This window comes from Lissotriton helveticus, chromosome 2_1 (assembly GCF_964261635.1).
Source record: "Lissotriton helveticus chromosome 2_1, aLisHel1.1, whole genome shotgun sequence".
Taxonomy (NCBI): domain Eukaryota; kingdom Metazoa; phylum Chordata; class Amphibia; order Caudata; family Salamandridae; genus Lissotriton; species Lissotriton helveticus.
Window position 1 is genome coordinate 2,002,591,846 of NC_136059.1, and position 288,358 is coordinate 2,002,880,203.

Here is a 288,358-nt window from a genome sequence, read left to right on the forward strand (position 1 = left end):
CTTACTGGGACTTCTCTTGGCCAAAAATTGCCCCCACGGTACAGCTGCCCACCAGTGGGCAGGTCAGCTGTGAACACCAGAGCTGAAACTAACAGTGCTGTCCTTCCAGGACCCACTCACTGGCAGCTGCTCGGGGACTCCGTGTAGTCACCTCTGGTCTTCCTGCTGGAGAGGTGGTCCTCCTCTGGATGGCTCCAGCAGCCCGGGAGGCTTCTCCTGGGTTCCCGTGGGCACTGGGAGCCCTTGAGGCTCCAGTCGGGCCCCTCCTCTCGGGGCTCGTCTTGGCTGCTCTCCGGTTCTGCAGCATGTGGGGCTCTCTCCGGACAGGGGGGTAGAGCCCCACCCATGATCAGGCTCCACTTGCTTGACTTCCTCTGCAGGATTTCCTCTTTCCCGGCCGGCCACGCCCCCAACCAGGCACGGCCGCCTGGCTTCTGGGTCGGGCCGCGGCGGTGATCTCCCTTAGATCTCAGTGGTGGCAATGCGGTGTAAGCTCCCGTTTCAAATAAAGACAATTGTGGGGTGGGCTCCCGCCACTCTAAATAAGCATACAAGCGGGGTGGGCACCCGCCACAGGAGCACAGACGCAGGGTGGGCTCCCGCCACAAAAGCGGCAATGCGGGTGGGCACCCGCTCTTCGAAAATGCATGAGAGTGGGGTGGGCTCACGCTCTGATCAGCAAAACACGGGGTGGACTCCTGCTAAATAAAGGGCAAAACGCAGGTTGGGCTCATGCTATAGCCTCACAGCAGCAGGGGGTCCCACATTGGGACTTCCCCAGCAGTCCTTGCAGCAGCACGCTGCCAGGCACTAGAGCTCCTCCTGAGCTGGCAACAAAAAGATAGCGCTCACAAGGTGCTATGAGCCACAGCTCCAGCAAGCAAAGTGACAGGGGCACATGGCTGGGCCCAGGCAGGCCATCTCACAGGGCCCCCCAGCAGGGAGGCAGTCCCTTGTGGTGGTTCCTCCTGAAGCCCAGCAGCAGGTACCCTCAGCTCAAGGGAGCACAAAAGCACCACTTTTCTTGGGGTCACAGCCCAATATTTATACATACATTTGTGTTATCTGCCCTGGAACAGGGCTTGGGGGACCAGCTAAACTGGCTTTGGAGCACTTTGTTGACATGGCTCCTCTTCCCCTTTATCAGGTGGGGGCTCGTTATCAAACACAGCACAGGGGGTCAGAACCAACATTCACATACACAGGCACAAACCTATTCAGGGTCAGGGAAACAGAAATACCAACTTCTAAAAGTGGCATTACTAAAATAGGTATAATAAATCTGTGCCCACCATTGCGTAGCATTTATTATCACTATTCCAAATATAGCAAACTTGACCACGCTGCTCCTCTCATATCAGGAATTACCACTGAAACACTTATCAGGGAATCCCCAATGCATTCCTATGGGAGGGCAGCCTCCCTGTAGTGAGAAACCAAAATGGCTACCAGGACATGTCACACACTTAAGGTACATGTCCTACCTTCTACCTACAATGCACCCTTTCCATAGGGCTAGCTAGGGCCTACCTTAGGGGTGACTTACATGCAGAAAAAGTGGGATTACAGACACGGCACACACTTTAGGTGCCACGTCACAGTGGCAGTAACACTGTGCGCACAGGCCCTGCAATGGCAGAGGCCTGGGATAGGTTAGAAAGGCTACTTTGGTGGGTGGCGTAAGCAGTGCTGCAAGCCCACTAGTAGCATTTAATTCACCAGCCCTGGGAATATGAGATACCACTTTACACGGGACTGACAGGTAAAATAAATAGGCCAAATAGGTGTAGACCAATCTTAACATATTTATCACAGAGAGCGCACGCACTTTACAGTGGACAGCAGTGCCAAAGTGCCCAAAGTCCTAAAACCACCAACACCATGGAAGTAAAAAGGCTAGGAGGAAGGCAAAAAGTTCAGGGATGACCCTGCAAAAAGGGCCATGTCCAACACCAACACACTCACTTGTGCTCAAGAATGCTCATATACCCATACCCAAATGTGTTTCTCACGGATCACAGTAAGGGCAGCCTTGTACTCACAGGCTGTTTGGGGGACAAGTGAACACTGCTGCGTTAGAATCCATATTCACCCACATACGCAGCACACGTATTACCTCTGTCCATCAGAATGCTATCGAAGTGGACTTACTACATCAAAGGTACTGCCCCGTAAACATCCTATGTGGTGTCTGTGTATCCTGGCATTATCACTTCGTTGCTCGGAGCCCCAGTTTAAATATGCGGGACCTCCCGTCTTCAAGCCGGCCACTGGGAGTGTGAGCCCATTCTCTTCCTTTGCGCGTATTGGAAGGAACTACAAGTCCAAAGGGACCATGGGAACGGTAGTTTCTGGTATCAACTCGTAAACGACTACTCGACTCCTTTAGCATCTCGGTAACTGTAGTGTTGTGCCTTTAATCAGTACTCAAGGCGTGCATCGCGTCTATGGACTGCCATGTCCCTGCATTCTCACAGGGTTTCTAAAAAGCCTAAAAGCAAACATTAGCATTGGGCGTGTAGATGAGGATTGGTCACGCATAATGACCAAGTATTATCAGTGATGATGTACAATTTGTGCAACATTTTAGTAAATTGTAAAACACAAAAGGAACTGTCCAAATTAGAGAGGATGTTAAAAAAAGTGCCTAAAGTCACAAGATACCCCAAGTAGTTATACTTAACCATTATTAATTGTGTGTCGCGATAAGACCACCACATAGGCTGCAAAGGAAGAGCGAGTATGTGTTCCAGCAGCGCATATCCCTCATTGACCTCAGGGAGGATGAGGTCATGACATTTTACATAATCAGGAGGGAGTCCATCATTCAATTGCTGCATACGATTTGGCCAAGTCTCCACCTACTAACTTCAAGACCCAATAACATTCCTCCGCATGCAAAACATATGACTGTGCTCCACATGCAGGCATCCGGTTCCTTCCAGATCTCAACAGTCAGATTGGCAGGAATCTCACAGGAAGCATTTTCTGCATTTATCCCCTCTGTCTTAGATGCCATCATCAGAATCACACCACAGTACTTCCTCTTCCCCAAAACTCAACAACAACTGGAAACCAAGCAAGGGTTTGAGCCATCGCTAGATTCCCACATGTACTTAGCGCAATTGGTGCCCCGTGCTGCAGCATCCCACCTCTTCAGAAACTAGAAGTACACATAATCAATGTCCAGGCCATCGTGGATCACCAGGGGATGTTTATCAATGTACTGGCCAAATATCCAGGAAGTGAGTGCACATGGATGCCTACATCTGCCACTACATAATAATAAATGAGCAGTTTCAGAATGGGAGATAAGGGAATGGCCTACGTATTGGTCAGGAACACAGAAATATAGATCATGCATGACAAAATAGCAATTTCTGTGTTTGTCTTTGGAGGTTGTGTCATATGCACATAATAGGAACAACTTACTCCAACATGGTGGCAATGATGTTCCATTGTGTTATTCCCTTTTTGATCCTGCAACGTTAGTAGCAAAATAACAACTGAGAGAAACAGTGTGCCATCTAACACTGTGTGAAGTGCTAGAACCACATAATGTGCAGTGGTCAACTAATCAAAACACAAATAATGTTGTACACAAGTAAAGTCAATATGAGTACAAAGGGTACATATTAGATAAGTGTGAGATAAGTGTATGTTCATTGGTGTACCCAGTCTTGGTATTAGATAAAGTTTCACTAAAATAATGGTTTATGAAACAATGTTGATTTTTAAAGTGAATATGTAACTCATGGCAGTAAACTTATATGTTGACTAAAGTATCTGGAACAATACTGGAAGAAGTAGTTGCAAATACCAGTTGTGTCATGCAACGTAAGTGTAGGCCCAATTCATGTGTAAATGTCAAGTCCTGGTACATATGCAATACCAACAGTAGAAAGTACACATATGTCTCAGCTATTCTTACCGTCTAGTCCAAACACACACATAATTATCAACCTACATTGGCATACATTAACAAGGTATTAGATAACCAGTTATGTGCCACAAGTTGGCAACATTATTTGCATCTGAGTCCATCAATGTAACACTCATAAAGTCAATCAGTATGGGGTCAAACATGTTAAATATACTCCACTAACAACCATAGGATTAAATGCAACCAGTGTGAGGTCTCGCAGTATACTCAGGATCCCAATAGCAACACTTTCTTGCTACACCAATGATGCCATAACCAAAGCATCGAAGTACTGAATCACGTGAAGCCTGGTCAAACTCACATACATACATATGAATTGCTAAATTGTTGTGTCCAGGTGTGTCATGGAAAGGAAGGTGTATCTACAACAGTTTGGCCCATATAAAAGACTGCCTACATTGCCATATCTATGTGTCAATCAAAGATCACCATGACGCCTTGTCCTCCAAAAAGCATTATGTGTCGGTTAACTACAATATATACAAATATCCATGTCACATGTTGGAAATTGACTGCATGTACTAAGCCAAGTTAAATTACGTGAAGAAATCAAATGCTGTGCTAATATCATGTAGGGCAGGGAACGTCATCAGAGGTATCAAAAGAACAAATATATCTGTGAATGTGAACCATATTGGCACCATCACAACCTACCTAGGAGTGAACATATGCTAGAGAAACTGATCAAATGTTTGTAACTTTGCACATATAGTGAGCGCAAATAACTTAGAGAGGTCAAAAACATTTCAAAACAGCTATCATAGAAATCTACATGCTTAAACATGAAAGTTAACATGTAGAAGTGTCCTATGTATCAGGATCTGGTCAGCATTTTCACTGGTACGTCAAACTTGAAGATACATTTTTATGATTACCATTTGTGACCAAAGATGCATCCACAGGCCATATGGCCTCCCAGGAGAACTCACTTTCCCGCTGAGCTCCCGTTGAGCCCCAAATTCTTGGATAGCATGAATGCATGACTACGTGTTATTCCACAACTTGATTTAATATAACCTTGTTAGAAAATTGTTAATATGATATCTTTGTGTGATGATTGCTATAATCTCCACTCCCTGACCAACGGCAGGCCATATTAGTAGACCGCACTCTCCCCCTGAGCTCCAACAGTGTGATATCATGAAGACATGACCATGTGTTACCTCACAACTTGAATTAGCTAAAATGACCTCGCCTGAATAACGGTGCATTTGCAAGCCACACCCTCAGGGAGGAGTACACACTGGAATCCTGTTCTCTCCGACCTCTCATCTGTACCGCACATCCTAAGCTCTCTCCATCATGACTGCCCTTGCTCAGTGCAGAATGGATTCCAGACTAGAAAAGTTTGGCACTAATAGCTACACAATTAACTATCCAACCAACCTCTCCAAATATGCGACTATAGGCCACTAAATCTTTGAAACACAGACTACTCAAAGCTAACCCAGAAACACTTATCTCTGACCCCTACTTTTGTCCAAAAAAGGTGCTATTACTAGCGACCTGATCTTTTATACTAAAAGAAGAGCTCAGTGGCGTTCCACTCTCTACTCAGAATCACCTCGGCCAAAAAGTTTCCTCACGGTGTTAGACTCTTGGCTATGACGTCTCCCACATTTAGAGCAAATGCTACTATATCTATCTACAACAATGGGACGATACTAATATAATATATACACTCACAGGACCATAGCTCCACCAAACCTAGCCTCCTCAAACTCACCCACCACGCCTCAACCTAACCACCACTTGCCTGTAATTCTGGAGCGGTTATTATCGCTTGCTCCGACCACCTCTCCGCAACCTTCCCCATTCCCTCTCCCACTAGCTCTATCCTACATAATTCCCTTACTCTAGGGCTGGCTCGCCCACTCTCCACCAGGAACTCAGCTAACCTCCCTTCCCCTAACCTCCCTTCCAGAGCCCACTCACCTTGCTCTCTGGTACATCAGAGAGGGAACTCTCCCTCAGCAGATTTCCCCCTTCCCCTTTTGTCCCCCTGACCTGTACTCACCTATGCCCTCCCCATTGATCAACCCTACTCCTCCCTTCCACATGAACCATACCCAACATTCAGATCCTGCAGCTAAGTTCAAGGAAATAAACCAGGAATTTCTAATTCTCAGAACTGTCATTCAAACGCTCATTAAGTCCACCGAGGAGCTGGCCCTTGATCTCTGTTCCAACAAAACCTAACAGGAGATCCTGAATATGAGCCAGCTGAAACCCCAGTCCAGAATTGGAATACCACTCCCTACCCTAACACCCCATCTAGACCTGCCAGATCCAAAAATCAATTTTCAGATCTAGATATTCTCTCCCTCCTCCGTGCTTACAACTCTCCGTATATGTCCATCTCAGTCCCTTCTAGAACCTCACAAACAGCCCCATTAAATGCCCCTAGCTCAACCTATCCTAAGAATGGCAACACATAAGCCATCAAAAGCATCATACCCAACCCTCATAGAGTGCCCACACTCAACACCAATGCCTTAAACATTAATAACCTCATGCTGATCCCCACTACACAGCCTGCGCTCACTGCCCACAAATCACACCTGAAATGTGTGTTACTTAACTGTAGCTCAATGGTGAAACATGCCACAGACCTTGCAGACCTCATCCTTGCCCAAAAACTTGACCTCCTTATGCTCACCGAAACTTGGCTCACTGACTCCTCAGGCCCCATCCTTGACATTTTAGTTCCTACCAGTTACAACATTATCAGACTCGACCGAGTTAAGAAAACAGGAGGTGGCATAGCCTGTATATACCGCAACTCTTTCTTAGCAAAACAGTCCCCTTCAGCTAATCTCTCATATTGTGAATACATAGACATCACTAGCACACACAGACCCTTATGCAGCCCGCACATCTTCTACCACCCCCGGGAGATAACCTCCCTCTAATTGAACAAACTATGGAAACCATCTCCTCCAACCAGGGCAGACACTGCTCGCAGATCTTCCTTGGTGACTTCAATTTCCATTGGAATGACCTGCATGATCAGGCAGTTAACACTCTCAAAAACTTCCTAACTGACCTTTCCTTGACTCAATTCTGTGACAGTCCAACACACAACTTAGGCTTGACCCTAGATCTAATCATCTCTAACTCAATCTATCTCAAATCTATTCTCCCCTGTGACTGGTCGGACCATCACTATTTCAACTTCCTTATCCTTGAAAGGTGGCCCTCCAAAAGTGCAGAGCCACTATAACTAAAACAGTGAAAAGATTGCACCATAATACAAGCGTACATTAGCTCATATCTCGCTGCAATTTCTCCCTACCGCCGCCTGCAAACATGTATGAAGTTCACGGCCTCACTGAGCACTATAACAACACCATGATGTCGGCCCTGAATGCCACAGCCCCCTTCAACTAAAAAGAATACCCATCAAAGACTCCAAACCATGATTCAATGACAGCCTAAATGCTGACAGACGCAGCCTAAGACTATCTGAATGCACATGGAGATCCACTCCATCCACTGATCTTCTAAAACCTCTAAGCCTCAAAAGAAGTAGATATATCAAACTCAGAACGGTGAAATTTACCCTCTTCAAAGGCCAACTTGACAAAGCTAAATATCGCCGGAAACGGCTATTTGATCTGATTAAAATACAATCCAACAATGCCTCTATCCAATCTTAGCACATCTCTCGCCCTCAGCCAAACTGCAATGCTGTTGCTGACTTCTTCCTCGAAAAGGCGAAGAAGATCAAATAGATCTAAAGTCTGCCTCACTTGAACTCTCACCCTCTTCTGTCTCCTCTTTACCCACGCCCCTTCCCACGCTTAACTGTCTCTGCCCCAAAAACAATGCCTCTTCGAGTCAATTCACACCCCTCAATGACATTGCCATCATCAACATGATCTCAATACTGAAACCCTCAAATCACTTCAATCACCCCATTCTCCCCAACTTCTTTAAAGAAACTATAGGATCACTAGTTCTGCTCTGGTCCAAGATCATCAACGCCTGTCTTCTTCAACGTGAGATCCTGGACTGCCTGAAGGCTGGTTTTTTGCTCCGTATTCTCAAAAAGCCTTCCACTGACCCTGAAGACTTGAATAACTAATGACCAATCTCAAACATCCCTACCCTGGCAAAACTACTGAACACATGTGTACATGAACAGCTGCACAAACACATTGAGCAATTCCAGCTTCTTGACGAATTCCAATCGGGCTTCCGCACTGGCCAAAGCACTGAAACGGCCATCACTCATATAGTGGACGACGCTCTCACTTTGCTTGACTAGAATGAAGCTTGCCTATTAATTCTTCTTGCTCTCGCATCTGCATTCGACACTGTCAAACATGACAATCTACTCAACCTCTTGGAATGCAGGTTGGGGCTCTTAGGCATGGTCCTTAAATGGTTTGCCTCTTTCCTCAACACCAGAACACAAAGAGTCAAATCAGACTCTGTCCAACCCCAGTTCCTGCATGCTGGGTGTCCCCCAAGGGTCCTCCCTCCCCCCCACACTCTTTAACCTTCTCATGGAACCACTGACTGTAATCCTCAAAGCCTCCAAAATCCAATATCACATGTATGCAGATGACACCCAACTCTACATGAAAATATCCTCCCCCGAAGACATCAAGTCACTGAACGGAACCCTGCTCAAAACCCTAAACTGGGTAACCTTCAACAATCTCAAACTAAACGCCCTCAAAATGGAATTCCTCCTCATTTTACCCACTAGGCAAACCCCCACTGTTGTGAAATATCTACATAACCTCACCACTCGCAACTGTACACCACGCATCGCTGACTCCACAAAATCACTGGAAGTTGTGCTAGATAAGAACCTTAACATGCAAGATCACATCAGAGCATCTACAAAAGGAGCGAACTTCCAACTGAGCATCCTAAGAAAACTCAAACCCTACCTTCCCCAAGAAGACTTCAAATCGGTGGTACAAGCCCTGGTCATCAATTGACTAGAATATGGCAGTGCTACTGTATGCGGACTGACGCTACTCAGTTTAGCCCCGATCAGAGCATCTCTAAATGCTGCTACTAGACTCATCACTGGTTCCAAGAAGACCACCCACATCTCGCCGGACCTGAAATCGCTCAACTGGCTTCCTTTGAGGCAAGGATCCAGCTAAAGATTGCTTGTATGACTCATAGAACACTGCACTTCAATACCCCAGTCTACCTGACAAATAAGCTGGAAATCTCTGGTGGCACCCTCAAGGAGCACCGGCATACTGCTGCTTAAGCCAAAGAAATTCAAAAAGCTTTAAACCTACAATCGTACATTCTCTGGCATTGCCCCGAGAATCTGGAACTCCCTACCAGTGGAAATAAGACTGATTCCCTCAGCATTTGCCTTCAAAAGGGAAATTAAAGCTCTACTAATGAACAATGCACTGAACTAGAAGCTTTTCTCCTCTTGCCTTGATCTTGTTTAGCTGTTTTACCTATCACATGTCATTTATTGCGACCAATTGTCGCCTGCCATAATGTAATTTTTGTTCCTGATGTATATTGCCCTACTTTTACTTTTACTTGTCTCCCTCAGCTGTCTTCCTATGTCTTACTCAACTGTATGTAAAGCGCTCTGATACCCACTTGGGTCATGTTCGCGCTATAAAAAACTTTAAATAAATACAAATGTGTAAACCAATTGTCAGCAGTATCTAACACATATTGATCCAAACTCTAAGGAATGTATCCAAGTTTGCCAGTAAACATGTCACAATGGAGAGATGTCTCTGTAACAATGTGCATAATCATTTACTGATGCATGTTTGTCCTTTCACGAAACCAAGAATATGGGGTGCAGCCATGGGTCATGAACCCTTTCACCCATCCGCAGATGGAGGCAGAAAAATAGTATAATACAGCACAAAGCAAGATGAGGAATGTTGTAGAGATGACATTTGGAGTCCTAACATCCAGCTTCAGATGACTAGTTGTCCTCTGCAAAATAATCCTTGTCTGTGGCATATCACACAACATCTATCTAAAAGCAAATCTATCCACTACATAGGGAGGAAATAGAAGAGGATGAAGACAGCAAAGGAGATATCCAGCACACATTGGGCGGGCAGCAGAGATGGGACCATATTGTATCTAATTTCTTTAGCTAAACTATATCATCTGCGGAGAAAATAGACAGAAAATATGCCAAATGATCAACATATAAAATACAATCTAGGAACTCATTCATTATGTTGTCTCTATTTGAAAGTCAATGTAAAAGTCAAGTCAATTGCATCTTCTCAACTAGATGTAGACCTCAAAATTTAAAAAGGAAGTAGTCTGAGCAATTGGTCCACATAGGGCCATAAATAAATAAATCAATGTAGGAAGGGTATGTGATGCAGTGTACTGCATGAAAGGGACAAGGCAGGATTGCCACATTTCCACATATTAAAAGTCCATTCCTGTTTTCATTCACTTAAGCAGTGCAGTGCAGTAAAGCTAGGAGCTTTGCAGCAGCAATGTGTGTTTCATAAGGTACTCAGGGCCATATGTATGAAACTTTGGTTTTGCGATTCTCAAATAGCGATTTTTGGAGAATCCCTATTTGAGAATCACAAAAAGCTATGTATGTAGGATTTGCAAATAATTTTGTGAATCCTACATATTCCTTAATTACAAATTGCGAATTGCAAATTGCGATTCGCAATTAAGGAATACCTTCCTATGAATGGGAAGACATCCTCAATTTGCGATTCTCAATTAGAGACTCGCAAATTGAGAATGCAATTTCAAGGGTGCCAGGGTGTCAAAAGGACACCCTGTTGCATCCCTGAAATGTACATGTGTGCACATGTGGCACACATACATGCCCTAAGGGCATGTATGTGCGCACATGAAACTTTGAAAAATGCAAAAAAGTGCATTTTTCAAAGAAATCGCAAATTACCACCACCTAGTAGTTGCACTTTTTCTGGCCTTTTACATTGCATTTAAGGAATAGCAATTTGCGATTCCTTAAATTCAATCGCAAAATAGGAATCGCAAATTTGCGATTCCTTATTTTGCAAGGCTGTTTTTTCCATTCATACATCCACTTAGCTAAATTGCGACATTCAGCGAATTTCGGCATTTGCAATCGTAATTTTGAATGATACATATGGCCCCCAGTGATTGTTGGAAAAAAAATCTCCCAAAATGTCCGTACTTGCAGCAGTTCCCTACTTGTCGTGTGTCTCGCCAATGGACTAGAATGCATAATGGCAGCACTTTGCAAGAACACATGTTGTCAAAGATACCATCACTGATCATGAGTGATAGTTGTCATGGACAAGGGCCTAGTCTCAGGTGTAAATGTTAAAATGCCATTTGTAAATAAGGCATACATGCCTGTGTGGGGATCTATGCAACACTACACATGTGACACATTTCCTGGGCAGATTGTAATACATACCACATGTAGCCACAGTTGACAGAGTAGTATACCTGGATACTACTCTGGGACATTTCCTGCAAAAAGGGAAGTAAAATAGTTTTTGTTATATAACACAATTTTGGTTTTCGAACTCCAACTAGAAACTTTTCCAAGAAAAACAGTCAATGTTATCCTATGGAGGGAAATAGGGTTATTGGTTTTAAGGTAAGTATCTGGTAGTGGGAGTTGAGGTTCTGTGGGTAGACTCGGGTCCCCCAGGCTCAGGGATGCACTCTTGTTACACCCTCAGCAGCACTAGGGCTGCTGGGTACAGAGTGCTAAGACCCAATGTTATCCAAAGGGATGGATAGGGGGCCTCCGGTTGGTGGCTGTTGATGAGCAGGCCACTTGGTTGTGGGAGCAAAGCTCCTAGATTTTAGCTCAGAGCAAATGGTGAAACAAAGTAGCACCAAAGTTGCACCCTCAGCAGCACTAGGGTGGCTGGGTGCAGGGTGCTATTTCGATGTCAGGGGCCCTGTTGTTTGCAATGGGGAACCTCTGATTTGCAAAGGCACTGCAGGCTTGAGGACAAAGGTCCTCTGGGTGCGATCACCACTTTTAGAGGTAAGTTGGAAAGTTGGGGGTTGGTTAGGCACTATCGGTTGTGCCACCCAAGGCCATGGGGCATTGGGTGCAGGGGTGCCTTTTATGGTCAGATCTTCTTACCAGCTCCTGGTCGCGTTTGGGGTGACCTTTCGGATTTAGGCTGCAGGAATTGTCTTGAGGCATGTCAGGGGTCAAAGAAACGAAAAGGGTGTGTGGAGGGTCAGGGGGACTGTTTTATGACCTGTCTGCTCGCTCCCCAGTCTGGGGTCGCCAGATCTTGGGTTAGGATCACCAGGGGGACCTCCTCATGGTGTTTTCCCACTCGAGCTCGGGCCGTGGACGGCGGGTGCAGAGTTGATGGGATTTGCAGTGTCCGGATGGAGCCAGAGGTTGCAGATGAACAAATCCGGTGTTCACGTGAGAGACAGTCTTTGGGGTTGGAGGCAGGCAGGTCCTCCGGGATTTTCGAGGTTGCTGGCTGCAGGACACACCGGGATTTTGCAGGAGCAGGTTGAAGGTGGAGACAGACCAGTAGGGCTGGGGCAAAGTCAGTGGACGTCTTCCTCTTGTTAGCTTTGGCATGGCTGTTCGACCCTACTTCTTTTCTTGTAGTTGATTCTGGTCTGAGTTTAGGTGATCCTGCCAGGTGGAGCTAAAGACAGCAACGTCATCTAGATTAAGGGTGGGCGTAGTTCGCGAAGTAGCGCTACGCGAAGCTACGTGAAGTGCACTTCGCACTACGCAAACTTCACGTAGCACTACGCGAGCTGCGTAGTAGCATGTTCACACTGTGCAAGATGCATTTTCAATGATTGCACAGTGCGAACAAGCATCCGGCACTGTGCAATCATTGAAAACGGCATCTTGCACAGTGCGAGCTGTAGTTTTCTGCCGCTCGAGTAGATTTTTACTGGAGCGGCAGCTTTCTCAACACGAACTGGCAGTTTCTCATCGCGAGCGGTCGCGAGCATGCACGACCACTCGCAATGAGAAACCTGACTTTCCCACGTTGAGAGTCTCGCCGGGATGTCATTTTGCTTGCTCGCGGTCGCGAACATGATGTTGAGGACCGCGAACAAGCAAAAAATGACCGCTGCATTACGCTACGCTGCGCTACGCGTGTTCGCACTGTGCTACGTGCAGCTCGCGTAGTGCGAAGTTGCGGAAACTTCACAAACTACGCAAGCGTAGCATAGTGCTTCGCCCATGGTTAATCTACATATGCTACACTAAAGGACTTCAATTGTTAGGTTTGAAAAATCCTTATTGTTCTTCTTCTGATCTATGCTAGGTTAGGTTAGCAGTGTGCGGCTAAATTAGGCTTTGTTCATATCCATTTTACTCAGCCCACTGAGTTATCCCTGAATGTTTAAGCTTCAGTCAGCGAGTGTGACTCCATTTTGTATTTCACAATCCGTATTAGGTTGTGTCTGAACTAAGCCTCATTATTCGTATTGCTTGCCTCTCCAGAACACTGTATTCAGTTATTATTTTCTTTTCTGTTCAAAGTTGGACTCTGACTTACTAATGAATAGGCCATTCTGCCCTTGCATGCCTATCCATGTGTGCAACTCCGCTCCCACGTTAGAAGACGCCGAGCCCTAAGGCGCGCAACCTTGAGACACTGATAGCACATACCCATCTATTAGGTGGTAGCCCATCCTCCTGTGCCTCCTTTGTTCATGTTCGGCCTAAGCCGGTAACTTTCCACTGTGGGCTTGGTTGGAGGGCTCTTGGAGGAAATATTATGTGTTGCAGACTGTTGGGGAGCCAGTACCCTCGGCAGACATCTTAGGGTGCAGGTCAGATTGGACTCCTCTACAGAGTATTACTAATAAATAACTGTTTGTATTCTCCACTGTCTTCCCGACTTTTCATTTGTATGGGAGGCTATAAAGTGGTTGTAGATGACCTGGGTGACCCTTTTTGGGCCACTTCCTTCACAATCCAGCAAGGACTTGATTCACCAACCTCTGGAAGGTGGCAGGGGCATTCTTTAAACCAAAGGGCATAACAGTAAACTGATAATGCCCATCAGGTGTGGAGAATGCTGTCTTTCCTTTTATGCCTGGGGCCATGCCAATTTGCCAGTACCCTGCAGTTAAGTCAAAGGTACTTAGAAATGTGGCTGCATCCAATTTATCTATCAGTTCACCTGCTCTTGGGATAGGGTGAGAATCTGTCTTTTTGACAAAGTAGACCCCTCTATAGTACAAACAGAACCTAATTTCTCTCTTTCCATTCTGTGGATGAGGTTTGGGGACTAGAACCTCTGGGCTAGCCCAAGGGCTCTCAGAAGGTTTAATGACCCCTACTCTAGCATCTTCCTGACTTAAGGGCTGATGCTTTCCTTCACTTGATCAGACTGCCAGTAGATTTTGTTATTGACAGGTGCACTGCCACCAGTGTCCACTTAATGGGTACTTATAATAATATCAATGGTGCACCATGCACACTTTCTGTTTTTCTCGGCTTACAATCTCTTTTATGCTACATCCGTTGCACTGAGTCACAGTGCCTATTTTTATGTGTGGCTGCTGGTCTGGTTAGGAGAATACCCAACCCGTAGGATGTGCACACTCTTTATAAAGTAAGATCCCAGTTCCTAAATCATAGTTCAAAATAAACTTCTCGATAGTCTTTTGGTGAAATGCTTCAAAATTAAATTTATTCTTCTTCAAAAGGTCATATTATCAATTCATCCATTGATCATCTCATGATTATCCGTGAAATGTCACCCAAATGCATTTCAGGTCTTATTACGGACCCTTCTTCAGGGGTCTATATGAATTAAAGAATAAGAAGCCCATTAAATTACTGTATTCGACTAAAAACAAAACATCATCAATATGCCTAACAATGGTAGACATTAAGTATCATCAATTCAAATGTAATGTGTTAATGCATTCAAAACAGTGATCTATCTCATATGGCATCAAACAAACAAGTCTCAGTGTTAGATGACACAATTTATCATTACTGTGGCTGTTCGCCGAGAGTTAAATAAAAACAAATCCAAACAAAACGCTTCTACTTCACCCTACTATCGCTATTTTCATGAAAATTGACTAGATGACAAGTGTATTACATTAAAACCTAGAGATATCTATTGCAACTGATACGACATTCAGCTCAAAGAATTTCTCGTGGGTCTAAGTTCTGAAAGTAAACCAAGTGGTGAGAAGGTTAACAATTTCTCGATCTCAAGCGTGCTAGCAAAAAGGTGTTCAGTTTTTTTATCCAAAAAGATTCAGCTTTCAGAAGTTGTTTATGTGGGTCTGTTTCCGTATCAATTTTCACAGCTTCCAGTACAGTAAATCTCAGTTGAGATATGTTATGTCCCGCCTCCAGCCAATGCATGGCTACTGTAGACTTTTCATTCTTAATTTGGATGGCGCTTTTACGTTCCGTGATACGGATTTTGATTTTGCGTTCGTTAAACCAACATATATTTTGCCACAAGGGCATTTAATTGCATAAATTACGTTTTTGGCATCACAAGTACTGTTGTGTTTCAAGTTGATTATTGATCCTTTCGAAGGATGAGTCAACTCCCCTCCTTTTATGACGTTGTTGCAGTGTATGCAATTTCCACAAATTTGCATGCCTTTGAATTTAGTGTGGCTGTCTTTAGTGGCTTTTTTCGATAACAGTTCTTTTAAGTTCCTCGACCGTTGAAAAGCAAAAATGGTTTTCTGTTTTCTAATGCATTCTAGTTCTGGCTCATTCTCTATTAGCTGCCAATGTTTTTTGATGTTTCGAATTTTATTGCCTTCAGTAGAATGCTTCAGAATGCATATGTTAAAACTTTTCTCTTTTTTAATTCTTGGGGTTAAAAGCATCGATCTTTCAATTGTTTTCGCTTTTTCAATTGATACCTTCACTAACAGTTCTGGATACCCCCTTTGTATGAAACGTTTAGTAAAAACGTCAATGGTTTGTTGAGTTTCTTCCTCAGTGTCGATGATGCGCTTTACTCTCAAGAATTGTGAGAACGGTAAATGTCTCTTCAAAGATAGACGATGAAAACTTTGAAAATGCAAACCACTGTTACGATCTGTGGGTTTTTGATACACTTTGGTCTTCAATATGTTGCCTTTGATTTCGATCATCTGAACGTCCAGATATGCTATGCTTTGATTGCTGATGTAATGCAAGAACGTGATGTGTTGATGACATTGATTCAGCTTTTCTATGTTATCCAAAAGAAGATTTTTTGCTCCATTCCAAATTATGAAAATGTCATCTATATAGCGTTTGTATGTTTTTAAGTGTTCTATCCAGGTTGATTCTTGAAGAATATTTTCATGTTCGAACTTGGACATAAACATATTTGCGTAGGTGGGAGCTCCCGCAAAACCCATCGATGTACCGTTGCACTGTGCATAAAAATCCTTATTCCATTCTAAATAACTATGGTATAATGCAAAATGCATTAATTCCAGTAAAAAGATCTTGTTGGCTCCAGTACACTCATTATTCAACAAGGCAGTTAGTTTGTGGGTGATAGGGTGTAGTAAACTTGTACTGCACTCCACACTCTTTCCACATATGTTTCAGGTAAGCAGATATGAAGTTGCAAACTCTGTCGGAGACCAACTCCTTAGGAAACCATACCCTGGTGAAGACACCAATGAGGGCATTGGCTACTGCAGGAGCTGTAGCAGTCCTAAGGGGAATTGCCTCGGGATACATAGTGGCATGATCCACTACCACTAGAATCATTTTGTTTCCTGTTGCTGTGGGAGGGTCAAGTGGACCCACTATGTCCACACCTACCCTTTCAAAGGGAACCCCAACCACTGGTAGTGGCATTAAGGGGGCATTTGGGTGGTTACCTGTCTTGCCACTGGCTTGACTGGTAACCACCCAACCACCCTTCACCTTCTTAGACATCTGGGGCCAGTAAAAGTGGCTAACTAGCCTTTTTCCAGGTTTTGATTTGACCCAGATGCCCAGCTAGAGGGACGTTATGAGCTAAAGTTAGGAGGAATTCTCTGTACTTCTGAGGCACTACCACTCTCCTAGTGGCTCTAGGGTTGGGGTCTCTGGCCTCAGTTTAGTAGTCCCACTTCCCAACTAACTCTGTGGGTACCACTGACATCTCCCTTGACCTGTGCAGCAGCTTGCTGCCTCAGGCTTTCAGGAGTTGGACAGTCCTGCTGTCCAAGCCACAGCTCTTAACTAGAGGGTTCCCCTGGGCCTAGGAGTTCAACCTGGTAACAGTCAAAGAGTGTCTTTCAATGTGAGCAAACCCACGGCACTGAATAAAAGAGGACAGCTAGTGTAGGTTTAGCTCGTTTTTATTGTTAATAATGTGGTCCTAAAGTGACAGGGTCCACTTTATTTTGGGGTCAGAATTTTTAAGCACTAGGGAGACACGTCCTAGAGCCCATCACCAGTATTTCCACGACTGGTTCACTATATACTCACCACACTTGCACATTATTATTATTTTTGTTCATATTTAAATTATTTTCGGTACGGGTGTGCTAATGATGAGAACCTGAGCCCACTAGTGAGAACCTACCAGTGGATTCCCATGGTGTTACTTCCCTGAGGCACCCCATACCATCGCACACATTTTTCACATCATTTATTTTAGTAGATTTTGTGTTGCACTACACGTTGGGGTGCACTTCAAGGGAACATTATTACGAATAGAACAGGGACTCATGGTGGAAGACAGCTTATAATTAACCACCCACATAGCACACAAAGTTGTGGAAGCTATAGACATACATGAAGTCCAAGTGCATCTGTTCTGGTAGCTTGTATATACTATAACAAAGTGAGGTATAGTGTGCACAGAGTCCAGTGGAACCCAAAAGGTAGGCAGAGGGAAAAGTAGATAGAACCTTACTCTCTATTTGAGGTAGTGTGTTCGAGCAGTAAGGCAATATTAGAGGACAGTGTTGGGCATTGTTGTACACACTCAGTCAGCAAATGAATTCACACACTCAAAGACTTCAGACCAATTATTTTGTTATGAAACTATTCTTTTAGTTATTTTATTTCCTAGAACCAACCACACCTGGCACAGGTAAGTGATAAGTACTTAGCAATAAAAATACAATTGTAATACAGTTTGGATTGGTAATGGCATATGCACTTTGTTTTGACTTACAGTATTGTTTCAGAGAAATGCAATGCTTTGCAAATACAGTGCATAGACTTGAATGGGCTTTTCAGTAAAATGCCAGGTAAGTTACTTTTTAGATTACTTTTCTTATTCTGAGTAGTATAACTGGATACTCTTCTGGGACATTTTCTGCAAACAGGTAAGTAAAATCGTGTTTGTTAAATCGCACAATTTTTAAGATTTTCTTTAGGTTTTCAAACTCCACACAGAAAATTTTTCAAGAAAAACTGTCAATGTTTTCCTAAGGAGGGAAATAGTGTTATCGCTTTTAAGGTAAGGATCTGGTAGTAGGAGTTCAGGTTCTGGGGTAGACTCAGGGGTCCCCCAGGGTCAGGGATGCACTGTTGTTACACCGTTAGCGGCACTAGGGCGGCCAGGTGCAGAGTGCTTTGGCCCAATGTTATGCAATGGGGGGATAGGGGCCTCCGGTTGGTGGTTGTTGACGAGCCGGCCACTTGGTTGTGAGAGCAAAGCTCCTAGACTTTAGCTTAGGGCAAATTGGGAAACGAAGTAGCACCAAAGGTGCACTCTCAGAGTTACTAGGGCGGCCGAGTACAGGGTGCTGTTTCAATGTCGGGTGCCCTGTTGTTTGAAATGGGGGTCTTCCGGTTTGTAAAGGCACTGCAGGCTTGGGGACGAAGGTCTTCTGTGTGTGACCACCACTTTGAGAGGTAATTTAGGGGTTGGGAGCCTTTTAGGGTCGGATCTTCTTATCAGCTCCTTGTCGCAGTTGGGGGACCTTTTGGATTTTTTCTGGAGGCATCGGTTGGAGGCTTGAGGCAGGTCAGGGGTCACCGGATCTCGGATTAGGATCACCAGGGGGACCTCCTTGTGATGTTTTCCCACTCAAGCTCAGGCCATGGGTGGTGGGCGCAGAGTTGTGCGGATTTGCGGTGTCTGGCCTGAGCCAGAGGTTGCAGAGGAACAAATCTGGTGTTCACGGGAGACACAGTCTTTGGGGTTGAAGGCAGGCAGGTTCTCTAGGGTGTTCAAGGTTGCTGGCTGCAGGACACACCAGGATTTCGCAGGAGCAGGTTCGAGGTGGAGACAGACCGGTATGGCTGGGGAAAAGTCAGTGGATGTCTTCCTCATTTGCTTCGGCGCGGCTGTTCGGTCCTTCTTCTTTTCATTTAGTTGGTTCTGGTCTGAGGAAGCAAGGTTCAGGGGTGCACCTCATTACTAGATTTAGGGGTGTTACAGGTAGGTAAAATGTTGGGACCAATGTTCCCTTCCCTGGGGTAAGTACACTCCTTATTATGCCACCCTCCAGTGGGAGGGGGGCATAAACCTTTCCTGGTTGGCTGAGTCCCACTAAGATGGCGGGGACTGAGTGTTGTGCTTCACCTCGCCTCCCCCACCTGAGGGATGGATTTGACAGTGGTGGGCATACCTCTCTTCCTAATTTGTTTTTTCTGCCGGTTCACCCACCCACAGTGGGGGTCAGAACCAGTTGCTGAAAGCAGCAAGTGCCAGGGTAAGCTCACAAAGGTGGCAAGCCTTTGAAGCTTCCCCTTTGTAAACCCTGCCCATCCTGAGGGAGGAGGTTTGGCACCTAATCCCAGGATGTGCATTGTTTCAGGCCCTCAAGAGCAGCAGGCTTTTAACCCAGGGGTCCAGAAACATGTCTGGTAGTGATGGCTGAAAGCAGCCACTCAACCTGGATACTAGTGGTAGGTTCGTTTTTTGGGGGCATCTCCAGGAGACCCTCTGTGTGCATTTTTCATCAAACCCCACACTGACAGTGTTGGTTTAATGTGCTGAGAAGTCTGATACAAAACTTCTCAGATTTCAGAGTAGCCAATATGGTGCTATGGAGTTCGTAATGACAAACTCCAAGCACCATAAACTCTTAATGGCAGCACTGCACTTCAGTGTTAAGAATGGACTTAGACACTATAGGGGTACAGGCATCATGCACCTGTACCCTCACCACTGGTATAGTGCACCCAGCTTGTTGCAAGGATCCTGCTCATACACAGAACTGTGCACCGAGACCTAAGACGTCAGTGAATTGTGGTGTACCAGAAACTCACCTCCGTACCTAGAATAACCCCAACCAGCTAGCATCAGTGTCACATTAGCTCTTCGTCCTATAGCAAAGTAACCAATGATTAGACAACCTAGAATATGTGACTTAGGACCATCTCAGGAATGGTGGGAAGTGAGAACACTCTTTTGTTATACTCTCATACCAGTCCACAACAGGAGCAAATAAGAGACGTGGTAAGGTTAAAATATTTATTTTAATGACGTGATCTCATGTGCAGTATCCTAGCCAACATAAGCAGACATATGATTAAGAATAATATGGTCAGCATGGTTACAATTCCATAAAATACAAAAAGAGAAATCATATGACAATGATGGTGAAAACAGGTCCTATAGCGCCTAGTTTTAAAACCCTCCTTATATAGGAACTATGTATTATAAACTATAGAAGGTCTCTTAGGCTTGTGTGGGGGACGCCATTACCTTTCCGCTCAGTACGAGTAAATTACATCTGGATCAGCATAGGCTCTCTGCTTCCCTGGAAACGGAAATCTTCCAAGTGTCTGAAATCATGGCTAGTGTGTGATAATAACGACGCCAGAATCTTACTTGGCTCACAGCTGCCAAAATGTTGTGTCTAGAAAACGTTACCCGAACATGTCCAAAAACAACTAACATGTTTTGATAACCTTGACGACTTTAGCACTCACTGTGCAGACTAGTGGCACGATGTAAGTCTAGAGATGTCGAAAACAAACCTTTTTTCATGTTTAGACCTTCGTGAAGGCTAACTTACAAAAACAGCAATGTAGTGTCGTGTGCAAAAGCAGCAAAAGGGAAAATGGCGTTTAAACTTCTAATAAGCCCTGCTAACATAACATGCATGCAAAGGAGGCCCTAGGCCATACTACAAGCTAGAGGGGAGACTGATCTATGCCAGGGTAGTAGGTTTTAGGCATGGCACACAGGGATGTGTGCTATAGGGGCATTTATAAAGCGCTGAGTTACGCACACCGGCGTGTCCCCGCGCTGACAATGGGAGAGGCGGAAAACAGGGAATTTAGCTACCAGGCAGGCTATTATCTGGAAAAGAGGAAGGTTTTTAATTTAGCTCGAAACCTCGTTTCAGCTGGTTCCAAGCGTAGGTCTACTGGGAGTTTGTTCCAGTGGTTTGTCGCTAAATACCTAAAAGATCTGCCTCCCATACGAGCTTTCTTCACCTTGGGGTTCCTCAGCAGTCCCCCTCCCGCAGATCTAAGCGCTCGGTCAGGTTCCTAGGCTTCAATCTATGTCAACTCTTCACTTTGTTCTGCACCAAAACACGCAGCCTGCAAAGGCAGTGTGTGAGTGTGAAGGTACTGGACCTCTACGGTTGGCACAATAAGTGCTGCAGCCCTTAGAGGTCGTCTCTTGTCACAGTGCCCTGGGTACCAATGGTACCATTTACCATGGGCTGACCTGTGACCAGAGATGCCAATGGGGTCTAGGCTTCAATGCAGGTTTAGGGAAAGAACATAGGCCCTGGGTACCTGAGTGGCAGATGCCCAGGGCACACTCAGTCAAACCACATCAGCAAAAACTGGGGGCAACGATGCAGAAAGAGGGAACTTTCTCACAGGGATACACTCCTAAAATAACCGCTGCTCATCGTATTGGTAGCTTGCCACGAGCAATAAAGCTTATCTCAGTGTGTGAAGCATTTGCACATAACCAAAAGTAAGTCCGTGAAAATCCTACAAAAGGACACCACACCAGTTTAAGAAAATAACCAATTTTTATCTGTGCAAACAGGACCAATATGATAAAAGACAAACATACAGCTATCAAAAAATAGGTACTTTGCAAGTATGACTTAAAAGTGAAGTTCCTTGATGTCTGTAGCTCTGTCTGGTGCTACCCCAGTACTGACAACAACAGAATTCAACAGTTGCAGCCAACCACGTCAGTGCGGACCAACGTAAGTGTCAGCAGACTCGTAAACATTACCTTTGGCTCCATCTGACTTCGTTGGTGCAAGCCGGTCATGGCAACCATCGCGGTTGCAGTGTGAATTGTAGCCATGTGGTGTGCGGTGTCCACAAACCACGATGCAGGCAACAGCTCAGTGACGGTCATCCAGGGGCATCGGTGGGACAAGGGCTGTGGTGCGGAGTGGGGCGTTGCTCGTGACAGTGCAGACAGGTCACGGTGCAAACAACAGTGCCGGTTGATGGGCCCTTTGCAAGTATGACTTAAAAGTACAGTTCCTTAATGTCTGTAGCTACGTCTGGTGCTACCGCAGTGCTGAAAAAAACGGAAATCAACAGTTGCAGCCAACCGCATTGGTGCGTACCGGCGTTAGTGTCAGAAGACTCGTAAACAATACCTTTGGCTCCATCTGACTGCGTCAGTGCAAGCCGGTCATGGCAACCGTCGCGGTGTGTATTGTAGCGGTGTGGTTTGCGGTGCCCTCAAGTTGCGGTGCAGGCAACGGCTCAGTGATGGTCATCCAGGGGGGTCGGTGGGACGAGGGCTGTGGTGCGGAGTGAGGGGGTGCTCGTGGCAGTGCTGACAGGTCACGGTGCAAACGACAGTGCCGGTTGATGGGCACTTTGCAAATATGACTTAAAAATACAGTTCCTTGATGTCTGTAGCTCCGTCTGGCGCTACCGCAGTGTTGAAAACAACAGAATTCAACAGTTCCAGCCAACCGCATAGGTGCGGACTGGCATTAGTGTCAGCAGACTCGTAAACAGTACCTTTGGTTCCAGTTGACTGAGTCGGCGCGAGCCGGTCATGGCAACCTTTGCGGTTGCGGTGTGAAGTGTAGTGGTGTGGTGTGCGATGCCCTCAAGTCGCGGTGCAGACAACATCTCAGTGACGGTCATTCCGGGGTGTCAGTGGTACAAGGGCTGTGTTGTGGAATGAGTCAGTGCTTGTGGCAGTGCTGACAGGTCAGGGTGCAAGCGACAGTGCCGGTTGATGGGCACTTTGCAAGTATGACTTAAAAATGTAGTTCATAGATGTCGGTAGCTCCGTCTGGTGCTATCGCAGTGCTGAAAACAACATAATTCAACGGTTGCAGCCAACCGTATTGGTGTGGACCGGCGTTAGTGTCAGCAGACTCGTATGCAGTACCTTTGGTTCCGGCTGACTGCGTCGGTGTGGGCCGGTCATGGCAACCATCACAGTTGCGGTGTGAAGTGTAGCAGTGTGTTGTGCGGTGTCCTCAAGTCGTGGTGCAGGCAACAGCTCAGTGATTGTTGTCCTGGGGTGTCAGTGAGATGAGGGCTGTGGTGTCGAGTGAGGCGGTGCTTCTGGCAGTGCTGACAGGTCATGGTGCAAGCGACAGTGTCGGATGATGGGAGCGTTGATTGGTCCAGACTATGGTGTTGGATAGGCAGTGCATTGTTCAACTTACGAGCAGTGCCCCCCAACAACGGTGCGGTCACGGGTGTTACAGCAAGCAGGCAGCATTGTCGTTGGTAAAACCAAGGCAGCAGAGTGAAGCGAGGCGATGCTGAGTGCAGTGCCCACAGGTCACAGTGCAAGCAGCGGCCCGGTGGCAGTAGCGGTCATCATCGTTGGTGAGACCAGGGTTGCAGTGCGAAGTGCGGTGGTGCCCTCTGCAGGGCCTTCAAGACACGGAGCCCGCAGCACTGTTGGTGACGGTCTCAGATGCTTTCCTCCTTTGTGGCAACTGTAACCACGGTTCAAGAAGCGGTACCCAGAGGCAGGTGAAGTCTTTGCTCTCCCTGAGACTTCGTGAACAGGAGGCAAGCTCTATTTCAAGCCCCTTGAAATACTCAACAAGTAAAGAAAGTTCAGTCTAGTCCTTTCCCTACCTAAGGCAGAAACAGTAACTGCAGGCCAACCCAGCAAAGTTACATCACAGCAAAAGGGGCAGTACTCCTCCTGGCATTCTTTCAGCTCTTCTTCTTGGCAGGTTCCTTTATCCAAGTGAGGTTTAAAGTTTTGGGGTCTGGGCCCCAATATTTATACTACATTCCTCTTTGTTCTCTTGGGCAAAGGGTGTCTGTGCTTAGTCCAAACCAGTTTGGTCCTCTCTGGCCCAGCTTTCCAGCAGCATGTGGAGACAGCATTGTCCCACGAAGACCAGGACCATTCGGGTGCAAGGAAATCTCCTCCCACTAGTCTAAATATGGCTCATGCCTATTCACCCCATCACTGACTCATGCAGGAAAGCAGGACACACCTCGACCCCCCAGTGGCTGTCTGAAGAGAATGCACATCCCCAGCCCCTGTAGCCCCAAAGCCAGAGAGTCAAACCACAACCCAGCAGAGAAACACAGGATGGCTAAGCAATAAAATAACTACTTTGTAAAAGAGGTATTTTCAAACACAGAACATAAAAATAATCTTTACTAAAAGATGCATTTCTACGTTCTGAGTTCAGGCATAATAAACTCTATTTCTCCATCTTGTCCCAAAGGGAAGATATACTCGTAAAATGTTACAGAGTTTTCCCCATTCTATCTTATCGGACAGATAAACTTTGAACAGTGAAAAACAAATTACACTGTAGTTCACTATCAGTACATGTCACACACACCAGTACATGTCCTCCCTTTCAAATACACTGCACCCTGCCCATAGGGATGCCTCGGATCTACCTTAGAGGTGACTTACATGCACTAAAAGAGAAGGTTAGGCCTGAGCAAGTGGGTGCACTTGCCAAGTCAAAATGGCACTAAACACAGTGTGCAGACACTGCAGTGGCAGTTCTGAGAACCCTTTGAAAGGCTGCTTGTGTGGGTGGCACAATCAGTGCTGCAGGCTCACTAGCAGCATTTGATTTACAGGCCCTGGCACTGGCACTCTCAGTGCACTCTCAGTGCACTTAACAAGGGACTTACCAGTAAATCAACTATGCCAATCATGGAAATACCAATACATAATCCAGTTTACCATAGGAGCACTTGCAGTGAGAAAGTGCGCAGAGACACTAAACCAGCAAAAACAGAGTCAAAACTGGGAGGTCAGAAAGCAAAAAGACAGGGGAAACATGCCAAAAGATACCAGGTCTAACATTCATAAACATGCAGCCGTTTCTCCTTACCACATCAGATTATATCAGTGCATTGAGAAGTTTGTTTTTAAAGTAATAGTTTTCAAACAAGAATTTAGAAATTGAGGTGGGCACAACTTGCACAATACCGAGTTGACTAATCATGCATTATTACCCAGGATTTCCCCGAGATTACACTGAATTATGCAAGAAGATCAATTCTGCAATTAGCACTATTTTTAAGAGCAACATACTCCCTTACGTCCAAAGTGGATGTATTTAATGCTAGGAAATAGTGCTAAATGCAACAGAACACTAATAGCTAGCATGAGCAACCGCTTGAGCTCACTATATGTGCTCTTGCGGTGGAATTTTCCTCGGAATTACTCCCAACATTTAGCTATATTTTCTTGTTGCAAAGTTCACTCTTGCATTCAAATTGTGTGGGATGTTGCATTTTATGCTAAGAAACAGCACTAAATGTGCAGACCACAAATAACAGTGCAAGCAGCACCTCGCTACATGTGTTCTCGCAGTGGGATTTCCCCCCACAAATTAATCTTTTTTACGTGAGGAGGAGTACTTGCAGAAATATTGGTAATTCTGCATCAAAGAGTAATGCGGAATTACTGGAATTACTACAATTACTCTGGCCTAATTGAAATTCTGCCCAGGCCTAATTAGAAACGTTCATTCTTCACCCGACCCTGACAACAATGCCAGTGGTGAACTATGCGCAACGTCAGTTGTTATGTGCACTCTTAGGGGGTCCTGGGATCCTATTATATATGAACAACATTATAGTTTATTAACTCAAAGACAGAAGAAGGTTTTGCACAGCACACATCCTTAAGTCATGTATTTCAAGGTCCTCTTTTATGTGATAATTAAGAAAAAGGAAGGAAAGTGAAAAAGAACAATTGCCCAGGATCACAGACTTTGGTAAAGTGGGGAAGCTGAGATTAATCCCAGGTTTTCTGGTTTCTTATTGTGCAATTCAGCCACTAGATATATATGCTTTGCTTCCCCTGCACCCACCTTACTGCCACCCTCCACTCTGCAAACCTGCCCCCTCTCCACCCCACACTGCCACACTGCTGGCATCTCTGTCACATCACAGATCAAAGTTTGGGCCCCCTGAGAAAATATTTGTGAGTACCCATGCTTATGCGGACAAATAAGTAGGCACCGTCTCTGTATGCAGCTCCTTTTATCCAGTCCCTCCCTTCCCCTGAACTCTGCCCTGAGCCCTGCAGAATTCTTTCAGGAAAAAAGAGCAATATAGAATATAACTAGAGAACGATCAGGACTTTCTTAAGAGAGTAAAGGAAAGAGACCCCCTGGCACCTGCCCATGCCAGATTTTCTTCAAAGCGAGAAAGTCTGACAGTAAAACAGGGAGTGTCTGCTTGCAGGATACTCCTGTATGGCAAGCAGTATAGCTCTGTGTGACAGGTAGTATACCTCTGCATGACAGGCAGTACATCCCTCTATCACAGCTAAAATAAAGACATAGGCCCCTTCCTGGGACTCCTGGGTCGCAGCAATTATCGGCTAGTCCTCTGAGCTTCCTGAAGTCTCGTCGGATCCGTATCTAGGGGTCAGATCGTTACCAGGTGTAAGCACACGTCCAGCCATTCCATCGACGCTAACATTATGGAGGTCGCATTTGGGCAGCAAAAGCACATCTGAAAGGTTAAAGTTCCACTGGGCAGAAGTAATGGATATTATAGGTAGTTTGCTGTGTGCCAGCGATCCGGGGCGGTCGGCAGTGCTGATTTTATTGTTTATATATAGTAAATGCATGCTTGTGGTTGACCATTAGTAACGTCGATTGTTCCTCTGGGCTGCTTCGTGTATGGCGGGGCTAGTCAGAAGTTAAGCGTCATTCTCCTTGTCCCCTTCTTCCCAAACGGACTCTCTGCTCCCCTTCCTCGTCCCTTTTGCTTCCCTCTTCTCTCCGTCAGCCTCTTGCCTTCACCCCTCATCGCTCCCCCTCACACCGTCTTAATTTCTCTCTCTGTCCAACCCTTTTCTTGGTCCGCCTCACCTTCTTGCCACTCTGATTTTCTCCTCCTCGTTTCACTTTTCTTTTATCTCTTCCTTTCGTCCTTGTTGTCGCATTTTATCCCTCTTTTTGTTCCACCCTCTCCCCCTTTCTTGTGTTCTTTCGTTTCCTGGTCTCTTTTCTTCGTTTCCTCACTCTCTCTTTGCCTCTTCCCCTCTCTTTTTCTCTCGCTCTTTCACACGCACACACACACAAGTTGATACATATTATGGCGGGACACGCATGCACTTCCCCAGCCACATTCTGCTCTGTATTTCTGCCCAATTACTGACACGTTGTGCAGAAGTCCATCACGTGTTGGTCGCTTTGTTTTGTCGAATTCCAGACCCCAGGGACCTGGCCCATTTCCAAGCTCGTGACAGTGTTTTGCTCGAGAACAGCACTGTAAATTAACCATGGAGCATGGCTCTAACTCACTTTTTACGTCCTGTGTAAAGATGTCAGTATGGTTTCCTACATGCCTAGAAGCACATTCTCTGAAAAAGAAAGGACATATAGAGCGGGCCGGGCTGCAGAATCCATTGCGCATCCCCACAGACACTCGCAGGCCACGGGGGAACTGCCGATTTAGATGAAAGATCCGTTCATCTTTCTGTTGTATGTATCACGGATACTATTAAGGAGCATATTATCAAGAACGACTTTAAAGATTATCGCCGGTTTAGTGGCAGAAAACTGCTGCTAAAGCGGTGATAATGGCTTGATAATATGCCCTGGAGAATTCCAATAGAAGCCCATGTTCACACCAGAATACAGGCTTCTATTGGAATTCACAAGGGCATATTATCAAGCCCATTATCTCCGCTTCAGCAACAGTTTTCTGCTGCTAAACCGGTGATAATTTTTAACGCTGTTCTTAATAATATGCCCCTGAGTTAGTTAATCAGACTTATGTTAAGCATCTGGAGTTTGCGCGCCTTCCTATGTGTGCTTTGTCACTACATGTCGACAGGGCTGTAAGTGGGCCGGGCCTGCTGGTGCCTGGCACATGCAGTTCAAAAAAGCAGGTGCGAGAAAAAAAAACCTAACTCTGTGCAGTTGGTATGTAAACCAATCATCAATATCTGTGCTTTGTGGCTAATCCCAAAATGTCCAAATTAGTATTCTGGGATACGGAGTGCTGTCTGTCTGTTGCGAGATGCAAACAGATGATGTGCTACATTCCCTGTTTGAAACTAAATAATGGCACCCAATCGCCCTCTGCCCCCCATGTCCCCTACACTCCCCCACAGCATTTTCTGTGGCGGTGGGGGATGGAAGGTATGCATCCATTTACCGGGAATGCAGGCAAAATGCAGCCCCCTCGCCAGCGACTGTCCTGGAAGAGGTTCTAAAATGTGCCTGATGTCTGGTCCCACCTAATGAGAGAGGACTAGGATTGAATGGGCTGAGAGTCTGACCCTATCCCTCCAGGGTCAGAATACAAATATCAACAGGTGCCCCAAATATTCAGAAGAAGCTGATGTGGCGAACAGAAAATGGTGCTGGAGCAGCATGGCATAAACATCCACCATTCAAAGGAAACTTCATACATTTAATGTGGAAAAGTAAATTTTGCCATGTTCTGTGTCCCTACGTGTCATCCATCATATGTTATGTGTGCATGATTAAATATGCATATGTATTCCCCATGTTCGATTAATGACGCAATTACAGTTGTGTCCACCTCTAGTATGCCAGTTTCTAGTCCTCGTGAATACTACGAATATCAGGCCTATGTAAAGCTACGTTGCCACGTTTCTCAGTGTGCACGTTATTCTATTATAAAGTCCCCGTTTCTAGGCCTCAAAAGGGCCTGGACACCAGATTCAGCTCCTGTCTCCTGAAACTTCGCTGAGGAGCGATACAGCCCCCACCTGTATCCTCGACCCTTCACTTACTTCCTGCCTCGCAGTGCCCGGCCCAGCCTGGCTCAGCCTCTGAGTCTGCCAAAAGTATGTTATAGTTCCAGTTATCAGTTCAGTCCTCCTCCTCTGCATTCCTAAGCTACTGAACTGCATCAATAGTTTCCGTCATTGTCTAGCCTTCACGTCTCCACGTTAGAGAAATACTGTATTAATGGTCATTTAATATTCTTCATCACGTACTACATGTAGAATAATGCATGGTCCAGTCTTAGAATCAAGTCAGCCTTTCCCCTCCTAACTTCTAGTTTATATCAACATGTTCTCTAAACATCAGATACTAGATACTGTTTAGGTACATGTCGCCCTGACTCTCCAGACTTCAGTCTCTGCTCCTAGCACAGAGTTCATAGCCCCCAGCTTCTCCTAGTGATACGTCATTGCTAGTTTGCGCGCACCATCAGGTTAGAGGTCCCGGCTCCTTAGGTAGCCCCCTCCATGGTTTCCGCCCCATTCATGACATATTCTGTTACGTTTGCATCACATGTCTATGTATACGCCCCGTTACACCTCTTTTCGCCCTTATCTTTCGCGACTGCTACGCGTCACGCCTTCTGCTCCACCCACTGCTACGCCTACTGCAATGTAATGCTATATGTTTGCGTTATGTATATATGCTCATGTATTGTTATTAAAAGTCAGCGCTCTCATCCCAGATCCAGCCCCAGCAGCTGCTGGGCCCTGTCATCCTATTCCTATGCAGGTTGTCCTGTTCCTGTCCTTATGCTGTATTAAACCTGCAAAACTCCTACTACCTCGAATCTTGACTCTTATTTATTGAGCTATCTGTTATGATATATGTCTAGTCAAAAAGAGAGGTATTATTTATTTATTTACCACATAATGGCGCCCGAACAGGGACTTGCCCTTTCCCCACGCGTCGGTGAAGCCACGCCGACCCCCTGACCCTCTGCAGTCGTGACGGAACTCTTCTGTGCACCGGCAGATATTTCTGCTTCAAGTATCCCTCAGGCCCACGGAGGAGACGGAGGAGGCGGTCCAGCATCCAAACGAGACGGTGGAGGAACGCGGCGAGTCCCGACCAGAGCCCAAGCCAAGAGTCCAAGGTCCGAGGTATCCGGAGGTCCACCCGTAACTGAAGTCCGAAGTTCGTCGTCCGTCGTCGTAGCAGTCCAGTCCAGTCCGAGGCTTTCCGTTCTTGCTGCCCGGTGAGTACCATTACTGGGGTAGTATCTAGACAGGGTCAATCTAAATTGACTCTGGTCCGTGGGTTGGTGGTACACAGACTCACAAACGAAGTGTTCACCTAGGTGGATACGGGTCTTGATGCGTCCCTTTATGGGACCGGTATGTTCCGTACTGTTTCAGCAGTGCATCCAGTAACTCTAGTCTGTTCCGTTCTCGAGAAATTCTTGTGTTTCTGTTCTCAGTATTCCAGGTAATATTCTGTCCGAACTGTTATGTTATGATGTTGTTCAATGTATTTCCAATGTCGTGCTATGCCTGAATTGTTCTCCAAATTGTTATTGTTTCTCGTGTATTGTATTGTGTTCCGATTCAAGTTTACAATGTCTCTCTTTTCGAGATTACGTCAGCTAAAAACTAGAAAGGGTTTGTTAGAAGAAGCAGTTCCTGTTCCGCCGAGGGACAGTCCAGGTCATTTTATGTATCAGAAGCATGGCATAAGCGCCATATTGTATCTAGATTTATGGGTAGAGTATACCAAACAGTTAGAAGAAAAGTATAGATGGCCCGTATCGGGTACATGGGATGCCGAGTGCATCATGCGAGTAGAAGAAGCATTATGGAAAAAGAAAGCCAGACAGTCACAGAAAGATGCCATCGAGTTATGGCGTAAAGAAGCTCATAAAAGAACTGAAAAGGAAATCAGAAAGTCAGAATTAAGTAGAGAATCCTTAGAACGAGCACAAGAAAAAGAACTAATCGAGATAGGTGAACAAGTCAAAGCCGAACAGTCAGACAGACAGAGGCATGCCCTTATTAGAGGTATGTATCCTCTCCTTACCGAGGGCTTGCCAAAAGCGACCCCAGAGGCATCCAGTAATTTCCCGCTACCATTAGTTCCGACCAAGCTACGTCACAAACAGACCGCAGCTGATATTTTTATTTCGTCCTATTTGGACGACACAGTCCCAGAATATGCAAATCCTGTTCGCGCTCCGCCAGTCCCTGTAAATCAGGCACTTCCCGCTCCTCCAGACACCGGAGTACCTGTTACGGTACCCCCGGTCCAGCCCGCCATACAAGTCCAGCCTACATTTCCATTTCCCACTCTGCCAGGACGAAGAGCCTCAGTAGACGACTCCAGTTTAGGGGCCGCTGGGGGAGGTACTCCTCAAACCCCGCCGCCACACAAGCGTTTAACGACAGCCGAATTACATGCACAAGCGTCCCAGCGTACGCCCAGACATCAGACTGTAGCAGAAATAAGAAAAACCCTTGCCGAATGCGGCTATGATCCAGTCCCAGGCGAGGATAATATGGTTTTATATTCATTCCGCGTAAGAAAGGTGGCCGAGTATCTAGTCACCCTACCGAATATGAAAGAAGATCTAGACAGAATATATCGTTTCATCCGTACAGGGGATGATCCAGAAAGCATTAGCGAGGCCATGTCTCAAAGGAAAGCCGAGATTCAGCTCATGATATTAAAGTTTCTGATCAATTGTCTAATAAGAGAACAAGATTACCCGTCTAAAGATCCGGCTGAAATGAGAACCCTGACAAGGTGGAGTGATAATATAGCCGAGGGTAAGCACAAGACCGTCGGTGCTATGGAGAGTATGTACAAGAAAATCCGTAGAGAAATAATAAAGATACACGAACAACGTAAAGCAGCACAAGTAAGCGAGAAAGAAAGTAACTCTGATACTGAAGAGGTAGAGGACGAGAATCCCGCCAGAATAGCGTATGTAGGAAAATCTAGATTTCCAGATCGCCATTTACGCCTAGAACACAAGTCTATTTTTCATTCTCCAGCACCAGAACAAGGTTCACTGGAACAAGTGTTTCAAGTTACCGATCACATTCTAAAATCACGAAGCGGTTACAGTGAGTTAAGTACCATGCATGAACAAGAACTAGCCCGATCAGCAGTCCGATGGATTACTGATTCTATCACTTTTCCAGACGAAATAGTGGCACAAATGTTTCTGAAAATGCCCCCAGCCGAGCAACGACTGGTGGGTATGTATATGATCCAGCACCTCATTACTTTGTATAAGGGTCAGCACTCTGATCCAGGTCCGTTACATGATGTCCTGAACGAGTTACTCCAGTATAGATGGAAAGGTCTAGGTACCGATTTAATTAGTGTCATTCTAGAACAGCGTCACAAATATAGAACGTTTCTGAACCCGCATTTTGTTCATGTCTCACCCCCAGAAGGTAAACCATTTTACATGGAGAGACAGAATCCGTTACGAGAAGTCCACCCAGTCAGAGGAACGGGTGGCGAACTAGAACGAGTGTTTGTTTACACTCCAATTACAAAGATGGAACTCCTCGAGATGAAGAAATTAATTCCCTGTCATGACAAAGATCCAGCAGGGTTCCATAGAGAATTAAAAGACATGCTCCGTATGGGAGAATACACATATCCAGATATAATTAAAATGTTAAAGGTTCTGCTGCCCGCAGGGGTGTATGAAAAGCTCAAGGAAAAAGAATGGGAGGTGGGAGAGAAAAAGATCGATTGGGCAGTTCTAGAAGCTGAAGATAAGGCACGAGTACCAGGTACCGGTCTTGGAGATAAATGTAAAGAATTACCGGAATTATTAATACAAGTTTTACCCAGATTATTGACAACTAGAAAAGAAGACTGGGATGCAATCTCAGCCTGTAAACAAAAGCAAGATGAGGATATTAGTGATTTTTATTCTAGATTTGAAAAATGTTTCAGTATCAACAGTGGCCTCAAGACAAGTAGTGAGTCATACCCTCACCTTTTTGTTACTAAATTAGTCGAGAATTCAAGCCCACAGATTAAAAATCGAGTTTTGAAAGTCGAAAGTACCTGGCAAGCTAATACCCCGTCCCAGATGTTGCAGATGCTTCAATACCACCAGAATAGAATCAGAGAAGAACAAGAACACGAAAGAAAACGTATGAAAGATACGAAAATGAAAGTACTAGTTGCACAATCTGTTCCTCAAGACAGTCAGAAGAGGGGTCCGAATCAAGCCAGTCATCCTGCAGCTCCCGTTAAAGGGAATTGCAATTATTGTAAACAACCAGGTCATTTTATAAATGAGTGTGCAGTTCTGAAACACAACATAGCTACTGGTAAGACTAAAGAAAGACCACGTCCGCCTAGACAAGAACAAGTTTCACAGATTCCTCAGCCACAGAATGCACCACAGACAGTTACAGCACCGCAGCCTATTGCTGCAACACAGCACGTTACATCGCAGATGTACCAGTATGCACAGTCTGAGTATCCAGAGTACCAGCAGTATTCATGAAACAGCCTAGAGAGGGAGGTAGGCTTGCCTCTCATCGAGATACCTGTAGATCAAGAAGGTCCCTATGTTCACAGTCAAGTCCGTATTGCAAAAGTGTGTAAAGAGAAAGGTGTGGACTGGCTAGTAGCTCTGCCAGTCGCTTTATTTTATATGCGCATGGTCGCACATTCCAGATCAGGTCTGTCCCCGTATGAGGTCGTTTTCGGCCGCCCCCCTAACATGTGGGGTACTCCTAGACCCCGAAGTATTACCGATGTTTCAAGTAATATGCTGACAGATTACCTAGCTTCCTTGATGTCTGCCCTCAACTCATGTCGTTCACAGGTTGCCGCCGCATTTCCAGACAATACCGAGGTGGCACCGCATGAAATCGTTCCAGGATCCATGGTGATGGTCAGGAATTTTGACAGATCAAGTCCGCTGGAGCCTCGCTGGAAAGAGCCCCGACAGGTCCTCCTCACCACCCGTACAGCCGTGAAGTTGGAAGGACGCAAAGGCTGGGTGCACCTTTCTCATATTAAACTTTTTAATGGACTGAAACCCGTCTTAAAGAACATTTCCCAGGATTTGAAGGATTGCCAAAGCATTGTTCTCAAGGACTGTCCCGCAAAAGACATTGCTACAACCCCTCCCCTGTTAGAGAAAACTCCGCAACAGGAGTACAAGCTAAAACTCCGGTCTAGTAAAATAAGTCAGTCAGTTTGATTGTCTAAGTCCTCCCCTAGGTGAAACGGTTAGACTGTTTCTGACATGTATAAAATAGACCCCCATAGTGAGAGAGTTAGTCAAAACTCAATTCGATGTATCGTTTTTCTATGTTTCATATTATCTTTCAGCCTTATGATTTCCTGCACCAGTTATGCATTTTTCTTGTATTTTCCAGTTCTTCATGTAAATAAGTCTGCTAATGCTACAGTAGAGCACACGTTTAGTGATCTGCCTCCTCATGAACTCTCTTACCGCCTCGCTATGCGAAATAATTCCTTTGTCCGCATGTTACATTACTCACACCAGACCAGCAATGCCACTAATTGTTGGGTGTGTGGTCGACTCCCCCCTTTCCAGATACCGAAGGGAGTTCTGCCACTTTTTCCTTATCCATTTTCACATAATGGTTCGTGTGGAGCATGGTCCACGTTAACGTCATCCTCAACAGATATGTCTTTTCTTAACAATACATGTTTTCCAGACAAGCAAGGTCTTCCCCACAGAACAGGTTTAGATCTAGAAAATGAAGTGTATAATTTAGGTAATTATTCGTCGAATTTCATGGTCCTGAATGTTCAGTCTGATACTACTCCAGACTTACCTGCTATTTCAGTACTACCAGTCAGAGGCGAATTATGTGTCCGAAATAAGGGTTCTATACACGTAGGACATAGTGATTGTACTACTATTGTCAAGTATAGTGACAGTGGGAAATCTATTTTCAAAGCTTCATGTCATTCTTATTTTATTTGTGGTCAAACCGCATATGTTCGTCTGCCCCTCGATTGGGAGGGAACCTGTTACATTGCCTTCCTACTGCCACCAGTTTTTCTAGCCCCACCTGATTATCATAGAAATACACATCTAGTACACATTAGACATAGAAGGGAGTCCCCAATTGTCGATTATACTGAAACTGCTCTAGAACAGTATACAGATTTCAACAGAGGTTTCTTTTTCTTTATAGGACCTATCCAGAATAGTAAGCTAATCCGTAGGTTAACCAGAACCCTCGAAGCTGTAGTAAATGAGACTGCTTCTGCTCTAGGTAACTTAACTGAAGAGCAATCTGCTATGAGATTTGTCGTTTTACAGAATCGTCTCGTCCTTGACGTCATACTGGCCGATAGGGGCGGGGCCTGTAGAGTCATCGGATCTAGTTGCTGCATTTTCATTCCAAATAACGCGCCGTCTGTTTATTCAGCTATAACCAGACTCCATAAAATTGCCCATCTGTTACACCAAGATCCAGGCACCTGGACATGGTCCGGTTGGTTCTGGAATATAATTTCCGCATGGGGATGGAAAATATTGTCCTTCCTAGGTATTGCAGTAGCGATCATATTCAGCTGCTGTCTCTGTATACAATGTGGCCCTGCGATTTGCGGCATTTGTGCTACCTCTTGTATTCCTAGTCCCAAGCCCCGTTCTAAATCCCGTTCCAGGATAATTCGAGACGAGCAAATGATACTGTATGAAATGATAGATGGTATCATGAATATTGATGTTTCCTGATGGAAACGTAGTGACAAGGAGGGAATGTGGAAAAGTAAATTTTGCCATGTTCTGTGTCCCTACGTGTCATCCATCATATGTTATGTGTGCATGATTAAATATGCATATGTATTCCCCATGTTCGATTAATGACGCAATTACAGTTGTGTCCACCTCTAGTATGCCAGTTTCTAGTCCTCGTGAATACTACGAATATCAGGCCTATGTAAAGCTACGTTGCCACGTTTCTCAGTGTGCACGTTATTCTATTATAAAGTCCCCGTTTCTAGGCCTCAAAAGGGCCTGGACACCAGATTCAGCTCCTGTCTCCTGAAACTTCGCTGAGGAGCGATACAGCCCCCACCTGTATCCTCGACCCTTCACTTACTTCCTGCCTCGCAGTGCCCGGCCCAGCCTGGCTCAGCCTCTGAGTCTGCCAAAAGTATGTTATAGTTCCAGTTATCAGTTCAGTCCTCCTCCTCTGCATTCCTAAGCTACTGAACTGCATCAATAGTTTCCGTCATTGTCTAGCCTTCACGTCTCCACGTTAGAGAAATACTGTATTAATGGTCATTTAATATTCTTCATCACGTACTACATGTAGAATAATGCATGGTCCAGTCTTAGAATCAAGTCAGCCTTTCCCCTCCTAACTTCTAGTTTATATCAACATGTTCTCTAAACATCAGATACTAGATACTGTTTAGGTACATGTCGCCCTGACTCTCCAGACTTCAGTCTCTGCTCCTAGCACAGAGTTCATAGCCCCCAGCTTCTCCTAGTGATACGTCATTGCTAGTTTGCGCGCACCATCAGGTTAGAGGTCCCGGCTCCTTAGGTAGCCCCCTCCATGGTTTCCGCCCCATTCATGACATATTCTGTTACGTTTGCATCACATGTCTATGTATACGCCCCGTTACACCTCTTTTCGCCCTTATCTTTCGCGACTGCTACGCGTCACGCCTTCTGCTCCACCCACTGCTACGCCTACTGCAATGTAATGCTATATGTTTGCGTTATGTATATATGCTCATGTATTGTTATTAAAAGTCAGCGCGCTCATCCCAGATCCAGCCCCAGCAGCTGCTGGGCCCTGTCATCCTATTCCTATGCAGGTTGTCCTGTTCCTGTCCTTATGCTGTATTAAACCTGCAAAACTCCTACTACCTCGAATCTTGACTCTTATTTATTGAGCTATCTGTTATGATATATGTCTAGTCAAAAAGAGAGGTATTATTTATTTATTTACCACAATGGCAATATGGCTGATTGTTTTAGGTGGCTGAATGTATTAAGTGCCCTGTTGCCAACCATTATCAAAGTACAACTTTAGGCACAATATATGGACGCGCCTATCAAATAACATCCCATTCCAGGGGTGGAACTGGGCAGTGTACCTCCTAAGAAAAATGTTGGCCACCTGCACTAGTCTTTTTTAATAAAAATTAAGCTCTGCTCCTGTGCAACACTACATTGCCATGTAGCTAGATTTGCACTATAGAAAAGTAACCCACGTAGGTACATATCAGTGGGATGTGTGTTGAGGCTTCCCGCATGGGTGCCCTAGTCATTACCAAAGGAAACTCCCAAAGCAAAACTTACTCAAGGTGCCTGGTCACTTCATTGTGTGACCACGGGTGGCTGGCCCCCAGGCAATACCGGATGCTTCCTGGTAGACCACTGTATCTGAAAGGCCCAGAGACAGGGCTTTTTAGTGGGATTAAACAACTGGGGAGTCTCTTAAAGGGTCGTGGCAAATGTATTTAAGGGCATGGCTTAAGAACGCATAAAGTAAAAATCTGTGCTTAGCACAGTGTGCCGCCCGACTTGTATTTTGTTGCTTCTGTCATTACATCCAGATATATGATACAACAAGTAACATCATACCTGCAAGAAGTCAGGACTATTGTCTTTGTCAATGGTTGTTAGTTGCATAAGATAAATAAGCAGCAACTATGGCTTGTATATAATATTGAAAAAGTTTCCACTTAAATCCCTGGTGACACCACAACAATGTTGCTGCTCCTGAGTTTCAAAAAGAGAAGGGAAACCCAGAGAGAAAATGACACCCTTTAAATGACTTTCCTTCCTCTTCAAGGCTCACCTGGCGTGACATCATGCCATAACTTCTCCACTAGTGAGAAGTAAGCAGTGTTAGCAGGCGCACATCGATGTGCCTGCTGTCACTGCAGTCCGGAAAAAACGGACCACCTGTGCCAGGGCACAAAACAGAGCCTGATAAAGACCAGTTTCGAGGCCCCCTTTAAAAAACTGCTCTTGCTCGGCCCACTTAAAGCCCTGCCTGTAGACTTGAGGCCGAGTCACTGTTATGTGAGGCACCCCGGAAAGTTGGGTTACAGTGTTCTTCTGCAACTAACAACCATTGACAAAGCCAATAGTCTTGGCTTGTTGTAGGTGTAAAGTTAGTTGTTGTATTCCTTAATGCAATGATAGAAGCAGTAAAATACCAGTCTGCGGCACACTATACTAAGCACAGATTTTAGAGCAACTGTTTTTGAGCCACAAGCTAAATTACATCAGCCACACCCCTTTAAGAGACCCTCCCCCTCAGTTTTTTCATGGGGATATCCAGGGCTTTAAGTGGATCGGGTCCTGCTATGGAAATGTGCCTTTTAATGAGCACACCAGTGCAGGGGTCACACTTTTCTGTCTTCGAGTCCGTAGACCAACAAAATAGAGATTGGCACTGAAGCTGGAATTCAAATAACAAGTTTATTAATCAGTCAAGAGTGGGACCACGTCCATACAACACCCTCAAGTGTTCCAGGAGGTAGTACATTGAATACACAGACCATGGTGTTTATATACAGAGTTTGTTGCAGAGTAAGCATGTAGTTACAAATAGAAGGTACAATCATACACAACATTAACTACCGACAAACATGGGCAGATGGGAGATCACTTAGTCAGCAAAGTGGGACGGGGAACAGAACTGCTTACAGCAGTCACAAATAGTCGACTGTTACATCTTGGACCAGGTGCATTCCAGCAGCTACAGGCCTTTTCTCAGCACGTACATTGCTTTGGCTCAGTACAGAAGGAGTTAACTAAAGTTGATGACACAAGCAGAATAGAAAGGCAAGCAACAGTGAAGACAGAAGAATTACATAGCTAACATAATGGATGCCACAAACAAGATGGCTTCATCTTATGCTAACAGATTTATTTTCGATTTCTACAGGCGACCCTTTTAGCATGTGCTGAAGACATGTTCATATACTTTCGAATGAACACGAAAAATATAATTTATGTCAATTTGCATCCTTTCATTGATTTCTTGATCACTTGCTAATTGGGCATTTAAATTTGTAGCATTTTGTTTAGTCGATATACACGAAGTGCAAGTAGAAACATAAAGGGAACAAAGCATCTGGTCACATTGGATACATAGGCAACAAGTGAAAAGATAAGCAACAAATATACATAGAGCTGGCAGTAATTTCCAGCCCCATACAGTAAGCATGTTCCATAGCCATCCAATAAAAGTCCATGTCCCTGAATCCTGGTGGCGTTCAGTGGGTATTTTGTGCATCTTGGAAATTGCATCAAAAATGAAAGGGACATGGTCAGGGATGTAAATACAACAGCTACTCCTGATGATACGACATGCTCCACCACAGTCAGCCAGGATGACGTTGAGGACCATTCTATTTTGAAGCGTCACAATTCTCGCAATTTGTACTTCTTCTGTGATAATCCAAGGGCAATTGCTGTTTGAATGGTTACAGCCTTACAACACGGGTCAAATGTCTGATTTTTCTGCTGTTTAAGGCCGCACCAACAAAGAAGAATAGTCCCAAGTTAAAGCCAATATACTGCTGCGGTGCAGTATCAGTTTAATCCACCTCATCATTATTTATTGTCCTCTTGAATTGGCTCTTAGAAAAGTCATTGTACAGTTTATAGTCTTTATGGCAGGATGCAGGTGCCAAAAACAAAGGTGGAAGCAAAAAGGACACATAGCAACTACCTGAACACCCAATAGGTAGGTGATAATAACCTTTACTTCCGCAAATGAAATAGGTATTATGTGAGGACAAAAAGCTGCTATTGTTCATTCCAGTGATATTCAACACTAAAGTACAGTCACTTTTACCCACAGGTATACTACCAATACTGCTCACACAGAGATCCGCTCGAGCTCTAGTGACAGCAATAACAGGAGGCCCATTTCCCTTGGTTGTTAGAGTGTTAGGGGAAACATAGCACGCTGAGGAATTTCTTTGACGATACTCCTCCATTTCCCATTCAGTTCCATTAGCTTGTGGATCTCCTTCCTCATCAGGGTAACAGACCTTATTCAACTGAGCATTTAGTCTTCCTACATCAGCATAAGTAATGTTAGCAACTTCAGAAACCCACAACAATGCAAACCAGGCCCTGCAGGAGCCATTATGTAAAAACGGCAAGGAAATAAAAGGCGCTCCTCCATTTTTTCTGATGAGCTGGCATCATTCCACATACCCAGCAGTTGGTAACATTTGTAGCCTTGTGTGTATGGTGCAACATCTGAATATAAGTGTTATTGAGGTAAGACATTCTGTGCTTCTGCTCATGGTAAAGAAGAGTAAAGTAATGGTGTTCAATGGGTACAGGAGTAGTAGCAGTCAGTAGATTTTGGACAGGGGCTACTTCCTCTACAATCCATGTTATTGCAGTAACAATAACAACAGTCAAAGTGAGTCCAGTAACAATCATTGTTATTTTACTACACACTCTTGCAGCAGTTGGTTTCTTTTCCTTAGGCATATTCATTTTGTTGACAAACAACAAAACAGATGGTGCCCTAAGGTCTTGGGCAGACGTTGATTTCTTCACTAAGGGTGAGACGAGCAGTCACTAAAAGGCTACCCCGTTTGTAGTTAGGCTTTTTCAATGATCAAGTGTCTTTCTTCCTGGGTCGTAGCTGATATTGGGATGTACCAGGAATCATGTGATCCGGGAAGACTTCCTCAGATCCTTCGGTTGACACAGCTTGTCCTTTCTCGGTGACCAAGATGTCGCGGTGATCTGCCGATGCAGCTGGGCTCACTAGGTCTTGCAACAACTTTCAGCAGTGTGTCGCATGGCCCCAGTTCTTCAAGTTCATCACTCGAACTGCAGTCCTGGTAGCCAGCAGCACTTGTTCAAGGCCTCGCCATCTCGGTGCTAGGGAGCTGGCTCTCTGGGAGGACTTTATAACCACAAAGTCACCAGGGCACAAGCAGTTTCCCTCACCTCACAACCAGAAGACAAACTGCCAGTCAACTGAGACAAACAATCATTCATCAATACATAGGGTACATCATGTATAGGGCGTGGCTTAAGAATCCCCCAAATATTAATTGGCCTTCCAAAACCCACCTCATACGTTGTTAGGCCAGATTGTGTATGTGGTATCGATCTAATGGATAGAAATGCTAAAGGCAGTGCATCAGGCCATTTCAAAGATGTGGAAGCCTGTATCTTAGCCAATTTCAATTTGAGGTTACAGTTGTAACGTTCCACTAGTCCTACTGATTGTGGGTGAAAAGCAGCATGACATTTCTGCTCAATTCCCAACCCTTTAATGAGATACTCAACAACTTGCCCAATAAAATGGGGCCCGTTGTCACTCCACAAAACTCGACAAATGCCAAATCGGGAAAAGAACTCCTTTAGGAGCACCTTTGCTGTAGTAAGAGTTGTATTATCTTTCGTAGCTTATGCCTCCACCCATTTACTAAAGGCACAAACCACTACCAGAACATACTTCAGATTATTACAGTGTTCAAGCTGGATATAATCATTTTCAGAACCTTAAAAGGTGCTGTAAGTATTGCAAACCCTCCTGTTGGAGTTTGTTTTTCCTTTCCAGGATTATACTGGAGACAGATCAGATAGGACTGGACTATTTTCTTAGCTGTACCGACAATATCTGAATGATCCCAAACTTGCATAATTTGCTTTGCTATTGAGGATGCTCCAACATGTGCTGGCCCATGTGCTATATGAATCATAGGGTGTTAATAGGCTGTCTGTAACTTCCATTGTGTCATTTCATTATTCCTCCAACAGCCCTTATCGGCCAATGCTCCCTCCTTGGACCATTGGTTGCATTGTTGCATGTCCAGCACTTCTTGCCTGGCATCATGCCAACGTTCAGCCTGTGATTTAACTACATACATAGATGCGGTACTTCGCTGCATTGCGGTCTACTGAGCTGTGTAATCTGCAAAGGCATTGCCTGCTCCTATTTTATCTGTCACTTTCTTGTGTGTGCTACATTTAACAATTGCCACTTTCTTAGGATAGGTCAAGGCAGTGAGGAGATTATGTACTAATTCCCCATGCACCATTTGTGTCCCATGTGAAGAGAGAAGCCTCCTTCTTTCCAAAGTTGGCCAAAGCTATGTACCACGCCAAAGGCATATTCACTATCAGTGTAAATGTTAAGCAACTCTCTACTAAGCTCACATGCTCTTGTCAATGCTATCATCTCAGCTGCTAAGCTGACTTCTGTGGGATACGAGCTGTCTCAATTACTGTCCGAAGTGTTGTAATTGCATAAGCAGAAGATGTAGTGCCATCAGGCAACTTCAGGCAAGATCCAACGACCTACAATTCTCCATCAACACTAGAAAGAGGTGCATCTTTTAGGTCACAACAACCCTTTGTTTGTTCTTCAGTAAGAGATATACAGTCATGTAACTCTTGTGACTGAGATTGAGGAGCTGGAAGTGGCAATAATGTAGCAGGATTCAGAGTCAAACATCTTTTCAACGTGATATGTGGGGCCAAAAGTGTCAATTCATATCCTGTCTAACGGGCACTAGTCAGGTGCTGTGTTTTCATTTGATTTAGCAAGGCATTGACTGAAAGAGGCACTAACACAAACAATCTATGTGACAAGACTATGCCCTAACTCTGACATATGGACACACCCGCTGCTGCTACCACTCGAAAACAACCAGGCAGTGACGGACAACTGGATCAAGTACAGCTGAAAAATATGCAGAAGGACGTTGTTTATGACCGTGTGTCTGTGTTAACCCCTTCCATGCTGATGACGGCCCCCGTCCGTCATGCATCACGGTGGGCGTGTGCTGATAACGGCCGGGGGTCATCATGATCCAGCCCACTCTTTAAAACGGCCGCACAACGTGAAAATTTGCTGCGCATGCAATTGGTTAAAACCGAGAGGGCAAAACCTTCCCTCTCTTGTACATAAAGTGTGAAAGTCTTAGTGTAGTCTGAAGTTCCTAATACTGGTGCCGAAACAAAGAGCTTGATGTAGCTGTTGGAAGGCATTCTGGCATTCAGTAGTCCATGGGAGAGGCATTGGAGTGTCTTTAGTCAAAAGGGCCAACATGGGTTTCATAATATATAAAAAGCTAAGGATTCACTGCCTACAAAAGGATAAAAGGGCAATCAATGTAAAGACGTCCTTCTGAGTACGGGGCACGGGAGTGTCTAAAATGGTCTGAATGCGATCTGGTATGAGTGAACGTCCCTCCTTAGACAGGAGGTGACCTAAATAGGTAACCTGCTGGCTACAAAATTGCAACTTCTTCCGAGAGACTTTGTGAAGATGAGAGGCAAGAAATTATAACAAGGACAGTGTTCCTGCTTTATACTGTTCGGGGGTATCAGCAGCCAACAAGATATCATCGACATACTGATTAAGAGCCACCTCTTTCAGTACAGGAAAAGAATCAAGCTGCCTTTTCAATGCCTGGCTATAAATGCTAGGACTCTCAGTATACCCTTGTGGAGTTCTACAGAACCTGTATGATCTATTATTCAAAGTGAAGCTGAACAAATAACGGCTGTCAGGGTGAATAGGTATTGATTCTGTAAATTTTAGTATCAGTGTATCTTTTCAAAATAGGAAGGATAGGGCTATTAGAGGTATTATAAGGGACATGTTCCACAACCCCGACCTTGATTAAATCCTGAACAATGTGCATCAATGCTTCCTCGCTTTCCTGAGATATTTTATATTGGGGCAGTCAAGGCAATGAAGCACCTTCCTTCACTTGGTGGGATAGCCATTTGTCCCACATCGGTATCTGATGTAGCCCATACAGTACTAGGTAAGGATGCCAGAGCAATATCTTCTTTAAGGAGACAAGACCTCTCAACTATTGGATAGTTATCATTTAAGATAACACGCACACCTCTGGGAAACAACGTATTGTAGCATGAAAATATTTTAGCATATCGAAACCCACAATATTATCCGGCGTGTTAGGGGAAACCAAAAATGGACATTCTGCAGTGAATTTATCAAGACTAAATGCAAGTGGCTGTGACAGTGGGCTAGATGCATGTGTCCCATCAAATCCTATCAATGTTATCATTGCGCCAGACAGGGGAGCCCTAGGAACCAATTTTTTAGTCAGAGCACTACGAGTAGCTCCTGCATCAACCAGAAAACGATCAGTAGAGCCCAAGACGTTTGCATAAACATAAGGACCTTTCTGATCTACTGGGACCTCAACTGGTTCCTTACCCCATCGTAGGCATTCCTATGCATAATCAGATTCTGCAAGACCAGCAGTTGAATAATCAGACATTTTATATTGATTTTGTCTATCAAAGGTTTTAGAATAATTTGGTCCATGTTCAAATGCCTCAAACCAGGTACGATTTCCTATTCCTCCCCTTTGTCCTGAATTCCCTGGGCATCCTCTCATGCTTCCTCTAACCCGTTGATACGGCTGACCTCGCAAAATGGGGCACTCAGAACGTCAATGTCCAATCTCGTTACAATAAGCACACTGATCAGAAGACAAAGTTGCTAGAAAGAAAGGGGGTACACCAGGGGTATATACTGCACATCCGCCTCTATCACTACCTCTGAATGGTGGACCATATACTTGAGCTAACATAACTTTCGTCTTTAAATCCTTAACCTTCTTATCCTCTTTGCGTTTTGCTTCCATTTCCTGATGCTCATTATACTGGGCCATAGTCAAAAGGGAGACTGGGGAAGACATAGTCCACTAACTCTCGCTGGCCTTGAGGCGACTAACTATTTCTGGCAAAATTTTGGCGACAAATTTGTCGAGGAACAAATGCTTACCCGTGTCATCTGTCAATGACTGCGCACTAAAATCATGGAATGTCTCTTCAAATTGTGTAAAGAAATCAGAAACTGACTCATCCGCTTTCTGTTTACAAGACGCTAAAGTTGTCCAATATATTTTCTTAGGGGGTATGAGAGTGTTTAATTTTGTCACAATAGCTTTGCGAAGATCTAATATCTCCTGTTGTAGTTTCTGAGCAGGTACCCTAGCCGCATCTATTTCTCCTAAATAAATGAGAAGTGACATTGGATCCAAAGCCCTCACATATATGTTTAGCAGCTCTATCATGTGTGTGTTTGAGCATATTGCGAGGATAATAGCACAGTGAGCTATGGAAGATATGTGACTTCTACACCTTGCAATCCCCCAGTTTTCTGTAGCACATCCTGTACAGTCATTTACAAACGTATATAATATATTGTACATGTAATATGCCTGTGTTGATGTAAAGCGCTCTGACACCCTGCTTTGGGATGAGTAGGGCTATGCAAGAAAAAATAGTGGTACTTAAATTATTTTAACACCTTCTCAGGGTAAGTAAGCTATATATAAATGCAATTTGCTGTGTGTGAATACTGGGAAAGACCAGCACATCTGACATTCTTGTAGGTATCAGAAATAGTTGCACTGGCACCCTACGGTGCGAGTGTCTCCTAGGGCACTGTAAATTGTGCTGAATAAATCAGCCAAGTTCAGAATAATAAAGTTTTCAACAAATTTTTGTGTAAAGTCTCATAAGTATTTTATTTATACTTGTGGCTTATTCTTTTACTCAATCTGAGCTCTTTTCCTTGTTGCAATAATCTTTATGCTCCATATGCAATCATCATCCAGTTAATTTTTCAAAATACACGAAAATTACATTCCTTTTCCAATGCATTTCGGCCTAGAGGCCTTCATCAAGGAAATCTGTGAAACAACGCAAAAATTGTATCTGTCACAAAATGTTCACTTGTATAAAACCATAGTACGGTAACATATACTTTAATCTAACAAATAACATAAACCAGTAATCTCAGTTGTTTAGATGTTAACACTTCTTTATGTACTATTAAGCAATTCTATATATCGTTAGTAATGTTCACGACATTTGTATAGCCCATTTAATAAACGTAGCTTGAACCTGGTCAATGAACCCATGTTACTCCGTGACAATGTATTTTATACCGAATTATACGTGGTAAATTCCTACTCAAGGTGAGTTAAACCCCTTTGTGTCACTGTGTTTATACGCGCTCATGTGCCTTCCTATACAGTGATGAACATATGGTTATAAATTTAACTAAAGCAAAGCGCTACTGATTTATATCGTTTTTTTGTTTGCACAGACTAACAAAATCGTTAAAACGCTTTCGCCGAGGTTGCACTGTGCAAGGCGCATCATGTTATGTGACCGGGATACAATGTAACTTGCTTTGTTGAGTTCAATGAGCCGTCTTGGTTCTAAAACCAGTCTAACAGTGACTTCAATACGCAGCGCGCTGTTGTTTCTTACCGGGATGTGCTACGGGCGACATGCTTGCTTAACGCTTCTGCTTCAATCTCTCTACCCGAAAGTTGGCGTGTGACGTATGTGGACTCTGTTAAATAATGCGCGCGCTTATTTTTAAAGGGCCAGGATCCCACCGGATATACAAGGGATCATGGTACAAATATAAAGTTCAACAACCAATTAGGGAGTGTAAACAGATTACTGGTGTAACTAAAACATGCTCAGCACAACAATGACATAATCGATCTTTTTACAAAACCACACTTATAGGTAGCAGCTAAATTCTGTCCTTTCGTTAATCCCATTTGGACGCAAGGTCTGCAAATGGTAAATCCAATAATTTTCTCTTTTCAATAGAGCCTTTTTATTGTCCACCTCTTCATTTCTTTGCACCACTTCCAAAATACATGCTTTAATTTGATTAATTTGATGGTGGTGTTCAATGAAGTGGTTTGCAAGCGCTGACTTTATCACTTTGGTTCTGATGTTGCTCTTATGTTCTGTTAAACGGATTTTCAATTTCCGTTCCGTCTGGCCAACATAGGCATAACCACAAGGACATTTTATCATGTATACAATGTTTTTTGTATCGCATGTGCCATTAACATGTAATCTGATTTTGTTGCCTCTCATCGGGTGGGTAATAAAATTACCTTCCATGATGTTATTGCAGTTACTGCAATTTTTACATGGTATTGTCCCCTTGAATGTAGTTGCTGGTTTTGTCACTGTTGTTTGTTTAATAATGTCTCCTATGTTTTTGGCTCTGGTGAAAGCAAATAGTGGTTCCTCAGAAAAAACATTGTTAAAATCCGGTTCAGTTTGTAGCATCCGCCAATGTCTTTTGATAATTTTCTTGAACTGAGGGCTTGCTGTGGAGTATTTACTCACACATGTGATTCTGTCAGTCTTTTTGCTTGTCTGTGGTTTGAGTAAAGTTTTCCTATCTTTGGATTGAGACCTTTCCAAGGCTCCTTGTAATACTTCTTGTGGATAGCCTCTTTTTTTGAATTTCTCAAGCATGATTTTTGTTTGCGTCCTAGTTTCTTCTGGGTCTGAGACAATTCTCTTTACTCGAAGCAATTGGGAGTATGGAAGATGTAGTTTGAGTGGACTAGGGTGAAAGCTCTGATATGCCAATAGGTTGTTCCGATCTGTTGCCTTGGTATAGAGCGTGGTTTCAAATTTGTCTCTTGTTTTTTTGACTGTAACATCCAAGTAGTCAATTTGACTTTCATGTATATTGTAGGTGAACTGTAATCTTTCATCCACACGGTTGAGTTGATGTATATTGGTGATTAGTTGTTCTTTTGTGAGCTTCCACAGTATAAAAATATCATCTATGTACCTTAAGTATAACTTTATACCTTCTTTCCACGATGGGTTATGTAGAATATGGTCATTTTCATACATATACATGAAGATATTCGCATAAGATGGAGCTGCTGGATTTCCCATGGCGGTACCTGTTTTTTGGAGATACCATTTGTCTTCACACTTGAAAAAGCTATGCATTAAGGTGAAATGCATCAATTCTAACAAAAATACTTTCATATTTTCATCGTATTCCATACTCAATAATGCTTTTTCCACTGCCTCTAACCCCAAAGAATGGGGTATGGACGTATATAATGCTTGGACGTCCACTGTACACAAGAGTAAATCTTCATTGGGCACAATTGTTATGTTGTTCAGCTTGCTCAAAAAGTCAGTGGTGTCCTTGACGTAAGAGTTCATAGTGATGACATATGGTTGAAGGTACTTGTCTATAAGTTTACCTACCGGCTCCTGTATGCTACCACAAGTTGATACTATGGGGCGACAAGGCGGTTTTTCTGGGTCTTTATGAATTTTAGGTGTCAAATAGAATTTGGGTGTTTTGGGATGATCCGTTGTGAGATATTTTAACATTTTATCGTCTACACAACCATTAGAGACACCTTCCCCTAAGATAGTTTGAAGAGTTACTTGAATCTCCTTTGTGGGGTTAGTGTTAAGTTCCATGTAGGTGTCTTCATCTTGTAAATGAAGTCGCAGTTGCTGATCATAGTATTCTTTATTCATTATGACTAAGGCTCCACCCTTGTCCGCTCGTTGGCAAATAATTTTTGGATTATTTGCTATGTTTTTGAGAATTGCATGTTCTTTCTGAGTAAGGTTTTTGTTTTTGGTTTTTCTCCAGCAGTTAATTTTATTTAAATCCTGTTTCACAAGTTGTTCAAATAAATCCAAAATTTTATGGCTAATTGGAGCCATATATGTACTAGTTGTGGTTAGTCCTTTTAGCGTGTCTTCCTTCTTCTTTTGTTGATCTCCTACAATGTTTGAAAAAAAGTGCCTAAGTCTGAGCTTCCTCATCAGTTTGAATAAACTGATGTTTATCTCCAAATGGTTGGTGTGAGCTGTTGGTACAAATGATGTACCCTTTTGAAGAGTTTTGATTTGAAGTTCTGTGAGATTGACATCCGAAATATTAATCACCAAGTTATCTGTCGATTCTTCTTTTTGTCTTTCTTGGCCGCTACATTCCTGGTCTGTGGAGGGCCTTTCTCGGCCACTTGTCCCTGGTTTTCTTCTTGACCTCCTGGTTCGTCCCTTTCGTCGGGACCTACTCCTAAAAAAGGCTGATCGGATGGAATAACACTAGTTGTAGGCTTTGGTGCACTAGGTCTTTTATGGGATGTGTCAGCTGTGCCATCGGTGTCTGAAGACGAAGTGTCTGTCTGTTGAGTATATGGGCGGTTCTGTCTTCTTCTTGCATATACCTCTGCCCAATTATATACTTCATCTAATTTATAGTCGATTGTGTCTCGACGGTACTTGCGTAATTTCCTCTCATTGACTTCCTCAGTGTGTTTTTGAAGTTGTGTCTTGATGTCTTCTAAGGTTTTGTTCAATTCTTCCGTGGTCATCATTTTGCTTAGTTCTTCTTTGACTGTGGAGATGTCTTTGTCTAGTTCTTCTAATATTTGAGACAATTCTTCAACAATTAATAAAATAAGATCTAAAGAACACTTGTTTAAAATGGCGTACCATTTATCTGTAAATTTTTTGGAATTTTTGCATAGAGATGGTTTCAATAAGATCCTCAGACCCCTTGGGATTCTTGACGCTTTATGATATCTTATCATGGTGCTGGCATGTAAACGTTGATTTATGATTTTACGTGATAGGTACAAAAGTTGTTTCACTTGTTGATCTTTTGATTTTGTTGTGGTATATTCAATGCTTTCTTCTTGAATGAGTGAGTAAATTTTGGAAGATTCTTCATGGGTATAAGCGAATGTATCAGCTTTGGTTTCTGTGAGTTTGGTAATCTCATCATACTGCATGATTATTTTGTTGCGTGCTACGATCCTAGTGCAGGAAAATTTCAAACAATGAAAGGGATTGGTCGTGCACTGCTTAGAGTTTATCCATGTATGATGTTAGAACGTGCTCCTTTGGATACTCCCCGCTTGGAGTATATGAATCAGAAATAGTTGCACTGGCACCCTACGGTGCGAGTGTCTCCTAGGGCACTGTAAATTGTGCTGAATAAATCAGCCAAGTTCAGAATAATAAAGTTTTCAACAAATTTTTGTGTAAAGTCTCATAAGTATTTTATTTATACTTGTGGCTTATTCTTTTACTCAATCTGAGCTCTTTTCCTTGTTGCAATAATCTTTATGCTCCATATGCAATCATCATCCAGTTAATTTTTCAAAATACACGAAAATTACATTCCTTTTCCAATGCATTTCGGCCTAGAGGCCTTCATCAAGGAAATCTGTGAAACAACGCAAAAATTGTATCTGATTCATATACTCCAAGCGGGGAGTATCCAAAGGAGCACGTTCTAACATCATACATGGATAAACTCTAAGCAGTGCACGACCAATCCCTTTCATTGTTTGAAATTTTCCTGCACTAGGATCGTAGCACGCAACAAAATAATCATGCAGTATGATGAGATTACCAAACTCACAGAAACCAAAGCTGATACATTCGCTTATACCCATGAAGAATCTTCCAAAATTTACTCACTCATTCAAGAAGAAAGCATTGAATATACCACAACAAAATCAAAAGATCAACAAGTGAAACAACTTTTGTACCTATCACGTAAAATCATAAATCAACGTTTACATGCCAGCACCATGATAAGATATCATAAAGCGTCAAGAATCCCAAGGGGTCTGAGGATCTTATTGAAACCATCTCTATGCAAAAATTCCCAAAAATTTACAGATAAATGGTACGCCATTTTAAACAAGTGTTCTTTAGATCTTATTTTATTAATTGTTGAAGAATTGTCTCAAATATTAGAAGAACTAGACAAAGACATCTCCACAGTCAAAGAAGAACTAAGCAAAATGATGACCACGGAAGAATTGAACAAAACCTTAGAAGACATCAAGACACAACTTCAAAAACACACTGAGGAAGTCAATGAGAGGAAATTACGCAAGTACCGTCGAGACACAATCGACTATAAATTAGATGAAGTATATAATTGGGCAGAGGTATATGCAAGAAGAAGACAGAACCGCCCATATACTCAACAGACAGACACTTCGTCTTCAGACACCGATGGCACAGCTGACACATCCCATAAAAGACCTAGTGCACCAAAGCCTACAACTAGTGTTATTCCATCCGATCAGCCTTTTTTAGGAGTAGGTCCCGACGAAAGGGACGAACCAGGAGGTCAAGAAGAAAACCAGGGACAAGTGGCCGAGAAAGGCCCTCCACAGACCAGGAATGTAGCGGCCAAGAAAGACAAAAAGAAGAATCGATAGATAACTTGGTGATTAATATTTCGGATGTCAATCTCACAGAACTTCAAATCAAAACTCTTCAAAAGGGTACATCATTTGTACCAACAGCTCACACCAACCATTTGGAGATAAACATCAGTTTATTCAAACTGATGAGGAAGCTCAGACTTAGGCACTTTTTTTCAAACATTGTAGGAGATCAACAAAAGAAGAAGGAAGACACGCTAAAAGGACTAACCACAACTAGTACATATATGGCTCCAATTAGCCATAAAATTTTGGATTTAATTGAACAACTTGTGAAACAGGATTTAAATAAAATTAACTGCTGGAGAAAAACCAAAAACAAAAACCTTACTCAGAAAGAACATGCAATTCTCAAAAACATAGCAAATAATCCAAAAATTATTTGCCAACGAGCGGACAAGGGTGGAGCCTTAGTCATAATGAATAAAGAATACTATGATCAGCAACTGCGACTTCATTTACAAGATGAAGACACCTACATGGAACTTAACACTAACCCCACAAAGGAGATTCAAGTAACTCTTCAAACTATCTTAGGGGAAGGTGTCTCTAATGGTTGTGTAGACGATAAAATGTTAAAATATCTCACAACGGATCATCCCAAAACACCCAAATTCTATTTGACACCTAAAATTCATAAAGACCCAGAAAAACCGCCTTGTCGCCCCATAGTATCAACTTGTGGTAGCATACAGGAGCCGGTAGGTAAACTTATAGACAAGTACCTTCAACCATATGTCATCACTATGAACTCTTACGTCAAGGACACCACTGACTTTTTGAGCAAGCTGAACAACATAACAATTGTGCCCAATGAAGATTTACTCTTGTGTACAGTGGACGTCCAAGCATTATATACGTCCATACCCCATTCTTTGGGGTTAGAGGCAGTGGAAAAAGCATTATTGAGTATGGAATACGATGAAAATATGAAAGTATTTTTGTTAGAATTGATGCATTTCACCTTAATGCATAGCTTTTTCAAGTGTGAAGACAAATGGTATCTCCAAAAAACAGGTACCGCCATGGGAAATCCAGCAGCTCCATCTTATGCGAATATCTTCATGTATATGTATGAAAATGACCATATTCTACATAACCCATCGTGGAAAGAAGGTATAAAGTTATACTTAAGGTACATAGATGATATTTTTATACTGTGGAAGCTCACAAAAGAACAACTAATCACCAATATACATCAACTCAACCGTGTGGATGAAAGATTACAGTTCACCTACAATATACATGAAAGTCAAATTGACTACTTGGATGTTACAGTCAAAAAAACAAGAGACAAATTTGAAACCACGCTCTATACCAAGGCAACAGATCGGAACAACCTATTGGCATATCAGAGCTTTCACCCTAGTCCACTCAAACTACATCTTCCATACTCCCAATTGCTTCGAGTAAAGAGAATTGTCTCAGACCCAGAAGAAACTAGGACGCAAACAAAAATCATGCTTGAGAAATTCAAAAAAAGAGGCTATCCACAAGAAGTATTACAAGGAGCCTTGGAAAGGTCTCAATCCAAAGATAGGAAAACTTTACTCAAACCACAGACAAGCAAAAAGACTGACAGAATCACATGTGTGAGTAAATACTCCACAGCAAGCCCTCAGTTCAAGAAAATTATCAAAAGACATTGGCGGATGCTACAAACTGAACCGGATTTTAACAATGTTTTTTCTGAGGAACCACTATTTGCTTTCACCAGAGCCAAAAACATAGGAGAAATTATTAAACAAACAACAGTGACAAAACCAGCAACTACATTCAAGGGGACAATACCATGTAAAAATTGCAGTAACTGCAATAACATCATGGAAGGTAATTTTATTACCCACCCGATGAGAGGCAACAAAATCAGATTACATGTTAATGGCACATGCGATACAAAAAACATTGTATACATGATAAAATGTCCTTGTGGTTATGCCTATGTTGGCCAGACGGAACGGAAATTGAAAATCCGTTTAACAGAACATAAGAGCAACATCAGAACCAAAGTGATAAAGTCAGCGCTTGCAAACCACTTCATTGAACACCACCATCAAATTAATCAAATTAAAGCATGTATTTTGGAAGTGGTGCAAAGAAATGAAGAGGTGGACAATAAAAAGGCTCTATGGAAAAGAGAAAATTATTGGATTTACCATTTGCAGACCTTGCGTCCAAATGGGATTAACGAAAGGACAGAATTTAGCTGCTACCTATAAGTGTGGTTTTGTAAAAAGATCGATTATGTCATTGTTGTGCTGAGCATGTTTTAGTTACACCAGTAATCTGTTTACACTCCCTAATTGGTTGTTGAACTTTATATTTGTACCATGATCCCTTGTATATCCGGTGGGATCCTGGCCCTTTAAAAATAAGCGCGCGCATTATTTAACAGAGTCCACATACGTCACACGCCAACTTTCGGGTAGAGAGATTGAAGCAGAAGCGTTAAGCAAGCATGTCGCCCGTAGCACATCCCGGTAAGAAACAACAGCGCGCTGCGTATTGAAGTCACTGTTAGACTGGTTTTAGAACCAAGACGGCTCATTGAACTCAACAAAGCAAGTTACATTGTATCCCGGTCACATAACATGATGCGCCTTGCACAGTGCAACCTCGGCGAAAGCGTTTTAACGATTTTGTTAGTCTGTGCAAACAAAAAAACGATATAAATCAGTAGCGCTTTGCTTTAGTTAAATTTATAACCATATGTTCATCACTGTATAGGAAGGCACATGAGCGCGTATAAACACAGTGACACAAAGGGGTTTAACTCACCTTGAGTAGGAATTTACCACGTATAATTCGGTATAAAATACATTGTCACGGAGTAACATGGGTTCATTGACCAGGTTCAAGCTACGTTTATTAAATGGGCTATACAAATGTCGTGAACATTACTAACGATATATAGAATTGCTTAATAGTACATAAAGAAGTGTTAACATCTAAACAACTGAGATTACTGGTTTATGTTATTTGTTAGATTAAAGTATATGTTACCGTACTATGGTTTTATACAAGTGAACATTTTGTGACAGATACAATTTTTGCATTGTTTCACAGATTTCCTTGATGAAGGCCTCTAGGCCGAAATGCATTGGAAAAGGAATGTAATTTTCGTGTATTTTGAAAAATTAACTGGATGATGATTGCATATGGAGCATAAAGATTATTGCAACAAGGAAAAGAGCTCAGATTGAGTAAAAGAATAAGCCACAAGTATAAATAAAATACTTATGAGACTTTACACAAAAATTTGTTGAAAACTTTATTATTCTGAACTTGGCTGATTTATTCAGCACAATTTACAGTGCCCTAGGAGACACTCGCACCGTAGGGTGCCAGTGCAACTATTTCTGATTCATATACTCCAAGCGGGGAGTATCCAAAGGAGCACGTTCTAACATCATACATGGATAAACTCTAAGCAGTGCACGACCAATCCCTTTCATTCTTGTAGGTATGCATATCTCCTAAACAGGGACTGAACAAAGTGAAAACAAATGAAGAGCTGCCATTTTTAAATATGTGTGAAGTGCTAACTTTTGTTTCCCCTCTGCTGCATTTGCATCTACGTGTGAGGCTCCATACTGCTGCCAGCCAAGAGACTCACAAAAGGAGGCCTGATGACCCCTTAAATTCGGCCGTTGTTATGGGCCTGAAAGCAAAAGACACACAATTGATAGACGGAATGCAGAACAAATCAAAACATTCACCCCTAGTCAAGAGATCTGGGTTAAATCCATCATGCTTTTGCTCACCATGCCACCCCAGTTTAGACCTGGCCATATGCAAATCAGTCTTGACCCTGTGCCTCATGGGAACAGTCCGGCCCGAACTGCCAAGCCAGGTCCTCCCTGGACCAGAAACAAGCATCCTAGGAACGGTTTTGGGGTTTCACCCCTCTTCAGCCAGGATAGCTTGATTCCAGTGGCACAGTGAGCCCAGGACCCACGTCTGGGCATACCTGGCGCACTTAAGGCGCGAAAGCAAAAGACACACAATTAATGGACAGAATGCAGAACAAATAAAAACATCTACCCCCAGTCAAAAGATCTGGGTTAAATCCATCATTCTTTTGCTCACCATGCCACCCCAGTTTAGACCTGGCCATATGCAAATCAGTTTTGACCCTGTGCCTCATGGGAGAAGTCCAGTCCGAACTGCCAAGCCAGGTCCTCCCTGGACCGGAAACAAGCATCCTAGGACCGGTTTCGGGGTTTTACCCCTCTTCAGCCAGGAAAGCTTGATTCCGGTGGCACAGTGAGCCCAGGACCCTCGTCTGGGCATACCTGGTGCACTTATGGCAAGAAAGCAAAAGACACACAATTGATGGACGGAATGCAGAACGAATTAAAACATTCACCCCTGGCAAGAGATCTGGGTTAAATCCATCATTCTTTTGCTCACCATGCCACCCCAGTTTAGACCTGACCATATTCAAATCAGTCTTGACCCTGTGCCTCATGGGAGTGATCCAGTCCGAACTGCCAATCCGGACGTGGGTCCCGTGCTCTCCATGCCACTGGAATCAAGCTATCCTGGCTGAAGAGGGGTGAAACCCCGAAACCGGTACTAGGATGCTTGTTTCCAGTCCAGGGAAGACCTGGCTTGGCAGTTCAGGCAGGATTGTTCCCATGAGGCACATGGTTAAGACTGATTTGCTTATGGCTGGGTCCAAACTGGAATGGCATGGTGAGCAAAAAAATGATCGATTTAGGCCCACATCTCTGCACTGGGGTGAATGTACGTCATTGTTCTGCATTCTGCCCATCAACTGTTGTTTTTGCATTTGCCACCCCGAGTGGGAAGGGTGTGCCCAGACGTGGGTCCTGTGCTCTTCATGCCACTGGAATCAAGCTTCCCAGGCTGAAGAGTAGTGGGACCCTGAAACTGGTCCTAAGAGGCTTGTTTCCAGTCCCGGAAGGACCTGGCTTGGCAGTTCGAGCTGGACTGTTCCCATGAGGCACAGGATCAAGACGGATTTGCATATGGATGGGTCCAAACTGGAATGGCATGGTTAGCAAAAAAATGATGGATTTAGGCCCAGATCTCAGTACTGAGGTGAATGTATGACATTGTTCTGCATTCTGTCCATCAACTGTTGTTTTTGCATTTGTTATGGGCCCAGCAGGAGTCTGAAATAAGAAAGACCCGTCCCTACCTGCACATTGTTTCAGATGCAAAGCAGAGAATGAGCAGGCGCTGCTGAAAGTGTCCTGGTATTTGGAAATTCGACTGGGACGAAATCAGCACATTATTAAGTGGGGCACAACTTCTTAGCAGGGTGGGGGGGGGTCACCCTGTAAAAATAGTGGGTGGACGCCATCCACCCGCCTGTAACCCTGACACGTGCCCTGACCGGCAGTACTAAAAAACAGATGCTGAGACAGGTCTCTACCGTGCTCTCCGTCTCATTATTTGAAAACTTAAATATTTTCAATGTTCTGTACAACAAAGTCATAGTTGTTGCTTATTTAGCTTTGACAACTAACACCAAGTCTGGCTTGTTTTAAGTGTATTGTTACTTGTTTTATTATATATCTGACAGACGCAGCAAACTACCAGAAGGGCGGAACCCTATGTTAAGCAGAGATTTTTAGTTTAGGTATTTTAAGCCACGCCCTTACTTAAATCAGCCACGCCCCTTGGAAAGACCATCCCATCCCCCCAGTTCTTTTTATTCCACTCAAAGACCTGGGGGTATCTATTATTGACATAATGGAATCCTCTTGTATTCCCAGCCTTCTATCTGTTTGCACTGGAGACGTGTCACTGGAGAATGACTGGTGCAGATATGACTGCTGAGTGCTGACAGGAGCCGTGGACGGCCCCTCTGCGTCTGTCGGTCTTCAGCTTCCTACCAAGCGCGAACTGAATAATGAGGTGGCGATAACATGCGAGCGAAATCCATATTGTCAGGTAAAATGAACTGAGAGAGCAGTGTTTGTGAGTACACTCTTGTGTGCTGGAACATATACATCAAGAGTACCCGCGCACAACATCCATGCACTGTCACACTGAACCGGTGCGCGCGCGTGCAGACACACTTCACTGTTCTCATATCCAAGCTTGGGCTCGCAATGTGATCCTCGGGGGGAGCAGAGAGAAGCGGTCTCCCCCCGCGGATTTTCGCCCGGGTGGACAGACCCGGTGCGATGACGTGCGTTAGTGCAGGGCAGCGCGCGCGTAGATTGCGGCGTAGGCGTTAGTTAGGTGACGGGCGCCATTTTAGGTTCCGGTTTCAAGGAGGCAGGGGCTTTTTGGCGAGGTAGTCAGTCAAGAAAAATATATTGGCATAAATTTAATTTCACATCAGCAGCTTACCGCCTGAAACATGGTGACACAGGAGGATCTTCGAGAGGCGCTCCGCGTCATAGCGGCGGCGGGCCGGAGCGATTTGCTGGCGGCTGGTGCTGACGGAGTGACAGCGCCCCCGGCCAGGCCCCCGAGGAGACAGGCGTCGTCTGGTGTGCGGAGAGCCGTCGACGCATGCAGGCAGCCGGCGGTAGCAAGAACAGGTGCGCGGAGAGCGCGCTCTGCCAAGGGGGCTCGCCAGCCTGTGGGGCATTCACGACATTTGGCCATGCTGAGGGGCCAGTCTTCACGCTCCCTCTCCCCGTCTGCATTGCGAGGGGCTGGAGGTCCTGTCAGGCGGCCGGGTGAGTTGGTTACGCCCCCTGGGAGCAGGGGTGAGTTGCAGGTGGGTGGCCCGGGCACTCTATGTATGGCTGTGGGCAGGGACATGCATGCCAGGTCTGCTTTATTTCGCCAGGTGCGGCCCAGGCCCCTGCCCCTATTTAGTGTGCCACAGGTTTCAGTCAGCAATGCAGTACAAGGGGCTGATAATGGTGCGCCCCCTGGCTCGCCAAATAATGCGCAGGAGCTGCATAGACAGCCTTTAGTCGATTATTCCAGTGGGAGTGATGAGGACTCAGGGGCCATGACAATTAGCGCTGTGCCTCCCAGGGACCTGAGGGGTGTATGGAAGGCAGGTGCGAGACCCAGGGATTTCGTTAGTGGGGAGGCTGCAGGGTCCTTCAGCATACTGGCAAATACCTCTACAGCGTCTACAGATGTTCATTTGACTCGAGAGGGGCCGCAGTCTCAGCAGTTAGGGGAGAGCTCTCTGGACAGGGATGCGGGACGGCCAGTACCTTATCAGGAGGACTTTATTCATTACATGTATGACCATGGCTTAGAGCATACAAGATTCAACAGGGAGTTTAATTTCCCAGCTGCGCGACAGCCTACAAGAGGTTTTGTGTATGAGGAGCATGTTTTGGGGGACACTTTAGAAGGGCAATGGGTGTGGGTCGAGCACTCCTCCCCCCAAGATACGCAAAGACATTCTAAGAGAGCAAGGCCTTCTAATGGCACGATATCACAGGCGGAGGAGGCAGTTAGTGCATCAGACAATGCAGCAGGGGAGAGGCTTCCGATTAGGGCTCAGTCAAGAAAGAAGGGGGCGCATGGCATGGACTCTGCGACGGACAGGGCGGCCACTGACCAAAGTGGTTTTACCGTGGAGTTTGTTGCGGATTCACAAGAGGCGGGCAGGTCTTTTGAGCGAGGGCCTGTTTTTGATTGGGCAACTTATGATGGGGGAGTGGGTGACGGAGAATGTCCGGGAGGAAGCCAGCAAACGTCTACTTCTCAAGCTATGGCGGCTGGGGATCTGCTTTTCATGCACGACTCGGAGGATCAGTATGTGGGCGAGCCTCTAGCGGGCTTGCGCAAGAAACGTACAGAGTCTTCTGTAGGCATAGAGAGGGGCAGGGGGCAACAACATCTGTTCCATCATTTCAGGTTCAAGATACCGAGGCGAACTCTGACCTGCAGAAGGAGAATCTCGAGCGGATATCTCATGAAGAATTGAGACGTCGTGAAGAACAGCTTCCAAAGGGTAAGCCGCGTTGGTGGGGGGCTTGGGATGTTGTACCACAGGTTGTTGATAATCAGGTAAAAGACAGCAGTTTTTCGAGACATAGTCAACTGGCAGCTTCAAAGACAGGTGAGAAGGTTGGTAAGACAGTCCAAAGTTTTACTCAAGACACAGCAATAGATAGGCCACACGTTCCCGGAAGGTTACCGTACATGGGTGTTTCGATGCCTCTAGGTTCACATTTGTCACAAAAAACCAAACACAAGATATGGCAACATGAGTACGTAGATGTTTTCCGCTTGTTACATAGAGAGGTGCAAGCGAGAGAAGGGTCCAGGGAGGAGGAGATGGAATTGGCAAGACGCCCCAGAGTGCCCAGATCGATAGAAAATTGGTCGTCTGCTTTTTTAATTTTTTCTAGCATTTATTGTGAAAAATATCCTGAGAGGGCAGTGTCACTTTTCAAATACATGGATGTGGTGCGTAAGGCGCACATGCATTTTGGTGGGTTTTCTTGGCTGAACTACGACGAGGAGTTCAGGGCCAGGATGGGTATGGATCCGGCAAAACCATGGGGGGACATAGATACAGAATTGTGGTTACAATGGATGTCCTCCTCTCAGCTTACAGAGACCACTCATACAGCTAGTGGCTTACCGGTAGCGTACCGGCCCTTTCCAGGGCGCGCCGCCCAGGGAGGGGCGGGGTCGGTCACAAGGGGACACCCAAGCGGCATGGGCTCCTGTTGGAATTACAACAGAGGTTATTGTAACAGGCCGTACTGCAGATTCAAACATGAATGTTCCCAGTGCGGAGGCAGACACATGCTCTTTCAGTGCCTTACACCAGCAGCAGACTCAGCCGAAATTACAACACAACCACAAGGACAGGCACCTAGAGGCAGGGGAACTCCACTCCCTCCTATACCAAAAGGCTTTTACCCCAATTAAGTGGGAATTGTTTGTCCCTTGGCTAGACAGGTACCCGGACAGTGAGGCGTCTGCCAAGTTGTATTGGGGGTTTAGGGATGGATTCCGGATTGGTTATCAGGGCCCCAGAGTCAGGCGCTGGGCAGAGAATTTGAGGTCGGCAAAGGAATTTCCAGAAGTGGTGGGCAAGAAGCTGGAGGAGGAAGTTCGGCTAGGCAGAGTAGCTGGTCCTTTTGTGGAGATGCCGTTTGTAAACTTCATGGTGTCACCGCTAGGGGTCATTCCCAAGAAGGTTTCAGGTGAATTCCGCATGATCCAACACCTTTCCTGGCCTGAGGGTAGATCAATCAATGATTTCATTGCGGAAGAGGATTCTGCGGTCTCTTACACTACTGTGGATGAGGCGTTAAAAATGGTGCACAGTTTGGGAGCTCAAGCGGAGCTAGCCAAGTGCGACATTCAATCTGCGTTTCGCTTGATCCCTATCCACCCCACAGATTTCGAGCTTTTAGGTATGCAATTACATGGATATTTTTATTTTGACAAAGTCTTACCAATGGGGTGTGCGGTATCTTGTGCCCTTTTTGAGTTATTCAGCTCATTTTTTCAGTGGGTTTTTCAACAAGGTTGTAAGGAAGGCAAGGTGTGTCATTACCTTGATGACTTTCTTTTCATGGGTTCAGCACAGTCCATGCATTGTGCGACAGCGTTGCACAATTTCCAGCACATGGCTGAAACATTTGGGGTACCTTTAGCAAAGGACAAGACAGAGGGCCCAAGCACACGGATTACGTTTCTTGGCATAGAAATAGATACTGTGGAAATGATAGCACGGCTTCCCAAACAGAAATTAGAGGAGATTAAAACATGCATTCAAGAGGCACTTCAGGTAGACAAATTACAACTGAGGCAAGTGCAAAAGCTATTAGGATATTTGAATTTTGCTTGCCGAGTGATAAGGGCAGGCAGGACTTTTTGCAGGTTGCTCGGCATGGCCATGTCGGGGGCGACGCTGCCTCACCATAGAATAAGGCTCACCAGAAATATAAAGGAGGATTTGAGAATCTGGTTGTTATTTCTGGAGGATTTCAATGGAGTGTCATTGTTTTTCATTGAAGAAGGAATGAAATGGCAGGTGCAAATGTTTTCGGATGCGTCAGGTTTGCATGGATTTGGCATTTTTTGGGATGGGCGCTGGTGCGCAGAACGGTGGCCAGAGGAATGGATTTCACAAGGTCGCAGCATAGCATTTTTAGAGCTTTTTCCCCTGTTGGTAGCCTTGCAGATATGGGGCCAGGAGCTTAGTAACAGAACGATCCTTTTCCATGTAGACAACATGTCAGTAGTTCACTTAATAAATAGGCAGAAAGCTAGAGATAGGAGAGTTCTAGGTCTTTTGAGGGCTTTCATGTTATTGAGTCTGCGTCTGAACATTGTTTTTCGGGCAGCACACATTCCAGGCATCACTAACTCAATCGCTGATGCACTCTCTCGTTCCCAGTGGGACAGATTTCGAGGGCTGGCGCCGGGAGCGGCAGTCAAGAAAACACCGGTGCCTTCCAACGTCTGGGCATTAGGGGACTGAGGATACTACAGCTGGTGGAGAATTCATTAGCGGCATCCACACAACAGAGTTATAAGCTGGCATGGAAGGAATTTCTAAGTTATGTCAACACTCTCGACATCGTCAAAAGCAGAGAGAGGTGTATTCCACTTATACTTGACTTTGTTTTAGTATTAATTGATAAAGGTTTGGCACATAACACAATCGCAGGAAAATTGGCGGGGATTTCATTCTATGGTCAAATGTTTTGGGGTATGGACCCAAATAACAATGTATTGGTAAAAAGAGTTTTGAAAGGTCTGCAGAAGGTGCAGAGTACCAGCTCACACAAAAGAGCACCAATCACCTTTGATTTATTACAGCAATTGTTACTTTCGTTACCTAAATCTTGTTACAATGTTCATGAGACTAGGCTGTTTAGATTAGTTATGATATGGCTCTTTTTCGGAGCTTTTAGAGTTTCAGAACTGTTAGGTTTTAAAAATGACTACGGACTCTGTGGCACAGATGTTTGCTTGGAGGGTGAGGTGTTAAAAATATGGTTACAAAAATCAAAAACAGATCAGATGGGACAAGGAGTGTGGATACACTTAAAGGTGACCCAAATACAAGGTTGTTGTCCAGTTCAAGAATGGAGGGATTTTCAGTTTTTCACAGGTTTCTTGGGAGGTCCGATTTTTGTACATGAGTCAGGGGACAAGCTTTCCAGCCAACAACTGCTGGTGGTCATGAGACGCACGCTTTTATTATTGGGTTTAAATCCAATGAATTATGCAACGCACTCATTTCGTATAGGTGCAGCATCTGAAGCGGCTTCTCTGGGGCTGGGCTGGAATGTGATAAAGAGGATAGGAAGGTGGAGTTCCAAGTGTTGTGCGCGTTACGTGAAGAAATAAAATAAAAAAAATAAAAAATAAAAAAAATAAAAAAAAAAATAAAAAAAAAACAATTTCGACCCAAGGGAGGTCAGAACAAGTCATTGTTTGTAGCATTACTGTTATATTTGAGTTTTTTAATAGGTTGTTTTCTTTCATACAGGTGACATTCGGGGTCTGAGTCCGGCCAAAAAACAGATTTGGATTGTAGGACACTCTTTTGTGAAGTGGGCCGCGATCTTTGCTGATCATCAAATTTATGGAAGGAACTTGGGTATCCCCGGCGCTGGACATGAACTTTACTGGTGCGGTAAAGGGGGCATGCGCTGGGAGAATTTGTTCCCTCTATTGGCAAAGATCAGGTATGACAGAGGTGGCCCAGATATGCTAATCCTTCATCTAGGTGAGAATGACCTGGTGGCATTATCGGGTTTAAGTTTAATTAAAGCTATGCAACTTGATTTGGCCGTGATATCCAACAATTGGTTGGGTACCAGTTTAGTGTGGACTGAATTTGTCTTTAGACAACAGTGGAGGAATGCAAGGAGCAATATCGCCATGGAAAAAGCCCGGAAAAAGTTAAACAGGGCTATGAAAATTTTCTGTGTGGGTTTGGGGATCCAAACAATTGCGCATAACAGCATCACTGGTAAGGAAGGTCATTTGTTCAGGGAGGACGGGGTCCATCTCACGCAATTGGGGATGGCTTATTACATTCTTGAAATACGAGACATGCTATCAAAAATTCTGAAAGTGGATTTGTGGGTTTCTTCCAGAAGGGAGGAATAAAAAAAAAAAAAAAAAAAAAAAAAAAAAAAAAAAAAGACGGTCAAAGTTATGAAGGTTAACAGTATACAACTCAAATTATGGGAAAATGGTTTTGGTCCTTTTCGGGTGGGGTCAGGAAAAATCCAGGGTTTTTCCTGGGTGGCGGAATAGGGGGAGGTCAAGATCTAGAGCGGACTTGACCGTCCTTCATGAGAGAGGGTGGGGGGAGGTACAGTATGGGGGAAAAGGAAAGAAAAGATGGAAAGTGAAAGATTTTGGAAACATGGGGGAAAATGCACGAAAAGGAAGTTATATTTGGTTTTGGAACAATACAGTTATAAACAAAACAAATGCAGTAATAAAGGTTATGGTTTTGGTACAATATGCAAATTTTAATGGTTTTGATGATAAATGGAAAATTTAACTGTTGTAGGTTTTTGTGGATATTGATGATATTGCCTGATCTAACAAATAAAAGTGGCCTTTTATGCTTCCAGTGATGTCTGTCTCATTGCAGTGGGTCTGGGTTATCTTGGGCGATGTGATCCTCGGGGGGAGCAGAGAGAAGCGGTCTCCCCCCGCGGATTTTCGCCCGGGTGGACAGACCCGGTGCGATGACGTGCGTTAGTGCAGGGCAGCGCGCGCGTAGATTGCGGCGTAGGCGTTAGTTAGGTGACGGGCGCCATTTTAGGTTCCGGTTTCAAGGAGGCAGGGGCTTTTTGGCGAGGCCCGCCCACCCACCCCTTTGCATTGCAGTAAAAAAAAAAAAAAAAAAAATGTTTATGTTCATGTATAAATGTTGTATGACAAAACAGAGATGTTAATACTGTAAGATGCCACAGTTGGTCAGGCAATTGTTATATCATTTAGCTGGAAGTGGCGGAATAGGGGGAGGTCAAGATCTAGAGCGGACTTGACCGTCCTTCATGAGAGAGGGTGGGGGGAGGTACAGTATGGGGGAAAAGGAAAGAAAAGATGGAAAGTGAAAGATTTTGGAAACATGGGGGAAAATGCACGAAAAGGAAGTTATATTTGGTTTTGGAACAATACAGTTATAAACAAAACAAATGCAGTAATAAAGGTTATGGTTTTGGTACAATATGCAAATTTTAATGGTTTTGATGATAAATGGAAAATTTAACTGTTGTAGGTTTTTGTGGATATTGATGATATTGCCTGATCTAACAAATAAAAGTGGCCTTTTATGCTTCCAGTGATGTCTGTCTCATTGCAGTGGGTCTGGGTTATCTTGGGCGAATACCCCCGCCCGTTTTATATAAACAGACGCTCGCGTGCAACCCTCATGCAGAGCGGCGTAGACAGAATACTGCCGTCTACAGCAGAGAGCGAACACACTCCCTGGTTTGGAAGTAAGTAAAAAACCACTAATTTGGGGACGTCGTGGTCCCCTCTGATCCTGGACCCCGATGCCACGGCACTTATTGCATTATTGATAGCTACTCTTTCATGCACGCACACTACACGCACAAACATACTTCCCAACAACACATTCCAGCATAGACACGCAAAAGCCTCAAACACACCTAGCACTTCTTCTGGAGGACTCGTTTCAGAGCACACTCGTGACGTGCCTGTCTTCAGTTCCATCGAGGAGCACCAAAGAGCAATGTGTGCATTACGACCCCCAATAGCGCCTGAAGTGGGGGTGATAGGGCGCTGCTGCACCCCATAAATCATTGATGGAGAGTTCACATGGAGAAGTGACAATGAAGAGGCGTGCCTTCAGGACAGACTGTCCGGTGACGTGCCGGGCAACTTCGCCTGACAAAGCGCTGCAAACCATTGAAATAGGAGAGCTGTGTATGCTATTCCTTTCTCACTGCGCGTTTAGGGTATTTTGTGCTTTTAACTAGAGGCACGCTTCTGGGGTGCAGCTGAGAGGAGATTGTCACGGCATTCCACGTGCTGTCTCACACGAAGGTAAATAAAGAGGGGTTGCTTTACGAAGTACACTTATCTTGATATGTATATATCAGCGGCGCAGGAAGAGCAATCAAGGCACCTGCGTCAAATGATGGCGAAAGCCAGCACCCCAACTCTGAAAATTGTCCCAGCACCACTGACAGCCTTCCCCAAGCAATAACAACGTGCTCTAGTGTGACTAGTTTTAATAACCCTTGGTACTCCCTCCACCCACACACAATAATATTTACCAGGTCGCTTTGCAACCTCGTGTCCGGATAATAACTGAGAGGTGAGGCTATAAAAGTCGTGCCTTGCACGGCTTTTCGTGCTTTTCGGTTTCTAGATAGGGGATCATCTTTTCCTGGACCTCCTCGCATGATTCCGTTTTCTAGAGACGTAGCCATAAAAAGTGCAGCTGGTGCAGTGGCACCGGGGCCCATGGGTCCTTCTACACTCCAATTATAGCTGCTTCTTACTGCCAAACCAGGGGATAGGAGGGGGTTTGTTCCTCGCATATACGTAGTTTTTCTCTTTGTTAGTTACAGGCGCTTCCCTTGTGCTTGTCGGCAGTAGGAGGTAGGGTTTGTGGTTAGGGATGGGACGAGCTCACTGCGGGTAGGGGGCGCCCGTGTATCAGCTGCCACCTGCCCAGGCTGCTTGCTTATTCTGTTCCTGCAGGCGACGCAGGCTGCAGTGAGAGATGGGGCTTTCTCAGGACGCCGCCTCTAAACGGGATGGTTAGCAATTCTTGTTTGTGATCGCTGCGTTGGCCATGCCCTTGGGGGCATCGCCGCCCACCTTACTTGCGTATTCGCATTGGGCTAACGTTTTGGGTGACATGCACACTCTTCCCCTAAATGCGCTGATCATCGCCAGAGCTGATCCCGGGTTGTACCAACCCCCTCCTCTCTCCTGACTACTCCCCGCAGCCTCCCTCTGGCTATTCAGTTACCATCCCCGATGAGTCGCCTGTGCCAAGCTCAGCACCAGCACGGGTCCTCTCGGCGCGGCGCGCTCCCCTGGCACTCCCCGCTGCGTCCGGGGCTCCTCTCAGAGAAGCAGGTGAAGCAGGCGCCTGGTGACGACAGAGGTTCTCCTTGCGCACCTAGAAGACAGTAGATGGGCTCCGAACACTTTAACTGGGGGTTCCGCAGTGTGAACCAGCGTTACCTACCAGGGAATTTCTGTGAATGAGCCAGTGCGTCAAGAGCCTCTCTGCCTACCTGTGTACGAGGGGCGCCAAGGATCCGAGCTGCCAACTTTCGCCAACTTCTCCACTCTGCCACTCACTTTAAAGGAAGGATTGAGCGTACATTCTTCGATGATTCGGACGCCCAGCTGCAGCCCCATCCCAGCTGCTGCTTCTGTGGCTGAACCGTGGGGTGGTCCGAACGGGCGGATGCCAACCACCGACGCTGGCCGCGAGGACCACACGCAGCTCTAGCAGGTACTGTGAGACGACTTCCAGAGTACTTACCCTTTATCTCATTTGGTACACATGGCAATTAAGTCCAAACTTAAGTACATGCTAAACAGTTTCATATCTTGCACTTTTTCGATATGCCACTGGCACCATAATAATGCCCAAATGACGCACGTCGAATGAATAGGTCGCCAGGGTATGCAATCAGAACCGTCTCCAGTCACTGATGCTTTTTTGGTAGAGAACAGATCGGCTGCCAAGGAAAGCAATTGGTTGCACAAACCATACTATTTTGCAAATAGTGCAAGGCCAATTTAACCAATAACTCCTAAAGGTGCCAAATGATACCTGCACAAATGCCTGCATGTTTTCTGTGGTACCTAGAAAGGGCATGGATCGGGGAGGGCGTGGGGCAGGAGTAGAAATGACGAGGAGAAAGAAAGAAGGGAGCAGTTTAAAGGTAAGGGTAGCACATGGTAGCCGAGGGACGCACGCTTTCCCCAAAGATGCTAAAAGCGCACACACTGGAGCTCATTTTGACGCTTCTGTTTTGATACCAAGCTGCGCAGGCAGCTGCACGGTTTGGAACAATCCGCCTTCGTGTGCATATTTTACCAATCTTATTATAGACCGAAGGAAAAAAAACCATGATAAATGATACAGAGCTGGAAGGGTTCCACGCCACCATCCTTGTAATATCCGGCTGGAACCTCCTGGCACCAGTCTAATGGAAGACACTAATGCAGAGATTAATAACTCACGCACCTTCACAGCGAGCGGCCCCCGAACCCGCTCTTAACAGCATTACCGGCACCTATTTGAAATGCCAGTACCACAGTGTATTCCATTTTAGTAGTGGTCATGTTAACATTAATATTAACCTTGAGTCTGAGAACATTAGTGTTGAGTGTCTCCAGTCAGTATGGAGTGCTCTGCTGGAAACCTATGTTAGATCCTGATATCCACACTCCAAGTAGTGCCATCTGAAGGATTTTGGGGGACCCAGGGAAGAAATATTTTGGGGGCTCCTGTTAGGAACAGTTTTGGAGTTCATCACCCATTTTAGATAATTCAAGCTCTGTGTTACCTAACACTATTTAATTGTGCCTTAAAAGTTAAGATATATGGGATAAAATACCCCTGCTGCACATCATAAGGATATTGCAAGTCACAGAGGAGTTCCATGAGCATGTAGAGAAACAAGGTTAAAGGCTGAATTCCTAAATAAGGTTGTGGTACTCTTAAGCAACTTTCAGTATCCTTATCATGTACAGGAGAGGATACTTTATTCCTTATGATACATGGTCACACCATCACCTTTTCCACAAACCACGTAATCCTTTTTGCATAGTTCTTTCATATGAAAGAGACAGTATATTTGAAAATATGAAGAATAAAAATAGAAACTCAAGTGCAAACTTAAACCCATCAAAACGCTGTTAGATATTTGTTACAAAAAGATATTAGAATCGGGTAAATACAACTCATTAAAAAAAAGTTCAGTAGATCTAAATGTTTTGCAACATGCACAGAGATTCTAGCTTTGTTATGATTACCTTAGGAGTGCAAAACAAAATGCTGCTGTAAATATCTCCTAAAGAGCTAGAAAACAGAGCAGAAGAAAGAAACGCAGTGTTTCGTGTTGTTCCTTCAATAGCTGCTTTAATAATGGCCCTTAACTGACTTGCCTTTTCCCTTAGCTGCTGTCTCTGGCATTGTGACGTCAGAAATCAACTACAATAAGATATTACAGTAGAGTTCTCATGTTATTTCTTTATAACAGTTGAGTGGGTTCATCACAAGAGACATATTTTTACACAGCAATTGCAGAATCCCATGTGTTGTGCACGTATATAAAGAAGTGAGATAGAGAGAATATTCACTTTCACAGGGGGCTCTTTGGAAGGTGGGGGCAATTATTCACTTTGCCCATGCCATAAAATGTCTCTGGCTCCAAGTCAATTCTCTGGTATATTTCAAAATGTGAAATGTTCACCGTTCTTCAAAAAACAATGATTTGAACTAGGATGTCTCTTTCTTTGTCTACGTTTCTGAAAGATCCCCAAGAGACTAAGTCTGGGTGTTAACAAAGACCCTTATGGCTGTAATTGACAGGGAGAATTGTAATTGGTTGTCTGCAAGTTCGTTTTGTGTTAAGGGCCGAAAGCCTCACCTTGGCACTGATTTATCTTCCTGTCAATGGAAAATACGTACAGTTACAACCACAGGATCGATGTTTTTCAATTCAGTCAGGCTTCTCATTTAATAGGGAACAAACACCTCATCCAGGCACAGTCATTGCTCTGTCCAATTTCACACTTTCTGTTTGATTTGCCATTTATCCATTGACAGTAAGAACATGTAACGTGGCAAAACGATGGGGTAACGCTGACAAGACAACTGGAGTCGTGTGCCTTTAACAGTTTGCACTTGCATTGTTTTGTAGGGACTCTCCTTTTCTGGCCTTGAGAACAGAGAGCAGAGGCCGAAGGCACCGGATTTAGGCAGCAACTGAGGGCCAAATTATGTGGTGGAATTATGTGGCAGGGTGGACCAAACTGCAACGCGCAGTGGCGACTCCCCCGCCAAAGCGGAGGAATGTACCCAACTGAGCGGGCCAAAATGGAAAAAATAAAATGATAATAACTCTTTGTTATTATCATTTTATTTTCCATCCTAGCTCAGCTGGGTAGGGGAGGGGTGGAACTGCTCCGCTCACAGAGCAGGGAAGGAGTGGTTTGCCCACTCCAAGTGCACAAGACGCTTTGGCTGGCTGTCTCGGGCTGGCCAAACTGTCATGCACATTTTGCATGTTCCGCACAAGACTGCATTACAGCCTGGTGGGAACATGCCCAGCCTTCCATTCCCTGGCTGAGTGCTGAACCACGGTGCTCAGACCAATCATGACGCTGTTTTTCAGCATTGTGATTGGCTATGGGGAACCTGGGAGCTGGGTGCTTCCTGCCCTGGAAGCGGGCAAAGAGGACAGAGAGGCAGTGGTGGCAGCAACAGGTGTTTTAATTTTTCTTTTCATTCCCTTCTCCTCCCCCCGTGACCTGCCCCAACACTGTTAAAATCATCCACCACTGTCAACGGGAAAGGCACATTTTGTGAAAACATGCAGAATATCCTGCAAGAATATTAATTTACAATCTTGTCATTTGAAAACACACACCATTAATATGTGGGTCAGAGTTTCACCTCATTAGCACCAGTTTAACCCCACAAATTTCAGATTTACTGAAATGATCTCAACAAAAATTCACTTTTAGTGAGAGGATTTATATGCAAGATAAGATATACAAAGTGTACCAAATATAATTTTTTTTTGCAATGAGCAAAATTTGTAAACTTTTCAAAAGTTTGCATCCAGAATTTCACCCATCCTCAGTGATACGTTTGATGGCTCCTGGTGGCCGACGGCCCTGGGGGCAGCCCCGACATCCACGACTCAACACTCTCAATGACCAAGCTAGTCAACGCCGTCTCCTCCTCCTGCTTCAACACCCTCCGCATGCTCCGCAAGATCTACAGATGGATCCCGACAGATACAAGAAAGACAATCACCCAGGCCCTCATCAGCAGCAGACTCGACTACGGAAACGCCCTCTACGCCGGAGCCCCGACCAAGCTCATCAAACGACTACAACGCATCCAAAATGCCTCGGCACAACTGATCCTCGACATACCACACCACGGCCACATCACCCCCTACTTGAGAAACCTGCACTGGCTCCCCGTCAACAAGAGGATATCCTTCAAGCTCCTCACCCACGCACACAAGGCACTCCACAAGACTGGCCCAGCCTACCTCAACAGACGGCTCTCCTTCTACATCCCCAACTGCCAGCTACGCTTCGCCGACCTCTCACTCGCCACCGTCTCGCAAATCCGAAGAACAACCAAAGGTGGGAGATCCTTCTGCCACCTCGCCGCCAAGACATGGAACACCCTCCCACTGAGTCTACGACAGACGCAAGACCTGCTGACCTTCAGGAGGATACTCAAGACCTGGCTGTTCGATCAGTAGCACCCCCCCAGCGCCTTGAGACCCTCGCTGGTATGTAGCGCGCTTTATAAATGATCGATTGATTGATGGCTTAGTGGGGTAAAATTCAAAATGATCTAAATGTTTAAGAACATGATATCCAGAGAAAAATATCTAGAATTTGAGAAGTAAGATTTACTGGACATCGCAGCTGTCAAAGCAAAGCAATAATAGTGCAAGGGTGAAGATATGTAAGAAACATGTAACTAGGAATTGAGAATTCCAACCTTAAAATAGTTTAATCCAGATATCCATTAAAGTAAATGATCATTAAAGAAAGCCCTAACACATTCCCTGTCAGAGTTTTAGCCAGGTAACTCCTTATTGGAAAGCTGATCTATAATGTGATTTGGTTAACTAGTGTCTGAGATTGGTCTCACTAAAGAGAGTTACCTTAGTTAGTCATTTGTAATTGATACAGCACGATTTTAGAAACTTGTAACATGAGACAAAATTAACAGAACACATTAAAATGAAACTACATATTACACACGTGAAGAGACAAGGAAGTACAAAATAAAGACAAGTAAAGTAGAAGCTTAAGAATTCCAACCTTAAAAGAGTTTAATCCAGGTATCCATGAAAGTAAATGAGCATTGAGAAAGCCCTAAAACATTCAATGTCAGCATTTAAGTCAGGTGACATGCTGCCAGCCCACACGACTGACTTACGACGCCGCCACCCTCAAGGCACACAACGCCGGCCGGAACCCCGCCTGCTACCGAGCCACCCCGAAACGCTCCCACGGACCCTTCACCTGCCAAGCCTGCAAGTTCACCTGCCTCCGGACCTGCACCGCTCCCGCCAAGCCGAGCCCCAGCAACAACCACCTCAAGTGCATCCTGCTCAACACCCGCTCCGTCCACAGACACGCCGTCGAACTCTGGAACCTGCTCGACACAACATCACCAGACATCGCCTTCCTCACAGAAACCTGGATGAACCCCTCCACAGCACCCGACATCGCCACAGCCATCCCGGACGGATACAAGATCACCCGGAAGAACCGCGTCAACCAGACGGGAGGAGGCATCGCCCTCGTACATAAAAACACCATCCGCATCTCGACCAACTCCGACGACACCTTCACCGCCGCCGAACACCTCCACTTCCAGATACACACCGACCCCAACACGACCCTCAGAGGCACCCTCATCTACAGACCCCCGGGACCACGCACACAATTCAGCGAAGACATCGCAGACTTCATCAGCCCGCACGCCCTCCCGTCCGCTGACTACATCCTCCTAGGGGACCTCAACTTCCACCTGGAGAACAACAACGACAGCAACACCACCACCCTGCTGGACAACCTCGCCAACCTCAGACTCAAGCAACTGGTGAACACCCCCACCCACTACGCCCGCCACACGCTTGACCCCGTCTTCTCATCCAGCAAGAACATCTCCTTCAGCCACTCCACCGGACTTCATTGGACTGACCACAGCTGCGTCCACTTCAGCTTCGGAAAAACCACGACCCACCACCACCCGCAACAGGTTCCTCGCAGGAGCTGGAACAAGATCACCGTCGAGCAGCTCACTGCCTCCCTCAGCCAGAACCCTCCCACCAGCACAACAGACCCCGACGAAGCAGCCAGCAACCTCACACAGTGGCTGACCGCCTGCTCCGACAACCTCGCACCACTAAAGAACCCTCCCAGCAGACCCAGCAGCAAGAAAACTCCCTGGTTCACCGACGAACTCAAGGACTCCAAGAAGAACTGCCGCACCCTCGAGAAAGCCTGGCGCCACGACCAGACCACAGACAACATGACCGCCCTCAAGCACGCCACCCGCAAGCACCACCAGCTGATCCGCGCCACCAAGAAGACAGCACTCAAAGAACGACTGGACAACAACGCCCACGACAGCAAGAAAATCTTCAGCATCGTCAAAGAGTTCTCCAACCCCAGCGCCGGATCACCGACATACACAACAGCTATGGCGCACAGACCACGGACCCAACCACCGAACCAACGCCCGCCACCACCTCCTGAAGAAACCAACAGCGGACCCCACCGACCTCAAGAACTTCCGCCCCATCTCGCTCCTCCCTTCTACAGCCAAAGTCATCGAGAAGACCATCAACAGACAGCTCGCCGCCTTCCTCGAGACAAACGGATCCCTCGACCCCTCACAGTCCGGCTTCCGTGCCAACCAGAGCACCGAGACCGCCCTCATCGCAGCCACAGACGACATCAGATCCCTGCTCGACAACGGGGAAACAGCGGCCCTCATCCTCCTGGACCTCTCCGCAGCATTCGACACAGTCTGCCACCGCACCCTAGTGCAGCGCCTCAACAACATCAGAATCCAAGAGAAGGCACTGGAATGGATCATCTCGTTCCTCACCGGAAGAACCCAGAGGGTCCGTATGCTCCCGTTCAGATCCGAGGCCACCGAAGTCATCTGCGGCGTACCACAAGGATCATCACTCAGCCCCACCCTCTTCAATGTCTACACGAGCCCCCTCGCAGCCATCGCATGCTAACACAACCTCAACATCATCTCCTACGCCGACGACCCCCAGCTGATCCTCTCCCTCACAAACAACCCTGCCACCGTCAGAACCAACCTACACGAAGGGATGAAAGACGTCGCCGAATGGATGAAGAACAGCCGCCAGAAACTGAACTCAGACAAGACGGAAGTCCTCATCCTGGGATCATCGCCCTCCGCCTGGGACGACTCCTGGTGGCCGCCTGCCCTGGGCACCGCCCCCAAGCCAATGGACCACGCACGTTACCTGGGCTTCATCCTGGACTCTTCCCTCTCGATGACCAGACAAGTCAACGCCGTCTCATCATCATGCTTCAACAGCCTGCGTATGCTCCGAAAGATCTTCCGGTGGATCCCCACCGAAACCAGGAAGATGGTCACCCAGGCCCTCGTCACCAGCCGACCGGACTACGGGAACACCCTCTACGCCGGAACCACAGCCAAACTCCAGAAAAGACTCCAATGCATCCAGAATGCCTCCGCACGACTCACCCTGGACATCCCCCGACACAGCCACATCTCCGGACACCTGAGAGACCTGCACTGGCTCCCCGTCAGCAAAAGGATCACGTTCAGACTCCTCACCCACGCACACAAGGCTCTCCACGACCTGGGACCCAGGTAACTCAACAACCGCCTGACCTTCTAAACTCCCACCCGCCAGCTACGTTCCACCTGCCTCGCCCTCGCCGCCATTGCACGCATCCGCAGAGCCACCACCGGAGGAAGATCCTTCTCCTACCTGGCAGCCAAGACATGGAACTCCCTCCCCATCAACCTCCGACTGACCAAGGACCACCTTTCCTTCAGGAAGCAACTCAAGACCTGGCTCTTCGAGCAGTAGCAGACCACCCCACCTCCCCCCCTAGCGCCTTGAGACCCCTCAGGGTGAGTAGCGCGCTATACAAATGCTATGATTGATTGATTGATTGACTCCTTATAAGAAAGCTGATTTATGATGTGATTTAATTAACTAGTGACTGAGATTGGCCTTACTGAAGAGAGTTACCTCAGATAGTCATTTGGAGGTGTTAAGGTTTCTCACTCCCAATGAGAGCAGTTTCTGGAGGTGTCTGCAGTAGGAGTGATGATCTTGGTCTAACTTTGGAATTATGCACAGTAACCTACACTATCTGGAATTAGATACAGGTATTGATTTACATAACGCTTAGAGTAAGTCTTGATTCTTCATTGACTTCCCAGACTTACAAACTCACAATAATGGTTTTCTTCCGATTTATTATGAATGTGAAAAGTTATATAGAACTACCAACAAATATTAATTTACTTGAGTTTCTTGTGCTCCGACTTCTGGATGGCACCAGCAAAAGTTAATTGCCGCTCCCCCACCTCAGAATGCTTGAGGTAGATGTTTCAGATCATCATTCATCTGGTTACCACAGGTCAGATGTGTTCCACCACATCATGAAGGAACAACCAGACCTGGCCATGATCATGTAAGGGCCAGCTCAAGAGGTGTCCTGATGGCTTCAGAGGCAGGCGGGCAGACCTCTGTGTGGAGTTGCACACTGAGTGAAAAACAATGAGTGGTTTAGACTATTTGCAAGCATTTCTCCCATCGATTTTTGTTCACTCATCTGACTTCTGCCCAGAGCCTGGAGCTAACTGGATCACGGATTCTAGATACTGTTGAAAAACTCCCAACAGTTGACTGATTAACCTGTCTTGCGCTGTTTTAGTTCCCTGCTGGCAGAGCCGGACAGGTTGTTTGTTCTATGGGGCATTTCACCTGTAGACTGGAGCCATTGGAAGCTGGTGTTGAAAGCCAGGGTAATTCCTGGTGCCTCTGTCACTCCGCCCAGTATCCCAAGATCCATTGCAGTAGGAAAAAGGAGGCTTCAAGTCAGAGAGACTAATGTAGAGAGAAAGCAACAAACAAGGAAGACTATAGAGAGAAGGAGAGAGGGTGAATGGTTGGATGGAGAAAGAGAGTGTGAGGAGACAAAGGGAGTGGGGTGGGTTTGAGCATTTTTACCAGGGCTATGGTTCCACAGTCTGGAATTGCCTGCTGGCATCAAGCTACCACCCAATCTTCCCTAATAGTCCATAATAGTATGGCTTTTATTGAAGCCGATGAATAAACAAGACAGTGAACCTATTTTGAACCTACTCATGTCTCGCCTGGAATGTGTTTAATCCTGGCATGGCCTTCTGTAATTCCTTTCTTTTCAGCGTGTAGGCAGTATTCCTGAGTGATCTGGTTTGTGCCCACAAAACCAACACTTATATAACGAAACTTTGCTCGAGAATTTGTGGAAGTTTCAAAACTTTTAAATGCACTTTCTGTAACATTCCCAAAATGAATCACACTGTTTTTTTTGTTGGGGGGGGGGGGGCAGGGAGGGGGGATGGGGTGATTTCCACACAGAATAGGCTTCCCCAAAAAACGACACCACCTAGTTGTTGGAATCACACACTTCACTTTAAGACAGAAGAGGGAATTGCAGAGAAGGATTACTGTGGCCTGCAAGGCCTCCTGGACTTGTTTCGTTCACACATTACACACACAATCGCACTAGATGTTTGGTGAAGTGTAACACAGCCCCATGTATTTTCGAATTATTTCTTATATATGTTTATTTCACAACCGTGGTCTGCTTGTAGGTCATAGATACTTTTTGATGCCATTTAATACCCTTAATGTAATAGTAATACTGAACGTTAAATGCAGAAGAAAAGGGTTAATCAACTTTAACTTAGGTTGAAGGTTCCTAAAGCCTGAACTTCAGGTTGAGCAGAACAAAACAGCACGGATGTGGGACCTCATTATAGATTCAAAATCTTAGCAGAATTTAAAAATAACATTTTGGGGGGATAAGTGGCAATTCCTTTATTTCCTACATGCGTACACTCTGGACATGACACAACATGGCTGGCCTACTTAAAGTATACTTTCTAGATATGACTTGGTCGACCTGCGTAAGCAGATCACTTCCACGTTCGAAGCTGCCATATATGATTTTGCTGGCCGGTTGGACTTTAGGCGAGACCACTTCTTCTGATATTTATGCCACGTGCAAAAGATAGATTTTATTTTTGCTTCAAGTTTGACAAGACACTTCAGAGAGGGGAAGCAAAGAAAGCAGTGGCATGTTCGTTTAAAATTCTAGGGCGCATGCCTTCCATAGCATCAAGTCAGAGAGGAATCTCGCTAGCCCATGGCAGTGAGTAACCCTCATTAACCCTTTATGTGGGCACGCATATTGCGACTTTCTCAAGCGGTGGTGGGAGGGGGAGTTATGTGCTTGACACCTCCCCCTCCCCCCAATGAGGCAGCATATGACAGGAACATACGTGTTTTCTTATATAGCATGGTACTTATCTTAACAAGGAGCAAACCGCGCCTTTCGTTTTGGAAGCAACGGATCATTTGGAAAGCCAGAAGTTCACTTTATTTTTTATGTTGTATATTTTATATTTGCTAGCCAAATTAAACAGACCTGCTGCGGAGAAGTTGCTTCAAAAGATTCACAAGACCTTAAGAGCTGAGGTTAACAACATATTAATCAAGAGAGGAGGTGGATGAGACCTTCGGGCGGGAAGAAGACAACGAGTTGTGATTGAGCACAATATTAAATGTATCAAAGATGACCCATTTACCAGGAAACAGGGCTGTAAGTAGGTCTTGCACCAGACAATAATTTAAATTTGACTTTGACACAGGCCCCTGCCGGGCCCTATATGGAGGTCCTTTATAGGGAAAACACTGATTGATTTCTCAATGAGGATATCTAGAGAACGGCACTTAAACTATTAAGACGGTAATACACTTCGGGTGAAGTAGCTCCTGTTCACATTTCACATACTTTACTTAATGTCTGTCCTTAACAGCATTTCTTTCGGGGATGCGGTTTTTCTTGCAGGACATTAATCCTGTATCGTGTGCACTGGAAACGTGGTTTTCCGTAGTGGTCTGTATGAGCTCAGGTTGTGAGTAGATGTTCATAATGACCACCTGTGAGCCCTGAGTTTGAGGCTGACGGCAGTGCGAGGTTCTCACAGTGCCAGCCAGTGGGTCATAGAGGAGTTCCAGCGGCACCTCCTCCGCTAAGGCGGAGGAGCGTCGCCCCACTGCTTTTTAACAGTGTAAAAAATAAAAAATAAAATGATAATAACTCGAGATTATTAGTTTTTTATTTTTCCCAGCTGAAGCAGTTTTGCCGGGCGCGTCTGGCCTGTGCTGCTTCCCAGAGCAGGGGTAGGAGTGGTGATCACTTTGTAAGTGAGCATCACTTTTGGCCGTCCGTCTTCGATCGGCCAAACAGTCATGCACACTTTGCATGTTCTCCACCTAGGCTGTATTACAGCCTGGGTGGAGAACATGCCCAGGCTCACAATACCTGTTGAGCCTCGAACCACGGCACTCAGACCAATTACAACACTACATTGCAGCATTGTGATTTGCTCTGGAGAGCCTGGGTGCTTCTTGCTTGGTTGCGGCCGGAAGAGATGCCCAGAGATGACCAAGGAGGGAGCAGGTAAGTGGATTTTATGTTCCCCCCGGCTTACCATCCCCGATCCGTGCCAGCTGTCACTGTTCAGAACACATGCTCAACCAGTTCTTTGCCCCTCTGCACAGCACATAAAGCAATGATGACATGTGCCACTTGCAATTGTGTCTATATGGGAAAGTGTGCTAAGAAGGTACAAAACTGTTGAACTACTTACAGCGTGAAAGTGAAGTGCTTACAGGTAAATGTGTGTAGGGGAAGGTGAAGTGAACGAGATACAATGAACTACATGCAGAATTAAAGAGTAAGGCACTACTTACAAAATTAAAGAGAGTAAGAAGGTTCAGAAGCTATGCAGAGGGAATATTTCAAAAAGATGTGGACAGAAAAAGGGTGTAAGTTTCTTATAGAGGTTGCAGAGGAAAGTGGTGTGAAAGGGAGAACAAGATTGGTTGCAAAACTTAAGATCACTACCCGTTCCACAAACCTAAGTAATGTTTAATTTCGTAGTCTAATATTTTGAATTCTAATTTGTCACAACAATATCACTGTTACTCATTTATATAATACTGATAACAAGTATTGGCAAAGACAATAGGTATGGCTTGTTATAGGCACATGTCCATTATTGTATGCCTGGATGCAATACTAGAAGAAGCACAAAGAAGCCCTCAAATACTAGTCAATTGGCACACTGTGTGAAGCTGAGGATTTTAGTTTACATGTTTTAATCCACTCTTTCACTTACACAGGCCATCCCTCTTGGAAATAATTCATAATCAAACTTCTTTGGCCCTTAAAGAACACTAATTTTGTTCATCCAAATTAAAGCCCTGCCACGTAATATTATACTATTTGCACTTAATGAAAAAACCCTTGACATCTTTTAATATTACTTGTCTATTTATGCAGGTCCAATATGAACGGAAAGTGCATTGAGTTGTGAATTAGGAGGGAAAACTCTTGAAAGGATGGTGTAGGTTTTCATGTGCTATTGCTGTCGTCTACAACTAATGACTGAAATACAATACACATTACATATTAAACCAATTACCATCACACCAGAGACTGAGAGTTAATGCAGCATTTAGCAAAGGAGGCAAGAGTGTCAAGGGACAAGTGCTTCCAAGGAACATAATTGCTCTAATTTCCCAAGAGGAATTAAGGCAGTCCTGATCAGTAAGAATTCCTCATGCTTTAAAATCACAACGAACAGGATGCATCATCTAATGCAACATATCCCATCTTCAGTTCACATTACACATTTCCAAATATTATTGTTCAGATATACAGTTTATTTATCCACCACCCTGAATAAAGTGACTTCTAATTTAAAAAACATAGACATTCAGTGAAAAAAAGCAAAGGTTAGAGGGACGTTATAGTGAGGAATTAGCATTTAAAAAACGTTAGAAATTCACTGAAAAAACAAAGGTTACAGGGGAATTATAGTTAGGAAATGGAATAAAAATCGTTGAGTACAGAGAAGGGCATCCATTTTTAAATGTTTATTTTACAGCATTTGAAATTGAAGATGTCTGTTAATTAGCTGATTTCTAGGTGTAGTTGTGTGTCTTCTGCGTCTTGGTTTATGGGCATACCTTGGTCCAGTGTATTTGCTCTGACTCCTACAAACATGTAGAATTGGCTAATCCCAGATTGGAATATTTCACTTACCTATAAATCCCTAGTATTTAGCACCCACTGTACTCAGGGCCTGTAAGTTACATGTCACTGATTGAAGCATCTACTGTACCACCACCAAAGGGACAGTGCAAAGCATGTCTCCAGGCCTTCCCCTGCAGCCTGAGTGTGACATTTTATAACCACCAATTCAACCTGACCAAATAAACCTTTTGCCAGCCTGTGCATTTCTTTTTTAATACCGATAAGTCACCCTTTAAGCAGGCATTACATTTCACATGTCCTGGCATTGAAAAATCTTCAAAGTCGTTTTTTCCACTGTGAGAAGGCTTGCTCTCCCATAGAAAAGCACCGAGTTACTTTATAACACCTTATAAAAAAAACAAAAAAACACCTTATAATGCGTAGCTTCTGTTAGGGAATAGCTAGAACCATGGTTCAAGGACACAAATTAATAGACATTTAAAATCAAATCTGGTGGTGAAGTCGGGTTTTAAATTAATATTTTCAAAATGTCCCTCTTAGAAAATTGGCTTTTTTCTGCCTAAAACCTCAAGTAGCCTTTTCAGAGTTAAGCTCAGAAGGTCACCTGGCAGCCTGATGAGAGGTCTGCATGGGTCACAGGAAAGGGAATAAAAGGGCCTTGGCTGGAAGGAGGTGTGTGCCTCTTCCTTACAGGAGGGCCTGGAGGATGTGCCCACCAGCTGCACAAGCTTCAAAGGGACATCCCCTGTCACAGGCAGACGTAGGCCTGCCACTGCTATGGTCCAAGTAGCCAGAGTGGCACAAATCCCAGTGGGGGGGGAAGCATGTTTCAGAACTGGTTTTCTGGGGGAGTTCCTTATTTCCATTGCCATATATTAGGGTGTACCCAGAGCTCCAACATGGTCAGAAAGATTCTGCCATTTTGGCTATAGGCAGAGCAGGGAACAGTGGGTTTTCAACCATTCCTGACCATAGCATTAATTTTGAGTCCTTTCTCGCTTTCACGTTTTGTCTTTAGGTAACTGCTGCCTTGTGAGAAATGTAGTGCTCATGTTAAGCAGTTCAAATCTGACTTGCGTCAAACAATACCATTGTGTTTTGTCTGATTCAGAAACAAGTATTTGTCATCAATTTGAACTGATGAATTTCAATATTTGATTATTTTTTAATTTGATATTAATAGCCATATTTGAACTAAAGTCATGATACAATTTGTAAATTAAACTGTTGTTTACTGAATTTGTTTGTTTCCATAGTGTTAAGTTTTCCATCTTTTACTAGGGTATATACTAGATGATTTCTAAGTATATTCCTGTGGTGGGCCCACTGTCTTTCATGGCTTTTTCCGTTGATGAAATTACGAGCAATTGCATTTTCATGAAGATATACGTAGCTCCTCAGCATTGATAAGTATTTCAGGCGTTTTAGTTCGTAATTGAATGATGATTTTTTTATTCCAATTGCCTACATTTCAGAGCCCCGTCTCCCCATCTTTAATTTTTCTTTACTGTATTGATTCCATAATATTTCATGCTTTACACATTTGCACTGTGTTTTTGATTGTTAATGTTTAGCCATGGCATATGTATTGTCTCGTTTGGATAGCTTTTCTGTGTTCTAAAAATCGTTTTCTTAGGGAGTAAGTTGTACTTAATATATTTCAACCCCCATGTGCATTATAAGTAGGTAGATAACACATTTGGAAGTAAAATAATATAACTTTTAATTTTAACTTTGTGTCCCTTGATGTCTTCATATTCCTGAGTATCGTGGGCTATAGTGCATCCTTTGTATGTGCCAACACCCTTTGAAGTGTGAAATCTCATGTATTAGCCAGTCTACTTCTTAAGGATGAAATGGCTTTGTGCTAACATGTTCTTTAATGTTGGAGTTTTTCTGAAAGTAATCAATGGATGGTATCCTAATTGTTGACCAATGTCCAGCTCATTAAGTATCAAGTGCCAATGTTTTTGGATTGTTTTCCTTATCTCTTCATGTTTTTTATTGTATGTTAGTATAATCTGAATCAATTTTCTTCCTCCGATGTCAACTTTGTATTTTTTTGTGATCAAACACACTGGTCATTCCTTTTGTTGTTTTTTTTTCCAAAGTCTGTTCACACTGTTTTACTTATAACCTCTTTGTTGAAATCACTCTTTCATTTCTTCTCCTTTGAAACTGAGTTCAGTTTTGTTTGAACACATTCTTTTAACTCTCAATGATTCCCCATGGGGTATATGTAATCTAGAAGAGATTTTTTGATGGAAATTGCTACCATGTAAAACACTGTTTTTAGAGGATTTCTTTCAATACAGAGTAGTTTCGAGTTTGCCATTTTGTACAAAAATTATATTTTCCATTGCTTATGTCATATGTAAATTTGAGATCCAATCATTGTTGTTCAGTTTTCCAAAGCATTGTTCTACGTCTTGCTTTGTTTCATTCCAAATTAATAGTAAATCATCATTATAATGGGCCCAAAATAATTAACTTATCCAGATACATTTAATTGTCAATTCCCCAGGCTATCACATTTTCCCACGATCCCTCTGTTAATCATGCATAAGGTAGGGAAATGAAATGCCCATTGCTGTTTTGCACTTTTTTAATCAACACATTTTTATTTATTTTCCAAGGTACCATATGGGCAAAGCCCTGCAAACATAATACAAATTGTGAGCGTGGCATACAGTTTCTTGGTACATCATACAAAAACATATGGGCGGATTTTGCGGATTGGCAATCCGCGAACTTGCGTATTTACGGATTCGCAATCCGCGAAGATCCGCGAACTCTAGCGGATTTGCGGATTTTTCCGTTTTTTGTGTTGGCGCGTGTTCGCGCCGATTTTGGGACAAGTTCGCAATTGCGAACTTACTTTTCGGCTTGCAACGGCCGCGACTATGTTGTTTCTACGTCTGGTTTATCATCACAGGTTCACAGCACCCTCTGTTTCACCACTGCCACCCTCTGGGACACCCATGCCACCCTCTAGTACATCCTCACTGGCACCTATTAGGTTTATTTATCACTGTAGATTATGGTGGTTGAAAAAAGCAAGCACACCTGCCCTTCTTCAACTGCCATCAATTAATTTGTGTTTCATTAATGTGTCAGTAATTTTGAAAGTTCCAGTCTGGCTGGCACCTGCTTCCTTCCTTATCTGTAATTTGCTTTTTGTTGCAGTGAAATTTTTTTTTCACAGGACCTTTATGGTGCTATTCTATGAGCCTGCTGTTTGGGTCATAGCAGGGTCATAGAATAGTTGCAAACTCTGGAGGGGCCCATCAGGAAGCACTACCTTGAATGTTACTAATGTTAAGTTTGAACTTTTGCACCTGCTCATTGCTTTCAGTTTAGCTAAAATCGTTTTTTCTGCATTTTCGCGCGTTTTTTGGGGCGCAAATCCGTGCGAGATCGATTTCGGAAGCCGCGAATACGTGCGAATACAAAATTGTTTTTGTTGCGACGTGTATGTTCGCGTGATCTTGCGCGTGTTCGCGAGGCGCTTCTAGCTATACGTTTGCCAAGTTACCCTATCGGTCGTACACGGGCGCGGCCATCTTGTTGGCGTGACGTAATTCCGTTTCCGCCCGCTATGTGTAATCTCGCAAAGTGTGCTGCTCGCTAGTACAATTTCGCGCGTACTCGCAAGGAAAATCTCGCGCGAACTTACCCACGCGGTCGTGAACGGGCGCGGCCATCTTGTTTCTCATTCATTGCTATGGTTCTGGGCATGCTTTCTCTATCCTCTCTCAATCTCTGCCATCCTTTGCTTGTTTGAAGTTTTTTTGATCTAATTTTACTTATTATCTAACCCTCTATTTTTCTAGCTCTATATTTTTGTGTTTTCTGCAGCTTTTAGTTACTTTTAAACTACTTTTTTAAACTCTTTTCTTTTCTTCTTCACTATTCTATTTCTTCTTTATCATTTAAGTTTATTTCTGCCCAGACCATGGTAAAGGGAGCCGGGAAGCACCCTGAGAAGGGGAAGGGTCCCGCACCCCGTGCCCGGCTCCCGTGCGGGCGTTTAAGGGGGGAGCAAGTGGTCCCGAGGGAGATCTTCAGCGCGGAGGAAGTGGCGGCACTGATCTTCCACGTCCAGCGCCGCCTCCCCAAGACGATCCTGGGAGGCGGCAAGATCGCGACCGGCTATGGCATCCGGGAGCGCCGCCAGCGGTGGGAGAAGGTGTGCCGGGCCATGTACAAGATCTCTGGGGTCCGGCGCACATATAACCAGGCCACCCACCGCTGGACCGATGTCATGGACCGGGAGCGGGACTTGCTGGACGCGCTCGGCGTAGAGGTCCCCGGGCTTGGTGAGTAGTAGTAGTAGTACATTTACTACTCTGTTTTATCCTGCTCTGTTATTTGCAAATCTTTGTTCTTTACCAAGAGCAATAATGCTGCCGATTACATTGAGGTAAATTATATTTCAAAATCTTCTATGCATTTCATTTTCAGGTGCACTGCTCTCCTTCTCAGTAGCCTTGCTTGCTACTATGCTTCTTTGTTTTGTATGTTGTGTTCAGAAGCATTTCATTGGCCTGAGAAATTATGTATGAGTGTACTGTAAAGAAAAGAACTGCGTAATGCTAGACAGTAAGGGTCATATTTTCAATTACCGGCGCATCCCTGCAAAGTAGCAGGGATGCGGCAGTAATTGTGTGCCATGCCACCACCACCCATTGGCCCAAAACGTCACAGAAGCCTTACGCATCTGTGCCGTAAAGGCAGCGCATTGCTGGAGTTGCGTGCCAACGATGGCGCAGCTCCAGCAATGCTCTGGGGTACCCTATCTCCCCAATGCTGCATCAAGCCGTACGTCGGCTTCAAGCGCGCAGGGTTTGAGTCATGCATCATTGTCCTAAAAGTGACTGATTGACATCTTGTAGATTTCCCTCAGCCACTTTTAGGATTCGTTCCTGCGCAGGTACGCCCTCCCTTGCGCCGGAACGCCCCCTGATGGCGCAGGGCTTTACAACGTGATGCATCGCCCATATGCCCATATGTGTTTTTTTTTTTAATATATACGCCGCACCAACACCATGGCGAGTCTTTTGTTCTGCCGCTGCGTCAGAAAAGGCACGCAACAATGGAGGAAAATCAGCCACAACTTCCGCAAGGGACTTATAAATCAGCCCCAACAGACTGAAGTCCAGTCCTTCCTTTAGACAGTCACATGGCTATCAGAAGAAATAGTGGCGGTGGTGGCGGGTGGATTGATAGTTTGAGTATTCACTGATCTGCAAGCAGGATGGACTTTGTCTGTCACGTGTTGCGCACTGCTGCCTGCAGTGCCAGGCCTAGGCAAACCTCTTTAGTAGTCTGTTTTTTGAGTTACATAGGAACTTTCTAAGTCAACGTTCCGCAAATCAGGCAATACGAATAACGTAGTATACCACATGAGATAGATCCCGTGGAATAGTTGTCTATCTATTTGCTATTTTTCCAAAATATGTTGTTATTGTTCTTTTCAAATGTTTGATTTGGTTGAAAAATCTCATCCATGTTTTCTGGTTTTTCTTTCTTTCATGTTGTACATCAGCTCCCCCCAAGGGCAAGAGGACACAGGAGGAGGGTGCTGAGGATGCAGGCCAGGATCGGGCAGGCGAGGGCTCCTTTGCTGGCCCCAGTAAGTTTACATTTTAATAAACAGTACCTATTTTTTCCTAGCGTTCCTCATTCGATTTTTTCTAAATCGTCTTTGATCTTCTTGTAGACTGGATATAAATTCTTATCCTGCCTCGAATATGACTCCCTGTGGTATTACTAGACTATTCTTATTAGTCTGTCTGTGTAGCTAACTAAGATTGGACATTTGGCAATTCCATTGGACTCCCATTATATTCAGCAATACCTCTATGCACTGTCTCCTTACTGACTAGATAGTGTGGCAGAGTCATTCAGCTCCCGAAGTCACCGATTATAGATCCCCAATGATCTCTAGATTATCGTTCGCAGGACAAGAGAGTAGTACGGAGTCACAGCACAGTCAAGAAGTGTCAGAGGCACTCATGCTTGCAAAAATTCCAAAACCTTTAGCTCATCCACTCTAGTCTAGAGGAACAAAAACCACAGAGTCTATTTAAGTGTAAAAGCTTTATTAAAAGTAAACACATTTATTAAAATCTACTTTGTCATAAAACTATTTAACTGTAAACGGAAAAGTGGTTAGTGCTGACGATTAATTGGACACATTTCTTGTGGTCGAGCCAAACTCTCACCTAGTTTGAACTTGATCCTGGTCGTGTTCTTAGGACTCAGGAGTCAAGCTTCTGTCTGTTAGGAGAAAAAGTGGTGCGTGTTAAAAATCAAAAGCAAGCATTCATCAGTTGTGCATAAAAGTGCAGCAAGACAACAGCCTTCCCTGGAAAATGGGACATTTTTACTATGGAGTAGACAGTCACAAATTATTACATTGTATTCTGTTTTTTTAACATTTCTCCTAGACCAAATATTATATAGTAGTGAGTGGTGTATTCTAACATTCTTAAATGTACTTTGTAGGTGTAACATCTGGTGACGGGGCCAGCGCGGAGGTGGCTGTGTTGGACTTGGACTCGGAGGCCTCTGGGGAGGAGGCGGCGTTAGAAGAGCTGGTGGCCGTTCCTGTGGGGGATCAAACGGTGGTGGCGGAAACAGGTAAGCTATATATTCCTTACTTATTGAGATTGAAGACTGCATAGTGTGCTTTCTGCACGGGTGTATTACAATTACAAATCAACCAGGTAGTAGCCTCCTCGAAATGTACTTCGACTTAGCTGTGAAGTTTTTGGTGAGAAGAATCCCAATAAGTTCTTAGACGAACGTGATGGATGGGATGAACGAAAAGCGAAAGAAGGGTGTAAGTAAGTGGGACGCGAACTTGTATGATGGCTGGCAAAGAAGAACGATATGTGTTTGCTTGGACCCAGAGGTGGCTGGGAAGGAAAGAATATGGTATGGTGCATGGCTGGGTCAATGATGAAGCAAGGATGGGTGGAAGGACAGCAGCCTGGGTGGGTGAAACAGAAACTGTATGTGTGCGTATACTTTGACTGAATGGATGCCTGGAGCATGGTATTCTCTGACTCTTACATAGCACATGTGTATCTAGAGAGAGTAGATGGTCGCCAGGTGAAGTAAGTGTTACCTTGAAGAGCATGTACCACCGCACCCGCACGTCCGTCCCAGTGCAGGGAAGGCAAGGAAAAGAAATTGTAAATGTGTCCAATACTACCATGAATAGTAGCAGTACTTTGTATTGCGTTTGCATTCACAGCATATATCTGGTTATTACGGTGGACACTCCGTACCTCTCTTAATAACTTCAGTTTACTTGTAGTACGTCATTCATGTGTGGGTGTATCACTGTTCACTCAATATTAAGCAAAGCACCTAAAGTCATCTCATCTGTCATTAAATACGTCCCATGTGAAGTGATAGATAATCAAATTAGTTAGCTTCTTCAGTTTCCTTTTCTAGTACTAATTTGCACTGTAGGGTGAAAGGTAAATTAATTAAGCAGTAGCCCTTGTAACAGAGTATTCTCAGTGCCACCCGTAATAGAAAAGTAATAGCTTCACCACCTGCATGTACTGGACCGGTACAGTAACGCAAGTCTGTCTCCATCATCATGGTGTGCAACTTTTTTTCTCGGGTGCAACTTCACTGTGCTGTGTCCATGTCATTCTGCCGGCTTGCATAAGATAACGTACCCATTTCCCTAAACAAGAGAGAAGAAGAAGAATAAGACTGGTGTACTGTCATAGTCGACTGTAATGGAAGTCCATAGTGGTCGTAGAATTAGTTCATTAAACTACCACTACTGTTAGAGCAAGGATGCAGAAGTGGGAGGTTACATAGATACTGTCCTCAATAGTTATGTACTGTGCTTTCAATTTGCTACTTGTACTCTGTGACCCAACTTTCGGCTCAATCACTTTGTGTTATTAATAAGGAGCATTGGTTACAGACTATGTCTTTCTTTCTTCATATAGTTGCTCCTTCCAAATCAACAACAAGGAGGGAGCAGGCTAGATTGGCCCGGCAACGGAGGCTGGAGGCCACAGTCGCCGAGTATCGGCGGCTGGTGGCCCTGGAGGAGGAGGAGGACACGCAGTCGAGCGGGGCAACATCTTCGACTGTGACCACTGCATCCTCCTCCGTGACTAAGCCAGCGGGACCGAGCCGGGCTAAGAAAGCCGACCGCCACCGCCAAGCAACCGAAATACCAGCTGCCCCCCACAGGAGCTGCAAGGAACGCCAACGCCGCCTACGAGTCCGCATGTCCAACCTGGAGCAGGAGGTCCTGAGGTATAAGACCTTGGTTAAGGGCCTCCGCTCCGAGCTTGCCACCCTCCGCAAGGAGTATGATGCCCATGCCGCATCATGCACCAGCACCAGCACCCTCCAGTAGTGGAGTGTCCCTTGCCCTTTTTTTATAGACTTTTGGGGGGTGGGATTTGGGAGTTGGGATCGTTTTGGGACGTTTCAGAGACAATCGTTGGGGTTAGGGTGGGTGAGGGAGATTATTTTGTTAGGGATAAATAAATATATTTTTCAACTTTATCTGACCATACCTGTTTTTTACTGCTTTTCAGTCTGGTGGGTGGGGGGCGGGGGTGTAACAGTAACTTTGTTTTCCTGAACAGTCGTAGGACTTTAGTAGTACAACCGTCAATCTCTTGTCTACTCCGAAATAATACTCCATTATACTACCTCCCACCAAACGCTTATCTTACCTGTAATTTGTGTTAGAAATTAGGGCTAGGCCCAGGGCTGGCTCCAGGTGAAATGGGGATTAACGTTGTCATTCCTGGGCGGGTGACATTTCCTCATTGCGGTGGTACTAGTGGTGTGACACAGTGGCAGTTGCATGCCTATGGAAAAAAAGAAAACGAAACCTTGTTTGTACTCCTTACTGTAGCATTACAACGGTTACGGTACGATCGAGAAAATAGCAGGTGACAGTACACTAGAACAGTGCCATAATGTAGCCTAACAAATGGTAAAGTATTGCAAGTATAACTAGTACTTGCGTTGAATTTATTTGACATTGGCTACTACTACTAGAAGATATAGTACTGAAGCTGAGTAAGTCTAGAAGATATCCTCGTATTCCTTCACCAGCCTGTTGCTGCTATCACCTTATCCTCCCCAGCAAGTGTGTGGAATTATTGATGTCATTTTAGTCAGACATCAAGCAAAACAACACAGCCCGGGGGAAGAGGGTTAGGGTTTGTAAAATGGATGGGAATGGGGGTTTCTTTTTAGGTAGGTTTTGTTGAGAGAAGAAAAAAAAAGCAGAGCATGGACAAACAATAATTGAAGATACAGAGTTTACAGACAATCTTTGGTTACAAACTAAAGGTAAGCACATGCAGTCACACTCATAGAATAAAAGACAACAATGGATACTGTATCTGTATTGCGTATGTTGTTGGAGTTGTCCTGTTGAAATTGGTAAGTAAGTTGCATGCAGCAAACAATTCCTCTTATTGGCGGCACTCCTCCATTCCAGCTGACGCTTCGTCCATCAATGTGGTGGTGACCACTGACAGAAGAGACACCCTGTCCACTGCCTGCCTGGCGGATGTTGACTGAAACCCGGCCTGTAATTATTGAACGGAAAACAGGAAGTGCTATTACAATACCACTGATAAATATATAAAAGGTATGTACGCTGTGTGGTTCAAAAAGTGACACTTTGATTTCCCTAATAGACAGTACAATATTTTTGAAATTGCGTGCTCTGTCTGAGTCACCTTTTTAAGGATCAATAAGTATGGCCAAAATATTATAGCGGATCTTTCCCCTCAAGGTGGGTGTACTACTGTGTTTTAGAACAAAATTTGACCTTCCCAGCAATGCTCCCACCAAGACCCTTACTAAAGCCAGTCGCAAAAATGTAGAAGAACCCAATCATATCTCCAAAAACGATGCCTAGCAGAAAAATGGTTACAAAACGTACTTTGAAAGTAACAGTAGACCCAAATACAGACCGTGGATTGTATTCAAACCACTTGCCTGCAAGCAAAAGTATCCATAGCCAGCATCGCTCCAACAGTGCTCTACAACAACAGAACCGCGTTGCAATAGAACCCCCCTAAACACATGCAATCCTGCTGCTAGGGCTAACCCTAACGAACCCTAACTTACAAAAAGTGCCAAAACTGGTGTTTCCTTATGGATTTTGTCCAACAAACTTCTAGCCGGTATTAGACCTTCCCAGGAATGCCCCAGGCAAGACCCGCCAACCCACCCGCAAAAAAACACCCGACACAACACCACCAAACAGCGAAAAAGCTAAATCTCATACTTACAATGTCTCTCGGCCTTCGGTCCAAACGCGGCGCTGTGCAGCTAGGTCGTCATCATCATCAATCATCATAACTCCTGTTTTCCACCACGGATTTCCTGAAAAGCAAATGCAATCAAGATTAGACTGTCGCAGCAGTGCTTCGACAGAGACCCCGGCCGCAACCCACCCACGAACAGCAGGAAGCCCCCCAAAACGCTACATTGAGCAAGATGTCTGAAGAAATGGCAAAAAAAAGGCTTTTCCTTAAGGATTTTGTCCAAAACACTTCTATCCGGCATTAGACCTTCCCAGGAATGCCCCAGCCAAGACCCGCCAACCCACCCGCAAAAAAACACGCGACAACACCCCCAAACAGCGAAAAAGCTAAATCTCATACTTACAATATCTCTCGGCCTTCGGTCCAAAGTAACGCGCTGTGCAGCTAGGTCATCATCAATCATCATAACTCCTGTTTTCCACCACGGATTTCCTGAAAAGCAAATGCAATCAAGATTAGACTGTCGCAGCAGTGCTTCGACAGAGACCCCGGCCGCAACCCACCCACGAACAGCAGGAAGCCCCCCAAAACGCTACATTGAGCAAGATGTCTGAAGAAATGGCAAAAAAAAGGCTGTTCCTTATGGATTTTGTCCAAAACACTTGTATCCGGTATTAGACCTTCCCAGGAATGCCCCAGGCAAGACCCGCCAACCCACCCGCAAAAAAACACCCGACACAACACCCCCAAACAGCGGAAAAGCTAAATCTCATACTTACAATGTCTCTCGGCCTTCGGTCCAAACGCGGCGCTGTGCAGCTAGGTCGTCATCATCATCAATCATCATAACTCCTGTTTTCCACCACGGATTTCCTGAAAAGCAAATGCAATCAAGATTAGACTGTCGCAGCAGTGCTTCGACAGACACCAAAAATTACACACAAACCCCCAGAACCCCGCCAAAGAGCACCTCAAAGGCAAGCAAGTCAGCAAAAACGGCAAGAAATTTCCACCTCATATTTGGTCCAAAACACTTTTGTCCATTATTAGAGCTTCACAGCAATGGGCCCAAAACCGTCAACTCACCCGCAAAGAAGTACAACACCCCCACAAGTGCTGAGTCTTTCTTCATTGTGCGTAATCCAGCACTCTGCTTGGAGGGAAATCGCAGTCTGGAGGAGGAGGATAGAGGAGCATGTTCTTCAGAACTTGTGAACCTGAGGAATGTAGACTGCGGCACCTTCAAATCAATAAGCAAACAAGTGAAGACAGTTCTGATGATGGTCTTGTTTTTGGGATTAGGTGATTAAAGTTTGAATTAAATTAACTGTGCAAAACAAAGAAAGAGAGACACAAAGCACACAGGAATAAAAGTGAATAAGGACGAAAAAGAAAGTTCTTGATTGATTGTCTCATTTTCAGGGCTCGGTGTCAGGGAATAAGAACAAGATTTCGTCATCATACTCTGCGAATTCAGGCTGGATGAGGTCAGTGGCACCGAACAGAGAAAAAATCCCCTCATCTACGTTGCTGTCCTCCTCGTCTTCATGCGGCGTGCTTTCTCGTACTTTGTAATCTGGTGGTATGAGGTGCTGATTCATCTTGATCATTGTCAGCCGCTCCACATTTTTGGGCGAGAGGCGGCTCCGTTTGGGAGTTACAATGCCACCAGCAGCACTGAAAACACGTTCAGAAGACACACTTGCGAGTGGGCAAGACAAATAGTTTATAGCCAGGTTGAAGAGCTGTGGCCACAATTGTTTTTTGCCATGCCAATACTGCAATGGCTCATCATTAAGGAAGACCTCTGTTGAGTCATTCAGATAGTCCTGCACCATCGACTCAAGGTCATCAACTGTTCCTCCACTTTGCTTACTTTTTGCTGTGCCTGTGACATTTTTTCGAGAACCATACCCCATCAAACTTAGCCAATCCTCCTCCCCAGCCACTGTTAGTGGTGTCATTGTGTGTGGTGCAGATGATCCAGTTGCCGGTGTCTTTAACGGCTGAGAGGTCACTTGTGCCCCAGCCACAGGTGCAGAAGTGGATTCTTGTGACTGCGGATGGCCTGCTGATGCTGATGCTGATGTACTGGCTTCTCCTTCAATAACCTGCCGTTCTTTTTCAAACCTCTTGGCTGACCAGGCTAACCAATGTTTGTACTTTTGAACATCTGCATCAGCGAAAGGAAAGAATGCGTTGTCTGCCAGCGCCTTTTTGTAGCGTGGATCCAGAATAGTAGCACAAATGTAATGCTGATCTGAGTTGATGTTTTTAAGACGTTCATCACCACGTAGGCGATGTAATAATTTCTCAGACAAAATGAAATGGGTTTTTTTTTTTCCATCTTTTTGAAACTCAGAAGAAACCGCCATCAGTTGGTGCTCCAGTATGCACAACAATGGGATAGCTTTTCCCAAATTACAGTCCTCCTGGCTGACTGCACGCGTGAAGAACTCAAAAGGACGAAGCATTTCTGTCAGGCTTTTAACTATGGCCCATTGCGCCTTACTCATCCGCAGGTCCTCCTTCTGAGATGTAGCCTCTGTCAAGAAATAGTGATCGAGTACCGTATACTGCTCATATAGACGCTCAAGCATGTAGAAGGTTGAGTTCCAACGTGTTGCCACCTCCTGGATGAGTGCTTTCACTGGCATTCCACGTTCAAGTAGCAGTCTCCGCAGATGCTTCCGGGCCTTAAAAGAATGGCTGAAATGGTTGCACATTTTGCGGCAGGTGGCCATTACCTCGAACGCTGGACTCTCTTTATCACTCAAGAATTTTTGAACTACCAGGTTGATACAGTGCGCCAAACACGGCACTCTAACATGGTCACCCTTCAACATGGCCTTAACTACATTGGCGCCATTATCCGTGGAAACATAACCAATCTTGCGTTTTAGGGGGGATAGCATTGTCAAGACCTTTTTGTCAAACTCTTCCAAAAGGTTTTCTGCTGTGTGACTTTTCTCCAAGCCAAACATGGCTAGTGTTGCATGTTTCCGAGCAGCTTTGAAAACTTGGTCCGGGTCAACACCTGCGTTTAGCTTTGCTATAACACCTGAAAAAGAGACCCAGTGTGCAGTGATGCACATGTAATCATCGCCTGGGCCACTGGTCCACATGTCTGTTGTCAGATGTATTGTGTGAACAGCACTCTTCTGCAAAGCTGCCCCAATCGCCTGCAGCACATCTTCATGTAGTGCTGGAACCGCAACTCTGACAAAATAGAACCGGCTCGGAACCTTCCATTTAGGGCAGAGCGTTGCAACTAATTCAAGAAAACCTACCGCTTCTACAAAAGAAAAAGGTAGAAGGTCCACAGCTAGCATTTTAGCCAGCTTAGTGTTATACAGACGCGTCAGTGGGTGGTTGCGTTCATATGGCACGTCTGAAGTAAGCATTGTTCTAATGTTGCCCTGGACCAAGCATTTACGGGCTGATAATGACTTCGTTGACCCAATTTTGCTCGCTGGTGAACTTTTGTGCGTTGGTGTCTCACTCGCTCCAACACTCTTAGTGTGCCTCACATTGGGTGTGCTGCTGACAGGGGTACTGGGTGTAAGGGAAGTGTTTGACACGTCTTCTTCCTGCTCGTCAACATCAGATGAAACATCAACGTTTCCTTGATTTTGGCCTTTCTTGATCGCAGCTAGGTGCGCAAACCATTTGACAGCGTGCTTTCTCTCAAGATGACCACTCTGGCCGCCGGTACCATAGTTGCTACCTGACTTACCACGACTAACTGCAAGCTTACAAAGGGTACAAATGGCAAACTTTGGATTTTTGGGACAAACAGTAAAGAAGTCCCAAACTGGGGACTTGAAGTGTCTGTGGGACCTGGAGGAGGCGGCGATACTGGTGGTGGTGGTCATGAAGCTAATGCCAGATGAAGTGGAGGATCTGGATTGCCCAACTTTTGTACGTTTTCCACTTTCACCGCCACTAATTAAGGTCGAGGTTGACGCAGGTCTCTTCTTGCCAGAAAGAAATATGGAAGCGGGACGAGTTGGTGTACTACTTAACTCCAATGATTGTGGTGTTTCCACTGCCTCCTCATCGACAACATCATCATCATCATCATCACGCGCAGCAGCTCTTCGGGCTAGGGTCAAAATGTCTGTTTGCTGCATGCCCGCTGGGGCTGCAGTGACCTTTATGATGACTGGGTCGTCGTTGGCAGAGTCTTCATCAGCAGCAGTATCCGCCACTTCTTGTTGAGCCTCATCACACTCCATAAGTCTGAGACTTTGGACGAGCTTCCTTTTACGCTTAAGTACCTTTGTTGGATCATGGTGTGCCTCACTCTCAGACGGCTGTGGTGCTGGTTCCCAAGTTTGATCCGTATCATCAGAAGGAGGTGTGCTTGAAGAGGATGTAGACACCACCCTTGATCTCTTCCTTGCTAGGGTTGTGGAAGACAATGAAGGATCAGCAGGAGGAGTGGCTTCCTCAAATGATACCTCGCCTTGATTGTCGATTTCCTGATGTGCCCCTACTTCGGGAGGAACAACTATTGTGGGCACTTGTGACCCTCCATGCACCTCTGCTTGCGCATCTCCTTGCGCTGCCTCTCCTTCCACATGTACTTGGGCTTGTACTTGCACATGTGATTGTTGTTGCGGCTGTGGTTGTTCAACACTCGTCAGATGAGCTACAACAACCTGTGTTGATTGAGGGACATTGCTGCTGCTTTCTTGCGATGAGCCAACATCACTGGTCGATGGTGATTGAAGAACTATACTGGCTGCCTCTGCAGCACTCAAGGGCTTGGACTTAAGTTGGCGTGGTGGTGGTGGTGGCACTGAGCCCAATGGAGCGGGGGTGCTGCTGCCAGCTTGGTCCCCAGCAGATCCCGCTGCTGCTGCTGCAGGCATACTTTTTTTTTTACTCCCAAAAAAAGGGGCGGGCGGCACACCAGTCTCCTTGGTAACTTGCTTCTTCTGCTCCTTACTGGCACCTTTCTTGCTAGAGGAGCTACGGGTTACTTTTTTTGGGGCCATCCTCTTCAGAGCAGGTCAGCAGGCAGCAGTTGCACGAGTTGCAGAGGGTTCTGTGTCCAGACGTGACGTCGCGTGACGTTATGCTGCACACACCGCTGCAGGACTTCTTCCTGGCACTGGTGGTTCTCTTGAGTCTTCTTGTGCACCTAAAAGCAATGGAAGACAGAGGAACATCAGTTCAGTTATACACCACAAAAATTCGACAAAACACAGAAAAATGAGCACAATCCCATGCCATCCTTGATGTTTACATTGAAGACACCCCACAGAAAGACTACGGACATGCAAGTATGCAACACTCACTACCCCTGGGCATAATGGATGAAAAGTAGGCAAAATAAGTGCAGGCCTCAGACACTGCCTCTCCTCAAAATGGCCCCTTACACCCCAGGCACATGTTGCCTGTACCAGCCAGCACTCAAGATGGCCACCACCACCACCCACATGGCCAGTCCACATCAACAGTACACCCCCAAAAAACAGAAAAACAGCCAGAAATCACCACAATCCAACGCCATCCATGATGTTTACATTAAAGAGAGTGAGACCACACCACAGGCACACTCAGTCCACGCACCACCCACCACCCCTGGGCAAAAGGCCACACCAGCAGCCCCCCAAAAACGAAAAAAAACAATAAAATAAGCACAATCCCAGCCCATCCATGGCCTCAATTATGTTTAAATTCAAGAAGACACCCCACAGAAAGACTAGGCCCATGCAACACTCACCACCCCTGGGCAAAGGGCCCCACCAGCAGGCCCAAAAAAACGACAAAAAACAATAAAATCAGCACAATCCCAGCCCATCCATGGCCTCAATGGTGTTTAAATTCAAGAAGACACCCCTCAGAAACACTAGGCCCATGCAACACTCACTACCCCTGGGCATAATGGATGAAAAGTAGGCAAAATAAGTGCAGGCCTCAGACACTGCCTCTCCTCAAAATGGCCCCTTACACCCCAGGCACATGTTGCCTGTACCAGCCAGCACTCAAGATGGCCACCACCACCACCCACATGGCCAGTCCACATCAACAGTACACCCCCAAAAAACAGAAAAACAGCCAGAAATCACCACAATCCAACGCCATCCATGATGTTTACATTAAAGAGAGTGAGACCACACCACAGGCACACTCAGTCCATGCACCACCCACCACCCCTGGGCAAAAGGCCACACCAGCAGCCCCCCAAAAACGACAAAAAACAATAAAATAAGCACAATCCCAGCCCATCCATGGCCTCAATTATGTTTAAATTCAAGAAGACACCCCACAGAAAGACTAGGCCCATGCAACACTCACCACCCCTGGGCAAAGGGCCCCACCAGCAGGCCCAAAAAAACGACAAAAAACAATAAAATCAGCACAATCCCAGCCCATCCATGGCCTCAATGGTGTTTAAATTCAAGAAGACACCCCTCAGAAACACTAGGCCCATGCAACACTCACTACCCCTGGGCATAATGGATGAAAAGTAGGCAAAATAAGTGCAGGCCTCAGACACTGCCTCTCCTCAAAATGGCCCCTTACACCCCAGGCACATGTTGCCTGTACCAGCCAGCACTCAAGATGGCCACCACCACCACCCACATGACCAGTCCACATCAACAGTACACCCCCAAAAAACAGAAAAACAGCCAGAAATCACCACAATCCAATGCCATCCATGATGTTTACATTAAAGAGAGTGAGACCACACCACAGGCACACTCAGTCCATGCACCACCACCCCTGGGCAAAAGGCCACACCAGCAGCCCCCCAAAAACGACAAAAAACAATAAAATAAGCACAATCCCAGCCCATCCATGGCCTCTATTATGTTTAAATTCAAGAAGACACCCCACAGAAAGACTAGGCCCATGCAACACTCACCACCCCTGGGCAAAGGGCCCCACCAGCAGGCCCAAAAAAACGACAAAAAACAATAAAATCAGCACAATCCCAGCCCATCCATGGCCTCAATGGTGTTTAAATTCAAGAAGACACCCCTCAAAAACACACTAGGCCCATGCAACACTCACTACCCCTGGGCATAATGGATGAAAAGTAGGCAAAATAAGTGCAGGCCTCAGACACTGCCTCTCCTCAAAATGGCCCCTTACACCCCAAGCACATGTTGCCTGTAGCAGCCAGCACTCAAGATGGCCACCACCACCACCCACATGGCCAGTCCACATCAACAGTACACCCCCAAAAAACAGAAAAACAGCCAGAAATCACCACAATCCAATGCCATCCATGATGTTTACATTAAAGAGAGTGAGACCACACCACAGGCACACTCAGTCCATGCACCACCCACCACCCCTGGGCAAAAGGCCACACCAGCAGCCCCCCAAAAACGACAAAAAACAATAAAATAAGCACAATCCCAGCCCATCCATGGCCTCAATTATGTTTAAATTTAAGAAGACACCCCACAGAAAGACTAGGCCCATGCAACACTCACCACCCCTGGGCAAAGGGCCCCACCAGCAGTCCCAAAAAAAAGACAAAAATCAGCACAATCCCAGCCCATCCATGGCCTAAATGGTGTTTAAATTCAACAAAACAGTTGTATCATGCACCCCTAACCAACCCTGGTCCTACTGGATACTGTGGCTACCTACAATATAATTTATTTAATGTTCTGAAAAAGTTCCAAAATTTTACTTGCAGCAACTGTAATGCCCCAAACAAACTTACTTGTGAAAGTTGATTTCTAATCCAAAAGTGATCCAAAGACAGTCAAAAAGGCCTCAAATCCAAATATCCAGCAGCACCCACAAAAAGTAATCCTTCCAGCTCCAGATCCAAATGAAAGTGACCAGGAGATGGACAAAGCACTGGGAGGAGCCTGCTGGACAGGAACAGGAAGTTGGAGACTGTGGGGCACTTCCTTCCTCCCCCCCCCCAAAATGGACTCCTTGCAAAAAAAAAAAGCCATGCAAATGTCAACCTGAGGAGTGATTCTGATAAAAATCATAATTTTCTGAAGGTTTATCCTGTTTGCTGGTGATTTTCTTGTGCGAAATTGCAAAATCTCTATTTCGCAAGTGCGAGATTGTTCCTTTCCGCCGCAACTACGTGTTCGCAATTGCGAACTCTCGCGAGGTGTGCTGTGCAAGGTGGCAAGCCGCGAGTACGTATTCGCGGGCGACAAACTCCCGCGGGAACACGCAGCAAGATCTAAAATGGCGCGTCACTCGCAAAGAAAAACAACTCGGCAAACGCTAAAATGACGGAAAGTGAACGCCGTGCACCACGCCGCGCGCCGCAACCAAGCAAAAAATCCGCCGCGAGCGGATTCACGGATTTTCGACAAATTCGCGAGCGTTCGCGGATTGCGGATTTGCCAAAAATCCGAAAAATCCGCGAGCGGAGCGGATTTTACGCCCATGCTTAATTACATGTGAACCAGCAGACCAGAAATACATAAAACAACACCGAACACACCCAGAGAGTATTACATGCACATTATAAACCAATACTCGACTACTGAAAGTCAAAGTCATCAGGACTAAACAGGTGAGTTTCAAACCACCAATTGTTCAATGGGATCGCAGGAGGCGGACTGCAGTAGTGGGGGCAAATCCATACCCCTGCATGTGGCCCAGCGGGCCCATATCTTCCTGTGTTTCTGTGGGCACCCTCTCGCCTGAAAAACCACAATCTCCATAGACATACATATGTCCATTGCCTTTTTCCATCCAGCAACGCTAGGTGGGGACGAAGCCTTCTAATGTTGTGCGATATCCCTCTTGGCTAGGGTAAGACCTAAGAATAGGAGGTGCTGCTTATAGCGGTTCCCCCCTATGGCATCCGTGCGATGAGGAGCAACAATCTGGGGTCGAGCGCGATGGTCCATGCCAGAACCTGACCAGGTAGGACGTCACTTGAGTCCAGAATGGCTGATTCCCCATACAGCTCCACACAGTATGGAGAAGGGAACCGTTGTCGCCGCTGCAGCGGAAACACAGAGGAGACTGAATAACACCCATTTTCCACAACCTAAGACCAGTGTAATATACCAGGTGGAAGTATTTAAACTGGATGAGTCGGTACTGGGAAGACACCGCCGCATACCAGGGACTAGCCAGGGCTTCCGTCTAGTCATCGTCCATGAGGGTCGGCAGATCGGCTTCCCACGCTGCTCTAGTTTTGTGTATGGTGGTTTTAGTGTGGGTGTAAGCATCTGATAGATTTGTCTGATTTTGTGACCCCCCATGTCCCCCATCAGTAGGCGGCCTTCTAGCAGGTGTAATTCTGGTAGGGCTTCCAAATGACGAATCTGGGAGTCTAGGGCGTGTCGAAGTTGCAAATGGCGATGACTTTTAGATTTATGTAAATCGTAGTCAGATTGCAACCGCTGAAAAGACTTAAGGGTAGTGCCCTGCCTGATATCCCCAAGCGTAGTGATCCCAATAAGGTCCCATTCACGGAATCTAGTCAGAGTGGAAACGGGCCATAGGTACCTGCCCTGCCAGAGTGGAGAGGAGCCTGTTAATCTGCCTACCATCCCATGAATTTAACTGTGAATCTCCAGATTTGTATGACTGTCCGACATGCTGGAGGGAGTGCTTGTAGGGATGCGTTGCTGTACAGGAGATTCAGCAAGGGGGTGCCGGCCATGGTCTATTTTTCGACTGTGTAGGCTGGATCCGACTGCGACCCATACCACCATTCGTTTATCACCAAAAGGTGAGAGGCGGAATAATATGCCTGGACATTGACTGCTTCAATGCCGCTGCAATAAGTAGATTGTGCACGTGTGAAGTGCAACCTGAATCGCACCTCCTTGCCATAGGAATCTATTCAAAGTCGCATTGAGTTGCATAAGTCATGTAGGAGGGATAGTGTACGGAAAATTCTGAAGTCGTTATAGTAGGTGCAGCAAGGACACCATATTAAAGATAGCGGTTCGGCCTTATAAAGATAGAGGCAACTGGGACCAAACCGCATCTCATTGCGGGCAGCCGGGAGTAGTGGGGCGATATTGTGCGCCCACGAGGCGGTAGGGCACAGTTTTATTAAGACCCCTAAGTACTCAAATCTTGTAGTAGCAATGGATAATTCGGATTGTGGTTTCGCCAACAATCCAAAGAATCTAGAGGACACGGGGCCCTAAGAACCACCGGTCTGACATAAAGAAAAGAGCATCATCAGAGTATGCGCAATTCAGCCTGAATATTCCTGTATCCAATCTATCCCCCAGATCAGCGGGTCCTGATGTAACCACACCGCTAGGGGCTCTAAGCCTAGTGCAAACAGGAGGGGGGAAAAGGGGCATCCCTGCCTCGTGCCCCGGCAGATGAAAAGGGGGCAGACTGAAAACCTGCCACACGAACAGATGCGGAGAGATCAGCATATAACTGCCGGGTATAAGCTTTGAACCGAGGCCCTAGGTTTATGGCATGAAAGAGCTTGAAGACTTAGGTCAGGCTCAGGGAGTCAAATGCTTTATCTATGTCTGCCAGCAGAAAAGCCGCTGGGCGTCCAAGACTATGGGCTCCTGCAATGGCGCTATGGACTTGCCTAATATTATTTCTAGTGTAGCGCTGTGGCATGAATGCTCGATAATGCCGCCTTCAATTCATCTATTATTATAGGTCTATCCAGCAAGTCCCGCACAGGATCGGAGAGCTTACGAGGGGAAATATCCGATAGATAAATTACTATGAGGGGCTCCGATATTAGCTCCCACTGTCGGTAGAGATCGGCATAAAAGGATTATTTATTTATTTTATTTATAAGACTTGTTAAGCGCACAACTACCCAGAGATGTCTCAGCGCAGTTTGGCGGTGGCAATTGAAAAGGATCTGTCGCCCCATGTAGATTTCTTAGTTTTTGTTGTCTCAAGGAGATTAGCCGTGGAGGAACGTAGTGTACGTGCTGGTCTATAGGGGCAGAGGGAGTGCTTTAGAAAAGTTGGTCCTTTTGCATGGATGGTTTTAAAAGCTATGCATAGGGCCTTGAATTTGATTCTGTGTCTCACTGGCAACCAATGCAGTTTTCGAATGTTTTTTGAAATTGGCTTGAATTTGGGTGTTCCTGTGATAAGTCTGGCGGCCGCATTCTGTACCAGCTGAAGTTTATTTAGAACCTTTTCTTGCGCATTGATCAGGAGGGCGTTGCAATTGTCAACTCGGGACCTTACCAGGGTGCTAACTAAGGTTTTTATTGTGTTTGTGGGAAGATACGGCCGGAGTTTCCTCATCATTTTTATTGTAAAGAATGATGCAGAGACTATTGTATTTGCCTGATGTATAAATGATAGTTTATTGTCAAAAATCACTCATAAATTCCTGACTTTGTTAACTGGAGTGGGTGGAGGTACGAGATCATGTGGCCACCAAATGGGGGACCATATTGGAGTGAGTTTGCCAAAAACCATAACCTCGCAAAATGCAAAATGCAAAATCTTGGACCACTGTTTCGGGGGAAGTGCAGAGCGTACCGTCTAGGTCCCTCAGGAGGGGTACCTGTACAGGGGTTGACCTAGCCTGACAGAGCTGATGAAGCATTTTTCTAGACTTATTGCCCCATTGGTAGATCCTGTGCTGGGTCGCCAGCCACGCTTCTTTGGCCTCATCAGTAAGGAGCTGATGAATTTGTTGTTGAGTAAGTAGGAGATTTCACTGAGAGATTGGGTCCGACCCTCCTAACATTTGCGCCTCCAACTGGCTTTGATGCTCCTCCAGGTCAAGTATCTGAGTCAGGTGTCTGCATTTCTCGCCTGTATGGAAGTTTATGCCTGCTCCCCTAATCGTTGGCTTTAGGGCCTCCCCTAGTATTATACATGACGAGGATGAGTCTACATTAAATTGAAGATATTCTGCATTAGCGAGTTGCAAAGACTCCTGATACTGAGCGTCCTGAAGGAGCCAGGAGAACATATGCCACCGGCACGGGGCCCAAGGAACCTGCTGGTGTAACTTAATTTGAATGGGCGAGTGGTTAGAGAGACTACTGGGTAGGATGAAGGTATGCACTAATCTGTTCATGAAGCTGTGTGGAAGAAATAATGTAGTCCATCCGCAATAGTGTGTGATGCTCAGCCAATGTATATGAAAATCCAGGCATTGTAGGGTGAAATGAGCACCATGTGTCTGACCATCCCAATGTGTGTGCCAGGATATTCAGCTTGGATGTATGGGAGGCTTTATCCAGGCCCCACTGTATGCCACCTATCTAAGGAAGACATCACGTCGTTCCAGTCACCATCCAGGATCGTCAGACTGTCAGGAAAGTTGCCCCAAAGTTGTTTAATTTTGTCTATGAATGTTTGTCCCAGCTAGGGAGGGGCATACATATGCCCAATCGTTATCTGTTCACCCGCAACCATGCCGGAGACTATGGTAAATCGCCAACCCGTGTCTAACCAATGTTTAGAAATAAGGATCGGCATGCGGCGGTGTATTAGGATCGCTGTGCCCCTTGCACCTCATGTAAACCCGGAGTGATAAACTGTGGCATAACTAAATCTACTAAGGCATGGAGTTTTATTGCCCAAGAGATGTGTCTCCTGCAACAGAAGAATGTCTGCATAATATCATTTTGCTAAATGGAGAACCACCCCTCGCTTAATTTTATTCAGCAGACCACGTACATTCCACGATATAATGTACAGTTCTCCCACCGGAGGGTTACTCGTTTGGTGTGTCATCAACCCATGTCATAGTACAGGTCTGTGATCACCATATTGGTAGCATGAGTATCAGTGTGTTCAGTCCTAAAAACTGTGCTAACAATAAAAAAACAGCAACCCCCCCACCCACTGCCCCTCCCCAATACATCCAAAAACAAGAAGTACCTGTTGCGAGAAGACGTTACTCTGGCCCCAAACGAGAAGTCCTAAGCAATCCCACCAAAAGAACCCACCTAACCCAACATTATACAACATAACACTAAATGTCTAGGGGCGTGGACTGTCCATTCATCACCTAGAGCCACATGTGGGACCCCAGTACATAGCTTTCAAAAGCCCTGGTAGGAGGCCAGCGGCCGCAGCATCGGACTACATGTCTGGCTGAACAGGATCACTCAGTTGTCTCGGCTTGATCATGGGCTCTCCAATTGGAGTGGAATCCGTGCCGCAGTCTCGACGTGCCTCTGTCCTTTCAACTCCTGTGTGAGCCCTGCGAGGATTCAGAATCAGGTGGAGGCGGCGTGTGAGGTTTGAGATGCGCCCTTTTATCAGTCCAGCCGAATACCTCCTCGGGAGAGTCGAAAAAGAATGTTTTGGAGTTAAAGAGTACCTTCCTTCTGGCAGGGTACAGCAGCAAATGGGACATGTTCAATTATCGAAGTCTGCGTTTAGCAGCCACAAAGGATTGCCGTTGTTGCTGACCCAATCTGGTATAGTCAGAGAATACCATGGTTTGGTGAGAATTAACCCATTTACTGCGACCAAAAATCTGCCGCGGTGCGGTGGCTTTAAAGAGTGGGCGGGGCCGCGTCAGCCAACCGATGTGCGCAGCACTACAGAGGTAGTGCTCGCGACCGTTGTTGGCTGACAGAAGCAGCAAACCGGTTAAAGAGCATTTGGTCCTTATGTGCCCTGGAGTCGGGCAATCATGGGTCTCGATCGTTCTGCTGGCGGTGACTTCTTGGTCAGGGCACGGAGGGCCCTCTCAATCACGAAGCAGAGGGATATAGCATCGGAGGGCAGTAAGGATTTAAACCATCCAGTAAGAAAATCACCCACTGATGTGCCTTTGCATCTGTCCGGAAAGCTAACTAGGTGTACGTTGTTGCCCTACCTTCAGCGTCTTTGACCCGTGAAGCCAACTCCTGCGTCACGACTGTAAGTTTGTCAACTTTTTTATGGAGTGTCGTCACGGAGTCCTCCACTGTAGAGACCCTGGTTTCCGCCTCCGTGATCCTGACCGCTGCCTTGTGGAGGGCTTGACGTAAGAAGGATACCTCGGATCCGACTACTCCGATCTGCTCCTCAAGCGCAGTCCACAATTAATTGATCGCCGCCAGCAGGGCAGAGTTATCCGGGGACTAACTTGTGGCACCTTCGTTTCCTGGACCTGTAGTGGTATAGTGATGCAGAGTGCTCTGCTTGGAGGTGGCTGACCCCGGCTTGTGTTTGCTCATGGTGGGAAGAAGGAACAGGTTAGAATTGGAGAAGGAGAAAGCGTCGAGGAAGGATAGACCGGAGCCTTCTCTCACAGAGCTGCTGACAAGCATACCTAGGGCAATTATCCTCAATGCTGAGCCCGATGTGTTGCAGTAGTCCCCCCGATCAGGATAGGGGCAGGACTCCGGGCCAGTCCTCACGGGTTCTGGCCTCCCTGACAGCAAGCCACACCGGGCCTAGCCCGGCTGTTTCCGCTGCCTGGGGACTAGACTTGCTGTACCCCTGACCCGGTAGCCTCCCCGACTGTATATACAGGAGGTCAGTGAGGAAGGACTTCACCTCGTCGTCACTTAAAGCTGAGCCATACCCGATTTGTATGTGGATGCCAGCACAGAATCACCTATAAGGGCAGTCCAAACATGTGTGGCCCCCTTTCACGCACCCCTCAGGAGCTCCAGGGGACCCCCGCGCCACAGTGTGCAGGCACAACACGGAGGTTCTGATGAAGGTTCTACGATGGGACTGGGTTCCCCTCTGACTCACTTCGGTTTTGGCGAAGACGCTGGCCAGATCCGCGGTCCACACACCAGGAATTGGGCCCTGTCAGCACCTAATAGTCAGCCCCGGGGCTATAGCCGCTGCACCTGCAGGAGAGGGGCGGAAAGGAGTGAAGGGCGTCCGCCCGCCCAGTACTTTAGCCAGGCCGGAACCAGGGAGCATCCGATTGTGCTCACCAGGAAGCCCCGCCTAGCCCCAGGGACTCTCCACAATGAGGCCTCCCGGTAGGGGCAAACTCGGGCCGCGCGGGTCCCAGGATGTCTCCTGAGCCGAGAATCTCGATCGCGCCTCCACCACACAGGCTCAGCCACAGCATGGTAGCCCAACCCCGACATAGCGATCCTGCGTTGTCTCAGCAGGCGCAGATGCAAGCAGCCTGCCTCCTGCTCCACGCCGTCTCTTCACAGGCTGGTGCCTCACATGCATCGGACCGCGGCCAATATCGATGCAGCAGCAACACCTGAACCTGTGGTGGGTGGCGATGTTTTCCCGGATCACTGTATGGTCCGTGGCACAAGTGGGGTCAGGAGTAATGTCGGATAATGGCAAATACGGGCTAAGGCAGGCAGTGCTCTATCGAGGCACGTCCGCCATGCTTGGCTGCCAAGCCACGCCCCCATTGTTTTGCACTTTTGATGGTATATTTGATGATTGAAAATGAAGAAATAATTACTGAGACAAATACCAATCTTTTTCAAAAGCATCTTGGAGTGTTGGAACTCTTCAACCCTTCTCTTTCATAAGGAATAGCCTTGCTCTTAAACCTACTGAATGTATGAAGGAGGTGTAGAGTGATACAACATCTATAGCTGCTAAGTAGCAGTCATCTATTTGAAAGAATTCTTAGTATATCTTCAGTATCTTGAATATAAGAGTTTAAGTCTTTGGCTATTGAAGTCAAGTAAAAGTCCACATATTGTGGGGGTGATTAAAAATGAGACCCACAAGATGACACAATGGGACTCCCTGGCGGATTATGTAAGCTCCCATGTATTTTGGGAAGGAAGTATTTTGCCAGTAGTATAGGATTATCAACTTTAATATAGCGGTATTCCTCCTCATTAAGTAATGACTGATTGTACTTTTCCTGGAGTAACTTGTCATATTGTTGTTTCATTTCTCTGATTGGATTGGAATGTGTGTTTTTCACAAATTCTGTAGTCATTTAATTAGTCGCATTGCTTAATCTATGTAGGCATTGTATGTTGCCTCCTTTATCTGCTGGCTTAATTATAATGGTGCCGATCTCTTGTGTGCTGATAATCTTAATTAGTGAGATTCTCCTTTTCAATGTTTTTATTCCTTTTCAAGGTATCGATTTAACGACTTACAATTTCAAAGACGGTTTCTATGTTTTTTTTCCTGGTGATAAGATTGGAAAGTATTTCTACTTGGGTTTGAAATTGATATGTTTATGTGCCATGCCAATTAACGCAAATTTCTCAAGTACTTTGCTTTCAGATAATTCTTGCAAGTTCTCACAAATTGTGAGCTCAAGAAGAGTAATCAAATCTTTAATTTGTTCTATCCTGACTGTGGAAATTTAAGGATTAATAACTGTTATTTTACTTGCCAATTGTCTCTTGTCCTTGAGTTTCGTTATATTGGCCAATTGTAATTTTTTAATGTATTTGCATAGATCAAATTTGGTTTCCACAAAGTTGAAATGTTATTTGGGAGAAAAGGAAAGTACTTTATTTAGGAATAACATTTCATGTAAGGTAGGTTGAGTTTGGGATAAATTCAAAACCATATTTTCTATTTGAAATGTATTCATTGTTTTTTCTGACTCCATAGGGAGTATTTTCTTTCCTCCTTGCCTATGCCTCATTCTCCTCTTACCTTCAGATTGTACCCTCGTCTGCCTTTCAGTGTATTCTCTTGTTTGTTGATATAGAATAGTCTCATCTCTTCTAAAAAAGTCAACTTGGGGCGTGGCCAAAATGGCAGATGGGTGAGATATGTTTCTCAATCTTTTCATCCCTGCAGCCGAATCGACCTGCTTACACAGCTGACACAGGGAGTAATGAATGCCCCCCGGTGTATTTCTGCCAAGGAAGAATGTAGAGACGGCCCACCCTGCAAAGATGCTGCTAAAACCAGGGGAACATGAGGAGAGCCATGTAGCCTGCTCAAGAGGGTGCCCCAGCATCTTTGAGCCTGTAAAGAGTGAACGTTCCGGGCCCTGCTTTGCTCCTGATGATAGGTGCCGCTGAGGTGAGTGGCGGGAGGCCTTGCTCAGCTGGACACACTCATTAAGGGTGGTGAGTGCTGCGGCCCCTGGACACTCTAAGTTGGCTTGCCTTCCTGCTTGGATGCTCGCGGCCTCCCCAGGCCAAGTGGTGCTAGGGGAGCTGCCGCTGCACCCCCTCGGGTCCAGAGCAGAGGAGTCTGGGCCGTACCTGTGATCCACTGAGGGCCCCCACCAACTCCTGGAGACAGTCACAGCCCCAAAGACTCTCTAACTGGGGCTTACACCATAACTGTTTGTGGGGATCAGTGTTCATCCCAATTTTCCAGCTGCTGCACTCTCCTGGGGCCAGGTAAAGAGCCTCATGCCAAGGTTGAGACATTGGAATTTGCAACAGGTTTGACCCACTCAGTACATGGGCCTCACTGGAGGATAACTGAAATCTGACATTGAGGGTTCCCCTTTGGACACAGCACTTCTGAGGAGGCGTGAGTAGCGCCCCCCTTTGGGTTTACCAGCCAGGGAGTGAGCCTGATGCCCGGGTCTACCTCGGCCCAGCGCTCTGTGCTGGGTGAACCTGTTTGAACCTACAGAAGACCTTGTCAGATTGCCACTGCTGCCTGAAACACCCATCATCCAATCTTGGACCTTCCTGAGCTCTGCATCCTGGGTTGCTGCTTAGGTGACGGAGGGGGAGGTGGCCCTTATCTTTGATGACCTATAGCATGTCTGAGGCAGTGTTCCAAGACATAGATACTGTTCCCTGGCCGCATTACTGGACACCTCCCTGATTTTGAGCCTCGACTCCCTGGCACAGACATCATGCTCCTCCCATAAGGAGGACACGTCTGCAACACGGTCAATCAACTTCTGTGATATGATTCCTTAATTAAGGGAGGCCCTTGTGTCACCAACCTGTCACTGACATCAAGGACATTATGCCCATTGGTCAAGGGTACTGAACTCAAGGCCATCTTCATATGGGTACTACATTGCATAGTGGTAACCCCTTTGGTCACCCCAGTGCTCCTCTCCAGTCTTCTTTCAGTTTCCAATCCCCAGCCAGAGAACATGATTGGACTTTCTCCTTTCTTTCATCAGCTTGCTGCTGACCACCAATATGAATGATTGCTGCTTGAAGGGGGAAAATAATTGCTCACTGAAGGACATGTTCACTAAGCCTGTTGGGCCACAGAGCGGGGACCTCTACCACCCTAAGGACCTAAGCTGCAGCCAGACAGAGAAGACGTAGATGCCCTGGTAACTCGCTGCTTCTTGGAGGCTCTCTTCGCTTCCCTTAGGGAGCATCTCTAGACCTTTAAGAAAGACCTCTAAAGTGATCTTAAGGAGGTGCGCTCTGACTTGGAGGGCCTGGGTGACAGAGTTTCCACCTTAGAAGACCACTGCGCAAATTGAGATGAAGAGATTGTGTTGTCGCAACAGCAGGTTATTCACTTTAAAAAACAACTGCTCGATGGGTAAGAATATACTCATCAAAGGCATATCAAATGGGGCCAAAGGAACTGACATAGCTCTGTTTGTCACAGTCCTGTTTAGATCAATTCTGGCAGCACCTCCGGAGCTCGACATAATGGTAGATAGAGCACACAGGGTAGGCCCCAAATGACCTGAATTGGCACCCCCAGTGGATATATTGGTCAATGTCCATGATTTTCCACTGAAGGAACATATCCTTTGTGCAGCCAGAGACCAGCACCCAATAGAGTTCAGAGGATGCAAGCCAATGCTATTCCACGACCTAGCAGCCTCTACACTCCAGAAACACAGAGACATTTGCCAAGTCACAGGCTACCTCAGGATGGAAGACATACCATATTCGTGGGGGCACCTATCCCAGATTATCTTTTGCCTACATGGAAAACTCCACCAACTTTTACCCACTGAGGATGCGTGTCAGTTGCTCGGCATCGATGATGCCCCTCTTGTGGAATCCCAACCAAGCCACCAGCATGCTGGGTCCCACAGGCACCAAAGGTGGCAGAGAACCAAAGCTTCACCTACAATACTACGTCTTGACCTGGCGACCATGACCAAGGAATGGCAGGTAATACTAGAGACACTATTCAGTGACACTGCTAGTGCAGATGAGGCGTGATCTTGGCTGTGTTGTCTTATCATCCTCTAAGGCTGGTGGATTGGGTGGGGGAGAGGGGGATGAGACTCCCAGACTACGACACACTCCCTACCACACCATCCAAACGAGGTCTTGACCCTGATGATTCACTCTATTGGATAATGTTTCACTCATTGTTAACTTTGTTTTCTTTTCTTTTAAAGCTGTTTCTGGGTGAACCCGTAGATAGTGGCCTTTCCTTGTGACACCAGGAGGATTCGCTCTCAACTAAGTATGGCATAGGTCCTGCGATACTAACGGAGACATACATCCTCGATTCACACAACCTCATAGCTCAATCACCACCCCTTCAAAATGCATCATAATATACTGATCCTAAGTCTTAATGTCTTAATAACCTGGTTAAATTCCGGGCTATCTTGTCCTACCCAGAGAATTCCAGTGTGCATAGCTGTCTTCTCCAAGAAACACACATGGTTGCTAGCGACTGGCACAGGATGTGCTTCCGGTCTTTCCTGCAACAATTCTTCTCCTCCAGTCCCTTTAGGACTGTAGGAGTAGCTATCTTAGTGTCCCGTTCCTTCCAGGGCAAGATAGAACCCAAGCAGGCTGAAATCAGGGGAAGATTACCAGCCCAATTGGTGACCCTGTGTAATTACAGCTTTACAATGCGGACAATTTACACTCCTCACAAGGGACAAGAACATTCCTTGTGCTATGCAGTTGCTGAGGTGTTGTCCATATGGGACCATATGGTGCTCTTGGGGGGATCTCAACCTAGTGCTTAACAACGATATGAATAAATCACAGGGGCAAGGTCAGACTAGGGCTCTTTATAAAGAGGGGAAGCTTTGGTTGTGCGAGATGTGTTTGGGGGACATCTGTCTTAAATTACACCCACTCAAACATATGATCATACCTTCCATTCGTATGCTCATTAGATGTATGTCCAAATAGATCACTTTTTAGGTGCGAAAGATCTCCAATCTATGGTCACAGGTTCGGGGATAGAACCCCGCTCCCTGTCTGACCATGCAGTGCTGTCCCCCATCTCAACATTTCCACCACTGCAGCCCTCACCTAGGGCATGTTCAATGTGGGAAATCCTCCTCCATAGACCTGCTGTGGCCCAGAAAATTAATAAGGTGCAGCATAGCAGTATGACTAGATTTGAAAATACTTTAGACAGATAGCATAGAAATAGTGTAATGTATTAAAGAAGATATTATTATTGTAATGATATCCAAACTCCCCAACCGTGAGAGTCATAAGGGGAACTATTTGGTTGCTAGATTATCATTTTTCCTCTTTAATATCCTCCAAATTCAATTTAAAAGTTTCTAATCTTTTATTCAAGAATCATAAACTGAGGTATCTGCTTTTTAAGCTACCGCATACATTATAACCTGTAAACAAACACTATAAGCAAAATGTATTTAGAAGTAAAAAATTCTGATGTATCTGTATTGAACTTATATATAGACACCCTGACATAAAATTCAAATTAAAAAATAAAGCAGGCAGTGTTGACTCGGGGTGTTACATGTATAAAAAAGTATCAGCTGCAGAAGCAGGTAATTTTAATTTATACTCTTTAAATCATATGTCTGTGTAATATTTTTGTTTTAAGGTTGGTTATAAATGGGTCCACCACCAAAATAAATAATAAAGGTGCAGTGGGTCACCCTTGTTTAGTGCACCATCTTGAAGAATATGAAAAAGTAATATCATTGACAACAAACAATGCATTCAGGGAATCATATAGTACAGACACATATTGTAACAACGTAGAACCAAAACCATACCATTCATCTTGCCACTTGAATCTCCAATTCGCACTATCAAAGGCCATTTCTGAATAAAGGGTAATTACTGCCAACGTAGTTGTCAGACTTAAAGCTTTACAAATAATGATGAGAAAAAGTCTAGAATTATCTGAATATAATTGATGATATTATGAATTCCAACTGTTCAGAATTAATTTGGTCAAAAAGGTTTCTAGACAAAAAGGTAATAGTTTAGCATACATTTTATATCCCTAATAAATCAGGGATATGGGTCTGTAGTTGTTATATTGAGAAACATCCGTACCCTCCATAGGAATGATACAGATCTTCAAAGAAAAATATCTTTAATTTATTATTTTTTAATGGTTACATAACTCAAATCATTCTAGTATATTAGAAAATTGGAAATAAACTTTTATAGGCAAACAATCAGATACAAAATTTCTCATTCTTGAGCAGATTTATTGCTTTTAAAATGTCATGTGTCAAAAAAAAATTCTTGCAACACAGAAAAATCACAATTGATATAAAGATTTATCAAGATGCTTGAAAAAGCTGTTGGATCAATCTCCTGCAAGTACAACCTTTCAGTAAATTTCATGAAAGACTCACTTATATCCTTATTATTGACCCGAGCATTCCCTAGACCTCAAATTGATTTTAGAAATTATATTTTATTTTGTTCTTACATTTCAAATAATTAGCAAATAATGTATTCACCTTCTTCTTATGTTTCTGTAGACCTTTTATTAAATTCCATCTTACCTTTGACTAAATTCTCTGAGACTACCTGAGAATGAAATGATATGCAACAAAGATGCTTTTGAATTTTCTCAGATATTGTTTTCTTAAATGAGATCAAATTCTTCACAAAATACTGGAAGACGCCTTATATGCATCACACACATTTTTCTGGATGTATATGTTATAGGGCTAAGTTTAAAAAAATTCAACAAGAGAATCTAAAATTGTGAAATAAGTCTGATATCTCTAAGTGATTGTACTACTGAATATTGACCCCAAAATATCATGGTACAAGAATATCGAAGACAGAATATTGAGGGGCAAAATATCAATGGATACATATAGGGAAGTACAGATTTATTTTCTTAACTCCGCATTTATGTACCTCGAAGATATAGGTACCATGTAGGTACATATATGTGGGGTTGGGTATAGATAATCTATACTTAATTAACTATTAATATTGTTTTTATAATATATTCCCATTGATACAGGGGTGCAACACAGGCCCCCACAGCCCACGCAGTGCGGGGGGCCCCTAGCTCCCTAGTTCCTTCTCATTATAACATGTTAAATTGGAATAACAGAAGATGGGGGAATGATCGTAGATTTGAATAGATCAATTCTCTGACTGTAAAAACCTTCAGTAAAATATAATCGATTTTGGAATTATAACATGAGCTGATCAGAAACAAAAATAATTCTCTTTTATGTGGATTACATATTCTACATGGGTCAATCATTCTTTTAAAAACATTCTGCATTTTATTGGGTTCATATTTAAAACTAGACCTTCTGTCGATAAAAGGATCTAATGCTAAATTACAGACTCCTCCAACAATTGCTTTTTCCAGTGGACACTTCTGTAAAGAAGTATCCATGTGTTCACAAAATGTATAATCTATACATGTTGGCCCAAAAAGATTGAAAATGCAACTAGACATATCCTCATTTATAAGATTTACCAGAACCCATTTCTGCTTTAAATCGTCATCCTGAGAAATCAATTGTATATTTGAAGATTTATGGCATACAATTATAACTTCATTCCTCTTCTTCCTAAATGGTGAAACATAGCATGGCCAATCCATGGTTTCTTTAATTTCACAGCCTCCAGGAATGATTAATGGCTTACCCAGACCTTTCACATTCCAAGATATAACAGCAAGCATCATTGCTAACTATGTAAAGTAATACAGTCTTATATTTAAACACTTTAAGATGAAACACACATTAAACCATTCAAGTCAAGAAATTCAAAAGGAGAACATTTGACATATTCATACAACAAATAGAATGGGAAGTTAACAGCGATAAGGAAAAGGCAAAAGAAGAAGAGGGACAACTGACACATAAGGCACCAGAAAAAGACAATAAGACAGCAGTCAAGATCTGTTAAGCAAAAACTAAATTCAGACATTTAGAAGAAAAGAAAACACAGTACGTATGATTGAGGACCATTGGAGAGTTGAACATCTCAAGTCCAGACCCCTCTTCCCACTGCGTCATAAAATCTAATGTTTGTACACCAATGGGGAATAAGTCTGAAAATCTAAATAGATACACAAAAAATAAAGATTGCGGATAAGCAATTGGTTTGGTTTATAAGAACAAAGTACATCGGACATAGTTGAAATGATATATCTAATGGTCACCCAGTGAGAACACACAAAAAAGTTAGATAGAAGTCAACAACACTAGAAGAACTGGCAAAACAAAAAACAAGTAACAATCTCTTCACACCGGTTTATTTAATATAGTTCATAGGTATAGATGGCTCTTTCTATGTCATAGATTTGTCATTATGACTCACTTTAAAGAAATATGGCCATATAAAACCATAACAAACTTTCTTCTGCTTCAGAGATGGTCATTTTGAAATCGGGAAATTGCTTACATCTTTCAGCAGTGACCTATTCCACATCTTGAGTAAGAAAGATCTTATGCCCTGAACAAATGAGTTGCTTCTTGTCCTTTGATGCTACATCCCCTTGAGCAAATCAGCATATTCCACAAAAGGCATCCTTCTAATCCTAGGCTTTAAGAAATAAGGGTATTAATGGACAATGATAGAACTTAGAGTACATTTTAATAAATAAAGTAATACCAAAATGAGGAAAACCCAACTCAGTAGAACTGGAGATTTATAGTGAAAAAAACACCTAAAAGAAAAAAAAAAACACTCGCGGTCATCTGGTTACGCTAGAACGAGGGAAGGTCACAGGTTCAGGCTGATCACATTTGGAGTGCGGGCTGGATACAGGGACCAAGTTAGTCTCACTGAAGAGTTACCTTCTGAGTCCAGCACAAAGAGTTCAATTCACAGTGGAGGAGCAGGTAGAGCATTGCAGATGGTTGTCGCTGCAGCACGAAGAGCAGGTTGGGCCTCGCAGATGGCCGTTGCTGTACCTTTGCATTGATGATCATCGTGGGCTGTTGTTGCTGTAGTCCGAAATACAGCTTTTGCATTGCTGGTTGTATCTGGTGTTGACTGTAACACGAAGACCAGTTCACACTGGAGATTCACATTGGAGGTTATCATGGGCGGCAGATTATCAGTGTATACAGCCCCATTCATTTTTGCGAGGAGCCCAAACTTCAGTAATTTCACCTTTGTTTTGCAGAGGAGTACACTTTGATACCAGGCAAGGGTCCAGGACCTCTGATACCAGGCAGGTGGTCCCATTGCAGCAGTTCAGCTCGGCAGTTACAGGGAGGCCTCTGAAGCTTGTTGTGTCTCTGTAGTTCACACAGGAGGTCAGCAACATTACTACTCTGGTTACCCTGGGATGAAGGTAAGCATGTCCAGACTCCCATAGGCAGCTAGGCAGGTAGCTTCAAGCTGTCCTCTGGCGACAGGACAGTTGTCCTGGAGTATTCTGAAGAGTGGCTCTTCTGGTCTTAATTGTATACCTGGTGCCAGCCTTTGTGTGGAGGGAATCCATGTCCTTCTCCCACATATAATCCTGGAAATCTCTTCCCCTTCCCCTGTCAAGGCTCCAAACTGTCCGGGTGTGACAAAAGTAAGGCAGGCCTTGTGTCAGGTTCCTTTTGTGGTTAGGAGGCAAAGCCCTTTGAAGTGTAAGTGGGACTGGACACAGCTCCTCCTAATCATCCTAGGCCATCCTGTCTACCCCCATTTTCCCTTTGTGTAACTGTGTGGAAGCAATACACAAACCCAAACAGCAAAGCCATTCAGAGTCACATGACCTAGGCTACTGGCTGAAAGTGCAAGTGGTTTAGACAAGAAAATGCATTTTCAGAATAGCTTCTCAAAATCCAACTTTAATATTAAAGATGCTTTCAAATTACAATTCACTTGAGTGTAAACAGCATACCTCTATCTGCTTCCAATCCAAACGTATCACTCATTAAATGTGATAAAGTAACACAGAGTTATTCAAGGGGAGAGTTAGGCTTTACAACCATGAAAAATTACTTGAGCAGTTTTTCACTAGTAGGACTTGTAAAACTTAAATCCACATGTCCTACTTTTTAAACGCAATGCACCCTACCCTTTAAGTCTTTAGCGCCTATCTAAGGGGTGACATATAAATATATATATATGTTTTATTGATGACAGTATACCTGACGTTAATGATATCCACTGTGATGAGTAGCGTAATTTGCACATAGGTTTTTTTTGTCAGCATTTGCAATATTATTCACAATTGTTGATTTGGTTTTACTTAATTTTGTATATTTCTTGTATGTCTGAGAGATATTTAAATCAAGTCTGTTTATTATGTTCATTGAATGTAACCCAATGAAATGGTAGCACTTGCACTTTAAAAATGGATTCAACCTTATGGCACGCTGTCATGTGATCAAGGCTCCACGGAGCCGAAACGTTATGTCAACAGCACAGAAAATAAAGTAATTTTTGCATCCAATACCTTTGTTCGTGCCTGTTCCTGTTCGTGGCTGAGGAGAGAGGCTGCAGCGCGAGTGAGACGGAGGTTTCTGCCATATATTTAGCCGATTGATTTCGCACGGCTACACACGGGACTCTCTCCGAATAAGTTACAAGAAAACGTGAGGTCAACGCTTACTGCAGGATCGTATCCAGGCTTGCTTGGGCGTTAGGACTTCTGGGAGGAAGACAAGCGTTTGACCCCCCTGATACTGGAAGAGCATACCGGAAGTGGAAGAACATCCGTGAAGACCGCGTCGGAGGGCGAGGAGAACCGGGGACGAGTTCAGGCTCCGTGAAAGGCTCTACCAGGTATTTCAGGGGAGGAGAGTACAACGGATGCGCGGGCGCAACATTGTTTTGTAATATTGGTGCAACAAAGTTGAAGTCGCCTGCAGTTATTTAAAAGTATGTAAATAATGTCAGCGTGAAGGAAAGGGAGGCTCGGGCAAGCACAATGTTCTCTGACAGTCTCCCAATACCTGCTACAATCCGTGACAGATTGGACAATGCTAATGGCCCCAAAAATGACACGTTACAAGAGAAATATAAAGTTCTTGAGAAAAAATCCAAACAGGAACAGAGTAAATGGTGGGAATCTAAGTCCCTCCAGCGGTATATTGACGTCAACAGAATTCCTCGGGGACTTCGTAACCTCACCGCGGCAAGCTATGAGAGCCCAAATCCGGACCTCATGAAGGAGAGTAAGAGAGTAACTTAGAAGCGTTGAGGCGTTTGGTCCTGATTCTCATTAAATATGCTGACATAGACCGCGCCAAGCTACTGAGCGAAATTGCAGCTTTGTTTGAGGAATTGGAATCTATGGGCTCGGAAGAGAAGAAAGTGAAATGAACAAATGAAATGAATGCCAGACTTAAGAAGGAGACCTACAAGTTCCAGAGCGATAGAACTGATTACGAACTTGGGCAAATCTTTACATTCTCAAACAGATATGACGGTCTACGTATGGCGGCAGGGGGGGCGCAACCGAGTGAACGAAGCAGATGGAATTACAAGAATAAGAACAAGGATCAAATGGATTCGACTGTGTCGGATTTCAACTCCGGGGCAGGAAGTGAATCGGAGTCTGAATAGCTGGGTGCAGCGTCTACCGTAACCAAGAAGAGACCATCACTGGGGGAAGAAATACGGTTTTTGTGTCAGGATGGCCTACAGTCCCTACGACCTCGGACTCAAAAGAATTACAACGAAAACACAAAAACTACACAAGGAGGAAGAGGCAGAGGGCAAGGAAATGGCGGGCAATACAAAAAGAGAGGCAGGGGCCAGTGGTCCAAGAAACAAGCAAATTAAAAAACTCTCAGTTAACCATTGTCAATCTTACACCTATGACCCTAACAACGAAGGAAGAGGACATTCTTAAACTTGGTCTTTCCTATGATCCCAAGACAAATATGAACTATGCAGCGGCCAGATCGGATTTATATAAAGCAACAAGGAAACTTAAATTGAAAAAATTCCATCTGCAAAAAAATAGTAATGACCTGAATTCCAGTAATGTGACGACAACTCTATTGCAGGAAATTCTGGAACTTTGGGACAGTGAAGGGGCTGATTCAGCATCTACAGATCACAATACCAGGATTGTTGGTGCTGATCAGGAAGCTGCAAATGTTGGTATTGAAGTCCCCTTAACACCGTTCAATCCACCCTCCACATTTTGCCCTTTTATGCCACGAGACGTCATAGATATATTTCATGAGAATTTGATCAGTGAACTGAAGGAACTTCACAGTAAGACATGCAGGGGTAAATATAAATATGATTGGTCTACTATGGAATATGAGGCTTTGGTATCCAAACTAAGCAAAAACAAAAGTATTATTGTGCGCCCCAGTGATAAAGGGGGCAATGTTGTACTGCAAACTAGGGTCAACTATGACAAGGAAGCATTTTACCAACTGAACAATCGTGACCACTATGAAAGGATGAACATTAGCATGGTTAAGGCCATACAGAGGTCCAAGAAATTAATATCTGAGGCAGAATACAGATATTTGAAAATTGATTACCCGGTGATTCCATCAATATATTTTATACCAAAAGTCCACAAGGACCAAGCCAACCCTCCAGGCAGACCCATCATCACAGCCCGAAAGAGTTTACATGAAAGGACATCGGTGTATATTGATTATTTCTTACAAGGTAATGTTAAATCACTTGAATCCTATATACAAGACACGGGGGATTTCTTGTTCAAATTGAAAGATGTCAAGTGGCAGGACGGGGATTGGATGATGGCATTAGATGCTACCGCCCTATACACAAGCATCCGTCATGCTGATGGTATAGCTGCAGGAATATATTATTTGGAGCGAAGAGATGTTATGTTTGACAAGCACAATAACATGTTGATTCAAATGCTTAAATTTTGTTTGGAGCACAATATTTTCATGTTTAATAATTTGCTTTATAGACAACTGCAAAGGGTGGCAATGGGGGCCAGTTTCTCCCCAAGCTTCGCGTGCTTGCACATGGGTGCTTGGGAGGAACTGGTCCTCAGGGCTTGCTATCAACATGAGATGACTACCAATGTTATAGCATGGTACCGCTTTATAGACGACCTCTTTGTGATATGGAGTGGCAGTCGGGAAGAGGCTTTGGACTTTGTGGAGAGACTTAACGTGAATCAACACAATCTTAATTTCACGGTCACCATGAGCCAAGAAAAGGTACCCTTCCTGGATACTGGGGTGTATACTAGCGGGAACAAACTAGAAACTAGATTATACCGAAAGAGTACCGCTGGGAACACAACCCTCCATGCTGGCAGCACACACCTGGCTCATTTAATAATGAGCATCCGGTACGGCGAAATGATTCACCTTAGGAGACTGTGTAGTAATGATACCGAGATACTACAGGCTCAGGTTACCAGCACAGAGAGGTTCCTAGAAAGAGGGTATCAACGCAAGATCATTGAAAAAGCAAGACAGAAATCTATGATGATTAGCCGCCCCAAAGTATTATCTAAGTACGATATCTCGGACGAGGTATCGAGACGAGAGTCTATAGTTAATGTAGGCAATACGAACACCACTGATTCCTTCAGATTAATAATTGGCTACTGCAACCAACATAAGGATATAAGCAGAATTGTAAACAAGAATTGGCCTATTTTACTCTAGGACCCGGTAATAGGCAACTTACTACCTAAGAAGGCATCAATAACATATAGTCGAGCCCCGACTATGACGGACAGATTGGTTGACACTGGCCCGGAAGTGTTAGAAAAAACATCTTGGCTACAAAGCAACAGAGGTTTTTTCAGGTGTAAAACCTGTAAACGCCTGTACACACGGTGCCAACAGGATGACATACAAGGATGAATTCAGCAATCATGAACACCTGATTAGCAAAGTCCTTACGTGTAAGACCGAATATGCGGTCTACATTCTTGAATGTACCTGTGCCCTACGCTATGTGGGAAGCACCGAGCTCCCTGTTTATAAACGCATATTGCAACATCTTAGGGCCATAACTAGCCAGGATAACACTTACCCGGTCGCAAGACATTTTAAAGAGTACCATCAGAGCGACAATAAGGGACTCCAATATTACGTTATTGATGCAGTAGGTGCCAGTAGACGGGGGAAACAGGGAGTCTAAACTGCGCAAACTTGAGACCAAATACATCCTACAGTTAGACACCATGCAACCTGGGGGTTTAAATCTAACAGAGGATTTATATACATGTTTACACTAGGTTCTGTAGGAATAGTTAGGACTTTCAAATAACATAAAGGTGCAAGGGTCAATGAATTTTAAATAGTGTTTTAGGAGATTTATTACTATTTATTGTTTTACTATGACTCATTTTAATTCTTGTTTTAATTGCACAGTCCAAGGACCTTTTATTGCGCTGTTTGCACTGTACCCCCATCCTATGACTCTTTGGGTTGTAGCATGTGCTTTAACACACTATATTGAGTACTATACAATTTGGCATGTTTCACCTCCAGTTCTCAGTCTAACCGTAACCTACATTCTTACATTTTTTATTCTCTTGTTGTCCAGTATGGGAGCATTTCTGGTAGTGTAGATTAATTTGTATAGACTGTACTGGGCTCAGTCGGTCTAAGTGAAGGTAACATTAATCTGATGTTTTTAATTGCACATTTTGCACTTTTGCACTTATTTCACGTATGTAGCACTTTAGGTATGGGTTACTTGTGAGATCATTAACTTTGTATATTATTGCATTATACATCAAGGGATTTAACCCATTATTGTTTTATTGATGACAATATACCTGACGTTAATGATATCCACTGTGATGAGTAGCGTTATTTGCACATATACGTTTTGTTTGTCAGTATTTGCAATATTATTCACAATTGTTGGTATTTTACCTGCTTTGAGATTTGAAGATATTTAAATCAAGTCTGATTATTATGTTCATTGAATGTAACCCAATGAAATGTTAGCACTTGCACTTTAAAAATGGATTCAACCTTATGGCCCGCTGTCATGTGATCAAGGCTCCACGGAGCCGAAATGTTATGGCGACACCACAGAAAATAAAGTAATTTTTGCATCCAATACCTTGGTTCGTGCCTGTTCCTGTTCGTGGCTGAGGGGAGAGGCTGCAGCGCGAGTGCAACGGAGGTTTCAGATATATATATATATATATATATATATATATATATATATATATATATATAAATATATATATGTTTTAGAGAGGCTTAATTTACCGGGGGCCACCGACCCTGCAGGGCGGGCTCTGCAGTCAGGAAATGGAGAATCCTGTGTTTGGGTTTTACCAGGAGAAAACACAGAACCCAACTTCGTCTTCCTTTTAAGCATGACCTTTATTCATCATCTGCGCTGCAGCATTTTAAACCACTCCTTTCCTTACGCGTTTCTGCTTTGACAGCCTTGATCACAGGTGAGTGGTGTTTGATACTCCCAGTGGTCACGTGGTCCGTAGTGCCAAACTACAGGCCCCAGAGTGCACCTCCATACATATTTCATAGCGTGGCACAGTGCAGTATTTCTTTTTGCTTAATAGCGTTTTTCCCTGCAAATGTCACGAAAATTCATTCTCAAATCCAAGGTGCACACTGTTCCAATATTGTTTGCCAAGTGCATGTTTCTGCAGCAGCGTTTAAATAATATATATATCCTCAGCCTCCACTGAATGGCGAAATGAAAAGACGGACCCCACGGCTTCAGGTTAGGCAAATGATTTATTTTTGCAACCTCTCAACGATATATATATATATACAAAACAAACTCCAAAGCCACTTCCAATCACACGGACCGGATATATATATATATATATATATATATATATATATATATATATATATATATATATATATATATATATATATATATATATTATAAAGGAAAGTTGAGTGTGGCAGCCCACTTGTAGCATTTAATTTACAGGCCCTGGGTAAGTGTCGTGCCATAAACGAGGGACTTACAAGTAAATTAAATGTTCCAATCAGATAGATGCCATTGTACCATTTTGTAGGGGGGCAGCAGAATCACTTTACCATAGTTAGCTGGGGAAACGTGCACAGAGACCTAATGGCAACAAAAATGGGTTCAGCAACAGAAGGCAAAAATCTGGGGTTACCATGGTAAAAGGGCTAGGTCCAACATAGGCCTTTCTTGCTTACTAGCCAAGTGAAATCTCTTTCCTGGTTGATCCAGTCTTTGTATGTTAAAGCCAAGAGATTATTTTAGTCCCAATTTCTTGGAAAATCTTTTCTTCACAAAGGTTACCACATCATCTCTTTCAGCCCCCTGAGATTATACATACACACAGAGTATTTCTGCAATTTAAATTGTCTAGACTTTCATACTGTTTAATCAGATTAGAAGCTTGACCTCAGTCTCCATATGAAAAACCCTGATTAACACATCCACTGCATCACTACTGAGTTCAGCTAACTTCAGTTAATCTCTTGTCCATACTAGACATATTATTCTCTATTTTTGTTATTTTTTGTTAGCCTTGTCCATATATGGCTTCACTTCTGTGATCTCTTTAAGAATCACTTTCAAAGTTAAGCCTGAAACTGCTTTGGTAGCTTGGGTAGGTAAAGTTGGCCTTTTGGGGGTTTCATGTGGGAAATATAGACTCTATAAGCATATAGCGCTAGCACTAGATGTTGTTTTCTTGTGTATAATTGGACTTGCTTAGGTATATTTGATATATCTCCATGCTGTGAGATATCCATTTCACTTTGGAAACTGATTTCACCAAATGTATTGAATCTCGGGCTTATTTATGAAGAAGTCACAAAGTGCAGTACAGCAAGTCACCTTGTTGCGCTGTGTGACAGGAAAATTCCAGGAATGTGCCATATTTAAGGCGATATGGCACATTCCTGATTTTCTCATGTGCTAGCACTCTTTTGGCTACCTGGCTCCAACGCAGGCACCAGAGTGCAATGGTGCCTGTCTTAGATGCTAGATTGTTTTTGAATAGAAAGGGGCACCTTCCTGCACAAAACCAATTTTGGGAGGCATATTTCTCTTTCTATGTGAACTGCAGAATGCAGCACACACAGGAGGAGGAAGAAACAAGGAGAAATATAGATATTTCTTCTTGTTACCCTTCCTGTGGAAGGCACTTATTGGAGGCATTCACAGTTTTATCAGTTCTGGAAAATGTGGGAATGCATCGAAAACCATTGGAGTTGTGTGATAACACCAGCACAACACCCAGGGAATGCCTTTCCAGGGCAGAGTAATGCAACACAGTGATTTGCGCTGAGTTGCGTTACTCCAGATTTATGAAGGCACTCAGGGCCGCACAAAGTAGCTTTGCATGGTTTTATAAATCTTACTTAATGTTAACGCCACACATGTACCATAAATATACACTCTAGTTTCGTAGATGAAAAGTGGCCCAACTTAATACCTTGCTCTTTATTGTTCTCCCATATAAGGCACAGTACAAGGGGAATGTCACATTTAACTAGACTGATCTTCAAAATAAACTTGAATTAATGAAAAAAGACAGGGTTTATGAACCCAAGATGTTGCCTCAAAATGTGTAACCAACGTGAGTATAACTGTGAGGTCAATACTCTGATTAATCTGCAGACTTCATTCAACAATACATATAAATGGCAAAATACACTAGTCAAATGAAGAAGTAGTAAATGTCTCCAAAAAAGCTTTCAAGAATTAAATGACTATGACAAATGATTCATGTATTCTACGTGAAAAGAAACACCAGATTCACTGCAGCGAGTTGTTTGTAAAAGCTGAGAGCAAGCAAATAAATATCATCTTCATTCAAATGTATGACCTTTAATTTTTACTAAAAAAAACTCAACATAGTCTGAGATAAAACAAAGAGCAGAGAAAAATATTTCATTTAGGAACCGAGGTTATGTTTGAAGCCATTTCTCGTCAAAGGCCGCCGCACTCCACAGTTTCTGTGAAGAAATATGAAGCAGTCCAAAGCAACAAACATGCTCATCTCAGAAAATAAACACAGCTGCAGTCAGAGCACATCATAAACATACTATTCGGCACCTCCAACTTTCTCCAGCTGTCCATCCTAATTAACAATCATTAACATTCCCTTTGCTTGCACAAAGAATTGAAAGGGAAGAGGGGACACAAAAATCTCAAAACTCTAGAACTGTTGGAAAATAGTTTTTTAGGAAGATGTTATCCATCTCGGCCATTCCTCTCCTCGGGGCATATCATCAAGGGCCTGAGATATAATTATCGCCGCTTTAGCGTCCGTTTTCGGGCGAAAAGCGGCGATAATTATATCGCATTATTTGCAAAGACACGCTAGCGGGTGTTTCCTTGCTTCAGCTCCCGTTTTGTTCAAACCTTGCTTTGCATCTCTAATGAGATGCAAAGGAGGCGTGCCTAACAAAACACCATGGGAAAATATTGCTACCCCAGCTTCGTGATATCATCAATGAGGGATAGCGATATTTTAAATCCTGTTAACTATGCCTTAACGCAGGAATTTAATGTCTGTTAAATTCCTGACTAAGGCATAGCTAACATGGGAGGTGGATTATGGTGATACGACCAAGGCTATCTCTGTCTTGGGTGCAACATCACTGGTTTTCCAGTGATGTTGGCCCATTTCTCTGGATTATTATCGTCCTGGAGTAACGCGTTGTTAATAACGTGCTACCAGGGTGATAAATTCCTGCGATGGACGGCGATAAATAAACAAGCGCTAAGTGCGCTTTGCGTTTATTTATTGCCGTCCTAGTAAATATGCCCCTTAGTTCCCTTAGGTGTGACGCCTGTCTTAGATCAATCATTGTAAAGGCAGTGGCTATACCCCTAATATTCTGGAGAAGACTATGAGTTACCTCTGAATTGACATTTTACTGTAATGGTCCTAAGGAAATCCTCAGATATCCTGCTGCTGTTGATTTCCCATGGATTAGATATATTAGAAATATGTTTTTTAACTCGGTTTACCCAATTTATGGGAAGACTTGGGGGTCAGTTGCTGCTCTATTTCAGCTAAGGAATTGAAAATATTGTTTAGATCTTATATGCTAAATAAGCTCCTAACTTCATCGACATTGGGTACTTTAACTGGTGCTTTTATAATGATAAAGGATTTTTATTGTACAGAATCCTTTTTAGATGATATTGAGCCAAACATGGCTAGGAAACTTTGCCTACCCTTCACATATTGTACCTTGCCACTTTGTACTTTCACTTTAAAATAGGGGAAGTCATCAGACCTAGTTCTAATGGGATGCCCATCTTATGGATGTGAAAAGCAAACTGTAGCCCATATGTGGTTCTTTTGCTCGACCTATAGTAGGGCCAGGGCTAGGTGAATAGTTCCAATATGTAGACGCTTAGGAGTTGCAAGACACCTGGAGGCATGTAGAATTTTACAAACAGATTTGAGGCCCCCACTCGTGTTTGCAGTTTCCAGGTTTTTAATGAGTATGTGGCATGTCAGGAGGAAACATGGAGGAGTTTCCTAGATTATTTAATCTGGTATTTTCTCTATCAATCACTGATAATGATTAACCCTGGGTGGAGCTGTTGTAGTACCACTACGTGGAGTTCCACGGAGTTGGGACAAAACTCTGTGGAACTCCACTCGCTCCCCGCCTCCCCCGCAAATAAAAATTATTTAAAAAAGTAATTAGGAAAGCAAAAACGCTTACCTCTGCTGTGGCATCTCCGGGCTGCACTTCTCCTCCTCGCCGTGGTCTCTCTCCCGCAAACCGCTAAGTCAGACGTAAGTCTTGGTAGGACTGCGCATGCGTGCCCATGCGCAGTTCTCTCAAGACTTATGTCCGACGTAGGCGTTTGAGGAAGAGCGACCACGGAAAGGAGGAGGAGGGCAACCCAGAGATTCCACAGTAGAGGTAAGTGTCTTTTTTTCTTTAAAAAATAATATTTTTCTCAAGGGGGGGCTGGCTAACTCCGCTCTGCAGCAGATGTCATGTTTTTGCCTAAACTCCACATTTTCAGCAAAGTGTGGAGTAGGCAAATCTCCGCACACTCCGCTGGTGGAGCGGGGTTCTCTGCCCTCCCTAATAATGATTGATTGGAACAAAGATTTCAAAGTCTACTGTATCCACCATGAAAAACTTGTTTTTATTTGTCTATTCTTTTTTAGATTATGATATGTATTTTTAAGATCTTATTGTAGTGCTTACTGTTTGACATTACTATTGTATTTGTGTGTCTCATTTATGGTATTTTACGGAAATAAAGAGTTTTGAATTGAAAAGAGTCAGTCAGAAGCTCTTGATGGAGCGTCCATTCTCCTTGGCCTCTCATCAAGGTTCCTGAAATGAATTGACCTATAGAAGAAAGTTGGGCTTCTGTTTTGTGGAGATGGGTCAGCTTCCATATCCATTACATGCAGAATAATTCATTTGCCAACATAGAAAAGTCGACTGGGTGCCTTATTTATAGATTCAAAGTAATTTAACAACTCTGGGGCTTATTTACAAGCCCCTTGCGCCACTTTTGCATCACTTTCCCCCATGTTAAAAGTGACGCAAAAGTGGCGCAAGGGGTTGTAAATCTGCCCCTGTGTTTGTGCATGACATTTAGGTCATCATTGCTAGCTCTTCAGATACAGGGTGTCAGTGCCAGAGTTAATGATTAATTAATTCTTGGGGTGTGGAAGTAGTAAGGATTCCAGGTTGCATCATGAGATTTGACTGAGTATTGGGGAATTGTCTGGCTATTTGTAATTCAGGAACCGATACCCCTGTAATTCCACATTCTCTCACATGTTTTAAAAACCTGAAATCTGTGGGGCAACTGAGAACTCAGAGGTAGCTCAACAGACCTCACAATTCTTCATGGGACTAGTGATCCAGATGAGCTTTGCATAAACAGGCATGATAGGGGATGTATGACGTTACAACGCACACTTTTACAACGCATACCTTTACAACGCATTTTTTACAACGCAACATCCATTACAACGCATTCCATTACAACGCATGCCATTACAACGACATTTTAAAAACTACATTTACAACACATTCCATTACAACGCATATTACCTTTACAACGCATACCATTACAATGCATTACATTACATTGCATGTTTGGTAAGTATTGGATAGTGTAGGGGTAAAATTTACTATTCTAACTCCAGGGGGTGCAACAGTAGGGTAAGTGTTGGATAGTGTAGGGCTAAAATTACTATTCTAGCTCCAGGGGGTGCATCAGTAGGGTAAGTGTTGGATAGTGTAGGGGTAAAAATTACTATTCTAACTCCAGGGGGTGCAACAGTAGGGTAAGTGTTGGATGGTAATGTTATGCGTTGTAATGGTATGCATTGTAATGACTGAGTTGTAATGACATGCGTTGTAGTGGTGTGCGTTGTGGTGTCATGCGTTGTAAATGCATGCGTTGTAATGGATGTTGCGTTGTAAAAGTTTCGTTGTAATGGTAGTGCGTTGTAAAAGTTGCGTTGTAAAGGTTGTTTCCCATGATAGGTGCACGCTATACATACAATACATACATACATACTGTATTTGAACATGGGTTATTTGTTAAGGGGAAAGGGAATCCTCACCAAATAATAAGTCAAAAATCCTGTCAGGTGCAATACACATGTTCAATAAATAAACATGGGTTCAAATTCTGGAAGCTGTGGCACAGAGAAGACAGGCAAAATGTACGGGAAAAGTGTGTGAAGCATTAAGCAGTACAAAAAACCCCCGGAAAGTCCTAGCACAAGACAGTACAAATTCCACAACCAATTTCTATGAATAGAGAAACATTAAATAAGAGAAATGACACCCATACAATTAAAACCCAATAAAGAGAACCAGAGATATGCATTTTCTTTTAAAGTTTAAAAGTGATTTTTATTGAAAATCTAATAACACATAAGATATGGAGCAAAATATTACAAATAATTATGCAAAGAATAACACTCAGCTGAACAATTCGTCAATGAAAAGTAAAACTATAAACGGACTGAAATAAAAAGGGTTTGGTTATACAAGCAGAAGAAAAACAAATGCATTACATATAAATATACAAATATAACAATATCTGCAAGCATCATACTTAATTATTTTAAATATGAACGAAAGGAAAGTCAGGGGGTTGAAGGACTTCTTGTTAGGCTGGTGTACATGCAAAGGAACATTGTGCATTATCATCTAAGAACTGTGTAACAGGAGACCACAAACTCTGACGTTTCAGGGCTAAAGTCAAGGAGGAAATATAACTTGTTTCCAATCTATGAATATAGCAGACTGCATACCACAATGCCTGGAAAGACCATTTAGAAGAATCCTTCCACTTCTTAGTGATCTGCTTAAATGCAGCTGTGCATCCAAAATATGTGTGTTGAATGAGAGTGAGTGCCAAGCTTCAGATAGACTTCCTAGAAAAATGTTAGAAAGTGAAAAGGGAACTGTGGTGTGAAATATTAAATGAATCTGGGCCCAAATCTGTTTACAGAACACAAACACAGAAAGGCAGGTAAGAAGTAGATGTTCCACATCCGCCTGTGCCAGAGAACATGTCCAACATGTATCCAAAGTAGCCAGTACAGGAGTCAGTAAGAGTCTAATATGTATAAAGGAAAGGGACTGTGTGGTGCTTGCCACTCCAGAAGATTTCTTGATTTTGGTCTAAATTTTTGTACCTAGAGGGATTGACCAATTAACTTCTAAATCGGATTCCCAAGATAAGTCTACACCTGTTTTGCATCTATTAGATTCAGAAGAGATTAAATAGGAGTAAATAGTAGATGCTCTGGGTGAAGTTTGCAATAGGGTGGACCAGTTGTTAGTAGGGGAGGTTGTTGAGGAAAGAGAAAGCTGACATTATTCGTATGTGCTAGAAAGGGCTTAGTGTGATAATCTTTTTTTGTTCTCAAATGAAGAGGGAACATTAAATTGATGACAAACTTGAGAAAAAGTTTTAAAAGTATTGTGTTGAAAAGGTTAGCGTACCCAAATTAAGCCCTTATTTTTACAAGACTTCCAAAAGACGGGTTTATTATTAACCAATATAGCCTTATTATGCCAAATGGTAGAACTAAGAAAGGTATCAATATCCGTGGAAGTATTGTGTGGAGAGAGATTGTGGCTTGCGAAAGAACAATAGATATTCTTGGAAAGAGAAGGGAAGGAGGAAAGTCCCTTCCACTACAACCCATAATGGACCCACCGATGGGGCAGTGGAGAACCACCTAGAAAATCGACGCAATGACAATGCCTTATGATATTTAGGAAAATCTGGGAATTTTACCATACCCTCCGATTTTGGACAAGTCAATTTGAGCAATGATATGAGAGAATTTTTATGATTTTAGAGGAACGAAATGAGGGTAGAATTCCGAAGTGTTTAAGGGATATGGGTAGTGGGAGATTAGATACAGTATAATAGGGCTTAACATCATTTTAACAGTGTTCCAACGACACCACCAAGAAAAATTCAAAGCATGCCATCTACTAGTCAGGGTGTTAATGTTTTTATTACTTTCTCTAAATTTAAAGAAACTGCAGCAGAGATAGAAGGGACAAACCACAAACCTAGATATTTAACATCCCGTGGATTCCACATGAAGTTGAAAATAGCGAAATCCTCTTTAAAAGTAAATTTAGACAGCGGTAATATTTCACATTTTTCATTATTCAGTTTATAACCAGAGACCTCACTATAGGAGGTAACTTCTTCCAAAAAAGCTGTCAATGAAGAAAGGGATTGGGAAAGAAACATTAAAACATCATCAGCCAAGGCTGCAAATTTGATCTGCAAACCAGTAAGGGAAATCCACGAATAGCTTGTTTCTGACTTAACCTGGATAGAAAAGGTTTTAGTGCTAAATTAAAAAGAAAAGGGGACAGCCTTGAAGAACAACCCTGCCTAAGGTGAAATAAGAAGAGGTAAGGCCATTAGCACAGATAGCCGCTCTTGGGGCAGTGTTCAAAAGAGAGATGAGAGAGATAACTTTTGGGCCAAACCAATGGAGATTATGAAAGAGAATGGGCCAATACACCTGATCAAATGCTTTCTCTGCATCTAAAGCAATTGGTGCAATAGATTCAGGTTTAGGAGAAGATTTAGAGAGAATATCATAAAATAAACAAGTGGTGTCGGAGATATATCATCCTTTGACAAAACCTGATTGCTTTTTACCAAGCTAGTCAGGAAGGTAGAAGTCCAGAAGCAAGGTTAAAGCTTTGGAGAAAATGTTATAGTCCACGTTGACTAACGAAATAGGCCTGTAACTTTTGCAAAAATGGGGAACTTTACACTCCTTAGGGATGAGGCAAATTAAAGCTTCCAAAAAGGAGCCAGAGGAAGTACCGGAGAGAGAGAGAGAAGTTATAAGATCTCGTAATTTGGGAAAGATTAATTTAGCAAAATATGAATAAAGTTCAACAGTAAAACCATCAGGACCAGAGGCTTTCTTTTTTTTAGTGTGTGCCACGCAGTATGTATTTTGGTTTGTGATACACCAGTTTCCATCAATGAAAGATCAATACATTTATCTATTGGTCTGTGAATAGTTGAAGGATATTGGGAAAAGTTTGAATCTGAAGTCATGTTATCAGGTGTATATAAAGATTCATAGTACTGAACACATTCATCCAACATTTCTGAATCTTTATATTATGGTGTTAGAGTTGCATCAATAATTGATTCAATATTACATTAATTATTCTTGACCTTAAGGTAATTTGCTAATAATTTTCCCACCTTATTCTGACCTCCATAAACATTTGCACTAGAATTTAACAACAACAAAAAGTGGCATTATATATAGACTCCTTTTTAAATTGGAGTTTAGCGTGAATAAGATCTGATAAACAATCTTTTGACTTAGATGGTGTTAGATTTGGGGGTCACTAGTTGGCACAGGTAGATACGTGTGACAAATAGAGACCCTCACCTCTAGTCAGGATAAGGGGATTACACTCCTAAAATAATCCCTGCTCACCCCCTTGGTAGCTTGGCACGAGAAGACAGGCTTTATCTCAGAGGGGTTGTGTGTTAAGCATTTATGACCACATACAGTAACCCGGTGACACCACTACAAATGGACACCACACCGGTTTTATATCAAAAATAAGTATACTTTATATGGAGTTACCACAAGAACATAAACAACAAAAATACACAATACTGTTACTTTAAGATGGTAGATTTTAGTTTAGTTCAGTTCAGTTCTTAGATGTGACACTTTGCATCAATGTACCTTAGGTTGCATTGCGCTTCCACAACAAGCAATGTCGTAGCAAGGGAAATGCGGCAAAGTTCAGGTGCAAAGAAATAAAGACGTGAAGATCTTCTAGATGTGGCACGCATTTAGGGGATGCGAGAAGTTATCGGTTCGATGCATGGACTGCAGCGGCGACACCCAGACGATGCGACGGCCACAGCTCCAGCGGCGACACTCTTCTCCCACAATCTGTGAAGCTTCTGCTCGATGCGACAACTACAGCGGCGACATCGACGATGCGACGGCAGCAGCTCCGACGGCGGTGCGCTTCTCAGGGATGTGAGGCGCTCTTCTTTGATGCGGTGCAGTGCGACAGTTCCAGCGGCGACACCCTCCTTCGGAGTTGTAACGGCAGGCACAGCGATGGCGACACGCTCCGAACTCATAGCGAGATTCTTCTCCTGATGCGGTGCAGTGCGACAGCTACAGCGGCAACACCCTCCCTCGGAGTTGCAATGGCAGCATCAGCGACGTCGACACGCTTCCTCTTCGTTGCGGCACTCTTCTCTCCGATGCGGTGCAGTGCTGTGGTAAATAAATAATTAATTACCGGTACTATTTTTGAATACATTAATAAAACAGATAGCTCAATAAATAAGAGGCAAGGTCCGATGTATCTGAGTCGAACGGGCTTTATTCAGGCATAAGGGAAGGGACAGGATCAGAACAGCCTGAAATAGAATGGCAAGGAAGGCAGCTGCAATGTTTCATCAACAGTACATGATATATATAGTAAAACATCACAATTACATTACATACAGTAGGCGTAACTAGTGACAAGCGTACGATAAGAACACATGGGCGTGAAAAGAAGGCGTGCACAGGGCGTGCACGTAGACATGTGATGAAAACGTCACAGAAGTGTCATAAAGTGGGTGGATACATAGAGGGGGCTACCTGAGCAGCTGGAACCTTTAACCTAGTGGTGCGCGAAAACGGGCCATGACGTGTTACCGGGGAGAACTGGGGGCTATGACTTCTGCACTAGATGAGGAGACGAAAGTCTGCGATGTCAGGACGACATGTACCTATAGCATATCTGGTATCTGGTGTTTGGAGTACATGTTGATAGAATCTAAAAGTTATCAGGGCAAAGGCTACTTGACACTAAGGCTGGTGCATGCATATATTCTTCGTGTATTGCGTGTGCTATGAATCTTCTATGAATATTAATACAGTAATTCTCTTGCATGGAGACAGAAAGACTAGACTATAGCTGAAGCTGTTTATGTGGTTCAGTAGCTTAGGAATGTGAAGACGGAGAGCTGAACTGATAACTAGAGGCATAACATATTCTTGGCAGACAGGCAGGCAGAGCCAGGCCGGGCACCGCGCTGCGCGGCAGGAAGTAAGTGAAGGGTCAGGGATGCAGGTGGGGGCTGCATCGCTCCTCGGAGTGGGTTCAGGAGACTGGAGCTTGAATCTGGTGTCCGGGCCCTTTTGAGGCCTAGAAACGGGGACAATTCAATGAATTAACGTGCATAATGTAAAACGTGGGCAACATAGGCCTAATACTCGTTGCTTTCACAGGAACTGGAAACTGGCATACTAACGTTGGACACAACTATAATTGCGTCTTTAATCGATCATAGGGGGATATATGCATATCGATCATGTACATATATCATAGGATGGGGAACACGTAGGCACATATGACAAGGCAAAATTCAATTTTCCTCATTCCCTCCTTGTGCCCTACGTTTCCATCAGGAAACATCAATATTCATGATACCATCTATCTGTTCATAGAGCATCATTTGCTCGTCTCGAATTGTCTTGGAAGGGGACTTAGGACTAGGAATACAAGAGGTAGCGCACAAGCCGCAAATCGCAGGGCCACATTGTAAACAGAGGCAGCAACTGAATATGATCATTACTGCTATACCCAGGAATGACAATACTTTCCATCCCCAGGCAGATACTATACTCCAGAGCCAACCGGACCATGTCCAGGTGCCTGGATTCTGGTGTAACTGATGGGCAATTTTATGAAGTCTGGTTATAGCTGAATAAACAGACGGCGCGTTACTAGGAATGAAAATGCAGCAACTAGATCCGATGACTCTACAAGCTCCTCCCCTATCGGCCAGTATGACGTCAAGGACGAGATGATTTTGGAGAACGACAAATCTCATAGCAGATTGCTCTTCAGTTAAGTTACCTAGAGCAGAAGTAGTCTCATTCACTACTGCTTCAAGGGTTCTGGTTAGCCTACGTATTAACTTACTATTCTGGACAGGACCTATGAAGAAAAAGAAACCTTTATTGAAATCTTGATATTGTTCTAGAGCAGTTTCAGTTTGATCGACAATTGGGGACTCGATCTCCCTTCTATGTCTAACGTGTACTAGATGTGTATTTCTGTGATAATCAGATGGGGCTCTAAAAACTGGTGGCAGTAGGAAGGCAATGTAACATGTTCCATCCCAATTGAGGGGCAGACGAACATATGCGGTCTGGCCACATACAAAATAAGAATGACGTGAGGCTTTGAAAATAGATTTCCCACTGTCACTATACTCGACCACAGTAGTACAATCACTATGACCTACATGTGCGGAACCATTCTTTCTGACACATAATTCACCTTTAACGGGTAGAACTGAAATAGCAGGCAAATCTGGAGTAGTCTCGGACTGAACATTCAAAACCATGAAATTCGAGGAATAATTACCTAGATCATATACTTCATTTTCTAGATCTAACCCTGTTCTATGGGAAGGACCTTCCTTGTCTGGGAAACATGTCTGATTCAGGAGAAACATATCATTTGAGGATGACGTTAACGTGGACCATGCTCCACACGAACCATTATGTGAAAATGGATAGGGAAAGAGTGGCAGAACTCCCTTCGGTGTCTGGAAAGGGGGGAGTCGACCACACACCCAACAATTAGTGGCATTGCTGGTCTGGTGTGAATAGTGTAACATTCGGATAAACGTATTATTGCGCATGGCAAGACGATAGGATAACTCGTGAGGAGGCAGGTCACTAAAAGTGTGCTCTACTGTAACATTAGAAAACATATGTACATGTGAATTAATAGGAAAACATAAATGTAAGGCATAACTTATGCAGGTAACCATAAGACTCAGAAATAGCATGAAAAATAGAGTAATAATACATCGACTTCGAAGATTCTTTTGATAACGTATTCTCTTAGAGTTTTGACTAACTCTCTCACTGTGTGGGTCTATCTCATACATGTCAGGAACCTGTCTAACCGTTTCACCCGAGAGGGACTTAGACAATTAAACTGGTTGACTTACTAGACCGAAGCTTATCTTTATACTCCTGCTGCGGAGTTTTCTCTAACAGGGGAAGTTTAGATTCAGTGTCTGGGCAGTCCTTGAGAACGGGGCAGTCCTTGAAAACAGTCTTTGGTCGAAGTCCATGGAATCTCTTTACATGACTGGAGTGCAACCACCCCTTCCTGCCTTCGATCTTCACGGCGGTCCTTGTTGTCAGTAACACAAGTCGGGGCTCCGTCCAGCGGGGCTCCAGCGGACTTGAACGATCAAAATTTCTCACGAGGACGAGGTCGCCTGGTATGACCTCATGCGGTTTCACTTCGGTGTTGTCTGGAAAAGCAGCGGCAACCTGTGAACGACAAGAGTGTAGTGCAGACATCAAGGAGGCCAGGTAATCTGTCAGCATATTACTGTCAACATCAGTTATTGTACGTGGTCTAGGTGTACCCCACATGTTTGGGGGACGACCGAAAATTACCTCGAAAGGGGACAGACCTGAACGGGAGTGAGCGACCATTCTCATATAGAAAAGGGCGACTGGCAGTGCTACTATCCAATCTACGCCTTTCTCTGCGCATACTTTGGCAATGCGGATTTTCAGAGTCTGATTATGTCTCTCTACGAGACCGGCTGCTTCAGGATGTCGTACACAATGGAACTTCCACTGGTACCCTAACAGAAGGGATACTTGTTTCATGAGTTCGGATGAGAATGGCTGGCCGTTATCTGAATACACGACCCTAGGCAATCCATAGCAGGGGAAAAACTCACAAACCAACTGCCTGGCAGTGGTCGCAGCTGTGTAATCTGGGACTGGATATGCTTCTGTCCACCTGGACAAAGCGCATACAACTACGAGGACATACTTGAAACCTCGACATCGCTCCATCTGAATATAATCCATCTGGAGGACTTCAAAAGGGTGGTCAGGAGGATGGAATCCACCTTGTTCCACCGGGACACCTTTACCTGGATTGAACTGACAACAAATCATGCAGGTACGCACTTTCTGTTTGGCTGCTGCTCGTAAATGCTTGTTAAACCAAAGGTTCTGAATACTGTCTAACATGGCCTTTTCTCCTAAGTGTGCTGGACTATGTGCGGTGTTAATAATGACTTGAACCATAGAGTCGGGGAGAAACCATGTGGCTTTTCCCTTCGTCAACCATCCTTGATCTGTCTGGACCCCTCCTTGTTCGGACCATTTCTTGATTTCATCGGGAGTAGCATGTAACTGTATATCTAGTACATCTTGTGTAGGGTCCTTAACTGTCATACAAGTAGTCTGATCGGGAATGTCTGTCGGTGTCGTGTTAACTGGAATGTCTGAAGTCTGAGCTGTAAGCTTGGCTGTTCGATCTGCCAGGTCGTTACCCTGGGAAATGATGTCAGTGACTTTCGTATGTGCCTTGCACTTCATGATAGCGATAGCTGTCGGTAAATGTATTGCATCTAACAGAGCTTGAATGAGGGGGCCATGCTGAATCTTGGTTCCATGAGAAGTCATAAAACCTCTTTCTTGCCAGAGCACTCCAAAGTCGTGTACGACTCCGAATGCATAACGTGAATCTGTGTATATGTTTACTTTCAGGTTCTTGGCTCGCATACAGGCTTGGGTCAGAGCGATGAGCTCTGCTGCTTGAGCAGACAGGGTGTCAATACGATGTGTTTCTATAACTTCAGTGTCAGTAGTCACTGCATACGCGGCTACTAGTTCTCCTGTACTTGTTCTCATACATGAACCATCCACATAAAGTGTCAGGTCGGGATTAGGTAATGCAATGTCTGTCAAGTCTTGTCTTGGTTTTGTCATGGTGTTAACAACTTCCACACAGTCATGTGTGGCAGGATTTGGGGTAACTGACGGTAACAGTGTGGCTGGATTTAAAATGTTGCAGCGTCTGATTTCTATATGTGGCTGAAACAGTGTCAGTTCATAACCTGTTAAACGTGCAATTGTCAAGTGCTGAGTCTGTGTTCGGTTTAAAAGAACTTCCACGGAGTGTGGAACTTGTACTGTCAGGGAATGTCCTAACACTATGGAATCACTTTGTCTGATAGCTAGAGCTGTGGCTGCAACTGACTTGAGGCACGCAGGCAGCGCCTGGGCCACTGGATCTAATGTGCTAGAGAAATAAGCACAGGGCTTGTATTGTCCTGCTTGATCTTGTGTGAGAACAGATAATGCAGTACCATCACGTTCAGTGACAAAAAGTGTAAAAGGCTTACTGTAGTTCGGTGTTGCTAGAACAGGTGCTTGGCATAAGGCTTTCTTTAACTCATTGAAAACAAGTGTGTGTTCCTGGGTCCAAGGGAGGACAGTCGATACGGCTGCCTCCTGTGTCGTTAACTGTATCAGTGGCTTAGCTAGAAATGCATACTGAGGAATCCATTGTCTGCAATAAGAAGTGAGGCCGATAAAAGCTCGTACCTCCTTCTGAGTCTTGGGCTGTGGAAGATGGGCTATTAACTGGATACGATCAGGTGTCAACTGCCTACCCCTCTTGGACAGTAAGTGTCCTAGGTAGACCACTTGCTGGACACAGAATTGTAATTTAGAAGGGGACACCTTGTGCCCCATCTCGGCCAGGAAATACAAGACTGTAAGTGACGCACGTTCGCAGTCACGTTCAGAACGGGCTGTGATCAGTAGATCATCGACATACTGGAGCAGGGCAGTGTCAGTTGGCATGTGAATATTGTCTAGTTGTCTTTTAAGTGCTTGACTGTAAATACTAGGACTTTCTGTGAAACCTTGAGGAGCTCGTGTGAATTTATAGCTCCTTCCATTTAAACAGAAACCGAAAAGGAATTGGCTGTCTGGATGAATGGGGACACTAAAGAATGCGTTCTTGAGATCGATAACAGTGAAGAACGTAGCTTCGGAATCAATAGCTGTCAATAGGGAAGAAATATCTGGGACTACTGGGTACTGGGGTATGATACATTTATTAAGTTCTCGAAGGTCAATCACTAATCGATAAACTGGAGGTGCATTTGGATCAGTACGTTTCAGAATCGGAATGATAGGAGAATTACATACATTGGAGTCAGTTTCTACAACTACTCCTTGAGCAATGAGCTCGTCAATAATTTTGGATAAGGCTGCTACAGCCTTAGATGATAATTTGTACTGTCGGATTCGTGGTAATACAACACCTTTCTTCAGGGTAACACGATGGGGTGTGATGTGCATACAACCTACATCAGTTGGACCTTGCGCCCATAAATGCTGTGGTACATTCAATAATCGTGGATCAAAATCACGTAATACATAATGACCTTTAAAATCTCGCAGAAACAGTCGCACCCCTTCTGGGGAGCAGCATATAACTGCTCCTAATTCTTTCAGAGTCTTTATACCAAGTAAGTTCTCTGGACAGGATTTCGTTAGTAACAAGTCTGTAGTTCGGGACAATGGACCAACTTCTAGAGTAACGGGTTTCGAAATTTCATTAACAATAGGCTTTCCTGAAAATCCAAGGGAAACATTTCTAGAACCTGAGAGTGGAGCCCCTGGAACCTCGTCATGACTGATGGTAGTCCTACTTGCCCCTGTATCAATCAGAAACTTTCTGTCTTTCCCTAATACTTGACTATGTACATAGGGACCCTCTTGATCTACAGGAATCTCGATGAGAGGCAAGCCAACCTCCCTCTCTAGGCTGTTTCATGAATACGGCTGATAATCTGGATACTCTGACTGTGCATACTGGTACATCTGCTGTGTAACGTGTTGTGTGGCAGCTATAGGCTGCGGTACTGTAACTGTCTGTTGTGCATTCTGCGGCTGGGAAGTCTGTGAAACTTGTTCTTGTCTAGGCGGACGTGGTCTCTCTTTCGTTTTACCAGTAGCTATGTTATGTTTCAGAACTGCACATTCGTTTATATAATGACCTGGCTGTTTACAGTAATTGCATGTCCCTTTAACGGGAGTTGCAGGGTGACTGGCTTGATTCGGACCCCTCTTCTGACTGTCTTGCGGAACGGACTGTGCAACTAGTACTTTCATTTTCGTGTCTTTCATACGCCTCCTTTCATGATCCTGCTCTTCCCTAATTCTGTTCTGGTGATACTGGAGCATCTGGAGCATTTGTGACGGAGTATTAGCCTGCCAGGTACTTTCGACTTTCAGTACTCGATTTTTAACTTGTGGACTTGAATTCTCGACTAGTTTGGTAACAAAAAGATGTGGATAAGATTCACTACTTGTTTTCAGACCACTATTAATAATGAAACATTTCTCAAATCTAGAATAAAAATCACTAGTATCTTCGTCTTGTTTCTGTTTACAGGCTGAGATGGCATCCCAGTCTTCCTTTTTCGTGGCTAGTAATCTTGGCAAAACTTGTATCAGTAACTCGGGCAATGCTTTAGCTTTATCCCCAAGACCGGTACCTGGAACTCGTGTGTTATCTTCAGTCTCTAATGCGGTCCAATCTATCTTTTTCTCTCCCACCTCCCATTCTTTTTCTTTAAGTTTTTCATATATGCCCGCAGGCAACAGGACCTTTAACATTTTAATGATATCGGGATACGTGTATTCTCCCATACGGAGCATGTCCTTTAATTCACGGTGGAACCCTGCTGGATCTTTATCGTGACAGGGTATTAACTTTTTCATTTCCAGAAGTTCTATTTTCGTGATAGGGGTGTAAACAAACACTCGTTCTAGACCACCCCCCTCTCCCTTAACTGGATGTACTTCTCGTAACGGATTCTGTCTGTCTATGTAGAATGATTTTCTTACTGGAGGTGGGACAGGAACAAAATGTGGATTCAAGAACGTTCTGTATTTGTGGCGCTGTTCTAGTATGACACTAATTAAATCGGTACCTAGACCTTTCCATCTGTATTGGAGTAACTCGTTCAGCACATCATGTAAAGGACCTGGATCAGAATGCTGACCCTCATACAATGTAATGAGGTGTTGGATCATATACGTACCCACCAGACGCTGCTCGGCTGGGGGCAGTTTCAGAAACGTTTGGGCCACTATTTCATCTGGAAACGTGGTGGAATCACTAGTCCATCGTACTGCTGATCGGGCTAGTTCTTGTTCATGCATGGTACTAGGCTCACTATAACCTATTCGTGATTTCAGAATTTGGTCGGTGGCCTGGAATACTTGTTCAAGAGAACACTGTTCTGGTACTGGAGGAGGAAAAACTTTCTTGTAATCTAGACATGAATGTCGGTCGGAAAGTCTAGTTCTACCTACATACGCTATTCTGGAGGGATTCTCGCTGTCTACCTCTTCACTGGAAGAGTCATTCTCTTTCTCGGTTGCTCTTTTTGCTTCCTCCTTCTGGTGTATACTTATAATTTCCTTACAAATTTTCTTGTACATACTTTCTATACTACCTAGTGTCTTGTGTTTTCCCTCGGCTATATTGTCACTCCACCTAGTTAGGCCTTTCATCTCGTCTTGATCTTTATCAGGATAATCTTGTTCTCTTATTAAACAGTTAATCAAGAACTGTAAAATCATATGTTGAATCTCGGCTTTTCTGTGTGCCATAGCTTCGTGAATACTTCCTGGATTCTCTCCTGTACGGACAAAACGATATATTCTGTCTAGATGATCCTTCATGTCGGGCAGGGTGACCAAAAAGTTGGCAACCTGTCTTAAACGTACTGAATATAATACCATGTGATCTTCGCCTGGGACTGGATCATATATACAGTCGGTAAGAAGTCTCTTGAGGTCTGCGTATGTAGCCACTTTTGGCGTACGCTGTAACGCTGCGTCTCGCGGCATCAGTCGTCTTATTTGAGGCGGGGTGATAGGAGCACCTCCCCCCGCTGCTCCTGAACTGGAATCGTCAGTTAATACTGTACGTGTTGGCAGAGTGACTGGCAAAACGGGTACATTTAATGTGGGCTGGTCCGGGGGCACGGGCACATTAACAGAGTCCCCGGGACCAGTGGCTGGAGGAACAGGAATTACATTATTTACAGGATGCTGAGCGTGAGCAGGCGGAATACGATTTACATATTCTGGGACTGTGTCGTCCAAGTAGGACGAAAGAAAAATTTCAGCTGCAGTCGGTTTATGACGTAGCTTAATCGGGACCAATGGTGGCGGTAAATTACAGGGTGCTTCCGGGGTTGCCTTCGGCAAGCCCTCGGCAAGAAGAGGATACATACCTTTAATAGGGGCATTTCTCCGCCTGTCTGACTGTTCTGCTCTAACTCGTTCACCTTCTTCAATTAATTCCCTTTCTTGGGCTTTTTCTGAGGATTCCCTACTTAATTCTGCTTTTCTGAATTCTTTTTCGGTTCTTCTATGAGATTCTTTGCGCCATAACTCGATGGCATCTTTCTGGGACTGTCTGGCTTTCTTTTTCCATAATGCTTCTTCTACTCGTATGATGCACTCGGCATCCCATGTACCTGATACAGGCCATCTATATTTCTCTTCAAGATGTTTGGTGTAATCCACCCATAAGTCTAGATATAATATGGCATTTAAACCATGCTTGTGATACATAAAATGTCCAGGACTGTCCCTAGGAGGGACAGGAACTGATTCTTCGAGTAACCCCTTTCTGGTTCTGATCTGACGTAATTTCGAGAACAGAGGCATGGCTGAATTATACTTGCGAACACAATACACAATAATCACAGTAATGAAATGGCAAACAAATCACTCATACCACGACATAGAAATACATTAATAACAGTTCGAACAGAATTCTACCTGATACACTGAAAACATAACACTTGAATTTCTCGAGAACGGACTTACTAGAATTACTGGATGCACTGTTAAAACAGTACAGAACATACCGGTCTCATAAAGAGACACGTCATACCGTATCCACCTAGATGGACACGTCGGACTGGATCTGTGTACCCAAACCCATCGGACCAGGAACAAACTAATGAACCTGTCTAGATACTTCCCCCGCAACGGTACTCACCGGGAAGCAGAAACTGAAGGCCTCGGACTGGACTGGACTGCTACGACGTCTGGTTACTACGCATGCGCTTCGGACCTCTGTCTTCGGTTACAGGTGGGCCTCCGGATACCTCGGACCTTGCTCTCTCGGCTTGGGCTCTGGTCGGGACGAACCGCATTCCACACCGCCTCGTCTGGATGCCGGACCGCAGTCTCCGTCTCCTCCGTGGGCCTGAGGGAGACTTGAAGCAGAAATATCTGCACGTGCACGGTAGAGTTCCGTCACGGCTGTAGAAGGTTCAGGGGGCCTGCGTTACATCGCCGGCGCGTGGGGAAGGGGCTCGTCCCCGGCGCCATTATGTGGTAAATAAATAATTAATTACCGGTACTATTTTTGAATACATTAATAAAACAGATAGCTCAATAAATAAGAGGCAAGATCCGATGTATCTGAGTCGAACGGGCTTTATTCAGGCATAAGGGAAGGGACAGGATCAGAACAGCCTGAAATAGAATGGCAAGGAAGGCAGCTGCAACGTTTCATCAACAGTACATGATATATATAGTAAAACATCACAATTACATTACATACAGTAGGCGTAACTAGTGACAAGCGTACGATAAGAACACATGGGCGTGAAAAGAAGGCGTGCACAGGGCGTGCACGTAGACATGTGATGAAAACGTCACAGAAGTGTCATAAAGTGGGTGGATACATAGAGGGGGCTACCTGAGCAGCTGGAACCTTTAACCTAGTGGTGCGCGAAAACGGGCCATGACGTGTTACCGGGGAGAACTGAGGGCTATGACTTCTGCACTAGATGAGGAGACGAAAGTCTGCGATGTCAGGACGACATGTAAGCAAATCTGGTATCTGGTGTTTGGAGTACATGTTGATAGAATCTAAAAGTTATCAGGGCAAAGGCTACTTGACACTAAGGCTGGTGCATGCATATATTCTTCGTGTATTGCGTGTGCTATGAATCTTCTATGAATATTAATACAGTAATTCTCTTGCATGGAGACAGAAAGACTAGACTATAGCTGAAGCTGTTTATGTGGTTCAGTAGCTTAGGAATGTGAAGGCGGAGAGCTGAACTGATAACTAGAGGCATAACATATTCTTGGCAGACAGGCAGGCAGAGCCAGGCCGGGCACCGCGCTGCGCGGCAGGAAGTAAGTGAAGGGTCAGGGATGCAGGTGGGGGCTGCATCGCTCCTCGGAGTGGGTTCAGGAGACTGGAGCTTGAATCTGGTGTCCGGGCCCTTTTGAGGCCTAGAAACGGGGACAATTCAATGAATTAACGTGCATAATGTAAAACGTGGGCAACATAGGCCTAATACTCGTTGCTTTCACAGGAACTGGAAACTGGCATACTAACGTTGGACACAACTATAATTGCGTCTTTAATCGATCATAGGGGGATATATGCATATCGATCATGTACTTATATCATAGGATGGGGAACACGTAGGCACATATGACAAGGCAAAATTCAATTTTCCTCAGTGCGACAGGTCCAGCGGCGACACCCTCCTTCGGAGTTGTGATAGCAGGCACAGCGACGGCGATACGCCTCTTCTCGTTGAGTTGCGCTTCCAGCTCCTTGCAACACGTAGTTCCTCAGAAGGCCCAAAAACAGCAGCAGACACTTCCAAAGAACTCTGGGGAGCTGGGGGGGGTGAAGTATGTTGTCCCTGAGACTTCAGCAGGAGGCAAGCTCTTTTCCAGGCCCTTGGAGATCCTTCACAAGTTGAAACCAAAGTACACAAATTTCCTTTCTCCTTCCTTTGGCAGTAAGGCAACCACTGCAGGCCAATCCCCCAAGCAGCACTTCAGCTTGGGAATAGTCTCTCCTCAGTTTCTTCAGGTTCCTCTCCTCAGTAAAGGTTTCTTCTTGTAGTCCAAAAGTGATCTAATTTCATGGGATCAGGGTCCCAATATTTATACCCCAAAATCCTTTGTTCTCTGAGGGGAGAGGGGCTTTTGCCCAGTCGAAACCAGTTCTGAAGCACTCTGTTTACCAGGCTTCTCCTTTCCTTTCACAGTGCAGGGCAGGCACATCAGACTCCCCACAGGAGGTGGAGACAGCATTGTGGAAGGCAAGTACAGTCCCGGAGCACTTTGTTTACAGGACTCCTTCTCTTCTTTCAGTGTGCAGGGCAGAGACAACAGCCGCTCCCCAGAAGGTGGAGCCAGCATTGTTGAAGGCAGGCACAGCCCTATTCAAGGTTCAGGTGCAACTTCTCCCTCCCATCTAGATGCAGATCTCTCTATTCACCACTGGGTGACTCATCCTGTCTCTTGGAATCCACCAGCCCTGTCACTCGCATAATCAGACAAAGGAATACACAACCTAGCAGAGGCAGGTTTGAATGGTTAGACAAGCAAATACCTACTTTCTAAAAGTGTTTTTTGCAAACACAGAATGTTAAAACCAACTTCACTAAAAGATGTATTTTATCATTCTGAGTTCAGGCATACTAAACTCGAATTTCTACCATGTTCTCTAAGACAGTTAGGATTATAAACATGTAATAATCTAACAGCCCATTCTGGCCTATGAAGAACAGGTAGCCTTGCAATAGTGAAAAATGAAAATGGCTGTATTTCACTATTAGAACATGCCACACACATCAGGGCTTGTCCTACCTTATACTTACAATGCACCCTGCCCTTGGGCCTACTATAGGGGTGACTGATATGAAGAAAAGGGAATGTTTTTGGACTGGCAAGTGGGTGCTCTTGCCCAGTCAGTGTTACAGTACCAGACTGCTCACAGGCTCTGCAATGGCAGACCTTAAACACATTTTAGAAGGCTGCTTCTGTGGGTGGCACAACCAGTGCTGCAGGCCCACCAGCAGCATTTGGATTTACACGCCCTGGGCACACTCAGTGCACTAGACTAGGGTCTGACAAGTAAACCAAATAGCCAAACATGGAACCATTGATTAATACATCAATTTACAATAGGGAGCACTTGCACTGTGGCACTGGATAGCAGTGGCACAGTACCCAAAGCATCTAACACCAGCAAAAACACATGAGGCAACAGCACAAATGGAAGGGAGACCCACGCCAATGGTGCCAGGTCTAACAGATGTATATAAGGAGTGTTCGAGTTTCTTTATCTGTGCTAGAAGGTCAATGGTATGAACACAAGATGCTTTCCACTTTTTAGAGCCATATGTGATAATAAAGTCACGTGCTGTTGCTTTGCAAGCATTCCAAAAAACCTGAAAAAACAAGTCATCTGTCTGATTACGGTGAAAATATTCATGAAAAAATCATTCAAATTAGGGGTAGAAATTGGGATATAAAAGAAGTGAATTGTTAAAACGCCATCTACGAGGAGTGCGAGAGTAAAAAGGAAGATCCATTCAAAGGGAAATAGGGGCATGATCAGCTATTAGGATTGATCCAATATCCGCAAAGTATAGAGATTGTGCAACAGTGTGTGATACAAAAAAGTAGTCAATTTGAGATTGATTGGGTCTGATGCACAGGACATAAATGAGTGTATTCTCTCAAGGTAGGATTTCAAAGTCTCCATGCAGCTATTAACTTCCATTGCTTAACAGTATGGACAAAATGTTTGTGCACTTTATAAGGTATAAAGGTAACCATAGAATTATGATCGATAAATGGGTCTACTATTTGATTACCAGCAAGAATAAAGTTCTCATCCGAGTATTTAATGGGAACCTGATTCAGGTCAGACCAAAAATGGGAGTCATTGACAGTAGGAGCATAAATATTTAACGAAGACACTGGAACCTTCCCGATTAATAATTTAGTATACAGCCATCTACCTGCATTATCAGATTCCTGAGATATCAGTTTAGCACACAGCGATTTATGGCATAAAGTAATAACCCTGTTCCTTTTACCATCCCCTGGAGAAAAGAATACTTCACCTGCCCACCCCTTTTTCAATTTTAGGGACACTTGTTCTGTAAGATGTGATTCTTGGATTAAGGCTATATTAGCACCAATATGAGATAAATGGGTTAAGACAGGCTGTCTTTTGATACGAGAATTTAAATCCAGACATTCTAAGAAATTATTTTTAAGTACATAAACAAATTTCAAGACATAAATAAATCAGAAATTCATACCAAACAAAGAAGATAAGAAAGATAGACCGTAAAATGACAAGTACATACTCAATAACTGTGAAGCATAAATGATAAAGAATAAAGAGCAGAAAATAAATCGAGGGAGAAAAAGCAATAATACAATGAGAGTGAAGAAAGGGAAACATCCTTTACAACGCAACTTTTACCACGCAGTGCCTTTACGACGCAACTTTTACAACGCAAACCATTACAACGAATTGTGCTGGGGGGCGCTCTAGGATAGGGAATGTGTTTAATGTACTATCCAACACCTTCCCTACTATCCACGGGGACTGGAGTTGGAATAGTAAATTAAACAATTCACTATCCAGCGCCTAAAAGCATTATGCGTTGTAATGGTATGCGTTGTAAAAACCGCGTTGTAAAAGCATGCGATGTAAAAGCATGCGTTGTAATGTCATACATCCGTGAAGAAACAATCCATAGAGAAAGGAGAATTACATAAGTGAGCATTATGAAGGAAACCGAAGGTCCTGCACTGTCCATATTTTCTATCTTGCCGGCATTGATGAATCTCTTCAGTTTAACAGAATCATCCTATGTAGTACTCTTGTTTTTTTATTTAACTTTAAACTGGCATGGGTAAAATAAGCCAAAACGAGCTCCAAGTGAATGAAGATCTGGTCTCAAGTTAAGGAAGTCTTTACTTCTGTCAGCAGTAGACTTAGCATAGTCTTGGGAGGAAAAGAAAGGATACCCTGAACTAGAAATATGTTTCATTGACTTAGCTGCTAGGACTTTAAGTAGGTCAGTATATTCAAGAAAGTATATAATTACTCCTCTTGGTTTACGTGCAGAGAAAATAGCTGCTGACTGATGGCCTAGCCTATGGGCCCATTGAATATTAGGATGAGTATTCTCCGGCATATTCAAAAGTTTGGGAAGGAAGGATTTTAGAAAAGTAATAGGATCAGGAACCTCTGATCCTTTTGGCAAACCACAAAGGTGGAGATTATTCCGTCTACTCCTGTTTTCCAGGTTCTCGACCTGTTGTTGAAGAGAGGAGACTTGGAATTGAAGTGAATGTATTTTGTTGGTGGCAGAACCGAAGGAAGCAATGCTCTGCTCTGTCTTGTTAAGTCTTTCCTCTATTTGGTACCATTTATCAGTAAGATGTTGCAGTTTAGAATTGGTTTCCTCCATAAATGGTCTTAAGACGTGTGTTTCTTCCAATAAGAGTTCCATGGAAACAGCTGGAGGAGATTTTGTAGGAGAAGGCGGGCATTTATTGTCAGACATTTTCTAGTAGATTTCCCAGTATTATCTAAAGCAAGGGTTCCGTTGGAGCCAGATGAAGGACTACCTTTTTGTGAAGAGACCAAAGACTCCTCCATATCAGACAACTTAGAGAAAATGGTGGAATTCTTAATGAACTTATGAGCCGAAGACGGTAATGAGGAGTTCGCTTTTTTCAAATGTCCCATACACGTACTGAGATATGGGTTGGTAATTGATAAAAGCTCAAATCTCACCAAAGCCAGCACCTCAGTGCAAATACATACACTACAGCATTATATTAGAGGAGAATGTGAGAGGGATGCCCATACAGTTGGTAATTATGAAGAAATGACCAACAATCAGACAAAAAATTTGAGGAAAAACATTGGAGAAGAAAATCCAAAAAACAGGAGCAGAACAAAGCAAGATGCCCTCAGTATCAGTAGTAGTTGTACAGAAGAAAATTATTGTTCGTACCTAAAATAGCCCTCTTCTTCTCAGAGGGAAAGCATTCCATTAATTGCTAGCTGAACATTGAAAATGGCGGACGGCACCTTGAGGTGAGCAGAGCCGTCAGTCAGAACAAAGGCTATGTGGCAAAAGAAAAACGTCACATAGAGAAGAAAATGATTTTGGTCATGAGCGTGACTTCAGCACCCAAGCAGGTTTCGGGAAGAGCTGCAATAATGCTCACATCCCGCGCCGACCCTTTTCCGTGGGCTCCAAGCCACCCCCCCTGAAATATGCATTTATTAATGTTTTTGGGAAAGATGCACCATGAGAATAAAAAGCTCCAATCAGAAGTCACTATAACAGTTGACCAGGATCTAGGCACAATGTTAGGACAACAGGGTTGGAGCAGAGTTAAGCTACATCAAGCAGGTTGTCCCGTCATCCAGTTAAAAGATTTACCTTCTGACTTAGTCTCTGGAATGGCAGTTAAAATTGTCTAATGGAGCAAGGTTGAAGGCTCTATCTGGCGAAGTCCTCTCAAAGTCAGATAGCCACTGGATGAGGTCCTGCAATAAAGTTGATTTTGGTGGAGTACGGTCTCTTGATTTGGGCTGGAAAAGCTCAGAGTAGGAACATTTTAATTTTGCAGCTCCCAAAGTATTCCCATCAAAATGATATTTTTCCTGCCCTGGCCCCCAAGATTTCTACTTTTGGACTCAGTCTCTTTTTGCAACCTTACAATCCTAAAATGAGGCAATCATGAAACTGTACCTGATAAATTCATCTTAGTCACTGGGTCCCACTGAAGCTCATGAGGTCTTGAAGTCCAAAAATTCCAAATCCCATCTTTTCACACTTTCTGAAATAAGTTCTTCTTGTTCACTTCTAAGATTCCCAGGACCTCAGGGACATAGGGGCCATGGCTCACTCCAGCAGAAGCCCCCAGAGGTGTATGGTGGCCCACATCCAGATCATACTAGTCAGCAGGTTCCTCCATGAAAAGTCCTCTTGCACCTTGTTGCTTCCCTGTAGCCACCCAAAAGTTCAGCCAACTGATCGTACAGCTGGATTTATGTCCAACCCTTCAGGTCTATACACAGGACACTGACAGCAGGTCTAGTCCTCTTCTGTTCTTCTGCAAGTCTAGATGTGTTCTGATGAGCTAGGGATGAGATGACACTTTTATAGAATTGACTAGCTTGTATGTGGGAGTGAATCCGAGATACTCCCTAAACAATGTGAAAAATGTTCTCTAGGGCAAACCTTTACAATTTTGCTGCACATCCTTTTTGCCTTACTGCAATCCCACAGTGCACTATTCAGTGTTAAATCTAACATAACAAAACTCTTCTGCTCTTGGGGGTGTCTAGGAACATGAGTAGCCTCCTCCTTCTCAATCACTCTAAACTGGTTTTGGTACCAGTTCTCCCTTCTACTGGGCTGGTGCCAAGCTGGCTACACTCATGCAATGAGTCAACCTCTAGTGCCCTGCGTGTCACCCGTAAGGGTATTCAGGCACTGGCGAGGTCCAGAGGTTAAGTTGAAGAGTCAGGTCTTCAATGATTTCAGGAACTCTGGTAGTGAGGGGAGATCCGTAGGGGTAGAGGGAGATCATTCAATGTCTTTGCTGTGATGTAGGAGAAGGAGCGTCCACCACTTCTGCAAAGGCGGATGCGGGGTGAAAGTGAATGAAAGGGAGGTAGAGCAGAGGTGTCTGGTGGGCTGGTGGCCAAGCCCCAGCTCTCTCCTCTCTTCCCCATGAATCATTTTATGCCTCTGTGTTGGCTTCTGAGCCTTTCCCCGTGCTTGTTTTGTGTCTCTCTCCACTTGTGTGCCTTTCCCAGTGCTTGCTTTGTGTCTCTCTGCCTGTTTCTGTGCCTTTCACAAGTTGCTTCTATTGTATCTCCCAGTCAGTTTCTGTGCCTTTCTGTTTGTGCCATTTTCCATTTGCTTCTGCCCAAGGCCACTCCTACCTTTTTACACTCCCACCACCCTCCCACTCTCCCATGCCCCACCCCGCATCCCTCACATCTCCCAGGGCCTACTTAAGGGAGGCCACAGTGCGACCCTATTGAGCAGGTGCCCAGGCCTCAGCTCTCTTTTCTCTTCCTCTTGAATCGTTCTGGTCTATCAGCCCATTACTGTGCCTTTCCTAATGCTTGTTTTGTGTCTCTCTGCTAATTTCTGTGCCTCTCCCAGTGCTTGTTTGTGCTGTGTTTCTGCTCGCTTCTGCCCAGGGCATCTCATGCCTTTTCCTGCTCCTGCCAACCTCCCAATCTCCCATGCCCCCACCCTGGCACACCTCTCACTTCCCATGTCCTACTTGATTGAAGCGGCAATGTGACCCCATTGAGCAGATGACCAGGTCCCAGCTCTCTCCTCTCTTCCTTTTGAATAGTTCTGCTCCTCTGTGCTTGTTTCTGTGCCTTTTCCATGCTTTTTATTGTCTCTCTGCCAGTTTCTGTGCTTTTCTCAGTGCTTGTTTTATGTCTTTCCGTCTGTTTCTGTGCATTTCTATGCCTTTTTCCAGTTCCTGTTTTGTATCTCTCTGATCTTTTCTGTGCCTCTCCCAGGGCTTGTTTGTGCAGTTTGTCGTCTCGCTTCTACCCAAGGCCGCTCTTGCCTTTGCCTGCTCCAGCCATCCTCCCTCTCTGTCATGCCCGCCACTGCACCACTCCCACCTCCTTGGGCCTACTTAATGGCAGCTGCAGTGTGGCCACGCAGCGGGTGTGCTAAAGGCACACCAAAAAGGCTAGTCTGTCTGCACCCATTCATGTCTGGACCGTGCCCCATGCCAGGAACCCTGGACCCCAACCCCTGAAGCTACACAACAGATGGCCTTATTGCCCTCGACCCTGGATGCAGCAAGTGCTGCTTCTGTGCCAACCCACACGCTAGAAAAGGCCCCTTCAACATCACACACTGCCACTGCTCCTGTCTAAACATGATCTCCAGCACGCCACCCACCTCCACTCACACCACTCTTCAACCCATTCCAGCGGCACAACACTAGCTTACATGCATACTAGTCAACAACTGGTCACTAGGTAAACACTCAGATCTGGAATCTCATCTTCAGCCTCAATCCCTATCAAAAAATTGCAACTCGCAATATAGTGTTTAGCGACTCGCAATTAGGAAGAGGAGTTCCAAGGGCGTCCATTCCTAATTGCGACTCGCAGCCCTATGTATGAGTGTTTTGCGACTGCAATTGCTGTCGCGAAACACTCGCAATTTACTGCCCTCTTCACGAGGGTGGTAATGCAGTTGCAAATGGGAAGGGGTCCCCATGGGACCGCTTCCCCTTTGCAAATACAGAGGGAAATATTATTTAGGGGCAGGCAGAGGTTCAGTGAGCACTATCCGCCCTTAATAAAATGAAATAAAAACGTTTCATTGTTTTTTTTTTTAAATGCATCCAGTTTTCCCTCTAAGGAAAACTAGCTGCATTTTTTTTTTTTAAAACCTGCTTTATTTAAAAGCAGTCCCAGACATGGAGGTCTGCTGAGCCCAGCAGGCCGCCCACCATACCTGGAAGGGCCTGCCCTTCTCAATAGGGTCGCAAATTTTGAGTGCCTCATTAATATTCATGAGGCATGCAATTTGTGACCCCAATGAGAATTGCAAATAGTGTCTCAGACAATGTTGTACATTGGAAATTGTGACTCGCAATTTGCGACTCGCAATCGTGCACAAATTGCGTGTGGCGTTTTCCAATGGTCGTACATCTAGCCCTAGGTACCTGTGTTGTGAGCAACAAGGCCTACGTAAAGGTGACTTAAAGTAGGATTCCCTCCTATCAAGAAGGGATTATTTTGAAAGGTTCACCTGTAGGTTTGAAGGTGCAACAGCCAGACTACACGTGTAGTCATGAACCTTTTTTTCCTTGTCGGCCTAGCAGATGACACAATATGTTCTGCAGTTCACAGATGATATTTAACTCTGTATGCCAACTGTGTATTTTCCTGAACTATATACTGTGATCGTACTCGAACATGAATTATGTTGATTCAATTGGGGATTAGACAGTTTTACTATACTTTAGGGGACAGACCACATAGATCATGATCTGGAAAGCAGTGCCATATTGTGAAAAGTTCAAAAAACAGCTGCATCAGTACAAGCAAATTGAGGTGACCACACAAAAAGAAGCACTTTCTAACACTGTTTTGCGCCTCCCAGGTGAAAGGCGAGGAGGCACTCAGCCATTCCTTTGACAGTTCCCATCATTTAATAGGAAAAACCTGGAAAGTCCACCTCCATTAGCATGTTAAGCTCCACATCATCTCTCTACCAGGACACAAGCTACTCAAGACTGGTTTGAGCCACAAGATGCCCTAAGTGTGACGGGTATGCTCATAAAAGTGGGTCTCGTACTCACTGTGTCACTGGACTGAAGGTGTTCCTCACTGATCATACCTAAGTAGGTCAAAGCCAGTCTAAGGTTACATGTGTTCACACCTGGAAGAGGCATGGCCTGGCAATTCAGGATGGACTGTTCATTTTGGAGCAGGACCGAGACTGATTTGTATAGGAGGGGTTTCTGTCTAAAATAGTACAGTGGATGACAAACAATGGTCAGGAGTGAAGGTTAAAGTGATTGCCAGCGGCTGAGATAAGTTCAAGAACGTCTTACATCACCTTTCTTTTTGTTACAGTAGATGCCAAAAGTCCCGAGCTCACTGTGCAATAGGACTAAAACTGTACCTCTTTTATGGGATTTAAGTTGATCAACCTAGGAAATATGTGGGCTATTCCTGATTAAGTCACCAAAGGTGATAAGCTGCTACTAAATAAAATCTATTGGGAATGAGATCTGACAAGATTTTGGGTTGAGCCCAGGGATTGTTCACTAATAGGGCAATTTTTGCTTCATAAATGTTCACCAAGTTTTGAATCCTATATGAAGAAGATTTGTCCTGCAGGGGCGAAATGAGTGTGAGGGAATTTAGTGATTTGGATTCTATTGTGTTTTTTCTGCAGAAGCCTAATTATAGCTGCATTTTTATTGCATTTACACGATAACTCCAAATGTTTATACAACACGGTGGTCAGATCAATTTGTATAGTTCTAAAGGTATGAAATAGGACTCACACCTATGGCTTTATAACTTTTAAATTAAACTAATAGAACTAGCTGTACTGGGATAAGGGACTTTTGAAATAATAACGAATTTTCCTTATCGACAGGCTCTGATACCTGTGGCATCTTGATGGACATACAATACCACAGATTATGGCATCAAAACATAATCCATTATGAAATAGGTACTGCACATATTTATATTTTTATATTTATACCATGAACAACTCTGGGGGCAACGTTACAGAATACATTTAGTAACTGAGCCAGTTAGTCCATGTTGAATTTTAGCAAGTAAGGTGCGAAAAGAATAAATTAATATTTAGAAATTGAGAGCATACTTATAGCTATTCCTAAATAGAATTGCATATGAGAGAAGTTGAATCATGTTATAATCTCAAGTAGATGTGATTTGGTTCTTATGACAATCCTGTAAAAGTGAGAACATCACAGAACAAGTTAACGATTATGGATGTAAAAAGCTGTGGTGTATATTAAAAAGATACAGCATTTTGTATGGAATAACGGGACTAAGTGTCAGAAATGGGACATCAGTTGAAAAGATAGTAGTGCATAAGGCTTACTCAGAACAAGTGTCTGTATTAGGAGAGAATAGACCGAAAAAAGTGTGAGTTAAAAATAATAACTGTATTGTGTTACATGACTAGTCTGTAGACGAGTTTACCATCTATACTAAGTATTCTTTTGCCATGCAGATTTTTAGAAAACTTTGTTAGTCCTGAAGAAGGTGAAAACATCAAGGTGTCACCGAAACGCTGCGTTGACTGTCCTTTTAATTAAAAGTTTTTAAACTGATTTATGTGATACAATTTTAGATTGTGACCTCTGGGGAAGGAGTGTTATTGTGTTCATCAAAGCGATAAGTAGCTTGAATTGTATGTTTTTAATATATTTCTATTGTCAATAAATTGTCCTGAGAAATTTTTTATTACTTTTCACTGTTTGTTTTGTACCTCACGCTAGATCAGGTGTGTTGCTCATATAGACAATTGTGCAAGATCAAATAGGATACTGATGTAGACATGTGGCCCATGGTGAGATAATTCCCCCTCTGACATTAGATTATAGGGACTTTGTTTACTTTCTCGAAATTAGTGTACATCCAGTTTAGACCCTACCCTAAGATCCCTTACCTCGAGATGGTGCAAAATGGAATGTGACCTAGAGAATTTTCCCTTTTGCCTTTTGTTAAAGGAAACAGAGGCCCTCTTTCTGCTCTTTTGTCCCAGATACGGTATCTTACTGAACAAATGGATGATTGCATGGTGTAAGTTGAAGGGCGTAAGACACTATTGGGAGTCATTGCGATTATTGAAAACCAACACAGTTGAGTTTTTAGCATTTGCAGTCTCACGTTTTCTATGGGAGGGCTTGGTCAATACGTACAAAACGTTTAACACCTCTGAACTTGTAACCATCATTCCTTACAATGAATGCTATGTATGTATAAGTGATGCTTTGCACAAACTGGGGTTTGAATACTTTTAGTGTAAGCACAGTCAAGATATTGAAAACCTTTTCCTGGGAGAAGGTGGCAAGAAAATTAGTGCCGCTTTAAGTAAAATGTCCATCATGGAATGTACTGCTCATTCTCATTATGGATTTTGGGACGTTTTTAATAGTTTTATGGATTTCACAAATTGTTTCTGTAGAATTTACTTAGTTATTTTTATTATTTTTATAGAGCTTTCTTGTGATTAGGAGCTACTTTGTAGCACTAGTGGGTTGACAGAAGTACGCCTGTGTTGTTCCTTTCCTGACAAATGGAGATTGTTTCTTCTTATGTTATTTTTTCTAACTATTTAATAGCATACCAGGGAATTTAATTTATCATTGAGGGACATTATGAATGGGACAATACTTTCTAGATAGGGGAGGCAGGGGTACTCGACATGACGGACCATGTTATGGCACAGTTGTAGGCTATCATGGAGGTTTATGTTCTTAGTGGTAATTGCTTTCCCTGGGGTGCACTACAAGGCTCATCCCATTGACCATTGTTCATCACAATGTTTTTTTTATTTTATACCCGTTTATTATGCTCTATTTATTATAATGTACTTATTGGAATTGCATTTTCATAGTCTCTTGACCGAAATAAAGTATATTATAATTATTATTAGTAGTAGTATTAATTGGTTTGATTATGTGTTGTTGTTTAATTACATTTTGATTTTAGATGTTATCTATTGCTGTAAATATTGTGAGGTCGTAAGTTTTGCATTTGGTGTGACACTTATGGTTTGCCTGGGTGTTGTGTGAATATAGATCGTGCTTCTAAACATATTTTTTGAATTTTAGTTGTTCCTTTGTTGAATTTGTAACCATAACTTCACTTTAACTGTAGTTTTTAGTTAAATGTTTCAAGTTTTTGTAAAGATACATTGAGGTATTACAACCAGCTCTAAGTCTAACTCTAACTTCACTTTTTGGATCTTGAACAATATCCAAGAGTTCCCTGCACCTAAGCATCCATGGGTGGCCATCTCCAACTGTGCACAGCCTTTAGACATGCACAGTGGGCAGTTGGTTGCAGGGCCTTTTCCCCACCTGTAAATCTAGTGTAATATCATGGTCTAAACTGAATCACAGATTTTCAAATGAAGCAAGAGGAACGGAATTCCCCAGGGACAATACCAGAGTATAGCATTCCAGGTGTCATTTTTGCCAACTATTCCATTAACTCAGTTGCATAAGGAGATTCTCCTCCATGCACTTAAAATTATCCAACATTTCTGAAGCAATGCCACTGTACCATCTTGAAATTAGTCCAACTAAACTCAAGATCCCAATGTAGGATCAAAACTGGTAGACATTGGAGCAAAAGAGGAAGACTAGGGGCTAGCTGAAGATAATTAAAGATGGTTAGGCAAAAATAATGGGTTTTTTTTTCTATGGAGGAGTGTAAACAGAGAACAAGAATTAAGCTAAAGTTAACTATGATGACACTTGGTTCTCCCAGGTACCACCTTCCCACCCTTCCCAGTATTTAAAAAACCACACCACCCTCAAAACACCCCCCACCTTAAACAATCCAGCATTTAAAAAAATGCACCTGGTGTCTTGGCATCCTCCAGCACCACACTCAGGAAACCCTTTTAACCCCATTCCAAAAATAAAACAAGCATTTGCAATGCAATCGGTCTCGCCTTTTTGGGCCTTATATGTATTGAGCTATGCAGCACATTAGCCTGGGTCCTGAAACATCTACTGTTCTTTAACATGGAGGGAAAGTAAGCACCAAACTGCGTGACATGCCAGGTATTTGAACACATGGAGAGAATCATTGCCTTTCAGCGGGGAAAGCTATAGTCCAAAGCTATGTTTTTAATATAAAATCAGGGCCTTCGTGGTCATATCACTGAAAATACAAGATTTGAAACAAATATTATTGTCTACGGGTGCTCGTAGAAGACAATTTCTATCAACTGGAATCTAGAGAATGCTAAAGTGATTCTGATATTTTACTGACCTCTGATCTTCATTTTCTATCAATAAAGTTAAATAGAGGCAGTTGAACAAGCAGAAAGCAATTCTGGTATTTTACTGACTTCTACTGGTCGTTTTCTATTAAGATAGATAAGGCAGTTGAACAGAAAAAAAAATCACTAAGCAAAAGCAGACAAGTCCTAGGGCTGATCTCCAGAGCCCACAAAGTATGAACACATGTAAGTATATACTAAAGTATATACAAGAGGTCTCGAATGCTCATCCTAAAAAACAGTATCTGGCATCAAGTGACCAAACTCACCGTTCATTGAATGCCATACCCATAGTACTTCAATATTAAAAAATACCCAATACCTGGAATCATGTCACCACATCTACCATCCTCTGTTCCTTCCAGCCTCCATAATCTCAGCCATGCCAACACCGGTTCTTTGGTAGTAGTATTTGTAATGCTTGACATTCCCTGTCATTAACAATAAGCAGAGAAATAGGTTTACAGTGGAGATGGTGGTTAGCAGCTTTGGGAAACCTTGGTAAGAAAGGAGGCTGCTGGTGATACCAACTGTAAGCTGTAACTCTACCACCATGCTCAATTGTCTGTCCACTAGTGACATTACAGTGGTGGACTTTTGTTTTTCCACTTCCTGTGACAGAGTAGCAGTGAATAACTAGATTAATGGCCTGATTACGAGTTCGGCAGGCCATTGCACCGCCGAATCCGTGGTGTTGGTCCGCCGACTGTATTAAAAATATGGGGGTGGGACCCCCATGGGCCAACCCCACCCGCAGCGGGGTTGAGGCATTGAGAAGCTCTAATACGCTGGTGGTGCTGCTGCGGCACCGCCAAGCATATTAAGAGTTTCCTCACTGTCACAGTTTTCATAGTGATGATGCCACCATGAAAATTGTGGCGCTGAGGAAACAAAGGGGGCCTGTTGCCTCAGGGCCATGGTTTGCCTGCAGGGGGGCACATATTGTGCCCCTCTATTTGCAGTCACCCCCTTTTCTGCACGGCATGAACTTTACAGACTTTACAGACTTTAGCAGAAACAAGCCTGCAGGCAGTGATTGGAAGGTGATGGACTAGTGTTGTTCCTAGTCCCTTCCCTTCCAATCTCGACTTTATGATTCAGTTCATACAGCTCCGAAGCGGTTGGATGTCTGTGGCCCAGCAAAGATTCAGACACTGGATTTGTTTAGCCTAAAAAAAATATCAAACAGGGCACAACTAATATTAAGGAGACAGACAAGATTCTTATTTTAAACATAGGCCCTCCAAGATGGTATTTAGCTTTCAGCTGCCTTCCAAATTTCCAAAATGCACTGCACCCAGTTTTTCAACTATGGACACCCTGAACTCATAGGAAACCCCTACGTGTTTCAAACCCAACACTCAGTCGAGTCAGAGAAACAAAATTTGGTGGTCAAGTGTAGGCAGGTTTATGTTCTTGAGTGAGAGAGCCTTGAGAGAATTTCCATTTTCTTCGAAACAATGCTAAAAATCTGACAAAGGTCATACTGAGTGTGATCTCTCTGCCAGCCAATCAATAAGAGGACCGTCAGACACACAGTAATCAAAACCTTGGGCGCTGTAATGGAAAAGATATGTTAGTAGCATGTTTCTATACAGTTCAGAAGTGATATTCGTGACCAAGACACAGATACACTTAATCTGCATTTCGATTGCTGCTGATTTCGAAATTTCCAGGATGCACTCCCCCCAGTTCATCGTCTATAGAAACCCAAACCCATAGAAAACCTATTTTTGGTGCCCACCTGCTCAGGTGACATAGAAAAATCAAGTTTAAGGTTAAACCTTGACAGGCATATGTTTCTGCCTGGGGGAAATGAGAGGGAATTACCATGTATTGGAAAACAAATATCAAAACTTCTACAAACTACATGTTCAGAGTGTTCTACAAGCCAGCCAGGACAAGGGAAGTCTGGCTTGCTCAATTAAATTCTTCAAGTCAAGCAGCATTAGAAAATATAAGGTTTTATACTTTCCATATAGTCCTGAAATTATATATTTCATCCAATGAGCAGTACACCATAAACCTTAGATCTTCTGCATAATTTAGAGATCTGGGCTAATATTAATTGATTGCATGTGTACCATCTCTAGGCAAACTCACATCTATTTGGTGTTTTAGGCTCCAGGCATTCATGGCAAATACTTCCTTGATTAGCATTTCAGGATCTATGTTTGTCCATTTCAGAAATACAACAAAATATAGGGCGTGTCTTTTGAAACAAATCAAACATCTCCACATTTTTAAGCATATCTTCAGGCTGCAATGAGATATCGATACAGGATTTGCACAAATACATATGCCTGAGTGTGGCAGAAAATCTAGCTCGTGTAGGTGTGCAACAAGACCGAAGAATTATTTATGTTTCAACAACATAATACTAATTTAAAAACAAAAACAAAACAAAAAATCAATCACGGAGATCCAGTGAAAGGCTTAATTTCATGTATTGTTGCGGTGGAAGGTAAGTGTTAAGACTTTCAACCAGTTATGCCCCTGCCCATTAGATGTTCTTGCAGGATAGGTTAATGAAATTGAATGTAAATGGCATAAAAACATTGCAAGCATTTTTGAGTGAATATTGATTGATTTTGAGACAACAGAGCTCAAAATCAGTGGCCCGTAGTTGGTCTCTCTCTGTTTCTGAACTATCAGGCACTAGGTTGTCGAAATTCCGAGTTAGACCCAAAAGCAAGTGCTCTGCTTTGCATAGAGTCATCGCACCCGATTCTGCCCCAGTACCTAGTTGTCTTAGTTTCACTGTATTCTTTTTGACCAACCTCATTGGGTGAAGCAGTTTCTTCATGTATCTACTCAGTGTAGAGCTACAATGGCTGAAATTCCAATTGTCCTACTGGGCTTTTTTTACACTCAGAGTTAGGGTCTCTGGGAACCCTTTAATTTATCAAAAGACCAGTACACTGAAGGGTGATCCTAACACACTGCAGAATGGATTCAGCTCATAAAGCGCTCAAGGTTGCAATGATTGACTTGGGCAGGATTATGTCCTTGTTGCTCCGACACAGGATTTAAGGGAGTCTGGGTTACCCACCACTGGTATCCCCCCTAACGACTTCTATATAAACATTGCTCACTGGAATTGTGACAGGGTTAGTTAACAAACAATCAGATGCGAAATGACTGCGTTTTGTAAAGGAGTTTCTAATTCTAGGGTTCCAAGAAACTTGAGACATGGATTCAATCTATTATCTAGATGGGTATTGCTCTTTTTTTCACTGGCAATACCATCACCCAGTGGGAGAACCAGGGGTAGCCTTATTACTCTGATTTATTTGGACATTCCTTGCAATATGGTTCAGGTTTCCACAGACTTGCCATTCCTTCTTGCAGTCACTCTGACGTTTACACCTACTTTAACATTGTTGGTTAAAAACTTTTACAACTCTTATTCTCAGGATATTCAGTATGAGCCTTTGAGGGCACTTAATTTATTTTTGGCCGATTTTTTGGAAAAACAATGTGTCTCGCTCAGGGAAATTGTGTTGGGTGATTTTAATCTTCATTTATGAAGGCGGTTTGCTGTAGGGGGAAGGAGTTGAACACTGAGGGAATCTCCATTTTGAACATACAGGTTCCTGGGAGCTCATGGCTAATATTATGGCCGACAATAATCTCCATTTCTTAAACTATACTGGGAACAGGAACTCCACGTATACTGTTGTTCCCACATTGGCTGGGCGAGGTCACAGTTCCACTGTTGATTTTATTTTACTTTCTCCTAATTTAGTTAAGGTTGTTGCAGAGTTTGGTGCGTTGTGAAGCCAAGTTAGTGATCATAATCCCATGTGCCTAGCTTTGGCTCGTGATTGGGTGAAAAACATGAGACCCAGCAAGGGTATCGCTGGGAGGAATCTTAGGCCATTTGACCAGGCGTGACAACTAAAATTGTCCAAGGGGGTTCCCCTAAACCTTAAGCCCGACTGAGGCTCAACCTATGGATTTGATATTTCTACATTTATGGCCGATTACTCTTTGGCAGAGAGAATTCTGCGTGCGTTTGTAAATATTATTGAATTCATAAGGAGTTAACTCTCCTTGAGCAAGAATACTCCCAGTTGTCGCCTCTAGATGGTTTGATCATGCATGCTCTTAAGCTCATCAGAATCTGCTGCTTGCCCTGAAAAAGAATCCCCGTAACACAAAGGAGGTGGCAACTTCTCCAGTTTGATGTCCTGAAGAAAAGCGCCCACTTTTGGGAAATTGTAGATCATCCCTATTTTTTCTGGGCCGCTAACAATAGCAATAATAATCTGTCATGTCACTGTTCGCCCGAAGCTTGTTCTGAGCATTTTAAGGGTATTTATGGGCTTCAGATGGACAATGAGTTGGGTCATGCTTGGGACCCGCTGGCAGGTCCGTGCAGCCTGGTCTTCCAAGAAGGAGAAGGTAAGGCATGTCCAACAATAAAGCAACTGGCCCAGATGGGGTTCTGGCAGAATTTTTTAAAACTGATCCAGATATTTGGGCTAGACTCTTGACTAAAGTGTTGAATGCTGATGTGAGAGATGACATCTCTCAGTCATGGGCCAAATCAATTATTGTGGCAATATTTTGAAAAGGGATGAGAAATGATCCATGTTGTTACCGTTCTATTTCTTTAATAGATTCAACAGGTAAGATCATGGGTCGAGTCATTCTTTCAATGTTATCCATGTGCCCAGAGGAGAATCAGGCTCTGAGTGACCTGAAATACTGTTTTAGGGCAGGTAGAAGTACCCTGGACCAGTGCCTAAATTTACAACTGGTCTTTGATAAATGAACTATGGCTAAACAAGGCTGTTTATATATGGCATTTATGGACCTATCTTTGGCCTATTATAGGGTTAATAGGAATAGACGTTGGTCAATTTTGATAAAGAAGGGTCTAGATAAATAGTAGTGCACTTTTTGTGTGACCTGCTCTCTGACCTGAAGGCTAGTATCAGATTTGATCAAGATGGTAAGACAGCATCCCTCTTTAAAGTTTACAGTGGAGTGTAGCTGGGCAGCATCTTAGCCTCTGTTTTATTTACCCTTTGTATAAATGAGCTTGGGGAGACTCTTCGTGCAGTCAGCCCAGATCTTCCTCGTGCAGGTGCTTATTACATTTCGGCTCTTTTGTATGCCGATTTTGCGGTCCTATTAACTAGGAGCGTGATCGGCCTTTCAAAGGATGCTAAACACCTCTGTTACTTTCATGGATGGGCTGGATTTATGCTCAAATTTTAAAAAGTCACACATAATGGTGGTGGGTAGGGGAGTCAAGGGGCAGAGATCTGACAACTTGGCTGGGGCTGACATCTCTATGGTTAGTGCCTTGCCTTATTTAAGGGTTCTTTTCGATGAGAGGGGCTCATGGGTGCCTTTTTAAAAAAAATAGAAGAAATACTTTTTGCAAAGTCAGTGGCCTCAATGTTTGATTACGTTGGTGGATTAAGGGGAAAGAACTAATAAAAGCTCTTATTCAGATCTATCAATCTAAGGGCTTTGTTTGGCCTCATATGGGAGGGTTATTTAGGGCCATAAAAACCTTAGACTTGAAACAATTGAGAATACATTTCTGAGACGTCTCCTAGCAGTGTCCCAATCCACAGTTTCTTTTGTGGCGCAGGAAGAATTAGAGGTGGGATACATTTCAGATTTATTGGCGATACAGACTCTGTTAAGATGGAATTTCATATGGTCTAATACTGATCTGAATCTTAGTAGGATTATTTTGAGGGATTGTATGCTATTGTACATTCCAAATCGATTCCACTGCTGAATTATGTTAGTTCTATCTGTCAGGGTTTGGGTCACCTTAATTTGGGTTCTCACCCTGAGAACATCAGTGGGGGGATTTATTGTGGGCGAAAAAATATGTTTATGCTAGAGTCCAGGCCTCCAGGGAGTGTACAGAATTGGCAAAATGCTCTGTTCCCACACATGTTAGGATTTCCACTTTTGGGCATGTCGAACCATACCTTACCTTTGTTAATAACCCTCGGCATCGCTTTTTTTTTTTGACCTGCTGTAGGCTGAACCAACTGCATTGGTTTCTAATGGACCCTATCAGTTGGAATAAAGGTGATAATCTAGATCCATGTATCTGTGATAACTTTTCTGAGCAGGATATCTTTTATTTTGTGATCTTTATTGTGCTTCTTGAAGACAATTCATTTTTCCTTTATTGAAAGGGAGGACGTTTATTCAGGCCAGACCTCCTTTTATCTTCTTACATTGTTATCTAATGAATGTGTTTGTGTTAATATTGCCAGATTTTTAAAGTCTGCTGTTAGGCTCAAAAAATGAAGGGGTGATGGACACCAGGAGTATATTGTATGCTTGTATTGCTATTTTGATTATGCTTTTTAGGCTATTGTGCTCCGGATTTTATTGGTTCTATTTTTAATACTCTGCATCTTTTATGGTTTGTGTGTTTTTATCATTTCTTTGTGTGAGGTTGTACACTTTTTGTTGTTTTTATGTATGTATTGGTTGTTATGAAATGTTTTTACTGTAGTTTTGTAACTTTTATGGATTTTTACTAACCAATAATAGATCATCTTGATTGACTGATTCAGACTTGCCTTGTCAGTTGGTGTTTATCAAGTGCAGCAGGTTTAATATTAGTTGGTTGCTCCCCAACTGCTGTGTTTTCATTTTACTTTGGTATTATTATGGCTTATGATGCTTGTTACTATTTGGTATTTTTATGGACTGCAATACCTGTTACATCGTTATTAGACAGCAATTCAGCATTTTGTAATCTATAATACTTTTATATTTTTCAGTGTAGACTGAGGGAGCTTTCTTGAAGAACATTAATCAGGGGAACCTCAACATTTCCTGGGAAATACATTGATGCCAAGAAAAGCATTTTCAGTGTAATATAGCTTATGTAGATACGTCATCTAATTTTTGGTAGGATATTGCAGTGTTTGTTGGTGACCATAGGACTACGGATGGGCATAACTCGCATAATTCCATGTAGTGCAATCACAAAGGATTACCTAAAAGTTCTGTGAGATTACACACAATTACACGAGAAAAGTAATTTGTCCGTTTTGGATGTGAGGATGCATTTTGTGCTAAGAAATGCAACAGACCATAAAGAGCAAGTGCAAGCAGCCACTTGCACTCACTAAATGTGCACTTGGGTTAGGATCCCCCTCCCCATGTACTTCTGGCATTTAATGCTAGTTTTTTTGCACAAAGGCACCCCTGTGTCCGAAAGGACACAAAAATGCATTTTGCGCTAAAGAAATAGAGCTAAATGTAATATAACATAAAGAGCAATTCAAGCAATGGCTCACAAAATGTGCTCTGATGGTAGGGTTTGTTTACCCCAAATTACTCTCAATTACCTGAGCTGGCGTAATCACGCTTCATCACTAACTCTGCTTCAAAGAGTAACATAGAATTACCAAAATAACTCCTGATTACACTGACATCTTCGTAATTCCGCCCAGGCCAACTTAGAACCTCTATTTGATCATTCCGAATCAATGGAGAAAGTTGAATTCTTACCAAGGATGAACTCTTGAACTCATAAAATACAAAGTGAAAAATGTGTTAGTCTGATGCAGATGTATGTATGAGTGTACCAATAACTGTATTTTCTTTGTAGATATTACTGCAGATGAGTTGCAGCAGAGTTACAGTTAGAACATGCGCTATAAACACAGGGATTTCATTAAAAATTAGAACACAAGATCTGTTCTGTGCCTGGAAGGAGGAACAACATTTCTTCCTAATATGGTCCCTAGTGTTTAATTAGTACATATTATTTGAAATTCTTGTAGTCAGCAATTTGTTCATCCCTACAATGGAGCAGCTTAGAAAAAGCCTAATCATGTCTATGTGTTGTTCCTCTAAGAGCGTTTCTGCAGTGAGCATCTAAACACTCATGGCCATACTTATCAAACACGCACGCTCCACCCATGGCATGCCTGCCTGCCGCAGAGTAATGCAAGGCAGCGAATTGAGCTGCCTTGTGTTACTCTAGATTCATCAATCCACTCAGGGTCACACACTGTGGCCTTGCGTGGCTTGATACATCTCATCTAGGTTTTGCATTGCCCTTGAACCCCCTTGTTTGATGGAAGGGAGATGGAAAAACTAGATAAATATGCACCTCATGGTGCAATTCAAAAAGATATTTTGCAGTGGCTGTTTTTTCCACCGGGCATTTCCGTGGATGGCAGGAGCTTTTGGAGGCTAATTCTTAGGGCAGGGGCCTGCTGCTGGTGCCTCCTTGACTTTCTCCATCATCTCCGGATAATTGCAGCAAACATGCGGGTCTTCCGGCTGCTTTTGATTTCCAGTCGGGGCATTTATTTGCTCACCTACATTTAGCTTAAGTATGCAAACTGCTGAGTTGCTAAGATAAATTCATGTTTGACTGCACAAAACATGGATTTACACTCACAATTCAGTTTACTCACATGAAATAATTGTAGAATTAAATCCTCATACGGGAATGTGCAATGGGTGTCTCTGGGTAGGAATGCCTGGAAAAGAAAGTGAACACCTTTAAACCTACCGGTTTCTGGGTAGTCTGATTGTTTTGCACTTAATATTCACCCAGAATATGCACCTACATTTAGTCCTGCCAAGGCCAGGAACATGCATATTGGAGTGTAGATGCGGAAGCAACATTCATATAATTGTTCATAGTGCGGCGGAAGGAGTTTCACTAGGGAGGAAAAAGTTTAAAGTGCATGTGTTTTAAATCAGTGGCGGCACCCCCATTGGGGCATGGGGGCGTTGCCCCACTGCTTTCTCGCAGTGCCAGAAGGCAGAAACATAAATGATAATAACTACCATTTATGTTTCTGCCTTCTCGCACGGCGAGAAAGCAGAAGTGCCTGGTTGGGAGTGGGCGGTCCTGCTCGAGGGCACGGGGGAGTGGCTTGCCCACTGTTGTTCATACTGACTGTTTGGGCAGCCTGAGGCCGCCCAAACAGTCAGTATGAACAACAGTGGACAAGCCACTCCCCCCTGCCCTCGAGCAACACCGCCTACTCTCCCTTTTTCCTTATGTAGGCTGCTGTGCAGAAGCCTACATAAAGAAAAGGATGTATGACGGTACAACGCATACTTTTACATCGCATGCCTTTACAACGCGGTTTTTACATCGCATACCATTACAACGCATAGTGCTTTTAGGCGCTGGATAGTGATTTATTTAATTTACTATTCCAACTCCAGTCCCCGTGGATAGTAGGGAAGGTGTTGGATAGTATATTAAATACATTCCCTATCCTAGAGCGCCCCCTAGCGCTATGCGTTGTAATGGTTTGCGTTGTAAAAGTTGCGTCGTAATGGTAGTGCGTTGTAAAAGTTTCGTTGTAAAGGATGTTTCCCAAAGAAAATGGCCCAGGTGGAACGCGCTCCACTGCGCCTCACCAATCACAACGCTGCCTTTTCAGCATTGTGATTGGCAGACAGGAGGGAGGGAGGCTGCCTGCTGGTTGATGACGATGCAGGAATTCAATTCGGAAAAGGCAGGAAGGCGGGAGTCGGGACTCAGAGGGTGGACCCATCCAGAAGCTGAGGTGACAGCGGCGCAGGACGGTAAGATAAGTTTTAAATTATTTTATAATTTTTTTTAATTAAACAAACCCTCCCCCCATCCCACCCCAAGACTACCCCATTTCCACCTCTTCTCCCCCCACCCGCCCGTCTGGCCAGCTGCGACTGTTAATAACGTTAAACAATACCTTGAATTATTTCTATTAGTAGAAAGGGTGCAACGATTTTCCAACACTAAAGATCAAATAACCTTTTATTTTGTCTTTGGAGAACCCTCTTCGCCCCCCGCATTAACATTTTAGGGCCTCTAATTGTAGTTTGGCGCCGCCTATAGGTGGTGCCCTAGGGTTTCTCCAGCGTGGGTCACTGCCCAAAATTAGCTGCATTGTTTGTTTTGCAAGGGTCAGCACCTTCACAGTGAGTGAAGGAGTGAATGGGTGAGATGGATCGCGAGAAGGAATGACAGTGATTAGGAAGGAATGAGCTATTTAAGTGAGTTATTGTTGTATGTGAATATAGAGCTTTTATAAGGCACCAAGCACAACATTTAAGCACCTTCAAGGCACCTACACGGAAAACAATCTACAAGAAGTAGCGATTGAACGATAGCAACATCTGGAATTAAGCGAGAGTCTTGGCCAAGTAAAGCCTATAACAGAACATTTTAGGCGCTTGCCGAATATAAAATGTCCCTTTTTCATTCTGAAAAGAAAATAGAGTGTATTTAATGCATAGCACAAGGCGCAGCATTGAAAATCTGAGATGTAATGTATTGCATAGTTTTAAAATGAACGATTGGGGTTCAGATTTACTAGAGGTTTGCGCAGGGCACTCTCATGACACAAAACTACACAAATGCGCACATGCAGCATCAGCATCAACTTTCAAATACAATCCTACTTTGCATCAAAAGTTTTTTTTTTTTAAATATGTTTATTTGCATATTGTGAAAGCATAGCATGGTATTGGCGTCATACAAGTAATAGTGCAATAATGGGTACTATGCGGTATAAGTAAGGCAGACATCGTAAACATTTTCTTTTTTTGTTGCTTCTATAGGTAGTCAAACAAACCCCCTTATTCACTCCCCTCCCACATCCCTGGCATCCCTCCCCTAATCGCTCCGTGTGGAAAATTAAGTATGTACATTGGTAGTTGGCTACTCCCATAGAAGATAAAGCAGCTTTGAAGCAATACAGTAGACATTTCAGTCAACAATAGGCACAATTGTCAGTATGACGGGTTGCCCCGATGCAATCGTGTCGTGTAGCACCGTGGACGTCCGCGGCAGTTGGCTGTGCATTACAAACAAGTCATAATTCAGATTGTGGGGGATACGACAGTAGACTCATCTTCTCCCGCTGTCTCAAAAGCCCCCAGTAGTGTAAACTAGTCCAGCGAAATCAATATTTTCCTATGGCCCCTTCGTTCCTCACGTTGTAACGCCTCCCCTTCCGCCCTGCTCCAGCGTACAACTTCAGACTTCCACATGTCAGGGTCTGGTGGCTTAGGCGATTTCCATCGCATGGTTATGGCGCGTTTCGCTAACAGTATAGCCAAATCAGCAAAACGTGTCGACACACTCCTTTTGCGCGCCGCCGGGCCCAGTCCCAGTAGTGTACGTTCCGATGTGTATGGCAAGGGGGGTGCACCCGCGGTAGTGAGCTCCTCCCGCACAGTAGTCCAGAAGTAGCCCAATCTCGGGCAGTCCCAGAGCATGTGCAGCAGTGAGGCATCATCTGTACCGCACCGGGGGCAAGAGTCCGAAGCGTCAGGGAACATAGCATGTATACGGCGAGGTGTGAGATACGCCCTGTGCAGTATCATTAATTGGATAAATTTGAACTTCGGGTTTCTGGCCACTCTCTTGGGGTGTTGTAGAATACGCTCCCATTCCCTATCTTCGAGCAGCCGTCCAATGTCGGCCTCCCATTTCGCCTTCAAGGGCAACAGAGGCATCGCTCTTCCCGCTCTGATGCCAGTAGTCAGCCATCTAGTCAGGTGGCTTCCCGTCCCCATTACGTACTGCATTGACAGCAGAGGGTTAGTGGGAGGCTCATCACCGTTGTGTGTCCACATCATTGTCACGAAGTGACGTAAACCAGCATATAAAAGGAACGAACCCCCTGGAATGAGGTGTGCAGCCCTGAAGTCCTCAAAGGACATCATGTGTCCATTTGCAAACAAGTCCCCAACGTGCATGACCCCAGCGTCGTGCCACGAAGTTAGTCTTTGCGTCGTGAGCATTCCGGACTCCGGTGGAATACCCAGTAACGGGATTGTGGGGGCGTACGTAGTCGCGGAGGTTGTGTACTTAACCGCCCTCCGCCAATATCTTATTGCAAGTCGGAGAAGAGGGGGGGTGTCCCTAGGAAGTTCCGAATGGGGCAAGAGAAGAGTATGGATCCTCCCAGTGGATCGATCCTCTTCCGTCATGTCTATTTCATGTAGGTTTCGGCCTGCCAGCCAGTATGCCAGCCATTGTAGCTGGCAGGCGAAATTATAGGCCCGGAAGTCTGGTACTCCCAGTCCTCCTGTCCCAGTGGTCAGCTGCAATTTGGCAATTCCTACGCGTCTCCGCCCTGATCACCATATTAGCTCCGTCAGGAGTGTGTCAAGCGTTTTGAAAAACGGCGCCGGTATTAGGAACGGTAGGTTAGTGAAGAAGTAGATGAGTCTGGGGAGCACCACCATCTTCGAGATCGCTACCCTGCCCATCACGGATAGAGGCAGCGATGTCCAAAACTGTACCTGCGCCCTCAGTGCCCATATTGCTCTGCCCAGGTTGCCGTCTATCATCTCCTCCTCACCTCTGTAGATTTGAATTCCGAGATAGCGGATAGTGGTTTCCGCCATTTGGAAGGTGTATGGCGGGAAGAGCAGCGGTGTAGATGGACCAGTAGCATTAAAGCAATATCCATATGACTTGGGCCCGCTAATCGTCAGGCCCGACAGTAGCCGGAAGTCCTCGAAAAGCGCGGGGAGTGGGTCCAGGTCACCGTGGACATCACGGAGGTATAGGATTATATCATCCGCATACGCAGATACCACATGAGTTTTCCCGCCTCTCTGAATGCCCCGGTGAGGTGCTTCCCTACGCAGCCGACAAAGGAGCGGCTCGAGTGCCAGAACAAAGAGGAGCGGAGAGAGCGGGCACCCTTGTCTGATGCCTCTGTAGATAGCCAAGGGTTCAGAGATACACCTGGACGTACGCACCCGTGCCGTGGGTTGGGTATACAGCAATCGGATCCATGCAATATATTCCGGAGGTAGCCCGAACTTTGCAAATGCTGCAAACATGAAGTCCCATCTGAGGGAGTCGAAGGCTTGCTTCAAGTCTAGGGAAATACAACCCTCCCTGCTCACGTCACCTTGGTCTCGTGGCATCAGTTGGGCCAGCCTACGAAGGTTCATAGCAGTACTTCTACCAGGCACAAACCCGCATTGATCGGGGTGGATCAGCTGGGGGACGTATTGCGCTAATCTAGTTGCCAAAATCTTGCTCAGTATTTTGTAGTCGGTGTTAAGTAGGGACAAAGGCCTGTAATTAGCCAGTTGCATACCGTCCCTACCCGGTTTCGGGAGAGAAGTTATCAACGCCTGTAGGGAAGTCTGGGGGAGAGTGGCAGTCCGCAGCGCCTCTTGGTAAATAGTCAAAAGCCGTGGAGCAAGTATGTCAGTATATGCCCCATAAAATTCTACGGGCAAGCCGTCCGTCCCAGGGGTTTTATTTCTCGGGAGGGCACGTATTGCCTGTCTAATCTCTGCTGCTGTTATAGGACGTTTCAAGTCGTCGCTCTGCCTAGCTGTCAGTTGGGGGAGATCCAATCCTTCCATGAAGTTCTCCAATGCTACTTGTGATACAGGCTGATGCCAGCCATACAGCGTAGTGTAGTATTCCTTAAACGCAATGTTAACTCCTAATTGAGTCGAGGTCAGCGTACCCCCCTGGTCCACTATTTCCAATACGGGGAGGTGTGTCGGGGCATCCCGGATGATGCGAGCTAACAATGATCCCGACCTATCAGCTTGCGTGTGTTGTCTGGCAGTGTGTTCTCGGTAGTCCAGTAAGCGTAAGTCCTCTAGCAGCTCAGCGTGTCTAATATGTGCTTCTTGTAGTGGTGTAAAGGGTACGTTTGTGCCCGCCGCCTCCCGCTCTAGCATGGCCAATTTACCCTCTATGTCCTTGAGTCCATCAATCACTTCCCTTTTCATACCCACCCGGATGGCCATCGCCTCTCCCCGTATGTACGCTTTAAACGCATCCCACTCAATGTGTCTAGAGCTAGCTGTATTAGCATTTGTACCAAAATAGGTCTCTATGGCGGACGCAATTGATGTCTTGAAAACAGCGTCCTCTAGCAATTCAACAGGTAAACGCCACGTCGGGATCGGCTTCAGCACTTTACCCCATTGTATCGTCAGTTCTACAGGGTTGTGGTCTGAAAGCGTCTTTCCCATATGCTGTGCCGTGAGGATTGCCCCCAACAGAGGGCGGGAGCAAAACACCCGGTCAATTCTGGTGTGCAGCTGGTGGGGCGGGGAAAAGAAAGTATACTCCTTGTCAGAGGGGTGTTTATTGCGCCAAGCGTCCGTCAGGTCCCACCCTTCGGCCCATTGCGTCAGCGCAGCCGCCTGTTTCCTACTGTCTGCGGCGTGTAGTGGTGGATGTGATCTGTTTAACGTAACATCTAGCACAGCGTTAAAATCCCCCCCAACAATCCAGTGATATCCCGCCCAATCCACTAACACATCATTAAGACTGGTTAGGAAGTCTGACTGCCCTGAGTTGGGCGCATAGACACATCCGAGTACAACAGCAGTCCCATCCAGCATACCCCTCACCAAGACATATCTCCCTTCCTTATCAATTCTCTGCTCCATAGGTTGAAAAGGTACAGAGTTGCAGAGCCAGACAGCCGCCCCCCTCGAAAATGCAGAGTAGGACGTGGCGAAGAGCTGGCCCTTCCATTTCTTGGACAGTTTTGAGGCCTCAGCAGTGTTCAAATGAGTCTCTTGAAGGCAAGCTATCATGGTCCCTCTTCGGTTGAGTTGTGCCAGTATTCTATGTCTTTTATGGACAGAGCCCATGCCCCTCACGTTCCAGGTGCACACAGTGTAAACATTAAGTGGCCCCATGACTGATCGTGTACTGTGTCAGTGATGTGCTCGTCGGTGAGCAATTGTATCCTGCGGTATTGGGAGAGTGCCAAGTAAACGGTTAACCCCTGAACAATGAGGTCCCCAGATAAACAGACCCGGGGTCCAAACCTCGGTACCCAACGTGGGTAAAAGTCAAACAAAACCATGTTCATACGATGGGGGGTATAGTCAATGCAATGCCGATCAGTGCTAGGCCGTGGTGACATAGCAAGCCCTAAGCAGATGTTAACCCTTTAGGCCACCCACCTGATCGTGGCCAGTCATGCCAGGCATACAGTTCATACATTACCACCCAGGCAGTGTTCAAGGCGTCGGTGTCAGAATTCCGCAGCCATTTGCGCCGTGATCTTGGGGAAGAGCTGCAGGCTGTCCGCCGATCCCGAAACCTCAGTGCGGGTGCCCGACATGCTGGCGATGTCCCCCGCCGTGTCCGCGTCGTGAGCAGCCAGCGCCTCCTCCGTTAGTTGCACCACCTTCAGGTTCCCTTCCAAAGTGGTCGCCGCGGCCTGTCCAGTCGAGGGGTCCTTATCTTGGGGGGCTGGGCCAGTGGCAGCAGTAGTGCGTTGTCGGTTCGGTCGATGACGTCGACCGCTGCTCCCACCCTCAGCGAATGGGCCCTGCGAGGTGGTCGGTGTTAGCGTTACCTCCATCCATTCCTCCGCTTCTTCCGGTGTGTCGAAGAAGTGCGATTTGTTGCCATGTAGAATCTTGAGTCGGGCGGGAAACAGGAGGGCATACTTCAACTCCCGCTCTCGAAGCTTGCGTTTAACTCCCAGAAAGGTGGACCTGGCTCTTTGTACCGTCGGTGTAAAGTCTGGGTACACCGACACAGTCTTGTCCTCATAACGGATCGGAGCTTTCTCCCTGGCAGCACGCAGGACTGTGTCCCTATCTTTGAGGTTGAGGAGGCGAGCAATCAATGGACGCGGTGGCGCTCCCGGTTGAGGCTGTTTAGATGGCATCCTGTGTGCCCGTTGCACACTGTATAGGGGCGTCAGGTCTTCCGGGCCCACCATCTGTTTAAGCCAGTCTTATACGAATTGGGTAGGGTTCCTCCCCTCGCTGCGTTCCGGAATGCCCAAAATGCGGACATTGTTGCGCCGGGCTCGCCCTTCCGCATCGTCCACCTTGTCCCAGAGTTGTTTGAGCTGTTTTTCCATGCCCTCGATCTTTGTAGAGTGTTCCGTCTGCTGGGGTATCAGGTCATTAAGTGCTATCTTCTGTTCCGATACCCTCTCTGCAAGCTTGTTGTGATCAGCTAGGAGCAGGGAGAGGCCCGTCGCCATGGTGTCCATTCGTGATTCAAGCGCTTCCCTTGTAGCCCTGATTTCGTTTAGGATAAGGTCCAGTTTGGCGTCTTGCGATCCCTTCCCGGTCGGCGGGATAACATCTGCGTTTGAGGAGGCCAGTGGGTCCTCCGAACCGGTGGACTGCATATCCGTCGAAGCGCCCTGGTCCTGGGCCCTGCCCCTGTGCCTCCCCATAGATCTGGTGTGCAGGGCGCTGCTGCGCTGGGCGCACACACTCGAAGCAGTCCTCACCACGTGTCAGTGTGCAAAGGTCGAGGGGTCTGGCAATCCTGGCAGCAGGTAGTCGGCGAGGAGATGGGATACCAATGTTGTAGGTGCCTGTGCAGAGGTAAGGAGCCTGCCGGGCCCGCAACGAGTATAGCGCTCTAGGTGGGTGCAGGCGTGCAGCGTCGGTGATCGACTGCGGCACAGTGGGACAATTGGGGTGGCGTGAGTCAGCTCAATCAGGATTAATACGCTGGAGGGCAATGCAGCATGAAGGGCCCTCCGCAGTTTTGCTCAGCAGTCCCCACAGTGGTGTTACAGGGCGCAGTGACCCACCACACAGCGCAGGATAGTTCCTGGGTCCGCTATTTCTTGCTTGTAGACTTACTGGGTGCCCCGCAGTGTCCCTCCGCCGTTGAACATTGTACGTGCCCTCGTGCGCCGCACTCGGCAGCCCGTCCTGCCGTGTGCTGGGTGGTGGTCCGGCGCCCCGGGGGGCAAAGCAAGATGGCGTCCCCTACCGGGGGTGTGGAGCCGGGCCCCGTCGTGCAGTCGCTGTCCGCCTGCGGGCACACACGGCAGGTCCCAGGGCTTCTCGGCGCCTCCCGATGCCAGATGGCCGTCGCGCAGTGTGTCGGACCCCAGCAGCGCGCGGGCCCCACCGCGGCGGGGTCGCGTCGGTGCAACAACCCGGTTCGGCTGGCAGAGTGGGCCGGGCTCAGCAGTCAGGGCGCCCCCCCCCCCGGTGGTTCCAAGGGGGAGTCCCAGGACAGCGAAAGCAGGGACAGGGACTCCGTCGAGCAGCCGCTTTTCGTGCCGGCAGGCACCTCAGAGAGTCCAGCAGCGTCTCGCTGGTCCGCCGCCGTGAGTCCGGGCGCGCCGGAAATCGGGACCGCGGCTTTACCCCTCGGCGCAGGCCCAGCCAGCCAACTCCCTCGCGCTCAATCCCGGGCAGCGCCGGAAGGTAGATGTCGGTCGCCGCCGCCCCACTGGCCGCTGCGGAGGGTCCTGGGGTGGAATCCGGGTGAGTGGTGTGGTCAGGGATAAGGATGTGCAGCAAGTATCGTGGGCTACGGACGGAGCTTAAAAACTACACGTCCGCCATGATCGGCGTTTAGCCACGCCCCACTTTGCATCAAAAGTTGACCCTGGCGCAGTGCCTAGCCTGCTTTGCAACAAACAACTGATCATTTTTGTAAATGAGCTGTGTTTGGGGTAGAACAAACGAAAAGATGTATGTCTGGTACAAAACCAGATTTACTCAAATAAAGTGGTCTGGTTTTGTGCACATCGTAACACCAAGTGAAACCTGGTGCTGCGCAAGCAATAAATCGGCCTATCTAATATGCGTAACAACTGCACTTTATAGTAACGAACATATTACACATCTTACCCCTGCAAAGTTGACTACATGTAGGATTGTGTACTGGAGCTTGTGCCTCTAGTACGCCACTTATAGCTTGCCATTGTGCCACAGCGTTAAGCTGACCGTCTTGTAGAATGGCCATTTTTAGGAGCACCATCAATGTTTTTCGTTGGCGGCCTGTGGCACATGGGGAGACGGTGGTTGAAGGGATCTAGGAGTCTCAGGTGCCTGGTGTGGGTCGTCTTATGAATGTATAGTTAATTGGAAAGTATATGTGGCTGTGGGGGATATGAGTGAGACATTAGAAAATGAGCGAGTTATGTGGCCTGTGATGTGTGCCTGGTGGCTGGAGGGGCACATGGGATTTGGTTGACATACATTGGTGTGTAAAAGACACATAATGTCTGTAAGGTACATCTCGAGGCAGTGGGTATTATGTGAAGACTTATGAGGTATGTGAGAGGCACACAAGTTCTACGACGTAGAGCTGAGCGACCTATCGTACTTATTTGGGGGAAATCATGAAAACGTGTGTGGTGTGCTCTTGACATAGTGTGCATTTCAGAGAGACCTGGATTGTGTGAAAGATATAGAATGTGTGGAAGTAGGTAAGGTCAGTGTGAAAGGTCCATGGTCCAAGGGTCGGTCTGTATGGGTCCGTGAAACATGGCCTGCCTCTTGCGAAAACGAGACGTGCCATAGTTGGCATATTGGAAAAGTGTGTATGTGTTATATGGGTAATAGCTGTGTGTTTACTATAAGGCTGTGTATACATGCGCCGGATTTGGACATCATGTGTGCGACCACTTGGGGGGCTTTCCACTCAGTGGAAGTTGTTCATGCTCGCTACGCTCGTTCGCCATAGTGCAGTACGGCAATAGTTTTACACCTCACCACTATCAAATGTCACCAGCCGCCACTGTTTTAAATTTAAGCGTGTGAGCGAGTACTCTATACAATTACACATGTGTAAACTGTAACTCTCATGATACCATGGAATCATTTGTGAATACCAAGGAAGTGGGAAATGAATTACAAGTTTGGGAGGAAAAATACAGGAATAAATGTAGGACTACTGTTTGTGAATCGGATCCTAAATGCCCAATTCAAAAGTTACATGTGCACCACATACTTACCTAGGTGCACAAACAGCTGCATTTACTCATGTATATTCACATTTTGAATTAATAAAATTACTTGAAATGCAATTTACTATGACTTAATTTTGCACCAATGGAGTACCAGATCTCAGAGGAGTGCGAGTGTGGTTTCTGAGTGCATGGAAGAAGAAATACTTTATTTAGGCAATAAAGTCCATTAAATTGCGAGGTGCAGGTTAAAAGTACATTAAAAGAATATCAGCAGCATAATACACAATTTTATTCATGTTTATAGAAGTCCATTAAAGTGCCGAGTGCAGGTAAAAAGTACATCAGAAAAAGATCAGCAGCATAATGCACATATTTAGCCGTGTTGATAAAAGGAAAGTATAAACATATGTTATCAAAAATATATCTTTACTCTTTAAAAATAAGTTATCAACACTTTGAGAGTGAGAATATTAATACCGTATTATAATGCTCAGTACAGATACTTGATAAAGCGGTATACATTTTGGACATTTTGTTCATTAGCGGACAATGAAAGATTTTCATGGTGGGACCTTTACTGTGGGCCATTAAATCTGTTAACTTCAAGGGGTATATTCACAAGAACGTGTGATAACTACCGCAAGAGTAGCGTAACACATCTTTCAACATTGTAGCCTATCGCGGGAAAAGAACCCTGTGGCAACGTGGAAATCACAACGCGAGGAAAATGTCCGCAATACAGCCACCTCGATGGAGACAAAAACACAAGCTACAACACCAAAAAACCTGCGATGGGCCAAAGCGCAATGAGGAAATCAGCGATAAGCTGCGCCAGGCCTGCAACACACACCTGGTAGGCAGGACAAATCACCATAAAAGTAGAAAAAACACCAAAACACAAACTGACCAACACCCAGGCACCATGGAGGCAGCCGGAGCAGTCGCAGTGGACGAGCGCAACCCCACAGGCACCCCGGACGACCAGCCCGGGACCTCGGGGACAGGGAAGGACAAGGACAAGTAGAAGAGGAAGATAAAGTTCAGTCCACAGGCAAACAGGAACATAGTCACAGAGGTGATTGGAACACCATCAACAATTGTTCCTCACCTCCAACGTGTCATTGGGCACCAAAAATAGAATATGGCGGGACATCGTGGACAAGGTGAATGCCGTCGGTGAGCACAAGAGGACTATTGACGAGGTCAAGAGGCGATGGAATGACATCAAGCAGAGGACCAAGGAGACACTCTCTGCCAACCAGAAGGCAGCAATGCAGACTGGAGGTGGGGGCCCAGTGCCACAGCTCGAGCTGGATGATATGGAGGAGCTGGTGTCGACAATCAGGGTGGAGACTGTGGCTGGAGTCGGGGGATCGGACACTGCTCGAAAGAACACAACACAACAGCAACAGGGTGAGTGACCACCAGGTACTGGGGGGACCGGTGGAGATGGGCACATTGGCACGCATGCACAATGAAGTAGAGCACAGTGCACTCCCAAAATGACGCTGGGTCCTCGCCCAGATCTGCAGACTGTCGCAATGTACAATGCCATGCTGTCTGAATGTCAACATGTACCATGCGGCTACATACATGTGGACACATTGTTATACACCATCTACCCTTCATATCGCAGGGGCACCGTCAACACCTCCTGCAGAGCAGTCCCAGCCATTCTTCACTGATGACAAGGAGGACAAAACCAGCATCGATACCCAAACCATCCAAGACATCATTGACCTCATCCGCCACTCACATCCAGGATCAGGGCAGCCCAGCTACATTGAGGAGACCCCACCCACTACCCAAAGTATCCAGCAGGAGGCACCCACAGCCCCAGCACTCCCCCAAGACCCCCAGGAACAACACATGGCCTTCCACGCGATGTGTGCTGGAGTGCCAGAGGGAGACCGCAGAGCAGGTGCGGTTGGGCTTCGGCACCATGGCAAACAAACTTGACGCCATCCTTGGGTGTGTAGGCCTGCTCCATGGTCTCCAAAGAGCCCTGACTGACATCGCTGGAGTCATGACGCGGAGAGAAAAACACCTGTCTGCTCAGAGTGGTTCCAGCGAAACCAGCTGTGAGCAGGCACACATGCGGAGGCTCATGGAGGACATGGTGTGGACGGAGGTGGAAAGGATGGCAGCCACCACTGCACATCACCGGAATGTAACTGGGATGTACCATGCCTTGCAGATCCTCATCATGGCATTGCTGCCACAAGGCGTGACAATGATGAATGCTGCTGCCTCAACATCATCCACATCTCTGCCCTCTGGTGTGTCTCTGCCTCCCAGTGCGGCAGGCCTTTCCACTCCGGCACTTGTTGTGTCAGTGGCACACAGTGCGGCCGACAAACCACTTCCGCCCCCTGATGTGTCAGTGGCACACAGTGCGGCCGACAATCCACCTCTGGCCCCTGATGTGTCCATGGCACACAGTGCCGCAGCCGGTACAGCAACACCCCCAGGTGGGGCATAGCACACATCCGGGGACGAGGACATAGATGTGCCTATGATTAGAAGGATTCAGTAGCATTCATTTCTGCCACCTGCCTGTTTCTGCTTGATCCAGCACATGGCTTCATGACCTTCCACTGACCCAAGATTCACACAGATGCACTCACCTTGGACTACGACATGGACTGCCACATCCTGTTTGATGGCCAATCACACAGCGACCAGATTGCAGACTGCACCCCTCCTCTTCCGCAGTACTTGTCATCCCCAGATGGACTCTGGCAGGCCCTCCACGGGCCCATTTTGTGTAGTGTGTTCGGCATTGCCCTGTCCCACTCCAGCTGCAGAACGGCACTGGATGTACCATGCCTTGCAGATCCTCATCATGGCATTGCTGCCACAAGGCGTGACGATGATGAATGCTGCTGCCTCAACACCATCCACATCTCCGCCCTCTGGTGTGTCTCTGCCTCCCAGTGCGGCAGGCCTTTCCACTCCGGCACTTGTTGTGTCAGTGGCACACAGTGCGGCCGACAAACCACTTCCACCCCCTGTGTCAGTGGCACACAGTGCGGCCGACAATCCACCTCTGGCCCCTGATGTGTCCATGGCACACAGTGCCGCAGCCGGTACAGCAACACCCCCAGGTGGGGCATAGCACACATCCGGGGACGAGGACATAGATGTGCCTATGATTAGAAGGACTCAGTAGCATTCATTTCCGCCACCTGCCTGTTTCTGCTTGATCCAGCACATGGCTTCATGACCTTCCACTGACCCAAGATTCACACAGATGCACTCACCTTGGACTACGACATGGACTGCCACATCCTGTTTGATGGCCAATCACACAGCGACCAGACTGCAGACTGCACCCCTCCTCTTCCGCAGTACTTGTCATCCCCAGATGGACTCTGGCAGGCCCTCCACGGGCCCATTTTGTGTAGTTTGTTCGGCATTGCCCTGTCCCACTCCAGCTGCAGAACGGCACTGGATGTGCAATAAACATCCAGTGACGCACTGCTGTGTCATGTCTTTCATCATTCATGTATGTATGTGTGAATGAATGTAGGGTCAGTCATTTCCCTTGCGTCAATGATGCTCATCCTTTGGGATGCCAGTCAGAGGGTGCTACATAGCAATTTGTGTTACGGGTCCCGTGGACACCACAACAGGGACACACGCATCAGCCACTTTCTTGTCCGGACATGGACTGAACCATGCCCAGAGCCCCAGAGTCATTGTTGCAGGCCCTGCGCTGGTTCAGCGTGTGCCAGGGCAGAACACTCCACTTATGCTCCAAGGGGGGCCTCATTGCTACTCGTTGCAAGCATACTCGCTGTTGGTGGGCAGGTCACTGGTCTAGTTGTCAGCATATCACAGCCACTCCTGAGGGCAGGTTTGCACGCACACCACACCCATCCGGCACAGGCATTACAGGCCATGTGACCCTGCATATATAAGGGGCTGACGATGTCACATACCCCTCTGCCGGTGGTGACTGTATGACGGACCTGAGGCCTTGAGGCCGCCACAGGCCTATCACCACGTGGCTTTGGCTGGGGTTGAAAAGAGTTTGTGGCACCCACTGCATTGTGGACAGCACAGGCACCCCGCCACGGGTAGGTGACCTTGGGTGCACTGAATCATTGGCACCTTAAGATGCTGAGCGGGTGTGCAGCCTGCGATGATGGCCCATCCCAGCGGTCCGGACTGCTCAGGATTTGTGTGCCTTGCTGGACCACAGTGTAGGCCGAGCCGGCGGGCTGCACGAGCCTACCGCCATGTGCTGTCGCTTCTGGGATCACAGAGTTAGTGGCACCCATTGGGCTGAGCTGCTGTGCAGGCTGCGATGTTGCCGGGTGCCCTGGTATGTCCTCTGCCATGGTGTAATCAAGAACCAGCACCAGACGTGAGACCTGATGACCTGCACAGTGTGGATGAATGGTGTGGAGGGTGCCATGTCCATCGGCCCCAGGCTTGTGGCTTGCAGGGGCACATGGTGGGAACTGCTGTCTACACGCCGGTGGCAGAAGTTGAGCAGTGAGGCCCAGGTGTGCATGAGCAGGTATGCTCTGATGGGTGGCGGGAGGGGCTGGGATGCCTCTGCCTGGGTGTGCATAGGCGGGCGGGCGACGTTGTCTTGTGCAAGTGTGTGTACTGTACCAGTCATGTATCTGGACTCAGTTTCAGATGACAGCTCTGACTCCGATGTGTGACCTGGTGTACTGCTATACATACCGGCAAGTGGTTGGAGACACCCCAGTGGCAGCAGGTGAGCAGTGTGGCCTGGGTGCGCAGGGTGCACTCTCCCTCTCTTCTTCTCTTTCTCCCCCTCTCTTCTTTTCTCTCTCTCTCTCTCCCCTCTCTTCTCTCTCTCTCCCCTCTCTCTCTCTCACTCCCCCTCTCTTCTTCCCTCTCTCTCTCTTCCCCTCTTTTCTTCTCTCTCTCTCCCCTCTCTTCCTCTCTCTCCCGCTCTTCCCCTCTCTTCTTCTCACTCTCTCTCTCTCTCCCGCTCACTCTCTCTCTCTCTCTCCCTCCCCTCTCTTCTCTCTCTCTCTCTCTTTTGCTCTCTCTCTGTCCTTTGATGTGCGTCAGGACACACCTTCTCATCATGTTTTTTGTCTTGCAGGCTCTGCTGAACTAGAGACTTTCAACCCATTATTGTTCCTCAGTTGTTTGTCTACCATATCCTCAAATGTTATAAGTTTGGAGTTAACTTGGGGCTGAGCATTGTTCAAGAGGTTATTTACAGCTTCTGGAAAAGTTCTTGCCCCTTCTTTAATCAGCAGAAACCTCAGGAATCTTCTGTGTTTCTCAAGGATTGCAGGACAAATGCAGAGCAGATGGGCTAACGATTCTTGGAGCAGGCCACATAGATGGCACAAATTTAGTGAGTGGCTGACATACCAATGGGGTAGTAGATCAAGAGATGTAAAGCAGCTCATCCAAAGTTGACAGAATGTTGTTTAAAGATGAGATGAAAATGGCTCCGTAATGTATTTTTGAAGGCCTCTCTGATCGTAGCTGCTGAGGACTAGAGTGTTTTCATTTTTCAAAGGCCTTAAAGCCTGATGCATCAGAAAGGGCACTAGACCAGAGGTTTGATGGGGAAAACTATTTGTATTAGTGGATTCAAGCCGTATGAGGTATTGTAAAGATCATTGTTTTGCTGTTCATGCTGAATGCATATAACTTATGAGGCGGGCTTTTTGTATGAGAAGTTGGTCACTCATTGAAATCTCCAACCTGATTTTAGCGGGGGAGATGTTATGCGGGAGTTTTAACAATGATCTAAATACTGCGATGTTCAAAAAAGTGCCCAGTTTCCCTGGGAAGTCTTTTAACACATATGCCTCAGTAGGAGTGAGTTTAACAGCGACTATTTTCAACAATGGTTCAACTGTAAAATGTTTTGTGATTTTGAAGATCATTCGAACAGCATTTTGTTGTAATGAGGCCAATTTCGGTTTTAAATAATTTAAATGTAGTAAATGGCCTCCCTTGTCATCCAGTCAGCACCCCAAATATTTGTATGTATTCGAAATAGTCAGACGATGGTTATTAATCCCTTGCATGCTGATGACAGCCCCCATCCGTCATGCACTACGGCGCTCGTGTGCTGATGACGGCTGGGGGCCGTCATAAACCCACCCACTCGCGATTGTGCCGCACAGGCGCAGAATCGCGGCAGCGTGCAAGGGGTTAAGTAGCCCCATTTTATCCTTTTCCTGCCACAGATCACAATGTTTGTTTTTTCATACTTGATGTCATTTGCACTACAGTGGGCGTTTAGAGCATTTAAAAGTCTTTGGAGCCCAATCGCAGTTAAACTTATGAGGACAACATCGTTTGCATAAAGAAGTGACGGGCTATGCTGTTTCGCCAATTTTGGTGCATGGTTAATTACTGATTTTAGTGCTGGTACTAGGTCGCACATAAATAGATTGAAAAAAGTCGGGCCTAATACGCACCCCTGCTGGATGCCATGTTTGATGTTTATTTTGTCTGAGACTGTGGTGTTATAGCCCAGTTTAACCCTAGCCCCAGTATGAGAGTGAGTAGCAAAATAGGCCTCGAAGAAGAGGTTCTGAAATTCTCTAGGCTTTTAATTTTGACCATAAAAGGTGGCTTTTGACATGATCGAATGCCTGTTGTAACCAATAAAACAGCAATAAAGCTGTTCCTTCTTTATTATTTGTTTAAGTGCAAGCATCCTTCAGGCTATGAGGCTCTGAGTGTTGCCAGAGAGTAGACTAAAACCAGTTTGATTAAACAGCAGTATATTATTTGTAACTGCCCATACTTCCTGATCCTCCAGTAAAAGTGACACAAAATATTTGGCCTCAATGTCAAGTAGTGCGATATATATCAGTAGCTATTGGGGAGCGACACTGAGCCCTTTTCATAAATAGGGTGTAAGATCAAGCCCTGCCAAGACATTGGTGTAGTTTTGGTGATAATGCAGTGTTTAGAGACAGATTTTCCAGTGCGCCAGATCAGTACTCCATGTCTTGTTTATAATCAGATGCTGATATACTGTTTGGTGTAAATAACCATGGGGTGACCCAGTATCCCTCAGAACCTGGGCAATATAATGTAATATCTACAATGGTTCTGTTGGGTTCACAACCTGATTTCTTCAAGTTCTAATTAAATCACTTCACATTTCATTCCGTTATATAGCTAATCAGACCAGAGCTCCAACCATTTGAGCTCTATCAATGCAAATCCACAATATACAAAAGAGGTTTTTTGATAAGGGTAAACATCCGTTTTTAATTCATCAATTAATTACTCATTGATAAATACATACAAACTAAATAACTGCCTAGTCATAGAATCTGGTTCTGCGCCCATGGAGCATGAGAGACTCAGTGCATTGCCTGCAAGAACGGATGGGTCTAGTCTGGATCCTGTCATAAACTTATCTGAATATGAAATGACGGAGGTGGAACTTGGTGTCTTGGCAAAAGGTTTATCGTATGCATCCACAAGGGCACTTGACGCATTCCAAATGAGATTGGAACTACAAAGATTTTTCAGGAAAATCAGAAAGAAGTATTTCTTCACCAAGAATACCTTCACTCCATCACAGGCAGCAACCAATTTTAGACCACCATCTACCTTCACACCAGCCTCATTTATGATGAGTGATGGGATACTAGCCTTCGAGAAGGTGGTATTGGAAGAAACAACGGAACTGATGGAAAATAGACAGTACATAAAATACAACATAAGTAAGGAGGAGAAAATGGCTTTGAACGACTTGGCCAAAAATGATGCAATAGTCATAAAGGCGGCAGACAAGGGGGATGCGATAGTGGTCCAGAACACACGGGACTACATTGCTGAAATTGAAATATGACGGAATGAAATGTGAAGTGATTTAATTAGAACTTGAAGAAATCAGGTTGTGAACCCGACAGAACCATTGTAGATATTACATTATATTGCCCAGGTTCTGAGGGATACTGGGTCACCCCAAGGTGATTTACATTGTTAAGTGCAGGTACATATCTGCGAGGGTCTTACTCTCATTTAATGTTGTATTGTTTTGTGAAGCGAACTAACTATTGTAATATTTTGAGTTATTGAAACATTGTGGTGTATTTGAATATGTCCGATAAGGAAACCTTATCTTACACCGATGAATATATTGCTAGACTAATTCAGGATCAGGGTGCATCAGGCTTCCTTTTGGGGGGCGAAAGAGTGTCAACAGATGCAAGCTTGAATGCCAAACTTGTAAAGCTAGAAAGGTTAGAGAAGAAATTAATTAGATCCCGCCTACACGGGCATTTCTTAACGAAATACTTGGAGGCAAATATAATACCTAAGGGCCTCCGAGTGCGAAATGAGCCGGCTATTTTTATAGAGGTCCCGAAGTTCCGTGAGGGTTTCAGTTAAGTGGCTAATACATGCTCCAGGCACTGGATGGTGCTTGGGGTGGAGACCGCAATAGAGTACGTAAAGAAATTAACGCAGGAAATTGCGGATCTGAAAAACGAGATATTGGGGGATTCAGCACTCACGAACGCCAAAGAGGCGTTGGAGCATGCCGAAAAAACCTTGGGTGACTTTAACACAGTGACATTGGGCAGAAAGTTGGATAAATTGACCAAGGACGTAAGAAATTACTATAAAAAACAGACATACCCTTATCTCGCGGATGATTATTATCTCCAAGATAGTCAGGGATTCTATACAAACAGAAGCAGACAGGGCCCACGAAGGTTCAATACCTTTTCGGGCTCCTCTGTGGATAGCAAAACAGATTCAGGTAGTGACAGACCCTCCACAAGTGGGGCAGAACATCAAAGTCCTCGTCCTTTTTTAGGGGAGGGCCACCCCAGGGGCAACAGAGGCGGTATGAGACAAGAGAACTGGGACAGGCCCAGGAGATGGGGAGGAGGGAGATACACGCGGGGCAATTCCTGAGTCAGATTTTACCAACCAGAAACCCACGGGGAGATTTCAACCAGGAGGCAGACTTACAGGTGGTAGTTATGAACATGGAGGGTGACACCACCAACAGCATTGAGGGTGATGCCATCAACATCCCTACTGCCCTACCCTTAGAACCTCAACACTCAAACATGCTTATCCCTACCTTGACCACATTGCAGACACTGGATAACTGCCTAGTCATAGAATCTGGGTCTGCGCCCATGGAGCCTGAGAGACTCAGTGCATTGCCTGCAAGAACGGATGGGTCTAATCTGGATCCTGTCATAACCTTACCTGAATATGAAATGACAGAGGCGGAACTTGGTGTCTTGGCAAAAGGTTTATTGTATGTACCCACAAGGGCACCTGACGCAGTCCAAATGAGATTGGAACTACAAAGATTTTTCAGGAAAATCAGATTGAAGTATTTCTTCACCAAGAATACCTTCACTCCATCACAGGCAGCAACCAATTTTAGGCCACCATCCACCTTCACACAAGCCTCATTTATGATGAGTGATAGGATACTAGCCTTCGAGAAGGTGGTATTGGAAGAAACAACGGAACTGATGGAAAAGAGACAGTACATAAAATACAACATAAGTAAGGAGGAGAAAATGACTTTGAACGACTTGGCCAAAAATGATGCAATAGTAATAAAGGCGGCAGACAAGGGGGGTGCGATAGTGGTCTAGAACACACGGGACTACATTGCTGAAATTGAGCAACAGCTACAAGTACAGGAGAGTTATATAAAGGTCTCCAGAGATCCCACGAAGGAGATTAAAACATTGATAGAGATGACCACCCAGGAAGGAGTGGAGGAAGGATTTCTGAGCCAACATGAACGTGATTTTCTCAATCAACTGGAGCCCAGTATACCAACTATTTATACCCTCCCAAAGGTACACAAGAGGCTACAAAACCCGCCTGGAAGGTCTATAGTTTCGGGCTGTGGTTCAATACTCGAGCCCCTAAACCAGTTTATTGATCATTTTTTGCAACCGTGGGTACCTCTTACCAAGTCTTATGTAAGTGACAGTATGCACATTATTCAATTGCTTGAGGGATAAGTCTTTGATAGCAGTAAACAAATACTAGTTACGTTAGATGTAGCATCTCTATATACATCCATCCCTCAGGACAGTGCTACTGAGGTTATAAGAGCGACACTTGATCAGAGTAAGTAAGTAAAAATCTTTATTCGGTTATTCAGACAGAAACAACCATAAAAGCACAATAAATGATAAAAACACACAATATAACAAGAATAATCTAAAAATTCATCTTAAAAGTAACAATTACAGTTGGGTGAGTAAAATAAGATGAGCAGTACTGAGCGGTTAGCCCTCCATGCTATTTCTAAATTTTAAAGCTGATTTTAAAAAGTCAATCACAAATAAGGTACTTTCGGGGTTTAGCAATTGTAAATAACAGAGTGCGGGTCTAACCTGGGTAAAGTTCAATTTTTTAAGGAGGGGCTTAAGATAAAACCTGCGAGGTAGATCATATAAAGAACAGATAAATAAAAAGTGTAACAAATCCTGCGGAGACTCATTGTTGCAGCCGCAGGCTGGTAGCACTTGACCTCGGTGACAGCCCTTTGGGACAGCTAACATTAGGTGGAAGAAGTCCAATCTGAACCTAATTAACAGATAGCGATCAAAGCCCGACATTGGCCAGGATAAGTAAGGCTCCATATGCGGAGTGGTTTTCAAGATGACATATTTCCGGACACTACATTTATTTAGTTCCGCCTCTTCACGAAACAAATATTGTGAAAGGGAAAAAGTTTTCCTCACAAACTCTACGTCAGCAGGCCCAATGGACTCTGGGTTTAAAAAGAGTTCTGGTCGTCCCATACTAAAAAAACAGTCTTTCTAATACTTTAACCAAGGAATATTAAGCATATTATCCCACGATAAAGCTTCTCTTAGGAGGAGATGATTTAGAGGTAGGTCTTCATTTAGCCAGCATTTTAGCCAGCAAATTAGTGGACGTAGTGCTATAGTGTCACTTAGAAAGGGGATACCAGATTCTTCATGCACTATTAAATTGGAAGTTCCCCTCGGGACCCCCAACAGCTGTTTCAAGAAGTTGTTTTCTACCACCACAAGGTAATTAACTGCCACTTACCCCCAGAGTTTACTACCGTACCAGCCTATCGCCACACTATTTGCCTGATAGATCTTTAACTGAGCGGCAATAGGGCGTTTGCCCATTTTCCTGGCAAAATTAAAAATAGCTGCGTTTGCCCGGGTTATCTCCCCCCTTTTCTTCTGGACTGAAGGGCCCCAAGTCAGCTGGTCATCAAAAAGGACGCCCAAATATGAAAATGTTTTTGTTATAGGGATCTTCTCCTCATTAATCCGAAACAAAAACGGCTTCTTATTACGTTGCCCTACCTGCATTACAAAATATTTTGTATTATTAATAGATAGGTCACGGGATTTCATAAAACAATAAAAAGCTTCTTGTAGAATTTGGAGCACTCTTGTGGTCATCAAAGTCCCTAGTTACCCTGAGGTCCTGGGAATACCTTACATTGGCCCTAGTATCCTGTTGCAGGTCCGCCAAAAAGTTAACCAGGTTTTGCTCCACGCCCATATTGCCCATGACCTCCCAAAGCTTACCCCTGTTGACACAATCGAAAGCTGAGGAGAGGTCCATGGACGCCATATAGATGGTGCCCTGTCGCGCTCGGGTATACTTTCCTAAGACCATATATAAGTTAAGACACTGTGCAATTGTGGAGTGGCCGGGCCGAAAGCCATATTGAATTGGGGAGATTATCTCATGCTCTTCGCCCATGTTGTTAATCTATTCAAAATTACTCCACCCACTACTTTAACCACAGAGTCAATTAAAGATATTGGCCTATAACAGGAGGTGCTGTTCCGGTCCCCTTTCTTAAAAACTGGCACTATCGTGGAGGTCCCCCACGACTTTGGGCACCCATGTTCTGCGGCTGCATTAAGCACAGCAGTAAGGACAGGCGCCCAAAGAGGCACCGTAGATTTAAAAAGGTCTGGGGGCAGGCCATCGGGACCTGGCGCCTTGTTACTAGACAACCCTGTGATGTATGTATGGATGTATGTGTCTTGTAAAGCGCACTGCTGCCCTGAGGCGTCGTGGCGCTGTAGACCGCTGGGGAACCCGTCCTGGCTATCCCTGTGAGATGGTCCCTACTGGGTATCTCCAAGGTGAAACCAGGCATCCCCGGCGAATGTGGGGGGCCGTTGTAGAGATGAGGCAAGCTAATGCCCAGAGTTGCCGAGTGTGATCCCTGGTTAGAGTAGGCACTGAGGCGAGAATTATCGAGTCCGTTGACCCTGGCTCACGACCCTGCCGTGTCGGGGATTGAACCCTGGTCCCGGGCCGTTCTCTGCTTCCGGGTCTGCCGCCTCTAACCAGTGACCCCTCTAACCCCTCTAACCAGTGAGCCCATCTCAACCTCACTCGTGGTAAAGCGTGGTGGGTTTGCTCCTTGTACGCCTCTCATAGATTCCAACTGACAAGTGCTACTGCTGAAAATAGTACTAAAATGTGATACCCACTCATCTTCCGTAATGTTAGTACCAACTGATGTATCACCTGGTGACTCAAATAAAGGTTTGTTAATAATACCCCAGAATTTATCGCTATTTCCAAGAATTACGGGGTCTACCAAATCTTGCCAAATATCGTCTTTCACTTCTATCTTACGCTTAGCCAGAGCTTTTTTATATAAAAGACGTGATGCCCTGATCTGTATCGGATCCCTAGGGCTGATCTTCAGTGCCGCCTTTAGTTCACGGCATGCCATGGAGCAGGAGTGGTCAAACCATTTAGGATCACTACGAGCAGAACCTGTGGATGGTACAGTTAGCATTTCACCTACTTTAGATACAATACCATCAAAAGCTTTAAGAATGTCTGGGGGCGAGGATACTTGGGACACACACAGTGAGAACTCGGTTGCACAAGAATAATTGATCTTATCATATAGTTGGCCCGCGTTCCCCTTAGCCCACTTTAGGCGTCGCCTTCCATCCGTGCATTTGAGAACACCACCATCTGGTATTCTTTCCCATAATTTTAGAAGGTTGCCACCCAATAGAATACAAACTGGGTTATGATCACTGTGTTGATTCTCCATGATTTCAAAGCCTTGTATAGATGTACAAAGGCCACTAGAGAGAAGAATATGATCAATATAGGAACCCCCTGTGTAGCCTTTATATGTAGGTACTAATTGAAAAATACAATCATCCACCAGAGACATGGCAGGGATTAAATCAAATTCATTTGTAAGCTGGTTCAGCAGATCACCCCGGCAAGTATGTTCAAAATGTAAGCCCAATGTAATTGAAATTGGATAGATGCACAGCAGATTATTTACACGATGATTGGGTTTAGTTTAGTTGAGTTTACTGGTGCTCCGAAAGGTGACGTCGAGGGTCCAGCGATGTTTTGAACATAAGTTGAGAAGTGAGACTAGAGATACTCTAGGGTCATCCCTTTGCGGGCACACATTTTGTTGTCTTCCCTTAAAAAAGACTTCCACTCTATTAATTGAATTGTTTGCGTGTGTTCTTTTCACCCAATGGTGATACTGATTCTCCCGCCGATGATCTTAGACTCGCTATAGTCTTTTTTCTTTGTTAATTGTCACGTGACCTATCACATGACCGGAACTATTCAAAATATCATAGCGCGACCGGCTACCCCCGTGCCGTCGCTACGGAAGACGAGGAAGGGCCCCGAGCTCGTTTAAACTTCCCTTCAAGGTTAGTGTACCATAGATGTCAGACCAGCATTTGCAAACGCCACGTTCTAGCCCCCAACAACCACCCCGTCACTGAATCACTACAATTACTGTTTACTCTCCACAGATCGTAGCAGCAAACAGAGAAAGGCATGTAAGTGATGCTCCGTTTTCGTTACCTTGATCACTCCGTGTGTACACCACCAGCACACCTCTTAACAGAATATCATTAGAACCATGTCCACATTTCTGTTCATTTTTGTTTATATTGTAAAGTTTACTTTTTAAAACGGTATGTTGCAATGATATCATTTATGTCATAAATTGTTTCACTCCACAATAACGGTACCTTATTACGTTTTGCAGTGTCGATTCCCTGATGAAGGACATGACTCAAATGCCCGAAATGCATTGGAAATATAATAATGACATTGCCTGAAGGACAAAATGTTTGAAAAGTATTAAACGCTAAGAAACTATATTTGAAAGCAACAAGTCAAAGTGCTAATGAAATAAAAAAAACACACGCAAACAATTCAATTAATAGAGTGGAAGTCTTTTTTAAGGGAAGACAACAAAATGTGTGCCCGCAAAGGGATGACCCTAGAGTATCTCTAGTCTCACTTCTCAAAATGTAAGCCCCTCATCCTATGACAGCCCAGTGAACCAATTTCAGTGTTCTTTGGGTTCAAACAAGGGCGTACATTAAAATCCCCAGTAATGAGGATTCGATGGGAAAGGCTCTCACAATGGGACCTAACAAAGTTACTCAGATCGACAAGTCTACAGTCCCCCTTTGTGTTTACTGCATTGTAGAAGTTAATTAGGGATAACATTTCCTTCCCTCTTTTAACTGTCAATACTTGGATGTCAGTGTTGCAAGTAGGTGTTATTTTGACAGTGCAAGACAGTGCTAAATCAATATACACAGCCTGTCCCCCTTTAGCTCTGCCACTTCGTGATGGCTCTGCTGGTACAAAAAAACTTGTATAGCCTTCTATAAAAATGTCACTCTCTATCAGCCAGGTCTCTTGCAGACATATCACCAAAAAGGATCTTATAAAAACCATACAGGTCGGATCCTTTACTTTTCCAGCTAACCCCGCAATGTTCCAGAAAAATACATTAAAATTCAAGGCTCTTGGTTCTACTGGGGGCGGAGCTTGAGCTTCCACCATACTTCCAGAACAGCGGATATTATTAACTTTGTTACTATCCCTTGCAACTGAGAGGGGGGCACATGATGTTCGAACACTTCCGGCCTCAGTCGTTCTCTCAAGAGGTACTCTACTCACGTTGTCATAGACTCTGTGGTGAATATCACCAGGAAAAAAAAGTCAGTCAACCATCTCTAGTCCACTGTACCTGTTATATGTAGGTATTTGACTAAAACTACATGGGTGCTCATGCCAATCACCAGCCCACCTTCCTCTACCCCGATGCCTTACTAAAGACCAGTCCCCTTCCGTGTCTAAGTTGCGAGATGGAGGATAAAAATGAGATAGAGGGAGAGGTTGAATCGACAACCCATTACTAGAAGATACCCCTTTACAGAAGTGACCCACGATACGAGGGTCCCTGAAGTTTTAGAGCACACAGTCGCCTCGTATGTTTTTAGGCGTATGCCCAACCCAGGGCACCCTACGCACCATAATAAATTCGCCAGTGACATTATAAGGGAGTAGTCTATTTCTATTCAGCCAATCCGCCGCCTTGTTTCTTAAGGACATGAAAGATTCCTTGTTAGGGTTGCTCAGCTCAGGTACCCCTGTTAAAACAACGGTGTACGGGCTTGATTCTGGGGGCAAGTCAACTCTCAGCTTCTTAAGTGTATCAGGATCAGGGACGCCCAAAGGGGTTACAATAGACTTAATAATAGATTTACCAGCAACATCCTCAATAGTTGTAACAGCAGGTAATAACACAGAAGCTGATGGTTTTGCTATATTCCCCCCTGAAGAGGATGGTGCTATGGATGGAGGCATAACATTCGACACCCCCCCCCTGTACAGGCTTCTATTGACCAATACACGGGCGCGACTCAGGTAGCCTGATATTCGCCACAATGTTCAATGTCACATCCTCAATCTTGGCTAAACGTAGTTCAATTTGTAGAAGCCTATCTTCGAGGGGTTTGAGAGAGGACTTTAATAAAGAGCCAAGTTTATCAAGAACAAGGTCCTCCAATACCGTAACTGTACCAGCAGATTTAGTTGCACACAGAGTCGGTGCAGGCTGCAATGAAGGCCCAGATGACCCAGATTGGATCACGGACACATCTCTCACATCCGTTGATAATACATTGCTGTTACTGGCTTGTTTAGGGATTTTGGGCCTCCTTCCTTCTCCGAGTTCATTAGCCCCCCGCTTCCTCTTTGGCATAGCTCCCTGTAACTTCCCTCACATCTGTCTAGTGTTTGGTCTTTTGGGAGAGTTGTAATTAGATATTATACTTGCTTGGGTAGACGTAGATATTTGAAGCTGGTCAGCTATAGTAATAGTGTCCTGGACCGGCGTAGAAGGAGGACATCTATGATAATCGTTCGTAGTGATAGCTCTGGAGTACTTGATCAGAGAATGAGGCCACATTGGATCCCGACTGAATTTTTGATCAAGCTGTTGGAAATAGCTATGAAGAAGAATTATTTCGTCTTCAAAAGACAATTCTATTACCAATGCAAGGGCGTGGCCATGGGCGCTACATATGCTCCCAGCTTGGCGAACCTGTTTATGGATAGATTCGAGGAAGAACATCTATATGACCTGACTAACCCTTTTTTAGAGAAGATCGATGCTTGGATATGGTACATCGATGATGAGCTAATGATTTGGTCAGGAAATGAAGAGGAGCTGGATGAATTCTGGCGTTGGCTAAACAGCAGAAGCAGTGATATTCAGTTCACAATGGCTCAAAGCAGGGAATCTATTGACTTTCTTGACCTGACTTTCCAGGCAGAGGATGGTGTACTGTATAGTGACCTATATCGTAAGCCCATGGAAAGAAAAACACTACTAATGTACGGTTCCCACCATCCGAGAAATCTAAGAGACAACTTGCCCTTCGGTCAGTACCTTCGATTGAGGAGGAATTGTTCGAAAATAAAAGATTTCTTTGATGAGGCAGATGAATTAACAGATAGGCTGAGAAATAGAGGTTATCCCAAAGGTCTACTGAAGCGTGCCAAGGAACGGGCATGGTACCATCCCAAAGAAGAACTATTGGAGATAAAGGAAAAGCGTGATGAGTCAAAGGGGATCGTATGTGTGACGACATTCAACACTAAGAGCAATGGTATACAGAAAATCATTAGGAAGTACTGGAACCTTGTACAAGGGGAGTTACAAACAACACAACAACCCTTGTTTGCTTTCAAGAGGGACAAGAACATAAAAGATGCTGTAGTGAAGGCGTTTTTGGATCCCCCAAACAACCAGATATGAGGAACTTACTAAATCTGCCACCACTAACGGGACACCACAAATGTGGTAGTTGTCGAGCATGTGACGATTGCCTGGAGGGCTCGAGTTTTACCCACAGTACTAAAACTTACAAACTCGCTTCATTTACCAACTGCAACAGTACACAGGCCATCTATGCTATTACATGCCCTTGTGCCCTGACCTATGTAGGACAGACCAAAAAAAAAGTTAAAACCAGGATCCCACAACACATGAGTAGAATCAGATGTAACACAGTGGGTGCACCGTTGGTAGAGCATTTTCCTCACTCATAACCATACACCAGAAGACATCAGGTGGAGGGTATTGGAAAAATTGACACCTAGCCCTAGGGGTGGGTCCATCACAAAGTCACTCAACTATAAGGTGTGTAGGTTGATACACTCCCTCATTGCAGTACAGGAAGAGCTCAATGAGCGAGAGGAAACAGCTAAACAAATGGGGCAACTGTAAAAGTGAGCGTAACTGTGACATGTTCTAACTGTCATTTGCAGTCTGGGTACTTCACATGAGTATATTCTGTTGTCAGTTTTTTGCAGTTTGAAACATGCCGTACAATGTATAATGTATTTTACTATGTAAATATGTTTTTAACTAATTTTTGTACAGGAAAGGATCCTAGAAATGATTTGTCAAATGTGTGTCATATTTATGTTCAAGGATACGCACGAACATGCACTTTTTGCAAATATGAGGGACTAGTCGATTATCCTAGCCCCTTTTATTGCTCCAAACTGGTTTAATTTAGCAGGGTTTCCGCTAAACTAGGAGTAATTACGTCTTCCACAGAAGTTCCACAACTTTGTTCACGGAATAATAGCGTGAATATTACGAGTAAACATTACAAAGTGAGGCGCACACTTATTCTGTCATTCAAGATGATGCGTAGCAGCGCCAGAGTGTATGGTTGCTTGGCAACGAGGCGTAGCAGCGTCATAGCGTGAGGTTGCTTGTCAACGAGGCAACGCGAACGTGATCATGTGTCCTCGCGCCTAATGAATTTAGTGTCTGTCGAGGTCTGGCTTCATTACGTGCGAACGAGCGGACTGGTGCAGAACTCGCTGCCATTACAGATCTGTACTGGAGCGAACCTTTACTGCCAGGCTCCAAAAAAGGGACTGAATCTGTTTCTTTAGGTAAGACACGTAATGGGTTCCCCATATCGCCCAGTACTCAACACTATTTGCTTCATTAATGAAACGCTAATCATTCCTACCCATTACTTTTTAGGTCGCACAAGTGACGCGGTGACTCGTAATTCATTTAAGCCTCCGCAATATTGTCGGACTTATAATATCTGTCTTGCTGAATAACTATAGACAGCACTTGGGTAAGTGCAATTAAGCTATCGATCTGAAATCTCTATTCTAAACGTTGAGGAAACCAAAATAGCCCTTCTTAAGGCGATGTATACTAATAGTTTCATACGCTTATTGATTTTGCAGATTTGATTAAATCTACTACTACGACTGCATCCCAGGTCCAAGTTTAGAAAGATCTTTTGTGGTGAGTGTACGTGTAATTAATTGTCACTCACGTTCAGTCTTAATTTGCAAATCCACATTGATAATTTATTTCTCTGACCCTTCAGGCGCTACACCTCTATTCTATGTCCTGAAGAAGACCCGACCTAGACCCACAACTAAGGCGTCCAGAGGGTCGAAACGTCGACGCTTTTTAAATGATTGGACCAGTTTAAGACTTCCAGCTATAAAACAATCCAACTAAAATAACCTACAGGAGTGATCATATATTAATGTTGAAACTGGCCAAAAACTTTTGCTTGCTTTTCCTTTCCCCTCCCAGATCACTGTTTATTAAGTACACTTTAAATGTCACTTTTGCACTTTATGTCACACTTTAATCACTTTCTGTCTCTAATGCGCCGTTGTATTACACTATTGATGAAATGAATTCAAATGAAGTGTCTTTCTGTAGGGTATGTATGTATGTATCAATAAGTAATTAATTGATGAATTAAAAACGGATGTTTACCCTTATCAAAAAACTCTTTTGTATATTGTGGATTTGCATTGATAGAGCTTAAATGGTTGGAGCTCTGGTCTGATTAGCTATATGACGGAATGAAATGTGAAGTGATTTAATTGGAACTTGAAGAAATCAGGTTGTGAAACCGACAGAACCATGGTAGATATTACGATATACTGTTTGGGCCAGGAGCGCTGTCAGCTCTACTTTTCCAGATCAGATTTGCTATTCTCCTTGCATTGAAGGTGGTTGCGTATTTGCAACGTTGACCTTTTATTCCACTGGATTCTACTGCTCAATTATTTGCTTGCCTGAAGATAGTTGTTGATCGGGCATTTCAGTTGAACTTTGAGGAGCACAGTGATGTGCTTTATCCAATTATCTAAGGTGACATTGCTCCCTCTTGTAGTGAGTGGTTATCATCCCCTGTTTAATATGTTTATTACACCAAAAATATCGATTGGAGCAGCCTGGCCTCTCAATGTGAGAAGGATCTCACTCCCCCTAGGATCGGGTTAGACGTCAATGACCTCAGAGCCCACTACAACTCCGTAATGACCAAAGTCTTCGAGCAAGCCGCCCCACCAAAACTCAAAAGAATTTGGGAAAAGGATAATAATCCATGGTTCAGCGAAGCCTTAATTGAAGAGAGACGCAAACTCAGATCAGCGGAACGGAAATGGAGGCAACATCCCATTGCAAAGTCCTGACTGTCACTTTGCTGATACACTACCTTGAAAAAAATCACAATGAACTAGAAATAACCTGGCAGGTGATCGATCAAACTTTACTACCATTCAGGGGTGGTAACCTCCAAACCTTACTAAACAGGAGTGAATGCAAATGGACCACATGCTGCAATTCAGTAGACCAGGGCCTCAACACCGTTGATGAATGAAACAGTACAGTACAAATATAACCCTGACCTTAGACCTGCAAGTACTGACTTTTGCATCTAACCTGTCATCAGCGACCCTTGACCTTAGACGTACCCTGCTTCCCTCCAACCAGACAACATACTTCCCTCCCTAAATACCCTGACTAGTTAGCCAATGTTATGTTCCAAACCGGGTCAGTTGTTATACCATACAACATTGTATTTTACCAATATCCAACTGGATTTCGTTCCTTAAACGGATTTGTCTCTCATCTACTGATACATGTTACATTAGTGGAGAGGTGTGGTGCAGCGGCCAGGGCAGCTAACTTCAGAGCACAGGGTTCACGGTTTGATCCCCGGCTCCGGTGGCAGCTCAGCACCATGTGACTCTGGGCAATAGCTCACCTAATTTCCACAATGGCCCCCACCACCTTGAGACCCGTATGGGTGAGTAGTTCGCACTTTACAAATACGGATTTACATTACATTATACCAATTATCTTCTGATATGTGAATTATGATTTTCCAGCCTTATTTACTATTGTCATGTAAATTTGCACATTGCTTTATATTTAATTTACATTACACCCCCGTTTAGGACTTTACTGATGTGCCGTTTAAATATTTTTATTATTTATTTTTTCTGCCAGGATTAATTAATCTTTGCCATGCAATTCGGCCTTCACATTGTAGTCAAATTCCAATACATCCTCAGGCAGGGATAAACCGCAGTGCAGAGTAGTCTTTTCGCCCTTTCCTTAATCCTCCCTCCCCTACAAGTCCTTCCTGCGCGTACAACACCACACCTAAGCGTCCTTAGCTTAACTACACCCTGCCTACTTGTGGCATCACCATGCGCCTTTGCGGTCACATGACACGGGACGCTCCGCCCCCAGGAACTCAGCATATTTTATCCTGACCATCTTCCACATTCACTCGAAATACCATCTGAGACCGCACACGTATGTGGCAGCCAGTACCTGATCCCAGCGCTCCTCCAGTCATTAGATTAATTAATTAATAACAGCGCAACTTACGGCGCACATTCTACTTTGGTTCATAAAAAGTTTAAAATCTTGTTTGATCACTGTAAAAAACCATTCTTGCTGAACCATTGATCCTTGTACATATTTTTCACCACTTTGTCACCTTGCATCTTTTTCTGTGTTTGTCACTTGTCACTTGCACCATCACTCATTGTATCACAAAAACACAACATGCACCAAGGTCCTTTGGGTTGCCTTCGCAATTCATGCTCACAGTGCTGATATAACTGTTTTGTATGAATTGTGTTTTTAATTATTTGATAATTAGTTCAAGGAAAGAGATGCACACCTGGTCCTCCCAATTTCGTTTTCTTTTAGACTTGTTTGTTTGTAACAGCGTGCATTCACCTGCTTTGCGCTTCGTCTCGGTGCGCTGTGTCGAAATAACTTTCAAAAGGAATCCCCGTTTCCGATTCTGGCAGGTTGCACAGCCACATTTGTAAATTGAATCAAATGAATCAATGTTATATTAGCTTCTCTCTTATTTTTTAATCATTGTTTAAACTGTTTCAATTCGTTTCATCTCGTTTTATAGTCAATTCATTTTACTCAATGTTTAATGGACGATAAATGTTTCAAAAAAGCTCGGGGATCCCATTAGGTTTCCACATTCCATAATGTTCATTAAAATCGCCCAATGCATTTCGGAAAGTACATTTCCTTCTTCAGGGGCATCTACAATTATAAGAACACATTTTAGTTGATATGTACAACTTTGTTAAATACTTCATCACCTTTAAAATCAAACGTCATTCATTTTATAATCATAACCGGTATCCCGAATCATTCAAACAATGATTACTTCCACAGTTAGAAACATTTCTTTCTTCGTTTCATCATTGGTTTAAAGCACTTTGTAACCCAGTAATCCTGACCCGCTATGTGCTACACATCGTTGTTTTTCTTATATACAAATTTGCGCTTACCATGGTGGATGGGTTCCCTAGATACTACAAATCAACCGTTCCTTCATGCTTTCACAGCGTGTAGAAACGCTTCTGATGCAATTTAAAATTGGACATTCATTTAGACGTTGATTTAGAAACAAGGTCGCCGAAAAGGAAATGAAGACAGATTAGTGTGAGCACTTCACAAAGAATGCGTTACACGGCATTCTGGGAATGGAAGTGTTACGTTGTGAAAGTGACTAAACATTTACGCTGTCCTTTGTTAATGTTTACACAAGTTAGGGAGATAGACACATGCAACGAATCACCACTTCGTAACACCGAATATGGGCGGGACTACCTTTGAAAAGACAAGAAAAGGGCTTTGAAATTAGTAATTCCATTTGCATCAGAAGCGTTTCTACACGCTGTGAAAGCACGAAGGAACGGTTGATTTTAAGTATCTAGGGAACCCATCCACCATGGTAAGCGCAAATTTGTATATAAGAAAAACAACGATGTGTAGCACATAGCGGGTCAGGATTACTGGGTTACAAAGTGTTTTAAACCAATGATGAAACGAAGAAAGAAATGTTTCTAACTCTGGAAGTAATCATTGTTTGAATGATTCGGTATACCGGTTATGATTATAAAATGAAAGACGTTTGATTTTAAAGGTGACGAAGTTCTTAACAAAGTTGTACATATCAACTAAAATGTGTTCTTATACTTGTAGATGCCCCTGAAGAAGGAAATGTACTTTCCGAAATGCATTGGGCGATTTTAATAAACATTATGGAATATGGAAACCTAATGGGATCCCCAAGCTTTTTTGAAACATTTATCGTCCATTAAACATTGAGTAAATTGAATTGACTATAAAACGAGATGAAACGAATTGAAACAGTTTAAACAATGATTAACAAATAAGAGAGAAGCTAATATAACATTAATTCATTTGATTCAATTTACAAATGTGGCTGTGCAACTTGACAGAATCGGAAACGGGGATTCCTTTTGAAAGTTTAATTATTTAATGCCATGAGCACTTTTGAAAAACTACCAGGAGTCTCCCCCTTTTTTCTTCTTTGTAATGTTATGTACATACACATGTATCTGCCTTCCTCATTAAATCCGGTTGAGATATTGTTGCTAAATTTCATGCCAGTGGATTTGCCTGACCTTATTCTGCAAATGGAAGGGTTTTGCTGCTCTCTGGTGCACGCTGATGCCCGCAGATGTTTCCTGGTGCTTCCTGTGGAGGTGTTGGTTGCTGCTGGTTGGTGCGGGTTGGTGTTGGTGCTAATTGAGACTAAGGCCTGGACCTGCCAGTGGTTGCAGGTGATTTGCCTCAAGTGAATCCCAATCCAAAGGGTGCAGTGGCACTCTCTTTTTTGGGCTTGATTCAGTACTTTCCCGTCTTCCTGTCCCCTCGACAAGTTCTGCTGGCCTACTGTACTCCCACTCCACACAATAGGGGGGCACAAGGTACCAAAGGGGAGGCCATAAAGCTTAGAAAAGACAGGGATGGGAAGCACTGACTAGAACAGAGCAAGACAGGAGGTCCTGGGCACAGCACAGCTGGGACGACTAAGCAGTGCCGGCCTGTGCCCCCGTTGTAAACCTTATCAGATTTGCTCACACCAGCCAGTTCCAGGCGGTCCCCAAACACAGTGCTCTGCTAACCTTCACTTTCAGTCCTTGCAGGTGGGGTAAGGTGCAGCGGCGTGTGGGACGGCAAAGAAGTGGTCAGCGGTGGCAGCTTGTGGGCCTGTCAGGGGCAGTGACAGGTTGCAAGCTGGGCACACCGAGAGGCCCATAAGCCACATCCGTCTCTTGCCAGGCCACCTCTGCAGGGATCCCAGGGCACGCACTCTGCGGTGGCTGAGTACAGCTGCCACACTCACACAGACTGGACCTTGCTCGCTCGATGTGAGTGGCAGATTGGCAGATTCAAGCAGTTCTGGCTCTAACTGTCTGGCTGCCTTCTGTGCTACCCTCGGCAACTTCTCGGGAAACCAAAACAGTAAGCAGGAACAACCAGAAGTCAGAAAGTCAGGACAGCGAAGCTCATAGAGTGTACGGAAGCAGAAGAAGTGGTGCTTTGTCCAATTTGGCACAAGGCACTGGGTTGGTTTGTTTCTGAGTGGGAACACCTGCACAAGTATGGGAAGCCCAAACCCCAAACACTCAAGAGGTTGTGAGACTGCTCATCGCTTTGCAGGCACTTTGCCATGCTATATATGCTCCTAAATTTACTTTTCACAAAGGCAGTGCTAAGTATGTATCCTGCAAAATTGGTAGGGGGTCTTAAAAGGGGTCTGTCCAGAGAAAGAAGACTTCTCCCCTAGAAAAAAGATTAAATAGTGCATGCTTTTTAAGCAGAGATAATGGTAAGACATGTACGGAACATAGAATACACAAATGTATTCCCCAACTATTCCTGAGAATCTGCGACTGTTGCATATTCTCATAAGAAGTTGTGGAATCCTCAGTAAGTACATGGAAGTCTGAATTTTTGTCTAGGTATTGGAGAAAACCTACAGAGGTAAATTGCTTAACACTTTTGTGAATTAGGAACTATGGTCCAATAATGGGGTGTTTCTTAGTAGTATTATGGAGGTGAATCAGAACTGTCCCATCAAGTAATGCAGTGATTCTAACCAACATAGGCAGGAGATGGACTGTAGGGTATGGAGGCTGGAGGGGTTAAAGGGCTACTTATAGACAAGGCTCACAACATTTGTAAAAGGTAGAAATCTGAAACTTCACAAAAGTTTAATGTGAAAATAAAACTTTGCACACTCGTACCCAAAAACATGCATGACAGTCCATTTGTGTAACAAATAAAAATTAGATATTGCCATAAGCCAATCATATGAAAAAGAAGCATATTTAAGACCAATGTCAGAGTAGGGGCCAGTTGGGCATTGAGCACCGTGGAAGGCGGGAATCGGACGGAGGTAAATGGGGTAGGAAAAGGATGTCCAAGGTATGTTTTGTGTTATTTTGGTAAAATAGAATGGGGTTGGGTGTAGCCCAGGACTGAAAAGCTTTTTTAGATCTGTGTGGGGATCAACCTTGAGAAGGCTCAGCATTGTGCAGGGTTCATCTGGTGATGATGTGTTTTAAATCTCTGTGTTGAAGTATCAAGTGGTGGAAGATTAAGGTGCACCGAACCAGGACTGATCAGAGTGTGGTATTTTGGGCTGAAGTGTATTTTGTGCCTTCTGTTCGAGAATTGGAAAGTGGGGGATTGAGATGAGGACACTGGGTGGTGGAAAGTGTTGGGGCCAGTGGCTGAGGTGTGTATAATAAAGCTTATCACTATACTTCAAGGTCGTCATCCAGATAGGATAATACACCTGGGATAGAGTGCACGGTTACAAATTTGGCGGGCTTTCAGGGCAGTATAAATTGAGAAACAAAATGGTGCCTGATGATAATCAGATGCATTTACATTGGTCGCATTCAGCAATAATGTTTCATCTCTTGGTGTGTTCATATGACACTGTAAACAGGGTTTCTTACAACGAGTATGGCCTGATATTTTCATTTATTAAATGATTTTTGATCTCAACAATGTTTATTTAACTTATTGATACTGGTGACTGGGGGGTAGAATTTTGAGTATTTAATGGCACTCGGTCTTATTCTTTTCATTAAGACCACACGGAGCTCCGTGAAATTAATTTTCTTGGTAAGTTTCATAAATGGTTTATAAAGGTCTGGTAACAATAATAGTATTTTTTAACATACAGTGTATTTTTGATGAGCTTTTAATCAATGTAGGTACAAATGAATTTGGTAGTATTCTCTGATAAAGTATCACTCGATCTTTTGTGGTCTATTTTGTAGTAAGTGAGAATATGAGTTTGAACTTTTTTGTCTGTCATCAGAATTCCATCAAAAGATGAAGTCTTATTGTATGTAATTGATGCATATAATACATTAGGATGTTATCAAATTATCTGTCTTGCATGTGTACTATGTCACTGTTTGATACATAATGTACCTTTTTCTTCTGAATTATTTCCTATTTCCAACCTTGCACCCATCTATGACGCTGCACTTGTGGGCTCCATCCTCTCCCCCAGAATGCTCCTGTTTGTCACTGCTTAAAAGGTTCTCTGTTATCCCTCACCTTGTGGCTTTATCCCTGCATATACGTGGGGCTCGTAGATATGTCTGTCCCATTATGCCCCAGTGTTTCTCTCGGTACAAAAGGGGGGGGTGATGGACGGAGCATCTCAATCAATCAAACACTCACACCCAGTCAAAAGATCTGGATTTAATCCATCACCGTTCTTTAGCCCACTCTGCCACCCCAGTTCAGACATGGCTATATGCAAATCAGTCTGACCCTGTGCCTCATGGGAACAGTCCAGCCCGAACTGCCAAGCCATGTCTTCCCTGGACCGGAAACAAGCTTCTGAGGACGGGTTTCTGGCATTCCAGCCGTCTTCAGCCCGGCTTGCTTGATTCCAGTGGCAAAGTGAGCAAGGGACTCAGGTCTGAGCATACCCTGCCACACTTATGGCCGCCAAAAGCGGTACAAAAGGGGGTGGTGATGGACGGAGCATCTGAATCAATCAAACACTCACACCCAGTCAAAAGATCTGGATTTAATCCATCACCGTTCTTTAGCCCACTCTGCCACCCCAGTTCAGACATGGCTATATGCAAATCAGTCTGACCCTGTGCCTCATGGGAACAGTCCAGCCCGAACTGCCAAGCCATGTCTTCCCTGGACCGGAAACAAGCTTCTGAGGACGGGTTTCTGGCATTCCAGCCGTCTTCAGCCCGGCTTGCTTGAATCCAGTGGCAAAGTGAGCAAGGGACTCAGGTCTGAGCATACCATGCCACACTTATGGCCGCCAAAAGCGGTACAAAAGGGGGTGGTGATGGACGGAGCATCTGAATCAATCAAACACTCACACCCAGTCAAAAGATCTGGATTTAATCCATCGCCGTTCTTTAGCCCACTCTGCCACCCCAGTTCAGACATGGCTATATGCAAATCAGTCTGCCCCTGTGCCTCATGGGGACAGTCCAGCCCGAACTGCCAAGCCATGTCTTCCCTGGACCGGAAACAAGCTTCCGAGGACCGGTTTCTGGCATTCCAGCCGTCTTCAGCCCGGCTTGCTTGAATCCAGTGGCAAAGTGAGCAAGGGACTTACGTCTGAGCATACCCTGCCACACTTATGGCGGCCAAAAGCGGTACAAAAGGGGGTGGTATCTCTCAGCATACAGGTTCCATTTCTGGTCTGGCGGTGTAACCCTTCATTCATTTGAGATTCAGCAAAGAGGATCTATATTTTTTTTATTTCACCAAGCACCTCTGTGTGTCTGTATCCTGGAGTTGGAGGTCTTGTGTTTCTGAATGCCTAGGAGTGTTCTTGCACACTGAGGGCCAGGTTTATCAATCTTTCACGCAAAGCAGCAAGTCAACTTGCTAAACTGCGCTGTGCGATGGGCCAGGAATGAGCCATATTTACCAAGATAGGGCTCATTCCTGCTCTCTACCTTCGCTGGTGCACAATCATCTGCCTAGTGCCAGCACAGGCACCCTTGTGCTATGGTGCATGGGTGCCTCTGTTGCAGGCAGGATTATTTTTGTGCAGGAAGGAACACAATCCTCTGAGGCTTTTCCGTCTTTCTAAGTGAGTTGCAGAATGCAGCACACTTAGAAAGAGAAAACAATGCAGAGAAATACAAATATTTCTCCTCATTCCACCTCCCCTGGGAAGGCGTAGTGTTTTGGTTCATTCCCAGATTTACCAGTCATGGTAATTCTGGGAATGTGCAAATTCCATGGGTGGATGCATGGGAACACCCATGCTCTACCCCTGGGGCGACTTCTCAGAGTAACGCAAGGCAGAGACTTGCGCTGCCTTTTAATACTCCAGATTTACCTAGCAGTGCAGGGTCACGCAAGGTGGCCATGCTTTGCTTGGTAAATCACACTTTAGTATTGTGTGCCCCTACGACAGCATGTGTGACGCAAGGGCAATTGAACACTATGATAAATCTGGCTCTGTGTATATGGATTTCCTGTCTCAAAATGTGCTTTTTTGTATCCCCTATTTATTTATTTTACTTATTTTAAAAGTTTTATACAGCGCGAACAATACCACATGGGGTATCAGAGCGCTTTACAGATTGGTAGTTACGGAGGTAAAGGAAGTGGTAACAATAGACCAACTGGACAAGAAACAATCATAACAGTTCAATGAAGACAAGTATAAACAAGCGAGTCCTAGGGTGCCTGGAGGCTGTGGATCTAGCCCAGAAATTTCTTCAGCACTATCGCTTTAACTTCCCTTTTGAAGAAAGCCGTGGAATTAGTCAGTCTTATTTCAGGTGACCGGGAATTCTAAATTCTTGGTACAATACTCAAGAATGCTTGATTGTAGGTTTTCTTTTCATGGAAATTCTGTGGCTTGAGTGGTAAAGTGCTGTAGCCCCTAGAGGATCTGGAGCCCCCAGAGAGCTCAGGTTTTTGTTCAAAATATATTGAGGTGTTGAAATTTAAAGCTTTGTGGGTCATGCATGCAATGTTCAGATGTATCTTTGCTCCATACGGGATGACAACGTTTTGAGACTATAACGAGCCTTGCAGCGGAGTTGAGAGAGGCCCTAAGTGGCGCTACCTTCAATCCGGGAAGGCCACAGAGGGTTGCACTTCTATAATCCAGTTTAGAGATCATCTGGTCTTGCAACGCAGTCTTGAAGTCATTGTGGGGTAGGAACAGTTTTATTTACCTTAGGATGCTCAATTGGAAGTTTGCTCCGTTGGTGAGACCACTAATGTGCTTCTGCATGTTCGGATGCTTATCTAGCATTATTCCCAGAGAGCTTGTGGAGTCAATCATATTTGGAGTGCATTTAAGAGCTGTTAGTTGATGCATCCATTCTTCTATTTCTGGAGACTGTTTGGCTGGGGTGATAAGGAGGAATTCTGTTTTGAGAGCATTTAATATCTGGTGATTGGGTGTTAGCCAACTTTGCATTTTCTGAAGTGCTGAGTTGAGGGACATGATGTCCTCTGGGGAGAACACTTTCAGGTACAGTTGAGTGTTATCGGCATACATGTGATAGTGGATGTTAGACAACTTCAGAATTTCTGTTAGAGGCTCCATAAACAGGTTGAAGAGAGTGGGTGAGAGTGTGGACCCTGTGGCAACCCCAGAGTCAGCAGTGAGGGGTTAGACAGAGACTGATTTACCGTGATTCTTTGGGTTCTATTGTGTGGGATTGAGGAGAACCAATTTAGCACAGTCCCTGATAGCTCATTCCTATGCTCCAGTAGATCAATAAGGGTGTCATGTTTGACAGCATCAAAAGCTGATAGGTCGAGGACGATCAAAAGGCATGATTAATTTTGGTCCAGCATTCGTAGCACATATTCAACAATGTGAGTGAGAGGGGATTGCATGCTATGACCCTGAAGGAAGCTGGATTGGAATTGGTCTAGCAGTCGCAATTGTTTAATGTAGCAGCATAGCTGGGTGTGGATGCATTTCTCGAGGAGCTTTGCCAGAGTAGGAATTTGGAAATTGGATGAAAATTGTGAATGTTAGTATGATCTGCAGTCGATTTTTTAAGGATAGGTGTGACCTGCCCCGACTTTAGGCAATCCGGAATTGAACCTTGAAGCAGAGAGGCATTAACTATCTTCTTCCAATGAGGGAGTATGGATGATCTGATTTCATTGAAGAAGTTTGAATGCAAAGGATGACTGAATTGGTTGAATGGTTTCAGTGCAGCCAGAGTTTTGCGAATGGTGCTTCCGTCCAAGGTTTTGAATAGGCTCCAGGAAGCATTGCCTTTCGGTGGGAGAACCAGAGCCGTTGGGGGCACCCAAACCCAGAGGGAGGGTAGGTGGTAGATAGATTCTCCAAAGCTGACTGTATTCCAATTCAATATTTGTTGTCTTTTCACGGAAGAAGGCGACAAATTCCTCACTATTCAGCTGCAAACGGAGTTCCATTGAGGGAGGGTTAGGATGGCTGTTTGCTTGAAGCATAATAACTTCAACAAACCTTTTTGGTCTGTTTTTGGCTGGCTATAGTTGTTTTCTGGAGTAACCACTGTTAGAGCATCTGGTGCATTTGTTATATATATTTCTCAGAGATCTCAGCTGAGTAAGATGTTCTAGGGAGGGAGAGGATCTCCAGAAACTTTCCACCAGTCTTGAATTACTCCTTTCAGTATACAGACTACCATTATACCAAGGTTTGGAGATTTTGGAGGACATTCATTTTAGCTGTAGAGGTGCAATTGAGTCTAAGATGTTAGTCATGGAGCAATTATAGTGGTCTGTGGGGTTGCAGACATCAGACATTTCCAGAGGAGGGGGCAGGATGTTATCACTGGGGGACATCAGATCACACAAGTTAATGTTTCTGACTTCTTTTCCAGTGTCTGGTTTCTTTAGCTAAGCTTTATTGGTTCTCACAGATTCTGTGATGAGGAAGGAGACCAACCGCATGTATGAGGCTTGAGTGGAGATGGCTGAATCGCCCGGGAGGGGCTTATGGCCGCTGGGTGCTTGGGGACAGACTGAACTTAACACCAAGATCTCAACGCCCCTGTCTGACATCAAGTTGGCAGCCTCAGTTGGTCTCTCCACGATGCTCTAACGCTCCCGGACAATAGAACTGGTCAGTGTCCTGAGCTTAACCACATCCCTCACCTGACCTTAATCCTGCTCTCCCTCCTGGACATGTGCTCTGAACCTTCCCTCGATCGTAGAGACCCTGCTATTTATCCAATGTCCAGTGGAGCTACCTGTCAGCTGAAGAGGAGATGGGTTGTGGATTCCCCCTCGGCCGTCACCCACCCAGCCGGATTTTGGACAGACTTTCCTTCGTCTCTCTGTTGTTTCCCCCTCCTACCCTTTCACCCCACCCCCTTCCCCCTCTGCGCTCCCTTCTTCTCGCCCTCTTCCCCTTTAATGTTTTTCTGTTGAGACCTAGCCATTTGACCGATGCCCGGTGGACCTACCTTATAGCTGAAGAGGAGATGGGCTGAGGATGCCCCCTCGGCCGTCACCTACCCAGCCGGACCTTGGACAAACTTTACCTTCGTCTCTCCGCTGTATCTATATACTACCCCTTTTGCCCTCACCCCCTTTCCATTCCTCACCCCATTTTCCTTTTCTTCTATGCTCCTAAAAAGTTTTTTCTGGCATCTTTTGCAACTATTTTCCTCTCGTCTCTGCATTCTGTCTTCCTCCTACCCCTTTACCCTATCCCCTTACCCTTCCTGCTCCATTCACCTTGTCCCCTATGTTTTTTAAATGCTGTTCTTGATACTTATGTAACTTTTAACTGATGTAATTTACAACATTATTGTCCCTCATGTAAAGCGCTCTGATTACATCGGGTGTAGCCAGCACTATATAATAACTCATTAATTAAATTTGTTCCCATTTAGTACTCTTTCTCCCTTTGTCTTCCTCCCTAGCTCCTAGCTCCTATCCTCTCTCCCCTGAATCTCTCACCTTGCCTGCTAGTCTGCCTAGCCCCCTTGTCCTTTGTGCCCTTTGACTAAGCACTCCTTCTCCCCTTGTTGAGGAAAGATCCAATATTTATACTCTGGAGTCTCAGCGTACCCGCTGAGAGAGTCCACAGCGCCAAGGAAGCCACTCACAGCTGAGGTATGGTATGGCACCCCTTGCCAAAGCACTCCCTCTCCCCTTTTTCGGGAAGGATCCAGTATGTAGGCCTTGGAGTCTCAGAGACCCCTCTGAGAGAGTCCACTGCGTAAAGAGAGCCTCCCGCAACAGAGATAGGGAAGTGATACCACTTCCCCTGGGATCACAGCTTACTGGTCTTTGAACATTGCCTTGACTCGTCTACCGGTTTGTGTCCCCGTCGCCCTTCTCCTCCTCTTTCCATGCGATGTCCTTCACCCTCCCCTCCTCTTTCCCGCCTTCATTACCTGTCTACTTCCCCAGCTCCTTCCCCCTCCCCTGAATCTTTCCCCTTGCTTGCTTTTCCCCTTTTCGTATTTGTGCTTATTGTTTATCTTGACTTTACAAGTATCTATGTTGCCATGCTCTAATAACTGTGTAACCTTTGTAACGATGTAACCTGTAACTATAATCTGATGCTCATGTAAAGCGCTCTGATACCTCCGGGTCTAGCCAGCGCTATATAAAACCTTTAAATAAATAAATAATAAATGGTCATCTGTGCAGTCACAAGGGGGAATAGATTCAAGATGAACAGAGTCCATCTTACTGATGACTAGATCCAAGGTAGCTCCCTTGATGTGAGAAGGGCTATCACATATTTGAGTGAGGTTGAGGTCTACTGAGAAGGTGATGTGTAGTTCCTATAAAACCTATACAGGATCTGCGCATTCGGATGTCATACACTGAAGGATTGGTGTCAGACTGACTCTAAACACCCCCACCGGGTCTGTTGGGTATTTTGTATCGGCTAGCTCACAGTGCCACTAGAATCTCCTCTTGCCAAGGAGAGAATAGTTCTTGGCAACCATCGAACATGACATCCCTGATCCCTCAGGACCGTGGAAACAGTGTACTACTTTACGCTCAGTCACTCGTGCTCACTTACTTTCAGAGAGATACACAGAGTAAATGGCGTGGAGGTTTTTCAACAAGCATTTATTGAGCAGTCGTTCTTCTAGTGTAAAATAGATGAGCTGTAACAACCACTAGACAGTAACAGATATAAATGATTAGACGCACCATAAAAGTAAAAGGATGATAGAGTTCTGCCATCTGGTAATAATCATGAATACATAAGAGTATATAAAATACAAGATAATAAAAGGTGCGTACTCCCACGATGCCTCCCTAACTAGATGTACCTTAGTGTACCTAGCATGTGTGTAGGTGTTAAGCCAAGAATCCCTCTAGGATAAAGTAAACCCCATTACCTGGATTGAGAGACTGTGGGACCCCGTCCTGGTCTCTGGTTGGACAACCCGCACGGGATGTTGAGGCCACTGCGAGCTGGAGTATCTGCATGCAGGAACTTCAGTGTCTTTGGTCAGTCTGTCAGCCAGGAAGTCCTGGTCTACTCTGCCTCTCTTAGCAAGGTGTTAGGTATATATACCCATAGGTCTCCCCGGGGATTCTACCATGCTGTATTACTTTGTCGGACTTAGGATGACGCCGGGAATGAATTTGTACATAGATATTATTCATGAGATGGCAGTCCAGCTGTGCTTCCAAGAGTCCTCATGCATAATGTATGAGGCTTTTACCAGGGAAAATCCTGCGTTCTGTGTGCAGGGTCGTATCTAGGTAAAAGGTCAGTCCCTAAGGACCGTTATGTATGTAATGTAGGGAAGAATATAGGTGAAGGGTTATGATGTTACCTGACCCTCTAATAGGGTACCTATATGGAATATAACAAAGGATTGAGGCAATTGATTGACAAGTCATTTGTGTCATTCCAATGAAGGGTAAAGTCTCCTAAGAAGATCTGGGTGCCGTGACACTCAGCGTTCTTTGAGATGATTTCCATGACTTGTTCTGTGAAAGGGAGATGGTCTTGTGGAGGGTGGTAGAGCGCATGGAATTTGCATGCTTGCCTGTTGTTACATGAGACCTTGGAGTACAGGTATTAGCATGACAACAAGGAATCAGATTGTTACGATGTATACATGTGATGCCTCCACCTTTTCCACCAGATCTATCTAGCCTAATGATATCGTAGCTAGGGGGCACTAGTACTTCGACAATTGGTGCAGAAGAATTGTTGACCCAGGTTTCCGTCAGCACTAAAATCTCTGGATCATGAGCAAGGATGAGGGCAACAATGTCTGCAGCATGTCGTACTGCTCATCTACAGTTAAGAAGCATGCATTTAAGCTATGGTTTGGGAACATCTGAGGAAGGAATAGTGGTGGGGGCTCGAGTGAGGTTGTTCTTATTTAAGGATCTACAGTTTACCCTTGCTTGTCTGAATGGGGCAGAGTGGATTGCTTTGATTTGGCACAAATTATCTGGGTTAACAGCATATGATGGGTCATAAGAGAGTAAAAGGGATATAATATAGAGGGATGTGTGTTGTTGAGGCACTTAGTGTTTGGAGGCCGACTTAACTTCTGATTATCAGATTACTCGGTGGTGAGGTGTGAAAGGCTTTGGACAGCAGCCTTGAGTTGTTGGAAGGCAAATGAAATCTCATCCAGTCTGGATTCTAAAGGGTCTTACAAGTCACATTGCTGGCCTGGTTAGGGAGATCAGAATATGGGTGTGACACTGGTATAACTATGGGGAGAATCTTGGGCAATATAGTAATGTCCGCAATGATGTGCATGGGGGTCATCAGTGTAAAACGGGTGATGGTATGCCATAAGGGCTCTAGAAGAGTGGTGATCATGGTGACTAGTTTGAAAATGGGGAGAGCTGGATTCTAACCAACATAATGTCATAGAAGAGCTGCTATGTAGTTTGCAAGTCCCTATGGAGGAGCAAAGAAGGGAAGGGGTAGGGTTATCCGAGATGTCGAGGTTGTGAGAGGACACATTTTGTGGATCTTGGGGGTTGTCCGAGGAAATAGGAGGACCTTGGGAGGGTGAGGTTTCATTACTAGACATTGTGTTTTTATGATGGGGAAAATGTTGTCAAAGATGACCAGGTTGTGGTCAGATGATTGTATAAGGATAGTCCCATTGTTGTAAAGGGAAGTGGTTGCTTCTATTCCAGAGGTAGGTGAGGGGGCTACCATAAGTCTAAGTCCATGAGGAGTGTTTTTGGATGTGATGATTTGGAGAAGTGAGTAAAATACCAACCTTCATTGAGCATGTATTTTTGTAAAGAAGATGAGATCACTTATTGTCGCACCCTATTTTATGAGAAATAGGGATCCGAAATAAGGGTTTCTGGGTGCGCTTTTAGGAATCTGTATTTGAAGTTTTTGGATGCATTTTTTGATTTGGCTCCATATCCATGCTTCTAACAGCTGTGATTGAGAGACATAAAATATAGACAGATAGGCTCATGGAAAAAGGTGATAATGAGTGCAGAGATCTTTGTGTTCTGTGTACCTACTAAGGTGTGCCAGTGTGTGGCGAGGACATGGTGACTATGCAGTAGTATAATAAAGCAGGCAGTGTCCACCACTGAGCATTTAGGGGAGCAGGCAATGATTCAGGCAAGAGGGTAGATGTAAGGGTCAAGGGGGAGAAGCTCTGGGGCAATGTCCACCTCTAAGTGCTCTCAGTCCTCATAATCACTTTCCAAAATAAAGCTCACTCAATTATGAGCTATTAGGCTAGGCAACCACTGCTAGAGAGCATGATAAATCAATTAACATGAACAGTAGACGGAAAGACATTGTAAGGAGAGTAATGTATTCTAGTGGATAGGGTTTAGAAAGTGGCTGACCTATCCAAGATGACCGTCACTCGAGGAGGATATATTATTCCTCTTTTTCTATTTCAATGACCCTCAGGAGAGATTCAGGTCGAAGACGAGCAGCGAGTGCCTCTTCTATTTCTAATGTTTTTAGCTCTGTATCTGTAATCATGAATGATTGGAGACAGAAGAGCAGCAAGTGCCTCTTCTATTTCTCATGCTTCTGGCTCTGTTTCTGGGGGTGGGCACAAAATGGCTGAGTTCTGGGAGGGCAAATGGCTATCAATGGATTAAATCAGGAAGTGCAGCTCGAAAAATGCAGAGACAAAGTACTTGAGGGGTGGCGTGTCAACACCTATTCCTGCGATCAGTGCAGCCTCCCTGCTTAGAGCACAACCAATGACCAACAATGAACCGGGTCTAGTCAGTGTTACACTGTGACGAGGAGGCAGCGAACAGCCGGATATTGAGCCTCACTAAATAGACCCTCCAACTCCTCCTAATCAGGGTCCCCCACCATGAGAGAAGTGAAAGCAGTGCCCGTATCTCAGGGGATTGAGCCGGCCGACTCCTCAGTACCAGGGTCCCTGTGCAGCAAGTGATGGAGGTGGCTCGGCTGTATTACACTGGCCATGGCAGAAGGCAGTATGAAACGGGGTGAAGTGGGGAAGCAGGGAGTTTCACGATGGTTCCTATGCCTAGCCTGCCTGTCCATAAGTGCCTGTCTGTTGCTGCATACAATATGGCACAGACCATGTAACATTTGTGTGTAGAGCATGAAAGAGTGACCATGGTAAGCTGTAGCAGCCTTACTTATTTAGGCAGAGGCTGGTATCTGACTTTGTCTCAGGTGGCAGAGGTTGATGGATTGGGACTGTTGAGGGTGAGGGTGAGGTGGAGGCAGCTTTGCTTGATGAATGGTTCCCACTGGCATCTTGCTGACTAGAGGACTATCTGTCCCATGTTCAATCCGCCTTCACAAGTCAGCATTGGTCTGCAGGAAAGATGGTGCATCGAGCTTGTCCACTTATCTTTATATGAGACTCAGATAGCAGGAGGGACGTAGGCCCCGAGTACCACCATGCTGACACTCAACACCCGAATCACACAACAGTACATTTGAAGTTGACAGAATAGTCGAGCTGTTGCTATTATGAGTCAATTCTGAGTGCAGAGAAGTCACAGACGACTTCAGGCCTGCTGCGGTGTGTGGGACACCCACCGCTGTCACAGTTGGGTGTTGGCCTGTGTCAGTGTCACGTAGGCCTGCTGACACAAAGCACTGGTTTAAAATCGGAAAAAAAGGCCAGGACCCGACTCCAACTTGCGACTATCACACCCGATTTATCACACAGGTTAAGCGACTCTGAAAATATATTGAGAAGTGATCACCCCAAGCGTCCATGACGATATGCCCCTGACATTGTTTATTGAAAGCAACGATAATATGACAATAGGATTCTGTTCTCCCTAGAGCGGCGGCTGGCGACTTGTTGAATTATTTAGTTGCACTGCTCAGGGCCGTGTTGTGTCATTGGCCTACCATCTATTTTCGAAAGTATGCTTGACATATGCAGTTACATATAGGACACTAACACAATTCTGGTTCGTGAATCGCTTTTCACGAAAAAAAAACATTTCAAAGCGAAAATAGGATACCAAAAATGTCAAACACTAAATATATTTGTATTTCACACAAAAATACAGAAAGTCCATAATGATTTGCCTTGGACCAGTAGAGACGTATTAGAGCATCCACCAACAAAATTGACCCAAGTAATTTTGTACTAAATGTGTGCACTTTATAGACCGGTTATTTTGCTTGTTTTCCATACTGTGGAAAAGCCTAGACGTTTACTTTTACAGTAACATTTAATTTGATTTGATACAGTACGTGCTATCCTTTTATATTCTGTTCTTTTGAATGTACTAAGGATATGACTCTGCCTTTTTTGTATTTTCAGGTACTTCTCACGAAATAAGCAGAAAAGACGACCATCAGCATGGGTCTTGTCGGAGTGAACGTGGGATACGTTGAAAACAGGACAGAAGAAACTAAAACTGAACAGAGCACATGGTTCAATGTACCCGGGCCCACTACATCATTGAATGAAGTGTACAAACCGGAGCTCATTGACAGTACTAAATTGGTTGGTGTGCAGACCGTCCTCATTATTGCTTACAGCTCAATTATCCTTTTAGGAGTCATTGGAAACTCACTCGTCATTTATGTAGTCATCAAATTTAAAACAATGCGCACAGTCACCAACTTTTTCATAGCTAATCTGGCTGTAGCCGATTTGATGGTGAATACCCTATGTCTTCCATTCACATTAGTGTACACCCTACTGGGTGAATGGAAGTTTGGTACTGTATTATGCCATCTAGTCACCTACGCCCAAGGTCTTGCGGTCCACGTATCCACAGTAACCCTCATGGTCATCGCTTTGGACAGACACAGATGTATTGTCTACCACCTGGAAAGCAAAATCTCCAAGAAAATCAGTTTCATCATCATTGTCATTACATGGACTTTTAGTGCAATTCTGGCCAGCCCACTTGCCATTTTCCGGGAATATTCAGTGATTGAGATCTCATCAGATTTCAAAATTCAGGCTTGCTCTGAAAGGTGGCCAGTAGGGCTAGTAAGTTATGGCACAATGTACAGTATCTCCATGCTGCTAATTCAGTACATCCTGCCCCTGGCAATTATTTCATATGCCTACATCAGGATATGGACCAAGCTTAGGAATCATGTTAGCCCTGGTGGGGGAAACGATAACTACCATCATCGCCGAAAGAAAACAACCAAAATGTTAGTGGCAGTGGTGGTGGTCTTTGCTGTCAGTTGGCTGCCTTTTTATGCTTTTCAGCTTGCCAGTGACATTGACAGTAAAGTTCTGGACCTGAATGAGTACAAACTTATCTACACGCTCTTTCATGTCATCGCTATGTGTTCTGCATTTGCTAATCCCATCCTATATGGCTGGATGAACAACAACTACAGAACTGCTTTCCTAACAGCTTTCAAATGTAAGCCAAGGATGGACTCTAACCACCCTGAAATTTCAGTGGCACTTCAAGCCAAGAAGAAACAATTGGAAGTCAAAGAAAACAACTGCAATTATTCCAACTGCCCAGGGACTATTACACAACCCACCAAAGTTTAGGAAGCCATTTCAACAACTTGTAAAGTAAGATTAAGCACAAACAATTTGATACAAGCACCCATACAAATTTATTTTCAAGCTGACACCGGGGAACTTCAGCAAACACAATTTGCAATGCTTGCACATGAGGTATACAGGTCTATATATGTGTATGTGGTCAGAATTTGGTTGACATCTCTGCTTGTGAGGAACCTAATCATCTTCAATTGCAAAAGTCAATAACCCAAACTACATGTACAGTTTCCAGGTCTGCTTCTAGATACTCGGTTGCATTGAACATGTCTGCCTAATTTTACTAGCAAATCCCGTTGCATAAAATACACTGTTTAACTTGTTCTGGGAGTTGCTGGTGGTGAACCCTGGCACTGATCCTTGGGGCTCAGGACTTATTATTCGCCTCAAGACTTTAACCTAGAGCAACATAAGGAAAGGCAAAAAACGGATAAAGAAGAGGAAGAAAAACTAGGAAAACAATGACACAGGGAGAAAGCAACCATGAGAACGGTCCTACAAGAGTGAGATAAAGAGACTGGGAATGTTGGGTAGTGGAAGAAAAAGACGTAACCTTGGATCAAAACTACACAGACTTGTATTCAGCTTCTTCGGCTGGCGGCAGTGCCGATGGCTGAACCCCAAGAAAAACTTTGAACCACTGAAGTTTTTTTGTGTTTTTTTTTACAAATTAAGCACTAATAGCTTGTGTATTTTTGCCTTGTGCTTACAAACTTACAGTGGTCTTATGAGTCACGCATACCCCATTTGTATTTGGTAATTATTCAATCCTCAGGTGAAATTAGCAAAAACAGTTCCCAACCACGCACCAGCCAACTATTCTCACAGTATTAGGCAGTCAGTATTTTAAGGCGCTTTTTTTATTAATCGAAAGCCAGTGCTTCATTTTGCCGCACACTGTATTTCTTCTCCGGAAAGCTGCCAAGCACTCGTTAGTGAGTATGAATATCTGAGCAGCTACCTTAGGCACTGTAGCCCTGATAACTGTCTCGAAGTTGACAGGCGAATTCCCACATGGGAGTGCTGTCCTCCAATTTTCTTATAAACACATGCACACCTCAAAAGGAAAGCGCATTCTTTAGCTGGAAAACCACCTACTTAATCGGCTCTTCTCGCTCGCTCAGTCTATTGCCCCACATTCAGGGTCTACCACGGAATGCAAGACTACACCCGAGAGAAAATTACGATTTATATTTTTGTCCAAAAATAATCAGCACTAACAAATGCTACTGCAGCTTTGAGTAACCTTCTTACATGTAATCGGTTTTAAACCCAAACAAGGTAATTTAGCACTTTCCCTATCCTGGATGCCTGCAAGAATTCGAATACTCTTTCATATTCAGCAACACATTTATAGCACAGTTCAGGTTTTACTAAGAGGGATTGCCCAGCGTTTATTTGGTTAAAGTAGTGTATGTACTATTGATTCAGCGCCGACTATTAGTTCTATATTTGACCCTATGGCCTCCGGAAATTATGCGCTACATTTGTTTTAAAAAATATTATGTTTTTGTAGGTGTTATCTATTCACAACCCTGTTTGGTCTGTTTATATTTGCAAATATTTCTTAATACCGCATGGTAAAATCATAGTATTTGGGCATCGTCTGGTGAAAACCGTGAATAGCAACAACAAACATTATCAGCTAAATGAATAGCATTAAATTAAGATATTGTAACCCATGGTGGAGACAGTTCAAAAATAAAGCAGTCAAAAAAGTATGTACATATTTTCTGTACTTTCCTCTGTGCAGGTTCCTATGTTGTAGTGAACACGTATTAAGGATAGGACTAGGTTGTTGTTAAGTCACATTTCAATTTGGATATGCTAAGACTAATGAAACAGATTGTTTGAACAAGATAAAACAGAGAGAAAATTAGAAGTTAAACCACTAAATGAATTATATTCCATGTTCCATGATTTAAGCATTAGACTGAAAATACACCCACATTTACCCATATCAAAAGGAAGGTATACATTCTCTAATGTTTTAATCTGTTAGTTTCATACTTTAAAAACAACTGCTAACATGTATATTGCCCAAAAAGTGAGCTAGATATATAGAACACATACTACGATTTAAAAAGAAGATAACTTTTTTTAGAAGAGTGATATTAAAATGACAAAAAATATAAAATAAAGACCGGTCAGGAATTAGAGTCCCTCCATTATGAACTGAATTGTAAAGGGCACAGGCTGTAACTTTTTTCCTATTCAGTGTCAATTGTTTTCTTTTTTAGGCAAATCAAAAAACACGCAGTATTAAAAACTGTTATAATATGGTGTGGTTATTTATATGGAGCTTACTACCACTGATAAAGCACTGAAAGACTTCATGGAAGGGTAATATTCTACTCCATGTGTTTGGTTTGATATTTTCTGACAACAGTATTTATTGACCAAAAAGACCTTTGAATTTCCCAGTTGTTTTTGCTTCAGGACCCACATAGGGCACCCCACGACCAATGCCTTTAAAAGTCTCTGTAGAACCTTGCCCTGCCCTCTACCCTGAGGACTGATGAATCCAAGCTGTACAATGCTTCTAGGCCAGTCACCCACCTCCAGTCAAATGTTCGGCTGGCTTCCACTTTTCTGATGGAACATTATAATATATACAACATGGCTAAGTTATCTTGGTTTATAGAGTTGGTGTATGCAGAGGTCCTTCAAGCACAGTGGCCTTTGGTGGGAGCGAGTCAGGAGAGGTTGGTTTTCTGATTTTTATGACTGGTAAAACATGTTGTAGTTGCGCCTGCATTTCTTATGGTATATTATGTCAAGTGCTTGATTTGAACGGGTGTAATGTGTTCATGTAAGTACTTGCCTGATGTTTGTTTTGTTACTCTGAACCATGTGTGTACTCCTTAAGTCTCCATTTGCCTCTAATTGTGTTATGGTTGCCCTGACCCCCATTTATTTTAGTCCCAGCAAGCCCTTGCACAGCCTTTTGGCTTGGGCTATGATGAAGCCGAACTATTTAAGACGTTCTAGGCAGATGTCCAGGTCTTAGAACCCTGGCCTTGCTCCTAAGCCTCTCCCCTCAACTCTTTCTACAACAGTGTCCAGGCAGGGAACAGAGCGGTTATAAGGACCTTCCTTCTTTGGGACTGCTAGGCACAGGTATAACCTGGACCATAATCCTTCTTCACTTAACTCTTACTGAACTTTTTCTTGAACCCTGCCATGTTGCTTCCTATCCTATGCTATCATCTAAAGACCTTTCTTCTACATAACCACATAATTCTACCTTTCAATGTTTTTTTAACACCATTCACACTGATGGGTTGTGCTATCACCTCTCCTGGGTGGACTTACAGAATGTGTGGTGTCTATGGATTCCTTGAATACTCTATGCTGTTCTTGTGAGTTTTCTTCAGACACTATGTCTGTTCCCTCTGCAATTCTTGAGCGGACTTTACAGATCAAATAGCTATGCAGGTTGCCCAATACTCCTATGGGATGCTTCTCTGCCATTCCTGTGTGGACACCTCTGAGCATATACTATGGTCATTGCATAAAGCACTTAGGGTTATTCAATGTAACTAATGGGTGAACTCCTCACGTACAGCAAGCAATCCTATATGTTGCTCCCTGTCACTGCTTGGTGTACTCCTCAGACATATATTGTGGTTGGTCATAAAATTTCAATTTCCTCTGTTGCTCAATGGTGGATCTGTATGAGCCTACCCTATGGCTGATTGAAAAAAACGCCCATTCCTAAAGATTGCACTCTACCAATTCAGGGTGGACTATTTGGAGCATGTAATATTGCTGTTTTCATAATGCCTATTCATGTGTGTTTCTCCTCTTCCAGGACTTGTGAACTCCAGGGCATATATATCATTTAAAACAAGATTTCACCTTTCAAGAATGGCCCGTGCATGTCTAGACACTTCATATGCCCAGTCAATGTGGAGTAAACTGTGATACCGACCTCTGCAAAGATGGTAGCTGTCAGCAGGCACAAACAATCGTATACTTTCTCACACTTTTACCCTACACCCAAATGTAAGGGTGTCATAGAGTCTTTACCTTACAGTCTCTTACCACCATGTACTACACCAAAACCCTCCTAAATTGACCGATTTACACTCAGACACTTTCTATACATCCATGAAAAAGAAATTATTGCATAAGCAGCATGTCTTTCATTTAACGTCAAGTACACACATCGGTGCCGGAACAAAATATGAAAATTAGCACAACCCAGGACTGCATGTATGACACCAAAAGGTCACTAAAATAGTTTACAAGACAAACACACACTTTAGTTCTTCCTCACGGTATGAAGCACAATTGAAATGCACTTACAAGACAAAACAACACAATTGCACCATCAGCCTATTCCCGGCTTCTAAAAGCTACCCAGCGATGGCTCTCACCTTCCCCTGCATTCCCCGTGATGTCAACTTCCATTTCCTGCAAATGCTGTCTGTAAACCCCCTCGTCCCCCCACCCCCACACACACACACAATGCTTGAAAACAACCTGGAACCAGAGAATCGTTGTCAAAATATTGTCTGACATGCATATTGTGCCCTCAATATCATTTACAAAATTATTTCCCCATACAGAGTTAATGGATGTTACACCTGGTATTTGTTCAGAGATATTTAGGGCACAGTATTTATTCCAGATGGTATTTTTGACTAAAGTATTCTGACGTTCAACCCTGCGCTCCTCCGAATCTCTGTGAACTTCTTTAAAACAGAGCTTTGAGGTGGTGCCCTGCAAGGGGCATTCACAAAATCATTTAACTGAACTGGCAAGATTACTGGAGTTTTTTCCTTTTTGTCATCACTTCAGTGCAAAGTCATTACTGCTTTTCATATTTCTCTTGCCTCTTTTCCTGTTTATACAATGAACACACATATTAACATGGGTCTTATCTGTGCATCAACAATATACTTGAAAAGGCGACATACAATTACAGTACATAAAGGAACAGTGGCCTGGTGAACAAAACAATAGTCGCAAAATGCTGGTTACATATTGCAACCTGTATTTTTGTGAACAGTGTGGAATTTTGCAAAGTGTCTTATGTACTAATAAATACGTTTGCAAAATTCCCATTTGGAGTGGGACACAATTTAACTTATCTCATGTATATTAATGAAGTAACTTGCAAATTTGTATTTACTATGATTGTATGCCTTCACAAGGTTGGTGGCCTGCTGGAGTCAGTAGACCATGATGTCTGTGATCACATTAAGATAAAGAAAACATTTCGTTTAGTACAGTATTTTGTTCTTAAAGGAAATCCCGGGAGGTCTGTGTTATTTATTTATTTACTTTTTCATAGCACAATAAACGTGTCAATACTCAATATCATTCATGAAGGTGAATTATTTATAATGCTGCACATTAATATATTCATACATGCCTACTGCCCTAAGGAACATGCTTAATTATCAAATAGCACACTGCAAAAGTCAAAAGGTAGTAGAACATGAGAATACTACAACTTAGTTATACACTATGGCAGTGGTTCCCAAACTTTTTTGACCTGTGGCACCCCCCTTGACCTAATTGGCAGTTGGCCGTGGCTCCCCACCATTTTTTTACCCGCGCACCTGGGTGCCGCGGCTCACCCTTTGGGAACTACTGGTCTACATGAAGAATCAATCCTAGACGTGATGAAGGATTCAGAGAGTAGCCATCACTGTCATAAAACTTTATTTGCAATCACAAAGATCTTATAAAGTACATCTCAATGCATATATAGAGTAGTATAAAGCACTCCCATTAAAGTAACCAGGTTAGAGAAAGGCTGAAGGAGCTCTGTGGCGTTACAAGAAGTTTACGTGAGGTGGGCTCTGATCATGGGTATCTGCAGAAAGGTTTTCGGGGGAGGGGGCACCTTTTTAACTTCATCACCATCCCTCTTGCACCCTTTCCCCCTCTGCCTTACACCCTTCTCCCCCTCCACCTTGCACCCTTCTCCCCCTTCCCCTTGTACCCCACTTCACCTCAGCCTTGCACCCTTTTCTACCTTGCGCCATTCTCTCCTCTGCCTTGCACCCTCCCCTCTGCCTTGCACCATTCTCCCCTCTGCCTTGCACCCTTCTCCCCTCTGCCTTGCACCCTTCTCCCCTCTGCCTTGCACCATTCTCCCCTCTGCCTTGCACCCTTCTCCCCTCTGCCTTGCACCCTTCTCCCCTCTGCCTTGCACCCTTCTCCCCTCTGCCTTGCACCCTTCTCCCCTCTGCCTTGCACCCTTCTCCTCTCTGCCTTGCACCCTTCTCCCCTCTGCCTTGCACCCTTCTCCCCTCTGCCTTGCACCCTTCTCCCCTCTGCCTTGCACCCTTCTCCCCTCTGCCTTGCACCCTTCTCCCCTCTGCCTTGCGCCCTTCTCACCTCTGCCTTGCACCATTCTCCCCTCTGCCTTGCACCATTCTCCCCTCTGCCTGCACCATTCTCCCCACTGACTTGTACCCTTCTCGTCTCTGCCTTGCACCATTCTTTTCTCTGCCTTGCACCCTTCTCCTCTCTGGCTGGCACCCTTCTCCCCTCTGCCTTGCACCCTTCTCCCCTCTGCCTTGCACCCTTCTCCCCTCTGCCTTGCACCCTTCTCCTCTCTGCCTTGCACCCTTCTCCCCTCTGCCTTGCACCCTTCTCCCCTCTGCCTTGCACCCTTCTCCCCTCTGCCTTGCACCCTTCTCCCCTCTGCCTTGCACCCTTCTCCCCTCTGCCTTGCGCCCTTCTCACCTCTGCCTTGCACCATTCTCCCCTCTGCCTTGCACTATTCTCCCCTCTGCCTGCACCATTCTCCCCACTGACTTGTACCCTTCTCGTCTCTGCCTTGCACCATTCTTTTCTCTGCCTTGCACCCTTCTCCTCTCTGGCTGGCACCCTTCTCCCCTCTGCCTTGCACCCTTCTCCCCTCTGCCTTGCACCATTCTCCCCACTGCCTTGTACCCTTCTCCTCTCTGCCTTGCACCCTTCTCCTCTCTACCTTGCACCCTTCTCCCCTCTGCCTTGCACCCTTCTCCCCTCTGCCTTGCACCCTTCTCCCCTCTGCCTTGCACCCTTCTCCTTTCTGCCTAGCACCCTTCTCCCCTCTGCCTTGCACCCATCTGCCCTCTGCCTTGCACCCTTTTCCCCTCTGCCTTGCACCCTTCTCCCCTCTGCCTTGCACCCTTCTCCCCTCTGCCTTGCACCCTTCTCCTCTCTGCCTTGCACCCTTCTCCCCTCTGCCTTGCACCCTTCTCCCCCCTGCCTTGCACCCTTCTCCCCTCTGCCTTGCACCCTTCTCCTCTCTGCCTTGCACCCTTCTTTTCTCTGCCTTGCACCATTCTCCTCTCTGGCTGGCACCCTTCTCCCCTCTGCCTTGCACCTTTCTCCCCTCTGCCTTGCACCCTTCTCCCCTCTGCCTTGCACCCTTCTCCCCTCTGCCTTGCACCCTTCTGCCCTTTGCCTTGCATCCTTCTTCTCTCTTCCTTGCACCCTTCTCTTCCTTGCACCCTTCTCCCCTCTCTTGCACCATTCTCCCCCTCCCCGTTGCACCCTTCTCCCCTCTGCCATGCACCATTCTCCCCTCCTCCTTGCACCCTTCTCTACCTTGCACCCTTCTCCTCTCTGCCTTGCACCCTTCTCCCCTCTACTTGCACCCTTCTCCCCTCTGCCTTGCACCCTTCTCCTCTCTGCCTTGCACCCTTCTCCCCTCTGCCTTGCACCCTTCTCACCTCTGCCTTGCACCCTTCTCCCCTCTGCCTTGCACCCTTCGCCCCTCTGCCTTGCACCCTTCTCCCCTCACACTCTCCAATAGGCAGCAGTCATGAGTGACGACCCCTCAACAAGGAGTGAGGCAAAGACAGAAGCTGGCAGAGTGCGGCTGGATCAGGGCATAAGGCGCCCACCCAACGCTCTCCACCAGGCCTCTCACCCTGCACGCACCCAATGCTCTCCACCAGGCCCCTGAACCTGCACCCACCCAACGCTCTCCACCAGGCCCCCCACCCTGCACCCACCCACCCAACGCTCTCCACCAGGCCCCTGACCCCACACCCACCCACCCAACACTCTCCACCAGGCCCCCGCCCTGCACCCACCCACCCAACGCTCTCCACCAGACCTCTCACCCTGCACCCACCCAATGCTCTCCACCAGGCCCCCCACCCTGCACCCACCCGCCCAACGCTTTCCACCAGGCCCCTGACCCCGCACCCACCCACCCAACGCTCTCCACCAGGTCCCTGACCCTGCACCCACCCAATGCTCTCCACCAGGCCCCCCACCCTGCACCCACCCACCCAATGCTCTACACCAGGCCCCTGACTCGCACCCACCCACCCACTGCTCTGCACCAGGCCCCTGACCCTGCAACCACCCTAAGCTCTCCACCAGGCCCCCCACCCTGCACTTACCCACCCAACGCTCTCCACCAGGCCCCTGACCCTGCACCCACCCTACGCTCTCCACCAGGCCCCCCACCCTGCACCCACCCACCCAACGCTCTCCACCAGGCCCCTGACCCTGCACCCACCCACCCAACGCTCTCCACCAGACCCCTGACCCTGCACCCACCCAACGCTCTACACCAGACCTCTCACCCTGCACCCACCCAATGCTCTCTACCAGGCCCCCCACCCTGCACCCACCCACCCAACGCTCTCCACCAGGCCCCTGACCCCGCACCCACCCACCCAATGCTCTCCACCAGGCCCCTGACCCTGCAGCCACCCAACACTCTCCACCAGGCCCCCCACCCTGCACCCACCCACCTAACGCTCTCCACCAGGCCCCTGACCCCACACCCACCCACCCAACACTGTCCACCAGGCCCCTGACCCTGCACCTACCCTACGCTCTCCGCCAGGCCCCCCACCCTGCACCCACCCGCCCAACGCTCTCCACCAGGCCCCTGACCCCGCACCCACCCACTCAACACTCTCCACCAGATCCCTGACCCTGCACCCACCCACCCAACGCTCTCCACCAGGTCCCTGACTCTGCACCCACCCAATGCTCTCCACCAGGCCCCCCACCCTGCACCCACCCACCCAATGCTCTACACCAGACCCCTGACTCGCACCCACCCACCCAATGCTCTCCACCAGGCCCCTGACCCTACACCCACCCTACGCTCTCCACCAGGCCCCCCACCCTGCACTTACCCACCCAACGCTCTCCACCAGGCCCCTGACCCTGCACCCACCCTACGCTCTCCACCAGGCCCCCCACCCTGCACCCACCCACCCAACGCTCTCCACCAGGCCCCTGACCCTGCACCCACCCACCCAACGCTCTCCACCAGACCCCTGACCCTGCACCCACCCAACGCTCTACACCAGACCTCTCACCCTGCACGCACCCAATGCTCTCCACCAGGCCCCTGAACCTGCACCCACCCAATGCTCTCTACCAGGCCCCCCACCCTGCACCCACCCACCCAACGCTCTCCACCAGGCCCCTGACCCCGCACCCACCCACCCAACGCTCTCCACCAGGCCCCTGACCCTGCAGCCACCCAACACTCTCCACCAGGCCCCCCACCCTGCACCCACCCACCTAACGCTCTCCACCAGGCCCCTGACCCCACACCCACCCACCCAACGCTCTCCACCAGGCCCCTGACCCTGCACCTACCCTACGCTCTCCGCCAGGCCCCCCACCCTGCACCCACCCGCCCAACGCTCTCCACCAGGCCCCTGACCCCGCACCCACCCACTCAACACTCTCCACCAGATCCCTGACCCTGCACCCACCCACCCAACGCTCCTGACCAGGCCTCTCACCCTGCACCCACCCACCCAATGCTCTGCACCAGGCCCCTGACTCACCCACCCAATGCTCTCCACAAGGACCTGACCTTGCACCCACCCACCCAACGCTCTCCACCAGGCCCCTGACCCTGCACCCACCCACCCAATGCTCTCCACCAGGACCCTGATCCTGCACCCACCCACCCAATGGAGGTTAAAGACAGTAATTTTATGCGTATCTGTGCTCCCAGAGAGAACACTGGGATACCGCCACAGGTTTATTAAGCAGCGCACGAACACCCTCTCTCTCTCCCAATCATTAAATTATTCCACCATTTAAAGAATCCAAAATATATGTCATCAATAATGTGATTTTTCTGCCTGATTATGGACTTGGTACAACGTTGCACATGAATTTGAAAAAGCCGTCATAATAGAAACGTTCGTGACTGTCATTTGACAGTTGAAAAATGTTACCCTTTTTCTGTGTTTTGGTCTGCGTGATTTTTTTTTTTGCTGCAGATTTATATAGCGCAAACTCGACCCGAAGAGCACCAGTCACGTTACACAAGGATACATTCATGTATTCTGTTTTTGTAGGCGCTGGGAGATTAAGTGATTTGCCCAGAATGACACAGGATTCTGAGCTGACGTCGAGGGTCGAACCCGGTTCCCCAGCTCCAAATTTGGCAGCTCGCAGTTTCACTACATTTTGAGGATAATTATATATTTTTTTCAGACACACATCCTGCACAGCGGCGAGGCGTCTCTGGCTTCCCTTCACGGCGCACCAGGGTGCCGCGGCACACACTTTGGGAACCACAGTTGTATGACATAGATCTTAAGAGTGTTCTCCATGAACAAGTCCTGAGCATGGGTAGAGGAGGGGAGAAGATGGAGCTTGAGGTCAGAGCTACCCACTTTGGAACTGAGGAATCAGGTTTGATTCTGGTTTTGGCTCAACATCCTGTGATCCTGGGCAAATCACGTAATCTCTCCGTATCTAAAAAAGGAACATGTCCTTATGAAATGTCATTGGTGCTCATGTAAAGCACTCCAATATGTTTGGGTTGGGTTTGCTCTATATAAAAATTGAGGGGGAAAAAAATGAAAAAATTTGTTCCATTTACTCTTTCAATGCTATTTGCATCTAAATAACCGAAGGTGCTCATGACTCCACACGGAGCATGACCCCCTCCTGTGCTGCAACTCCTTCCTTTCTGCCACTGACCAGCATCTCTTTCACAGCTCATCAGCAGCTGAAAGAATTGATTGTCTTTTTAATGGTTAGAACTGCCAGGCGCCAAAATGCGGGATTATGGGCATCATCTTTTGCCTTTGAGTAAGAAGTGCCTGGATCTTCATTGGCAGGCGGGCCTCACAGCTATGTCTGTAGCTGAGTCCTGTGTGCACTGTTTGTGCACCCCCCGCCGCCGTGATGCTCTGCTTCAGAAAGGCAGAGACTAGGGGCAGAGCAACCTATTCATCACGGAGACGGGGGGGCGAAAGTGGCACATTCTTAGTGCGACTTTCACACTTCCTTTCCCACATCGTGCGCGGCACCCCTGGCTCCTGATAACGGCGCACCAGGGCGCCGCGGCGCACAGTTTGGGAACCACAGCACTATGGCATAACTATATCCCGTGGCATACTTGCCATTATAACCAGACATAGGGCCAAATTTAGATCTTGACAGACATGGTCCCACCATCATTTGTTTCTCTGTCAGATTCACCTCCAGCCCACTCTGCCGACTACCTCTGTCTCCACCAGATTTTCCCACCCGCATCGCCGGCGCCATTGGCAAGAGCAACTGTCTGAGGGAGTCCAGCCTAGATTTACACCGAGCCAATCACGAAGTGCCTTCCCGCTGAGGTAAGTCTGGAAGGGAAACCTCCACAACTGAGTTGGTGGTTTCGAAGGGATATAAGGGAGAAACTCACCTTTCCTACTTTAGATTTTGGCATGAACCTGATCGCCCAAGTCTTCCCTTTGCTGCTGCTACTTGACAGCAAAGCGAATAAACTCTGTTATTGCAGTAATCGAAGGTAAGCCATTTTTTTCTTGTTTTCATTTGAATTATCTGTTCACAATAGCCATGGACTTGTGCATGTTCTAATCTCTCGTAGAAGCAATGTTTTACTACTGTGCAAAGCATATGTATGTAATCTTGTCATTTAAGAATTGTAAAAAAAATACACCTGTATATTTTTACGTTAAATTTGGTGCAAGCTGCATTCATGATAAGGTACATTTAAATGAAAATAGACATTAAAGAAAAAATAGAAATGTATCCCTACATCTGTATTTTTTTTATTCCGTAAACTATCAAATCATATACATATGCATTACACCTTATTGCAATATTTTAAATCTATTAAAATGTAGAAATTGCACTAGTCATGGCAAAACATTTGTTTTTCAATAAATGCAAAATCAATGTTAGGCCTAAACTTGCAAACAGCTAAGATATTATTTCTCCTTGTCTAGTGCATTTACTCGATATAAATAAATTTCAATTCACTATAAATATTTTTAGGTAGAATGTATATGTGTTTATTTTAATCACTTCAAGCTAGTTAAAATAAACACACCTGTATTTACACTTAAAAAAATATTTTGGAAAGTCTTATTTTATGGTATAAGTGTCCACTATCACAATGAATGCTTGCACCACAATTTCTATGTCCATAAAAATATATGTTCTCACTAATATTTGCACTGTACAAATTTGACATTTAAAAAAGTTTTTGTCTTTACTGTCTGAAATGTAAATAACATTACTAATAATCAATTACATAAATGTATGATAATGTCAAGAAAAATTTTGTACAAATTAAGGGCCATATTTACAAGCCCCGATGACCACCACAACCTCACTTACAGTGAGGTTGTGATGGCAATAGGGGCCTCACCTTATTTACAAGGCACCCTTTCATGCTTTATTTAGCGTGAAAGGGGAGGCCAATGGGTGTTGCGTGAGCATTCCACTGCAACACCCATTGATTTTGATGCTGCCCCCTATTTACAAGGATAGAGTAAAAAGGAGGCAGCTCCAAAATTATACCCAGGGTATAATTTTGGCCTTAAACAGGAGAATCGAACAGAAATGCTTTATTTCTCCTCATTTTTGCTGTTTCCATGTGTTCTGGCTTGTGCAGCATACATAGAAACAACAAATTGCCGATGATGATTGTTTATGTGCAGGAAGGGGGAAATTCCTGCACATAAACAATAATTTAAAAAAATGCAGTTTTGCAACTTAACCGCATTTTAAGATTGTACTTAAACAATCTTCTCCTCAACACAGGCACCCTTGCACTGTCATGCAAGGGTGCCTGCTTTGGCCCTAGGCAGCTAAATTTAGCATCAGCGAAGGGGGGGAACACTGGGCGGCACCATATTTTTGTAAATATGGTGCAGCCCTGAGTTTCTAAAGTGGTGGAGTGCGGCGTTAAGCCAGGAACGCCGCACTCCATCACTTCACTGTAAATATGCCCCTAAGTTTTTTTTTATTAATAAATGAGATACTTCTTAAGAAAATCATAATGGGAGGAAAAACACGATAACCAGCAAAAGCCTGTGGGATTGTCGCACAGAACTTGCTCCCTAAACAGACTGCCAATGGGTGACCTCCTCAGGAAGGAGCATCTAGAAGGCACGGAGCAGGTACCGCAAACAATTTTCTTGGAAGGGGTGCATTTAGGTTTGACAGGGGTATGGGGCAGGTAAAATGTAAAATCAGGAGGAGGAGTACGGGTAGGAGGGTAGGAGAGGATTAGATTTGTGATGTAGAGGAAGTTGGTGATGTGCATGCGTCTGTATGTTTTGAAGGTGCATGTGGGTCTGGTGTATGTTGTGTAGGTGTGGATGTGTGTTTTTGGCAGGTGTTTGGGGTTCGGGTGAGTGTGTAAGTTTGTGTTTGGTGGGTGTTGTTTTGAGTGTAGGTGTGCTTGTGTGGGAGTGTGTTGGGTTGGATGAGTGAACTGTTGAGGTGGTTGATGTGGTTATGGTATGATTGTATGTTTTGTAGTGTGTTGTGTATGTTTGGATGAGTGTGGTTTGGCAGGTGCTTGGTGTTTGGGCGAGTGTTTGCATTTGTGTTTGATGGTCGTTGTTTTTAGTGTAGGTGTACATGTGTGTGAGAATGCTGGTTTGTGTGACTGTGCTGTTGAGGTCGTTGGTATGGGTGTGGTGTGTGTATATATATGCTATGCAGATGCATGTGGGTCTGGTGTATGTTGTGTATATTTGGATGTGTGTAGTTTGGCTAGCATCTGTATTCTGGTGAGTGTGTGCATACGGAGTTGGTGGTGTTGTTTTGTATGTAGGTGTTCTTGTGATGGATGACTGCCCTTTTGAGGTGGTTGGTGTGGCTGTGGTGTTTGTTAGTATGCTGGAGGATATGGTAGTGGGTGTGGTGGTGGCTGTGGTGGTTGTGGTGGGGGTTGTTGGTATTGTGGTGGTTATGGTGGTGGTTGTAGGTGTGATGGTGGTTGTGGTGGGTGTAGGTGTGGTGGTGGTTGTGGGTGTACTCCCAATTGTGTTTGTATGTTATATGTATTTCCTTATGTGTTTGTGTTCATGCGTGTGATTGTGCTGCTTGAGTCTGTTGGAGTGACTGTCAGCAAAGAAGTGAATGTGCTTGGAATAGGGGTGATATTTTAGAATTGGGATGATGGAGGGACCTTTGTTGGGGCAGAAGGCTGAGCTGGCTGGAAGGCTGCAGTCAGTGAGGAGGCTTGGCTTGCAAACAATCTCTGCAGACCAGGCATTAAACTATGACTGGCTTCCAGATATGCTACCATTTGTTACATTTGGTTACTAAGGGCCTGGATGCCAATTCAGGAGTGCAGTCTGGCCTACAGAGATGCTCAGTGAGAAGTCAATAGCCTCCTCACTCAGCACAGCTGGGGTGACAGTGTCAAGGGGTGAAATGTATGTGACGAATGAGACCCCAGCCCATTATAGGGGATTGGATTGGCCAACTGGAGGGGGCAAGAGGGAAGGTGGAGATGGGTTTCTGGGTGGTGGACAAGGATGTGGTTGCTACAGTTTCTGTGGGGTTGGCCACCGCTAGAGACTGGTCACCTGTGGAGGCCGCCAAACATGATGATGAGATGATGGTCTCTGTTCCAGTTCCCTAACCCTCTATACCACTGTGTCCATCCTATTCGAGGCTTGCCACCTGAAACACAATGGCCAACTGCTTCTCCGCCTTTGTGGCCAATTTCCACTTCACCTACTCTTGAAGATGCTGAAAAGACATGTACAACAGTTTTTTGTGTCTGTGTAAATAGGAATGATCATGAAGTTTTCTGTCAAACTATTTTCCAAATTTTCATATGTCACCTGCATCAAGACTTTCACACTTTGGATTAGGTTTATCACTATCTCATGCATGTAGTGAACATCTTTAGAAACTATTTGGTTACTGTTTTATAAGTTCTCATTATTGCTCCTATATTATTTTTGCTCTTTTCTCTTCACCATTTTCAAACATCTCCAGGAACTGTTTAACACCTCTTAATGGGTCGCATTTGTTGTTTAAAATAGTGAACTTCAGTAAAAAAAAAATGGCATAAGGAAAAATACCTTTGTACAGTGAGTGCACAAGGCAAAAACACTGAAATATTCTCATTCATAAACCTTAACATGTGAATCAATGTGTGTCACTAATTACTGCAATATTGTACCAATATTTGTATGAACTGAAAGCCTGTTTCTTTGGGCATTTCACAATGGTAACACTTCAAGTAACTTAAGTATATTTCAAATGTTAAAATGTTAGGTTGCTTATTAATGTATAACACCCTATGTATATACTTATGCTGTTGAAGAAAAGAATAAACTTTTTGGGGGATTTACAAATGACTCGTGCAGCACAAGTAAATACATAGGGCTTGATACATTTCCAATCCACTTTAGTACAGAGCACAAATATTATTACATTTGGCTAAACAAATCTTCAGTTATCTCCAGTTTGTTTTACTATTGTGAAAGTATTCAAAAAATATGCTGGTTTTCACTTTAGGCAAAGATTGGTACAATTTCATAGTAAATGTTTCATACACTGATTCATATACAATTTTTGACTCAATTAAAAATTCAAATTCAAAATTCCAATGTGAAATACATCAAACATTGATACATTCCTAAAATGTCATAGTGAGTCATGCGTTGCGCCGGCTTTTGTGTTTTCCATAAGGGATACTCCAACATATATGTAACAAAACATTCCATCTGCTAAAGTCCCTTTAAGTATCCTATTTTTGTTCATCATTGATTTATCATCTGGACATAACAAAGGACATTTATAATACGTTTTGGATATGTGTTACTCTGTCACCAGTGTGTACACGTATCTGTCTCCTTTTTCCAAAAATGTATGCCTAGGATTTTTTTTTCTCCAAAAAACAGACAGGTTTACATGCACATTTATGAAGGAGTAAGACATCTTTCAAATCTGTCACAGTTAACATAAATTAAAGTCTTTTTGATTCAATACATATTTGTGAGATGTTTTTAATAAAAAATGTAGGCCGGGGCGCTTTCAGAAAATAATACAGTTGCAGATGCCAGTCCTGTTGTCACGTGTGAACGCCAATGATTAAGGGTCAAAGAGGACTCGAAACGCTTCTGGCAATGCATTTGAGATGACGTTCTTGCCTTTCCCTGTGTGCAGCCTTCGTTAATAAAATTTCTGGAATACAACTTACCTGTTGAGGCTCTTCCATGTGGGGTAACCTGTTTGTTTTGGATATATATGTATATATATTTTTTCACTGAAAAACAGAGGTTTCAGGGGTGTTAGAGTTAGGCTGACATTTCACTCTGTCATTGTTAACATAAATTAAAGTCTTTTTGATTCAATACATATTTGTGAGATGTTTTTAATAAAAAATTTAGGCCGGGGCGCTTTCAGAAAATAATACAGTTGCAGATGCCAGTCCTGTTGTCACGTGTGAACGCCAATGATTAAGGGTCAAAGAGGACTCGAAACGCTACTGGCAATGCATTTGAGATGACGTTCTTGCCTTTCCCTGTGTGCAGCCTTCGTTAATAAAATTTCTGGAATTCAACTTACCTGTTGAGGCTCTTCCATGTGGGGTAACCTGTTTGTTTTGGATATATATGTATATATATTTTTTCACTGAAAAACAGAGGTTTAAGGGGCGTTAGAGTTAGGCTGACATTTCACTCGTACAAAACCAGAGAAATTCAGCCGTTATAGGCAGCTGAGCTAACTATAACTCGCCGCCCCTGCAATGGACTGCTGATGATGTCACATATTACATCACTCATGACATGGTCAGTGACATCACTGTTGACATCACTGATGACTTCTCAAATGACATTACTGATGACATCACTGATGACATGATCCACCTATTCTCGGATGCACCTCGTCACACCCTAATATAACCTTTCATACACCCACTATAAAATACAGGCTACCAATCTCAATACCATAGACACACCAATACTAGTTGGTACATACCCACTTACTGATTCATAGGTCTACACTCACATCCACTCACTAACCCATACAGTTACTCATTCACACAATCACTCATCTGTACAGCCACTGATATATACTATCATATACAGTTATACACACACACCACCTCACTTATTCCTACCGATACTAACACATAGTTACTCTTTTATACAATCATTCACATAAGCACATACTTGTCCATACAGCCACTCTCACAGTCAATCTCACACATAGTACTTTTATACCTCAACACTCACATATACTGCCTTTCACGTATGTAGTTACTCATACATATACCACTGAAACATCTACTCACTCACCGACACAATACACACACTCACACACCTATACAGCCGCTCTCAGATGCACTCATGAACCTATACAGCCCCCCCACACAAGTACTAATGAACCCATACACTCACTGAAACCTACTCACACATCCTTGCAGGGAATCAAACACCCCACCCACCGACCCACATATACACTCAGACACCCATGCAGGGAATAGACCTGGTGGAGGTCACAAGAAGGGAAGGGGACAGGAAAGGAAGTAGAAGAGCTGGGTAAAGGAGATGAAAGGACGGGGAGAGAAACATAGACAACTTGGTAAACAGACACAATTTAGGCACCCGGGCAGTTGTATGCGAATTAGCTCACTTGTAATTTAAACTGATACTTGTGCGTCTTTCAGTTAAAAAAATACTTTATTTAGACAAATTAGTCTGTTCAACTTTTACAGTATAATAATAAAAAAAACACACGGATTTAAAATGACTAACGTCTGAGCCAATGGGTAAAGTCGACAGAACCATGCCTCATGCTTTGGTCGTTAACGGACCAATGGACGAAGCCCGCTGACAGAAAGCATCTCAAGGTATGTAGTGTATCCATTTTTTTAGAGGAAAAAACACAAACCTCTATAGCTGTCTGAAAAGCTATCCTTAGAGAGCGAAGAATACCAGAAGCTGAAAAATATTGACGCTTTCTCTACAAAGAGATGAATTAGTAGACAAAGCAACAAATTACGTTCCCAAAATAAAAAACAATTGCATTGCAGTGGTATCTCCAATAGTTACTAACAGATTACACTGATGAATTTCAAGTTATCTTATTTTTTCAATTAAAAAGGGAAGATGAGTCGCCCACTCGTCCTTTCTTCCAACACCAGTCCTATGATACCAACAGGCCCTAGCAGCAGGCGACTCTGGCGGGCTACGCGTCTCAAAACACTAGGTCACACACTAACATTTGGAACAACCGGCGGCCATGTTAGGTAAGAGAACCTAATCCGAATAAGGGCTACTGACATCTCGCTAAGACAGGCTACTGTAGCTGCAGCAGTCGAAAAGATCTTTGTTATTGGCACGGTTCCGGTGCTTCAAGGACAATGAGTTTCAAATAGAAATAAAAAGATTATCCATGACATCATCTTACACGTCACAGATAAAAGTGATCTCATGCCACGCCTATCACTGAATGCTCCTGAATGAGTGAAGACATACGCACGTTGATGAGACAGTAACACAGGCGGGACGCGCGCACCTACTGCCGATGGGAAAAGTGAAAACAGGCTGGCGAGTGGTGTGCAGTGTGCGGCCACCATGACGAGAGCGGAAAGCCAGATGGCGCCTCTGCACGTCATTGTGCGCGTAACCGCACACTCTATGTCACCTCGGACTTTTGAAAGCCCGCTCACTAAATGTCCCACCAGGACAGCGCATGCGCTGGCTCAGGCGAGACCTAATACATCATCATGACCAAATTAATAGCGGGACCTGTAACGACTCAAAACTGGCGTGATGGGGAAAAATGGTCTAAAATGATACTGAAAATAGATAACAAAAGCTAATAGTTCGGTCAAAAGGTGGACAAACTTGATATAGTTCTTTAGTTCATGAAGGTATATTTACTAAATGGTATATTTCTTCAGTTCCTGAAAATCTTAAAAAAGAATATTAAATGTATGCTATATGAAAGGTCCAAACAAAAATTTGTAATATCTTCACGCCTTAGGCCTCTGTGGGATTTTTTTAAGCGATGCCTGGCATTGATTGATAGCCAATCCAACATCCTCACATGTAGGAAATAGAGGTCGGATGTGAAAACTGAATCAACCGAACCAGATATAAGGAATGAACTGGTTGTCGCTGAAGGATATTTACGGTAGACTTCGAGATGCAGGTCCAGTCCTTTTCATTCTCAGGCAATAACCAGCAGGCAGCAGGCCAACACAGCAAAGCAATTCAGCAACGTGGCAGCCACTCCTGGCAGCACAGAACTCCTTCTTCCTGGTAGAATTTTCTCCGTTCCAGAAGTGTCCCGATTAGGTGGTGTCAGAAGTCATAGTACTTCAACTTGGGATTTTCTTTAATAAACCACAGATGTGGCCTTGCAACTAGAGCTGCCCACCTTGGAACTAGGAAAGCAGGTCTGAGCCTTGTCTCAACAACCTGTGTTTCTGGAAAATCCCTTAATGTCTCTGTGCCTAGAAAAACAAGCATTGACAAGGCTAATGGGTCTAATCTATGAGAGGTATTTGCTTTGTCAACATTTCTAGCCAGGTTGCACAGCAGTGTGGATGCGGTTCAGCAAGGCTGAAAGTTGAACACAAAGTGATATGATGCCACCAGTGCTGACTGCATTTAGAAATATTTTTGTTTTTTTTATTGCTGGTTGGTAGCATCACGGCTGGAGGGAGAGCATGCAAGACAAATGGTGTGGGAGAAAAAAAATTGCTCTGACGTGACCAGAATTGTCTAGAGTTTCTTTTGTCGTTATGGTAGTTGTGTGAAGTCCAGGCATTGACAATGAGAGGAAAGGAGGCGCATGATGATAGTTAAAAAAGTGCTATGACATGGCCAGTGCTTTTTTTGTAATGGCAGGTGGGGGCAATACAGACAGTGTGAGAAACCAGGTAAAAACATGGACAGTGTGAGGGGGCAAGCAACACCACAGACAGTGGGAAGGTGACAAGAAACAACATGGACAGTGGGTGCCAGCAAGTGACAACGCACACAGTAAGTGGGGGCAAGCAAAAACACGGACAACGGGGGAAACAACTATACAGACAGTGGACAGCAAGCAACCATACAGATGGTGGAAGGGGCACCCAGCAACACAGATGGGGAAGAGGGTGGGAGACAGCAAGCAGCAACATAGACAGTGGATGGAGGCACACAAAAACTACAGCAGCAGGGACAAGCAACAACACAGACAGTGGGAGGAGGGCTGCAGGGAGCAAACAACCACACAGACAGCGAGGAGGGTGTGGGGGGGCAAACAACTACACAGACAGTAGGAGGGGCAAGCAACAACACAGGCAGTGGGAAGGGGAAGACAACACAAGGGAGCCAGCTAAAAAATATACACTCTGGTAGAGTGCTTAAACCTAAAGGAAAAAGGGGTACCTAAAAAAAGTATAGGTGGAATGACACAAGTAATGCATCCATGCTCCAGTGGAGTGACAAATGCACAAAGAGGAAGAAAATCTAAGGCAGCTGACAGCAAGTAAATGAGAGTGAAGATGAAGTAAACCACTGGTAAGTACTGGGTGTACTCCGTGCCCATGAAAACAAAAGATATTGCAATCAACAGTGTATGCACTATTTTAGGTGAGACCTAAAAAAGCTCACAGTTTTTGGTGCTCACGTAAAGTGCTCCTAGTTTTGCACTATAGACGATTGACAAAAAATATGTTTCCAGATGTGCTAGTTCAAACCCACATGAACTCAGATGCCGAGTTCCAGACTGCACAGAGTTGTTAAATGAAAATCTAACTTTCAGGATATGAATGTGATCAACAGGCGTTAAAGAATTTGTTCATTGAAAACAGAAACAACTAAGATCAAGCAGTTTAGTAAAAGTATTATTTGGGATGTTACTGTCATCACACCTGGCTAGAGCTAAAATTAAAGGAATGTCTGCAAACTGTAAAATGTGAAAGGTAGAAACAGAAAATAGTTTACGAAGAAAAATAAATAATTTCACTCTTTGTAATGTGTTTATACATATTTAGCTTAAAGCACTTTGCTAATTCGATTATAGTCTTATCTGTAGCACAATAAATGCCACACCAGTAGCAGCACACATTAAACTGCCTCCCAAGGTGAAGTACAGTGAATTCTACAGTGCTTTAGGTAAAGAGATCCAGTTACCCCGGCCTTATGTTGTTTCGTTTATTGATGATGCCTGTATCTTTGTTTATTTTCGTATGGGCTTTCACTGCTTAATTAGACTATAAATAGCTCTACAGCTGATCAGCAAATGGGCCCTTTGTAATGTGTACTCTGGAGATCTCCCTGTGTGGAGATAAATGACAATATGCACAGCTGCCCTTTTAGCACTGTTATTAAGGTATTCAGCTCAGGTAAGCAGAAGGGCATTGCAGCAGAGGAGTGCTTACTAAGACAGTAATCAAAATCTGCATGTGTACAGTATGGTGTTAGAGTGCTGGGACGGTGTTGGATAAGGAAGAAGAAAGGCTGGCTAAGGGTTTACGCAGACACGGTGTGAGTAAAGTGGGAAAGGGTTAGCCACTAGACAAAAGTCAGTCTTAAAATGAGAAATTAGTAGAGAGCACTCCACTGGATTAGGTACAATTTGATTTGATCATGCAAGGTTATACAAGGAGGGTCAATAAAGTAGGGAACATTCTTGAGTGGTTGGACCGAGTGGGAACAGACCAGAAAAGGAGGTGTAGGAGGACTATGCTGCTATAGAATGTGGAAGTATCAATTGAAGCAAAAAAGGTAAAAATGTCAATGTAGTTGTCGCAGTGTATCCCTGTGTTATGGCTTTAGGCAGAAGATGAATGCTTTTAAGAGATGTGCTCTAGATACAATGCAGGAGAAAACTAGCAACAATGTCTCAACTGGATTCAATAAAAAAGGCAAATACACATGTATGTACACAACATTACCTGAAGGAAAAGGGAGACTCGTGGTAGTTTCTTTAAATGTGCTCATGGCATCATATATTTGAAAATGCAGTTCATACAAAACAGTTATATCAGCACTGTGAGCATAAAATGCAAAGTCTACCCTAAGAGACTTGGTGCACGTTGTGCTCATGACATGAAGGTGACAGCGCAAGTGACAAATGAGAGAAAAAGCGAGAAGTGCATGGTGACAAAGTGATAAAAGATATATGTACAAAACAATTGGTTCAACATGAAAGGTTATTTACAGTGTTTGCTCATGGTTTAAAGCAATTTTGTGAAGCAATGTTGAATATGTGCCGTGAGTTGCGCTGGTAAATTGGTCGACGGCGCTTTGATCCGATTTATTCAGGATCATCATATCCTATAATTCAGTGAACCAAGGTCTGAACACCATTGATGAATGGAAAAGTACTGTACTAATGTGACCGTTTAGATAGACCATCCACAAGTGCCCTTGCATTTACCTAGTCGTCACCATACCTTGTTCTACCTGTGCACAATGTCCTAACAAGAGTAGACAGCTCCTTACACTCCCAGACGTTATCCTCTTAACTATTAAAACTATCCTGGTCCATAGTCACCACTACAAATCCCCTGGAATATCTTCTGTATCCTTGTGGCCCAATTGACTATGCCCATCTAATCACAGCATCCCTTTTGTCAAAACTGTATAGTGTATTGCATTTAGTTTATTCCGATCCCACGACAATGCAGGGGCTTGGTCTTTGATATCAGAGACGCTTAAATAATTTGATGTCATTGGTTTTATGCCACCTCATTACACATAACCAGATTAACTGCTTTACATCCATATCCATAGACTAGGATACATCGCTCTGCCAAGCAGCCTCTCCCTCCCGTGCACAGCTCCTCTGAGTACTACTTCTCAGTCAAACATTGTTGAAATTGTATATTGTACTGCTTTCAATTTTTCATGACTCGGTGTAGTATTCACACCAATGTTTCAGTCTGGTAATCGATTCGAATATAATGTTATTTTGTCATGCCGACTGATAATGCATTTATTATTTATTAAATTGGTTCTCTCTGCTGCACTTCAATGTATAACTCAAAATTATCAGCACCCACAAACCAGTATACATTGCGCTCGCAGTAGCTCTTCCCTTTCCCTCCCCGGCACGTCTTTCCTACACGCAGCTCATTAGAGCTGAGCGTCCTTGACGACATCCCTCTCACCCTTAACAACGCTTGGCCAGGCTGTGGTCACATGACATGCTGACGCTCGGTTTCAGTAAATGCATCATTCATTTAACCAGGTCGTTAATCCCAGCCACTCGAGACACCAGTGAAAACCACACACGTACGTGGCGTTCTGGAGCTACTCGCACCACATCTTACACCTGGATATACTCCACTACGCCAACCAATTCGAATCACGGTGAGCCCCTATGGACCAAGGCCTCTGCTGAACTTGACGCCCCCTCTTCCAGCCCTGTACTCCCTATTTACTTACAGGCCCTTTATGCACCCCCAGGTTTCTTATTCTTTGTGACCGGCGCTGTGGATTGGGGACCTGACTCTTCTTCTCGCCTTCTTCAGTACCAGACTGGGAGGCCATTGGGTGAGTTAACTGTCTCACCTACGCAATTGCTTGCAACTACCTTCATGTCTGTGAGTTAATCCTGGTTTCCTCTTCCCCAGGACACTAGTACCCCTTTCTAGGCTACACGCACTCGCTCCTCAAAGCCGCGCCATGCCCAAGGACCCTATCATTCCTTAACCGACCTCTGAACCAATTTGTCCACTGTGCCTCTCGACCCTCAGGTAGGCAGAATCCCTCCTACCTCACGTTCTCATCAGTCATTGCACCCCCCCAGGACACTCCCTCATCTCTCATTTTCCTCCCCCTTACAGGACCTTTAAATTGGCAACCCAGTCCTGAAGATGATCCTGAATAAATAGGATCAAAATGCCGTCGACCAATTTACCAGCGCAACTCACAGCGCATATTCAATATTGGTTCACAAAATTGTTTTAAACCATGATGAAACACTGTAAATAACCTTTCATGTTGAACCAATTGTTTTGTACATATATCCTTTATCACTTTGTCACCCTGCACCTCTCGCTGTTTTTCTCACTTGTCACATGCGCGGTCACCTTTATGTCACAAGCACAACGTGCACCAAGTCTCTTAGGGTTGCCTTTGAATTTTATGCTCCCAGTGTGGATATAACTGTTTTGTATGAACTGCGTTTTCAAATATATGATACCATGAGCACATTTAAACAAACTACCAGGAGTCTCCTTTTTTCCTTTAGGTAATGCCATGTACATACGTATTTGCCTTTTTTATTGAATCAGGTTGAGACATTGTCACTAGTTTTCTCTTACGTACCCAGATCTCAACATGGTTGATGGGTTATACTCCTGTTGTCATTTACTACTTCTAGATTAAAAATCAGACATGGACCAATAACAAACCCCTTGAATACACATGTGCAGAATCATGAACATCAACTATTTGAGCAACGGGGCACCCAACAGGATCATTTGGCTGGGTAGAAAAGTAGTATCGGTAAAAAATGAAGATGTGCAAGAAATCACAGCGCTAGCTTAGAATTGGGGACCCTTCTGAGTTGAGTTTTGAATAGCTTCTTGAAAATATTGAATGCACTATTTTTAAATACCTGCATGTAAGGTGTTACAATAGTTGATTTTTGCTCATAGAGTTGCATTGGTGATAATAGGAAAGAAAACACAATGCAATTTATTTGATTTCTAAACTACTCAAGATTGGTTTATTGGATGACAATTGAAAGGTCCAGAAAGATGATGTGCAGTCCCAAAGACTTTGATGGGTGGCGGCTGTTAAGTTTCAAAAGTGAATGTTATAGGTTTTGGTGATGAAGTCCATAGATTTTTATGTTGACATAGTTTGTGATTCTGTTAGAGACTAGCGACCATGACAGTTTGGAGGAGAAGAGAGCTGGGGATAGAGATGGGGGTGTATGGGTAGGTGTGAAAAAGCCTTATTAATTAGGCGGTGATTAAGACAGTTTTAAAGTAGGTTAGATGGATACCAGTGGGTGTGTACAAATTCAAAAGCCACAACAGGTGATATCGTGTTGAGGAAGGTGAGTCAGGAATGATTGGCTGACTAGAGAATGGAGAACATCTCACAAGAATGGTGAGTAAGAGTGTGGAAAGGGAGGATAAGAACAGGTTAGGCTGAGCAGGTGTTGGACCTGGCCCTTGTGGCAGGTTCACCCCGAGACTTTTTGCTTTTTCCTAGCCTGTTTCTGTGACCTGGTGTTGGTGATTTTAGGCCTCTGCGCACTTTTTCACTGTGGTACAGTGTAAAGTGTGTGTGCTCTCTGTGTATGTGTGGTGAGTGACCTGCCCTCCCATAGGAATGAATGGGGAATATGTATGCCCATGGTAGTTCCTGATGTGTGGGGAGTGCAGGGTCGAGTTTGATATGTGCGAACTCGTGAGATTGAATGCTGCGTAATGGTGTATGCGGCATGGTTGTGTCTAGTCTAGAAGTGCCACTTTGAGAAGTTGGCATATTTGTGTAATTTGTGCCTGGCGTGTGATTGGCTGGTGAGCCTGGCCCAGGAGTGCCTGGGCCTGCTTGTGGATTGACGGTCTGGTTGGGTGACAGGGGCTGCAGAGCCCCCAGGAGGTTGTCTGAGTCAGCCCGTGGATGAAAGGCAGCATCTGCTGCCAAGGAAGTGGGAGGAGATAGCACCTGATAGTGAATGAGGCTGTGCCTGCCTGCCACAATGCTGGCTCCACCTCCCCGCTGGGCGACTGTCACCTCTGTCCCTGATACTGAAAGGACTTCCCTATAACCAGTTCTAGCTGGTTCTCACACTGCCTGCAAAAAGACTTCAAAGACTTTTCTGTGTATAAGAAGGGGCTGTGTCCCCTTCCAAAATGTTCTTGTTTTTGGACTTGAATCTGCCAGGTGCGTGCTGCTGCTTGGGCCCAGGGGAATCCATGGGTCCTGCCCAGCCCCTGTATGCCTGGAGGACTCCTGGGGGACCCCTCTGCCTTGCCTGGGCTGATGGGGGGAACTTTGCTTTGCCCCCTGGGAATCTCTGGGACCTTTGCAGCATGGAGAAGCTGCATTTTCCTGCAGAGAGCGCTGGATTTGTATTTCTAGCACCTGGAAGCGCTGTGCTTCCCCCTGAGCGCCTGGGAGCGCTCTGCCTATATTTCTAGCGCTTTGGAGCGCTTTATTGCCCCCAAGCGCTTGAGAGCACTTTATTTGTGCTTACAGCGCTAGGAGCGCTGTACTTTGCCCCACGTGCTTAATAGCGCTTTTATTTTTATATTTATTATCGAGGGAGCCCACCCCTCGGTGAAGTGATTCCCCGCCTGCCTGCCTAAGCGGGGCCGCTGCACTGCCCGCAGCGACCCGGAAGTGGTTGGCCGGCCGGCCAATCCTAGCGCGACCGGCCGGAAGTCCCGCCCCCGCAGCCCGGGTGCCGAGGGATGGCAGCCGCGAGGCGAGGAGAGAAGGAGAAGTGCGGCAGAGATGGCGCGGGGCTCCGGTGAGTCTGGGAGAGCCCCGCACCCAGAGAAGAGGCGGCTGGAGGTACCGGCGGGGCTCCGGGACCAAAGAGGAGCCCCGCGCTGCCCAGAGAGCCGGTGAGTGTAAGCCGAAGGAGGGGGGGGGCTGCGGGGCACATTGCCGGTGCCCGCCCCTCCCCTCCGGTGTGCAGAGCCTGTGGAGGCTGTTTCTGAGTCCCGAGCGGGGACTCCAACGTGCCGGGCATTCTTGGTGGTAAAGAGCCCAGCGAGGCTCGAGGGCCATTTTGTGTTTAGAGCCACGGAGGCTCTAGGGGGCATATTTCATTTACGAGCCCAGCGAGGCTCGGGCCACTTTGTGTTTAGAGCCACGGAGGCTCTAGGGGGCATATTTCATTTACGAACCCAGCGAGGCCCGAGGGCCATATTAGTTAGAGGGGGCGTCGGGGCACATTGCCGGTGCCCGCCCCCTCCTGCCTGCGAGGGATCTGTTCAGAGCCTCGAGGGCCCCATGGGCCATATTTGTTTAAGAGCCTGTGTGGCTTCAACGTTTGTGGACACGAGTGTCTTCAGAGCCTGTGTGGCTCAGCAGTTGGCACAGACTTATTCTAGGGGCTAGTGACAGCCCCTGGTGCAGTTTTTGTTGATTCACAGCTACCCAGCAATTAGTGGGCAGCTGCACCGTTTAGGTCTTGTGTGGTTCCCAGGTGCCCAGCAAGTAGTGGGCACCTGCAACGTTTAGGTTTTGCGCCGTTGGCGCACCCATGACTGGCCCTGCATGGCAGCGCGCCCTGACATTCTGGACACAGGGCTCTGTAGGCCCTTTATTGGATGGGGCTGGTATATACGTTTTGCGCAATGTGGTTACCTGCTATGTTTAGGATGGTAATTGTCTACTGTGTGTTTTTGCGCTATTGAGTTGGGTTGGGGCACCTCTGAATGTTTTTAATGCATCATGTGTCTTCCTTGATTTTACACCTCTGAATGTTTTTATGCATCATGTGTCTTTCTTTCCCTGCGCTGCACCTCTGAATGTTTTAGGCATCATGTGTCTTCTTGCGCTGTACCTCTGAATGTATTTTATTGCATCATGTGCTTTGTTCTGAACACCGCTGAATGTGTAGGTTTATGCATCATGTGTTTCCCTTGTCTTACACCTCTGAATGTTTTTAGGCATCATGTGTTTTCCTTTACTACTCCTCTGAATGTGTTTCAGGCATCATGGGTAATGTGTTCTTGTTTATACCCCTAAATGTATTTTATTCTTAGGTGGTTGTTCTTTCTAATACAGGTGGTCCTAGTGAGGTCCTGGTTCCCTGCGTGACATTCTCCTAAGGTGTTTAGGGTTGCGTAGGTGGTACTTACCTGTTCCCAGTAGTTACTGGATGTGATTTATAACTGTTATTTTGTGCTATACTTATTCTATTTCTAAAAGTGTTGATTCTGACAGTGGCCCATGTGGCCCTGTCCTGTACATAATCCCTTGTGAATATTGCCCGTGCCAGTTGGCACAATGTACATGTGTGATTTCTATCTGATGTGGTTTTGACAATACAGAAGTTATTTTTATATAACCTTGTGTGGAGTCCCTTTTGTGGTGTGCCTAGGATGTTGTTGCTGTTGTGCGCTGGCGCAAATGCTTTACACATTGCCTCCGAGTTTAGCCTTACTGCTCGTGCCAAGCTACCAAGGGGCTGAGCAGGGGTTATCTTGGCGTGTGACTCCCTTGCCCTGACTAGAATGGTGGTTTCTGCCTGGCTTTGGCGTCAGCCTTAGCCTACCAGAAATAGCCAGTTCTAACAGCAGGTGTCCCAGATTTTCTGGGACAGTCTCACATTTTTCATCATCACCTTAGCAAATTTAACAGAGGAAAGAAGGTTTTCATGTGTTCCAGTGCTGAATTAGTTAACAGATCTCATCAGAAAGTGATTTATGTTTTGATTCTGTTAAGGACACAGAGGCTTTTCAATCTTTACGGCAATTAAATTGAGCAGCCAATGAATAATCTAGACTCATCAAAACTACATTTCCCATGAGCATGGCAACCTTCTCATGGGTACTGCAAGAACTTGGGTTATTGGTTGAGATGGGGTGTGGAAGCACCACTCAGGCAACAACCACAATTCTTGCCAAGGTGAACCACAAAAGTCAATAAATTAACCTGTGCTTAACCTCCTGGTTGCTTTGCAAAAAGAAAGTCAGGCTTAACTTTACGGCAATGTGTAAAATGTCTACAGCACACAAACAATAACACAGTGAATACACAACACAAAACAAATCCCAAACCAATGTAGGGAAATGGAGTAAATGTTAATAAATAACATAATACCAGAACAATAAAAATCCAACCAGTGGAAACAGTGATTAAATATAAAATGTTTACATTGAAAATAGCAGCTAAAAAGCATAAGGTGTTACTTTCAGGCATTTGGTCGAGCTATACCAGGTGGAAAATTACAAGTTCAGGCCCATCGGCAGTGGAGTGTGGGTCGAGTACAGGGACCTAGTTATTCCTGCTGAAAAAGTTATCTTCTAAATACGGTGTAAAGAGTGCTGTTTGTTTTGGAGGAGGATGCAAGGAGGAGACTGAGCTTCTCAGATGGTCATCTCTGTAGCACAAAGAGTAGTTACGATGTTTAGACAGTCATCACGATAGCGCCTAGAGAAGTCAAAAGTCATGGATGATCATTGCTGTAGCTACACTGTGGTGGTCGTCACGGGTTGTTGTTTTAGCACAAAGTGCAAGTCTTGCATTGCCAATCTTTGCTGGTGGGCACTGGCCGCAAAAAGCACAGGTGGCAGAGTCTTGGTCGCAAGGAGCCTAAACTAAATAATTTTCACCTATTCTGTTAGGAGGAGTACATTCCGATGCCAGCTAAGGGACCAAGACCTAGAGAGGCACCTCTTGGGAATCAGGATTAACTCCATCAGATGCCAACACAGGCAGGTCCAGTTGCAGGGCCATGTAAGTTGTGTTGCATGTTGTAGTTTGCAGGGATGCCTCTGAAGCTTGTTGTGTCCCTGTAACTCATACAGGAGGTCAGCCAACTGACTCTTGGAGTCACTCTGGGTAGCCTTTGAATATAGGCAAGCAATTCCAGTCTTCCTTCTCAAACAGCAAGGCAGTTCTTCAAGCAGCAGGACAGTCCCCTGGCAGCTTTGGAGTCGTTCTTATGTAACTTTAACGGGTACAGGAGTGTACTGGTTCTGGAAGGTCAATATTTATACCTGGAGCCAGACTTTGTTTGGGGGGGGACTCCCTGTCCTACTCCCGGATCTGGTTCTGGAAAGTTCTTCCCCTATCAAGACTCCAGACTGTCTGGGTTGACAAAAGGTAGGGCAGGACTAGTGCTAGGTTCCTTTGTTGGTGGAGGAGGCAATGCCCTTTGAAGTGCAAGTGGGACTGGGTACGACCCCTCCTGAACCATCTTGCCAGAATTGCCCATCCAGTCCGCATCTGAATCCCCTTTGCATTACTGTCTGGAAGCAATATAAAAACCTCAACAGCATGTAATGTGAGCCAGGACAATTGCAAAAGGCACAAATGGTTGGGACAAGAAAATGCCAACGTTCTAAAAGTTGGCTATAAAGAGGGGTTGGCCCATTAGACTTAGCTAGATTGGGCCAGTAAATACTGCAAACACACAATATCTAGCTGACCGTTTGCGAGGCTGTCAAATATTTTAACAGACTCAGACCAAAATCTATGAATGTCTTGGTCTACATCATTTAAATATTTAGGTGGATTTTATAAAGACTAATTTTTTGACTTCACAAGACAGATTTGAGTTACACTTCAAAATTACATAAAATCAAAACAGACTAACAAAGAAAATTAAAAACATTTTCAAAGAAAAATTAAATACAAGTGTTATCCAGTCCAGAATCAACAAGGTAACCCACATTTAATTTCATCACAATGTTAGTGAAACATGCTGGGGTTACAAACCATCGGAGACAAAACATTGAGGACAACAAAGGGTTTATACACTTGAGGCACAATATTCCCCATCGTTGTTAATCTTATTTGTAAGAGAAACGATTCCCCTGGTGGTAAAGTGTGCTGACGCGTTTCAAATCCCACTTAATTAAAAGGGATTCTCCTCAGGGCTAAGGCTGGAAAGGCTCTAGAAAATCAATAAAGAGAAAAGAAAGGAAAATTCATATCTTAGATCTGCCCTTCTTGTCTGACTATTTCATTAGGCTCTTAGAAAAAGGGGTCAGTACCTGTTAGCTGGATTTACTAGTGGATTCTCCGTTGATGTGTTAAACCTGAGTCACTCTTGTTGCTGACCAGATGGCCTGAAACATGAATGAGTATGCAGAGTTAAAAACAAATCTTTTGTAGAGGAAACTGTTAAAAACAGCATTAGACAGCTGTTTAACTTACTTAAAGGACCATTTTGGTTGTACAACCGACTGTGAATTTCCAGGACTAATACAAAGGGAGAGTTGTTCGTGTCACATGCGAGGTTAATCTTGTAATGGAGATGCAAGGAACATTCAAACTTGAAGATGCATGTCAGTATTCCTGAAACGACAAACGTGTGGTATAGTTATTTAAGAGTTCCTGCCCTGCAATTTATTAGATTGTGATTTTCACAAAAAGGCAGTGCTGCAGGTGTTCTGACTTACTTTTGAATAATTTGTGCATCCGTTCCTTTAATCCATGCAACTTCTGCGTGCAGCGCAGGGTTCTGTCTGCCCAGTACTAATAGAAAGGGAGGGAGAGTTTTTCTTGTCACATACGAGGCTAATATTTTAATGAGGACGCAAGGAACGTTCAAACTTGAATGAGCCTGGCAGTTTTCCTGAAACGACAAATGCATGTGGTAGTTATTTAAGAGTTAATGCCCTGGGATTTATTAGATTTTGACAAAGAGGCAGTGTTGCAGGAGTTCCGATTTACTATTGAAGACATTCGTGCAACCATTAATTTAATCCAAGCACCTTCTGCATGCAGCGCGGAGATCTGTCTGCTCAGCTGTTCTCGCCTGGATGTCAGATGGCTAATCACCGGCATGAGACTTCCGGTTTGCCAGGACATGGCTCATCATTAGTCCCGAACATTCTCCTAATGGATTCTGGGATCGGTAGTACACCCAGTTGAACGTGTCCTGTCATAATTTTGAATAGAATGGATTATGTTTTTATTATTGGTGATTATTTAAGGTCATGTTCTCGATATTTCAGATATTTCATTTAGGCCTGATATGGCACTATTAAACTTTAATATTAGGTAGGTTTCCTTTTGCAGTAATGTCGTTTCAACATCTCCACTTCTCGGCGTCAGTTTCACAACAGTACGGTCCAACTTATATCTTTTTCACTATGATTGGGCAGTATGAAGTGACTGACCATCGGAGTATTCACCACCTTGGTTCTAATTCAGAAACAATGCTGAACAATTTGTAGCCTAACCTCTTGGTTGGTTTTTCCAATATAGATTTTGCCACAAGGGCAAGAGATTGCATAAACATCGTATTTCGTTTTGCAATTTGAGAAGGACTTGTGAACCCATTTAATGTTACATTCAAATGTTGATCCTTCAATGGTGGATTCACAAGATACACAATTGCCACACTTGTGATGGCCTTCAATTGGTTTAAGGTTGCACTGAGAGCGAAGGTCCTTCTTTTTAGTCGCTGATGTACAGTCAGCCCTCACCAGTTGCTGTCCAATGCTTGTATCCTTCTTAATGGCACATACCGGCAGTTCAAAGGGATATCCCAGGTTCTGTAACTGGTGCCAGTTTTTTAGAATTATTTGATGGAATTTGTTTGTGTGTGGCCCAAAAGTGGACACACACCAATTTTTCTATTGGTTCCTTAATTTTCTCAGATAGAAGACATTCTCTTGGTGTGAACCAAACTCTATGCATCGCTTGCTTTAGCAGTTTTTTTGGGTAGCCTTGAAGGACGGGGTCCTCTAGGGCCACGCGGGTACTTATGACCACCTGCTATGCCTTCCTAAATGAAGAGTCTGTCAGACAGTAGAGAATGAAAACATACGCATTTATTGTTATTCTCTGCAGAGGAGCCCAGTTAGACCATCACCATAAGATGTTGTTGAGAGGACTGACTCCCCAACATTCGCTAATAGAAGATAAATCCTTCAGAAGGCTTCAGCCACGCCTCTGGTGGAAAAGTACCGTTCTGAGCCAGACATGAACAAAAGAGGTACAGAGAGATGAGCCAACACCTGCCAGACGGGCATGCTTTCAGTAGCCCAAGGCCACTGTGCCGAGTCTCAGCATCCCTAATGTGGGAGCAGAACTACATGTATATAATGGAATGCAAACCAGAATAATTGTCTTATTGCAAGTCGAGCTGCAGCCTTGGACATAGTCAGGAAATATAACGAAAAACAGTATTCTGCTGAGGCAGACTATATTGAATTCTAAGGCCTAAGACGGGCTGAGCAGGGACAGTCTAACAAGGATTACGAAATGCAAAATGCAGTCACACTGGCTAACAAAAGCTTGCATACTACCGGGGTAACTCAGCAGGTTGCATAATGTGACCACAATTACACGTGCTTTAGTCACACATTGCTAACCTAATACAACATGCTGAATGTGGTATGAGAACGGGGAATTTTAATTCTAACAGACCCTTCTTTTAGCATGTGTGGCTAACTCCTTTATTGCTATCCGGCAGGGTCTTTACAATTCTAGTGGGGAGGGGACAGTATATAATCATCTATCAATCAGAGCTAGGTAGTAACAAGGCAAGCATTTAATTAATCAAACAGGCCATCATCAATAAGCATAATTGACTGAACGTCTTGCAACATCATGTTGGAGGCTTTATTATTGTGACCAGAAAGTCTAGGAGTTGGTGTATGCTTAGTAACACAGTAAGTGCAACACATGGGGAGACAGTGAATGCACAGGCAACAGGTAAATATTATACCTGCAATACCTATCAAGACAAGCAGAATCTTCCAACCCCAGGACATTAACAGACCCCAGAGCCATCTTGTGAGAGACCATGAACCATTGTCCTCATGTATTTCTGAGGCAAGTTTGTGCAGTTTCGGTATGGCGTAATATTCAGTTGGGGTGCTATCTGGTATGTATACACAACAACTACTGCCTATGACATGACAGGCTTCACCCCTATCTGCTAAAATAACATCTAAAACCATTCTATTCTGAAGCCAGACAAGTCTCGTAGCCTGGAGCTCAACTGTAATGTTGGTCAGTGTACCCGCAGTAGTATTAATGACTCCCTCAACTACTCTTGCAAGGCAACAAATGTTGCCCAGAAAGGTATGAGACCCTTCATTATATCAGTAAAGTCCTGCAGGGAGGTATCTGTCTGGTCAATGTCATCTGGATCACCAACTCTCTTAGCTCGGAAAACTGAGACATCCCTGTGCTCCAGATGATGTATTCTGTGATAGTTAGGAGAAGCCAGATAGACTGCAGGAAGAAGTTAGGAAAGGTAACATCTCCCAGACCATCCCTCAGGTAACCACACATAACCACGGTCACCACAAATGAAATAAACATTGCGGGGTGGAATCAATGGTGGGCATTTTGGCATTCTCAATGTGGAAGTGGTGTTGCATCTGCTATTTCCCACGCCCACTGTCCCCATTCCCTGGACACAAAAGAGAGCCAGCACATCGGCAACCTTCAGAGGGTTAGGCTTGTACTCTGTGACATTACGGGCTTGGAAAGATTGGTAATATTCTGATACATTGAACTGCAAGAATCTATCTCTTTCTATCTCTGTCTTTTTGAGCTTTCTACCCTTATCCACTGCTGCCAGACAGGAAGTCAAAAATACTCGATCAGATCGCCCATCCCCTGAGGAAGTACCATACGGAAATCTATGCTGAGGATATACATTAATTGACATGGAATTAGAGCTGTTTCTCTTGAGACCCAGGGTGGCAGAATGGCAGAATGAACTAACCAAACTAAGCAGAACACACCAACCCCTATAGCCATCAATGTAGGACAGAGGCACAGGGAGCAGTCTTTCACTTTTATGCGTAACTGGCGGCAACAGCCTACATACCCAACAATTTGTTGTATTATAAACAGCATGTGTTTGATGCAGCGTCTGAATGAAAACATTATCTTAATATAACTTCCGGTGCTCTTCTTTGTGGGGTGCCAAAGTGCCAATGACATGTTCAGGGGGAGTTGGGGTAGTATCTATCCAAGCATGTACAGGATATTTCTCTTTTAAGAAGTAACAGCAAGCAAAATAATTATTACGAATATCACTTTAGTCTTTGCAGGCCAAGAGGACCAAACAGGGCCATGCGGAGTGGGACGTGGAACAGCAAGAGGCTGCTCCTCATCAGGTATTGGGCGGCCAAAGGGATACATTATGGGAAAAGTCCTGGGGAAAGTAGAGCCACTATACAACCAGCCAGAGGAATATTCTTTCCTCTGCCCTTCAAGAGCCTCACAGGCAGGCTCCTTTCGCTCATCAAACGTTGTCTCCCATGGTTGAGCTGCACTAGGGCAATTTGACCGAGAACAATTACGGACCTTACTAAAACAAACCTTCTTCTTTCAGGATAGGGAAACCTCCCTCTAGGGCAGGGCAAATACCTTCAAAGATCCTGTCCAATATCCAGGGCAGTTCACCAGTGTTATTCACTCTAAACTAAAACAGACACCAGAGGTACAGCACCTTTGCCCGAAACTCAAGTCTTTCCCTAACTCCTGCGATGCCCTGCTGGTGCACTGTCCTTCCGTCGGGGCCACAAATTATACCTTGTGCACCCAGGCACCTCCTCATCAGCAAACAAAGGTAAGATCTCACATTCTGTTCGGGATCAAGACTCAGGTGTATGTGCTCCAGGAGATAGGGTATCCGGGGCAGCCCTAGCTCAGGGGGGGGGAGCTGCCTAGGATAAGGTTTCGGCGCTCTCCTAGTCGGTCCGCGCCCCTTTCAGCAGGGTATCAGAAAAGGGAACACAGCAGGCACCCAGCTGCCCCTCCTGGTCAGCGATTGTGTCCTTCACCCAGGAATCGTATGGAAGCGGGAGAGGCACCCTCTTTATGTGAGAAGCATGCACCCAGTGCTTCTGGCCATCCACTTTTACCGCTGTCCGAGTGGCCAGGAGCACCTGGGTGAGGCCTCTCCACCTCGCCTCTAAGCAGGATTTGTGCTGGAATTGACAAATCTGTACGAAGTCTCCAGGCTAAATCTGGTGTCCAGGACCCTCTGGCAATGATTGTAAGGCGGCAGATATCTGTTGGTGGACAGAACGCAGATCTTTAGACAAGGCATACAAATAGTTAACCAAAAGAGGGTATTCATTTTCAAAAAATTGCTTAGGTCTCGGGACACCCATACATTAGCAGGGTACCCGAAGACTACTTCGTAAGGCGATAAATCAGTCCTAGAATGTGCAGTCACCCTTGCCGACATTAGTGCTATGGGCAGCGCATCTGGCATTTGCAATCCTGTGCTTTCATGTATTTTTGCTAGTTTCAGTTTGAGAATGCCATTGTATTTTTCAACAAGGTCAGCTGATAGAGGAAGATTTGCTGCATGAAACTTTTGCGTAATTTTTACACAGCAAATCAATGACCTTCGCATTGTAGTGGATCCTATTGTCACTTCAGATCACACGTGGCAATCCGTAGCGTGGGAAGTATTACTTTAGGAGTGCCTTTGCTGTTGCTAGAGCCATATTATCTTTAGTTGAGTAGGCCTCAATCCACTTACTGAATGTACAAACATACCACTAGTACATACTTTAGGTTATTCACTTGTTCCATTTCGATAAAATCCATCTGGAGAACCTCGAAAGGCAATGAAGGTGGTGCGAAGTTACCTGCAGGTATAGGGGTGCCTTTTCCAGGATTGTGCTTGAGACAAATGATACAGTGTCTCACCAAGTGTGTTGCAACTTTAGGGATATTCTCATTCTACCATACTGGGTCTAACAGTTTACAAATGCCCTTGGAACTAATGTGCGCCGGGCCATGGGCAATAGTGATTACAGGAAAAATGTATACATTTGGCAACAACCACCTTAGTTTGTCTGACGAATTGGTCCAACACCCATCCTCGTCTAAAGGCACTGTTCTCTCCTCCCACACTGCCAATTCGTCTGCAGTCGCCTCTCTTTGTATTTCCCTTACACTTTCCACAGTGTTTTCAAACATTCCATTGTATGGAACCCATCTAGCAGGACCTGCCACAAACATTTTACTCATCTTTGACCTAGCTGTCTGGTCCGCGAATGCATTCCTCCTCCCCGCATTGTCCACAACAGCTTTATGTGCACTGCCTGCATTTTATTATAGCCAATTTGTCAGGGAGTGTCAGTGCTGACAACAATCTGAGTATTAGGGGTCCGTCTTGTATTTTCTGCCCATGAGATGTCAGGAACCCCCTCTCTGCCCAAAGGCGCCCAAAATCATGTGCCACCTCCAAAGGCATCCTGAGATGTTAACAGCCAGTCCCTCACTCAATTTGCAAGCCCTCAGGTGTCCAAGGCAACGGCTCATGCACATCTTTGGTGGTGAGGTAAAGAAGGGGTTTCGTTAGTAAGGAGAAGTTAGGGATCATTACCGACAATACAAACTTATCCCCAGGAACGCGCGTCCCTCCCATTGGGTCTTAGGGACAGGCATGTTAGTTATGGCAGCTATGTGTTCTGGTGTTAGTCTGCGACCCTCCTTCGACAGTAGGCGGCCTAAATAGATGACCTCCGGTCGACAAGACTGAAACTTCGATAGGGACACTTTGTGTCCCTATGATGTGCCAAATGGTGCAGTATTATAACCATGGCCTCCTTACAGCCCTGCTCAGTGTCTGAGGCCATCAGAAGGTCATAAACGTATTATAGCAACACATTACCAGATGGGAATTCCAATGCATCCAATTGTGCTTTTAAAGCATGGCTGTAAATGCTAGGGCTTTCCGTATAGTCTTGTGGAGCACGACAGAATACAAATCCAGCAATCGCTCTCTACTCTGCACTCAGGGGATCAGAAAAGTCAAGTTAGGTGGTCGGCATTTCTTATCTTGCCCCTCATTACTGGAATAGGCTCCCGGATGAGATGCGTGCCTGCTCTACTTTCGCATGAAGCTACTGAAAACCTGGCTATTTTAGACTTTACTGCCTATTTGGTGTCCCTCTCTCAGGCGCCAAGAGATCCCTCTGAGGATGATTTGCTGCAACATACAAATGAGTAAAAGTAAAAAGTAAAACTCTGACCGGCTATCGCAAATCCGAAAAGATGACGGATATCGGGATGGATGGGAATTCTGAAGAAAGCATTTTTTAAGTCAAAGACTAAGAAAAATTTAGCAGTCGAGGGAATCATAGTCAAAATCGTTTTTATGTCAGGCACCACAGTCTACTGGGGAACCATAATTTTATTTACCTCTCGCAAATCTATAACAAGACGGTAAAGGTCAGGAGTAGCGTCTGGACATTCCAAAGGGGCCTTTTTAAAAATAGGAAGGATGGGGCTATTGCACACATTTACTGCTCTCTCCTAAACTACCCCAGACTTAATCAAATCCTGAATTATTAGCAATAAAGGCTTTCCTTCTGCCTGGGATATCTTATACTAGAGTGTTCTGGGCAACCTGGCATTGTCTTTTACCTAGATGGGGGTATCTGAAGCAACACAACATCGGTATCTCCAGTAGCCCTAAGACTAGTCTGGTACATCATGGAACTCCAAAGAGAGGGGGTTGTCTTTTGCAAAGCATTGGTTGGCATGGGCAACCTGCAGGCCTACAGTCATTTGAACACCATCCGAGAGCAGTATATTGTCGCATGCAGCCTTTTTAACATGTCCAATCCAAGTAAATTCTCTACACAATTCGATGTCAGTAGGAAAGGTGAATCGACTGTAAAAGGACCAAATTTTCAGAGCAAGAGGCTTAGAAATGAGGCTAATGGCCCACACACCTGAGAAACCTACCGAAATATTATTTTAGCCAGACACAGCTGCCCCTGAGACCAGTGAACGGGAAACAGAGCTATTCATAGCTCTTGTATTGACTAGGAATTTCTCAGTGGTGCCTTGTAAATCTGCAGTAACGGATGGTCCACCCTGATCTGCAGGCACCGGAATTGGTCCCTTGTCCAGCCCCTGGCTGTCCTAACTGTGAGAAAACCCTGTCACTTCATCCATGTCATAGTCATCATGAGAATATTGTCGGCTTCGGGGGTCATCAAAATAATTCCCGCTCTGGCTATTGTTTGTTATGTTCTCGAACTGAGTCTCACCTCGGCCTCCCCCTCCACGGTCTCTTCCTCCAGAACCTCTACCTCCAGGAGCCCCACCTCTCTGCGACAATTCCGGACACTCATTCCGCCAATGTCCCTCCTTTTTGCAGTAGACACATTGGTTGAGCCCCACGGGTGACCTGACGTACCACCCCTAGTGGACCTAGGGCCCGGCGGACCTGGCCCGAACCACGTCCTCTGCCACCTCCTCTTGCAACCTGCTGCATCAACACTCTCATTTTCAAATCTTTTGTCTTCTTCTCCACCCTTTCTTTATTCTCATTCTCTCTATGCTTATAATACTGAGCCATACTCAAGATGACTAATGGGGAAGATGTGGTCCAGGTACTCTCTGAGGTCTGCAGCCGAGCAGCAATCTCAGGGTGTAAATCAGTCCTGTACCTATTCACAAACAAAGACCACCCTCCTGCGACAGATCTTGACCACTCAAATCTAGGAACACCCCTTCAAATCTGTTAAAGAAATCCAACACTCTCTCATCCTTCTTCTGACAACATGCAGTCAATTATCCCAGTCCACTTTCATTGGTGGAATAAGTGAGTGCATGTAGGCAATAATACATCCAGGCAGGGTCAGTAGCTCCACCTTGGGCTTCTCCCCGGGCTTGTGCTCCTTATCCCATGCTCTTATCTCTTCCCATGTACCACCCAGTTCCAGTGCATGATCCTGTGTATGGACTTATCTCCATATATCTACCAGTACCAACAAGCCAAAGAATAACTCTATGTCAGCTAAAGTCATCACTATGGAGGAGGCAGCTTCTGTCAATTCCTTATAGTACGCAGTTGGATTCATTCTCGGGTCTGGTAAATGACTCTTTAGGGAAAGGATCTCACTCCTTTTCCAAGGTGTATAGATCCATTGCTCTTGAAACCGAGCATCAACTCGCTGTCTTATTACATTATTTGTAGAGTCGCGCAATTCTGGTATTTCGGGATGGTAACTAGGATGGACTTCCCTCATGTGATGTTGAACCCCTGGCGATTGAACCTTCTGGACTAATCTGCCTCGATAACCCACTAAGGTGGACAAATTACTAAGAACGTCATTCGGGTTCCATGTCTGCAACGAATCTATGACATAATATCGACCACAAAAATATCGAGGTACAAAAATATCACAACAAAAATATCGAGGACAATAATATCGGGATCCTATCTCTAAAAAGGTAAGTACAAAAATATCAAAAATAATATATAGATGTCAAAAATATCGTTTTTTTGAAAATATCGTTTTTTTTTAATGTAAATAAAATGTAATATTAACAAAATAATACTTATAAATATAATAAACATAGTTAAAAATATATTATAATATTTAAAATTAATAAATGATGTAATAAAAACTAATAATAATAAAAATATAATAATTTTATACTTAATTAATTTGAACTCTAAAATATTTATTTTAATAACTTATAAATCAATTAAAATATAATAAATTACAAATACATTTATATACATAAATTAATAATATAAATAACAAATATTAATAATGTAAAACTAATTAAAAAAATTAAGTAAATTTTGGATAGCGTACGGGTAAAAATTACTATTCCCACTCCAGAGAGTGCAACAGCAGGGAAAGTGTTGGATAGCGTAGGGGTAAAAATTACTATTCCAGCTCCAAAGAGCGCAACAGTAGGGAAAGTGTTGGATAGCGTAGAGGTAAAAATTACTATTCCCACTCCAGAGAGTGCAACAGCAGGGAAAGTGTTGGATAGCGTAGGGGTAAAAATTACTATTCCAGCTCCAAAGAGCGCAACAGTAGGGAAAGTGTTGGATAGCGTAGAGGTAAAAATTACTATTCCCACTCCAGACAGTGCAACAGTAGGGAAAGCATTGGATAGCGTAGGGGTTAAAATTACTATTCCCACTCCAGTGAGTGCAACAGTAGGGAAAGTGTTGGATAGCGTAGGGGTAAAAATTACTATTCCCACTCCAGTGAGTGCAACAGTAGGGAAAGCGTTGGATAGCGCAGGGATAAAAATTACTATTCCCACTCCAGTGGGTGCAACAGTAGGGAAAGCGTTGGATAGCGTAGGGGTAAAATTTACTATTGCCACTCCAGAGAGTGCAACAGTAGGGAAAGTGTTGGATAGCGTAGAGGTAAAAATTACCATTCCCACTCCAGAGAGCGCAACAGTAGGGAAAGTGTTGGATAGTGGGAGGGTTAAAATTACTATTTCCACTCCAGAGAGTGCAACAGTAGGGAAAGTGTTGGACAGCGTAGAGGTAAAAATTACTATTCCCACTCCAGAGAACGCAACAGTAGGGAAAGTGTTGGATAGCATAGAGATAAAAATTACTATTCCCACTCCAAGAGTGCAACAGTAGGGAAAGTGTTGGATAGAGTAGGGGTAAAAATTACTATTCCCACTCCGGATAGTGCAACAGTAGGGAAAGTGTTGGATAGCGTAGGGGTAAAAATTACTATTCCAACTCCAAAGAGTGCAACAGTAGGGAAAGTGTTGGATAGCGTAGTTGTAAAAATTACTATTCCCACTCCAGAGAGTGCAACAGTAGGGAAAAAGTTGGATAGCGTAGGGGTAAAAATTACTATTCCCACTCCAGAGAGTGCAACAGTAGGGAAAGAGTTGGATAGCGTAGGGGTAACAATTACTATTCCCACTCCAGAGAGTGCAACAGTAAGGAAAGAGTTGGATAGCGTAGGGGTAACAATTACTATTCCAACTCCAGAGAGCGCAACAGTAGGGAAAGTGTTGGATAGCATAGGGATAAAAATTACTATTCCCACTCCAGAGAGTGCAACATTAGGGAAAATGTTGGATAGCGTAGGGGCAAAAATAACATACTTATAAATAAATGTTTTATTTTAAATAATAAAAATATTAACTATTAAATAAATATAAACCATTTACAAATACCAATACATAATTATTAAAAACATGTGAACAAAATATATGTAATTAAAAAAACTGTTAAAAATACCATTTCATAATATTTAATTAACAATTAATATTTAATTAACAATTAGATAATTAACCAAACTATTAATTAAAGAACATTATTACTTAACTAAATTACTTCCCACCCTATTCCCCTATAAACCCACAACCCACTACAAAACATAATTATCAATTAATCAATTATTTAAAAATATTTAGCAATTATTTAAAAATAATTACCAATTAATAAATATTAATTTATAATTCCTTTAATTTATAATTCCTAATAATTAATAATTAATGTAACACATTTAAATTACTTCCCACCCTATTCCCCTATAAACCCACAACCCACTACAGAACATATTTATCAATTAATCAATTAATTAAAATCGATTACCAATTAATTAAAAATAATTACCAATTAATAAATATTAATTTATAATTCCTATTAATTAATAATTAATGTAACATAATTAAATTACTTCCCACCCTATTCCCCTATAAACCCACAACCCGCTACAGAACATATTTATCAACTAATCAATTAATTAAAATTAATTACCAATTAATGAAAAATAATTACCAATTAATAAATATTAATTTATAATTCCTACTAATTAATAATTAATTTAACATAATTAAATTACTTCCCACCCTATTCCCCTATAAAACCACAACCCGCTACAGCACTAAAATACAAAATTTAATTAAATAACATAAAAATAAATTAATTACATAATAAATACATAATAATATATACAAAAATAAATTAAAAATCGATATTGGTAACATCGAAATTATTAACATCGATATTACTGACATCGATATTTAATACTTCGATATCACTAATATCGATATTTAATTTATCGATATTACTTACCTTCTATATTTTGTCCCATCGATATTTAAACTTCAATATAATTGTATATTGATATTTAAATATCGATATTTTTTCTGCATACCGTCTGCAACATATACGCGGTCTTGTAAGTCATAGATAATCTGAGGTGCAGCACACTGAAAAAACTGCTCCCACAATTGTATCAGAGTGGCCGACATGTGTTTAAGGGCATGTTGCTGTATGAACGGCTCATAATCTTTCCTCATACTCCACACATCCCCTACAGTATAAATCGGGTACGGAGCCCAATGAGCTTGCCGGTTCACAACCATTTATTTCTCCTCAGTGCCTATAGCAGAGCGCACCAACACTTTATTAATGCAATCCTGCAATACCACCCAATTGGTGTCAGAGAGTACGCGCACAGGCTTCTCAGTATGCAGCGGTGTTTGGGGCATTGCACTCACAGAAAGAATAGTAGATGCCGAAACAGGTACCATCACAAAGGGCGTTAGAGTGGAGGGTGTAAGGGGAAGGGTAGTGGATGAGGCGGAACTAGAGGGCAAGACAGGAGAGGGAAAGGACAGCACAGGAAAGTGGCAGTGCTAATTCCTGTTACCGGCGGGAATGCAAGAGAAGCAAGTGGGACAGAAACTGACGCAAGGGTGGCGGGAATATCAGAGGGAGCCGTCCGAGGGGCCACAGCTCGGGCGTTGGGAACCGCGGGGTAGATCCGCTGTGGGGCATAGGTTGGCGGTGGATGGGAGTCCAGAAGCTCTTCACCTACATCCTCTCACTCCTCCCTCACAATATACCTTTTATCAGTCTGCAGTTGAAACTTTCTGTCTTTGTGCTCTATGCCTTTCTCTATCTTTTCCCCATCATAGCCTACTGCCTTCTGTGTAATCGTTTGTGTCTCTTTCCTTGTAGCCTCTTTCTCTGCTCTCGAGCGCTGCTGCTTTTCTTCCTTTTGCCACACCCTCAAAGTGTCAAATATGGACGGTCTACTCTGTTTAGCAAACAATTTATCCTGCAGGAAATGAATTTTGTGTTCATCGAATGTACCATTAGGCAGCCACTGCAGCTCAGTATTTTCCCTCGTATACTTATGCCACAATGTGCTAAACATAATAGGTCCAATACCGTGTTTGACATATATGTCAAAATTCAGGGTACCCTCCAGAGGGGCGGGCTGGCTCTTTTCCAACAGCGCATCTTTGGAACAGCACCCGCATTCGAAACATCCAAACTTACTGAAACAAGGCATCTTAACATAAGACACATAAGCTGTCTCTAACGGACAAACCACACTCACAATTGTAATACAAATAGAATAGAGGAACTAATATCGTTAGTGAATCAAGAGCACCGTCCAGAAAGCACAGTCGCTTCTCACTCAAACAAACATTGCACAAGCACCATCACCGACGTCGATCCACACACCTCATAGAACCCAAACAACACATTCAAACCACAAAAACTGCACCAAGACAGGCAGACAGCCCAGAGACTGTACCAAGTTCAAAATGACAGTCCAGAGACTGCACCAAGTTCAAGAAGACAGGCTTGAACCCCAGACCTTTTGAACGTACGCCAATTTTCAATTTGCCTGGCAGATTGTCTGCGAACAGTCCCAGTCCTTTTCGAGCGTGAGCCAAATTTCCAGCTGGCCTGGCAGACTGTTCACAGGCACTCTGTCTTTTCCAAGGGTCTGTAAACCCACCAAATATGAACCAAGATGGCCCAAAAGACCGAACCAAGACACAGATCGTCAGCTGGTGTTGTCCAAGACAGTACGAAGACTGCTCCAAGGCACCGCCTCCAGGCCGGTGCCATCCAAGCAAAGCAGTTTGCAAACTGCACCCAAGAGAGTCCAAAGACTGTACCAATCCAAGAGTGCAGGCCCCTAGCCACAGACCTTTTCAAGAGCAGATCCAACTATCAGTTGGTGTGGCAGATGACCTGCGAACAGTCCCGGACCTTTTCACAAAAAGGCCAATTTCCAGTTGGGCCGGTAGACTGCTCACAAGCGCTCTGTGTCCCTCATGGGCCCGCAGACCCACCAAGTCCACGACAAGTCAGTCCACAGACTGCACCAAGACACACAGCCCATTGGCTTGTATTGTTCAACCAAGCCAGTCAGAGGCTGTACTAGGACACAGCCCGTAGGCTCGTGTCGTTCATGAATGGTGCCATTTTCCCAAGAGGTAAATCACTCACCTGGTGCACACAGGTCCAGTAAGTTATTCTCCACTGCCGACTCTTCAGACCAAATGGTCAGATCCAAGGTTTTTCCTTTTCAGGACCCCAGCCAACGGCCACTACCCAAGGATCTGCCCGATCAGAAGGGCGGGCAGCTGCGAGAACCAAGCTTGGTCTTTTGGATGTTGGGCCCGATCCCCCTGACCAACCAGACACCACCCGCGGCCCCTATGAAACCGATCACAGGGAGAGGACCCTTTTGCAGGGGCCCTGTTTGGGCACCAACTGAAGGATGGGGTCCTCTAGGGCCACGCTGGTACTTATGACCATCTGCTATGCCTTCCCAAATGAAGAGTCAGTCAGACAGTAGAGAATGAAAACTTTATTGGTATTCTCTGCAGAAGAGCCCAGTCAGACCATCACCATAAGATGTTGCTGAGGGGACTGACTCCCCAACATTCGCTAATAGAAGATAAACCCTTCAGGAGGCTTCAGCAATGCCTCTGGTGGAAAAGCACCGGTCTAAGCTGGACACGAACAAAGAAGGTATTGAGAGATGAGCCAACACCTGCCAGACGGGCATGCTATCAGTATCCCAAGGCCATTGTGCCGAGTCTCAGCATTTCATAACGTGGGAGCAGAACTACATGTATACAATGGAATGCAAAGCAGAATAATTGTCTTGTTAGCAAGTCGAGCTGCCACCTTGGACAGAGTCAGGAAATATAATATAATACAGTATTCTGCTGAGGGAGGCTATTCTGAATTCTAATGCAAAAAGAACAATTGATGGACAGAATGCAGAACAATGTCATACATTCGCCCCAGTACAGAGATCTGGGCCTAAATCCATCGTTATTTTGCTCACCATGCCATTCCAGTTTGGACCCAGCCATATGCAAATCAGTCTTGACCCTGCACCCAATGAGAACAGTCCAGCCCAAACTGCCAGGCCAGGTCCTCTCTGGACTGGAAACAAGCATCTTAGGACCGGTTTCAGGCTTTCAGCCCTCATCAGCTAGGATAGTTTGACACCAGTGGCATGGAGAGCAAGGGACTCACGTTTGAGCATACCCGTCCCACTCGGGGTGACAAATACAAAAAGAACAATTGGTGGACCGAATGCAGAACCATGTCATACATTCACCCCAGTACAGACATCTAGGCCTAAATCCATCGTTTTTTTGCTCAACATGCCATTCCAGTTTGGACCCAGCCATGTGCAAATCGGTCTTGACCCTGCGCCCAATGGGAACAGTCCAGCCCGGACTGCCAGGCCAGGTCCTCCCTGGACTGAAAACAAGCATCCTAGGAACAGTTTTGGGCTTTCAGCCCTCATCAGCCAGGATAGCTTGACTCCAGTGGCATGGAGAGCAGGGAACTCACACCTGAGCATACCCGTTACTCACAGTGCCACTGGAATCACGCTATCCTGGCTAAAGAGGGGTGAAACTCCGAAACCGGTCCTAGGATGCTTGTTTCCAGTCCAGGGAGGACCTGGTTTGGCAGTTTGGGCTGGACTGTTCCCATAAGGCACAGGGTCAAGACTGATTTGCATATGGCCAGGTCTAAACTGGGGTGTCATGGTGAGTAAAAGAATGATTGATTTAATCCAGATCTCTTGACTGGGGGTGAATGTTTTGATTTGTTCTGCATTCCGTCCATCAATTGTGTGTCTTTTGCATTCTGAATTCTAAGGCTAACACGGCTCAGCAGGGACAGTCTAAAATGGATTACAAAATACAAAATGGAGTCACACTGGCTAACAAAAGCTTGCATACTACCAGGGTAACTCAGCGGGTTGCATAACGTGAGCACAATTACACGTGCTTTAATCACACATTGCTAACCTAATACAACATGCTGAATGCGGTATGAGACTGTGGAATTTTAATTCTAACAGCCTCTATCCCTCATTTGGTCACATAGAACCACTGCGTAGACTTCAAAGTCTTCCTTGCGTGAACAGTTGAGTCTGATCCTTAGTAGCTGGCCATACGGCAAATGATCCCTGAGGTTCCTAGGTTGTGAGCTTTTGTAGGGAAGGATCATGTTCCTGTCTTTTGGTTTACGGTGTAGAGTGGTCCTTAGATCATCATCTATGGGTCTCACCTCCACATCAAGGAATGTTAGAGAAGTATTGCTATTGGTCACAGTGAATTTGATATCTGAGTGTCTTGTGTTGAGCCAATCAAAAAATTGCATTAACATCTAGTCAGGGCCATCCCAAAGGCACCAGATGTTGTCGATATAATGATACTATTTTGTGAGATGTTGCAGAAAGGAGTCATCATTAGGCATGGACGCAAAATCCGTTCCGCTCGCGGATTTTGCGGATTTTCGGTAAATTCGCGATCCGCGGACTCCCGCAAATTTACCAAAAATCCGCAAATCCGCGAGCGGCGGATCCGGGGGGCAAAAGTTCAAGCCTTCACGCTTGAAGAAGTTGTAACTATTTTAGGATGGCGCCGGCAAACTGCCAGCGCCATCCTAAAATAGTTACTAAGTTAGCTTCAACAGGAAGCACAAGTAGATAAATTAAATCTGGTGCTCGAGCACCTCCTTTATTTTATCTATTAGTGCTTGCTGTTGAAGCTAACTTAGTAACTATTTCAGGATGGCGCTGGCAGCTTGCCGGCGCCATCCTAAAATAGTTACAGGATAGGGCAGGGTTCATTCTGGCACGATGGTCCTGTCACAAAAATTAAACCTCAACAGGAAGCACTTACAGATAGCAATAAAGCATGTGCCCTAGGTGAAGCTCAAATTCAGTGACGCATTCATCAGCCCAAAAAAATCGTGAGCATTGTCGAGGCTGGGCAGGTGTGCTTTCTTCCCAAATCTACCGTCGAAAATCAGCTGTGATGCTGGATAGAGGCCTTTGCATCCTTGACTTTCACGAGCGCAATCCCCTGGCTGTTCCTGTGACCAGGAGCTTCTTTCTCTTCATTTGCTGCTCTGATCGGTCTCTGACCTTTTATACACACCAGAGGCATGTGTGCTCGCATGGAATCCCCACCCGTTTGGCCCCGCCCACACACTTGCGGTGTGAACCGTCTTCCCGCCATTTACCCACTATGATGGACAGTTGAAGCTCAAATTCAGTGACGCATTCATCAGCCCAAAAACAATCTTGAGCATTGTCGAGGCTGGGCAGGTGTGCTTTCTTCCCAAATCTACCGTCGAAAATCAGCTGTGATGCTGGATAGAGGCCTTTGCATCCTTGACTTTCACGAGCGCAATCGAAAAAAAAAAAATCCGCAGATCCGCGGATTTTGTGGATCAACAATACGCAAATCCGCTAAATCCGCAGATCGTGGATCCGTGGAATCCGCCCATCCCTAGTCATCATTATAAATGAATTTTTCTTCAAACCGGGCCTTAAAAAGTACTGCCATATCCGAAGCGAAGGGGAATCTCATTGATGTCCCCTTCGTTTGAATGTAGAATTTTTCTTCAAATTTAAATTATTTTTCTTTAATGCCAGCGATGCGAGTTGCAGAATTAATTCAGTGGGTACCTGGTGTGATCTTTCACTGGTTTCCAGATATACCTCTACTGCTTCAAGAGCCTCATCCTGAAGAATCTGTGTGTACAACAACACACCGTTGAACGAAACGAGCCACTGTTTGATGGAATTAAATTGGTGACCCTCAATCTTGTTAATGAATTCCCTTAAGAAGGGGCTTGCTGAAAAAAGGTTTTAAAAAGGTATCCACATATTTGGGGATAGGTTCCAGCAATGAGTTGCACCCCGATACAATGGGTCTTCCTGGTGGATCCATTAGTTGTTTGTGGATTTTTGGTAAAAAAATACATCACCAGTGTCCTTGGGTATTTTTTATTCAGGAACTCATGTTCCTTAGGACCTAGTACTCCCATTTGCAACCCATGTGTGAGAATAGGCTTGATGGCTTCCTGTATTTCTCGTGTGGGGTCATCTTTAACATATGTGTACCAAACATTGTTCCGTACCTGTTTGCACCCTTCCTTAAGGTACATCTCTTTTGGCCACAGGACTAATGCTCCCCCTTTATCGTCTGGCTTGATCACAATTGAGTTCTCTTTCTTTAGATCTTCCAAGGCCTTGTGTTGTTGTGTTGTTAAATTACTCTGCTTGAAAGACTGTTTCTTCTCAAGTTGTTGAATTGTAGATAACACCACCTGTTCGAAAGCTGTTATTTGTTTTGGAATGGTGTGGGCAGGAGGAAAAAACTTAGACTTATTTGCCAGGCCAGAAATTTCTTTAGTGGTTGTGCTGTCCTTATTGTGGAAAAAAACGTTTAGTCTGATTTTACGAAAGAGTTCCACAACTTCAGTTTTCAATCGAGTCGCATCTGGTTTCCGTTTAGGGACAAATTTGAGGCCTAATTAAAGGACTGAGATTTCATCCTTAGTCAATTGTTTGTTGGATACATTCACAATAGGAGATGGGGGTTACGATTTGTAAAATTGGCACCTGGCCCACATTTCCCATGTCTGTGTTTTGAAGCACAACTTGTTTTTTTCTTGGCCCTTTTCTAAAAAAGCATTCTGCCTTTGTTGGTTTCTATTGGATGAGCCCTCGTCAGGGTCTGAATCTCCCATTGATTCTGAAGAAGAGGTTTCAGAAAATGAAAGGAACCTATTTTTTGATCTTCCTCTGTATTCAGATAGTGCTCTTCTAGATTGGGCCCTTGTGTAGAAGCCCTCTTTGAGGTAAGGGTACACGACCTCAATGTTAAAGATTTTCTTGTCCTTCTCAAAATGTGAGGATTTGAAATTATTGGTGTTGTCTTTAAACGTTGTCAATTCTTTGTCAATTTTTTCAAGTAAGGTTTTTGCTTCTGTAACTGTATAATCATCTTTAATCGCTTGTACTAGTTTTTCAACTTTGTCTGGTAGCTGTTTGCAGATCCTCTGGGCTGTTTCGATTGTATGGACCATTAAATCACGGCTACATTTTGTACTGATGAAACTGAAGCCCTTTTTATACTCCGGGTCATCCATGACGATGACTGGAATATTTTTGACTTGTAGATCCCAGGATATAGTGCCTGCTTTGAGGTGTTTATGTAGGAGAAAAACCATGGAGCTCAGTACGGATGAGCATCTTACGAGGTTTAGTCAATTTGTCAGACTCATTCTGTTGTTGGGCTGAAATACTTAAGGTAATGCCAGAGAAAGGAGATGGGCTGAAATCAAACAATTGACAGCATTACAAACGCTCAGCTAGATTTTGTGTGTCTGCAGAACTTTCTAAAAGTGCCATATTCAGAATTGTGACTTAAAACCTGACTGCACCATTGAAGATGGTTTTAAATTATAATTAATTTGAGTGTAAACAGCATACCTATCTACCTGTTCCTAATTTAGACTTAACAATTATTAAATGTAATAAAGTAACCCAGTATTAGTTAATGGTCAGATAGGCTTTACAACAGTGAAAAATGTCTTTGGGAGTTTTTCCCTGCCAGGATATTGAAATGTAAGTACTATTGATTAAATGCAATGGACCATGCCTTATGACCCTTTGGGTCTACTTTAGTGGTGACTGATAAGGATTGTAAAGGAAAGTTTAGACCTGGTGAAATGTGTATTTAGCCAAGTCGAAGTATCAATTTAAAACTGCACTACAGGCTGCAGTGGTAGGCCTGAGAAATGTTTTGAAAAGCTTCTTTAGTGGTGCAAGGTGTGCTGTTGCCCATTAGTAGCGTTTCATTTATTGGCTCTGGATATATGTAGTACCATTTACTAGAGACGTACAAATAAATTAAATGTACCAATCAGGTATATGCCAATTGTACCAAGTAGTATGGAGAGAGCACACACAATATACCACTAGTTACCAGGGAAAACATGTACAGAGTGCTAATGCCAACAACTACAGGTTCAGCAATTGAAAGCAAAACCCTGGAGGTGACCCTGCAAAAAGGGACAGGTCCAACAATCACATTAAATAATTAGATCCCATATGGTCTGTAAAGTCCGAGAGTAACCAAGTACCCAGCACTTTCTTTGTAAATGTAACACCAAAAGAACAGTCAATATTCTCACTGCAAACAACTTCTAAGAGGAAACCCAAGCCGCAGATGAACAATGCTCTAACCAATAAGTGTCCAGCATTTGAACATCATTCAGTTTTGCTCCTGTTTTTTAACTGGAATGGAAAAGGAAACACAGAAGTAACCACAGCTGCGACCCATATGATAAAACACGATATGAGGGGAGGGTCCAGTAGACAAAACATCAAATAGTACGTAGCCTTAAAGCAGGAATCAAAAAGGTAACAACTGGGTGGGATACTCCTTGTCGACGTGTCCTTAATAGAATTGGAAATTCTTGATGCAACAGCTAGAATTTTTTTATTGCATGCCAGAAATGGAGGCTCTGATTATGCTTATTTAAAGCACTCCTAAAACAACAGAAATAACAACGACAATTGGTTTATGGTAAGTTGGTATTAAAAGTAGAGTCTACCAGTGAATCCCCAGCCTTCATGATATCTTCCAAACAAAAACCCAAAGAATAGGCTTTAGAGGCCATAGCCCCTCTAGTTGAATGAGTTTCAAAATGCAACACTTCGAAATCTGATAATATCCATCGAACCCATGTGACCAGAGTGGCTGATGAGACAGGCCAATATGAGACAGGTATTTTGCAAGGCAATGAGCACTTGCCCAGAACCATCCTGTTCTGGATCCCTAGAACATTCCACATAAACCTTTAAACATCTGACATCACTCAACTTAGGATTTTCAGGAACAAATGTAAGAAATACAGCCTGAATTTGTCTTAGTATGGTTTCAAACTGTAAAACTCTAGTTGGAGAAAATAGTGTACCTTTTAAATTCAGTACTCAACATCTGATACTCTCCTGCATCAAATCAGAGAAAACAAATTGTCAATTTGGCAGACAACTGCTTCCTTGATAAATCCTCATTATACATCCAGCTCTCTAAAAACTACACAACTATGTTGACATCCCATGAAACAGTATATTTAGGTCTCGGGGTGCACATATCTAATATTTAAAATATAAAATGTGCAAACCAGAGGGTGTTCACAGAATGGAAATTGTTTACCGACTTGTAAGCCAGTCTGTTCTCTGCCAGTTCTAGCAAGAGGTTTACCAACATTGACAATATACTCAAATAGTCTCCAGGGGATCCACACCCATTCATTGCACCAACTAACCCATCTCCTCAAGGCTGAAGAAAATATTTTATGTGCATTGGCAAACAAGACTCTGGATGCAGAACTTATCCATTGGCGAAATACCTGGCACTTTGCAGCATCTCCTGAAACCCCCGGGCCATAGGGAGAGTTATCTTAACAGGATCAAGGGATGAGGAAGACCCAGCAGAACCCTCAAACGATCTTGGAAGAATGGGAGTCTAATTGGGAAATTGCAAGAGAAGTCCAACATGACCGCACACCTAGGTTGTGCCCTCCAAATCAGAGTCACCAGAATAAATTCCACCCTCTGTTAACAAACCTGAGAAAAATCTCTCTGAATCATCTCAAATGAGGGAAAGGCATAATTCATTCTCCCTGCCTAGTCCTGGAGCAAGATATTGGTTGGTTGGGCCATAAAGAACATACATGTCTCAGCATTCAGTCAAAATGCAAACATGGGCCCCAAATGTGATCCTACATTCTGAAAAGCTGAAAAGCTAATCTTTAGTCACTGTAGTTGTTAAAAAACCTTGAGTTCCAATTGGCGACCACATTCCTCTGGCCGGCAATACATTCGCCATGATCGATATCTCGTGTTGTAGACACAAGTACCCAAAATCTTTGGCTGTCTCCTGTAACAACCCAGATCTCATCCTTCTGAGTCTGCTCATATATTGAACCATAGTGACATTGTCCATCCACAAGAGGATACAACAGTTCAGCTTGATACAGAGTGTTCTGATGACAAAGGAGTCTGCCAGGAGCTCCAGGTAATTTCTATGAATGAGTAATTCTGTTTCTGACCAATGGCCATCGGCCGAAACTGGACCAACATGACCGCACACCTAGGTTGTGCCCTCCAAATCGGAGTCAGCAGAATAAATTCTACCCTCTGTTAACGTACTTGAGACAACACTCTCAGAATCATCACAAATGGGGAAACAGCATAATTCAGTCTCCCTGCCCAGTCCTGGAGAAAGATATTGGTTGCTTGGGCCATCGGATCCGGTCTCCAACTGAAGAACATACAGGTCTGAGTATTAAGTCAAAATGCAAACATGGGCCCCAAATGTGATCTAACATTCTGAAAAGCTGGAGACATAATCTCTTGTCTCTGTTGTTGTTCAAAAACCTTGGGTTCCAATTGGTGACCACATTCTTCTGGCCTGCAATGCATTCTGCCATCACCGATATCTGGTGTTGTAGAGAGAAATGCCCAAACTCTTTGCCTTTTCCCCTAACAACCCAGATCTCATCCTTTCGAGTCTGCTCATATTTTGAACCATAGTGATATTGTCCATCCACAAGAGGATACAACAGTTTATTTTGATACAGAGTGTTCTGATGGCAAAGAAGCCTGCCAGGAGCGCCAATCAATTTCTTTGAATGCGTAATTCTGACTCAGACCAATGGCCATCGGCGGAAACTGGACCTCCCCAACTTGCTGGCATTCAACTATATCACTATCTCTGGCAGGCACCCAAAGATGGCCCTGCCATTTCAAATCTATCCACCAGGAAAGCTTGGTCCTGTCTTTCACTGTCTGAGGGACCAACTTTGCATAGGAGATGCATTTCCGCAACATTTTCAACATTGGAAAAATTGCCTGAATGGAGGAAGCCAATAGCCTAACAATTTTAGTAAGGGACCTCAAGGACACAGTCTGTCTGGACAAAGCTAACTTAATTCTTTCTTGATGGGCTTCACTATCAATCAATCAATCATAGCATTTGTATAGCGCGCTACTCACCCGGAAGGGTCTAAAGGCGCTTGGGGGAGGGGGTCCGCTACTGCTCGAACAGCCAGGTCTTGAGTTGTTTCCTGAAGGTGAGATGGTCCTGTGTCAGCCGGAGGTGGATGGGAAGGGAGTTCCATGTCTTGGCTGCCAGGTAGGAGAAGGATCTTCCTCCCGCGGTGGCTCTTCGGATGCGTGGTACGGCGGCGAGGGCGAGGCTTGTAGAGCGTAGCTGGCGGGTGGGTGTGTAGAAGGTCAGGCGGTCATTGAGGTACTTGGGGCCCAGGTCGTGGAGAGACTTGTGTGCGTGGGTAAGGAGCCTGAACGTGATCCTTTTGCTGACGGGGAGCCAGTGCAGGTCCCTCAGGTGGCCGGAGATGTGGCTGCGTCAGGGGATGTCCAAGATGAGTCGGGCGGTGAGCTTTGCTTTGACCAAGTTCACTCGAAACCGTAGAAAGTCCATTTATTGAGTTGATCGACTGGAAGACCTTTTTCAATGAAGGTTGAGGCTTGTCCAAGATGATGAAAGTCTGAACAAAGCAACTGAGGTCCTTAAGGAAGGAGTCCTCACACAATAAACACTCAGCAACAGGGCCTGCCTCAGGGGAGGCCGGATCTGTAAGTTTTGGGATCAATCTGCATAAAGAATTAGTTCTTAGATCAAGGAAAGTGGTATTATATTCCATTCCCACTTTTTGTTAAACATACCTATTCGGAGGGCTTGTGAAAGGTTTCAAAGCCAGTACAAGGCCTCTATTCAAAGATTCCTAAACCAAATGATTAAGGGATTCCATAAGCTCCTTCGCAAAGTAAACATCTGAGGGGTCTTCATAATATTCCCTGTAATTCCCTTTCTCAAAGGGTTGATATTTTGCCTTGCTTGTCAACTGTAAACTGGTGTCCAACCGAAATGGTATAGGGGGTAGCAATCCCAATAAGCAGGAATGATATACCAAGTAAAACTGGGAAAGAGTGGAGGGGGCTGGCCTGAAAGCTCCTAAGTCAAAGCCTTGATCAATTATTTATACAACCCCAAACTTCTCCAAAGCTGTGTCATCCACAGGGAGTGAAACAATTTGTAGTGCACAATGCTGTGTGCTGCCTGAATACTGCTGCTGCGGGCCGGGGTGTGGCCCAAATTGTTTGAGCACCACAGGTGTACAAACGTGCATGCATGTCCATGACTGTTAATCAAAGAAGAATGCGCTTGTGGGTTACAGCCCTCTGAGTACTGTCTCACTCCCCCGGTCCCACTCCACAATCAGTGAGCGAAGGTCGCGAGGCAACCGTGTTTAAAACCTAAACACAAAGAGCCTGCTGAAACAAACCAAACACTCATCTGTAAGAATGTTGTGCAACAACAACTGGTAGCACTAAACAGATGGGGTCAACAATGGTGAATGCTGCACAATAAAACTGGAAAGCAGATACATTTCAGTCAGTAGAAGACAAATCAGTGGTACTTCATTTGGCTGATAAGAAGCAAAGAAAGTGGAGGGTGCTTTTCTACTCTTGTACTTAAGGGACCATGCGGTACCTGATTAGGTAATATACTCATGACGAAGTTGAAGATGGAGTGGGAAATGTAGTTTTGATGTTGTGTAAAGTTTTTATTGGCTGCAGTGTTTCACTGCAGCAAAAATAGAGAAGCATAATCAGAGCCTACAGTCTGTAGTGTTGCATCACCCGTGGCAACACCAAGTGGAAAGCCTGAGAGAGGGGGAAACTGGAGTAAACTCCATGGGCGTAATCACAGTTGGTGCAGTCTAACGTACATGTGACCTGAACTCACCCCCATGTGTGCCGACATCTCTCCTGTTCTCCCTGGTAGCCCACTGTCTCCCTTGCATCAAAGAGTTATTCCCAGCCTTGCACAGTGGCCGACACTACTTTGGCGGCCGCTGCACTCATCTCCCTATGTGCTTGCCAACTAGGTCATGCCTTCCTACATCGACTTAGTGAGGCTGCCGGCCGGCACCTCCCGCCCACTTCGACTTAGTGAGGCTGCCGGCCGGCACCTCCCGCCCACTTCGTGTGCACCGCAGTGAGAAATATCATCAGCGCCTCCGGCCCACCTAGCTCCCAGCTGATCTCACGCCTGCTCCAAGCACTTTGAAGTGTGAATTGGCATAACCCTCCAGCTTGACCTGTCTCTGGCCTACCATAAGGTCAGCGGCCTCTGCAAGCCCAGAAGCGGGCCCGGCCCAGCAGTTATGAGCAGGCTAGTTGCCCAATATGATGTTTCTGAGACCTTTTAAATGCACCGCCACGAGGGGAAATCTGTAGCATCCTTTACTTGACCCAACTCACTAGAACACTTCCTAGGCTGACAAGTAGTGATTTGTTGGGCAAACCGAAGCTGGCATACCCCTTTGCTCTGCCCCTTGGGCCCGCAAATACCCAGTCCATTTGCCATCACCAGCCAATCCATCCTTACCTCCAGTACCTGCCACCATTCCCAAGGTAGGATCCTAACTCGCCCTGGGTCTCCCCGTTCAGCTACATACACTGCTGAGCACCCAAAACATACAAGGGCACGGCAAGTGCAAGCACCCAACTACTACTTCCTTCCCAGAGACTTCTGCCTCTACCACTCTCATTACACAACCATCTAGCCACCTCATATCACCTCATGATGTCCTCCACCTTGGGCCTGGAGCCCTTCATGATCACAAGACCCCCACCAACACAAGCTGCACACTGGAAAGCATGAGTGGAATGGCTTGGGACCTATTTTGAAGTTGCTGACCGGAAGCGGGCTTTGCTTCTCCATCTCTGCAGTGCAGACATCCACAAGATCTCAAAGAGTACCTCTGAGGCAAGGCCCCTGTGCAACTACATCACCCTGAAGAACAATGTCATGGCACACATCGAGCCATACGCCAACCCTGATTATGAGTGGTTCCTTCTCTGATAACCACGGCAATGGCATGATGAGTCTGTCAACATGTTCTACAGCTGCCTGAAGGTACTTGCTAGCATGTGCAAGCCTCCAGATGAAGATGATGAGGTGAAGGCCCAGTTCATCCAAGGGTATGCCTCCTCCAAACTTCAAGAATTGATCCTTCAAGAACCCAATATGTCCATGAGAGATAGCCTGACCATGGGGTGCTCCAGAGAACTCTCCAAAGCCCGTGCTGATGTATACCATGGCCCCTCCAACGATCTGGCCCTATGCCACACAAGAGTACAGGTATACGCATTCGGCAATTGCTCAGCACTGCGGCTAAAAGGAATGTTCCAAACAGACCTCACTCAATACTCCTTGTGCCGGAAGGCAAAAGTATATGTATTCCATGAAGGTTCTGGATTCCTCCAAAGCTGCCAGACTGCACAGGAAATAATCCTAGTACAGTTTGCCATCAGCGTGCATGCCCATGACCTAGACCAACTCTTACTAGACTTTGCTTCCCTCTTCGACAGTGTAAGCTGCCTTGTAGGCCCAGACATCTGCCTGCATATCGATAAATCTGTCACTCCAGTGGCACTTCGACACCGAAAAATCACCTTCCACCTCCACCCCAAGGTAGAGAAAGAACTGAAACTCTTAGAAAAGGCTGGCATCATTGAACATGTGAGAGGGTCAACCCCGTTGGTCTCTACCATTGTAGCGGCAACAAAAACCTAAGCAATCTGAAGCCGTATGAATCCACGTCAACATGAGTGTACCCAAACAATGATCAAATGGGAAAATCATGTAACCCCTACCATTGATGAGATCAAAGGAGAACTGTCAGTGTTAATGTAGTTTTCTAAAATGGACCTCCGGTCTGCTTACCATCAGATACCTCTGCACCTCAATTTCCGCCCAATCACCACCTTCTCCATGCATGCTGGCCTCTAGAGGTTCAATGTGCTGAACGTCGGAATCTCAAGCCAGCTGAAGTATTTCAAAACATAATCAAAAATGTGCTGCATGGTCTCCCAGGCATGCTGAATGGGAGTGATGATATCCTAGTACTGCCCCAACACTCACTCAATAAACACCTCACTCTCCTCAAATCTGTCTTCATCCGACTTAAGGAGCATGGCATAACCCTCCACAGGGAGAAATGTGAATTTATAAGCAATGATACAAGCATCTTTGGGTACCGGTTCTCCAACAGAGGAATTGGCTCTGACCCAGACAAAGTAAAGGACATCCAGATCACACTACTTTTCTCCTTCGTGTCCAGCATCTGCAGTTTCCTTGGCATGGTGATGTACTGCGGATGCTCCATGCAGAACTTCCCCCCTCGGAGAACTCGCCAAACCCTGCGGCCTTTAGGTGTGGAGAGAAGAACAAGAAGAAGTCTTCACGCAGAACAAAGCAGTGTTATCAGCCACATGACAGTGATATATTTTGAGCCCCAGCTAGTCATGGATGCTAGCCCCATGAGCCATGCTAGCCCAGAGGCAAGAGTGCGGTGAGTGGGCACTAGTCACTTCCACCAGCCAAACGCTTACAGTAACAAAGCAACAATACTCCCAAATTGAACTATAAGGAATAACTATTCTGTGGGGCTGCCGACACTTCTACATATATTTATATGTACACCCGTTCACCATCTTCACCGATCACAAACCAATGATCCCCCTATTCAGTGGATCCTCTTCAACCCCCCTTCCAAGGATCAACAAGAGGATCCTGCAGCTGCAGGAATTCAATTCCACAGTGGAGTACCGGCCGGGCACCCGCAACCCAGCAGACATCCTATCCCGCCATGCTTGTCCAGTCACCCTGACTTCATAAGCACTTGAGACCAAATAATATGTTTGCCTCGCGGTAGAGCACTCCAAACTTCTTCCCATGATCCTCTTGAAGGTGGTAGAAGCCACAAAGCATGATGATTGTCTGCAGATTGTCATCAAAGCCACCCTGTCAGGTGACTGGCATCCTCCTCAGTACTCGCCCATAAGTGCACTACTAAAGCAAAATCAATACTCACAGTGCTGCACAAAATCCACCAAGAACTCCCTGTCACATATGAAGGCTTCCTTTTGAGAGGCTGGTGCCTAGTGCCTCCAGAAAGCCAAAGACAAAAAGCTTTCTTCCTGGCACACAGAGCGCACCAAGGCATCATCAAGAAAAAAACAGGCTGAGCAGTAAGGTCTGGTTTCCTGGCCTCGACCAGCAGGTAGGATAGGTTGTACGGAATTGCCCAGCCTGCCAAGCCACCAGTCAGCCCAATCTTCCAGCACCAGTCATCATGGAAGAAGGCCCAGTTGCCCCATGGCAACAGGTTAGTGCAGACTTTGAAAGACTCCCCAACAGCTCTCACATGCTTCTTGTTGTAGACAACTTCTCCCAATACCCTGAGGGCAACATTTTCTCAACCACCTCAACATCTGAGTTCATCTCAAAAATTGAAAAGATAATTATCACCCATGGCCTATTTGCAGAAATACGTGCAGACACAGCTCCCCCTTTAGCAGCCTTGAATGGGCAGAGTATCTGCGCTCCAGGAACAGGATACACTGTTTCATCACACCCCAATGGCTTCTGGCCGTTAGGGAGGTAGAGGGCCTGAAGAGGACCCTGAAAAAAGTAATCCAAATTGCAGTGGCAGAGAACACTAACATCAAGTGAGCTCTATGAAACGTTGTGCAATAATACAGACTCATTCCCCACTCCACAAAGGGCGTTGCCAAAAGCAAGCTGTGCTTTGGAAGGACATTAATTGACATGATTCCCCCATCATTCAGTATGGGCTAACCAACCAAATCCCCCGAACCACTCTGACTCCAGAAGAGCTCACAGCAATGTCTATGCCTCACGGAGACAGTGTATGCAAAAGAAGGATCTCAGTTTCAATAGAGATATTTTAATTCACATAGGGAGAAAAACATTAAAACATAACACTTAATAGTAGAGCTTCAAAGAGACAAAAGGAAAAATTTCATTTCAACCAGTGTTATTTAATCACATTGGAGAAGGTGCTTAATTACATGTATGACTTTACATGAGAACATCTCATAAATACTTGCATAAGCGGTGCCCAAGTGAGGCAGGGGGGAAAAAGTGCAAGGTAGTTAGTGATGGGTAGGGTATTTGAGGTAGTGACAATGAATCACAGGCAATTCTGGTATAAAAAATGATTATATACCATATATGTAACCTCTAAATATTAGAAACATTATGCCATTTAAAACACATAAAGTCACAGTTAATAGATCACTGTTGAACAGATGATGGCAGATTTTCTAAAGTCGACGTTTCGACCCCTAGTCCGTAGGTGTTTGTACCCTTACTGTTGGGGTCTTCATCAGGACTAGTGTTGTGTGAGGGGGGAGGTGAGCACCTAAAAAGAAAGGGCGGTGTTTAAAAAACAAACTTGGAGGTGGAAAAGTTAAAACAAAGTTCCAAGATGCTTGGCAGAACTATTTAAATATTACCATGAGTGCAGCGGCGGGGAGGGGCAACTCTCACAGTCCAACTGTTGGGAGAAGGGTGGGCTCCAAGGCTCTGCAACAATTATTTGGTCGGTAGAAAGGAGGCGTCACCTTTTGAATAAAGGTGACTGATAGCCGAGGGCAGATGTGTACAGTAGAACAAGATCATGTTAGGCCCTGTTGCACTTACTATTAGTGCGGCTGGAATGGATAACGCAAAATAGAAATGGCGATGTGTAGGTCCTTAAATTGAACCTTCGAATCTTCTTAGATAGGGGTAAGTATTCGATGCCGGACTGATTCCGGTGAAATGCCCAGAATTACTCTGAAGAGGAGCAAATAACCAGTCGAAGATTAACCTGTGTATCAAAACTCAGAAGGGTGCAACATGTGCATAGACACTAAGTGAAACATCCAACAGAATATCGGTGACGTCAAAGGTGACAGACAAATCATATTCAGCATGTCGGCACGTTTAAAAGGGGGTAGGAATCCCAGCCTGTGCTTTTAAGGTCATAGGGATCTCAAATTAAGTGGATATTAAAGTAATGAGAGAGGGGAGAGTGATCCCTCATGGTATGGCTATCCATTGAGTTGGGGTTGAAATCAATTGGGCACAGTAGAATATATTCTACAACAGATACACGTAAATAACCCTTGGGGAGCAAAGAAATTAAGCAAGTGGCAGTGCGATTACAGTCAATCAGGGTCCACTGGATGGGAGCAACTAGGTGAAAGCTGTTGGTTTAAATACAGCCGGATATAAAAGTGACAAACAGACAGTAATCTGCATGTCAGCGTGCTTTAATGGAGTAGAACTGACACCCTGTGCTTGTCAAAATATCAAAGGGAACTCAAAATACATGAGTATTCAAGTAATGAGAGCAGAGGAAAAACCTTGTTGTTTTGGCTACCTGTTGGGTTAGAGTTGACATCTATTGGATTCAAAGTCACACAATGCGTTGGCTACAATCTTCACCGGAGACCGGGAATAAACCTCGGGGGAGACACGGAAACATGCACGTGGCTGCGCGATTTAAAAAGAAGAACCAGGACACAATGACTGGGACTAAATTTGGGGCAACTCACTGGGCGCTGTTAGTTTAAAGACAAAGTGGTACAAAAAGGGGTGGTGATGGACGGAGCATCTGAACCAATCAAACACACCCAGTCAACAGATCTGGGTTTAATCCATCACCGTTCTTTAGCCCACTCTGCCACCCCAGTTCAGACATGGCCATATGAAAATCAGTCTGACCCTGTGCCTCATGGGAACAGTCCAGCCCGAACTGCCAAGCCATGCCTTCCCTGGACCGGAAACAAGCTTCCGAGGACCGGTTTCTGGCATTTCAGCCGTCTTCAGCCCGGCTTGCTTGAATCCAGTGGCAAAGTGAGCAAGGGACTCGCGTCTGAGCATACCCTGCCAACTTATGGCGAACAAAGTGGTACAAAAAGGGATGGTGATGGACCGAGCATCTGAACCAATCAAACACTCACACCCAGTCAACAGATCTGGGTTTAATCCATCACTGTTCTTTAGCCCACTCTGCCACCCCAGTTCAGACATGGCCATATGCAAATCAGTCTGACCCTGTGCCTCACAGGAACAGTCTAGCCCGAACTGCCAAGCCATGCCTTCCCTGGATCAGAAACAAGCTTCCGAGGACCGGTTTCTGGCATTTCAGCCGTCTTCAGCCGGGCTTGATTGAATCCAGTGGCGAAGTGAGCAAGGGACTCACGTCTGAGCATACCCTGCCAACTTATGGCGAACAAAGTGGTACAAAAAGGGGTGGTGATGGACGGAGCATCTGAACCAATCAAACACTCACACCCAGTCAACAGATCTGGGTTTAATCCACCACCGTTCTTTAGCCCACTCTGCCACCCCAGTTCAGACATGGCCATATGCAAATCAGTCTGACCCTATGCCTCATGGAACAGTCCAGCCCAAACTACCAAGCCATGCCTTCCCTGGTCCGGAAACAAGCTTCCGAGGACCAGTTTCTGGCATTTCAGCTGTCTTCAGCCCGGCTTGCTTGAATCCAGTGGCAAAGTGAGCAAGGGACTCACGTCTGAGCATACCCTGCCAACTTATGGCAAACTTATGGCGAACAAAGTGGTACAAAAAGGGGGTGAAATGCCAGAAACCGGTCCTCTGAAGCTTGTTTCCGGTCCAGGGAAGGCATGGCATGGGCTAAAGAACAGTGATGGATTAAACCCAGATCTGTTGACTGGGTGTGAGTGTTTGATTGGTTCAGATGCTCCGTCCAACACCACCCCCTTTTGTACCACTTTGTTCACCATAAGTTGGCATGGTATGCTCAGACGTGAGTTCCTTGCTCACTTTGCCACTGGATTCAAGCAAGCCGGGCTGAAGACGGCTGAAATGCCAGGAACCGGTCCTCGGAAGTTTGTTTCCGGTCCAGGAAAGGCATGGCTTGGCAGTTCTGGCTGGACTGTTACCATGAAGCACAGGGTCAGACTGATTTGCATATGGCCATGTCTGAACTGGGGTGGCAGAGTGGGCTAAAGAACGGTGATGGATTAAACCCAGATCTGTTGACTGGGTGTGAGTGTTGGATTTGTTCAGATGCTCCGTCCAGCACCACCCCATTTTGTACCACATTGTTCACCATAAGTTGGCAGGGTATGCTCAGACGTGAGTCCCTTGCCCACTTTGCCACTGGATTCAAGCAAGCCGGGCTGAAGTTGGCTGAAATGCCAGAAACCGGTCCTCGGAAGCTTGTTTCCGGTCCAGGGAATGCATGGATTGGGAGTTCGGGCTGGACTATTCCCATGAGGCACAGGGTCAGACTGATTTGAAAATGGCCATGTCTTAACTGGGGGGCAGAGTGGGCTAAAGAACGGTGATGGATTAAACCCAGATCTGTTGACTGGGTGTGAGTGTTTGATTGGTTCAGATGCTCCGTCCATCACCACCCCCTTTTGTACCACTTTGTACCCCATAAGTTGGCAGGGTATGCTCAGACGTGAGTCCCTTGCTCACTTTGCCACTTGATTCAAGCAAGCCGGGCTGAAGATGGCTGAAATGCCAGAAACCGGCCCTCGGAAGCTTGTTTCCGGCCCAGGGAAGGCATGGCTTGGCAAATCTGGCTGGACTGTTTCCATGAGGCACAGGGTCAGACTGATTTGCATATGGCCATGTCTGAACTGGGGTGGCAGAGTGGGCTAAAGAACGGTGATGGATTAAACCCAGATATGTTGAATGGGTGTGAGTGTTTGATTGGTTCAGATGCTCCGTCCATCACCACCCCCTTTTGTACCACTACGTTCGCCATAAGTTGGCAGGGTATGCTCAGACATGAGTCCCTTGCTCACTTTGCCACTGGATTCAAGCAAGCTGGGCTGAAGACGGCTGAAATGCCAGAAACCGGTCCTCGGAAGCTTGTTTCCGGTCCAGGGAAGGCATGGCTTGGCAGTTTAGGCTGGACTGTTCCCATGCGGCACAGGGTCAGACTGATTTGCATATGGCCATGTCTGAACTGGGGTGGCAGAGTGGGCTAAAGAACGGTGATGGAATAAACCCAGATCTGTTGACTGGGTGTGAGTTTTTGATTGCTTCAGATGCTCCGTCCATCACCACCCCCTTTTGTACCAGTTAGTTTAAAGACAAGCGGGCATAAATGTAAATTACGTGAAAAAGAGACACTGCCATCTGGATTTTACTAAATCGGGCTATGTCAACAAAACGCACGCAGAAAGCCGACCAAAAGCCTCCCGTTAAATGGGGTTTGCAGAAAATTATAATGTGGGGCTGGGGAGCCCTCGTGTTTCTTTGTGATGAATAGATTACCAGCATTCAAGCCGGCTTTCCTGGAGTTTAACGGAGTAGTGTCCACCGAGGCAGCCGTTCTGGCGAGGGCTGCTGACTAATGAAAGAACACAGTAACGCTTCTAGCGAGCACGCTCGGGGATCGGCGTGACGTGGGGGCGTGGTCTTACGACGAAAAAAGACTTAAGAGGTTTGGGTAAGGCGTTAGCTGGGGTTGCGCATAAGCAATGTCTCAATGCGGGATGCATTATGTAATGCTTGAATACGAATGGATACGTATTACTGATGTCAAAAAGGTGCATTGGGAATTACATTTAAACTACACAGAAAATTCCGGAACAGCAAAGCGAGTCGAATGACAGACTACAAAGAATTGGGTGGTGCCTAAGCGAAGAATGCGCATGATCATTATATGTCAAAATACAAAGTGATATGCGGAATTCAAAAACTAATTTCTAGTATTGCAAAACTGTGTGATATATGTACAGAGTAATCTAAATGGTAGTCATTAGGACAGAGCAGGTGTAAAGTTGAAATAACATAATTATAGTCAGTGGCAGAAATTGCATTAGAAATGACATATATTTTACACAAATGAAAACCATGAGTCTCAGTTACAGAGTAGGGTCAACAGGCTTACCTCTCGTATTTGCAGAAGTTTAACACAATTATAACATATGCGCACAGAGGGACGAGTTACGGCATGATTTAAATAACAAGGTCATCATTAGTGACAGAGTGTGCAAGGGGTCGGAATACATATTTAACATTGGGGATAGAAATAGAAAACTCCTATCAACAAGTGCAGATACTGGACGCAATTGCGCAATGATTTTCAGAACTGTTGGAGAAATCACAATTATTACATGGTACAAATGGAAAAAGGACTCAATACCGTAGGCCCAAACATGCCAACTGTGCATTGCTAGTATCTTGCTTGTTGAGCCCCTTGGTGATCGAATCAAATGTTAGCATCCATTTTGACTCCCTTACATTAAGAATGGAGCCTATATCTCCGCCTCTAGGGCCTAGCTCAGCTTTTTCAAGGACCAGCCATCTCATTTGGTCTGGGGAATGTGATTGATTGACAAAATGACCCACTAGGGGTGCTCCCTGTACTTGGCAACGTATTTTACTCTGGTGTTGGAGTATCCTTGCCTTGACTTTCTGTTGGGTTTGGCCCGCATATAGCAGGTCGCAAGGGCAGAGGATTCCATAGGTAACGTTCGTAGAGTTACAGTTTGTGAATCCTTTAAGGTCTAGTCTTTGCTCATTGTGGATGAAACTTTTTGTCTGAAGTGTGGTGGCGCATGCCTTGCATTGCCCACAACGGTGGTGGCCCATGACAGGCGTTAGGTTCTACATAGATTGTATCGTGGATTCTGGTCTGTGGCTAGAAAAAAGTTCCCAACATGGTCTTTGGTACCTTTTGCTTCATTAGAACCCGGTTGCATGGACACCTACTTACCAATTATTTACAGGCAAACATCATCCCTGGAGGTCTTCAGATCAAAAATGAGCCAGCAATTTTTATAGACGTCCCGAAATTTAAAGAAGGGTTTAGTTTTGTGGCAAACAACGCATCCCGCCATTGGATGGTATTGGGAGTCGAGACAGCGGCAGATCAAGTACAATCTTTGACCAGGGAGATCGCAACATTGCGACAGGAGATTGCTGGTGACACGGCCCTTGTAAATGTCAAGGAGGCGATTGAAAACTTAGGAAAAAGTTTGAAGGATTTTGAGACCACAACTCAAAACAAGAAATTAGACAAATTAGCTAAAGACATACACTTCTATGATAAAAAGAACACATACCCATACATGCAGGAAGATTACTATAAGCAGGATACTCAAGGAAGATACACCGGAAGAGGCAGAAGGAATTTCACCACTTTTTCAGACTCCTCAGTAAGTTCAGACAGTGATACAGGTCAACAGACCCCCGGTACAAGCTATGGATACCACAATACCTGGTACCAACATCCGGTATACCAGCCTTTTTTAGATGAAGGCCAATGGAGGACGCCCAGAGGGAGAGGGGCCAACTGGCAGAGGGGCCCACCAAGGGGCCAACAATTGAACTACCGGAGGGGACAAGATGCAGGACCCAAGCGAGTGCATTTCCAACCCGAGAGTTATGGTGAAATTTCAACATGCAGGAAGGTTTACAGGTGGTAGGTCCCTCAGAAGACACCACAATGCAGACTATAAACCATAATCCAGTGGTGAACATCTCATCATACCACTTAAATGAGGACCAAACAAAGGTGCTATCAAAAGGATTAACATTTGTACCTACCAATCAGCCAAATGTTTTCAACATCAAAACTGAACTCTTTGCCTTTTTTTAGAAAAATTCGCCTCAAATATTTTTTCAGGAATAGTGAAACCCCCCCCAAAAAAATCACTGACCGGCCTCAGGGTCCCATAAACTTTCTTTCCTCCAAGCTACGCCATGTCGAACACGATATTAGCCTTTGAAAAAATCGTGGCCAGAGATGTCATGAAGACACTAAAAACATATAAACATACCGTCCAGAACACCAGCAAGTCAGAAAAGGCAGCACTCACCAGCCTCAGGAACAACAAAGAGATTATGATAAAATCAGCAGACAAAGGCGGCGCAATAGTGGTCCAGGACACATTGGCTTACAAGTTGTAAATTCAGAGACAGCTACAAGATGGCATTAGCTATGTCCAATTAAGAACTGGCTGAATGAAGGCTGATAGCCAGAAACCGGTCCTTGGATGCTTGATTCCGGTCTGGGAAAGACATGGCTTGGTAGTTCGGACTGGACTGTTCCCATGAGGCACAGGGTCAGAGCTGATTTGCATATAGCCAGTGTCTAACCCAGGGTGGTGTGGAGTGCAAAAAAACGATGGATTTAGGCCCAGATCCTTGTACTGGGGTGAATGTATGACATTGTTCTACATTCTGTCCATCAACTGTGTTTTTTGCAATTTTCACCCCGAGTGGGCTGGGTATGCTTAGACGTGAGTCCCAGGCTCTCCACACCACTGGAGTCAAGCTATCCAGGCTGAATGAAGGCTGATAGCCAGAAACCGGTCCTTGGATGCTTGATTCCGGTCTGGGAAAGACATGGCTTGGTAGTTCGGACTGGACTGTTCCCATGAGGCACAGGGTCAGAGCTGATTTGCATATAGCCAGTGTCTAACCCAGGGTGGTGTGGAGTGCATAAAAAGGATGGATTTAAGCCCAGATCCTTGTACTGGGGTGAATGTATGACATTGTTCTACATTCTGTCCATCAACTGTGTTTTTTGCAATTTTCACCCCGAGTGGGCTGGGTATGCTCAGACGTGAGTCCCAGGCTCTCCACACCACTGGAGACAAGCTATCCAGGCTGAATGAAGGCTGATAGCCAGAAACCGGTCCTTGGATGCTTGAATCCGGTCTGGGAAAGACATGGATTGGTAGTTCGGACTGGACTGTTCCCATGAGGCACAGGGTCAGAGCTGATTTGCATATAGCCAGTGTCTAACCCAGGGTGGTGTGGAGTGCAAGAAAACGATGGATTTAGGCCCAGATCCTTTTACTGGGGTGAATGTATGACATTGTTCTACATTCTGTCCATCAAATGTGTTTTTTTTCAATTTTCACCCCGAGTGGGCTGGGTATGCTCAGACGTGAGTCCCAGGCTCTCCACACCACTGGAGTCAAGCTATCCAGGCTGAATGAAGGCTGATAGCCAGAAACCGGTCCTTGGATGCTTGATTCCGGTCTGGGAAAGACATGGCTTGGTAGTTCGTACTGGACTGTTCCCATGAGGCACAGGGTCAGAGCTGATTTGCATATAGCCAGTGTCCCAGTGTCTAACCCAGGGTGGTGTGGAGTGCAAAAAAACGATGGATTTAGGCCCAGATCCTTGTACTGGGGTGAATGTATGACATTGTTCTACATTCTGTCCATCAACTGTGTTTTTTGCAATTAAGAACTGAGGCACGGGGTCAAGGCTGATTTGCATATGGCCATGTCTGAACTGGGGTCGTGTGGAGTGCAAAAAAACGATGGATTTAGGCCCAGATCTCTGTACTGGGGTGAATGTATGACATTGTTCTGCATTCTGTCCATCAACAGTTGTTTTTGCATGTGTCACTCCGAGTGGGATGGGTATGCTCAGACGTGACTCCCATGCTCGCCACACCACTGGAGTCAAGCTATCCTGGCTGAAGACGGCTGATAGCCAGAAACCGGTCCTGGGATGCTTGATTTCGGTCCAGGAAAGACATGGCTTTGCATTTCGGGCTGGCCTGTTCCCATGAGGCACAGGGTCAAGGCTGATTTGCAAATGGCCATGTCTGAACTGGGGTGGTGTGGAGTGCAAAAAAACGATGGATTTAGTCCCAGATCTCTGTAATGGGGTGAATGTATGACATTGTTCTGCATTCTGTCCATCAACTGTTGTATTTGCAATTAAGAACTGATCCATCAAAAGATCTGGCCAAGGAAATCTTAACCATCACGTCGGAGGCCCTTGATCAGGGTTTCCTGAGTGAACTTGAGTTTCAATATCTGAACCAGCTGCACCCTCGTGTACCTACAATATACACGTTACCCAATATTCACAAGGACTTGACCAATCCACCCGGAAGGCCGATAGTGTCCGGCTGCGGCTCCCTCCTCGAACTGCTCTGTCAGTACATCGACTACTTCCTGAAGCCCATTGCGGAGAACACGGTGGCAAACTTGTGGGATACTATGCAAGTTCTAGCCTTAATTGATGACCGTCCATTCAACTCTGCAACCCAGTTACTAGTTACCTGTGATGTGGTCTCTCTCTATACCAGTATCCCTTAAGACCCCGCTTTGAAGATCATAACCACTTATCTTAAATTTATCATCAACTTACTCACCATAGCAATGAAAAAGAATTTCTTCATATTCCAGGGCCACTACTACTTCCAGACTAAGGGTGTGGCCATGGGGGCTGCCTTTGTGCCGGACCTGGCCAATATTTATATGGATCATCTTGAGCAATCTTTCATTTTCTCCAATAACCCATACCATCAGAACATAGAGCTATGGAGACATTATATAGATTACATCCTTTTAATATGGAGAGGTACTGAAACTGAGCTGGACACCTTCTACAACTGGCTTAATCAGTGTGACAGCGAATTAAATTCACAAAGCAGTCAGATCCGCGTGAAATTGCCTTCCTGGACATCAAGATCTGTCATGAAAACAATAAACTGTACACTAAACTATACCGCAAACCGATGGAGAGGAATTTGTTGCTAAGATACAGCAGTCATCATCCCAGGGCCCTTCAGGATAACCTCCCGGTGGGACAGTTTTTACGAATTAAGATAAACTGCTCCCAAAAAACTGATTACCAGAAGGAACCTGACATCTTAAGCGCTAGACTTATGGTCCGTGGTTATCCAAGAAGAATGGTTAAAAGGGCACAGAAAATGGCGTGGTTCAGCCCTCGGGAGGAGCTTTTGACTCCACGCAATAGACCAGACCCGGCTAAACAGAGAATAATATAGATATATAGATATTAAAAAGCTTTAGGCCCAGATCCTTGTACTGGGGTGAATGTATGACAGATGTATGACATTGTTCTACATTCTGTCCATCAACTGTGTTTTTTGCAATTTTCACCCCGAGTGGGCTGGGTATGCTTAGACGTGAGTCCCAGGCTCTCCACACCACTGGAGTCAAGCTATCCATTCTGAATGAAGGCTGATAGCCAGAAACCGGTCCTTGGATGCTTGATTCCGGTCTGGGAAAGACATGGCTTGGTAGTTCGGACTGGACTGTTCCCATGAGGCACAGGGTCAGAGCGGATTTGCATATAGCCAGTGTCTAACCCAGGGTGGTGTGGAGTGCAAAAAAACGATGGATTTAGGCCCAGATCCTTGTACTGGGTGAATGTATAACATTGTACTACATTCTGTCCATCAACTGTGTTTTTTGCGATTTTCACCCCGAGTGGGCTGGGTATGCTTAGACGTGAGTCCCAGGCTCTCCACACCACTGGAGTCAAGCTATCCAGGCTGAATGAAGGCTGATAGCCAGAAACCGGTCCTTGGATGCTTGATTCCGGTCTGGGAAAGACATGGCTTGGTAGTTCGGACTGGACTGTTCCCATGAGGCACAGGGTCAGAGCTGATTTTCATATAGCCAGTGTCTAACCCAGGGTGGTGTGGAGTGCATGAAAACGATGGATTTAGGCCCAGATCCTTGTACTGGGGTGAATGTATGACATTGTTCTACATTCTGTCCATCAACTGTGTTTTTTGCAATTTTCACCCCGAGTGGGCTGGGTATGCTCAGACGTGAGTCCCAGGCTCTCCACACCACTGGAGACAAGCTATCCAGGCTGAATGAAGGCTGATAGCCAGAAACCGGTCCTTGGATGCTTGAATCCGGTCTGGGAAAGACATGGATTGGTAGTTCGGACTGGACTGTTCCCATGAGGCACAGGGTCAGAGCTGATTTGCATATAGCCAGTGTCCCAGTGTCTAACCCAGGGTGGTGTGGAGTGCAAAAAAACGATGGATTTAGGCCCAGATCCTTGTACTGGGGTGAATGTATGACATTGTTCTACATTCTGTCCATCAACTGTGTTTTTTGCAATTAAGAACTGAGGCACGGGGTCAAGGCTGATTAGCATATGGCTATGTCTGAACTGGGGTCGTGTGGAGTGCAAAAAAACTATGGATTTAGGCCCAGATCTCTGTACTGGGGTGAATGTATGACATTGTTCTGCATTCTGTCCATCAACAGTTGTTTTTGCATGTGTCACTCCGAGTGGGATGGGTATGCTCAGACGTGACTCCCATGCTCGCCACACCACTGGAGTCAAGCTATCCTGGCTGAAGACGGATGATAGCCAGAAACCGGTCCTGGGATGCTTGATTTCGGTCCAGGAAAGACATGGCTTTGCATTTCGGGCTGGCCTGTTCCCATGAGGCACAGGGTCAAGGCTGATTTGCAAATGGCCATGTCTGAACTGGGGTGGTGTGGAGTGCAAAAAAACGATGGATTTAGTCCCAGATCTCTGTAATGGGGTGAATGTATGACATTGTTCTGCATTCTGTCCATCAACTGTTGTATTTGCAATTAAGAACTGATCCATCAAAAGATCTGGCCAAGGAAATCTTAACCATCACGTCGGAGGCCCTTGATCAGGGTTTCCTGAGTGAACTTGAGTTTCAATATCTGAACCAGCTGCACCCTCGTGTACCTACAATATACACGTTACCCAATATTCACAAGGACTTGACCAATCCACCCGGAAGGCCGATAGTGTCCGGCTGCGGCTCCCTCCTCGAACTGCTCTGTCAGTACATCGACTACTTCCTGAAGCCCATTGCGGAGAACACGGTGGCATACTTGTGGGATACTATGCAAGTTCTAGCCTTAATTGATGACCGTCCATTCAACTCTGCAACCCAGTTACTAGTTACCTGTGATGTGGTCTCTCTCTATACCAGTATCCCTTAAGACCCCGCTTTGAAGATCATAACCACTTATCTTAAATTTATCATCAACTTACTCACCATAGCAATGAAAAAGAATTTCTTCATATTCCAGGGCCACTACTACTTCCAGACTATGGGTGTGGCCATGGGGGCTGCCTTTGTGGCGGACCTGGCCAATATTTATATGGATCATCTTGAGCAATCTTTCATTTTCTCCAATAACCCATACCATCAGAACATAGAGCTATGGAGACATTATATAGATGACATCCTTTTAATATGGAGAGGTACTGAAACTGAGCTGGACACCTTCTACAACTGGCTTAATCAGTGTGACAGCGAATTAAATTCACAAAGCAGTCAGATCCGCGTGAAATTGCCTTCCTGGACATCAAGATCTGTCATGAAAACAATAAACTGTACACTAAACTATACCGCAAACCGATGGAGAGGAATTTGTTGCTAAGATACAGCAGTCATCATCCCAGGGCCCTTCAAGATAACCTCCCGGTGGGACAGTTTTTACGAATTAAGATAAACTGCTCCCAAAAAACTGATTACCAGAAGGAACCTGACATCTTAAGTTAAGCGCCAGACTTATGGTCCGTGGTTATCCAAGAAGAATGGTTAAAAGGGCACAGAAAATTGCGTGGTTCAGCCCTCGGGAGGAGCTTTTGACTCCACGCAATAGACCAGACCCGGCTAAACAGAGAATAATCTGCGTGACCACTTTTTCAACCAAAAGCAATGAAATTAAAAAAGTGATTAACCGCCACTGGACATTGGTGGCTGAGGACATTAACCAACCAGTGCCACCTATGCATGCCTTCCACAAAGCAAAAAGTATTAAAGACCATGTTGTGAACTCTTTTCCAGCCACAGACCAGAATCCCACAATACAATCTATGTGGAACCTGCCGCCTGTCATGGGCCACCACCGTTGTGGGCAATGCAAGGCATGCGCCACCACACTTCAGACAAAAAGTGTCATCCACAATGAACAAAGACTAGACCTTAAAGGATTCACAAACTCTATGAACGTTATCTATGGAATCCTCTGCCCCTGCGACCTGCTGTATGTGGGCTAAACCCAACAGAAAGTCAAGGCAAGGATACTCCAACACCAGAGTAGAATACGTTACCAATTACAGGGAGCACCGCTAGTGGATAATTTTGTCAATCAATCACAATCCCCAGACCAAATGAGATGGCTGGTCCTTGAAAAAGCTGAGCTAGGGCCTAGAGGCGGGTGATATAGGCTCCATTCTTAATGTAAGGGAGTCAAAATAGATGCTACAATTTGATTCGATCACCAAGGGGCTCAACGAGCAAGATACTAGCAATGCACAGTTGGCATGTTTGGGCCTACAGTATTGAGTCCTTTTTCCATTTGTACCATGTAATAATTGTGATTTCTCCAACAGTTTTGAACATTGTTGCACAATTGCGTCCAGTATCTGCCCTTGTTGATAGGAGTTTTCTAATTCTATCTCCAATGTTAAATATGTACTCCGACCCCTTGCACACTCTGTCACTAATGACGACCTTGTTATTTAAATCATGCCATAACTCGTCCCTCTGTGCGCATATGTTCTAAATGTGTTAAGCTTCTGCATATACGAGAGGTAAGCCTGTTGACCCTACTCTGTAACTGAGACTCATGGTTTTCATTTGTGTAAAATATGTGTCATTTCTAATGCAATATCTGTCACTGACTGTAAATATGTTATTTCAACTTTACACCTGCTACGTCCTAATGACTACCATTTAGATTACTCTTTACATGTATCACACGGTTTTGCAATACTAGAAATTAGAGTTTGAATTCGCATATCACTTTGTATTTTGACATATAAAGATCATGCGCATTCTTCGCTTAGGCACCACCCAATTCTTTGAAGTCTGTCATTCGACTCTCTTTACTGTTCCGGAATTTGTCTGTGTATTTTAAATGTAATTCCCAATGCACCTTTTTGACATCAGTAATACGTATTCATTCGTATTCACGCATTACATAATGCATCCCGCATTTTGAGACATCGCTCATGCCCAGCCCCAGCTAACGCCTTACCCAAACCTCTTAAGTCTTTCTTCGTCGTAAGACCATGCCCCCACGTCACGCCGATCCCCGAGCGTGCACGCTAGAAGCGTTACTGTTTTCTTTCATCAGTCAGCAGCCCTCGCCAGAACGGCTGCCTCAGTGGACGCTACTCCGTTAAACTCCAGGTAAGCCAGATTGAATACTGGTATTCTATTCATCACAAAGACACACGATGGCGCCCCGGCCCCACATTGTAATTTTCTGCAAAGCCCCATTTAACCGGTGGCTTTTGGTCGGGTTTCTGCGTGCGTTTTGTTGACATAGCCCGAATCAGTAAAATCCAGATGGCAGTGTCTCTTTTTCACGTAATTTACATATATGCCCTCTTGTCTTTAAACTAACAGCGCCCAGTCAGTTGCCCCGAATTTAGTCCCATCCATTGCGTTCTGGTTCTTCTTTTTTAATCGCGCAGCCTCTTGCATGTTTCCGTGGCTCCCCCGAGGTTTATTCCCGGTCTCCGGTGAAGATTGTAGTGTGACTTATTTCATTCAATCCAATAGATGTCAACTCTAACCCAACGGGTAGCCAAAACAACATGGTTTTTCCTCTGCTCTCTTTTAAAAAAATATATATTTATTTGATTTTGTCATAATACATAAATAAACATGCATATTTACATTTTTTGCACATTCTCCCCCCCCCCTTGGTCAGGCAGATTTATACAATGACCTAATTCATCCATTAAGTCGATGTTTCAACCATTTCTACATTATAAAACGGCAAGTGTCAAATAAAGTTAATTGTTGTATTTCATAGATCGTTACTTTGTGATTGGCACCATTCCAGCAGCTGGCCTATATTTTCAACCCTTGGTTACATTTCCTTCTGCCCTTCCCCTTATAGATAGCAATTTCAAGTCTATAGGTGGCCAATAACCTTGCAAGCCATTGTTGAAATGATGGTGCTAGCTCATCTAACCATGCTGATGCAATACAGATCCTTAGGACGGCCATAGTAATAAACAAAAATTCAGCTCCTTGCTCTCTCTGATTGGGATTTGTGGCCCCTAAAAGGATCATTTCTTCTGTTAGCTTGATAGGTTTTTTCAGCACACTGGAGACAAAACTCTCAAATCCCTTGTTTCAATTGCGTTAGACCGTCACAGGTGGCAAATATATGTACGCAGTCCGCATTGAAGATCTGGCATCTAGTTCCTTTACCCGAACCCCACTTAGCAATTTTATTAGGAGTATAATATAGCATAAAGCATGTTTTGTAAAATTGCGCCTGCAATTTGGTAGACATAAGGCATGATTGTGACATGTCATAGGTTCTAGTAAATTCTTCAGGGGGTATACCGATTTTATCATGCCACTTTTGGGCAATTTTTCATAAATCATCAGGGAAGATAGTGTTTAAAAGAGTATATATTTCACTAATAGAGTTTATCTTGGCGGAGGACAGTTTTTCAAATAATTCAAATTTTTTGGCAATAATCCCTCCCAAATTTCTTCTATTGATGTAGTCTCGAATTTGCAGATATTTAAAAAAGTCCCGGCTGTCAATTAGGAATTTCCCTCTGAGTTCTTCGAATGAGAGAAGCCCAGTGGAACATCCCAGGTTGCCAAAGTGTGTTATTCCAGCTGTTATGTTATGTTATGTTATTCTTTCTTTTATAGCGCACAAATCACCGGGGGGCATCTCGGCGCTTTACTCTAGGCCACCTCATTGGCAGAGTTTGTCAGGAAGCAGGAGCTTGTTAAAATAGAAATGCTTTTAGGTGTTTCCGGAAACTAAGATATGAAGGGGTTTCTCGTAGCGATTGGGGGAGACTGTTCCAGTATTTAGGGGTGATGTACGAGAATGCCATGCCTCCTGATCGCTGTCGTCTAATACGGGAAACCTGAAGTAGCTGCAATGGGCGAGATCTTAATAGGCGAGATGGAGTGTATCTAACTAGTCTGTCTTGGATATACTGGGGGCCATGACCCTGCAACGCGCCAAAAGTGAGGCAACAGATCTTGAAGAACGCCCTTTGTTTGATCGGCAGTCAATGCAGGTGACGTAGCAGTGGTCGAGAGGGGGTGCCTGCCGGCATATTCAGGACCAGCCTTGCTGCCGTGTTCTGAATGACCTGCAATTTTTTCAGGGCTGTGGCTCCCACCTCAGCCAACAAAGCATTGCCATAATCCATACGGCTCATGACTAAAGCTTGAGTTATGGTTCTCCGATGTTCCGTGGGGATAAAAGGCAAGATATTTCGCAGTAGCCTCGTTCTGTAGTAACATGCCCCTGATATTGCGGCCACCTGATCATGCATAGACAGGGACTGATTTAGTTTTATGCCCAGATTGTTTACGCATGGCTTTGGAATGGGAGGGGGGCCCAGTTGTAACGGCCACCACTCATTTGTCCAAACCGCTTCAGCCTTCCCGAAAAGCATGACTTCCGTCTTGCTAGGGTTAAGTTGTAAACAGTTGGAAGTAATCCACTGGGCGATTGCCGAAATCCCTTTAGCACAGCGGATTCTGTCAGCTTCGGGATATTGGCCGATGTTAAAAAGCAGCTGGGTATCGTCGGCGTACGATATTATTTCAAACCCCAGGGCTTCTACCACCTTAGCCAACGGAGCCATATAGATATTAAAAAGCTTGGGGCTAAGGCAGGAGCCCTGGGGGACGCCCATATCCAATGAGGTTCTTTTAGATTGGTGTGAACCCAGTATGATCGTTTGAAAACGATCTGCCAAAAAGTTCCAAAGCCATTTGTAGGCCAGCCCCCGAATGCCGCAGGCGCTTAGCCTCTCCGCGAGCCTAGAATGAGAGATGGTATCAAAGGCCGCGGAGAGGTCAAGCAAAATCAAAATGGCTGAACCACCCCTGTCCATGTTTATTCTCAAGGATTCGGTCACAGATAGGAGAGCCGTCTCTGTGCTAAATCCTCGGCGGAAGCCTGACTGAGAGGAATCCAAGATGTTATTCGATTCCAGGTATCTATTCAGTTGGCTGTTAATCAGGCCTTCCAGTAGTTTACCCAACAGAGGGAGAAGGGAGATGGGGCGATAATTAGCCAGTTCAGCCGGGTCGGCCGTAGGTTTCTTCAAATTAGGGCGCACAAAGGCCTCCTTCCACATGGCAGGGATCACCCCCTCGCTAATGGAAAGGTTGAACATTTTTTGTACAGTAGGGGCTAGAATGTGGCATGATTTTAGGTGGGCATAAATGCGTTGGGGACCCTGATTTGGCAGAAGTTAACGCCCTTTGGGTCTCTACTAAAGTAATGAAATCAAAATATTCAAGGAACAACTAGGGCTAACAGGGTCATCCTCAAAGTTGTCTAGAACTGGGGGGCTAGCCTGGATGTCTGTGGGAAAGTTAGCAAAGATCTTTTTAATCTTTTCATGAAAGAACTCGGCCAGTGAGTCACATAGGTCCTTCGTCTCAATAGCGGGTAATTTACATACCGTGGGTTCTACGAACTCTTTTACTATGTCGAAAAGGGCCTTGGCCGAATTTTTGGACTGTTCAATTTGGTTTGCAATGGTCGCGCACCGAGCCGCCTTAAGGTTCCGATGATAAGTGGCGAGAGCGGCTTTGTATTGGTGTTTTGTTTGCTCTGTTTTATTATGTCTCCATTGCCTTTCAAGTTTTTTGCATGCCGACTTTTCCTGTCTCAAGTCTGAAGTAAACCATTTAGCCGACATTCGGCTGGGAGTGGGACTAGGGTTATGTTTCAGAGGGATAGTGATGTCCAGTGCCTCCTTCATCCCCTTGTTGAGTTCTGAGAGTCTATTCTCAACATCCAGGTCTTCTGATCCTTCTGCTAACCGATAAGCCATCTCAAAGGCCTGAGGGGTAAGTTTGTCCCATTGCCTATATGCCTTGGGGCCCATGGCGTTAGGCAGACCAGAGGGG

General features: G+C 44.7%; 1 protein-coding gene across 1 annotated transcript; it reads left to right on the top strand.

Annotated features, from left to right (window-relative positions):
* The first annotated feature begins 65,307 nt into the window (after positions 1–65,307).
* Positions 65,308–212,760, top strand: NPY2R (neuropeptide Y receptor Y2). Its single transcript, XM_078677663.1, has 2 exons — positions 65,308–66,413; positions 209,825–212,760. Exon 2 carries the CDS (start codon positions 209,864–209,866, stop codon positions 211,028–211,030), a length of 1,167 nt encoding a protein of 388 aa, XP_078533789.1. The 5' UTR covers positions 65,308–66,413; positions 209,825–209,863; the 3' UTR covers positions 211,031–212,760.
* Positions 212,761–288,358: the final 75,598 nt, after the last annotated feature.

Excerpts from the sequence above, each read along its gene's own strand:
- NPY2R (XM_078677663.1), top strand. The coding sequence starts at position 209,864 with ATGGGTCTTGTCGGAGTGAACGTGGGATACGTTGAAAACAGGACAGAA.